At 40.2% G+C, this 236668-nt stretch overlaps 7 protein-coding genes across 19 annotated transcripts; 2 read left to right on the forward strand and 5 right to left on the reverse strand.

The window, feature by feature from the left end:
* Positions 1-318: 318 nt before the first annotated feature.
* bcl11bb (BCL11 transcription factor B b) lies at positions 319-48933 on the reverse strand. 2 transcript variants are annotated; one of them, XM_061900916.1, is made up of 3 exons: positions 48293-48933; positions 39205-39588; positions 319-5060 (listed from the first exon to the last, which is right to left on the reverse strand). In XM_061900916.1, the coding sequence occupies exons 1-3, from the start codon at positions 48354-48356 to the stop codon at positions 2998-3000; spliced, it is 2511 nt and encodes an 836-aa protein (XP_061756900.1). In that variant the 5' UTR covers positions 48357-48933; the 3' UTR covers positions 319-2997. The 2 variants fall into 2 exon arrangements, with proteins under 2 accessions (XP_061756900.1, XP_061756901.1); XM_061900917.1 differs by lacking the exon at positions 48293-48933 and adding an exon at positions 39721-39865.
* Positions 48934-68668: 19735 nt separating this feature from the next.
* On the forward strand, positions 68669-84013 carry ccnk (cyclin K). Of its 4 annotated transcripts, XM_061900920.1 has the most exons (12): positions 68669-68724; positions 68801-68855; positions 74625-74863; positions 74936-75017; positions 78604-78735; positions 78885-78990; positions 79046-79103; positions 79182-79351; positions 82777-82982; positions 83050-83080; positions 83151-83222; positions 83290-84013. In XM_061900920.1, the coding sequence occupies exons 2-12, from the start codon at positions 68847-68849 to the stop codon at positions 83793-83795; spliced, it is 1611 nt and encodes a 536-aa protein (XP_061756904.1). In that variant the 5' UTR covers positions 68669-68724; positions 68801-68846; the 3' UTR covers positions 83796-84013. The 4 variants fall into 4 exon arrangements, with proteins under 4 accessions (XP_061756904.1, XP_061756905.1, XP_061756902.1 ...); XM_061900921.1 differs by lacking the exon at positions 68669-68724 and having other exon boundaries at positions 74628-74863; XM_061900918.1 differs by lacking the exons at positions 68669-68724; positions 68801-68855 and adding an exon at positions 70364-70523.
* A 92-nt stretch (positions 84014-84105) lies between these two features.
* On the reverse strand, positions 84106-176482 carry LOC133553090 (coiled-coil domain-containing protein 85C-B-like). Of its 4 annotated transcripts, XM_061900924.1 has the most exons (7): positions 175389-176480; positions 116724-116803; positions 110035-110076; positions 105220-105321; positions 88706-88798; positions 86851-86949; positions 84106-85252 (listed from the first exon to the last, which is right to left on the reverse strand). In XM_061900924.1, exons 1-7 carry the CDS (start codon positions 176098-176100, stop codon positions 85163-85165), a joined length of 1218 nt encoding a protein of 405 aa, XP_061756908.1. In that variant the 5' UTR covers positions 176101-176480; the 3' UTR covers positions 84106-85162. The 4 variants fall into 4 exon arrangements, with proteins under 4 accessions (XP_061756908.1, XP_061756910.1, XP_061756909.1 ...); XM_061900926.1 differs by lacking the exon at positions 88706-88798 and having other exon boundaries at positions 175389-176482; XM_061900925.1 differs by lacking the exon at positions 110035-110076 and having other exon boundaries at positions 175389-176479.
* Positions 176483-178691: 2209 nt separating this feature from the next.
* On the reverse strand, positions 178692-196168 carry LOC133553089 (cholesterol 24-hydroxylase-like). 2 transcript variants are annotated; one of them, XM_061900922.1, is made up of 15 exons: positions 195954-196168; positions 195822-195899; positions 195670-195751; positions 188858-188931; positions 188413-188499; positions 188050-188188; positions 187866-187976; positions 184672-184834; positions 184536-184601; positions 184391-184463; positions 184227-184311; positions 183837-183947; positions 183684-183772; positions 179246-179312; positions 178692-179174 (listed from the first exon to the last, which is right to left on the reverse strand). In XM_061900922.1, the coding sequence occupies exons 1-15, from the start codon at positions 196100-196102 to the stop codon at positions 179025-179027; spliced, it is 1524 nt and encodes a 507-aa protein (XP_061756906.1). In that variant the 5' UTR covers positions 196103-196168; the 3' UTR covers positions 178692-179024. The 2 variants fall into 2 exon arrangements, 1 of the variants encoding a protein (XP_061756906.1); XR_009806837.1 differs by having other exon boundaries at positions 179093-179174; positions 183684-183749.
* Positions 196169-199979: 3811 nt separating this feature from the next.
* Positions 199980-208425, reverse strand: ccdc25 (coiled-coil domain containing 25). Its single transcript, XM_061900928.1, has 9 exons — positions 208235-208425; positions 208108-208155; positions 207990-208029; positions 207740-207791; positions 205113-205188; positions 201943-202046; positions 201667-201869; positions 200556-200601; positions 199980-200485 (listed from the first exon to the last, which is right to left on the reverse strand). Exons 1-9 carry the CDS (start codon positions 208257-208259, stop codon positions 200456-200458), a joined length of 624 nt encoding a protein of 207 aa, XP_061756912.1. The 5' UTR covers positions 208260-208425; the 3' UTR covers positions 199980-200455.
* Positions 208426-209871: 1446 nt separating this feature from the next.
* On the forward strand, positions 209872-220543 carry esco2 (establishment of sister chromatid cohesion N-acetyltransferase 2). 4 transcript variants are annotated; one of them, XM_061900931.1, is made up of 15 exons: positions 209872-210031; positions 210909-211005; positions 211204-211259; positions 214348-214779; positions 214842-215109; positions 215179-215282; positions 215388-215502; positions 215575-215650; positions 217363-217408; positions 217492-217618; positions 217685-217816; positions 217891-217980; positions 218057-218200; positions 219837-220021; positions 220097-220543. In XM_061900931.1, exons 3-15 carry the CDS (start codon positions 211219-211221, stop codon positions 220227-220229), a joined length of 1893 nt encoding a protein of 630 aa, XP_061756915.1. In that variant the 5' UTR covers positions 209872-210031; positions 210909-211005; positions 211204-211218; the 3' UTR covers positions 220230-220543. The 4 variants fall into 4 exon arrangements, with proteins under 4 accessions (XP_061756915.1, XP_061756913.1, XP_061756914.1 ...); XM_061900929.1 differs by lacking the exon at positions 210909-211005 and having other exon boundaries at positions 211142-211259; XM_061900930.1 differs by lacking the exon at positions 210909-211005.
* Positions 220507-229124, reverse strand: pbk (PDZ binding kinase). Of its 2 annotated transcripts, none has more exons than XM_061900935.1 (7): positions 228970-229124; positions 227809-227949; positions 225978-226117; positions 223535-223707; positions 223345-223471; positions 223088-223252; positions 220507-220933 (listed from the first exon to the last, which is right to left on the reverse strand). In XM_061900935.1, the coding sequence occupies exons 2-7, from the start codon at positions 227946-227948 to the stop codon at positions 220731-220733; spliced, it is 948 nt and encodes a 315-aa protein (XP_061756919.1). In that variant the 5' UTR covers position 227949; positions 228970-229124; the 3' UTR covers positions 220507-220730. The 2 variants fall into 2 exon arrangements, with proteins under 2 accessions (XP_061756919.1, XP_061756918.1); XM_061900934.1 differs by having other exon boundaries at positions 223064-223252.
* Positions 229125-236668: the final 7544 nt, after the last annotated feature.

Genomic DNA, 236668 nt, shown 5'->3' on the forward strand with positions numbered 1-236668 from the left:
GTCAGTTTTAAACGCCGCTACTTTAATTAAGAGTTGTAGTTGTATTTTTTAAAATTAAAATTAAAATGTGAAGTTGAGTCACTGCATTCTTCATAATTATTTTATGCGTAATTAAATTCATATTTTATTTCCTTTTTTGTGATTATTTCTGGGTTCTTGTTTGAACTTCTGTCATAAAAGGTGCGATTCATTGATGCGGAATGGATCCCTGCTCCTTGTCTGCCCCCCCACCCCCCGTTGCCATGGTAACAATGACAATGCGACGCGGAAGCAATCAACGTGGAATAACAAAAAGAAACAAAGAGAGCAAGGAGCGTCTTCAATCATAGAGCAATTGCAACATTTATTGAAGTGTTGGCTTTCTTGTATTGATTTTTCAACACATTACAAAAATACATATATGCTCCCAAAACAGCAAGTGTGTACTGTTCTGAGATCACGTTTTTTTCCCCCCACAATTATTCACTCGCCCCCGGCCCCACCCGTCTCTTCCCTCCCCATCCCGCCCCAAAATAAAAAAGGGAACAAGGAAAACTATTTTGTACAAAGAGCCAAAGTGAAGCTTGTGAAAAGGTTATTTTTTGTTATGTTTTTTTTTTTTTTCAAATGACAACTGAGTGTCGTCACAAGACCTTCAAGCAACCATGACAACAAAAAAAAACATAAAAAACAAAACAAAAAACAATGTCTATCTTGGAAAAGTGTCCCTGCACATTTAATCTCAGTCCTTTTGTTATTTTTAATCATCCCGTCTTGCCATCCTGTTGAGACAGGAAACTCCCTTTCAAAATAAAACACAAAATGGCTCCGCTCTCTTCAGAAAGCATGGCATGATTGATTTGGATTTCCTTGAGAAAAAAACACCTCCTCCTCCCGCACACATACAGGAAACAATACTTGTACACACCGTAGTATTCTCATGGCCGTCATACTTCCAACGCTGTAAACTTATTGTTTGAATTATTGGTCTCGCTCTGCTTGGCCCAAACCTGAACTGATAAAAACTCAGCCTTTGGAGGCTTTTGTTGGCTCGATAAAGGAAATTGGCCATGGTTGGACAAGACGGTGACAAGGGTGAAACTTTTTCCAAGCTGAAAATGAAAGATGGCGTCTCCTCCGCCTGCTTTCATGTGGCTTCGCCGCGTCTCCCTCCCAGAAGACGATGTGGCCTGTTGATGCGCATTTGGCTACAAGAAAAACACATTTCATATGCTTCCAATTTCATTTGAATGACTCGTCTGCCTGGTCAAGGTTTTTTTCTCACTCGTCTTTATCCATCTTCCTCATTCCAATCTTTCTCTTTCACAAGACTCGAGGTCACGCGGCCAGATGTGCTCAACATTATCATAACTCATGTCCCCTTTTTAGTTCTTAATTTTTTTTGAAGGGTTTTGTCGCATCTTCTGGGAGAAGAGACAGCAGAGAAGTCCACAAATGTCACAGACGCCGAATGGCTTTTTGTCAATTGTCCTCCTGAGAACAACCGTCCACTGCAAAGGACATTTGCTTCTTTTGTCAGAGTTAGACATTTTAGTTACACATTTTGAAAAAAAAATAGCCGTGTTATGAAAAATACAAATGTCCAATTTGTGGTCTATTTCTTTTGTCGAAGACAATTCAGAAAAAAACAGCCCCTTATGCAAAATACAAACGTTAACACCAGTAGAAATTAGATTTTTCTTTTGTCAGAGTTACACATCTCTAAAAATGTGTTTTCCTTGTTATGCCACAGCCACGGACATTTTTTTTTTCTTTTAACTTTTGGCAGACATTTTGGAAATAAAAAAATAACCGCATTTGGTAGATTGTTTTTTTTTTAGTTACACTTTTTTAAAAAAATGAAAAAAATGCCCGCTGATGCAAAAGACAAGCATCAACTGTGGAGGACGCTGGTTCTCAGGAGGCTATGGAGCGAGGGAAGTGGGGTGCCTGAGGTCAAGTTTGGGGTCGGCTCGGAGCATGTGTGAAAAGTGGGCTTCAAAGTGGGACAACGCAATAACACACGTACACACACTCGGTGACGCAAGCAGCTGGTCTTCTTGATTGATTTTCAGAACAGTCGAGGTGGAAAAAGGGGTGGGCTACTTGAGCATATATATTTGAAAAAAACAACAAAAAACAAAGAAAAAGTCAAAACAAACGGAATATATTTACATAAACAGGACTGTTCCCCTCTCACATTAATCACAAGTAGTCTTAAGTTATTCAGCATATTAAATATGGTGGTTCCATCCTACATTTGGAATGTTGCGAGCATCAGCTAATAAACGCTAACTCCATTAAGTGCAACCTTTCTGTTTTACGTCCTGACTGAGGCGAGGACAGCTTTTTTAACTCTTTTTTTTTTTTTCATATATTCACAAGCCTATATTTAAAAAGCACAAATTTTCTCCCCCAAAAAATGAATCACGGGGATAATGTTGGATTTTTCAAACCCATCTTTGTGTTATTGTCAGGCTGACATTCAGTGCTGGAGAGGAGGGGAGGGATTGTAGTCCGCTGCTGCACTTCTTGTAGAAAATAATGACTTTGAAAAGCCAACCGCTTCACACACGTTTACTCTCACACGATAATAAACTTCCTTATAGGACAAAACAAAATTATTATTATTATCATTATCAATAAGGGTGACTTTTTTCCAATTCTTTTTCTTATTTTCATAGAAATGAACAAACTTTTTGAGCACATTTCAAAAACCATATGAAATCCCACAAAGATGTATCTGCACATGCCAAATATCATTACAAAAAAAATCCAATAAATACAGAAATTATTGCACAGTAGAAAGGCTCCATGGAATTCCTAAACTGACCCTTAGACGGCGCTCCGGACAAACGTTTCCCTTTTTCTTTTAATATTCTCAGGCGATGAGGGAAATTTAAAAATCAACATCAATCTGTCTCATTTTTTTATGCAACGATTATCCAGCCATGCCCCTTCTAGAAGTAGTCATAAGGAAGATGTGTGTGCGTGTGTGTGTTTGTGTGCGACTGGCGCTTAGCTTCTGTCCGCTTGCTCCAGTTTGACCTCGCTGGCCATCAAGTGTTCGCCGTGCCACTTCTTCATGTGTTTCTCCAGCGTGCTATAGACGCTGAAGGGCATGTGGCAGATGTCGCAGCGGTACACCTCCTTCCCGAACTGGCCGTGCGTCTTCATGTGGCGCGTCAGCTTGGAGCTCTGCGCGCAGGCGTAGCTGCACAGGTCGCACTTGTAGGGCCGCTCGCCCGTGTGGCTGCGCCGGTGCACCGTAAGATTGCTGCAGTTCTTGAACACCTTCCCACAGTACTCGCACGTGTCGTTGCGCCGATCCTTGGAGCTGGGCGGGCGGCCGGGTCCGGGACCTCGCAGGAGGTGCGGCGTGCTGCTGCCGCTGCGGCCCGACGCACTACCGACCTCCATCAGCTCTCCTGGCGGCGTGGAGAATCTCAGGCTGCCCGTTTCAGATGAGGAGTGCTCTGAGGAGGTAGCGAAAGGGGACTGGCGGGAGTCGGTGAAACCCAAGAAGGGTTCCCGGATGAAGTGGCGCGAAGCGGCGTAGCCGGCCAGGAGCTGGGAGTAGACGTTCTCCGGGGAGATAAGCGGAAGTGCTGGTGGGAGCTCCAGCTGCTCCCTCTCGATCTTGATTCTCTTGTTGTTGTTGGACGGGCTGAGGCTGGTGATGGGAGTGGGTCGCCGCTGGAAGAGCCCCGGAAAGGATTCAGCTTCGGACACGCTGATCCTGCCGTTCATCAGGGGCCGGGTGTCCTGCCCGACCTGCTCCCTGTCTTGTTCCCTCTCGCTCTGCCGCTCTATGTCCGGGTCGCCCCCGTTGGTGCCCTCCCCATTGGGCTGCCTCTCCATGCCTCGCTTGTTTGGGTTCAGTCTGAGATGATTGTCAAGATGGTTGTAGGGGTGCATGATGCCCACCCCGCCACTCTCACCGACTCGCTCCCCAGCCAGGTGCTTCTCCTTGGGAGACTGCCTGGGCCCATTCTCCCTGTTGGGGTTGAATTCCTGGGAGTCCTCGCTTAAGTTGGAATCTGGACGACTTCCGTTCCTCAGCTCCTCTTCCTCTTCTTCTTCTTCCTCCTCCTCTTCTTCTTCTTCCTCCTCCTCCTCGTTGTCCATGCCCACGCCTCTTGCGTCAGCCTCATGGCTCTTGTCCTCACCTTCTCCTCCCTCGCCTCTGTTTCCTGATTCAGGGGAGCCGCCCATGGAGCCGGACTTATTGTGCATGTGTGTCTTCATGTGCCTCTTGAGCTTGCTGGCCTGGGAGCAGGCGTGGTCGCACAGGTGACATTTGTACGGCCTCTCTCCAGTGTGACTGCGGCGGTGCACAATAAGGTTACTCTGGAACTTAAAGATCTTGCCACAGAACTCGCACGACTTGGATTTAGCTGCCACTTGGTTCTGACCTTGCGCGTCAGGGGGGCTCGAAGAACCGTGTCCCGCCTGGGAGGTGGGCGGCTGCGGGGCGTAGGTGAGGAAGGCTGGCGGTTTAGAACCAGGCTGGAAGAGCGTGGGACTGAGCAAGCGGTGCATGGGAGGCACACGGTTGGGCGACAGGGGCGGCGTGGGACCACCGTTGTTGTTGGTGTTGCCGGCTAGCTCCCTTAGACGTCGGGAGAAGTCCATGGACGGGGGCTCCATGGGGGTTAACCGCATCACCCTCTCAAAGGCACTGGGGTGCTGGGAGAGCAGCCCCATCTCCTCCGGGCCCAGTCGCTCCAGTGGGGGTCTGGGAGGAGGCGGAGGGCTGACAAAGGGTGGTGTTGCGGGCAGCCGGGTCTCCATAAAGCCTGGGGGTGGGGGGTGTTCCCTGAGCAAGGGTGCTGCCATGCGGAGGAGGTGGAACGGGTTATTGGCGTCGCCCAGGAAGGTGGGCAGAGGAGAGCGGGGTAGGGCGTCGGCACCGGGCGGGGGCGGCAGGGCCATCCGGGGGGTGAGGGAGCAGTTGGCCGGGTGGTTGTCCAGGTAGATACGGATACCATGAATGTGCTGGGCGTGCTGGAGCAGGAACCAGGCGCTGGTGAAGGTATGCTTGCAGCTGGTGCAGATGTAGCTGGAAGGCTCATTTTTGTCTGGGGGGGATGAAGAAAAGTATTAAGACATTGCGTAAATGCTTAATACATGTTACACTCTTCTGGGAAAACAAGATTTTGAAGCATGCTTGTGGAAATGTTTGTTTCATGCTTTGTTTTGTATTGTCAAGGAGGAATCAAAGAGTCTGGTCTTTATTATGATAGATTGGTTAATTATAAGAAAGATTTTTAATCTTTATCGAGTATATTTGCTTGTCCATCTGTGCATGGCATTCTTCTTGTGCGTGTGTCTGCAGGCTAATGCAGATGGCAAGTATAGTGCCCTAAAGCCACGACACATTATGCTAATTTTTATGTCAGCCTGGCTTTAATATACAGATCCATCTCGTCTTTTTTGCCGTTTCCATATGGAGGCAGGAGGGTCGGGGGGTGGCTGAATCAGGCATGCAAAAAGGCTCACTATGGGTATTAATATAAGAAATGGAAAAGGGTGTGAGATGCAATATTGGAAAAAACACCAACAGTGTAGTCATCGGTTGCACCAAACAAAGAGGAGCGGACGTCGCCGGTTGACAAATGTCTCGTTTAAACGTTGTGACTTCATGAAGCCAAATGAATCAATCAGTCACTGCAACGCAGCCTTTGTTGGGATTGATCTAATACAATGCAGACAAAGACACTCCTAAAGGCATCTGCATCCACTTATTTGTCATTGCCGGCTACCTGAAGGAGGCCGCCGGCGTGTGATCTCCCTTTCGTACTAAAAGTCTCCCATGCAGCGCACCTCCAGAGGATACGGCAGCTGATCCCGGATCAGTGTCTGCTAAAGGAAGCTAATTTAGCGCTCTGATTGGTTGAGCTCTCCCCCGGGCTTGGATGTTAGAAGTTGGGGGAGGAGGGGGGCAGGTCAAAAAAGGCTAATGAGAAGCTCATTTACTGATTCTGTCACTTTTTCTCTGCTATTAGCGCTGATCTGTTGCACTGTTTTGGCTGGATGGGACACGACCTGACTGCTGCTGCTACTAGTGTGTGTGTGTGTGTGTGTGTGTGTGTGTGTGTGTGTGTGTGTGTGTGTGTGTGTGTGTGTGTGTGTGTGTGTGTGTGTGTGTGTGTGTGTGTGTGTGTGTGTGCGCGGCAAGTGGCGGGCTGCCTGCCTGTGTTTAGTTTGGCTTGGCTTCACACGGCCGTTTGGCAGCACGGGGCTGGACAGCTTAGCAGCTTTGGACGGGGAGACGAGAGATGGTAGAAGGGAGCTGAGGACGAGGGGGTGGGCTTGACGAAGATGTGTACGCACAAACACACACACACACACACACACTTGTATCAGCTGATCACCAAGCAAAGATCAATAACAAATCAGGATTGTAGCAAGAGACTACTTGTTCTATCTTCGTTTTTTTTTTTTGTTTTTTTTTTACATTCCATCCAGCAGTCAGCCCAATAATCACCCCCCCTGTCCCCCAACCAGTCTTTCCCTCCACTCTCCCCTCCCGAGCAACCACAACTGCAACGCATTTGCATCTTGTCATAACTTAGCCCGCCGCGCCACATGCTGTTAAGGGAGGCGTGTCGGCTAATAGAGTGACAGCTGATGGCTACTGCCTAATGACCACCAAAGACACATTTCATCAACTTCTCAAACAAGCAAGCGGAGGGAGCTCAATGAGGGGGAAGGAGAAGAGACAGAACCAATATTTAAACAAATCTGAAAATGTATAGCTCTATAAAACACTACAAACATTTTGTTACATTATGACATGGTTTTTTTTTAAAACTTTTTGTGCCTTTTTTTGAATAGATTACATCACTTCCTCTGTAGATAGGAAGCAGGAAGTGCCAAACTTAGAATATTTTGACCCTCTTTTGTAGCTTATGAAAATCAAAGAAAACCATAAAAAAATTGAGTTTTTAATCAGTTAACATTATTTATTTGCATTTAGTAAAAGTTCTAAGGGAAACAAAAAAACAGTTAAAATATGCAACATTTTAGTCAGCTAACTGCTTATGCTTACTAAAAAACACCAACAACAATGTATTACTCTTTGATGTCAGGGGATGTAAAACAATAACAGTGCAATACTTTTTCAAAACATGGTCACTACTGCCTAGTTTCTCTTCTTTTATTCTTATTTTACCGTTATATTTTTATTATCATTGCTGCTTTTTATTTTCATTCTTGTTGTAATATTTTTCTATTTTGTTTCCATTTATATCCCCATTATTTACATTTTACTTTTTAAATTCAATCTCTATTCTGTACACTGCTGCTGGAATTTTAATTTTCCTGAGGGAACTCTCCTGAAGGACTCTATCCATCTATCCATCTATCTATCTATCTATCTATCTATCTATCTATCTATCTATCTATCTATCTATCTATCCATCTATCTATCTATCCGTCCATCAACTCACAGGCAACATTAATGCATTCTTAAAATATATTCTTCTTTTGGGGAAAGGGGCGTCAAGATTGCACCACTTTTTGTATATACAGGAAGTAAGAATTGTCAAACAAGTTATAATATTTGGACCATCTTTAAGAAACCCCCCAAAATAGTTTTCAATCAGTAAAAGCAATATTTATTGGTGAAGCTGTTGGATTTAGTCACACCAAATGCAATGTATATTCTAACAGGTTTCATGTACTGTTGCCATTTTGGGGGAAGCTGGGGCATCTAGATTGAACCACTTCCTGTATAGAAAGGAATTGGAATTTGTTGTTGTTTATGTTTGTGCCAAACAAGTTATAATATTTTGACCCTCTCATCTAGGTTTGAAAAAAGCTAAGAAACACGTAAAACTGTTCAATCAAAAGAATTATTTTTTCTTGATTAAGTTGTTGAATTTTGTGAAGCTTCTTAGTTAAAAGAAAAGTACAAACTTTTAATCAGCTAACACTGCTAAACAACGTTTACCTCACAGGCAACTTTAAACAATTTAAAAATATATTTTAACAGGTTTCATGAAGTGTTGTCTCTTTTGGATGTCCAGATTTACCCCACTTCCTGTACAGACAGGAAGTAAGTGAACCAGCCATGTGCACCATGCAGCCATTTTGTAGCAATATACTGTAATATACTGTTTGTGTCGTATTATTGTTGTACTTATAAAGAAAATGAAGAACTTCTAGCGTCCACAGATATGGTTCACCTGCACCATTGTAAGTAAATTTCCATCGTGTATTTGTGAGTATAAGGGGCTTTGATCGCATTTTATCTTAAATTTACTTGGTTTTTGAGTTGATATTTCTTTTCATGGAGCTTGAGGACTGTACAGCCTCGCATACATTTGCAAGCGCTTTAGTGTACTCATTTAGAAAACAACTATACCTTATAGGAAAAATATATTAGTTTACACTGTCAGACAGGTGTTGTTGTTAATGATAGGTTTGTTTGTATTATCGCAAATATTCTGTTTTACTCGAGAAGCTAAAGGAAATATCACATAACAGGCGTGCTATTTTTGTCATATTTGTTACAGCTCTTGTGCTGGGCTTCATTTAATTGTGCAAGCATACCTAATCAAGTGTCTGGTAAACACATACAACACACACAATTTTAGGATAAAGGTATCTTAAATTGTGCTAATTAGCAAATTAAGCTAGTACTGTTTTTGTGGCAATTACAAGCTAATTGTCAGCATTTCTGACCCCCATATGTATTGATCAGAGTCTGTTACTACAATTGGCTGTCATTTATCAAAAATGTGCATTGTATGATTACAAGGACTTTCTTCACGCTGCAGGCCGAAGTGGACCAAATCAGATTTATTTTTTAATCAGATTTTTCTAGGTGACTGTTTAGTTTGCAAGTAAAATGTGATTTTATCAGACTCCAGTAGAACCGCGCACAGGGTCCATTGTGGCCCCAATGAGGCCTGGACGTCATTTGCATGTGCAGTTCAATATAGTGAAAACAAAGGAAGTTGGTCAGATTTCGTAAATGATTAAGGAAGTAAGCTACTACATGAGAAAACCCAGACGCCACAGATCAGCATGTAAGTGGGTTTGTGCTGTGGCTGTTTTGTAGACAAAATATGCAGATGATGGAAAATAACTGAAGGAGGAGGAAGAGGAGAATTGCCAATTGCATTCTTGCTCACACGAGTAACATAGTTTGATCAAGGATGATGTAAAAGTAGCAAACAGGTCGCATTGCCGTTTAGACTGCTGTCACATTTGAAAATATCTGATTCCAAATAAATTCGGACTACCTCCTGATAAGGCCCAAAAATATGATGCAAAAATATAATATTTGAAAAACTCTAGAACGTTTATACCAGTGGTCCCCAAACTACTTCCCTAGCGTCCATAATCTGTTTAAAAAAATAAATTATTATTTTTTTTCTTTTTCGTAATCGTTATTTTTTTTAAATCTGTCATTTCTAATGCATTTCTCAGGGTCTCCTTGCCACTCAGGCAAATCATATTGTCTAAAAATGCATTTTCCCATCAATAACGTGACATCGAGCTTGCGCCGCAGTGTCAGGGGAGCTCTTTCAGTCAATTAGTGCGCGAGGAATATATATATATATACATATATATATATTAGGGGTGTAATGGTACGTGTGTTTGTATTGAACCGTTTCGGTTCGGCACACGGGCGTAACGAACAAGTTTGTAAGCAAAAGTCTTCACAAGCTGCTCTGCTTTCTGCCTCTGTCTCAGCAGCAAGCATTGTACCACCCACACAACCATCTGATTGGTTACATACAAAGCCAATCAGCAGTGCATATTCAGAGTCATGTATCAGCCAATCAGCAGTGCGTATTCAGAGCGCATGGAGTCAATGCTTCATGCTGTCCCCAGCGTACTCTCCCCAAATTATAAAAAACACCTCCCAGTCACAACTATTACAAACATCACTATGAGCCCGTTGACCTTCTAGAAACTTAAAGTGCAGCTCAGCTCGCTCACAGTTCTGGCTTGAGGTGAAGGCTAATTAGCTGTTAGCGTAACGTTAGCTCATTTTGCTGATTGCGTGTGTGCGTGCGTGTGTGTGTGCGTGTGTGTGTGTGTTAGGGGCAACAAAGCCCTGTCTGTCTTGTTATTTCACTTGAACTTCATGGTGTTCAGGGATGAATAGTATCTCCTATTGCTATTGTACTACTTTTTCATCTATAGTTACATTAATCATTACTAATGTAGCAGCCTAGTTTTGAATGGCAGGGTCCCTGCTATCACATGTTAATAAAAATATAACATTTACATAATGAAAGTCAACTACAGGCTTCCCAAATGCTGTAATAAATTAAACATGATGAGTTGACTTGAAACTGTTTAATGTTGCACTTTTTATATATAGAAGAAATGTTTTTTCATTTTATTTAATCAAAGCAACAATTTGAGGCAGTTTAATGTGGATTAACATGGGCAGGATTATTATAGTGTTCCCAATGTTAAAAGGATAAAGTCATTGTTTACAAATTTGGTAAATAATCCAAAAAATTATATTCTGTTGTTTTCTTACTGTACCGAAAATGAACCGAACCGTGACCTCTAAACCGAGGTACATAGTTTGGACACACCTTCTCATTTCAATGAGTTTTCTTTATTTTCATTACTGGTTAGATTTCAGATTGTCACTGAAGGCATCAAAACTATGACATCTGTGAAGGGAAACCCTGTTAGATGACTACCTCTTGAAGTTCCTCAAGAGAATGGTAAGTACATAACTCCACAAGTGTTCATTCATAGTTTTGATACCTTCAGTGACAATCTACAATTTAAATAGTCATGAAAATAAAGAAAACCCATTGAATGAGAAGGTGGGTCCACACTTTTGGCCTGTACTATATATATATATATATATATATATATATATATATATGTGTGTATATACTGTGACATTATTGTTCTTTTTTTGAAATTTTTATAAATGTATAATGATAATGTCAATGAGGGATTTTTAATCACTGCTATGCTGAAATTATAACTAATATTGATACTGTTGTTGATAATATTCATTTTTGTTTCACTACTTTTGGTTTGTTTTGTGTCGTGTTTGTGTCTCCTCTCAATTACTCTGTTTATTGCAGTTCTGAGTGTTGCTGGGTCAGGTTTGGTTTTGGAATTGGATTGCATTGTTATGGTATTGCTGTGTAGTGGTTTGTTGGATTGATAAAAAAATAAAATAAAGAAAATTAATTTTTTTTTTTAAATATATATTTTTTTTAATTGTTTTTTTTAAAAATGAGAATAGATTCTGAATCGCACAATGTGAGAATCGCGATTCGTATTCGAATCGATTTTTTCCTACACCCCTAATATATATATATATATATATATATATATATATATATATATATATATATATATATATATGTATATATATATATATGTATATATATATATATATATATATATATATATATATATATATATATATATATATATATATATATATATATATATATATATATTGTGTATATATATATACAGCCCGGCCAATTTTATTTAACCCAATGTGTCCCCCGAGTCAAAATGTTTGGGGACCCCTGTTTGGACTGACAAAAAAAATATCCGATCTGTGTCACTTGAGAGCAAAAAAATCTGATTTGGTGTCCAGTGTAAACAAGGCCAAAGAGATAGGATGTGTTTACATAAACAACCAAGATGGCGGCGGTGATTGTTTTCACCTAGAGGCTTTTACATTAGCAGCTATTGGCGTTTCTGGCATTCGGCGCTCCAGTCTGTGGAGCCCGGTTGTGTCCAGGTGCACTCATGCCAGCGTTCCCGACAAAACAAGAACACAATGGAGACCCGAGAGCCCGCTTGGGAGAGCACCACTTGGTTGTGTGCATCAAAACAAGAGCGACTGGCCAGGAGCCCTGGAGGAAGTTATTAAAACGTTGGCACAGGCACGCAGCGCAGCCGAGGTGGGCTGCTAATAATGCTCTCCCTCTCTTCTTTTCATACTTAAACCGCCCGGGCAATTAAAGGCGTCTTCGTGGACTGAGAGATCTGAGCTTTACATCACATTTTATTCCTTCCAGATTGCCTTTTATAGCCTTTATTTTGCCTTAAAAAGTACAAACAAAATGCCAGCCAATGAAGAAAGGGAGCCGCCGAATCATTTGCTCGCATATGGCCAACGTCGAAAAATCGGTGCGAGACCGTCAAGAAGAGTTAAGGGGGGTTGGGGTGTGGTGCGCGAGCGAGGTAGACAGCGGACATATGGCGCAGACATGTGGATTTGTGTTTAATTTAGGAATTCACATATGCCGTTGCTCCCGCCTGGTTTGACTGTAAAGCTTGAGCTCCCGCCATAAACGCCTGTATCGCAACCCTTCTTTATTTTAGAGATAAAGTGAGCCAAAAAAAGGCCCCAAAAACACAGTAGTCATTTAAAACTGAGCTGTCGAAGGTTATTAGTGTGAGTTGTGGATCATTAAAGTTTGTCTAAGTCTATGTCAGGCTGAAATAGTACCGAATGGAATTTCAAGATCTAGTCCAGCAAACACAACTGGATTAGAAATTGATGACAATCTGGTCATGTGAACAAAACACATGGAAAATGTACAGCTTGGTTAATGAATGTATGATGAGTCATTGCTAATCAAGCTGGCAGGTTCCCAATAGCAAGCTTGTTTAAGCATCAAACGACATAATTGGTATTACATATGTCGTATGCTTAAGAGGCTAAAAGGTAACGTATTGCAGTTTCGTAGATAAGCTTGATGAACCATCCACACATTGGACTAAAAGTTGATTAAAAAGCAAAATGAAAATGTGCCAAAGGAGACAAAGGGCCTCCTAGCGTGTATTATTTAGTTGTATTGTTTTCTCAGTGTGTGTGTATACTCGGTCACAAAGCTTACAAAAAAACATGATGACGACTTGAATAGTATAGATCAGGGATCACCATCGCGGTGCCCGCGGGAACCAGGTAGCCCGTAAGGACCAGATGAATAGCCCGCTGGCCTGTTCTGAAAATAGCTCAAATAGCAGCACTTACCTCTATTTTTTTTATTTTATTTATTTACTAGCAAGCTGGTCTCGCTTTGCTCAACAGTTTTAATTCTAAGAGAGACAAAACTCAAATAGAATTTGAAAATCCAAGAAAATATTTTAAAGACTTAGTATTCAGTTGTTTAAATAAATTCATTTATTTTTTTACTTTGCTTCTTCCAACCTTCAGAAAGACAATTTTAGAGAAAAAATACAACCTTAAAAATGATTTTAGGATTTTCGAACACATATACTGTACCTTTTTACCTTTTAAATTCCTTCCTCTTCTTTCCTGACAATTTAAATCAATGTTCAAGTATTTTATTTTTTTTTGTAAAGAATAATAATTAAATTTTAATTTAATTCTTCATTTTAGCTTCTGTTTTTTCGACGAAGATTATTTGTGAAATATTTATTCAAACTTATTATGATTAAAATTCAAATAAATTATTCTGGCAAATCTAGAAAATCTTTAGAATCAAATTTAAATCTTATTTCAAAGTCTTTTGAATTTATTTTAAAATTTTTGTTCTGGAAAATCTAGAAGAAATAATGATTTGTCTTTGTTAGAAATGTAGCTTGGTCCAATTTGTTATATATTCTAACAAAGTGCAGGTTGGATTTTAACCTATTTAAAACATGTCATCAGAATTCTAAAATGAGTCTTAATCAGGAAAAATTACTAATGATGTTCAATAAATTCTTTTTTTTTTCGGCGTGGCGTAGTGGTAAAGTGGCCGTGCGCAACCCAAGGGTCCCTGGTTCAATCCCCACCTAGTACCATCTTCGTCAGGTCTGTTGTGTCCTGAGCAAGACACTTCACCCTTGCTCCTGATGGGTGCTGGTTAGCGCCTTGTATGGCAGCACCCTCCATCAGTGTGTGAATGTGTGTGTGAATGGGTAAATGTGGAAGTAGTGTCAAAGCGCTTTGAGTACCTTGAAGGTAGTAAAGCGCTATACAAGTACAACCCATTTATCATTTATTTATTTATTTTTTTTCAAAAAGAATCGAATTAGCTAGTTTTTCTTTTCATTTTTTTCAGTTGAATTTTGATTTTCAAAGAGTCGAAATTGAAGATAATCTATGTTTCAAAATTGAATTTCCTTTTTTTCCCTGTTTTCTCCTCTTTTAAACCCTTCAATTAAGCGGTTTTTTTTCATCATTTATTCTCTACAAAAAACCCTCCGTAAAAGGAAATAAAATGTACGGCGGAATGACAGACAGAAATACCCATTTTATTATATATATATATATATATATATAGATTTATTTATTAAAGGTAAATTGAGCAAATTGGCTATTTCTGGCAATGTATTTAAGTGTGTATCAAACTGGTAGCCCTTCGCATTAATCAGTACCCAAGAAGTAGCTCTTGGTTTCAAAAAGATTGGTGACCTCTGGTATAGATGTTGTCAAAAGCTGTTTTTTTCCAAAGTTCACCAGTAAAAACAATTAAATATGCAAATATTACATCTCTTGGCAATGACAAGCATACTGAAAAAATACATAAAATGATGTGATGTGCGTTTAGAGTTGTCCAACTATTAGCTTTTAATCAGTAAAAAATTCTGGTTAATTCTTAATAACAATGACAAATTAATCCGCATGAATTAGGACACACATTAAATTAAAAAGGCATTATAAATCCAAACAAATGAAAGGTTTGATCAATTCTTAGCGTCCTCTAATCAATGTCTTGAGTCTTGTGCACGTCATCATTCCTGGGGAGGGATGCAGGTTGGCTGCACTGTCCCCGACATTCCATCAAGGGCGACGCAGCAACAGATTTACACTCGGAACAAAGCCCCCGCAGGCGAGGCCACTGGGACGCAAACCTGTCCCCGCCAGCCCCTCCTTTCTTTCAGCCTTCCCCCGTGCGCACTCACACGCACGCCAACACACACATGCACACACACTAGGGAGTACGCGATGTGCACCTGTCAGGGGTTAGCTGACACCTCTCCTGCTGGCAAAGCAGCTCCTCATTAGCATGGCTGTGATCTAGAGGTCCCCGGGGGTCCCAACCTCCACACCTCACCCCCGTGCCCACCTCTACACCTTTCCTCCTCCCCTCGCTGCCCCTCCCTCTTCTTCCTCCTGGGTCTCCCACTCCGCTCTGATGGCTTGTTTGTCATGAAGGCGGCTAATCAAGGGGGCCACGGGGGCCGTGCGGATCAACCGGGGATGGCGAGCCGGGGCGATAAGCCACCGCCTTGGCATGGGCTCGGCTGACTGGCTGGCTGTCACGTGCACTGCATGCTGGGAAAGAGTAGGGGGGATGGAGCGAGACTGCGGAGGGTGGCAGTAGCTGGCAGGGGGTGAGGCTCTCACACAGTGTGGCTGGCTCCATGCTAACTGGAACCAGCTTCAGCCTGCTAACCATATACATCTGTGTGTGTGTGTGTGTGTGTGTGTGTGTGTGTGTGTGTGTGTGTGTGTGTGTGTGTGTGTGTGTGTGTGTGTGTGTGTGTGTGTGTGTGTGTGTGTGAGTGTGTGTGTGTGTGTGTGTGTGTGTGTGTGTGTGTGTGTGTGTGTGTGTGTGTGTGTGTGTGTGTGTGTGTGTGTGTGGCCAATACGAGCGGCTAAAATGTCTGACAGCACAAAAAGAGGATTTAAAGTACCAGCGCTTTGTGTTGTGTTTGGTTACAAAAAACATCGCTAAGCTACTTTCTCATCCAAACGAAAATATCAGCTTAAAATTTGCTCCAACCAAAACAAGGAAGTGAATGTTGACGTCCCAGCATGGCTGTGATCAAATTCTATTCATAGACTTTTAATTACTGACGGTCTTTTGTTGACCCAAACGACGTAATGACGTGACGTCCTGAGGCAATGGAACGGATTTCACTACCGATGCAGGTTCGCTACCTCAACGGGCTGCGGTAGATAATGAAAAGTGGAAGTAAACAGAAAGAAAGTATGGTGCCACCACAGTTTTACACTTTTTGCAGCAATCAGTTTTCTTCAATACATGTTTGCCAGAATTGGTTCTCGGTTTTCGTATGCCACGAGTATAGTATGGTCAAACATTGCGCGTAACAAACCAGTTTGCCCGCATAGCATTCCGTTAATTTGTGTGCCCAAACAAAGACGGGTGACTCAGTCTCCGCATTATTTTATTTGAATATGATCGCAAATACGCCAAAGAAAGTTGCGAGTGCCAGATCTTTGATAAAGAAAGTGAGAAACACTATTGAATTAAAAAAAAAACAGTACGAAGGTCTTTGAGGTTCTCATTTTCCCTCCTGACTCTATGGCCATCATTGTCTTCGCCAACAAGAGTCTTTAGTTTTGTTAAATGATGATTTATACGTTTATTTGGACACATAACACAATGAGGTGGCAGACTACCATATGGGGGGGCTTTGCCAATTAAGTTTATATCGAGCTTGAATTACTCCTGCCGACAGACCCAATTTAACAGACATGGCAGCAAAAGACATTGGTGTTGGTTCACAGCACACGTACAGTATATACCGCAGTCACAGTGAGTGGAACAGGGGGCTGTCAAACTAGACCAGGGGTCGGCAACCCAAAATGTTAAAAGAGCCATATCGGACCAAAAATACAAAAATAAATCTGTCTGGAGCCGCAAAAAATTAAAAGCCATATTACATACAGATAGTGTGTCATGAGATATAAATTGAATTATGAGGACTTAAAGAAAACTAAATGAGCTCAAATATACCAACAAATGAGGGATAATAATGCAATATGTACATACAGCTAGCCTAAATAGCATGTTAGCATCGATTAGCTTGCAGTCATGCAGTGACCAAATATGTCTGATTAGCACTCCACACAAGTCAATAACATCGACAAAACTCACCTTTGTGCATACATGCGCAACGTTATAAGTTTGGTGGACAAAATGAGACAGAAAAAGAAGTGGCATAAAAAACGTCCTAGAAAGTCGGAGAAAGTTATGCATGTAAACAAACTAGGGTGAGTTCAAGGACTGCCAAAATTAGTAGGACAAAACGCCGCTCGCCAAATACTCGAATCAGTGAAGCATGTTTAATATAACAGTGCGCTTTATAGCAATTAGGGGGGTTTGTGTCATGTTTGTCCTCCTATAGAAACCAAATTAAAACAAAAAATATGTTTTTTCGCCTCATTTCCATTTTTCATATATTTTTGAAAAAGCTCCAGAGAGCCATTAGGGCGGGGCTAAAGAGCCGCATGCGGCTCTGGAGCCGCGGGTTGCCGACCCCTGAACTAGACTGATGTCTACCCAAAACTGGATTTGAGGCGGTTGTTTTGTATAGATCTTGACCATGTATGGCACGTTATTTATGGTCCAGTTTATGTGTGACTTTGACAGCTGTATTCTTAATCTGTGTGTTGTCTATTTGTGGCTTCAAAGACTTCGAGCGTCTTCAGTATTTGCTCTATCCTTAGCAAATATTATATTTTATGCTTGAGAGCACTATTCTTATGGCTTCCTATTGTTTACGTAAGACAAGAACGCATGTTTTTCTTTTTTCAATGCATTTTAATTTGCAAGTAAAGTGTGGCTAACGATGCGTAATAAGTAAAATGAATAATCTATTGCACTCATAAAGCCTTTTAAAATACATCCAAAAATCACCAAAAAAACTTAATTAACATGTCATGACCTGCATATTAACCATGTATCAGTGATATTGATATTTTAAGCGCTAACGTTAAGGAACAACTTTTAACAGCCCCATGATCACAGAGAGGTAACTACGGTAACTTATGCAGCTTTTGACACACTGAGTTGGTAAAAGTTCATTTTATATTATAAATAATGTCTATTATTTGTATTGTAGAAGGTGGTGAACATAAACCATGAAGTTGGTCAACTTTGATATTCGACTTAGACCCGCAGATTGCAAGACAGACACAAAAAGACGCCTGTTTGCGTCACCTTTGTTTTGGTTTACCTGCATTAGGATTATGTTTACTATATTTTCCGGACTACAGGGTGCAACAATATATAGGCCGCACCCACTAAATTTTAAAGAAAAAAAATGTTTCCATTTATGCTGCACTGGACTATAAGCCGCAGATAAATATGTTGCAAAAATAGTTATTTACGCAGAAACATTTGTTTATTTACATACCTTAATTGTTTCCAAACGTTTCCTGTAGATGGCAGTAAAAAGGCTGATCAAACAAAACAGAAGACATCGTCATGGACCCATGAGCTGCGGAAGCGAGCACTCCCATCAGCTAAACAGACTCAAGTCTTCGGTGAACTTGTGGCGAATTTACTGAGGTATTTGTGAAACTGAAACAATACAAAAGGAATGGCGTTGTAAGTTATTAATACTAACACGGGCACTTGTGAACGTATTAGCAAACGGCGCTAGCTTCATTACATTACGACAGCACGTACAAATGCGCATAAAAACACTCCTCCAGACATCAGGCATGGGACGGTTTAGTAAGTATCAAGTTTTAGTTACGTATATTTGTAAAACTTACAAATGTTGCTTGCAGTGATGAATGAACAATCCATACGAATAGAAAGGCTGTGGACGACTAGAAAATGGAGCGGCACTTTTACTTCCGGTTGAAATCACAGTCTGAGTGAGCGAACACGTACGAAAGATGGCGCCATAGCAATAACAATAACACATCTTTTCTGTGTCTCTACTTGTTTTTAAAAAATATTTATTTTAATTATGACTGTCATCGAATAAAAAATATGTAAATTAGCCGCACCGTTTTATAAGCTGCAGGGTTTAAAGCATAGGAAAAAAGTAGCGGCTTATAATGCGGAATTTACTGTAATTCTTCATCTAAGTGGGAATATATAAACATCCCATCAGTAGACATCCCAGTGGGAGCCAACATTGTATAGTAAGTGATTGTTTTATTATGTTTGTAGTTTGTATTTTTTGCTCAGCACTTAGCAATACCACTACTTGCTGGAGCTGTTGATCACTAAGCTTCTAAAACTCGTAGCTCATCCATTTTGCTAAAATTTATTTACCAGATGGAATGCATTAAAAAAAGAAAAACTTAAATTGTGAATGACGGACATAATTCCAAAAAAGTGCAGTTCCCTGTTAAATAGAAATTCATCCTGTTAGTTCATTAGCAACTTAGCTCCAACACCATGGGGGAATTTTAATATGACGTTTGGGCAAATGTCAGAAATGGGATAAGAAACAAGTGATTTGATTTTGGAGGTGATCCAGATACTTTGTACTATGTTACTTTACGTTTACAGTATGAGGCTGAACTTATATGTCTGCATGTGTCTGCTAGCAACCGCCTCCACCTACACAGACAAAGAGAGTGGGGGAAACGGGAGGCCTTTATTTCATTTCGCTCTTGAAAAAAAAACTTGTTAATGGTTGGAATTTGGTTAAAATTTCAGGAAATGTCAGAAATGGGGTAAGAAACAAGAGAATCAGTTTCAGAATTCAGGATTTTTTTAGGGATACTTTTATATTGGGGAGTAGGGCGTGGTGGTGGTTTGCACTCTCAAAGTGCTTTTCAAGTTATTTAGAAAAATACTTTTTTGGGGATGTCTGGAATTAATTGGTTACTTGTTTATGGCAAACATGCTTCTGTTTTCATATGGTCTTTGTTGGACCTTTTGGAACAGCCTAGCAACCAAAATCGAGTTGCCGCTGTAACATATGTTTTAATGAATGGAGTGAGGTTTTCAATAAGAAGAAGAACTGTGTCCTCTTTGTTTACATACAACATTTATTTTCAAATAATATGTTATGTTAGTGGAGAAAGTAATAGAAATAACAATTTTGATAGAGCATGAATTTGTTAATAATACAGAATTTATTGGGATGTCTTTTTCTACTTAGGATTTATCAGAAATAGGAAATCAGGTAGAGAGGACAAAAAAGTGCTTAATTGTAATTCACTCTGCCAAAAATAAATCAAAAGTCAACTTGACAATCACGTCAGAATGCAGAATATTTTTGGTGGGGGTTGCGAGAGAGAGGAAATGAGGAGGCCGCCACCTGAAGATAAAGAAATAGTATTGGAATATTATCGTGGAGAGGAAATTAAACCGTTTATTCGCTTTCTCTCATTTTTTTTTTTTTTTGCGCGGGCAATGCAGCCCGTCGAAGCGGAGACAGCCGGCCCGGACGCGAGGCAAAGCAGCCGACGCCAAGTGTCATGTGAAACCACAACTAATTGAATTGGAAAGTTGGAAAGTGATGAAAACCCAATGAGTCAAGACTGCAGTTGAACCCCCTCCTCATGTGCAACAAAAATACATTGATTGGATATGCTAAGTGAAACATTCCCACCCTACTTTTTGACATTTGACCTCCAAGCTTCCATTTTTTCTTCTAACATTAACATTGAGCACCTGTGGACTCCTCTTGCCAGGAGTAGAAATCTACCAGAAGACTCGTCTTATGGAGGGTGTGGGGGGGTCTTCAGGCTACATTAGCTAAGATTGCTGTGGCGTTTGAGCCCGACCCATTAAAGAAGACCCCTTGACAGGGTCCCAGCGCAGCACAAGCCAGAACACACTCATGCGGTTCTGTTGACAAAATGGAGGACACCTGGGTGGAAAAGGATGCCTGGTGAAAAACCGCAAAGAAGAAGAAGAACATTTTGGGAGGTGGGAGGTGGGATTGAAGCCGGAGTACCCGGAGGGAACCCACGCTGTCACGGGGAGAACATGCAAACTACATACAGAAAGATCCCGAGCCCGGGATTGAACACAGGACTACTCAGGACCTTCGAATTGTGAGGGACATGCACTAACCCCTGGGCTACCGTGCTGAAAGGCGTAAATGCATGATGTAATTTGAAAAAGTTAGTTTTAAGACTAAACATACTACTAATATAATGCTATAACATAAAGCTGACGTATATTTTCGCAGGAAATGTTTGGATTTCGACCCTCCTGTTGTAGCATCTTCATGGTTACACATTTTTGTTTTTACTCAAATTAATATGTAAAAAAATAAGACAAAAACACACTCTTTGCCAAATCAAAGTTTCTTAAAAACATTTTTAGATTTCTGCCATGAATTTCTGCAATTAAGATAGCCCAAACAGCTACAAAAATGAATATTTTTGGGTGATTTCAGAATAAAAGGCAATTAGTGAGCAGTTTTCTCAGCAGGGACCGCCTTCCGATTAGTCACTATGGCAACGAAGCAACAAAAGAAGTTAAGTTGTTTTGTCACATTATATATGTTATTAAATTTATACAAAAACTGTCACGTTCGGAGCACATTGAGATGCACGGAGGTGTCAACTCAAGATGCATGGGACCAGACAAGCAACTAATTGAATTGGAAAGTTGGAAAGTGATGAAAACCCAATGAGTCAAGACTGCAGTTGAACCCCCTCCTCATGTGCAACAAAAATACATTGATTGGATATGCTAAGTGAAACATTCCCACCCTACTTTTTGACATTTGACCTCCAAGCTTCCATTTTTTCTTCTAACATTAACATTGAGCACCTGTGGACTCCTCTTGCCAGGAGTAGAAATCTACCAGAAGACTCGTCTTATGGAGAGTGTGGAGGGGTCTTCAGGCTACATTAGCTAAGATTGCTGTGGCGTTTGAGCCCGACCCATTAAAGAAGACCCCTTGACAGGGTCCCAGCGCAGCACAAGCCAGAACACACTCATGCGGTTCTGTTGACAAAATGGAGGACACCTGGGTGGAAAAGGATGCCTGGTGAAAAACCGCAAAGAAGAAGAAGAAAATTGCAGTCTGTTGAGGAAGCCGGGGGAAAATGCTTTTATCATTACCACCTGCAATTCTATTGTTAATAGCAGAATTACAAGCACTTAAATCGGCCGTTGTAGCGCGGCGCAGTGCGGCGCAGCGGGCGACGGCATCAAGGAAACAATGGCGTCATTGCTGGGTTACACAAATAAGAGTGAGGGGAAAATAACATCCACCTTTTAATAATAAGCAGGGAGAAAAAGCAGAATGTGAAATATTTCAAGGAAAAGGTTACCAGCAGCCATTTCCATGTGCAAAAAAAAAGATGTTTGATGGTGTCCAAAGATAAAAAGCAGCTTTGACAATGACTTTGAACGTTTACATCCAAACGAGCTGGAGCCTGGCCCCTCAGGGACACCCACTTTGTCCGCACCGTCCATGTCTCATTCACTGCGATTCAATGCCTTATTGACGCTGCTATGGCGGGTTATTAGATTTTTCCTAGGATCAATGCGCTTTATACCGAGAGCGCTACTACATCTTCCCGTACTCTGAGAGAAATTCTGAAGAATGGAATGGAAAAATGTCCTTATGCAGAAACTATAAAGATACAACCATTGTGCTTCAACACATCAACTGTGCACGTGTGTGTATTTGTGTGTGAGTGTGTGTCATTGCGTTGTTTGCAATTTCCGTGCACGGAACGCTCGATAGCTGGCTATGTACTGAATGCAGCACAGGGAGCCTCGTCCGTGACTGTCAACATACTCTAAATCGCCGAGTTTTGTGTATGAATATCGCAAGTAAGCCAATTAGCGCGAAAACTCACAAACAAAGTGATGGTGATTGTGCTGATGACACAACCGCTCCACTAAAGCCTGAATTTGTTGAAACTTGTTGATGGTTTATTGTTGGTTAATTGATTAGCTTACAACATTAATCAGTTTATGATTTTTCAAACAATAACCGTAATCACGTCTAATTATTTTAATTGAGTGTTTCCTATGACAAGATCGGCAGCAACACATCAGCATAAATTACGAAACAATATGTTAAACGTGTGGATGTTTCTATAATTGGCTTCCCCTGCAGGTGTCAATTAGAATTACAAGCTGCTGTGCTAAACAGAAATGTAAGTTAAATTGCAATACGACATAGTTGAGAGAGTCTAAATTTGTTTATGTGTATACTTGGAAAAGTCAGCATCTATAGAAGCAGTGCACACAAATCTGAATTGTAACATGAACTCCATTGCCAGGCTTATATCATGAATGTACTAAACTATTAAAAAAAGAATATACTATTATCTAAAAATGGCAAACATTTTTTGACAAAATAAAAAAAAAGGGAATATTTTAATGTGCAGCAAACTTTTTAAGATCACCACGAACAAATCTGAAGACTAACGTTGATACCTATGCTAACCTTATACAGTTAATATACTAATGTACTAAATATTTTTTTAAATGTCTAATCCCTAAAAAAAAAAATTTGCATGTTTTTTAGAAAGAAAAAGAAAATACTTTTAAAAATCCAAAGAGAATAGCAGTATTTTAAAGTGCAGCAAAGTCTGTAAGATCAACGCGAACATCTCTCTAGACTCACGTTAATTCTGATGCAGTGCCTTATGAATGTATTAATTTGATAAACTGTTTTAAAATATAATTGTCTATCTCCTAGTAATTGTGTAGGGTATCTTGAAATGGTACAATGAAATACAAATATGGTACTTTAAAAATCTAAAACCATTTGAGTAATTGTATTTGGCAAAGTTTATAAAATCACCTCGACAGAAATCTGAGGATTAACGTTAAATCTGATGCTACACAAAAATCCCAAGTATAATCGATTAAAATGAGTGACATCTAAAATAGATGATCTTTGGTTGCCGTGGCAACAAAAGCAACGCCATTCTTCTCACTACAAGCCCGCGTAGCTCCTGTCAAACTCAGTGTACTGTTGTTTCTACCGCGACAACTTTTCAATGCTGACAAACAGCACCGTTTAGTCACTAGTCTTCTCCTGTCGCTCGGCGTCAGTCTCCGTCATGCGTGAAAGGTCGTGACAAGCGGCGTTCTCTACTGCTGGTCTCGAAAAGGTGTGTTGAAACGTCGCCATGCCACAAATAGAGACGTGCGTCGCTTGGCGCACACACCCAGCGCATACTTCGCAGTGTGTGCGTCTGTGACGAGGTTAAGTTTGGCCCGGGGCCTCCCTGGAGAGGGTTCAGTGTGGCCTCTCGCTCTTTCTCTCAATTCTTTGTCATTATCTCTCTGTCTTTGTGGCTGTTATCACGCTGATACATTTCCTGCTGCTGGCACGGCTCCTGCATAGCTTATGGTTAAAGAAAGCTTTCATCTAGCCACTACTTTAATGACACACACACACACACACACACACGTATGCTTGGGTGGTTGTTCGGGCCAGGGCTGCCCCCACCAGACCATATGCCCAGACAAGCTCCGCTGGCACCAATTGACCCGATAACATCTCCACTTTATTTCATTTTGGCTCGGTGGGGCGAAGACAAGATTTAAAAAAAAATAAAAGACAGGTATTTTTTTTGTTTTTTTTTTTAAGTAGTGCGCACATTGTTTGAGCTTTTGACCCATCTCGGGTCAGGATGTAACATGACAGGCCTGGCAGACGTTCACTCTCCATTTATGTTTTGATGTTTTAGCCATAGAGCAAGCTAATAAAATGCAGATTTACATTTATAATGAATAAGGCCAGAAGTAAAATTGTCCTCATAATCCTCTTATTTAAGCGGGGTCCTCCCCCGCTATGTGTGTGTGTGCATATATATATATATATATATATATATATATATATATATATATATATGTGTATATGTGTATATATATATATATATATATATATATATATATATACACACAGTATATATATATATGTGTGTATATATATATATATATATGTGTATATATATGTATATATATATATATATATATATACACAGTATATATATATATGTATATATATACACAGTATATATATATATGTATATATATATATATATATATATATATATATATATATATATATATATATATATATATATATATATATACTGCTTGAATAATTCCCAGATATGTCTGATCGTTTCTGGCTACATCAATACATTTAAGCAGTGCTTGCAGCCACAACAACAAAAGAGTACAATAGTTTGCTTTTTTTCATTTCACTGCGCGGTACAAGTCCTGTTAAAGCCGATGCTAGGAAAACAGCACCAGCAACAAAAAAGTAGTGAGAATAAGGGTTGTAATGGCAGTAACAGATGCTATTTTTGTTTAACACATGATTTTTGGAGTGGTTATTAAAAAAATGCAGGTTCATTTTTTTTAAATTGAACTATCCATCCATCCATTTTCTACCGCTTATTCCCTTTCGGGGTCACGGGGGGCGCTGGCGCCTATCTCAGCTACAATCGGGCGGAAGGCAGGGTACACCCTGGACAAGTCGCCACCTCATCGCAGGGCCAACACAGCTAGACAGACAACATTCACACTCACATTCACACACTAGGGCCAATTTAGTGTTGCCAATCAACCTATCCCCAGGTGCATGTCTTTTGGAAGTGGGAGGAAGCCGGAGTACCCGGAGGGAACCCACGCATTCACGGGGAGAACATGCAAACTCCACACAGAAAGATCCCGAGCCTGGATTTGAACCCAGGACTGCTGGAACTTTGTATTGTGAGGCAGACGCACTAACCCCTCTGCCACCGTGAAGCCCCTTAAATTGAACTAATTTAAATATAAAGTACAGCTAATGCTCGCAATGACGTCAAGTGCTAACTAAAACAACAATGGCCTCCAGGTTGGTTCACTATGAAAGTATTTGGGAGTTTAAGGGTTTTTATGGGCTCGTGATATGTTTTTAAAATACATTTTAGCAAGAAAACTAAAAAAAAACAAACACAACAGCAAAAGTTTAAAAAAGGGCGGAAATCCATCCATCACAACCATTTTCTATAGCTTGTCCCTTTTGGGGTTGCGGGGGGTGCTGGAGCCTATCTCAGCTGCATTCGGGCGGGAGGCAGTGTACACCCTGGACAAGTCGCTATCTCATCACAGGGCCAACACAGATAGACAGACAACATTCATATATATATATATATATATATATATATATATATATATAGACATATGTATGTGTGGGAAAAATCACAAGACTACTTCATCTCTACAGAACTGTTTCATGAGGGGTTCCCTCAATCATCAGGAGATTTTAATGGAAGCATTCACATACAATGGTTTGTATAGGGCACAGAGTGGGTGGCCTATATAAACCATTGTATGTGAATATATATATATATATATATATATATGTATGTATGTGTGGGAAAAAATCACAAGAGTATTTAATCTCTACAGGACTGTTTCATGAGGGTTTCCCTCAATCATAAATAAATAAACTGTATATATATAAACATCCATCCATTTTTTACCACTTGTCCCTCTCGGGGTCGCACATACAATACGGACAAAATTCACACTCACATTCACACACTAGGGCCAATTAGTGTTGCCAATCAAACTATCCCAAGGTGCATGTTTTGGGAGGTGGGAGGTGGGAGGAAGCCGGAGTACCCGGAGGGAACCCACGCTGTCACGGGGAGAACATGCAAACTACATACAGAAAGATCCCGAGCCCGGGATTGAACACAGGACTACTCAGGACCTTCGAATTGTGAGGCACATGCACTTACCCCTGGGCTACCGTGCTGAAGGGCGTAAATGCATGATGTAATTTGAAAAAGTTAGTTTTAAGACTAAACATACTACTAATATAATGCTATAAAATAAAGCTGACGTATATTTTCGCAGGAAATGTTTGGATTTCGACCCTCCTGTTGTAGCATCTTCATGGTTACACATTTTTGTTTTTACTCAAATTAATACGTACAAAAATAAGATAAAAACACACTCTTTGCCAAATCAAAGTTTCTTAAAAACATTTTTAGATTTCGACATGAATTTCTGCAATTAAGATAGCCCAAACAGCTACAAAAATGAATATTTTTGGGTGATTTCAGAATAAAAGGCAATTAGTGAGCAGTTTTCTCAGCAGGGACCGCCTTCCGATTAGTCACTATGGCAACGAAGCAACAAAAGAAGTTAAGTTGTTTTGTCACATTATATATGTTATTAAATTTATACAAAATCTGTCACGTTCGGAGCACATTGAGATGCACGGAGGTGGTAACTCAAGATGCATGGGACCAGACAAGCAAGTGAGCAGGTAAGAGCTAGATTTAATATAAAATGATAGAAGAACACTGATGCAAAGACAAAAGAAAGCACGTGCAATGCACGGGGAGCTATGCTAACACTAGCACTGAGGTAAAGTCCAAAAAGGGCACGCGTCGAGCGCCCAGAAGCTAAGACGGAACTTTGCAGCCAAAAACGGACCAGATCATCGAACGTGAGTGTTTGCAAAAAGCAACAGAAGAACTCAGGGACAAAGGGGAGGAGGCAGGTATAAATACAGAAACGGTAATCAAAAACAGGTGTTTTTGATTACTGTCAGTGCAGGTGGAATAAATGAAGTCGCTATGGTGACGAATACAAACAAGGAAGTGCTCAAATACTGGGATCGGCAGAGTCCAAAACGTGATCAAAACATACACAAAAGCAAACAACAAACGATCCATGTAGTGGATCGTAACAAAAACGACTTAACCAATTTTACACAAAACTTTGTAGAAGGGTGGTACAAATGTTTATTTTTGGTGCAGATCTGGATACAGGATTCAGCATTATTTACAAATTTGAGCAGCCACTTTTTTTCTTCTCCTGAAACAATGAATCTTATTGTCAGACACATAAAGGAGATGGGTTGTAGGTTTAGCTTGAGCTCTATTAGACCTAATAAACTGGAAGATTATTGATCTGCTTATGTAAAATTAGCCAGAAGCCTTTTAATAGGTTGCTTTTATGAATTTGAGTGTTGTTTACACACTGCCACCGACCAAACTAAATCGTGTGTTTCGTTTCCAGCCATCTTTGTTTTGTTTGCGTCTCAGTAATTGGAGAAGACAAGTAAGTGGATGCAGTGACGGGGGTAGGGGGGGTGTAAGTGTAGCATGTAAAGCTCTCAGCATCTCTACTGCTGCTGCTGCTGCTGCTGAGGCAGCCACTAAAGTGCCAAATAGGGCCGTAAACGCCGTCTCTCCTCGCAGAGCGGGACGCTAATGAGATAAGAGGACAAGGGCGGCGCTAAGCGGACGATGCCCGCGCCGACTAGCTAACAAGCGACGTCTTTTCTGGCTTTTTCACAAAACGCTAATGGCGCTGGTGAGGTAGCCCATTACACCACACAATAGCCGCAGGTCTGATTCGAGCTTCCGCAAAAGTCCCTGAGGGCTAACAGTAATGTGGTCACAAACGTGGGGACGCCGCAAGATCACGCATACAACGATTTATTTTGCCAGGTGTATACAGTTAAATCTAATAGCTTGTCAATAGATTTGAGAGGGGTACGGATAATCTGGTCTAGGGTCAAGCTGTGGCCTTCCTCAAACTTTTAAACTGTAATTTTTAAAGTAGGTTTTTCACAATAACTGTAAGCAGGGGAAAGCACCAAATTCTAGGCCTGCCATTCCACCCTAAACCCAATGTCGCCGACCCATACACGCACACTTGATATGTTTCGATGCACTAAAAAAAGTTGAAACCATTTTTTTTAACGCATGTAATAACATTAACTAAGTTTTTGACTTTAAAAAAAATGGGATTACCATATCTAGACAAACCCGCTGAATAATGTTTTTGTTAAAAAAAAAAAGGTTAGCTGTTTTTACAAAAAAAAGCCAACAAATTCAATAAGAAGTAGCCAGAATATGAATTTAAATAATCACATAACTTGCCCTACGATAAGGTGGCGACTTGTCCAGGGTGTACCCTACCTTTCGCCCGCATGCAGTTGAGATAGGCTTCAGCGAGCCCCCGTGACTCCACAAAGGGACAAGCGGTAGAAAATGGATGGATGGACATAACTTGTCATTATTCACCTAAAGAAAATTATAAATCTGTCAAATGTTCCTTTATATTAACAGTGTACAGTATTAGCTGATACACCTAATATTATCATCAGTGGATATTACAAATGATAATAAGACATCATTTTTATAATTATTGGGGCATCTCCTGGGAGTTAAGTCTCCCCCTGTCTTTAAAAACACGCCTCTTTTTGTTACTTTAATTGAGGGTCCTTGAACACACCACAGTTATGAGAAATCGGATGCAAACATGAAACTTGTACATAACTGTATCCTTAGCTACCACAAATAGATTGATTATATTTTTCACCTTTCGTCTAGCATCGGTCCTTGTTCCGAAATGCTGGTGCTGTGTGAATGCCTAAAGGTGAGATTTGATGACATTATGACATCTGAGTTGAATGAAGTGTTCAAAGATTGAAAAAACATTTTGTATTTTTGATAGGCGGTGTAGTCTTATGACATTTAGAATTTGATTCAATCAACCATATTGTTAAGCTTTCAGGTTTTAACTATATTAATTTTACATTAACATTCATGGTATCTTGTTTTTATTAAAATATCAAATTAATATTTTACAAAAGCCCAGAGGCCCTGCTGTACAAGTGGAAAAAATAGGTTAAGCGCTGATAGCATGAAAGCAGAATAGGCAAAAGTTATCCCTAGTGTGCTATGTTGACATCACTACAAAATTTTGAGCAGCTTTCGAGGCATTTCCTGAAAATGTGTATTGAATTCCACATTGTTCGATCTTCCACTGTATTTATGCAGGCAACATAAACACAAACGCACACCAGGAAGCTTCTGGCGGGCTGCGGTGACGTCGTGTTTGTGTTAAACGCAGCCGTCGTGCGCGGGTAAAAGTGGGGGGGACGGCTTGCAGGACGGGGACGGAACGAGGGCCGCGATCTTCTCCAATGGCTCCTAAAGCAGTGTTAAGGAGCAAAGAGTGCACACATCTGGAGGACGCGGCATGGCGGCACATGCTGCAAGTTAGTGGTGGCGCTCGCTCTCCAAATTAGTGGCGAGTTTTATTCCCCCGCTGTGGTAGGAAAATATCAAATGTGCTGCCATATGAGTGCCATAAAGCTGCCTTTGGAGCGTTTGATGCCTTCATGTGGGATTCTTTAGGGTGTGTGTGTGTGTGTGTGTGTGTGTGTGTGTGTGTGTGTGTGTGTGTGTGTGTGTGTGTGTGTGTGTGTGTGTGTGTGTGTGTGTGTGTGTGTGTGTGTGTGTGCATTTTTGTGGGAGTGTGTGTTTGCGTGTGTGTAAGTGCATATCGCTTTTGTCAATGTATTTGAGCGTGCATGTTCCCACTCTGCATTCATGTACATTTCTATTCCGCTATATGAATGTGTAGGTCAGGTGTGCACATGTAGACCTAGATGATCCCCGTGGATGCAAAACACACAGAAAAAGTAGACCTTCCCCCAGGGTGGTCCCGACTGAGTCGAGGGGCCCATACGAAGGCGATGAGCAGACTGCAAACTTTGTGTCGCCTATCACAACTTTGCCTCCTTTGTTGCTCGTTTGCCACTTCAGCTACTTTTAAGGTGCTAATCTAAACTATTTCTCAGCTTTTTGAATGTCGCGTTTCATCTATTTTCTACCGCTTGTCCCTCTCAGGTTGCGGGGAGCTTGAGCCTCTCCCAGCTGCGGAAGGCAGCGTACACCCTTGACATAATTTAGCATGCTCGCATAGTAGTAACCGTATGTTAACATGCATTTGTATAAAAAAAATAAATAAATAAATAAATAAATAAAAAACTTTCAGGTCACTTTTTCTACCCACTGAAATTATGCTTACGGAAAAATATCAAAATAAGTTATGACTATAATTGTTATATTATGTCATATCATATTACGAGAATAAAAAGTTTAAATGCTATATTTGACCAATTGTTTTATTCTGGTAAAAATATTTGTTTCTCGCAATTCACATAAAATTATGTCTTTTTTCTTGTAAAATTCTGATTTTTTTCAACATAATGTTACAGTTGTATTTCACTAAAATAATGACTTGTTTTTCTCCAAATCGTACTCCTTGGGTCATTATTCTCTTACATTTCCAACTTTATTTTGTTAAATTATGCTTGAAGTCAAATTTTTTCTTGTTACATCATGATTTTTTTTTTCATTTTAAAATGTTTTTTTGTACTTTTTTCTTATTGAATTTTTCTAAATCTAAAAATTCATAGTCAAAATAATATAGCTTTTTCCAACATGGCAAATATTTGTTATTTTAAATGTCATGCCATAATTTTGGTGTGTTTACAAATTAAAATTAAATTAGTATTTATTTGTAATGTTAAAACTGTGTAACATTGAAAACTAACAAATGTTTTACTGACGTTTGTACCAAAACTTTTTTTTTTCATTGAACGCTACAATTCAGTATTGTAGCACATTATCGCTGTTCATAAACATTTGTTGCGTCACTGACATTCCATGTAGTCCTGCGTAGTTCTCACAAATTGCGGGTGTTGCTGACTGAAACCCCAAAAATCACATGGTCGATGGCTGAGGAATCCATGTTTACATGTGATGGTCCAAAGTTGTGCTGTCTTATTTGTGTTTACGTCTCCAGCAGGCGTGCACATGTGATGTCCTCAAGGAGGTCAAAACATCCAAAACATGCTTGCACCAATATGTAATGCATGCATTCTGATTGAACATGTTTTTCTATTTAATCTGCCACTTGACAGCATGGGGGACACACACACACGCAAACACACGCACTTCTCCATATTTGTAGCTACAAAAAAGGCATTAGAGGGAGGTTGGAATCATAAACAACTTCATGTTACTTTGGAAAAAAGTGTTTAAAATGGAAGGCGCGTAGTCTGCATTCCCCACTGACACACACACACACACACACACACACACACACACACATACGCACGCGCACGCACGCACACACACACACACACACACACACACAGCAAATGAAAATAGACACACATGCCTCACAGCAGACATAAGATGGATGCGCTGGCACGCGTTCAAAACACTCAAGCCCCAACACACACACACACACACGCACACACACCAACGCAAGTGGCACTGTGTTGGCCCCTAATCACAACCCCAGAGCTTGGACATCAAAATTAAGCAAGTTTTAGGGACGGTGTGTGTGTGTGTGTACGTGCGTGTATGTGTGGGGGAGAAAAAAAATCATCAGGAGTAATTAACGCATTTTCATATGCAAATGTGATTAATGCAAAACTACAAAGTCATTATGCAAATGGGTTTTCCTTGAGCCTCTGTACAAATATTCGCCGCTCAAATCAGGGATCAGTCTCGCCATCTTTTTTTTTTTATCTCACCCCTCTCCCTCTCTCATAGAGATAATACGTAAGTAGCATGTGAAGTTATTTGGAAGTGGCACAGTGCGTGCGTGCGCGCGCATGTGTGTGTGTGTATGGACCGCCACGACGCCGCCTGCCTACTGATTGCGGGCTGCTTGGCACTGGAGCGAGACAAGGAAGCAGGCGCACAGGGGAAGGTATGAATATGCAAAAGCCTGATTGCTTTTCATGATTAAAGCCTATTTAATATGCAAATGAGAGCAAGCCAGGTGATTAAAGGAGCATTGGGTTGTGGGGCAAAAACAAAAAAAAGAAAGTGGGCAGAGGGGGATAGAGGAAGAGAAGGGGCACCTTCAGATCCAAAATAGTCCACCAGTCCACATTGGACATTAAAGGTCATTGGTACATTTAGTTTTCAATTGACTTGAACACATCACATAATATTAATATCAGTTCACGGTATCAATGCACACTTGTGATTAAAGGTTAAAACTTTGATTGATCAACAGCATATATTAGTACAATCATGTTTCCAAGGTGTGCACTGACTAACGAATTTGACTTTTCTGATACGATCGAACGTACTGTCAACACTGCGTATGTAAACAATGACAACATCATATTTTTAACATTTGCCTGCTTTGAGTAATTGACGTAATGCTTTGTTTAGTCACTCACATTTTACATTTAACATTAAAATGTTCCAGTTCCATTCACACATTTAAAAAACACTTTAAGACCAATGTCTTGAAAAAATATATCACTCTTGAATCAACATTGTAGTTAATCCTATGATTAATGTTAATTAAAAACTAAACATGAGATATAAATAATAATAGAAGTACAATAGTTTGTATATATTGTATATATAATTAGTGCAAAGGTTTAATATGTACACAGGGATATTTCACATGCCTGTACTGTGTATAAAATTGAACTACGTTCATGTTGTTTATAACGTTGTTTATAATGTGTATTTATAATAAGTTGTGCAAAGGACATTTTATAATTTTCAAAAGTTTATTTTGTACTTGAAATTGTTTATAGGGTTAGGTGCAATAAGTGTTTAACTTCAGCCTAAACCCTTTCGGTCTACAACATTTTTTTTTTTTCAATCTATGAATGTGCAACTTTTTATTTTCAATCTATGAATGTACAACTGTTTGTTTGCTTTGTTGACCATTGACCGAAGAACAATAAACATGTTAAACATTCCCTCTACTAGCAAATAAAAGGCAACATTTATTTTTTTATCTGAAAAACGAGGAAAATTCTTTTTGGGCGGTCAGGGGATATAACAACAAAATGTAGAGATACCTGCTCCTCATTCTTCTAATTAAATATATGATAAATGGGTTGTACTTGTATAGAGTTTTTCTACCTTTAAGGTACTCAAAGCGCTTTGACACTACTTCCACATTTACCCATTCACACACACATTCACACACTGATGGAGGGAGCTGCCATGCAAGGCGCTAACCAGCACCCATCAGGAGCAAGGATGAAGTGTCTTGCTCAGGACACAACAGACGTGACGAGGTTGGTACTAGGTGGGGATTGAACCAGTTACCCTCGGGTTGCGCGCGGCCACATTTCCACTGCGCCACGCCGTCCCATTTTGTAAGCAACACAATAATGTGACGATATCTTGAGGTTTGATGTCTATGTGATGTTTCACCTTTCCTCAGCTGCTAAAAACATCAGTTAGAGAATCGCGCCTTAATTTTACGGTTTCTTTATGAAGGGTACGTTTACCATGAATTGATTAACGTGGACCCCGACTTAATTAAGTTGAAAAACTTATTCGGGTGTTACCAATTAGTGGTCAATTGTAAGGAATATGTACTGAACTGTGCAATCTACTATTAAAAGTTTCAATCAATCAAAAAAAAAACGTTAACTCTTCCAAAGGTTACCCATGCAACACGTTGATAACTGAAAAGCAAGCCTTCGCTAGCTCGTTTAAATAAGTAAGTAAGTAAATTGGTATTTACAAAGCGCTTGTTACAGATAAAATTACAAAGTGCTGTACAAGACATTGTAGAATTAAAAAAACAATTCAATTTAAAACAACAGGGCAGACATCAATAAAAGGATACAAAGTGTATAAAAATGATAGTTAAAAGGTGCCATCTATCCATTGTCTACCGCTTATTCCCTTTGGGGTTGCAGGGGGGCGCTCGTGCCTATATCAGCTACAATCGGGCGGAAGGCGGTGTACACCCTGGACAAGTCGCCACCTCATCACAGGGCCAACACAGATAGACAGACAACATTCACACTCACATTCACACACTAGGGACCATTTAGTGTTGCCAATCAACCTATACCCAGGTGCATGTCTTTGGCGGTGGGTGCATTAACTAAAAGCTTTACTAAAAAGAAAAGTCTTCAAATGTTTCTTAAAAGTTTCAACACAGTCATGATCACTGGTGCAAGTTGTTCCAGAGTCTGGGAGCTACAGCCTGGAATGCCAGGTCTCCATGGGTTTTAAAAAAAGTTTTTGGTATCTTTAGAAGACCCTGGCCTGAAGACCGGAGGCTGTGGGGTATAGCAAGTCAGTGATGTACTGAGGGGCCCCACCATGCAACGCACGGAATGTCAGGCTTAAGCTAAGGTTGTTGCGTCCTTTTTGTTTTTTTTGTCGCCTAAAAACCTATAAATATTACCCAGTTAACTATATCATGATGTGTAGTTTTTGTTTTCCCCGCAAATACATAAATTTTCACATAATCGTCAGTGTTTCCAACAGATTGGCAATCTATTTGTAGTGGGGCAGGGTTGGTGTCAATAATAATTATAATAATTGGCGATGATGCATGTATTTAAAAAAAAATTTATACATATATTTAAAGGTAAATCTGTTATTAGTATCAACATTTTTTTCTTGTTGTACCGTTTTGCTGTATTTTATTACTACAATGTTACACAGGCTGTCCTTTGTACACCCCTGAATTATTTACATATATCTTTGTGTCCTTCCTGAATGTTGGGATTTAGTTTGGCAGATATGTAAACAGTATTTTAAATTAGAGATAAAAGTACATGAAAAGTATATATACGCGTAGGAATCATTTTAAACCAACTATATTCTCTTTGGTACTAAGTACTACTACTCATGGCGGCTCGCCACAGGTAAATTGAATACATGAGAAACACTGATTATTGTGTTCTTGCTAAGCTAATTATACTATGGGCCAAGTATCGTAATATCGCAACAGTGACTGTGATTTCCAAGGCGACGTCAATATCCCAACACTTGGGCGGGCCCTACGATGCAAGTGGGTCGCCCCCCGCCCTACACCTCCCCTGTTCCCTAAACCCCTTGAAAAAAGTGACAGCCCGGAGACGAGAAGTGGACAAAAAGGCGGGAAAAGAGATGTTTGCGGATGTCACTGTCACCGAGTCGTCTTATGAAATATTTACCGCCTGATCTCTTTACGCCGTATGTATGTGTGTGTGTGTGTGTGTGTGTGTGTGTGTGTGTGTGTGTGTCTGTGTGCGCACGCACGGGGATGTCATGATGTGACGGCGCCCGCGTATACACGCCTCAAAGTATTCAGAGGGGGGCCCCGGTGGCCATCCCGGGAAGGGTTCAAAACTGGGTCAGGGTCATCTTAACTTGCTAACAGTCCTCTGTTGACATCCTTTTGCTTTCCCCATGACTCGTGTCACTCTTCACACACAAACACATACACACGCACATACACACGCACGCGTGCGCACACAAGTATTAGCATAGCGTCACTAGCATGCACCAGCAGGCCCGCAGGATGGGCTGAGCGTGTGCGAGCTTTGCGCCTTGTGTTTGCAGACAAAGAGGCCAGACAGGATGTTGTAAAAGCAGGTGAAGAAAAAAGAAAAGACGGCGAAGGGTTATCACATGTTCTCCGTGCACAGCTGCTCAGCTGTGTGGCACATTTTTTCACTTTTTGGGGTCCTAAGTGTGTGACATGGGGCACTAGCACTTCAATAGAATGTCAGTAGAGCGCAGACCTCCGCCAAGGCCAACACAACAATGATTGTAATCTCATGTAACTGTACGTCTTAATTGTCATTTAGATTATGCATTATTATAGTCTCATATTTTGCCAACAATCCAACTTTCTCTTTAAGCAAATTCAACAATGAAACGAGCTGACAATGCCCTGTGATGAGGTGGCCACTTGTCCGGGGTGTACTCCGCCTTCCGCCCGAATGCAGATGGCTCCAGCCACCCCCGTGACCCCGAGAGGGACAGCTGATTTAACACTAGCTTGGCACTTTTATGATTCACTTCTGTATGTAATACAACTATTTCACTGTAATTATTCTATTGTAAGATAATTATCATACTTTAACAAACAACAATAATCGCTTGTTGTCTTGAGAATATTGTAGTCTGCACATTGCCGCATTTTCTAATAAAAATTGGAAAAACTGTAAAACAAATCATATCTTTTTCCCCTTGATTTACTTCCCATGCTTTCAAAGCCTTAATGGGTATTTATAATTTATTTAAAAATAAATTAAGGTATATTGAAAGAAAACTGCACAAAAAATTAAACATCCTTTAAAACCTAAAACTGCTCCAATTGAGAGTGAAATAGGTCAGATATTTTCAGAAGTATAACAATTCTCTTTAGAATCAGCATCCTCTGCATATATATATGTATATATGTGTATGTATATATATATATATATATATATATATATATATATATATATATATATATATATATATATGTATATATATATATGTGTATGTATATAAGTGTATTTATATATATATATATATTTATGTATGTATGTATGTATGTGTATATATATTTATATGTGTATGTATATTTGTGTATTTATATATATATATATATTTATTTATGTATGTATGTAAATATATATATATATATATGTATGAATATGTATCTATATATATACATATATATATATGTAAATGTTTGTATAAATGTGTATATGTATGTGTGTAGATATGTATGCATATATGTTTGTGTATATATGTGTGTAGAAAATGGATGGATGATGTGTGTACAGTATATATGATATGCATACTGTACATCCATCCTTACATATATACTATATATTTATGTATATCTAAAAATGTATGTATGTATATTCATGTATGTGTATATATGTATCTATACACGTATGTATATATATATATATGTATATAGTATATACTGTGTATGTATATATATATATATATATATATATATATATATACTGTATATGTCTGTTTGTGTTGGCCCTGCGATGAGGTGGCGACTTGTTCAGGGTGTACCCCGCCTACCGCCCGAACGCAGCTTAGATAGGCGCTAGCGACCCCCCGCTACCCCAAAAGGGACAAGCGGTAGAAAATGGATGGATATATATATATATATATATATATATATGTATATATATATATATATATATATATATATATATATATATATATATATATATATATATATATATATATATATATAACTTCAGTAAGCACACAATCAAATGAGACTCAATGCAAAAAGTATTGAGTACGGTATTTGATGACACTGAGGGAGGTATACTTTAACAATGGGTTTATTATTATTGCGCTTGTAGTTTGCAGTGGTGTGCGACTGCAATTTGCACTTTGTTTTTTGGTTGTTGTTTTTTTTTTTTTTTTATTTTTTTTTTTTAAATGCTCGTTTTTGTTGAATAAATTTAAGAACACAAAGTGTGATGTCGTCTATTTCAACTGCTGGAGTGATTTTTGCCACAGTAGAAGTGACAATCAACATGGAACTGATGGATGTTGTTTACGAGCTCCCTTTTTTACGCTTGAAAAAAAAAAAGACAAATAACAAAGAAAAGAAAGACAACAGAATTTTTTTGTGGCAGGCGCTGGTCACGCACACAAATTGTGCACATGTGTGGCGACGACATGTAGAAATCTGCTCGCTGTCTCTCAAAGAAGCTGAGGTATGCATGTGAAAAATACATCTCACATCGCAACGCTTATAGTGAGGTGAATGCATGTGTGACAAATTATATGTGAAATTAAAAATGATTGCAGGAAAAAAAAATTGTGAAAGAGGATGACTGTTTGAACAATATTTTGTTCTTTTTAACCTTCCGAGACCTCTAAGATGTTTGACATGCAGTTTTCATTCTCCTTATATTTTCCTTTTGCTGGAACTATAAAGTGCCTGCTTTAAATTACATTGAATTGCATACCCTCTTGGGAACCAGCATCCTCAGCATTTGTCGGAGTTACACATTTTGAAAACAAAAAAGCCCTGTTATACAAACCGCAATTTATATTTGGTTTTCTTTTTTCAGAGTAACATATTTTTGGTAGAGAAAAAAAAATCCCAAAATGCAAATGTCCACTGCTGTGGACTACATTTTTGGCCAATTTGTTTTGCCAGAGATATACATTTATGTGCAATGTCCACTGCAGAGGTCGCTGGTTCTCAGAAGGAAATAATGACTGACCTAATTAAAATGCGTGCAACAATCATTGACGTTTGTCTTATTAATTTGTATCAATAATGATAATTCTTATTCAAAGTTGGGGGACAAGAATGCCGCGTTTGGAAATGTTGATTGAGAAAAAAAAAAAAAAAAGAGTAATTTTTCTCCATCAAAATATTTTTAGATACTAAATATTTTGCTGATGTCACTCTTGGAGAATAAAGCTTGTCCCTCAATAAAAATATTCAGCTATGATGATGGTGTTTTATTTATTTTGATAGAAACTCTTCCATACCCCCCCCCTTTTCTCCCCCAGATTATTAATCCTTTTTATCATCACTGAGCACAATATTTTAATCACCTTCCTTACGCGTTTTATTTCTAATATATTGCACACATTCGGGTACTATGCGACGTCGTCCCCCATCTGCCTTTGAACCTCGCACTTTCCAGGACTATCAGTGTGACATCTCACACTTTGTGGGGACATTTTGGCAAGCTCACTCAAGAAATATGGGAGGATGAGCTACTTTAGCCCCAGTAAAGTATGTGTGGGTGGTGTCTGACACAACACACACACGTGCTGGTGTGTCTAATGAAATGTGTGGTTCCATTAATCCCTCTTGAAGGCCTCAGTCAAAATAAAAAACATTATTTTACAAGGAGCTATGTGTCTCAGACAGTTGAAACACGACGTGTTTCTTTTTTTTTTGTGAGGACATTTTAACTGGTCCCCTTCAGAAAAAACTGCTTGGTTAAGCGACTTTTGACCATTTGTGTGTGCGTGCATGTGTGTGTGTTGCATTAGGCTCTAAAGTGTCCCCATACCTCCTTTTTCCTGTTTGGGACAAATCCCCTTGGCCGGAGTCATCCTCCTCTCGGGGTCATCGTCCCTCCCTGGGGTCACCTGGATGCCCACCTCCACAGGGAGAGGCCCCCTCCCTAGCTCCAGGGAGCGTACCCTAGGGGAGATGGAGATGCTGGCGGCGCCCCCGGCCTCCCCATGCTTGGAGAAGTTGCCCGGTCCCCCCTGGGTGGGGCCACGGCACAGCCGCCGCTTGTGCTCGATGAAGACCAGGATGTCGCCCAGCGGGAAATTGGCCTGGCACTGGCCGCATGTCAGCAGGTCGTGCTCCTCGGGCCCCGCCCTCCGTGGGCTGAGGGTGGCAGGCGCGGGAGACGGAGATCTCGTCGCCGAATCATTGGCCTCGGCTGTGGGAAAAGGAGACAGGAGGAGGTGGTGGTTATTATTTAAGACGGCGCACTTTGGAAGAGACGACGGCGTGAAGCAGGCGGGCGGGCGAGGGGGAGGGAAGAAAAGAAGGTTTGTGGTGATGAGATTACCTGATAAGAGGAACCTCTCCCCACCACACGACATGAGCGGCCCCCTCACAAGTGTGTCAATTTCATGGAATAAAACAACCAAGATGAGCGGCTACGGCACTAACACAAACACCTGCTCGGCTTATCCGGCAAAGATCGGCGTGGGCGGGACCCTAAAAGACTCTCTTGGTGTGTGTGTATGTTTGTGTGTGTGTGTGTGTGTGTGTGTGTGTGTGTGTGTGTGTGTGTGTGTGTGTGTGTGTGTGTGTGTGTGTGTGTGTGTGTGTGTGTGTGTGTGTGCCAGGAAGCCATTCATCTCTCAGTGCATGCTGGGTTTCCGGTTGCGGCCTTCGCTTTGCACTGAGCTGACATGCCGCACACAACGAAGCGCCTACCCAAGGCCGCATCCATCCTGATTATGTGTGTGTGTGTGTGTGTGTGTGTGTGTGTGTGTGTGTGTGTGTGTGTGTGTGTGTGTGTGTGTGTGCGTGTGTGTGCGTGTGTGTGTGTGTACATGCGTATGCGTGTGGTGCGGCACAATGGGTAATGTATGTGTGTGCAAACAGGTGAGTTAAAGAGCGTAATCTCAGCAGACATTAAATCTATAGAGGTAAAACCTGGGGTCCTGTTAAGAGAATAAATCTCATTCTTCACACATCTGACACGGTCATTAATAACCATTACGCGCGCACACACACACCTCCCCTATGGTGTCGTCCCTCAGCTTAACACAAATCCCTCATGGACAACCTCTTTTTTTTTTGTCTTTCTTTTCCAGTGCCACCACGGTGAAAGAGTGTCCTCTTCTAAAAGCCTGCAAGCAAACCGGAACCTCCGCAGACTCCAGGTGGGTTGGATGGATGGGTACTGAGGAGGGGTGTGTGTCAAGGGGGTGGGCCCAGGGAGACGAGCTGATGTCTGGTCGAGAGAGGCATGGCGTCTCCTTCCCCGTGGCGCTCTGTCTCTCTTTCTCTCTCTCTCTCTCTCTCTCTCTCTCTCGCTCTACCCTGCTTTCTCTCCAAACATGACACCCCTAATAATTGCTAAGGCTAGATAACAACTGTGTGTGTGTTATCAGTGCACAGATCCTAAACTCCCTTATCGCTCGTCTAGGCTTCTAAACTTCCTGTCGCACACTTCCTCTGCCAGACCCCAAATTTAAAGCTTCTAAATGCATATTTCTTGCTACTATTACTCGTGCCATAAAGGTTAATAAATGTGTTTTCATTTCTACCATCCGGCTTCTGCAGCCTACAGTGGATGAAGTAAGAATTGGTTGATGATGTAACTAATCGATGTTACTAAATTTTTTAGCAGCTCGCATGTTAAAAAAAATAGTCCCTATATTATCTTCTTGCTCTAAAACGTCACATGATCTCTTGTAAAGTGAACCCGTGAAAGTGTTATGTCCTAGTTTTCAATGTAGGTACACTACTTTTTTTCTTAGTTAAAGAGTAGCAGGTTCAACTTGTACTCTTATAACTTGTGTATTATTATTATTGTTGCTAATTGCTAAAATGACATCTAGAGTACTATGTCAACCTGATGTTCATTTGACTGAAGGAAATGTTTTCGTTCAATTCACTCAGATATATTTTAAAATTAAATGCACTTTAAGAATCTTTGCTTATATTGTCCGACAAAATTGATTTCTGGTTATTGAATGATATCGATCTAAATCGGTCATCAAACTGAAACACCTCAACTAGTAACTCTCTCTCATTATTATTTTTTTTAAATAAAATTTTAAAAACCCCACCCACCTTCGCCTCCACCCGCGCCTTGGCCTACATGCGTGTTCCAGTCCACTCGCTTTTTGCCCCGGGAGCGACGAAGCGCTCTGTGCCAAACATCTCGGCTGTAAGCGGCGAAGGCTGGCTGGCCGCGCGCCAAGATCATTTCCATCTCATCATCTTAGGCGGCGGAGAGAAGGAACACAAACACATATTTACCTGCGGATCACAGCTTGTGACCATAATTCATCAAGCGCCGTTCCGCAAGCCTTCACATGCGTACATTTGCAGCGGCGGCCATGTTGCATAATTTTGACGCATATTAGGAGCAAGAAATCTATCTGCTAACAACATGGCCTGTTCCTGTTTGCGCGGGTGATGACAAGACAGGTGGCAAGATGGTGCCCAACGGGACACCAGCCTTTATGTGTGCGCCATTAATTCACCTGGGCCTTCAAACTTGACTTGTTGTCCTATGTGCAACTATAGACAAATAGAGCAGGCACACACACACGCACTCACACACACGCACGCACGCACGCACACACACACACACACACACACACACACACACACACATAAAAGCCCGAGGACACAAGGCAGTAAATTAGCAGGCGTCGGCACCATCACTACGCCGCCACAATATCAGTTGGACATCTCTGGCGGGCCGCACCCCTCTCACCTGTGTGAGAAAGCACGCGTGCAAGAAGCAACCGAGCATGGAATGTTTGCAAAGGGGGGGGACGGGGCTGTGTGTGTGTCTGAGTGTGTGTGGACACGCTAAAGTGTAAAAATGGAAACTTCTATAGAAGCGGCGGCGTGAGAGCCTGTCAAACACACGGTCGGCCGTGAAACTCAAGCTGCTCAGCCCTCTCACATACTCTCACCATGCGCACGTGCACACACACACGCACACACACACACACACACACACACACACACACACACACACACACACACACACACACACACACAAAAGCATAGAGTCTAGCCAGCAGGAAGACTGAAAGGGAGTCAGGCTGCCTTGAGCGCCCCCTATCTGCCACAGGCAGCGCCACTCTTCTGCTCACACAATGTGAAGAGCAGATAGAGCCTGTGCGTCTATATTTTCATTCTCTTCCATCAAAAGGTCTTTCTTGTTTTAAAAGTAATTATTTGACTTTGTGCACCTTTTTAACACTTAAGATTCTGCTTGTGCTGCTCACATTAACAAAACAGGCCGCGGGGGAATTTCTTTTGGGGGGAGGTAGAGATGGAGGGAGCATATACATGCACTTTAATAGCATATTTAAATCTCTTAAATCCCTAATGATTGCATCCGTGCTGATCTGCGCTCGTAAACGCTGCCTAACGGGCAGAACACAGAAATTCCTAGCAGGGTCTGACATGTTGGGAAAGTGCTGAAAACTAGGGGTAGAATTAACCTATTATTCCATTAATTGTACTTTTTTTCCAAAGAAAATGTTCATGTACTATTTTTTTTTAATGGCAGAAAACAATGTGTAATGGATATCTTTTTTATGCTATATGTAACGTCTTCAGTTTAGGCTGAATCAACAGCGCCTCTGCTGGTAGCACCTAAGTACTGCACTGAAGTGCTTCAACCCCACAAAAGTAATTATTATTCATACACCTTGTGTAAGTTTAAATATGTTTTTTTTTTCAAATGCATTGATGGCGAAGGTTTTCTCTCAGCATGTGTTGAAAAGTGCCCCCCCTTTGTCTTCCTGTGTAAAATAAACAAAAACTCACACGTACATGTACGCCCCCAAGAAGGGGTTTGAGTGCGTGGGTGAGGAGTGTGTGTGTGTGTGCGTGTGTGTGTGTGTGTGTGTGTGTGTGTGTGTGTGTGTGTTGAGGGGGCGGTGATTGTCGTCGTCGCGCGCAAACGACAGCGGCGACATTGCAAATGGTAGGAATCAAAAATTCAGACTACAAGCGGCCTCGCTTAGAAGCCTCCATGGTGGCCCAGCTTGGTCGGCCGAGTAAGCAAGTGTCGTTGATCCACAGCGAGCTCGCCATAAATCTTACATCGTCAGAACATGTGCCCGTGGTCCTCACTGGGACTCGGCTGACTTGTAAGCCATTAGGCGTGACGTTTAAAGATAGGCATCGCAATTTAACAAACTTTATTTTCTGTAATAAGATAGCGAGGGCAAGCTTTTTAAAATGCCTATAAAATTCATCAGATGCGCTCGGCTGATGATAGTGAAATATTGAAGCAAAATGAGGGAACAAAGTGAAATGCCTTTTAGCCAATCAGGAGGCGTTCGCCAATCAACGCCTGCCAGCTTGCCGCCGTTGTCTGCTTACTGTGTGTGTGGTTGCACGTGTGTGTGTGTGTGTGTGTGTGTCTGTGCGTGTGTTCGACAGCCATATGGTGCAAATAATTTTTTTTTTTTAAATACGGCGTGCACAGGCGCATCCAGGAAGCTACAGATGCACACTGACGCTCGCCGCCACTCAAGCCGAAAGGTTGCAAGTGTGACTCAACGCTACATGCCGAGGAACTACACCGAATACAAAAATTCTACATCAAAACACCCTTATACTAATTTACAAAATGTGACTGCATGATATCGCCACTATATTTTATTAATTGTATTTAAGTGTATTTTATTTCATGACCTGTGATATTACCACTGTGTGATAACTGATACATTGCGAGATACATGTCTATATCAGTGTAACCCAAGGCGGGGAAAAATTCAAAGTCGTCATTATCATAAAATGAAACTATGATATGAATTTAGTTTTTATGTGTACCGTAACAATATTTAAAGGTGTAAGCTGTTAATAAACTGCTGTAGAATTAAAAGCATGTTGTTGCTTTACACTATTCTATTATTCTATTCTATTCTTTACACTATTGCCTACTTGGTCTTGTTATATTCTTATTTTACTGTTATATTGTTATTCCCATTGTTTTTATTCTTTTTGTAATATTTCTCTATTTTGTTTCCTTTTAAACCCCCATTATTTACTTTTTACTTTTTTCTTTAAATTGATCTCAACTCTGTACACTGCTGCTGGAATTAAAATTTTCCTGAAGGAACTCTCCTGAAGGAATCAATAAAGTACTATCTATCTATTCTAAAATAAACAGAGAGAGAGAAAAAAAAGAGATGATTGATTATCTTTGCATTACTAAAAAGTTAGATAGTTTTGGGTGTGGTTTTAAGGATTATAAATGAATTTGTATCCAAAAATGACAAAATTTGTGATCTTGTTTTTTGGGACAAATGTGCCATTCATTGGACTGTAAAAATGTGATTATTTATTTACTTGTTGTTGGAGGGGCGCCACCTTCAGGAACTATGAATTACTGTCCTTTAAATAATCAAATATTTTCTTATATTAGAATATATAATATATCATAGGATGGGATAGACATTTTTCATCCCACATTGGGGAAATTATGAATATCTGACATGAAAATGTCAACATTTGGCTGTCATGTGGTGATAATTTAAAACAAGTGATGGTAATGTTTAAGCTCTCTGCACTTTATGACCATGTATTCATTATTTGCCTGCTTATTTATGCTAATTAATACACACCCTTGATTAAAAAGTGCATGGTTCACTTTGTTTGTGGCATTTGTTTTAATTTTCAGGAAATGCAAGCCGCTATGTAATTAGCATTTCTGCAAGATGCCCTTGGTGTCACTCCAGCAAACCTCTGTCGAGTCTACCGGTCCAGCCAGGAGAAGACTTCCAAGACGTTTGTGCGTCTGTCCAGAAATATGCTGCCATTCTGGTTCTAGGTGCCCTGCGAAGGCCGCAGGGTGCATCGGTGACTCCGGTGGCGGCTGACAATGGCTTGATGTATGCCGGCCACCTGCGCCGAGTTCACATGTAAGCAGACACCTGCTGACAGCTGAGACTTGACGTGCTATCGCCTTTTAAACTGCCTCATTATTGCTAAAAATGACACTACAGTATGTAACACATCCACGAGGCGGGGACTGCTGCTGATGTGTTGACTTAATCTAATCATGTGTTCTCCCCCCTCTATCCCCAGCCTGAGGTGTGATCCAGGTCCGGAAGCTTCCACCTTAAGGAAACAGCCCAGGGTGACAAGCTCAAGTCCAAAGTGAGGCACCTTGACGGTTTTTATGTCCGTTTTGTGTGTGTGTGTGTGTGTTGACCCAGTCTAAACACAAACGCACTTTTTAACTTTCCATTGCCAATGCCTCCGGGGAGGTTGTCTTTCCATCACAAATTCAAGTTCAACATCTAGGTAAGCATCGTCAATCAGCCGTCATACAAAAAAGGGAAGTACAGCTTTTTTGTAGCCATTTTAGCTTTAAACAACGGCGTCAAAATTAGAAGCGCAGACAACAATCTCATCAAACCCTGAAAACAAAAAACTAAAAATACATGTCCAAAATGTGTTTCAACAGTATTCCACAAAAATGTGCAAAGATGGGCGGAGTACAGTTAAGAGGATGTAAAATTGACCGTAATTATTTTATTTATTTATTTATTTGTTTACATTTTAGCATGTATGTATTAGCATTACGCAAACACTATATAACCGTTTGTCACAAAACTTTGTATAGGAGTGAGACTTTTTACTTTTTGGTGCAAATTAGGATGAAGGTAGTTCAAGTTAACATTTTTTTTTTATCATGCTTGCTAGTTACAGATTTATTAACCACTCAACAAATCTACACAAAACTTTGTTAAGGGATGGGGCATATTCCATATGGTGCATATCCAGAAAACATTGCAGACCCAGGAATAGGCTCTAGCACCCCCCGTGAAAATGGATGGATGGATGGAATTGCCTACTTTTTTGGGGGGGAACGTGTTTTTTTTGTTTTTTTGTCTATTTAGTGAGGAGCATCACTCAATAACTACTTTAACCGATTTACACAAAACTTTGTAAAGGAGGTGTAGCATAAGCCAAAACTTGCTGAGAGTACCTCAACTGGGCTGTTTGTTAGTGTGTGTGTATATATAGTTTTTTAAATACTATTTACCTTATTTAAGTTCTATTCTATTGTAAAGAGGGCAGAGAATGGGCCTACAGTGGTACGAACCCTTGTATAATTTTGTGCAGCGCTGGATAAAAGTGCGGATCCAATAATTACTCCTCTTTACTTGTGTTGACATGTTTGCATCATGTTTAAACTCAAAACTATTTTACCAATTTAACAAATTGTAAGTCAAGGGTTTTTTTTTAATCATCTGCTGCAATCGTAATTAATTGATTTTTTTTTTGAATTTATGGAATATTTATTGGTGAATAACGGCTTGAATATTAATGTCAAAATTAGGGACATGCAAGATGTGTGTATCTGTAATGGAGCTAGCTGTCTTGTTCTCTTTCTCTCCCACACACACAAACACACACAAAGCTTGACTAATGATTTGACTTATTTTTTAAGTGTCCGGTGTGACCCGAGCTATCATCGACATCAACAACCATCGTTACTGCCCTGTTTCACACTGCTGGTTGAACTTGTGTTCTTCAGGTCATTGTCATGGCTCAGGTTCAACTAGCAGCGCGTGTGTGTCTGTGTGTGCGTGTAGTGTCAAAGAACTGGTAGGACCAGATTGAGGCCCTTTGCTCGGCCCAGCATCCTGCCCTCGCTCGCCTCTCCGAGCCAGAATGACAACAAAACTTGATGTCCTAGAGTCCGGTTCAAAGAAATTTCCCTGATATGAGGTTCAGGTTCAACAATGTTAGCCAGCTCACAGCAGGTGCTTGTCAAAAGAGGGGGAAAAGAAGATTTAGTGTATGCAAAGCGACCAAATACGTCAGACAAAGTGACCCATGGCTGCGAGCGGGGGAGGAAAATATTTAACTGTTACACCAAATTTGTTCCCCCAAGTGCCCTGAAGACACATGAAAATATGCAAACTTTTTGGTATAATGCATGCAGGTAAATGTCACACACACGCACACCCTGAGGTGAAACTGTAACAGGGATTTTTTTTTTCTTAACCCCCAAAGCTTAAAATGTATTTTCTATCGCCAATCAACTGACAGGAGGTGTGCAATAAGATGTGCATATCAGTTAGTAAATTAAAAACAACAACAACAAAAAAACACTAGAATGGCTTCATCTGTTACACTATGTGACACACACACACGCAACACAAAAGTGATGAGAATCAATAATTTGTAACACACTGGCCACAGATTACATCATGAATTTGTGCAATGAATTAGTGTGATTAGGCTTCTATTAAATTGGATTTAGTCAAAGCAGGAGCAGCAGCAGCACTGGGACTTGAAGGTTAAATTTGATATAATTGATTTGGAATTGGATTAGGACACTTTTCATCTTTTACACCATCATCTATATTCCTAAACCCTTTAAAAAAACACAAAAATCCTGACAATTCCTCAACAAGCTTGAGAAAAGTCGTTATCGATTAATTAAGGGATCTTATGATTGATTGATTGTATTTTTTAAACTTTGGTGCACAATAAGTGTGTATGTTAAAAAGGGGAGAAAAAGAAACTAACTTGTCCACATTTAATTCATGTTACAATGTTACACGTAATGATTATAAATTATCACACACACACACACCTGCATACAAATAAAAACAATAATCAAAGACTTCAAAGACTTGGAAGACTTCAAAGATTATTTGATCCATATTATATATTAAATACACGTTTGCAGTGAATTTTCAATTAAATTGCTTGTGTTTTAGGGAAAAAATACGTTGTTGTTTTTTTAAAGCTTGCCTTGCCAAATCCCGTCCGACAAAGGCGACTTTTTGAATTCGCCAGCGCGCTACGTCAAATGAAAAGAAAGCAAGTGGACGCTTTCAAGGCGGCCAGCAAAGAGCAAATGTTGGGAAGAGTTCGGCAAAGAGAAGACGGTTCTGGCTCACCTGGCACCGTCTCCCTGTGGCTCAACGTCAAGTGCTGCGGGTTCACCTGCTTGCGGCGGGACATCGCCCCGGCATTTACTCTGGCATCGCCCGGTGAACGGCACTTGGAGTCGGCTTGGACCGTGGTGTCGGTCCGCTCTCGGTCTCAAGAGGACCTTCTTTTTTACTCCCTTTTTATCAAAGTGCTATTTTGACACTATTCTTCCCCCGGCGGTGCAGAAGTTTGTAAAATTGCTCACGGCGAAGTGGACGCTGTCCTCCTGCGTGGGGAGGACGACACCTGGACGGTGGAGGGAGCCACCATGCAACAACAACAATAACAAAAAACTGCAAAATCCCGCGATGTGTCTTCCGTAGGGATGTCTCGTCGTGGCTTTTCCCCTAATTGACGTCAATTAAATGTTAATTTTAGGATCCCTGCAGGCACCTTCCTCCTCATGTGTGCGCTAAAAAAACAACAAATGACCCTTTGGCACAGCTCCTCTTGTGCGTTTTGGCATCCGAGCTCTGAACGGCAACTCTTGGCTGTGCTGGAGGAGACGCGCTGATTGAGAGAGAGAGCGAGGGAGAGAAAGAGAGAGAGCGCGAGAGAGAGAGGGAGAGAGAGTGAGAGAGAGACAAGAATCCTCCTCCTCTTCCTCCCTTGTCCAACATCACTGTCCAAATGTTTCCTGCCTCCCCTGCCGCCTCTTGTTTCGCGGAGCACTCCACCATCCTCTGTTCTTCCAGCAACCCAAAATTCCTCCATAGGAATCCACATAAAGATTTTCAGTTGACGACAGATATTCCTCCAACGTACAGCGGGTGGCGCAGTCAACAACCAATAAACAGCCAGGAAGCCCGAAGAAAGTCATTCCCAGAAAAGGCATAATGCAATTTGTCACTTCAATTTTTATGTTACAAAGATGTGTTTGGGGGAATAAAAAAATAACCATTGAATTGTATTGTGTATATACTGGTGTTGTCCCAGTACCGATAGGTTGGTACCAAAATGATTTCGATACTTTTTGGTCCTTTTTAAAGAAAGGGGACCACAAAAAAATTGCATTATTGGCTTTATTTGAACAAAAGAAATCTTAGGGTAGATTAAACATATGTTTATCCTTAGATAAAATAGTGAACATACTAGACCACTTGTCTTTTAGGAGTAAACAAACAAACAAAGGCTCCTAATTTAGTCTGTGGACATATGCAGTAACATATTGTGTCATTTTCCGTTCTATTTTGTCAAAATTACCATATTTCCTTGAAATGCCGCAGGGCATATAGTATGCGTCAAACTCGCTTCCCAAAATAATAAGCGCATGCTTAGTAATACCGCCTGGTCAAACTCGTGACGTCCCGGGTGACACTTCCCTTGTCATCGTTTTCAAAATGGAGGAGGCTGATTTCAATACCGGTCATTTGAAATTGCATAAAGAGAAGAAGATTAAGAGCTATTCAGTAGGATTTAAGGTCCAAGCTTACATCACACTCAAATTTTTACTGCATACCTTTGGTAAGTGCCGGAGTGACAAGAGGTTTTAAAATAATTAGCGCATACTTACTTTTACCACATGCACTTGGTAAGTGCAGGAGTGAGAAGAGGTTCTAAATTAATCAGCGCCCCGGCGGCAATTCAAGGAAATATGGTATTAAGGAAAAGTGGTAGAAAATTAATTATTAATCAACTTGGTCATTTACTGTTATTATCTGCTGACTTTCTCTTTTATCATGTTATATCTACACTTCTGCTGAAATGTAATAATCACTTATTCTTCTGTTGTTTGATACTTTACATTAGTTTTGGATGATACCACAAATTTGGGTATCAATCAGATACCAAGTCGTTACAGGATCATACATTGGTCATATTCAAAGTCCCTATGTGTCCAGGGACATATTTCCTGAGTTTATATGTAACCGGTGGTCTTTTCCTCTGCATTGTGTGTGATTTATGGAAGACGACCGACACCATGGGTTTCTCCACTGCACTTTACTGATAATACAGAATACAATTGTCATCAAAAACTTTGTGCCATCGTCGAGCCCCTCTCCCGTTATCGTGGATAAAAAGGGCGGGCGTAGTTACATACAAAGTAAAATAAAAACATACCTGATAATACAGAATACAATTGTCATCAAAAACTTTGTGCCATCGTCGAGCCCCTCTCCCGTTATCGTGGATAAAAAGGGCGGGCATAGTTACATACAAAGTAAAATAAAAACATACCTGATAATACAGAATACAATTGTCATCAAAAACGTTGTGCCATCGTCGAACTCCTACACAAATATAATAATGAACAAGAAATGAATTAAAGTTCTTAACAAGACAAAATAGTTTCTGTCGTCGCATGGACGCCTACCTCTCCCGTTATCGTGGACAAAAAGGGAAGTTGGAAGGCGTGTCCAACGCATACAAAAAGACAGGTGTCACAGTTATTATTGCAGTAGGAGGGACAACGAGACAATGGTTCCACATCGACAAAACATCAAACAATATTCAGGTATTTACATGTAACTTACATATTTTGTGTAATTATAACAATAATAAAACATTAGAAAATACATTATTTGCAAGACGTAATTGACCCTGTTACATATACACATAATGTACATGTTTTTAAAAAACTGAAAGAAGATGTATTGATGCCAAAAAATATCGACGTAATCATAGTAGCATCGACTAGATACGCTCCTGTACTCGGTATCATTACAGTGGATGTTAGGTGTAGATCCACCCATGGCATTTGTTTACATTTTGACACAGGTGAGCTAAACTTAACGAAACATGTTTAGCTATTCCTCGTCCTGCAGGGATGATACTTGTAAGAAATGTACTTAATTTGTCACCACGGAGGCGAGGATTAGTGATTCAGAAGTAGCTAGAACACTGCCAACAGTGGCTGGACATTAGCTAGCTAGCTAAAGCACATCTTCTTGAGGGCGTTTCAATTTTACAACTTCACGTTTATTGTTAGTTTTTAAGCCAGAATGTGTCCGTTCTCCCCTTTCTGTCTACACACTGTGTCTGCTTGTAAGTACTCCGTGATTGTGCACTGTGGAACATGCTCGTCTGCTCGTAAACCAGCAATGACACTACGTGACGATGACCGGGGCGTGGGGGTTAGGGGACCGGTACTTTTCAGAGTTCGTATAGTACCAAATATGATTCATTAGTATCGCGGTACTATACCAATACCAGTATACCGTACAACCCTAGTCCAGGGTGTACGATTCCTTCACCTGAGGCTCCAACCCCCACTCGCGAGGCAGAAATGATGGATGTTTTTTAAATACTGTTTTGTATTTTTATTGAAACAATACACATATAGCCAGGATTATGCTACAGTGGCTCACAATTGTCGGCTCACAAAGCCTGACATGCACCTCCAAAATACGTAACAAAGCGTCAACTGTTGGGGTGGTATTGGTTACCGGTATAATGATGAACTGCTGTAAAATTTCCACCTGTTAAATTATTATCGTTTCAAATTTTAATTACTGTAAAATCGTGATATATTACCATAAGTTGAAACATTTTAAGATTCCGCTCATTTACTATAGAGAAGCCGCTTGCACTCTAATTTCTAGCTAGCTTAAATTCTAGCATGAATATAAGACACATTAACGTTTTAAAAATACAACTTGGTTAAATGTTTTAGTGTATGCGTAAGTACTTTTTGACCACATTTAACGGCACCATCCATGATAACTTATCATTTTTGTCACAATAGCATCATTACATCCCTAGTAAACAGCTACATGGACTGTTTTTTAATACATGACTTCCAGTTTCCCCCATCTGTTAAAACCGCCATTTTTAAATACATGATGAATAAAAGTCACAGATATTTAGTACCTTTCATATTTTACCCAATACGGTACTAATTCCTGGTATCTGGAAATAGATATTGGTACTTTGATGTGTGTTAATAAATGTTTACTGTTTGGCAACACTAAATGGTCCCTAGTGTGTGAATGGATAGATGATTGGTAATTAAAAACATTTTATGTAACATTTATAAATGAGCTGATTATGATAACTATGCTGTCCAGGTGTTATATTGTTTTCTTATTACATTTCTGAGTCTCATTTAAAAGTATTATATAGTATACTTTGCATGTAGTTACAAATCCAAGATATTAGATGACAGTAGGGTATAGTGTTACGGTGTGTTGCCTAGCTAGGAAGAAGTCTTTGCCATGAAACTGAATGTGTCAGTCTGGCCTAATGTTCCACCCTACGAAGTGTTTATACTGTAAGCTTATTGATTTTAACATGCATCTTAAATGCCGTTTTCATTACAACATTTGTAGATGTTGAAATGACCATATAAAATCTCTAATACTAATCAGTAGTAAATACTACAAATGTCAAAGCGAATGTAAATTAGCATCGAGCTAGTGTATTTTGGAAACAGGGAGCCATACTTTACGTTGGAGCATTTTCTATCAGGCATACTTGCTTTGTTGGCATTGAAATTGCAATATTATCTAGAGGCAGTTTGGCTGAATCTACTCTGAGTGCTGCTTGAGAGACAAGGTATCGAAATATGACACTGTTAGATTTTACGTGAATTGATACCCGATGGTAAAAACGGAATTTCGTTGGTACCAATAAATCTACCAAATTCAGTTCCCGTCCCGATTAATGTGATTGCTGCACTCTCAGGAAAACACTGCCCATCATGCGGTCAACCCGTGCAAAGAAGTAGAGAAGCAAGACGGCGTTGAAGGGGATATCCATCCATCCATTTTCTACCGCGTATTCCCTTTCGGGGTCGCGGGGGGCGCTGGCGCCTATCTCAGCTACAATCGGGTTGAAGGGGATAGTTAATGACTAATCTAGACTTTAGTTAGTTCTTCTCACATCAGGAGTGTCCAAACTTTTCCACTGAGGGCTACATACATAAAAGCCTGTGCAAACACTTAATACATTTTATACATTGAACATGTTACTGAAAAAGCAATCCAATGTAGGTCAATATATGCTGAGTTAGTGCTTCTCAAATATTTTCTGTCATGAACCCCCCGGGTGACAGAACTTTTGCCACTCCCCTGTACTGAATTACAATTGAGAATTTTAAAGAAGGACTACACTTTTTAGAGAAATGTTACCTATCATTCACAATCCCTGTGTAAGACAAGAACACACATTTTTCTTTTTCTATACATTCTAAATACTAAGTACATGCTATCAAAAGTCTGCTTACAATGTAGCCAATAGGAGTCGCTGTAGTCTGCCTATAAAGTCCTTAAAACATTTAAACACTCCATTAAGGTTGAAAATACATGCTGTACGTATATATCTAATGTAGTATGGGCGGAATAGACGACCTATCATTGGCTCTGCTGTAAGCATACTTTTATTTACGTTTACTTATTAGATAGAATGCTTTAAAAAAACAAACCCTGTTTCCATATGAGTTGGGAAATTGTGTTAGATGTAAATATAAACGGAATACAATGATTTGCAAATCATTTTCAACCCATATTCATGTGAATATGCTACAAAGACAACATATTTGATGTTTAAACTGATAAACATTTATTTTTTTGCTAATAATCATTAACTTTAGAATTTCATGCCAGCAACACGTCACAAAGAAGTTGGGAAAGGTAGCATTAAACACTGATAAAGTTGAGAAATGCTCACAAACACTTATTTGGAACCCATTTATCAACAACACCAAGGAACGCCGCTGGCATGGCTGGGCCCGAGCTCATCTAAGATGGACTGATGCAAAGTGGAAAAGTGTTCTGTGGTCTGACAAGTCCACATTTCCAATTATATTTGGAAACTGTGGACGTGGTGTCCTCCGGAACAAAGGAAAATAACCATCCGGATTGTTATAGGTGCAAAGTTCAAAAGCCAGCATCTGTGATGGTATGGGGGTGTATTAGTGCCCAAGGCATAGGTAACTTACACATCTGTGAAGGCACCATTAATGCTGAAAGGTCCATACAGGTTTTGGAGCAACATATGTTGTCATCCAAGCAACGTTATCATGGACGCCCCTGCTTATTTCACCAAGACAATGCCAAGCCACGTGTTACAATAGCGTGGTTTCGTAGTAAAAGAGTGCGGGTAGTTTCCTAGCCCGCCTGCAGTCCAGACCTGTCTCCCATCAAAAATGTGTGGCGCATTATGAAGCGTAAAATACGACTAAAGCTCTAGATAAAACAAGAATGAGAAAAATTTCCACTTTCAAAGCTTCAACAATTACAAACCCCGTTTCCATATGAGTTGGGAAATTGTGTTAGATGTAAATATAAATGGAATACAATGTTTTGCAAATCCTTTTCAACCCATATTCAGTTGAATGCACTACAAAGACAACATATTTGATGTTCAAACTCATAAACTTTATTTTTTTTTGCAAATAATAATTAATTTAGAATTTCATGGCTGCAACACGTGCCAAAGTAGTTGGGAAAGGGCATGTTCACCACTGTGTTACATCACCTTTTCTTTTAACAACACTCAATAAACATTTGGGAACTGAGGAAACTAATTGTGTAATTGTAGAAGCTTTGAAAGTGGAATTCTTTCCCATTCTTGTTTTATGTAGAGCTTCAGTCGTTCAACAGTCCGGGGTCTCCATTGTCGTATTTTTCACTTCATAATGCGGCACACATTTACCATGGGAGACAGGTCTGGACTGCAGGCAGGTCAGTCTAGTACCCGCACTCTTTGACTACGAAGCCACACTGTTGTAACACGTAGCTTGGCATTTTCTTGTCGAAATAAACAGGGGTGTCCATGATAACATTGCTTGGACGGCAACATATGTTGCTCCAAAACCTGTATGTACCTTTCAGCATTAATGGTGGCTTCACAGATGTGTAAGTTACCCATGCCTTGGGCACTAATACACCCCCATACCATCACACATGCTGGCTTTTCATCTTTGCACCTAGAACAATCCAAATGGTTATTTTCCTCTTTGATCCAAGGACACAACATCGAAAATGTTTCCCCCAAAAAATTGAAATGTATACTCGTCAGACCACAGAACACTTTTCCACTTTGCATCAGTCCATCTTAGATGATCTCGGGCCCAACGAATGTGGGGGCGTTTCTGGGTGTTGTTGAAAAATGGCTTTCACTTTGCATAATAGAGCTGTAACTTGCACTAACAGATGTAGCGACCAACTAATTTAGTGACGGTGGTTTTCTGAAGTGTTCCTGAGCCCATGTGGTGATATCCTTTAGAGATTGATGTCGTTTTTTGATACAGTGCCGTCTGAGGGATCAAAGGTCATGGTCATTCAATGTTGGTTTCCGGCCATGCCGCTTACGTGGAGTGATTTCTCTAGATTCTTTGAACATTTGATGAGATTATGGACCATAGATTTTGAAATCCCTAAATTTCTTGCAATTGCACTTTGAGAAACGTTGTTCTTAAACTTTTTGACTATTTGCTCATGCAGTTGTGGACAAAGGGGTGTACCTCGCCCCATCCTTTCTTGTGAAAGACTGAGCATTTTTTGGGAAGCTGTTTTTATACCCAATCATGGCACCCACCAGTTCCCAATTAGCCTGCACACTTGTGGGATGTTCCAAATAAGTGTTTGATGAGCGTTCCTCAACTTCATTAGTATTTATTGCCACCTTTCCCAACTTCTTTGTTACGTGTTGCTGGCATCAAATTCTAAAGTTAATGATTATTTGCAAAAAAAAAAATGTTTATCAGTTTGAACATCAAGTATGTTGTCTTTGTAGCATAGTCAACTGAATATGGGTTAAAAAGGATTTGCAAATCATTGTATTCCGTTTATATTTACATCTAACACAATTTCCCAACTCATATGGAAACAGGGTTTGTAGTTTCCTCAGTTCCCAAACGTTTATTGAGTGTTGTTCAAAGAAAAGGTGATGTAACACAGTGGTGAACATACCCTTTCCCAACTACTTTGGCATGTGTTGCAGCCATGAAATTATAAGTTAATTATTATCTGCACAAAAATTTAAGTTTATGAGTTTGAACATCAAATATATTGTCTTTGTAGTGAATTCCACTGAATATGGGTTGAAAAGGATTTGCAAATCAATGTATTCCGTTTATATTTACATCTAACACAATTTCCCAACTCATATGGAAACGGGGTTTTTAAATATACATTTGCTGTCATGTCTTTCATAATGATTGTGAGTGATAGGCAAAATTCTAAAAAAAAAATAGTGTTGTTCCCCTTTGATTATTTAGTCATTTATCTGTACAATGGACTGTATGTGAGTTACATTCTTTATGTATGCCGCTGACGACTTCATTTTTCTCTTAATTCCTGTCATAAACTGCTCTATCTTTTGGCTTCCGTTAGCTCTGTACACGGGTTGCTGTGTACTTACTCTTCCTACTGGCTAGAACAGGGAGCATGTCTATTAGATTAAGCCTTGCTGCCACCTAGTTGAAGGCTGTTGTATCGTTCTAACATGAATACAAGAGTGTAGCCACAAATAATGGAAATCTCTACTGCTGCTCGCGACCAGTGACCGACTGTTTGAGAAACATTGCTCCACAATCTAAGAAAAAAAACATTGCTTTGTGTTAAATAGTGTGACAGGATAGAATAGACTGTATTCAACCCACAATAAGGAAATTATTTGGTTGCAGTGCTGATACAAAAAGTCTACAAAAAATAAGGGAACACATCAAAAAATACAAAGGACATAAAAGAGCACAAAGCTAATGCAACCAACTGCCACTCCAGAGGTGCCGTTTCTACATACAGTTACATACTAAAACACAAGGGGGAAAAATTGCAATAAATTATACAGATACAATTGTACCATGCATAGATTAACAACACAACCAAAAAAAAACAATTTCAACACCCACATACTGTATACCGCGGTGGCCTCTACTGCTCCAAGCCTTCATCTGCTGAATTCGGGGGGCAGCACACCCAGAGACAGGAACAGACCCAACAAAACAACCAAGAGAGTCTTCACCTTCCGAGGTTGGCCAGAAGCCAATGGCCAATGTCCGATCCATGCGGATTAGCGAGATTCCGTCTCGGGGGACCAAAGTTTCCGATACAGTACATGCGCTCCGTGAAGCTTCTCCAGTCTCTCCTCGCAGATTGTATTAAACAATTTTATTTTTAAAATATGCTGAAGGCCAATAAAAAAATTGGACACCTCTGCTATGTATGATGCACCATATACAGTAACTTACAGATTAATACAAGTTTGCGTTTGAAAATCTTATAAGGCACAGGTGTCACACTAAAGGCCTGAGGGCCAGATATGGTTCGACACTTCATTTTATGTGGGCTGTGAAAGCCTGGTATCAATAAAGCACGTCATCGTTCATGCTAAATGTATTTGTTCTTTTCAATTCTAACATTAAACATTTAAAATTTACTCCACCACAAACGACTCTTGATGCCTATTTTACACGTGCAACAGTGAAACAAGCTGCTAAACTTAACGTTTAGGTTTGCTTCTACAAGGCCCCAAACATCAATTATTTATCTTCTGAGGTACCAAACGCATACAGTAATCAGACAGTAGTGTATATTTCAATTAAAAAGCCTTGCGCCTTGTAGGTCTTCCCCCTTTGCAGTTGGGTAACATACAGTACAGTACCTTTAAGGACCTTAGGAGAGTAATAATTGTCCACTATGTGCCAGTAGCTGTCCACTGAATTACTTGTATTCCGACACGACTTCTTTCCGGAAGAGAAAACCACTTGTGGTCAACCAAGCCAAGATGGCTGTTGAACAGCAAGTAGTGTGCAAACTACCTGAGGACAAAAAATGCTTACATTTTCCTGCAAAACATCAAACTATGCAAAAGAATAGATCCCTATACATTATCAAAAAAATATTTTTTCGAGTGATATCAAGGAATGTACCCCGCCTTCCGCCCGATTGTAGCTGAGATAGGCACCAGTGACCCCAAAGGGAATAAGTCGTAGAAAATGGATGGATGGATCAAGGAATGTTGTCTGTCCATCTGTGTTGGCCCTGCGACGAGGTGGCGACTTGTCTAGGGTGTACTCCGCCTTCCGCCCGAAATGCAGCTGAGATAGGCTCCAGCACCCCCCGCGACCCCGAAATGGACAAAGCGGTAGGAAATGGATGGATGGATGGATGGATGGATGGATGGATGGATGGATGAATGGATGGATGGATGGATGGATAGATGGATCAAGGATCATATAGTCGGTTGCGTTCCCAGACATATTGAACTGTTGTGCTCCAGGCGCCATTCTACACAACAAAATAGATGGAAACTTTGAAAAGCATGGCGGTCTACACTATCTTTGTGTGTGGCTGGATCAAGGAGATTTGTATCAAGACTCTCCTGAATATATATCCATTGTTGATGCTTGGGTGAGGTTGCATTTCATGATTTAACTTTGTGTCTACTGCCATTTTTGTTGCCTTCTTGCCTGCACCGTTTACCAGTAGTGTGTTTTCCCTGTCTTTAACTAAATATAACTCTAGATGTCAACATTGTGTATGTGCTGAGAGCTTAATTTATGACTGTTACCACTGGTAAAAGCTTGGTTTTGCTCACATTTGCTTTCTTTCATTTAGACTAACCAAGTTGGTGCTTTACAAAACACTCGTAGCAAACATGTGTTTAAGAAATACAAATATTATCAAGATATTACTAAAATGGGAAATAATAAACGTTAAAAGTATATCAAACAAACCTTTAACATGCATTCTTCGGCTTTTCTGCCTTGGACCGGAGTGTATGCTGCTTTTCTCGATGTTGTTTTGTAAAATCTTGCATTCTTCCGCCCTTTTTGATTACCTCTCGAAAACCTATGAAAAAACATTTGAAAGAAGCCAAAAAAACACAGACATGGGTCATTTTTCTTCGAGAAAGGCTAAATGGCGCCTCTTGTCCATTGAGAACAGAGCTAGCTTGACCGCCGCACATATTTAATGGGTGGGACGTGAGCCGAAATCCAAGCAATAAGTTTCCTTACTATTAACAGCCACTTATGTTTGCAGAAAAAAAACAACTGTTAGCAGAAGCAGCGAGCGTGTACACAGCAGACGAAGGATACAGCTTGTGTAATAACTGAACGTGTCATTATTGACTGTCTTCCTTAAAGCGTTTAAAGGCCTACTGAAATGATATTTTCTTATTTAAACGGGGATAGCAGGTCCATTCTATGTGTCATACTTGATCATTTCGTGATATTGCCATATTTTTGCTGAAAGGATTTAGTAGAGAACATCCACGATACAGTTTGCAACTTTTGCTTGCAACAGAGAAACCCTGCCTCTACCGGAAGTCGCAGACGATGACGTCACATGTTGATGGCTCATCACATCTTCACATTGTTTTTAATGGGAGCCTCCAACAAAAAGAGCTATTTGGACCAAGAAAACGACAATTTCCCCATTAATTTGAACGTGGATGAAAGATTCGTGTTTGAGGATATTGATAGCGAAGGACTAGAAAAAAACAACGCGATTGCATTGCGACAAATTCAGATGTTTTTAGACACATTTACTACGATAATTCTGGGAAATCCCTTATCTTTCTATTGTGTTGCTAGTGTTTTAGTGAGTTTAACTGTACCTGATAGTCGGAAGTGTGTGTCTACGGGTGTGTTGACGCGCAGTGTCTCAGCGAAGTCGACGGCAGCTGTACGGACGGCACAAGCTAAGCTGATCTCCGGTAAGAAGCGACTTTTTACCACAATTTTCTCACCGAAACCTGCTGGTTGACATGTAGTCGGGATCCATGTTTGCTGTGATCCATAGTAAAGTTTCACCTCCGTGAATTTTAAACAAGGAATCACCGTGTGTTTGTGTGGCTAAAGGCTAAAGCTTCCCAACTCCATCTTTCTACTTTGACTTCTCCAATATTAATTGAACAAATTATAAAGGATTCGGCAACACAGATGTCCAAAATTCTGTGTAATTATGCCGTTAAAGCAGACGACTTTTAGCTGTGTGTGTGTGCGCAGCGCTCAGATTTCCTAACAGCCGGTGACGTCAAGCGTACACGTCATCATTACGCGACGTTTTATGGAAAAAACTCCCGGGAAATTTAAAATTGCAATTTAGTAAGCTAAAAAGGCTGTATTGGCATGTGTTGCAATGTTAATATTTCATTATTGATATATAAACTATCAGACGTGGTGGGTAGTAGTGGGTTTCAGTAGGCCTTTAACATGATAAGCCAAGAAGTCAACCCTAATCTTTATGCATGCTGTGAGACAACAGCGCCCTCTGTTGTCCAATATGGTGAGAATGTGCAAGTGCAAGTAGGTCTAATGCACCCTCAGCTAGTAGACTTTATGCAGCTAAAGCCTCCTTAATTGAACTGAAGAGAAGCCTTGAAGGGCAGATTGTGTTCACTTTAAAGGCAATTAATATCACTAATGAGCCGTCGTAATTCACTGTATTCACACGTTTAAGTGCTGATGTAAAGCAGTTGAAACACTGCCCCCCACTCCCCCTCGCCAATACCGGCGTTTAAATGTTGACACCATTTCCTGGCAGATCAGCAAAGGAAGAGCGCTCGCTCGCTAGCCGCCTGGCTCGCCATAGCGATACGTTTAACGCTCGCGGCCATTAATAAAAGATGGCGAGCAATTTTAAGAGCATTAGAAGTTTGATTGCTGCGGGGCAGGCCTGGGGGACTTTCAAGCCCACTAATTATTTATATAAATGAAATGTCATCTCGACTCTGGCTCAAGCAGACGTAACCTCAGCACGACTGGAGAGAGGAGAGTGGCGACGGCACGACAGCTATCGTTCACGCGTAGGCCCGCCAACATGGCGACACGTACGCACAGCGATGGGCACGGCAGCACTGCATCAACCCACCAACCTCTTTTTTTTTTTTACCCTTGTTGCTACAGCGCATGCTAAAAGAAAAACATTACCCAGGGTTCACACACACTCTTGCCAGCCCCCTTTGATCCTCACCCATGGGTGCTGTCAATAATACATCAATGTCTCCATTTTAGCTTGTATCCGCAAAGCGCCGCCAAGGATCTGTTTATGGACACGAGAAATGTTTTAAGTCCAAAGTGTTCCCTCTGAGGGGACATACCTTCTAATGGGCGCTACCTGAACGCACCGCCGGGTATTTACAAGAAACAAAAACACCACAAAAGAAAGTTTAGGCCGACAACTATGCAGAACCTCTAAGGTTGAACAACATCTGGTCTGGGAAGGATAGTCGACCTCTGAGTTGTTTGGGTTTTGGAAAAAGGAAATAGAAAATGTCGCCAACATCTTTTATATAGTGTACTTTACGTTACCTGTGATCTTAAAATGCGAAAAACGAAACACTAAATCTTAACTTTAACTATAAAAATATAAAATTGTGAAATCATGTAAATAGCAATTTTTCTATTCCAGTGTCAAACTGTGGCCGTCTTAAAACCTTTGTCCATATGGGAAAATCATTTAACCATCAGCAATATTTTTTGATATTCATATTTACATAACATAAAATACAGTGCATTCGGAAAGTATTCACAGCGTGCGTCACTTTTTCCACATTTTTTCATGTTACAGCCTTTTTCCAAAATGGAATAAACTCATTTTTGTCCTCAAAATTCTGCAAAAAATACTCCATAATGACTATGTGAAAAAGTTTTTATTTTAATTTTTTTAGAATTTTTAAAAAAGATTAAAAAACATGGACAAAGGTATTTACAGCCTTTGCTCAATACTTTGTTGATACACCTTTGGCAGCAATTACAGCATCAAGTCTTTTTGAAAACAATGCCACAAGCTTGGCACACCTACCTTTGGGCAGTTTCACCCGTTCCTTTTTGCCCATTTCTCTTTGCATTACCTCTCAAGTTACATCAGGTTGGTCAGCCATTTTCAGATCTCTCCAAATATGTTCAATGGGATACAAGTTTGGGTTTTAGCGGGGCCACTCAAGGACATATGGAGTTGTTCTGAAGCCATTATTTTGATAACTTTGCTGTGTGCTTCGAGTCGTTGTTCTGCTAAAAGATGAACTGTCGCCCTGGTCTGAGTTCAAGAGCAGTCTGGAGCAGGTTTTAATCCAGGATGTCTCTGTGCATTTTTGCATTCATCTTTCTCTCTATCTTGATTAGTGTCCCAGTTCTTGCCAGTTCTTGATCTGTTTACCTGTAATGTTTGTCTGATCTAAAATGGGATTGTGCTGAAAATTTCAATTTCCCCTCTGGGATTAATTAAGTATTTTTTTTTCTGATTCTGAAAAACCATCCCCACAGCATGATGCTGCCACCACCATCCTTCACTGTGGGGATGGTGATGAGTGGTGCCATTTCCTCCATACACAGAATCTGGTATTTAAGCAGAAGAGTTCAATCTTTCGCTTATCAGACCAGATACATTTTTTCTCATGGTCTGAGAGTCTTTTGTGTAAGTTTTAGCAAACTTTTACGAAAGAATGTTCTTCCATCCAGTCATTTTATACATACAGGCCTGAATGGTGGATAACTGCAGAGATGGTTGTCCTTTTGGCAATTTCTCCTCTCTTCAAAAAGGAATGCTGCAGCTCCAATAGAGTGACCATCAAGTTCTCAGTGACCTCCCTAATTAGAGTTCTTCTACCCAGATCGCTCAGTTTGGACTGCCAGCCATCTCTCGAAAGACTCCTGGTGGTTCCAACTTCCTCCACTCATGGATGATTGAGGCCACAATCAATCGATCAATCAATCAATGTTTACTTATATAGCCCTAAATCACTAGTGTCTCAAAGGGCTGCACAAACCACTACGACATCCTCGGTATGCCCACATAAGGGCAAGGAAAACTCACACCCAGTGGGACATCGGTGACAATAATGACCCAGTGGGACGTCGGTGACAATGATGACTATAAGAACCTTGGAGAGGAGGAGAGCAATGGATGTCGAGCGGGTCTGACATAATACTGTGAAAGTTCAATCCATAATGGATCCAACACAGTCGCGAGAGTCCAGTCCAAAGCGGATCCAACATAGCAGCGAGAGTCCCGTTCACAGCGGAGCCAGCAGGAAAACATCCCAAGCGGAGGCGGATCACAGCGCAGAGATGTCCCCAGCCGATACACAGGCAAGCAGTACATGGCCACCGGATCGGACCGGACCCTCCACAAGGGAGAGTGGGACATAGGAGAAAAAGAAGAGAAACGGCAGATCAACTGGTCTAAAAAGGGAGTCTATTTAAAGGCTAGAGTATACAAATGAGTTTTAAGGTGAGACTTAAATGCTTCTACTGTGGTGGCATCTCGAACTGTTACCGGGAGGGCATTCCAGAGTACTGGAGCCCGAAATGAAAAAGCTCTATAGCCCGCAGACTTTTTTTGGGCTTTGGGAATCACTAATAAGCCGGAGTCCTTTGAACGCAGATTTCTTGCCGGGACATATGGTACAATACAATCGGCAAGATAGGATGGAGCTAGACCGTGTAGTATTTTATACGTAAGTAGTAAAACCTTAAAGTCACATCTTAAGTGCACAGGAAGCCAGTGCAGGTGAGCCAGTACAGGCGTAATATGATCAAACTTTCTTGTTCTTGTCAAAAGTCTAGCAGCCGCATTTTGTACCAACTGTAATCTTTTAATGCTAGACATGGGGAGACCCGAAAATAATACGTTACAGTAGTCGAGGCGAGACGTAACAAACGCATGGATAATGATCTCAGCGTCTTTAGTGGACAGAATGGAGCGAATTTTAGCGATATTACGGAGATGAAAGAAGGTCGTTTTAGTAACGCTTTTAATGTGTGACTCAAAGGAGAGAGTTGGGTCAAAGATAACACCCAGATTCTTTACCGTGTCGCCTTGTTTAATTGTTTGGTTGTCAAATGTTAGAGTTGTATTATTAAATAGAGGTCGGTGTCTAGCAGGACCGATAATCAGCATTTCCGTTTTTTTGGCGTTGAGTTGCAAAAGGTTAGCGGACATCCATTGTTTAATTTCATTAAGACACGCCTCCAGCTGACTACAATCCGGCGTGTTGGTCAGCTTTAGGGGCATGTAGAGTTGGGTGTCATCAGCATAACAGTGAAAGCTAACGCCGTATTTGCGTATGATGTCACCTAGCGGCAGCATGTAGATGCTGAAGAGTGCAGGGCCAAGGACCGAACCCTGGGGAACTCCACACGTTACCTTAACGTAGTCCGAGGTCACATTGTTATGGGAGACACACTGCATCCTATCAGTAAGATAAGAGTTAAACCAAGACAGGGCTAAGTCTGACATACCAATTCGTGTTTTGATATGTTCTAATAAAATATTATGATCGATGGTATCGAAAGCAGCGCTAAGATCGAGGAGCAGCAACATAGATGACGCATCAGAATCCATCGTTAGCAATAGATCATTAGTCATTTTTGCGAGGGCTGTCTCCGTGGAGTGATTTGCCCTGAAACCGGATTGAAAGGTTTCACATAAATTGTTAGACGCTAAGTGTTCATTTAACTGCTCCGCAACAATTTTTTTCGAGGATTTTTGAAATAAAGGGAAGGTGAGACACCGGTCGGTAGTTTACCATGAGGTCAGGATCGAGGTTAGGTCTTTTAAGAAGAGGATGAATAACCGCTTTTTTGAATGCTAGGGGAACAGTGCCCGGGGAAAGTGATATGTTTATAATATTTAGCACTGATGGACCTAATAATACAAAGACCTCCTTGATCAGTTTCCCAGGAAGAGGGTCAATGACTTCAATTTTCTTACTAAAGAATTGCATAAAGTCATCAGCTGAGTGGGTGGAGCTAATGGAAGGGGTCCCTTGTTGGGTTAGCGATGCTACCGTACTAAATAAAAATTTAGGATCGTTTTTATTACGGTGGATGAGATTTGAGTAATATTTAGCTTTAGCTAAGGTAAGCATGCGTTTATAAGTTATTAAACCATCACTCCATGTTTGATGGTGCACCTCAAGTTTAGTCGTGCGCCATTTGCGTTCCAGCTTTCTACATAATAATTTCTGAGCTCTAGTTTCTTCTGTAAACCACGGGGTACGCTTTTTTGGAGCCTTTTTTTAACTTTATCTGGAGCGCTACGCACGGTTGGTCCGATGGGTTATTCATATGGATATTAAAGTCCCCTATTATGATTATATTATCGGCGTGTGTCACTAGATCACCAACGAACTCTGAGAATTCATTGATAAAGTCCGAATACGGCCCTGGAGGGCGGTAGATAACAGCCAGGTGTAGAGGCAGCGGTGTGACAGACCTCATAGTAAGCACCTCAAACGATTTATATTTATTATTTATGTTAGGACTAAGGTTAACGTTTTCGTTATATATTAGTGCGACCCCCCCACCCCTTTTAAGAGAACGGGCAATATGCGCATGTGTAAAGTTAGGAGGACATGCCTCATTTAGCGCAAAAAAGTCGTTTAGTTTAAGGCAGGTTTCGCTGAGACCGATGACGTTAAGATTGTTGTCTCTGATGATATCATTAACTAACAACGTTTTGGGAGACAATGATCTTATGTTTAAAAAACCTATATTATAGGTAGTGGGCTGTTGATACAATGCTCATTGGGACCTTCAAGGCAGCAGATATTTTTCTGTACCCTTACCCAGATTTGTGCCTACAAAACATTCTTGTCTCTGAGGTCTACAGACAACTCCTGTGACTTCATTCTTGGTTTGTGCTCTGCCATGCACTGCCAAGACCTTATGTATATACAGTATAGACAAGTGTTTGCCTTTCCAAATCATGTTCGAACTACTGTATTTATCACAGAATTAAGCTCTGGGAACATCTCAATGGTGATCAGTTAAAACCAGGATGCACCCGAGCTCATGTTTGGGCTTCATGGCAAAGGCATTGAATACCTCTGTACATGTGATTTCTTAGTATTTTACGTCGAATTACCGTATTTCCTTGATTTGCCGCAGGGCATATAGTATGCACCTGCCTTGAATTACGGCCGGGTCAAACTCGCTTCCCAAAATAATTAGCGCATGCTTAGTATTACCGCCTGGTCAAACTCGTGACGTCACGAGTGACACTTCCCCTGTCATCATTTTCAAAATAGAGGAGGCTGATTTCAATACCGGTATTTTGAAATCGCATAAAGGGAAGAAGATTGAGAGCTATTCAGTAGGATTTAAGGTCCAAGCTTACATCACACTGAAATTTATACTGCATACCTTTGGTAAGTGCCGGAGTGAGAAGAGATTTTAAAATAATTAGCGCATGCTTAGTTTTATCGCATGCCTTTGGTAAGCGCAGGAGTAGGAAGAGGTTTTAAATTAATTAGCGCCCTGGCGGCAATTCAAGGAAATACGGTAATTTGCAAAACTTTCTAGCAAAAAACCTTTTTACATTGTCAGCGAAGCGTTGTGAATACGTTCTAGATGCGCTGTATTGTAACAAGTTTTAGCTGGCATGCAAGTATAAAAAGAAGTTAAAATACTTTCTCTTTGTATTTTATGTTTCCCAAATAGGAAATAATTTATTTTTCTTAATCTAATTGTGTCCATCAAAATGATTTACTAAGTGTACAAAGCAAGGATTTAAGTCGCATTGTAACATGTATTAAGAAATTAGCTGTTAATAGCAAGTCTTAACTTTATTGCATGATGCAACTGTATATTCATTTGTTTGAAACGTTTTTAACTTGTACAAGTTTAAAAAAAAGAATTAAGTAACCACTTATTTGTGGGGCGGTTTAGCTTGGTTGGTAGAGTGGCCGTGCCAGCAACTTGAGGGTTGCAGGTTCAATTCCCGCTTCTGCCATCCTAGTCACTGCCGTTGTGTCCTTGGGCTAGACACTTTACCCACCTGCTCCCAGTGCCACCCACAGAGGTTTAAATGTAACTTAGATATTGGGTTTCCCTATGTAAAGCGCTTGAGTCACTAGAGAAAAGCGCTATATAAATATAATTCATTTCACTAATTCACTTCACTATTTTGAAAACAATAAAAGACGCCTCTATGAACTTAAATGACAAACAAAAGCCTGACAAGTTGCTTCGTGTTTTTGTTTTCAACATTAACTGTTTCACAAGTGTAAGAAGAAGTGTAGCACTCTTAACAGGAAAGGGTACAGCTTGATTCACTTGATGTTCTGTGTTTAAGTGTTTCAAAAAACACAAGCCAAAGAAAAGGCAAACCATTCATCTCGCGGCAGTCCTTTGATGCTCATTGGACATGATGAAAAAATGTAGGGCGGTTTCCAAATTATACAGCTTCCAAAAAAATATAATCAGAAATAAAAGAATAGAAATTCGGGATGCAATTCCTGTTGCCTGAAATATTGTCCTCTGACATCATTGTCTCTAAATAGGTCAGCATATATGAGTGGTAACGCCACATATAATGCACTTTTTATGAGTTAGGAGGCTGGGGCAGGTGGGGGGTTACTTGGTGCTGGTGTGGTCCAAAGAGCTGTGGGTTCAAAGGTCACACACTCTGCATCCATTTTGATGCAGAGCATGACAAACAATGAGAGGTCCACTGGAGGAGCGCTCATGTTAATATGGAGATTGTGTGGCTTCATTATGCAATGTTTAATATTAATAAAGAAAGTACAATATATTATTTATACCATGATTTACTGAGGAGTGTATGAATGTGCGTGTGTGCGTGCGTGTTGTAGTGAGTGACAGATTGAGACGCTGCCTTGCTCAGGGCGATACAAGCAGACACGGGCTCTTACTTTTCCACGGGACACATCCTGACAATTCCTCCCACCGTTAAGAGGATTTGTCCGAGCACGGATGAATTTATAATGCATGCAGATTCCACTTTTTAATACGGACCTAAATGATTCACCGCCGGCGCGCGTCTCCGAGGTGAACACAAATGAACTTTTTACAGTTGACACGAGTGGACAGGTTGTGTTCAAGCAGTTTATTTAGCTTTATCGATTTAAAAAACAAAAATTGATAGGTGAACCTGCCTAAAAGCTGAATGAGCCAGTCCATATTTACTTGTGGCTTTTTTGGCATTCAAATTTAGCACGTATTCATTTTTCAAAGAATATTTGTGATTAATTTCACACTTTCTTGTCCGAGTATAGGCGGTTTGTCCAGAAAACAATACATTTTGAGTGTTCTAGGGCACCAAATATTAGTTTATTCATAATAAATACTTTTTCTGTGCTGCCTTTGATTGAGAATTAGTTATTTGGCTCCCTCTTGCGGCTTTTATTGGCAGTATTAAAAAAAAACTATATAAATAATGCAGTCTCCACGACAGGGGCGTCGCCGGACATATTTCAGTGGGGCACTTGATCTGCAGTGCCCCAGTAAAAATTTCACCAATAAAAAAAAACGCTTCAGAGTTTTAAGTCTACATAACATAGACAACAGCGCACATACTACTTAGTATGGTAATTGATTGCTACTGTATTCACTCCACGAAACAGCGAGCACATGGCTACTTAATATGGTAATTTATTCACGTGTGGATCGAGATTTCGGTTGAGAGGGAGAGAGAGAGAGCGAGAGAGAGAGAGAGAGAGAGAGAGAGAGAGGGGGGGGGGGGGATTCGAATGACTGCGTGAGGTAGGTGACGTTAGCCAACAACAATTTGTTAATTACAATATTTTGATTTTGATTTGACTCAAACTGTAACTCCTAGGTGGATTTAAGAAAGGTATTCGCCCGCAGCAGAGAAGAAGCGAGGAATGAAAGATGTAAGTGAAGTCCTAGCTAGCTAGGCAACATCATTGTCTTAAGTTGATGCTAAGTTAGCTAACGTTATTCCGTGTATCAAGACAAACATATTCATTTGCTGTACGAGCTGTCGGGGGAATTTCCAATGAACATGAAACATAATGTTGGTTATTGTCTGCTGGTTCTGCATCAATGATGATTTGGAGTAAGCATGTGTGAGTTGAGTGCTTCTCAAACGGTTTATCTTCAGGAAGAAAAAATGTTTTCCATATCATCAAGTCGTGAGACAAATTTTTAAATCATTCAAGTTTATTTCACAGAAAAATAGCACGGTAGACTTGTCTTGTTAATCGGTGTGACTTTGACTAAAATAATGTTGTTTTGTCACCAGAAACACGGCTACAGCTAAAGCATTTGGTTTTGTTTCCAGAAAAAATAGTAACATTTCTGTATTTGTTTTCAGAAAGATGGCTGAAAATATCGGGTTTTGTTGCCCGATTTAGATTTTTAAAAAATATATTTCCATGTCTGTCCTGAGTCTTCCTCCAACTTGTTAGTCGGTTTGCCTTTTGCTAAAATACTCACTAATAGTCACTAGAAAAATGGCTAAAAATATCTGGTTTTGTTGCCACAATTAGATTTTTTTCTCCCTACACTTTTGTTTTTTCATGCACACATGTGACTGCGACTCACTGAAAATGACACACAATCCACTTTTATGTCACGACCCAGCAGTTGGGAACCACTGGTCAACTGTATAACAGTTACTGTAATATTTCCATGTCCGTCCAGAGTGATTGACCACTTTGCAAAAATGAAAATGAGACGTTACAGTTTACTTCTCAGAAAATGATTCCCTGAACAGACACACAACAGTTGTTCATTTATTCTACTACTGTGGCTTTATTGTTTTTTGTATATTTTATAGTTTTTTGTATCTGAAATAGGATTAGCCACATTGCCATAAATGGAAATTAGATAATATAAAAGAACCCAGAGATGTAGGGGTGCTTTATTTTTTGTTTTACTTTTGGAGATGTTAAATTCGCAGATGATTACTGCAATATATATTTCAAAAAGATTCATTGCTCTTCCTTTTTGCTTTTACCAGTAGCAGTTTAGAAGTCTGGAGTAAAAAAGTGCACAAGTAGGTCAAATGCATTAGTTAATTTCAGGTGGTTCATCAAAGATCCATACAACATAATCTGATATGATTTCATAGTTTAAAGCACTATCTATGTATTTTTTATAATAAATAAGTGCTAAAAATGTTTTTGCTTGCGCGCTTTACACGCTCACATGAATTATTTGTGCCCCAGGTGTGCCCCAGTACAGTATTAGGTCTAGTGACGCCCCTGCTCCACGATCGATAATATTTTTGTAAATGTTAAAGTATAAGTGGTGGCAAAATTCATTATCATGTAGTCGTGTAATTATATATACAGGAAATCATGCAAAATATCAAATTTTTGAAGAATGTGATATTTTGCATGATTTTTTCCCCAACACCAAGCTTGCTTACCACGTGCCATGGTGACGTCCGACGCATGCGCACTAGTATTCATGATCCACAATGGCTGCGTCCTCGTTACAATGGACTCCACTTGCTAGCTAACGCTCTTGAGTCCACTTGGGTTAGTTTCACAGGCGTCCGTACGGACTTGTTAACCAGCGGCGTAATGTTGAAGGTAAGACATTGGCGAACGAGCAAGAAAATGTTAGCTTTTTTGACTTTTCGAGGCCGGTTCGAGTTTTCTGTTTAAGTGACTCTTTGCACGCTAGCTAACTGGCTCGTTCGTTAAAGGCGGACATAGTGTTATAAACTTGTTCTTATTTGTTTTTATTTGACACCTGCTCACCTTGGCGGTGTCAATAACTGTGTTCTAGGATATTAAGTCAATAAATTGCCCCTAGCCAACATAAAACGCCAACAGTTTCGATATGATGCGCTCACCCATTAGACAAGGGGTTGGCAACCCCAATTATACAGGACTGTCTCAGAAAATTAGAATATTGTGATAAAGTCCTTTATTTTCTGTAATGCAACTAAAAACGTGAAAATGTCATACATTCTGGATTCATTACAAAACTGAAATATTGCAAGCCTTTTATCATTTTTAATATTGCTGTTTATGGCATACAGCCTAAGAAAACTCAAACATCCTATCTCAAAAAATTAGAATATTTCCTCAAACCAAGTTAAAAAAAAGATTTATTACAGCAAAACAAAATCAAACATTTGAAAATGTCAATTAATGCACTCAGTACTTGGTTGGGAATCCTTTTGCACGGATTACTGCATCAATGCGGCGTGGCATGGAGGCAATCGGCCTGTGGCATTGCTGAGGTGTTATGGATGCCCAGGATGCTTCAATAGCGGCCTTCAGCTCATGTGCATTATTGGGTCTGGTGTCTTTCAGCTTCTTCTTCATAATACCCCACAAATTCTCTATGGGGTTTAGGTAAGGAGAGTTGGCAGGCCAAACGAGGACAGCAATGCCATGGTCAGTACACCAGTTGCTGCTGGTTTTGGCACTGTGAGCAGGTGCTAGATCATGCTGTAAAATGAAATCATCAGCTCCATAGAGCTTTACAACAGATGGAAGCATGTACACAGCTGCATTGACTCTGGACTTGAATAAACACAGTGGACCAAAACCAGCAGCTGACATGGCTCCCCAAACCATTGCTGACTGAGGGAACTTCCGTTGTCTAGAGTTCAGGAGTGGCTTGACCATGGGAATACGGCTATTGAAGCTGTATCTGTTGAAAAGCTCTATGGAGATGATGATTTCATTTTCCAGCATGATCTGGCTCCTGTCCACAGTGCCAAAACCACCAGTAACTGGTGTACTGACCATGGCATTACTGTCCTCCATTGGCCTGCCAACTCCCCTGACCTGAACCTCATAGAGAATTTGTGGGTTATTGTGAAGAAGAAGCTGAAAGACACCAGGCCCAATAATGCAAATGAGCTAAAGGCCGCTATTGAAGCATCATTAACACCTCAGCAATGCCACAGGCCGATTGCCTCCATGCCACGCCATATTGATGCAGTAATCCGTGCAAAAGGATTCCCAACCACGTACTGAGTGCATTAATTGACATTTTCAAATGTTTGATTTTGTTTTGCTGTTATAAATCTTTTTATTTTTACTTGGTCTGAGGAAATATTTAAATTTTTTGAGATAGGATTTTTGAGTTTTCTTAAGCTGTATGCCATAATCAGCAATATTAAAATAATAAAAGGCTTGCAATGTTTCAGTTGATGTGTAATGAATCCAGAATGTATGACATTTTCATGTTTTTACTTGCATTACAGAAAATAAAGGACTTTATCACAATATTCAAATTTTCTGAGACATCCATCCATCCATCCTTTTTTCTACCGCTTATTCCCTTTCTGGGTTGCGGGGGGCGCTGGCGCCTATCTCAGCTACAATCGGGCGGAAGGCGGGGTACACCCTGGACAAGTCGCCATCTCATCGCAGGGCCAACACAGATAGACAACATTCACACTCACATTCACACAGTAGGGCCAATTTAGTGTTGCCAATCAACCTATGTGTTGCAGGCTGACGCTAATCTTCGTTGACAGAAATGTAATATTTTTTCTACTCATTTTTACAACATAGGACAAAAAGTTGTACATGTAAACTACGGGGAGTTCAAAGACCGCCAAAATTAGTTCTCCCCCCCCCCCCCCCCCCCCCCTCATCTTTTTCCGTTTTCATACATTATTGAGAAGTCTTGTATGAGTGTTATAATGAAGGCAACACATGAAGTAAGTGTCTTTATTAGCTGTTATAGCCTACTATCAAAATAACTGAGTCGCAGGCTGACGCAAATCTTCGTTGACAGAAATGTTGAAATGTAATATTTATTTTACAATTTTTACATCATAGGAAAATAGTAATAAATCAGAAGGTGAGATAACTCCTGTAAATTACTGGCTTTTAATAGTCAATGGTATAGCTGTGTGTGTCCAAGTTAAAGGAAACGCCAGGCTGTCTTCTTTTATTGATTTATTACAATCTTTTCAAGCTGGGTAACGTTTGCTGTGGTCTGGATCAGCATGGCACACTAACAACCATCAGAAATGCAGCCAATATTACATACAAATAATGTCTCATGAGACATGCAAATATAGCATGTTAGCATGGATTAACTTGCAGTCATGCAGTGACCAAATATGCCTGATTAGCAGTCTAACAAGTCAATAACATCAACAAAGCGCACCTTTGTGCATTCATGCACAGAATAAAAAGTTTGTATACAATGAGACAAAGGAGTGGAATAAACCCCGTCTTTCTGTGGCAGAAATGTAAACTGCATGTAAACTGTTACGTCACAGTCCACACAACTACGATGAGTTCAAGGACCGCCAGAATTAGAATTTTTTTTTTCCCCCTCATCTTTTTGCATTTCTCATATTTTTGAAAATCATCATATAAATGTTATAATGAAGGCAACATAATATAAGTGTATATATTAGCTGTAATAGCCTACTATCAAAATGACTGTGTCGCAGGCTGACGCAAATTTTCGTTGACAGAAATGTAATATTTATTCTACATATTTTTACAACATAACAAAACATTAGTAAATCAGAAGGTGAGATAACTCCTGGAAATTACTTGCTTTTAATGGTCAAAGGTATAGATGTGTGTGTCCAAGTTAAAGGAAACGCCAGGCTGTCTTCTTTTAATAGATTTATTACAATCTTTGCAATCTGGGTAACATTTGCTGTGGTCTGGAACAGCATGGCACACAAACCACCATCAGAAATGCAGCCAATATTACATACAGCTAATGTGTCATGAGACATGCAAATAGAAATTAAATACACAGAGGACATAGGAAATTAAATTAATTGAGCTCAAATATACTTAAAAACGTGGCATAATGATGCAATATGTACATACAGCTAGCCTAAATAGCATGTTAGCATGGATTAGCTTGCAGTCATGCAGTGACAAAATATGCCTGATTAGCACTCCAACAAGTCAATAACATCAACAAAGTGCACCTTTTGTGCATTCATGCACAGAATAAAAAGTTTGTACACAATGAGACAAAGGAGTGGCATAAAACACGTCTTTCTGTGGCAGCGTCGGAGAAAGTTGTACATGTAAACTGTTGCGTCAAAGTCCACACAACTATTGTGAATTCAAGGAATGCCAAAATTAGTATTTTTTTTCCTCATCTTTTTCCATTTTCATACATTTTTGAAAAAGCTCCAGGGAGTCACTGAGGCAGCGCTAAAGAGCCATGTGGCTCGCCGAAACCCACATTAGACTGAAAGCATGTAATGCAGGAATAAAGCTATATTTCAATTCCTGCATTTAACATGAAGCTATTGACACTAATGTAACACTGAATAGGTGAATGAGGAAGAGGTAGTGTATGTGTGAAGTATGTATTTAACTATTGTCTGGTGTGTGCAAGGTACATTTGTGGCAGTTAGTGGTTTACGTGGTTTGACAACCACTCTGGCACTTAACCTTGGAATTTTACATTGTAATAATGTTCATCTATATAATATGTTTTGAATGTGTTTGCCTCTTAGATCAACCTGTAGAGGGACAAATGTTCATTATAATAAGCTGAATAGCTGTAACATGTTTCTTGCTTGTGTATTCTTTAGTACTTTAATATTGGGTTGTGGATTGCGTTTACAACTTAATTAAACTGTTGTACATTTTTTAATGAAGAAACATGAAGTGATATATAAGTTGTGGATGGAATAGAATTGTGGTTTACGAGTCTTTTCACGTGTTTTGACGCAGCAGGTTGGCACTGCGGGCCCATCCTGCGTCATCGCCTCCCCTCAGCAAATGAAGGAGTTCAAAGACCTGTCCACAACAGCCCAGGTCATGTTGGACCACATCAAGCCGTGCTGGTACTGGGACAAGAAGGACTTAGCCCACACACCCTCCCAGTCTGAAGGTCTGGACCCTGGCACGGAGGCCCGCTACCGCAGAGAGGGGGCTCGCTTCATATTCGATGTGGGCACACGGCTTGGCCTGTATCCTTTATGATTGCTTTATGTTTGTTAAAGTCACATGACCGCCCAGGTGATTCCCTTGACTAGCGGCAGACACTATGACACATTGGCGACGGGCATCATCTACTTCCACCGCTTCTACATGTTCCACTCCTTCAAACAGTTCCCAAGATATGTAAGTTCACCTCACGTGTATTTTCTGAAAAGGGTGGAGCCATGTTTGTAAATTAAGACGTAACAATATAAACATTTCATATCAAAGTTGTTGTGACAAAAATGATCACTGTTATCATTATCGCGATATTGTTGAATATGCTCTAAAAGTACTAAAACCATACTGAAATCTTTCAAACAAGTTTTTTTAAAAAGTAAAATAAATAGACCCACAATATACTTTATTGGCAGAAGAAACATTTCACATTGTTTTGGCTTCATAAGAGCCATATTTTCTGGTGTGTTTGAATATGTAAAATCTCCCATTTAATTTTGTAAAAGTTTTACAATGTTTTTTTATTAAATTCAAATTCGGTGCTTACTTCGCTTGCCTTTGGGGGTATGTGTCGTCATTTAAGTTCACTTCCGGTTTAAGACACCGCTGTCTGTTTCAACGCAACACTGGAGTTTATATCGATCACTTTGTGAACAGACAGCACAGGCTTGATGTACAATGTCAATACTTAATCTTGTTTTTTTTAGGCAGTAATTTGTGTGTACAAGTTTAGATTGGGGTATGACCTTTTTTAATGGAGAAAGATGTTAATGTCTCTTAACATTTAAATTAGCTAGCTAACTTCAACACAAGAGTCCATCAGTTTATCAAATAGTGGGTATCAATCACAGATTTTCAATCAGTTTAAATAAGTAAACTAACGCTAACCTTCGGGAATTTTACTGTGGTTTAATTGTTACATTCCAAATGCAAATGACCATACACTCATCTGGTGTGACTGGGCACAATATGACCATATGACTTTACAAGACAATATTTTAACATTAATCTTAAGCAAGGGGTGCCTTGCAATACCTCTGTTTGGCAGGTGTAGGGGTTTGTCATGATTTCCAGAATTCCTGGCAGCGTCCTTGCTTTTAAGAACACTATTGTACTATGACATTGTATATAGGATTAGACAAGGAATCATGTTGTTTAATTTGCCTGGGTCACAAAACAATGCAGATGCGCTTAGCTCTTTTATAACTGCATTTCACATGAACTTTTAAATGTTAAACTTGTTTCCACAAATAAAAACTTTTATTGAAAAATTATAAATGTCAAAATAAAGTAACTGTAATTAAGTCTTATTTTATGAGCTTTGCAGGGTCTTCAAGTGTGCATGTGTTTTGGGCCACTTGCATTGTAGCCATTGATCAATGTAGATGATATACGGTATAAGTGATATAAATTTAGCAGTATAAAGCGTTTTTAGTATCGTGACAATTAGGGGTGTAACGGTACGTGTATTTGTATCAAACCGTTTCGGTACGGAGGTCTCGGTTCGGTTCGGAGGCGAACCGAACGACACGGACATATAAGTAGCGCGCCGCACGTTGTGTAAACAATGCACACCGAGGCACCATGAATTGATTTACGTGGACCCCGACTTAAACAAGTTGAAAAACTTATTCGGGTGTTGTACGGAATATGTACTGTACTGCAATCTACTAATTAAAGTTTCAAACAATCAAAAAAACAACAACACATGCATGCTAGCTACGACTGGTAGATAGACTGACCACACCTCTTGTCACGGGATATGTCCTCTTTGCGGAGCTGTCCAGGTGAAGTTTCTTAAATGCTTCGAATGTCTGGCATTTTAAGTTATGGTTGCATGTTCTTTCAATGTACGTTCGGGGTTAAAGTGCTTAAATAAAAAATAAAAAAAGTGGTGCACGCAGCGTTAACATTTGTGAGGGCGGGGCAGAGACAGAGAGCGAGAGAGTTATGATAAACGCGCATGCGTCGCCAGGCTCTGCTGTTTATCCTTTGATTACCGGTAATCAGATTTAATTTTTTATTATCTATAGCAGGGGTGTCTAAAGTGTGCCCCGGAGACCATTTGCGGCACACAGCTAATGTTTTAAAGGCCCACGGCACATTCTAAAAATACTATTAAAATAAACAAAAACATAAACAAAAGTGAAATAAAAAAGCTTAAAGGCTAAATGTAATTAAGAAAAAGTTGCAACGTTGACTAATTAAACAAAGCTGTTTTTTTTTCTTGTTTCAATTGCTCAAAACATAATATTGAATCAAAATCAATGTTATTATGAATTATTGACCTATCCAAGTTTCCGATTACTTCACATCAAATATTCCACTAAGAAAAATATTTTTGATGGAAGATTTAGCAAATTTGTTAAATAAATAATCAAAAAAGGGTATATTTAGTTTTTTTCTTACTGTACCAAAAATGAACCGAACCGTGACCTCTGAACCGAGGTACATACCGAACCGAAATTTTTGTGTACCGTTACACTCCTAGTGACAATGCATGTTGATAACACCTTATAGCTGTGTCCTGCAAATTTGACAAACCGATGATCACGGTAGCACAATGCAGCGTCCCCACTAGCGGCTAACGTCCCTTCTGTGCTGAACTGCGTCCGCACTGTAATATAGTAAGATAGCGGCCTCCATGGCGGCAAATAAAGTAATTTTTTTTTTTTACATGTAACATTGTCACTGAAGGAGGAGGAACAGCTAAACGTACTACATGGAATACATAACAATTAACTATGTTAACTGCTAAACTACAGCTCTTGAATGTAAACAAAAGGACTGAGGGCAAAACCTAAGTAATTTGATGTATTGAATTATTATTGAAACCCCCGCGACCCCAAAAAAGGGACAAGCGGTAGTAAATGGATGGATGGAATTATTATTGCAACTGTTTTACTTAAAATATTGCACATAAAAAAAGGAAATAATTTAAATGTTTAATTGATATCGTTACACCACCATCCTGTTTGTCTAAGTTTGATTAAAAAGTTATTTATTTAATGACGTTATAAATTATAAGCATTTGTTTTTAGTATTATTTACCGGCCCTGTAACTACTTGGTGTCGGATTGATATCTTTTTGTTATATCCCCCAAAAGTAATATACAAACAAATATTGACACTCCAGAAGAATAAGTGCTCATTTCATTTTAAAGTAAGTGCACATAGAAACATGTTAAAGAAGAAAATAACCTAATATTAACAAACATATTAATAATAGTTTTAGGAAATTAATACAACCGCAGATAACACACTGTTACCTCATGCGTCAGCAACCAAATTCAAAGCCTTTTTAACCTCTTTTGAAATGGTTCTATAATTTACATACACAATATTATATTGTGATATAAATCGTTTTGTCAGGAGGCTGCAATTTATAGTGTGATAAAAAATTTAGGCCATATCGCCCATCCGTATCACAGTGGCGTCTTGCTGCTGGGGGAAGCAATCCAGTGTGTGTTTGGTGCTTTTTTGTCACGTCTTTGCATCCATGATTGATAGTTGAGTCTGCTTCTGCTTGGACATACACACGTGTGGGCTGTGGAAGTCCGATGAGGGAGAGTGGCATCCAAAGCCAGCTCAGTTTGCTACCTGCGTGTGATGTGCGCACAAATTACCTAATGTGCAGTTCAATGGCCAGACAATTGTTCATCTGACTATTTGAAAATAAAACCAACTCCTGAATGTATTTTGCACCCAAAAAAGCTTTTTTCTAAACGAGAAATATTGTCATCTTTTAGTCATGTTTTGTTTCTCTCATCAGGTGACCGGCGCTTGTTGTCTTTTCCTGGCGGGCAAAGTGGAGGAAACGCCCAAAAAGTGCAAAGATATCATCAAGACTGCACGCAGTTTGCTCAACGACGTGCAGTTTGCTCAGTTTGGAGACGACCCAAAGGTGCGCTTTTTGACTTTTTTACTCATTAGTCAAACCACTGACAGAAATTGTCTGTTCCCGGGTCAAACTGTGACTATCCTACAACTTCCATCCTACTTGTCACACAAGTAAGCCAGGCAGTGTTATTCTCATGAGTATGTATCCCACAGGAGGAGGTGATGGTGTTGGAGCGAATTCTCCTCCAAACGATCAAGTTTGACCTGCAGGTGGAGCATCCTTACATGTTCCTTCTGCGCTACGTCAAGCAGCTCAAAGGTAAGATTTTTTTTTGCGGTTGGAGGGAAGTGAGTGATTACGTTTTGCTTTGAAGGAGAGAAGAACAAAGTGTGCAAGGTGCTTCAAATGGCCTGGACCTTCGTCAACGACAGGTGAGCTTGCTTGGTCAGCTGACTGGACACGCCACATGCCGTTTGTGATTGACGCTGTTTTGTCCTGCCCCCCGTCAGCTTGTGCACCATGCTGTCACTGCAGTGGGAGCCAGAGATCATCGCGGTGGCCGTCATGTACCTCGCTGGTCGCCTCTGCAAGTTTGACATCCAGGAGTGGACCGCCAAGCAGTCGTCACGCCGCTGGTGGGAGCAGTTTGTCCAGGATGTCCCCGTGGAGCTGCTGGAAGGTACCGCCGTCTGATTGGTGTCATCCCGTTTGTAGGCCAGGGCTGATAGTCAATAAATCAAATAATTAACCATAAATGAAAATTAACTCCAAAATTTTTCTACGATGTGCATTGCTCTTGGCACCTGTGTTTATTTAATAGTGGAACTAAATGAACAGAGTGAATCCTCCTGTCAGTCATTCCCAATCTTTGTCTCTGTGTGCAGAGGCAGTCCGCTAGCTTAAACACACAAAATGCACAGACAGAGAGGCCTGCTGGCGAGAAGCACAGCAAGGAATAAAAGATGATTGCAAAGCCAAATGTCCTGTGTGGGAATAGTTCCAGTGTGTATAATAATCAACGAGAGAGCAAGATGAGCCCATCATCAAAATAAGCAAATAAAAAACAAACAAGCAAATATGCAGAATTTATTGGAAAGTGAAAAAACAAACACTCAAATAGAGAAAAAACGTCACTTCAAAATGTTTAATATTTATTGAAGTGTAGTTTTTGCTAACAGAGATTGAGTGCTTTGTTTTTGTCTGTTTACTCATTTTGAACAATAAGAAATTGTTGACCTTCCAATGACAATTGTAAAAACACTAAGGAAAAATCTAAGTTAATTGTGTTTTAAAGAAACACAAGGTATGGTAGATGCTACAGTACTCAGGGATGTGAGCACCCTTTCAGGAAAAAGAGGACGTTTTCTTTCGACACAAAGTGCTGCAGCGCTAGCCCCAAAATACAATGTAAAAAATCAAGACTACATTTCCTGCAATTGGGTGCATTTCTACACCATATTTTACCTTTGAAATGTATTCTCATCTACCAACCTCTTTTGACTCTTGCGTGTCCCGTGTAATGTAACAGATTTTTGAGTAGATAATTTACTATCATCGATAATGGCATGTAAAATTCTATACCATTCATGCAAAACGTTTCTCATTCGGCAACTATCCTGTAGCTACACCCGCTTAGGTAATAAACATCTGGTGTTGTGACCTCTGTTTACATCCATCACATCAAAAATACACCTTCTCGCTGGCTACTAATAAATGTTCTAGAAGTACAACTTGTTCAGAACTAAGTGTTTGGATTGTAATCATCCAAATATGATTAGTAGCAAAGTTGGAACTTGCAGAGTGAACGCAGGCGACAGCAAGTAAACAAGCTTGATGATGCTAACTGGTAATTTTGTTTAAGCGCCTTATCCTACAATTTGGTGCAGGGTTGAGGCAAGAGAAACAGCGAGCAACTGTGGCTGAGATGGACGTTCAACAAGTTTTGTTTGGATCCTATTTTTTGATATTGTAGTGGGTTTACGTAATTTACCCACAAAACTTTTGTTAAGAGTTCTTGTTGGGCGTTTTTTTTATGGGAAACATTTCCTGTCTTGTCTGTTGTTGCGTTGAGAAGCCACGGATGTATGGATACTGTTGGATTGCTGATAAGAAAAACGAAGTCTGAATGTCATCAAAACAATTAGCTCCATCTCTTTACACTCATTTGACTCCCACCCTTTCGCGCTACCCTATGTCATCCAAAAAAACGCGGAAGTATTTTGACTTGCAAATAAATGTTTAAAAAACAGTTTTTTTGCTAATGTTTCACATGCCTCCTATTGCGCTTGCAAAATCTTCACAATAATGCTGTAACGTCTGACGGTATGAAACGAAAACTTAGTGTAGTTTGCTTCTGGTGCTTTTGCAATGGCTGGTCTAAAAATAAACATCTCCCATAAATCCTCTGTGCAGCGGAACCTAAAGGTGGGACCGGGGAACCCAGTAAAGTGGAAGAAAAGGAAGCATTTGTGAAAAGTGTGATCGGAGGCGATAAAATGAATTGTTTTTATGGACATTTCCTGAACATGTGATCAAACCCCATCCGTACCTCTTTGAGTTAAGTTGATAACAAACAGACAAAGCCTGGCAACAACATAACCTCTTTGGAAGAGGTCTGTGTATTAAAGGGGAACATTATCACCAGACCTATGTAAGCGTCATTATATACCTTGATGTTGCAGAAAAAAGACCACATATTTTTATAACCTATTTCCAAACTCTAAATGGGTGAATTTTGGCAAAATAAACGCCTTTCTATTATTCGCTCTCGCAGCGATGACGTAACAACGTGAAGTCACATAGGTAGTCAATCCGCCATTTTCTCAAACACATTACAAACAACGAGTCAAATCCGCTCTGTTATTTTCCGTTTTTTCGACTGTTTTCTGTACCTTGGAGACATCATGCCTCGTCGGTGTGTCGTCAGAGAGTGTAACAACACGATCAAGGACGGATTCAAGTTGATTTACGTGGAGTGTGCATCGATTAGCACGTCATGCTAATGGATGCTAACATGCTATTTAGGCTAGCTGTATGTACATTTGTAGCTATATTTGCATCCAGCCTTTCCCTCCACCCACATTTAATGTCAAACAAACACTTACCGGTCGATGGATTTAAGTTGCTCCAGTATCAAAAGATGCGAAAGTCCCTCGTTTGGTCTGCGCATTTTACCGGCGATGCTAAGGTAGACATGGCACAGAGATGTATGGATATCCTGCGACACTCAATCGTTAGTTAGAAGGCGATCGCCGAATAGCTTCAATAGCTATTCGCTCAATAGCTTCAGTTTCTTCTTCAATTTCGTTTTCGCTATCTGCCTCCATACTCCAACCATCCGTTTCAATACATGCATAATCTGTTGAATTGCTTAAGCCGCTGAAATCCGAGTTTGAATCCGAGCTAATGTCGCTATATCTTGCTGGGCTATCCGCCATGTTGGCATCACTAGATGACGTCGCAGGAAAATGAACGGTGGATTTATAGATAGCAAAAATCAGGCACTTTAAAGCCTTTTTTCGGGATATTCCATGATGGGTAAAACTTTGAAAAATAAAATAAGCCACTGGGAACTGATTTTTATTGGTTTTAACCCTTCTGAAATTGTGATAATGTTACCCTTTAAAGCGTTTCTAAGGCGACACACAAAGTGGATCACTTTGTGCTGCTGAGGGAAGCATTTGTTTGGAGCGTGGACTCTGCACACCGTAGGAAATATGAGAAGCAACTTGACAAACCATCACCCGGAGAATATATTTAAGCCAGCAAAGTTCAACATCAGTTTTTAAAGTATTTACATAATCAACTTAAATTGTCAGATATTTGCTTGCCAGTGGATGTTTGCATATAATTCTTTGCACTTAAAAATAAATGTTCCAAGTCATAAATGTGATTTGCACATTGTTTGTCTTCAATTACATTACATTATTACATCCCTAAATATACTATCTTAATTACTCCTTCAGTGCATAAATAGCTCTCAGTATGATGCCAACAATGATGTCATTAATTGTCAGTAAGTGGAATAAAATGTCCTCCAGCAAAGTGTTCTGGGCCCAGTCCTCATCGTTTGTCCTGCTGCTGATGGTCCACTTTGTCTCCTAGATATCTGCCATCAGATCCTGGACCTCTATTCCCATGGCAACAAGCCCATCCCGCAGCAGATGCAGGAAAAGGAGCGAGGGCCCCCAATGCCCTCCGTCCCTCCCATGCCGCAGGCTCCGCCCCAAGCCGCAAACCCTCCCACTCCGCCAGTGAGGAAGACGTCCCCTCAAGGAGGAAGCCCAGCACGCCAGCTCAAACGTGCACACGTGAGTGTCTTTCTTCTTACCTCCTTTGCATGTGTGTCAAGTGGACTAAAATGGTTCCCCCCTGCAGACCTCCCCCAAGGAAGACGCCAAGCCCCCAGGTAAGCCCACCCCCACTTTTAAGTTCAATATTCCACATCAGCAGTCTCAATGAGGCTGCATGTCTTCCAGAACAAGTTGGATTAAAGATTCCTCGCCTGGAGAGCCCCATGCCCCCCCTGCCCACATCCCAGCCACCCACAGGTAAAACCCCCCCCGACCCCCACTGCGTTGTTTGCACCTCTTTATTTGTCTTTGTCTTTGTCTTCAGAGCGTAAATTGGCCGCTCCAGCCCCTCCCACCGAAGCAGAACCACAGAATGAAGTTGCTCCCCCACCCCCTAGCCAGCCCCCTCCCCTTCCACACCGGCCCCCGCCACCGCCGCCCTCCAACTACGTCATGTCCACCACCAGCTCCTACATGTCAGGTGAGGGCTACCAGAGTCTGCAGTCCATGATGAAGACTGAGGCCCCCTCCTACGCTCCGCCCATGCTGCCCACCTACGGCCCCCCGATGCCCTACCATGTCTACCCTCCGCCCACAGCTCCTCCCCCGGGCCCGCTCCCACCCTCCAGTTACCCACCGCCCAATATGCCTCCAACATATCCGCCACCGGGCTACAACAGCTACCCTCCCCCACACATGCCCACTCATGTACCCCCTCCTGGCATAGGCCTCCCCCCCACTGGGTATCCTCCCCCTGTTCAGGGTCAAAATCAGGTGCCTCTGCCCCCCCCACCCGGGATCCCAATGAACCGTGGAGGCTGGATGAGATGATTTCAGCAAATAGACTGGACCGCACAATCTATACCATCTTATTTTTACTTTGACCAACATGAAACTTTAATTTACCTTTTTGGCAGCATCTTGAAGTGCACCAAACACTGGATCTTCTTATTTCAGACGTTGTTGTGCCGTCAAAGAAGCTCTTTTGTCACGCAGCTTGAAATTTGTCATGGTGGCGCTTACAAAATAAAAGTAGCTTTTTCAGTCAACCATTTTTTTTCATCACAGCACATACTTGAAATGTGCTCTTTTGTGCCACCAGGGGGCAGTGTTGGTGCAAGAATGAAACCGTATTCACTCCTTTTTCCTTTACCAACTTGTTTATTTTTTACTCATTTTAGTCTAAAGTGGCGTCTTCCAGCAGTTTGGTCCTCAGGGCGACAAAAATGTGTTAGACTCAGGCTAGCTAGAGCGGTAATGACCTGTAGCATCGTCGCTTCTACAATGTTCCTAATGAAAAAAGCACGTACAAATTAGTTCCTTACAGATAATCATGGCTTCCAATCAACAGGGTCCAAGAAAAAAGGACACTTCGATAATAAATGACAGATGAAAGAACGTGAGAGAAGAGGGCCGCAGTAGACTTAGAGACCGAGCGACTGGAAGCACTTCCTTTTCTTGTTGGAGGTTATAAAAGTGGGGCAGCTAAGGTCCGTAAGGAACCAAACTTTATCAAAAACATGCAGAGTAACCACACGGACATGTTCTAGTTCTACTTTTGTGGTGGAACACTAAAGCTGTCATCTCCCAACCTGAGAACATGATTGTCTAGCATGCACACAGCATCAAGTTGGTTGTTTCAACATTAAAAAGGATGATTTCCAATGGAGAAAAAAATACTAAAACAGATAAAAAAAATATCATGGTTGTTTGCAGACTAAACTCTTGATCACATGGCCACGCTAAAATAGAAAAGGGATAAAAAGAAAAAGTGGTGCTGTAGTTTTTGTACATCATATACACTCAGTGATCTAGAGGTGCTAGGTCACAAGGTCACAGTGGGTTCGCACTAGTTGACATTTGTAAGTCCATTGGAGGCGTGCTAAACATGACAAGAGCTAGGAGGCGCCACACAAGGTAATAACAAACAATTCTCCAAGAAGCCCTACGCAGGTCTGGGAAGCTCTGTGCTTACAACCAAGTTGCCAGCTTAATAGCGCAACACGGTTTGTTTTAGTGGCAGAAACGTCTTTTGTGGCGAGTCAGCATAGCTGCCAAATTGTCAGACGCTGGCAGACGTGAAAACACGGGTGAGGGTCGGACCGGGAGATCCGTGTCATCGCTAACGTGGCTCGTCCTAGTGTGTGGCAGAGGGAACCGGGTTGCTATGGCGATCCAGTCGAGTGGGCGTGGTCACGCTACAGCGGACCCTTGTACTGGTTTCCTGACAGGTGCTGCCTGATGGACAGTTTGGAACCTGCGGCGTCACCCAGCTTCCTCCACACCACCTGGAACACAGTTTACAAATGACTTGAAACACTGGCGGACCCCCATAATGTATCCTAGAGCAGTGGTTCTCAAATGGGGCTACTTGAAACTATGCCAAGGGGTACGTGAGATTTTTTAAAAATAGCAACAATTCAAAAATCCTTTATAAATATATTTATTGAATAATACTTCAACAAAATATGAATGTAAGTTCATAAACTGTGAAAAGAAATGCAACAATGCAATATTCAGTGTTGACAGCTAGATTTTCTGTGGACATGTTCCATAAATATCGATGTTAAAGATTTCTTTTTTTGTGAAGAAATGTTTAGAATGAAGTTCATGAATCCAGGTGGATCTCTATTACAATCCCCAAAGAGGGCACTTTAAGTTGATGATTACTTCTATGTGTAGAAATCTTTATTTATAATTGAACCACTTGTTTATTTTTCAACAAGTTTTTAGTTATTTTTACATAATTTTTCCCAAATAGTTCAAGAAAGACCACTACAAATGAGCAATATTTTGCACTGTTATACAATTTAATAAATCAGAAACTGATGACATAGTGCTGTATTTTACTTCTTTATCTCTTTTTTTCAACCAAAAATGCTTTGCTCTGATTAGGGGGTACTTGAATTAAAAAAATGTTCACAGGGGGTACATCACTGAAAAAAGGTTGATAATCACTGACCTAGGGGACATTTTTCTGTCTTTTGTCATGACTTGAGTTTGAAGTCAACTATAATCTGCAGGACAATCTCATTAGGATTGATGTTCCAATACGCTGGTGTTAAATATCTTTTATATGATGTTTTACTTCTTATATCTACACATATTGAAGGATTTCAGCTGAGTGTTCCCAGCAGGACACAAACAGCAAAAAGTGTGTATTAGCGTTGGAAAATAAGACTCCATTCAAAGCAAAAGCATCCACACATTCTTCTGCTTTTGTCCAGGGCAGCACAGAGTTGCCATTGTGCGTCTGCTGAGCGCTGATAGCCTCACTCTCATCACAGCACCTTTTTTTTTTTCAGGCTTCTGCCTTTCACTGTCAACTGGGAAAGATGGAGGGGTGTTTTTTTCCCATAGTGCCCCCCCAACACACACACACACACACCAGGATGGAGGGAGTGAAAAGAGGGAGAAAGAAGATGGAGCCGCTATCAAATGTCGCTCATTAATCCAGGGACCTCCTTTGCTGCATCCCATAATTGCAACCATGGCGTCATGTGAGTCAGTGCTTTTTTAACTCCATCCATCCATTCTCTACTGCTTGTCTCTTTTGGGGTCGTGGGGGTGCTGAAGCCTATCTCAGCTGCACATGGGTGGATGGCGGTGTACACCCTGGACAAGTCGCCACCTCATCACAAGGCCAACACAGATAGACAACATTCACACTCACATTCACACACTAGGGCCAATTTAGTGTTGCCAATCAACCTATCCCCAGGTGCATGTCTTTGGAAGTGGGAGGAAGCCGGAGTACCCGGAGGGAACCCACGCATTCACGGGGAGAACATGCAAACTCCACACAGAAAGATCCCAAGCCCGGGATTCAACTCAGGACTACTAAGAACCTTTGTATTGTGAGGCACATGCAGCTTTTTGAACTCACGTTGCACATTTCCCGCACGATGGCCTTCTCCTTCTCGCTCAGGTCGTCCTCGTAGTCCTCCGGAACCTGCTTGTCTAAGTTCTCATGGACCTCCAGAACCTGCCGAGCAAGAAAAAGTTCAGTGAGCCAGTAGAACCACACAGGACACTTCAGTAGGTACACTGGCTCAAGAGTGCAAGTGGTCCACCTGGTGGTGGCAGCTGGTAAATGACACCAAGATACAACTTGCTCCTGATGAGTGCTGGTTAGCGCCTTGCACGGCAGTTCCCTCCATCAGTGTGTGAATGTGTGTGTGAATGGGTAAATGTGGAAGTAGTGTCAAAGCGCTTTGAGAACCTTGAAGGCAGAAAAGCGCTATACAAGTACAACCCATTTATCATTTAACATAACTTCATATTATAAAAGTAATTTATTTATTTTCATTTATTTGTACTGTTCTACTCAGAGGGCATCAGTCCAACATTGTGCGTTGGGAGTCGTCTAGCACAGTGGTCTCCAACCTTTTTGTAGCTGTGAACTGGTCAACGCTTGATAATTTTTTTCTCATGAAAGAGAGAGTTTTTTTGGGGTGGTGCACTAATTGTAAATGTATCTTGTATTTTTTATGTTGATTTAATTTAAAAATAGTAATAATAATAAATGATTTTGCGGCCCGGTACCAATCGAACCCTTGGTTGGGGACCACTGGTCTAGCAGCCTTTGTCACCATCTAGTGGACATGAGTGGTAACTACAGTTTTCGGTCATATTTTCTTGCCTTACCTAAAGCGCTCTGGCACTCCCAAGAAAACGCCAGCCTTAAAGGGGAACATTATCACCAGACCTACGTAAGCGTCAATATATACCTTGATGGTGCAGAAAAAAGACCATATATTTTTTTAACCGATTTCCGAACTCTAAATGGGTGAATTTTGGCGGGTTAAATGCCTTTCTATTAGTTGCTCTCGGAGCGATGACGTCACAACACCTAGGTAGTCAATCCGCCATTAAGAAAATGACGAAAACAACGAGTCAAATCAGCTCTGTTATTTTCCTTTTTTCGACTGTTTTCTGTACCTTGGAGACATCATGCCTCGTCGGTGTGTTGTCGGGTGTAACAACACGATCAGGGACGGATTCAAGTTGATTTACGTAGAGTGTGCATCGAGAAAGACCACTACAAATGAGCAACATGCTATTTAGGCTAGCTATATGTACATTTGTAGCTATATTTGCATCCAGCCTTTCCCTCCACCCACATTTAATGCCAAACAAACACTTACCAATCGACTGATTTAATTTGCTCCAGTGTCACAAGATGCGAAAGTCCCGATCGTTTGGTCTGCGCATTTTACCGGCGATGCTAAGACAGACATGGCACAGAGATGTATTGATATCCTGCGACACTCAATCGTTGGTTAGAAGGTGATCACCGAATAGCGTCAATAGCTATTTGCTCAATAGCTTCAGTTTCTTCATCAATTTCGTTTTTGCTATCTACCTCCATACTCCAACCATCCGTTTCAATACATGCGTAATCTGTTGATTCCCTTAAGCCGCTGAAATCTGAGTCTGAATCCGAGCTAATGTCGCTATATCTTGCTGTGCTATCTGCCATTTTGTTTGTATCGGCATCACTAGATGACGTCACAGGAAAATGGACGGTGGCTTCACAGATAGCGAAAATCAGGCACTTTAAAGCCTTTTTTCGGGATATTCCATGATGGGTAAAATTTTGAAAAAAACTTAAAAAAATAAAATAAGCCACTGGGAACTGATTTTTATTGGTATGAACCCTTCTGAAATTGTGATAATGTTCCCCTATAAGCTTTCCAAACACAAAGTCCAAGTGAAATGATGGTCTATGCCCCGCCTACCTTCATGGCGTGCACCACGGCCTCGGGCTTCTGGACGCATGATAAGTATCCTGTGGCCGGGGAGGATTCGCTGTTTGGAAGACGGCCCGTACCCTGTCAAAGTGTTATTGCCATTATTAGCCTTGACATGCTATGATATGTTGTGATTTATAACTCATTAGTCTATTTTCTACATTTCATTTTAATAAAATTCACGTCAGTCGTGTCGCCGGCTTTTCACACAACATCATAGAACAATGTGCAATATTCCCCAGGTCACATGATCCACAGGAAGTTGCATCATTCCTATTCTCAGCCGGCCATTGGAAGAACAATTTATTTTTCTGTACATTTCATATTTCAAGGATGACAAGAGGGATGGGGTTCAAATCTCAGCATTGTCCTGTTTGCTCAATGATTCTTCTTCTTTGACTTTTTTTTGTTGAACTTTGTTTATTGACTTTGATTAAATCTCAACTTGTGTTGTCCCGATACCAATATTTATAAAAGTATCAAAATACATTTTGGCACCGGGAGTGGTACCAAAATGTATTTTGATACTTTTTTAAATATATGGGGACTACAAAAAATGGCATTATTTTCTTTATTTTAACAAAAACATGTTATGGTAAATTAAACATATGTTTCTTATTGCAATCAAAGAACAATGTTGTCCTTAAATAAAATAGTGAACATACAAGACAACTTTTCTTGTATTAGTAAACAAACAACGGCTCCTATTTAGTCTGCTGACATATGCAGTAACATATTGTGTCATTAATCATTCTATTATTTTGACATTATGAAGGACAGTCTGTAAAAATTGATTATTAATCTACTTGTTCATATCTGCTTATTTCCTCTTTCAACATGTTCTATTTACACTTCTGTTAAATGTCAATCAATCAATCAATCAATCAATCAATGTTTACTTATATAGCTCGGAATATCTAGTGTCTCAAAGGGCTGCACAAACCACAACACAAACCACTACGACATCCTCGGTAGGCCCACATAAGGGCAAGGAAAACTCACACCCAGTGGGACGTCGGTGACAATGATGACTATGAGAACCTTGGAGAGGACGAGAGCAATGGATGTCGAGCGGGTCTAACATGATACTGTGAAAGTTCAATCCATAATGGATCCAACACAGTCGCGAGAGTCCAGACCAAAGTGGATCCAACACAGCAGCGAGAGTCCCGTTCACAGCGGAGCCAGCAGGAAAACATCCCAAGCGGAGGCGGATCAGCAGCGCAGAGATGTCCTCAGCCGATACACAGGCAAGCAGTACATGGCCACCGGATCGGACCCCCTCCACAAGGGAGAGTGGGACAGAGGAGAAAAAGCAAAGAAACGGCAGATCAACTGGTCTAAAAAGGGAGTCTATTTAAAGGCTAGAGTATACAAATGAGTTTTAAGGTGAGACTTAAATGCTTCTACTGAGGTGGCATCTCGAACTTTTACCGGGAAGGCATTCCAGAGTACTGGAGCCCGAAATGAAAAAGCTCTATAGCCCGCAGACTTTTTTTGGGCTTTGGGAATCACTAATAAGCCGGAGTCCTTTGAACGCAGATTTCTTGCCGGGACATATGGTACAATACAGTCGGCAAGATAGGATGGAGCTAGACCGTGTAGTATTTTATACGTAAGTAGTAAAACCTTAAAGTCACATCTTAAGTGCACAGGAAGCCAGTGCAGGTGAGCCAGTATAGGCGTAATGTGATCAAACTTTCTTGTTCCTGTCAAAAGTCTAGCAGCCGCATTTTGTACCAACTGTAATCTTTTAATGCTAGACATGGGGAGACCCGAAAATAATACGTTACAGTAATCGAGGCGAGACGTAACAAACGCATGGATAATGATCTCAGCGTCTTTAGTGGACAGAATGGAGCGAATTTTAGCGATATTACGGAGATGAAAGAAGGCCGTTTTAGTAACGCTTTTAATGTGTGACTCAAAGGAGAGAGTTGGGTCGAAGTTAACACCCAGATTCTTTACCGAGTCGCCTTGTTTAATTGTTTGGTTGTCAAATGTTAGAGTTGTATTATTAAATAGAGGTCGGTGTCTAGCAGGACCGATAATCAGCATTTCCGTTTTTTTGGCGTTGAGTTGCAAAAAGTTAGCGGACATCCATTGTTTGATTTCATTAAGACACGCCTCCAGCTGACTACAGTCCGGCGTGTTGGTCAGCTTTAGGGGCATGTAGAGTTGGGTGTCATCAGCATAACAGTGAAAGCTAACACCGTATTTGCGTATGATGTCACCTAGCGGCAGCATGTAGATGCTGAAGAGTGCAGGGCCAAGGACCGAACCCTGGGGAACTCCACACGTTACCTTAACGTAGTCCGAGGTCACATTGTTATGGGAGACGCACTGCATCCTATCAGTAAGATAAGAGTTAAACCAAGACAGGGCTAAGTATGACATACCAATTTGTGTTTTGATACGCTCTAATAAAATATTATGATCGACAGTATCGAAAGCAGAGCTAAGATCGAGGAGCAGCAACATAGATGACGCACCAGAATCCATCGTTAGCAATAGATCATTAGTCATTTTTGCGAGGGCTGTCTCAGTAGAGTGATTTGCCCTGAAACCGGATTGAAAGGTTTCACATAGATTGTTAGACACTAAGTGTTCATTTAACTGCTCCACAACAAATTTTTCGAGGATTTTTGAAATAAAGGGAAGGTGAGACACCGGTCGGTAGTTTACCATGAGGTCAGGATCGATGTTAGGTCTTTTAAGAAGAGGATGAATAACCGCTTTTTTGAATGCTAGGGGAACAGTGCACTAGGAAAGTGATAAGTTTATAATATTTAGCACTGATGGACCTAATAATACAAAGAGCTCCTTGATCAGTTTCCCAAAAAGAGGATCAAGTAAACACGTTGTTTGTTTTATTCCATTTACACGTTGCAACAATTCCTCTAATGTTATTTCCTCAAAAGGAGAGAAACTATTTTGGAGGGCAGTATCCGCCGTATATACAGTCGTATCTGTGTTAATGGAACCCAGTTGTAGCTGGGACGCATTGTCTTTAATCTCCTTTCTAATGACTTCAATTTTTTTATTAAAGAATTGCATAAAGTCATCAGCTGAGTGGGTGGAGCTACTGGAAGGGGTCTCTTGGTGGGTTAGCGATGCTACTGTACTAAACAAAAATTTAGGATCGTTTATATTATGGTGGATGAGATTTGAGTAATATTTAGCTTTAGCTAAGGTAAGCATGTGTTTATAAGTTATTAAACTATCCCTCCATGCTTGATGGTGCACCTCAAGTTTAGTTGTGCGCCATTTGCATTCCAGCTTTCTACATAATAATTTCTGAGCTCTAGTTTCTTCTGTAAACCACGGGGTACGCTTTTTTGGAGCCTTTTTTAACTTTAACGGTGCTATGTTATCAATGGTTTCGCGCAGGGCGTCGTTAAAGTTGTTAGTGAGGTTATCAATAGAGCCCACATACTTTGGGAATGGTGCCATTACCGAGGGCAGTAGGTCAGCAAGAGTTGTCGTTGTGGCCGTATTAATGTTGCGGCTGCTATAGTAGTTATTATTATTATTATTAGTTTGACGAACATGCGTCTGAACCTCGAATTTTATAAGGTAATGATCGGACAATACTTTAGTATACGGGAGAATCGTAACTTTGGAAACGGTGATACCCCTGACAAGCACTAGGTCTATCGTATTACCGTTGCGATGCGTGGGTTCATTTATTATTTGTGTAAGACCACAGCTATCAATTATAGTCTGGATCGCTACGCACGGTGGGTCCGATGGGGTATTCATATGGATATTAAAGTCCCCCATTATGATTATATTATCGGCGTGTGTCACTAGATCAGCAACGAACTCTGAGAATTCACTGATCAAGTCCGAATAGGGCCCTGGGGGGTGGTAGATAACAGCCAGGTGTAGAGGCAGCGGTGTGACAGACCTCATAGTAAGCACCTCAAACGATTTATATTTATTATTTATGTTATGACTAAGGTTAAAGTTTTCGTTGTATATTAGTGCGACCCCCCACCCCTTTTAAGGGGACGGGCAATATGCGCATGTGTAAAGTTAGGAGGACAAGCCTCATTTAGCGCAAAAAAGTCATTTTGTTTAAGCCATGTTTCGCTGAGACCGATGACGTTAGATTGTTGTCTCTGATGATATCATTAACTAACAACGTTTTGGCAGACAATGATCTTATGTTTAAAAAAACAATATTATAGGTAGTGGGCTGTTTTAGGGAATTTTTGATCAAATTATCCGTAGTAGCAATATTAATAATGTTGTGTTTATTATGCCCAGTGCATTTAGTATAATTACGACCATATCTAGGAATTGATACGACGGGAATTTTCCGATTGTTTGTTTGTTGCTTTGATAAACTGCTCGCATCATAGTTTGCCAACTCAGTAGAACGCATGTTCCGATTGTTTTTTTGTTGCTTTGATAAACTGCACGCATCATAGTTTGCCACCTCAGTAGAACACATGTCCAACTCTGAAACAATCAAAGCAGAAAAAACTTGTTCTAATTTAACTGACTCCTTACCCAGACCAGTAGTCTCGCATCTTCTATTTAAATCCGGCGTCAGGATGGAGGGAAGTGGTGTTCTGTGGGGATTAGCCTTCTGCTTTGTTTTTAGCCCCGCTCGACATCCGCGTTTCCGATCACACCGCTGGCGTCTGCTCCGTAGACGGCCCCCGCTGCTACTATACTCCCCTGCTTCACAGGCCGCTGGATGTAGCCGCCGAAGTATTCCCGTGCTAGTTAGCAGGTCTAGCAAGCACGCGTCTATCAGTTCAAAACGGCCCGATATGTCCACATCCAGAAGTGTCTGGCGGTCGTACGTGATCACGGAGTGACCACGATGTGAGCCAGCCATAAAGTTTGCAGAATTGTCCGGTATTTCTGCCCAATGTTCCATATTTAATTTATTAATTAATTATTAATTTATTAAATGTAATAATCACTTATTCTTCTGTTGTTTGATAATTTACATTAGTTTTGGATGATACCACAAATTTGGGTATCACTCTGATACCAAGTCATTACAGGATCACACATTGGCCATATTCAAAGTCCTCATGTGTCCAGGGACATATTTCCTGAGTTTATAAACATAATATGAATTTTTTTAAAAAGGAAAAACGATTTTGTGACAATGACAAATAACGATGTAATTATAGTAGTATCGACGAGATACACCCTTGTACTTGGTATCATTACAGTGGATGTCAGGTCTAGATTCACCAATGGCGTTTGTTTACATTCAGGAACGGCGACATTAGCGGTGACCCCAGTGAGCTACGGTGTGTAATGAAACATGTTTAGCTATTCCTCGTCCTGCAGAGATGATACTTGTAAGAAATGTACTTCATTTGTCGCCATGGAGGCGAGGATTAGTTATTTAGAAGTATCGAAAACAGTGCCGGATGGATGGATGGATGTTAGCCGCTAGCTAGCCATGTTTTAAAGCATCTCTTCCTGAGGGCGTTTCAGTGTTATAACTTCACCTTTATCGTTACTTTTTAAGCCAGAATGTGTCCGTTCTCCCTTTTCTGTCTACACACAGTGTCTGCTTGTAAATACTCTGTGATTCTGCGCTGCTGAACATGCTCCTCTGCTCGTAAAACCAGCAATGTCACGATGTGACGACGCGCAGTCATACCCGTTAAAAATAAAAAACAAAAAACATAGGCAACCGGTACTTTTCAGAGTATAGTACCATTTTTGAATCATTAGTTGGTAGAAGTATAGTACTAGTATAGTAATAGAATACATTACTATATTAGTACCAGTATACCGTACAACCCTAATCTCAACACAGTCCTGTTATCCAGTTTATTTTCTAAATGTGTATTTCTTTATTTTTTGAATGTCTTTATGTCAATCACAGTAATGTGCTTCGCTCAATAACATGTTAGCATAAATACAATGTGGTTATATTTCATATTTCTATGTAAAAAACTCACTCCTGTTACTTTCAGTCCTGTAAGTTGAGTGATTCATCAAGTCAATAAAGTTGCCTGAAATGCTCTAATACACCTTTTTTTTTTTTTTTTTTTTTTTTTAGTCCTGTTAGCTAAATCAATCCATCCATCCATTTCCTACCGCTTGTCCCCACAGGGCCAACACAGATAGACAACATTCACACTAACATTCACATATTTTTTTTATAATTTCAGTTCTTAATTTTTCTATTTTTTTTGGTTGGCTCACTGCACTGTGCTTGGTGTCAAAATATTGTGATCATGTTGGATGTATTTGCTCATTATTTGCCAACACACTCCTGTTATTTAAATGATTCATGTTCAGTTTAGGATGGAACCCTGAGATGAACAAATACATTCCAAAAAGCGTATTAAAATCCATCGATTTTCTACTGCTTGTCCCTCACGGGATCGAGGGGGGTTCTGGAGCCTATCTCAGCTACATTCGGGCAGAAGGCGGCTTACACCCTGGACAAGTCGCCACCTCATCACAGGGCCAACACAGACAGAACATAAATACAATCATAGGACAGTCCTGTTACATGAAATATTTGTTTTAATTGTATTTCTTTATTTAGAATATAATGTTGTTGTTGAATAACAGTCATGTGCAGGCAGCATAAATACTGTGCCATCTGGGTAGATTTTCACAAAACACTCACTCCTGTTACTTTCAGTCCCGTTACCTCAATATCAATGTTCAGGTTCCGAACCTTGAGATTGACGAATACATTTCAATATGTGAATTAAATCCATCCATCCATCCATCCATTTTCTACCGCTTATTCCCTTTGGGTTGCGGGGGGCGCTGGTGCCTATCTCAGCTACAATCGGGCGGAAGGCGGGGTACATGTGAATTAAAATAAATAAAATAAAATCATAGCACAGTCCTCTTACATCAATATTTTTTAAATTGCATTTCTTTATTTTGAAGATAATTTTGTTAATTAAAAAAAAAGGTCTGATAATGTTAAAAACATGCAGTCAACATAAACACTGGGTATATTTTCATGTATCTGCTAAAAACTCACTCCTGTTGAAGTTAAAGTCCCACTGATAGTCACACCCACACACTAGGTGTGGTAAAATTGCCCTCTGCATTTGACCCATCCCCTTGCTGACCCCCTGGGAGGTGAGGGGAGCAGTTAGCAGCAGCGGTGGCTGCGCTCGGAAATCCTTTTTGGTGATTTAAACCCCAATTCCAACCCTTGATGCTGAGTGCTGAGTGAGGTAATGGGTCCCATTTTTATAGTCTTTGGTATGACTAGGCCCGGGGTTTGAACTCACGACCTACCGATCTTAAAGCGGACACTCTGACCACGAGGCCACTGAGCAGGATCATTAACTTCAGTCCTGTTCCCTCAATCTTAATGTTCAGTTTAGGAACCTTAAGATTGACAAATACATCTTTTCAGCAGTTCTTCAGATATTTTCACATTTTGGTTCAGCATTGTTCAATTTCTTAACCTGAGGGTTCCAGGTTTGAGTCCTGCATACAACCACTTTGCCTCAATTTAATGAATTAAAAATACATGAATTGAGTTTATTTTGAGAGTTATGAGCAAATGGCTGGGATTGGTGAAGTGAATTATATTTATATAGCGCTTTTCTCTATTGACTCAAAGTGCTTCACATAGTGCGGGGGTCGGCAACCATGCGGCTCTTTAACGCCGCCCCTAGTGGCTCTCTGGAGCTATTTCAAAAATGTCTGAAAAATGGAAAAAAATGAGGGGAAAAATGTTTTTGTTTTGTTTTAATATGATTTCTGCAGGAGGACAAACATGACACAAACCGCCCTAATTGTTATAAAGCACACTGTTTATATTAAACATGCTTCACTGATTTGAGTATTTGGCGAGCACCATTTTGTCCTACTAATTTTGGCGGTCCTTGAGCTCATCGTGGCTTGTTTACATGTATAACTTTCTCCGACTTTCTAGGACGTGTTTTATGCCACTTCTTTTTCTGTCTTATTTTGTCCACCAAACCTTTAACGTTATGCATGAATGCACAAAGGTGAGTTTTGTGGATGTTACTGTCTTGTGTGGAGTGCTAATCAGACATATTTGGTCCCTGCATGACTGCAAGCTAATCAATGCTAACATGCTATTTAGGCTATATGTACACATTGCATCATTATGCCTCTTTTGTAGCTAAATTTGAGCTCATTTAGTTTCCTTTAAGCCCTCTTAATTCAATGTATATCTCATGACACACTATCTGTATGTAATATGGCTTTTAATTGTTTGCGGCTCCAGACAGATTTGTTTTGGTATTTTTGGTCCAATATGGCTATTTCAACATTTTGGGTTGCTGACCCCTGACATAGTGGATCCAAATATCTAAATTACATGTTTAAAACAGAGTGGGTGGCACTGGGAGCAGGTGGGTAAAGTGTCTTTCCCAAGGATGGCAGAAGCAGGGATCGAACCTTGAACCCTCAAGTTGCTGGCACGGCTGCTCTACCAACCAAGCTATATCGCCCCCATTAGGATGAGCATAATTCTGTTTTCTTTCCTACAGAATTGTTTTGTTATTGCCGAGGCCATGTGACTTGTACTGTAATCACACGTATCCCCTCGCCAATCGCAACACGCTGGAAGGTCACGGCCTGAAAAGGAATTTGCACAGCATGTGGACTTTGAAGTCGACTACAAGAGAGAATATGCAAATGAGCTCTTCCTGCGTGTCTTGAAGGCATTCTGTGGAAAACGTACACATTCCCGCTTTGTTCTGCTTACAAAGCCTCATGCAGACGTCGCTGCCTTTCTCTCCTGGCAGGAGGACTGCACGCCCGTGGAGAGAGGATGTGTGGCGGCCAGAAGAGGGAAAATCAGACATGAACACTTTCCTTCGACTTCCTGCTTGGTGTGCGTGTCACACAGACTCAGGAGACAAAGGCTGGGCTGACGGATCAGGACGCCGCCATCCCTCACGTCGTCACAGCTTGACCTCACGCTCGAATGAACGCACTCAAGCGTCGTGACGATCAATCGGCTTCCGTCGCCACCCAGCGGAATTGTTGGCCAGATTATTCTTTGGCCGCCTTGGCGTTGCTTTGACCTGACACAGACTTCCTGTGAGCGTCCCTCGTTGCTTCCTCGGCATAAGCACAAATGATGGGACGACAACAAAGATTCCTCAGTTGCATTGTGGGAAAAGATGCGTTGTGGCTCGGAAGTAAAAACATGCTCATCAAAAGTCAAATCCAACAAGACCAGGACAGTGTGGATGCAGGTTTACAATTGGGATACATGTGTTGGTATTTGGGGCAACCACCTAATAAAACTAGTTTCAGAATATGAAGAAACATGAAAATGTTAGTTTTGCATTAATCTGATATGATAGCAGCAGGAATCATGTATACCCTTCCTATTTAGTTGTGTGAATGTTAGAAAATGCTTGATCTAATGAAATTATTCAAACGGGAAACAATGGTCCGTATGAAAAACACTAAACTATGTATTAACAACATCTGGAATGGAATAGATTTAGACTTTTGACAGGAAGAAGAAAGTTTGATCATATTACGCCTATACTGGCTCACCTGCACTGGTTTCCTGTGCACTTAAGATGTGACTTTAAGATTTTACTACTTATTTATAAAAGACTACATGGTCTAGCTACAGCCTATCTTGCTGATTGTATTGTACCATATGTCCCGGCAAGAAATCTGCGTTCAAAGAACTCCGGCTTATTAGTGATTCGCATAGCCCAAAAAAAGTCTGCGTGCTATAGAGCGTTTTCTATTCAGGCTCCAGTACTCCCGGTAACAGTCAGAGCTATCTTATTAATGCTATCACTTTTACAATCATTTCTACATATCGTTTGTGCTGGTGTTGTTCTATTATTGTTGTTGTTTTTCTTGTTACTGTTGTGTCTGCTGTTGTTATTTTTGTCTCTCTGTCTAATCCCCCTCTTATCCCCACAATGTCCCCCTCTGTCTTTCTTTTTTTCCTCTTTCTATCCCCTCCGGCTGCACCAAATGATAAAAGAAATACATTTAATAAAGTCAAATTCAAATAAGGCAACAAAAGAAGTATCCTAAACTTGTCTTTTGTAAAGTAAAATCGGAACAGCCGATATGGGCATCTACATCAACAATATGATAAGCTGCCACCTTTTCATGGTAGAGGAGTTTGCGTGTCCCAATGATCCTAGGAGCTATGTTGTCCGGGGGCTTTAAGCCCCCTGGTAGGGTCTCCCAAGGCAAACAGGTCCTAGATGAGGGATCAGACAAAGAGCAGCTTGAAGACTTCTATGAAGAAAACCAATCAAGGACCCAGATTTCCCTCGCCCGGACGCGGATCACCGGGGCCCCCCTCTGGAGACAGGCCCGGAGGTGGAGCACGATTGCGAGCGCCATGGGGCCCGGCCGGGCACAGCCCGAAGAGGCAACGTGGGTCCCAATTCCAATGGGCTCACCACCAATAGCATGGGCCATAGAGGTCGGGTGCGATGTGAGCTGGGCGGCAGTCGAAGGCAGGGCACTTGGCGGTCTGATCCTCGGCTACAGAAGCTAGCTTTTGGACAGTGGAACATCACCTCACTGGGGGGGAAGGAGCCTGAGCTAGTGCGCGAAGTAGAGAAATTCCAGCTGGATGTAGTCGGACTTACTTCGACGCACAGCAAGGGCTCTGGAACCACTTCTCTCGAAAGGTGCTGGACTCTCTTCCACTCTGGCGTTGCCGGCAGTGAGAGGCGACGGGCTGGGGTAGCAATTCTTGTTTCCCTCCGGCTCAAAGCCTGCATGTTGGAGTTCAACCCAGTGGACGAAAGGTTAGCCTCCCTCCGCCTCCGGGTGGGGGGGACGGGTCCTGACTGTTGTTTGTGCTTACGCACCAAACAACAGTTCAGAGTACCCACCCTTTTAGGGTACACTTGAGGGAGTACTGGAGAGTGCTCCCTCGAGTAATTCCCTTGTTCTGCTGGGGGACTTCAACGCTCATGTTGGCAACGACAGTGAAACCTGGAGAGGCGTGACTGGGAAGAATGGCCGCCTGGATCTGAACCCGAGTGGTGTTTTGTTATTGGACTTTTGTGCTCGTCACAGTTTGTCCATAACAAACACCATGTTCAAACACAAGGGTGTCCATATGTGCACTTGGCACCAGGACACCCTAGACCGCAGTTCCATGATCGACCTTGTAGTTGTGTCATCGGACTTTTGGCCTCATGTTTTGGACACTCAGGTGAAGAGAAGGGCGGAGCTTTCTACCGATCACCACCTGGTGTTGAGTTGGCTGCGATGGTGGGGGAGGATGCCGGACAGACTTTGAAGGCCCAAACGCATTGTGAGGGTTTCCTGGGAACGCCTGGCAGTCTCTCCTGTCAGAGAAAGTTTCAATTCCCACCTCTGGAAGAACTTTGAACATGTCACAAGGGAGGTGCTGGACATTGAGTCTGGGTGGATCATGTTCCACACCTCTATTGTCGAGGCAGCTGATTGGAGCTGTGGCCGCAAGATAGTTGGTGCCTGTCGGGGCGGTAATCCTAGAACCCGTTGGTGGACAGTAGCGGTAAGGGATGCCGTCAAGCTGAAGAAGGAGTCCTATCGGGTTCTTTTGGCTCATAGGACTCCGGAGGCAGTGGACAGGTACCGACAGGCCAAGCGGTGTGCAGCTTCATTGGTCGCGGAGGCAAATACTCGGACATGGGAGGAGTTCGGGGAAGCCATGGAAAACTACAATCTTTTTTCTAACGGAGCATTATTTCTTTTTTTAAATCCAAACGTTAACCGCACTTTACATTTAATTAAAAAATTTAGCAAGACTGTGTGTGCAATTGAAAAGTGGTGCAGACCGTTTTATTTAAATGAGGAAAATGCCAGCAGATACTAAAACGTATCAATTGAATTCATTTTAGTAAGCCCCATGAATCACCCAGGAGCTAAAGAATTATAAAAGGAAATTAATGAATAGACGTCACGTGAAATATATATTTTTTAATTTCTGAGCATCCAAAATGTTAACACACACGTAGGACAGAGGATTCTCATCTTTCCATCATCTGTCTTTGCAGCGCAAGACAGATGAGGATGGAACTGTCAGTTTGCACGTCCTTCTGACATGTGCTAAATAAAACGCTAAATTGTGCTAGAAAAAAAACAGTGATGAGTGTTGATAAATCACATTGCGTGTGCTAAATAATATTCTCCTGCCAGTATTGTTGGCGTTTTGATGATCAGCATACTTACAACATATACTGTACATGAAGACAGAGTTTGATGGATCAGCTGTCCGTGTGCTATCACGTTTGCACATGTTTTAGTACACCCAAACCTTTAGTAAATCAGGCCGTTAGATATGTAAATAATATGCAAATCTGATTATTTGATGCTTATTTATATTTACAAATGTGCTGTTTTAGACTTATTACATAGAGTATGTCTAGCTTGTGTGTTGTGTGCTGAGTTGTTGTGTAGCTGCTAGGTCTTAGTAGCCTAAAGTCTAGCATGTTTACCTTTTCTAAATGACTTGACTAAAATGGAAGAAAAGACCAACCTTTTGTGTTTATTGGAGGACATTAAGAAGTTAGCTGGCTGCACAAGTATCAAAATAATTCCCTCAATTCCCCCCAAAAACGGATTAACTCGCTGGAATATAAAGACAATTTAACATACATACATAAACGTGGATGCATATGAAAAAGTGCATTATATTAATCTGTAAAGTCATCTATTTATTTATACCTGCACCTTATTGCTCTTTTATCCTGCGAAAAAATGTTGTTCATATCTGTACTGTAAAGTTCAAATTTGAATGACAATTAAAGGAAGTATAAGTAAACACGCTCCATTACTGCTTGTATCGAAGGTTTGAGATGCAAGCCGTATATATTCCAGTACTTTTGTTTGAAAGCAGATCGATATCAATACAAGATTGGCACACCTCTAATTTGAACTCCAAACTCTCCTCACCAAGAACCAATGCCAATAACCATTTAGTTACTCAGCCATTTTACTTCGTCTGATCTTTCGGAACATATTGCTTACAAAAGTGGCTCAGATGTTAGAGCGGTTGTTCAGAAACTTGAGGGTTCCTGGTGCGAATCCAGCTTTTGCCACCCTAGTCACTGTCTTTGTGTACTTTGGCAAGACATGATACTGTAGTCTGCTTCATTTACAGACTGTACAGCAGATTGTTAATTAATGTGTGTACTATCCAGAATAAATCAGTATTTTGTTTCTTAAAAATGCATAACTTTTCTTACAGGAAAAATGCTAAAAAAAATCCAAGAAAAAGTAGCTTTAGTAGTGGATTTTATTTGATTACCATTCGAGTGTAGCGTAAAACTATAGCGTGTATTTAAATGAGTTTTAAAGTTGCAGCGACTTAAATCCACTTTGCAGTCTTGCTGACAGTAAAAGTCAATATTGTCTGCAGCGCCAAATGAAATGCATGGAGACGTGCACGTCGGTAACCATTGCAGGTTAGTCTGCAGAGGTGCAGGGGGGGCTCTATGCACGCCATCAAAACCCGAGATTGATTTTTTTTAGTGCAACTGCGACCTTCCCTAAGCAGCTGGAAAACAATTACACAGACTCTCCTTCCCAGACACGGGAGGGGGTCAAAGGTGAGGCCGGATTGTGGAAGATGATTACGTCCGTGGTGGGATTCACTTCCAACAAGCTCCAAGGGGCTCCGAGAACAGAGTAAAGGAAGGGCATTTAATTTGATGTCCTGGTTCGTCTTATCCTTGGCATGCAATAGGAGCTCGCTCGAACGCTTCCTGCTTGTGTGCAGGTATAATAAACACGTACGAGCAGGGAGGAAATTGAATTAGACTTTATTTGATTACGCAGCAGCTCATCTCTGAGTGAGACATCAATCTGGTGTCTATTAGCGCCCTCAGGGGCAAAATTACAACCTGAACCAGCATCCTGCTACACCGTTAGTACACACGTTGTATTTTTTAGGACTACTGTGCTCGGCCTCTTTTGTTGGATAGAAGGAAATTCCACAGACTCGGCTCTTTTTGTTTGTTGCAACTCTCTCAAAATAAACATACATCTCTGTCTTTTGAACTCTAAATCTGGTAAAATACACATTTAACTAGGGCTGGGCGATATTGGCTTTTATTAATATCGCAATATTTTTATGCCATATTGCGATATACGATATATATTACGATATTTTGCCTTGGCCTTGAATGAACACATGATGCATATAATCACAGCATTATGATGATTCTATGTGTCTACATTAAAACATTCTTCTTCATACTGCATTAATACATGCTACTTTTAAACTTTCATGCAGAGAGGGAAATCACAACTAAGTCAATTGACCAAAACTGTATTTATTAAATACTCTTCATTCTCTCACGGGTGACTTTTTAAATGAAAGAACAAATTAATAGTGTTGCTACCTTTTTGTAGTAACACTTCTGCTGCGTACTCTGCATTGATTGATTGATACTTTTATTAGTAGATTGCACAGTTCAGTACATATTCCGTACAATTGACCACTAAATGGTAACACCCGAATAAGTTTTTCAACTTGTTTAAGTCGGGATCCATGTTAACCAATTCATGGTACAAATATATACTATCAGCATAATACAGTCATCACAAAGGTTAATCATCATAGTATATACATTAAACAGCATATTGCTGTTGTGTGCTGAATATCTTCCCACTTGAAGCCAAACCACCGCCAGATGATGGACCCCTGCTCTTTATGTTGGGCATTTATTGTTCTTTCTCCATTTGTGATAAGTTTCGCACCATCTCTCTCTTGTATTGTCACAAGCTCCGCTCACTCGGCCTGGCTCAGCTAACGTTAGCCATGCTGCTACCTCTCTGATTGGCGAGAGCTATGACGCTAGACTCGCAAAAGTATGTGACATATGTAAGAAGGCGGGCTTGTTTTCCGTATCTGTCAGAATGAGAGACGAGGTGGAGTGAGAAACGCCTATTGTGTAATGCCGGCAGCTAAATGCAACTCGACCTGCGTCAGCTAACGTTAGCCATGCTAATGTTAGCTCTTGGCGAGAGCATATGACTCTAGACGCGCGACAGTATGTGACATATGTAAGAAGGCGGGCTTCTTTTACGTCTCTGTGAGAAGGACAGACGAGAAGGAGTGAGACACGCCAGTAATGTAATGCCCGCAGCTAAAAGCAACTGTGTGAGAACATATAATCGAATATTACGATATAGTCATTTTCTATATCGCACAGTGACAAACCTGCGATATATCGTATATAGATATATCGCCCAGCCCTACATTTAACTATACTTGGCATCTCAGTGAATTTTATTTATGTACAACGTTACTAAACTACAAATCAATGTGAGGACAGAAAGTAACAGGAGTAAGTTTTTAGCATGATCTGATTAACAACAATACTAACATACTCTAAATGAATAAGCTTTATAGAAAGGTGTTATTGCCTTTGCTTTAATTACTTGCTATAAGACATTTTCACTTCTATGATCTATTGTCAAAATATCACGTTATGACACAAAGTCGGATTGGATCTTAGGCCAAAAATATTAATTGGGACATCAATAGCAAATACTTTTTTTTTTTTTTAAGAAAAAGCTATGCAAAAAGGAATATAAAACAAGCAACTTTGACCAAACAGCAAAAATAGTAAACATGTTGGCGCTATAGGATCAAAATTATGTCACACTTTGGAATTTTTACTTTTTCTTAGTTGCCTTCAGTCCTCTGACTTCTTTTAGTACACGCTGTCACGAACAACCAACCATCTATTTTCTACCGCTTGTACTTCTCGGCGTAGCGGCGGGAGGAGGGCTGGAACCTATCCCAGCTGCTTTCGGGCGAAAGACAGGGTACATGCAGCCTGGACAAGTCGGCATCTCATGGCAGGGCCAACACAGATAGCATCATAAATAAATAGACACATTTTCACTTAGCATATGGGATTGGTATCGGTATCGGCCGATCACACTCACAGATGATCGGTATCAGAAACGACAACATAAATACCTGATCGGAACATCCATAGCTAAAAGTGTTTCTGCACTGTTATTGACTTACTTGACATATTAACTTACTTGATAATTTCCACTCCTCAGCTGATTAGTGTCTGCTGTTGTGTTTTGAAAAGTACAAAGCTTTTAAAACATGTAAAACTAGTTTAGCGCTGCGGGCAGCATGTTCTCCTCCCTCCTTGTGAAAGCCGTCTGTATTACTTTTATTTAACATACGTAGATAAGCGATATTTTCAGCATTACTACTTGTGTTTTATAATGCATTGATACTTCAGTATCATTTGACCAATCACTACCGAGCACATTACAGTGATTCAAAAATAAATAAATAAAAAAACAAATATATACAATTTCACAACTGGAAATTGTAATGTATCAGGTTGTATTTGTATGTATGTTCAAAATAAACACAAACCATAAACAACCCCAAAATCATTGAGGAATCAAGACTATGCTGAGAGTTGAGCCCCTAATCATTGTTGAAATATCATCCACAGAAAAATGACTTTTGGCCTGCAGAGGATGTGAAAGACCATGTGAGCTGTGGACCATTCCACGTATTGAGTGTGCGTACTGACCAAGTGCATGGCGTCCTGGCGTTGCGGCAAGGAGGACAGCTGAGATTCAGAGTGATAAAGGCTCATTCCTTTCCTCAGAGCTCGCAGGTCACCCGGGTTACACTGAGAAAACAAACAAACATGTGAGACTTGTTGACTACAAAACATGAATACATGTTACATAAACACAAGATCAGAATGAACCCGCAGCCCGAATAAAGAAGCAAAAAGCATAATGATAATTTTGATGATTTCTGTGATGCTTTTGGAAGAAGAATATATATTTCATTATAAAAACTTGTTTTTATTCTGATGATTGACTCTTTTTTTCTTTCCTTTCTTCTTTCATATATTTTCTCCCTCAATATATTCCTCCCTGCGTCCCCATTTCCCTTACTGCCTTTGTTCTTTCCTTCCTCTTTCTCTTCCTTCCCTCCTCCCTTCCACCGACCTTCCTTTCTTCCCATCTTCATCCCTCCCTCCCCACCTTCTACCCTTCTTTCCTTTTATTAGTAGCCTTGCAGTTCTTGATTAAATTTCTCCTGCCACACGTTAGCGCCCCCAGTGTCTGGCCTTGTCTGCGTGTAAAAACATGTGATGCCCAGGAGCGCCGGGTCTAAAAATATCCAAAAGAGCTGTGGGGACACGTAAAGATGCATACTGAGTCGTCTGCCTGGTTCCGTTATCTTTTGAACGCACATTTAAGTGTCCCGCTAACCTTTTCCCTTTCCTTCTCGTGGCGCTTCTTGATCTCTACGGTTGCAATCCCATCACTCGCTACTCACGCTGGCATCTTAGATGCATTCTCCGGGCTTAGATGCCTTCAGCATGCTAGCCCTAAAAATGTCATATCCGCTGAAATGAAGTAAACAATCGATGACCTCAACGCATCTCGCGGCGTCGGAATCATAAGAGTGACATAGCCGCGATTACAGTCGTCCACGTGAATCTATTTATTTTTAATACGTTAAGTATTGCAAATGACGAACTCATGACCGCTGTCCCACTTTAGTCGGGAAACATTACCCAAAATCAGGGGTGTCAAACATACGACCTTACGGGACGGATCCGGGATGAGTTTGCTCAGTATAAAAATGAGCCTAAATTTTTGAACGAAAGAAACAGCTGATCTAAATGTGTCCGCTAGAAGTCCCGAAATCAATTCTTTGTATCTTTGTGGATGATGCTACATATATATAAAAAAAAATGAACAACATGACATTAGTGCAGCAGTCGAGGAAAATTACAAAAATACATGAATAAGATCCTGTATTTGTTTTAATCTTGATAGATTGAAAATGCACACCAATGAGTTGACTGATGAAAGTGAAAGTACCAATGATTGTCACACACAGTAGCTGTGGTGAAATTAGCCCCTTGTTCACCCCCTGGGAGGTGAGGGGATCAGTGAGCAACAGCGGTGGCCGCGGCCGGGAATAATTTTGGTGATTGAACCCCCAATTCCAACCCTTGACACTGATGAACATTATCACATAATTTATTCAGATTTTTTTCAGAATGTGCTTGTTCTATTTTTAAACAAAGAACACAATCTGAAGTAGACTTTATTTTTAAGTTATCGTGCTGTGATTTTACCAGTCCGGCCCACTAGGGAGTAGATTTTTCTCCATGTGGCCCCAGATCTAAAATGAGTTTAACACCCCTACCCTAAATGGTTGGTTTTATTAAACATCAAGCTGTTTCCTTGGCTCAGATAATCTTTTACATGAATTTTAGGAGCTGCTATAACTTCTCTCAGTGTTTACAGCAGCAACTATAAAATAAGGTTAATATCATATACCGCCCTCAAATAACTGGTGTGCACTGCTACCAAAAACAGCAGCACCTACAGGGGCACGAAAACATTCTCAGGATATAACACATGGAGTCTGTTGTAAAGTTGTGCAGTGGTACCTGCTCAGTCTGTGAGTAAACATTTCGGCAACATTTTACACATGTTTTTGTATAGCGTACTACTAAAGACTGTGCATAACACACTAGTCCATTTGCAGGCGTATCATTCTGCGGAATTGAATAAATATTGAGTAAAAAAAATGTACAATGGTAAATAGAGATATTCTAAAAATGTTCAAATTAAGTCCTTGCTCTATCTGCATGTAAGTCAATTAACACCCCCTAGCTACTAATATGAGGAAAAACAGCAAGCACTTCATGTTTAAAATAAATAAATCCCCTCAATTGAGTTACTACCTTAGTTGGGGGGTGTGGAGACTAAACTTTTTAATACTTGGTTGTCGAGTTAAGATTGATGTCGGGCGGGAATGGTCATTTAGTGAGTGAGCACTTGCACACCTGCTATTGTTACTGTGTTTAATGTTGCTTCGTGGGTTAATGTTTACGTTTCTGTTGGATAGCCAACATTCCTGTGATAAGAGACTTTTGTTTCTTTCAGCTTTAACCATTTTTTCATAACTCAAGAAGTTGCAAAATTCAGCCGCCGGGACAACTAATTCACTCTGAGAGGCCCACCTGCTCTTCAAGTCAGTTCTACCAAAAAAGTGAAGTACACTGAAGACACTTTGAACAATAAAGTCAAGTATGCACTCCTCAATTGCAAGTCAATGTAGGCTAATGCATTATAGATGTCTGCCGCTACCTGTGTCGCTCTTGTAGCCTCAATTATTCATGCCACCAGACGTCCCGACAAGCCCAGACAAGAGTTTGTCTTTTATGCACCAAAGAGCGATGTAGTGCTCGCTCACCTTTGCAGGGAAAGCACTCTGGGCGCCCACGGAAAAGAAGTATGGACACAGGAGAAACACTTTTACACGTTAATACACTCAAACTGCACTGCGCTACCATGAAGACGAATTAACTCCCAGACAAAGAGTTTAATGTAATCTAATCTAATTGATTACGTTTAAACAGAGTCAAGAAAAAAAAGATGCAACACTGTTGGTTGGGGTTTAGCTCGGTTGGTAGAGTAGCCGTGCCAGCAACTTGAGGGTTCCAGGTTCGATCCCCGCTTCGCCATCCTAGTCACTGCCGTTGTGTCCTTGGGCAAGACACTTTACCCACCTGCTCCCAGTGCCCCCCACACTGGTTTAAATGTAATTTAAAAATTGGGTTTCACCATGTAAAAGTGCTATGATTCACTAGAAAAAAGTGGTATATACATATAGTTCACTTCATTTCACTTCACTTAATGTTGGGTCTCACACTTGACTATACTCTGCAGATTAGGGATGTCACGACAAACGGTATCAATGACAACACTCCCAACAGTAAGTATAACCGTGTTAAAATAAATTTCAATCATGATTTATATCTGCACTTTGATCAACTCACACACCGATGATTTTTGTCATTTACTGGAGAAGTAAGCGAGCGTGCTAACATGAAGACAAGAGGAATTAACTTATGCACTCCATTAAGAAACGACATACCCCGATCTGAACTTGTAGAAACAGATTACTGTCTGAGCATCTAAGCTATTTAATTGTGCACACTGAACATGTAAACTGTGCTCTCTTAGAACAGAGAGATCTATGCACAGAAGAACATGACATACATGTTGACAACAGGAAGCTTTAACATTAAAATACACATTTTAAAACAGAAAAAGATAAATGTATTTAAACACCAACAAAACTAATATGGCTGTAAGAAGCCACAACAATTTCTAGGACCCATTCCACTGTTAGCCTCTTTCCCAGGAGGCGGAACAACGAGGGTAGCTTGTCGACCAGGCTAAAGGCTAATTTCCTTTGTCCTTACATACATTAAGTATTTTGGTGCGACTCGCCACTGATACATTTAACTGCCTCAAATGAATTAACTTTTAGGTGGCAGTATGCATCGTAACTCTGATTATTAACATAGCTCATATGCACCTGGTCTGCCATAGAATAAGAAACCGTAGCAGGGGTATTAAGCGTTGCCAACTTAGCAACCTTGCATATATTTAGCAAGTATTCAGACACCTCTAGATACCAGAGGTGTAATGGGAAATGTATTCATATGTTTTGTTACAAAGCCTTCAGTTCAGTACTGATGTATTAAAAGTAAAAGACAGAAAGTGTTTTTTATGTCATGCATTTTCTCTGTAATCAAATATTAGCGTTGAAGAAAGGCACCGTATTCCCAACTTGCAGTGCACCGTCACATTACCACCGGCATAGTAGGTGAGGTATGAAAGCGTGCAGAACAACTCAACAAGGCTTATGACTAACGGGAGTTGGGACTAGTCATAACGCTAAGAAGTTTATTTTGGCAACACTTCATCTTCATGGTAAGATATGTGAAGTGCTAAAGGTGTTTTATGTTTTTTATATAGAACCACGGTGTAATAAAAAAATTTAAAAAATAATAATAAAAAGTCATAGGACGCCCCCATTTTTTTTGTCAGTTTGTTAGTGGCCTCTTATGCAGTACATTGGTATAGTACTTGTTTTTCTAATCAGCCTGACCTAAGCTTTAGGTTTTTGTCTCACATAACTAATAATCGTTGTGATTAATACATGGTTTGATAATATTTCATAGGTTGTATTGTCTTAAACAGTAAGTATGCTTAATATAATTATTAAATACGATTAAAAAAAACGGGCAAGATCAATAATATTTGAGTGGGCCCCAAGCCCCTCCGTAGTGAAATACTTGGGCCCAAAGGTCAAAAAGGTTAAGAATTCTTGATTCTAGACCATCCCTAACCACACCCACAAATAAACTACATTACATCGCAAAGATTATGTATTTGCTGTGTCCACCCTTTTTTTCAGAGAATGCAAAAAGCTAAAAGCTGAACTGAAAGTTCCGCCACCGGACAGACGAGCAAGTGGAAAAGCAACAAAAAGCCAAAAAAAATCAATCAGGTACCTTCTTCATGTGTATCTGTGACAAACTGTAGCGGCTATGAGCCTGAGGAGAGAACAACATTAGCGTAACAACACTTTTACCAGCAATAGGCCCTTTAACACCACAGGAACTTTGTCAGGAATTTTCCACTTTACCCAGGTACATAAATTTCCCCCTGTGTTCCCACAAAAAATTACCCAGGTAGATTTACTTCTTCAGGAAACTTTCGGAATTCTTCCTAGCTAGGTTGGACTTTTCCAAGTGACCAGGAACCTTTTTGGGGATGGGCTGTGCTGTCGATTGGTTGAAAATTTGTCTTTCAAACACACAAACGCCATTGGAATATAAGGGGCTAGTTCTTAATTTCTTATTTCTTGTGTATTTATATTACAACAAAATTGACAATGGAGCGAAAGAAGAACGAAAGCAGCTTTCGATATGCAGGAATTTTTGTGGGTTCATCTTTGCACTGAAGAATGCTAATCAGTGAAAGTATCTTGGAGTGTTTTCACTCAGCTGTAGTCTTTAAACTATATGCAGGTGATTGTTGTTTATTATTTTTACAACCTTTATTTCATTACACGTAACTACAAGAAGTGGACTGACTCTTTTAAACGTATTTACAGGGTAGTATGAAACCGGACTCGAAGTGGCGACCTCAGCTGCTTACTACCGACTTTGTTGGATGAATGTGAAATAAAGGAGGCAGCACATGAGTAGAACAAAGGTAAATAAAATTACATATTAACTATTTACTTTATTACATGTTGTAAAAGTAGTCCGTGACACTCCATTTATGCAGTTATTAGCCTCGCATTCCGAGTGAACAGAATGCTAATGCTAGCAAGCTAATGCTGAAGCCGATGTTTTTGTGTTGTCGGCGTGAGATAAACACTGACATTTATTATTCATATATTATTATTTACATCTGAAATGGACCACAAGGAATCAATCACCTGACCCTCCTTATGAATTCATCATTTACCGAGAGGATGAATTTCTGAATGTTGGACATAGCGGACAAAACCCTGACTTTTTAAGAACCATTCGGTACACTTAATTTTTTTAATTATATCGTTTTGTATATTATTGCTTTGTATTTTAATTACTTACTTTTGATTAAAAGAACTGTGACCTAATATCAGTGTAGAAATATACTAAATCACTTCTACATACGTCATCAGCCTGATTTGTATAAACTACCCTGAACTGTAAAATGCGGTGGAAACACCAATTGCACACTTCTATAGGAACCTATAAATCTAGGAAACACAGGTTCCAGGAGGCAAAAGTACCGCAACGTTATTATGAAGTGTGAAAAAAGGACCAACAGGTTGACTTCCTAACACGAATAATTGCAGAATATACAAGCCTACAATAAGCATCAGCCGGCCTTCTGGGAAATGAAAATAATAAAAACAAAACAAAACAAAAAACTTCTGCGACTGACATGTGGTAGTTCGGTGAAAAGATTAAAGGGAATAAGAATGAAGATGTCATATTAGTTAACAGTCGCATGGGAGACATTTTTAAAAATTCACACAATGAGCATTCAGACTGACATGTGACCTGACGGTGAACCCCACAGCAGAGCATCATCCAAATTTAGGCAAAGTCAAAAAGAACCGGGAACCGGGTTGAGGGGAGGGAGTAGGAGTGATGCTTCACTGTCATTTACAGCCCCCTTCCGCCCTTAACCCTCGTCCCCCCATCCTTTTATCTCTTCTCGTCTGCCGTTCTTTGCCACAGGGGCGAGCATCAACACCCGCCATTGAAGACTCCGCCATGAATTAAACATGGATAAACACGCCGCGCAGCTAACGATGCGTCAGACAGCAGCCGCCTGTACCGCCTCCCATCTTAGCATCTCCTGTTTTTTGGCTCGACTCAAAAGTTGCACAAGCGGGGCTTTCGGCGAGTTCAAACGTCGGCTGCCAGCGGATCTTCAGTCGACCCCAGTTTGACCCGGGTCCATCTCAGCATGGTATTACATTCAGAATCTCAACTCAAATGTATAAATATACAGTACAGTAGACTTCAAGTGTTCAGTGCTAGCCAAAAAGGTTGAGCACACGAGGTCTCCGAGAAAGTCATAACTGTCTTTGGAATGTCATAACACCACGAAAAATTGAAGACAGGCCCCGTTTACAATGCACATCAAATCATATTTTTTTGATTTTGATATTTTTTTCAGTCTAAATGCTCATAAGTGCTTCAAATGTGATCTTTTCGCATCAGATTCAGGCCACATCAGAAGGTTGACCGAATCTGATCTTTTCAAAAGTGACTGCTGTCTAAGAGGAAACGCGACCTGTGTTTGACCTGATTGAAATTTGTACATCAAATTTAGGCAAACTGTGTCATTCTGGTACGCAGAAAAAGACGTGGTCCACCAGTGGAAGTGGCGATGTCATCACAACATCCGGTTTTGGTGAGCAAAGTATTTTATTGGTGGCCAAAGTTTCAGTGCACGCTTGTCAACAGTGTGCAAATAATAGGCAATACATACACATGCAGTGGGGCAAAAAAGTATTTAGTCAGCCACCGATTGTGCAAGTTCTCCCACTTAAAATGATGACAGAGGTCTGTAATTTTCATCATAGGTACACTTAAACTGTGAGAGACAGAAATTGAAAAAAAAAAAATCCAGGAATTCACATTGTAGGAATTTTAAATAATTTATTTGTAAATAATGGTGGAAAATGAGTATTTGGTCAATCATTAAAATTTCTCACTGATGGAAGGTTTTGGCTCAAAATATCAAGATACATGGCCCCATTAATTCTTTCCTTAACACGGATCAATCGTCCTGTCCCCTTAGCAGAAAAACAGCCCCAAAGCATGATGTTTTCACCCCCATGCTTCACAGTAGGTATGGTGTTCTTGGGATGCAACTCAGTATTCTTCTTCCTCCAAACACGACGAGTTGAGTTTATACCAAAATGGATACATGGATGATACAGCAGAGGATTGGTAGAATGTCATGTGGTCAGATGAAACCAAAATAGAACTTTTTGGTATAAACTCAACTCGTCGTGTTTAAAGGAAGAAGAATACTGAGTTGCATCCCAAGAAAACCATACCTACTGTGAAGCATGGGGGTGGAAACATCATGCTTTTGGGGCTGTTTTTCTGCTAAGGGGACAGGACGATTGATCCGTGTTAGGGAAAGAATGAATGGGGCCATGTATCGTGAGATTTTGAGCCAAAACCTCCTTCCATCAGTGAAAGCTTTGAATGGTTGACCAAATACTTATTTTCCACCATAATTTACAAATAAATTCTTTAAAATTTCTAAAATGTGAATTCCCGGATTTTTTTTCCACATTCTGTCTCTCACAGTTGAAGTGTACCTATGATTAAAATTACAGACCTCTGTCATTATTTTAAGTGGCTGACTAAATACTTATTTGCCCCACTGTACATATACGTATACATATACACTCATATATACACACATGTATATATACATATACAAATATATCTATACATATACATATATATGAATACATATTAGGGTTGTACAGTATATATCGGTACTAATAAAATATCACAATACCAATCAATTGAAATCGGTACTGTACCACCTTTAAAAAATACCGTTACCATCCTTTAATCTGAATGCCGCTATGCGGCTGGGACTACAGAGCCGAGACGGATGATGTTGAGTGTGTCAAAATGCACACACAAAGTGCATACAAGCAATAAGATTGTGGTGGGGAAGAATGGCAAAAAATTATAATTCTACTGGTTGATAAAAGGGGTGCATGAAGAGCAATATGGAGGTATTTGGCCTTCAAAACTGACAATAAAGGTGACCCTTTAAACAGGCAGGTGCCGCTCGGCAAGTGTTGCTTTACACCTTTCCTGCTTGTCGGCCCCCAGACCTTGGTCGAGAAGTGCAGGGGAGACGTTCCCTACATGGCCGATTTTTGGCGGGGGTTAACACCCTTCACTTTACCCAATGGGTCCGAAAAGCTCCGCTTTTTGGTCGGAATGATGAGGCCATCGATTAGTTACAACTTTCTCTCTTTATTTCTAATTACCACAGGCCACACCCGGACATCCACCATGCTATTAACACTGCTGCACATGCTACCGCTACCTCTCCTTACTTGCCCACTCACTTACTCACGTCCCTCACCCCACATACTGCCATTCTTAAAGGAACACATTCACATACGCTTCTCTCACAACAGCTGCTTTAAGACAGGCCTCACCAAACGTGGCGATTAGTATTACCACCTTTGCTTAAAACTTAGGTAAACATTTAAATAATATCATATCTGCACAAGGAGTTTAAATAGTGACTGGTATAATGTAGTTGTTACACCTGTCCTGCCGCTCTCTCTTTACTTGCCCACTCACTCACTGACGTCACGAGGTCAACACGTTGCCATTCTGGCAAACACACATACTGTATGCTACTCTCATAAGTCAACCAGCTCCCCTGCTGTGCACATGTAGATACAAAGACGCGCACACAGCTGCTTGGATTGATGGCCAATATTAGTGCAGTTAGGAATGATGTTATCACCACCAACAGGTTTGCCTGTACTGTGGTCTCCTAATGCTAGTCTCAATTAACCAGAAATTAGAAATGAAAATCATCTCCACTGCTTTCTCTGCTGGCTCCGCTATCTCGTCCTCTGTCTCTGTGTTCTCAATTTGTATCTCTTCTACATCTCCGTCTTTACTGTCCTCAATCTCTTCCGATCTCTTGATCTTCTAGTGTTGCCAACTCCTCAGTAACGACCGTCATAAAAGTTGCTAGAAGTTCATATGTGACTTCTTTGGCTCATTTGCATAATTATTACAATTGACACTGTAGGGAAGAGGGAGACATTAAAAGTGAGATACAAAATACAAATTATGATTACAATTCTAAATCAAATTTTTTTCCGTTGATTCTTAGTTTAGTTGTATTTTCTTTGTTCTATGTTGTTCAATGTTAGTTTCAAATTTGATTAAAAGACTGAAGAGTTGTGATATTCACAAATGAACCAAATAGATGTGGGAATCTTTGGCCACCTCACGATTGGATTACGACTCAAGAGCTACGATTGAATTAAAAATGGATTATTGATGCATCTTTTATATGTGTATATTCATGCAGTTTTACATTTCTTTTTGTTTTACTAAATAAGCGTTTATCACTTGCAACTTTTAAAAACAGTGCATTTTTTAATAAGAAGTTTTCCATCACATTTATTGAATTAATGGAAACGTGTGCAAAACGGGATTCTAAGTGCCTTATAATAAAGGTGCCAGTCGGATCTCTCAGGGAGGTGGCTCGCTGCAGTCAGACACATTTTGGAATGGTCTGCATTACTTTATTTACAATAAGTAATTGATTATCGAAGTTTACAAATAGATTTTATAATCGTACAAGTCCGAATAGCGATGCATACAAAAATCGATTTACCCCACCTCTAGAACCAAATCTATTGACTGGCTCATTAACATGAACGATAGGTTTGTTTTTATTTGCAGAATGACAGTGATGAAACATTTACATTATTCTCACATAGTAAACCAAGGCAAAAACAGTGGTGTGTGTCTCATCTGTGCTCTGAATCGAATGGAACTGAATTGTCATTGGACTTAACAGTACAACAAGATGTGTTTTTAGAACAAGCTTTCAGTAGACTGGGGACCTGCCTGTGAGGAAAGGCTCAGCTGCTCCTTGTACGTTAAGGACAGAGTGTTACGTTCTTTCAGATTTCTTGAGAAAGAAAATCAAGAGGAGTCGGAAAGATAGTAGATTTAGTGAGAAAGTCGCCAAGATGAAAACACTGCGCTTACGTGTGTGAAAGATAAGAGACACCAAGACGCGCCTTACGCTGATTCTAATTGGTTTACATTCTATGGTGCCTACCGTGGTTGGCTGGATTTAGGCATAATAATTTATGGATTGGTCTGGGATATGTTATTTTGGTCAATCAATCAGTTACTCGAAATATGACAAAAAGAAAAAAGAAAAATGAGAAATGTTTCATATTATGAAGAATATAAATAGAGTAGTGAATGAGGAAATATAAGCGTGAGAAATGTCAAGTGTGGCGGGAGAATGTGTTAAACTGCTTGACTATCACGCTCAAAGCGTGAGGCTTGGCAGTGCTGTGCAGTGTGTAGTTATGCATATTTAGCTATTCCTCGTCCTCAAGTGATAATGATACTTGTAAGACATACACTTTATTTCCTGCCATGGAAACACCGATTACTGACTCCAAAGTGGCTTTGCATCGTGGAGGCAAGTTAGCCACTAGCTTGAATGCTACATTGCGTTGAGGACGTTTTTGTTTGCCTGTTGCTGTCAAATTTGAAGACACAGCTAGAATGTAGTAATAAAAACTATTGTCGGCAAAATGTGAATAATTTATATCTAATATTGTTCATATCGTGCAAGCCAAATCACCAATGACAAGGGATTCTTTGTTTGGGAACTCGGAAACAAACTTGTTTGCTACGCGCAATTTTTGACCAATGATAACATAGATGTGTAGTATAGGAAAACCGGGGGAAAATTTGCCAGAACATTTTCGTCAAAACCCGAATCATAAGAAAAGTGGAGCGTATGAAAACCAAGGTACTAATGTGTAATTAAATGTCGTAACTAGTTAATCCTGACTCGGGATGACTGATGCATGATTCCTCTTGTTTGACCAGGCAAGGTCCTCCCAAAAGCGCTTTGACGTGTGCAACCTCACCTGTGACAGAAGCTTGCTGTTGTCGTCCTCGAGGATTCGCACTTTCGTCTCCAGCTGTCTGATGTAGTTGGAGGAGGAATCTGAAGAACAAAAGAAGGAGGAGACTCTATTAGCATTTCAAAGAACTCAAGACAGAGAACGATCTGGCAGCCAGCGCAAGACGACCATGCAGAGTTCAAAAGGGTTTTCTGTGAAGGAAGAAGTGTGCTGCATTAATGTATTAAAAAGTGAAATATTCTTTAAAACTACAAGAGAGGTTAAAAAAACAGCTGCTAAAAGAGAGCAGGGGTCAAACAGTGAACATTCCTACCCTTAATAACCGCATCTAACCTCACTTTCGACCTCAATTCACACTTCCTCACCACATGTTTGGCAAACGACTGTAGGAGATTCGTCACGTCACGGCCGCTGCTGGTGGCAGTAGCGATAAAGCTGAGGATGGTAGCAGGTTCAAACCGGGGACAGAAGAGGAGGTGCAGTGGCGGCATCTCAATAGGTGGTGTTTTATCCAAAAAGAAGTGTTTAATATACAGTACAACGTGATCAAAGCCACAGTCAGCAGCAAGTTTTTGTTTTGTTTTTGCCAACTGGACATTTGGGAATGCAGGAGGGGGGAGACAAGACTGTTGTGTATATCCTGATGAGAGCCAGCACCTTCTGCAGTGGACATTTAATTTTGCAGAACAGAGCTATATTTTCCCCAAAATGTGTAACTCTGACCAAAAACATAGAGCAAAAATAAACGTCTACTGCAGAAGACGCTGGTTTGGCTTAAAGTTTTGGCATCAGATTGATGGTTTTCCTCTCGTCAAAGATACAAAACATGTGGTCACGGACCACAGAAAAGAGCCTTAACACAAAATGAGTAGCATAAAATGATCCAAAACGTCTTTCATAAACAAATAATGAAGATTTGACCTTGTTTCTTTCATTGATGAAGAGCTCTGAGTTGTTGACACACATTAATAGCAAAGACTATAAACACTTGGATCAAAGCCCACAGTGGAGTGCTTGGACAACAGCAAGAGAACGCTCAAGCTGCTAATCTCCCGGTTCTGCCTTGTGACCCTCTAATCTGGACTCATCTGCTGCTGGCCTGACCCAGGTCCAGATCTCAAGCCGATTAGGGTGAAGGTTATTCAGCCTTCGTCCCTCGTCGCCACAAGGGGACAACAAAGACAGACACAGACAAATGTGTGTTTGCTTGTTTGAGTCTCAAGCAAAACTCCAGACTAGTTCTTCACCAGCCTTATTTTAATGACACTGGTAACTGGGTTTTTGTTACCAATCTTTTCCAAAAGGGCAAATGAAAACCGAATCGTATGGAAACAAGCACATTTTCCTATAACACATTACCAAATTAATCCATTCTAGACACCTAAAAAAATAAACATAAAATACATTTTATAGTGAATACTTGTAATTTTACACGCTGAAAGCAATGCAAAATACATGTAAAATAATATTTAACATCACTTTAAGGGGAGAGAAGGTAGAGCCAACACAGCCCACACAGACACCTTCATCGCACTTTGCTACATGTTCAATACTGTTGCTTGCCTTCCTTTTCAAAGTGCTGGCACTAGAGATGGCTATCGATTACATTTTTACCAATACTAGTACCAAATCAAAGCCTAAAAAATGATGCCTTTGCTTTAGCTGTGCCTGAATCGGTCCTTAAATAATAGAAAAGGAGGAGGAGGAGTACATTAATGGCACTCATAAGTACAGAAGAATTAACAGCTTCGTACCACAACAAGTTTTAATTGTGATGAGACCGTACTTCTCTGGAAAAAGGAGCGGAAGCTAACTTATTCCACAGCAGAGAAAAACATTTACCTCTTGTTCAGCGGCGCCTTTTTCAAAGAACAAACACGCATACATGGCTCTTCTCTACAGATCCCTCTCTACACTCCCACATTTCTCGTCAGTTCTTTGTTGATGTTATTGTATGTGGATTTAACTTTTTATAGTGTTTGTTATTGTAGCTATATGGTTGTTAAAGTTAAGGATTGTTGTGATTTCTAATCATTTGTGAGGACACTAAAGTGACTTCGCGTGTTGGCAGAGTCACACATACATACGTAGGACAACAGCTTGTTGTTGGTGTGGCTTGTTACCAAAGAGAAAGTTGATTCATCAGCCCTTGTTATGTTTGTTTGATATAGTACTGTGTGTCACTTAATATTGTGTTCAACATGTACACACCTTCACTATAATATGGACTTTTGTCGAGGCTAGAATCCATTATTCGTATCGACATTGTTTTTTATGGAGACATGTCCTTCACTATCCAGATTTTTCGATTAATGAACCCAAGTAAAGAACCAATTAAGTTTGTAAATCGAGGTCCACCGTAGTAAATCATATAAAGTAAATGCGTAGGGCTGCAACGACTAATCGATTAAATCGATTAAAATCGATTATAAAAATAGTTGGCAATAAATTTAGTCATCGATTTGTTGGATGTATGCAATGCGCATGCGCTGAGGCTCTTTTTTTTTTTTTATTCTTTTTTCCCCCTAAACCTTTAATTATGAACTGCAACATTTACAAACAGCTGAGAAACAATAATCCAAATAAGTACAAAAACAGTACAAAACAGCGCCAGGGCGGCGTCGAGGTTACGTCTCATGAGGTGGCAGTAAGACAGCCAATGATGTGTCATGTGCAGCTCACGTGACCACGCCGTATTCTTTGCCTGGAAACATTCGAAAAATGGCGGAGGAAAACAGTACGGCTAGTTCAGCGGAGAAACATCTTGAGGTTAATGCTTCAATGAAGAAAAGTGTACGTCCGAAGTCGTCCAAAGTGTCGGAGGACTTTACTTTAAAGACTTCAAAGAATACAGTTTCCTGCAAAATGTGCAGCATAGATGTCGCGTGGCACGGAAGAACAACATTGCTTCGGGAGCACCTGAAGCGGAGCCATGGATGAAGTAAAGAACTCACGGTACGTAACTTTAAGTCCAGAGTCCGGATAAATTGATCCGTTGTGTCCGAGATTTTTTTTAATGCAGCGCTGCAGCAACTGTTGTGTAACTTTCAGAGTGTTAGGAACGTGTTGGAGAGTGGACGACTTAATTTTCTGTGTTGTTATGAGTGGCAACAGGCATTCATGAGTTAAGCACGGCAGCTCTTTTTTGTGAATAACGTTAACCTTATCCTTTTCTTGCAACGTAGGGCTGATAATGTGTCTCCCGCACATTTGACTCCGTTTTGAGAGCAAAAACGCACGGTTAACAATTTGGAAATAAACATAACGGAAAGAAATATCTCAGGTTCGTTTCATAATGGATCGATGTAGCCGGGCCCCAAAAAGCCATATAAATCTATTTAGACTTGAGTGACACTTTAGTATAACTAAACGTTATGGAGGTGCTGGAATATTTCATGCTATGATTCGGAGGCAGCGTAAAATGAATCCTTTATTATTCAAAACAGAAACGTGTACAATATCTGACCCAGTTCTGATGAGTTACATTTCTGTGTTGTTATTGGTGTATTCTGCAACTCCAAAGTCCATTTATTTAATTTAGCTGTTTTTTTTAATGTGGTGGCGTATTTGTCTTTTACGTCAGAAATTATTAATTAAATCAACTGGGTGTGTATTGAGTTACATGTAAATGATGCTACTATGTACGTTAATAATATGGTTTCTCTCATTTCAGAAAGAAACAAGCCAGCATTAGAGACTTGGTACAAAGGAAGGTGTGCACACCACAGCAAGCGGCTGCATTGACTGATGCTACCTGAATATGTTGGTAACTGACATGAGGCCACTATCAATGGTGGAGGATGAAGGTTTTAGACAAATGATTCACATCCTCAACCCTGGTTACACTGTTCCCTCGAGGAACCATTTTACCAAACTGATGGAGAGGAAGTAAGAGCAGACATTCCAAGCAATACAGACTGACATAAAAGCCACCCAGAGAAAATTTGCTCTCACTACTGATGTGTGGACAAGTGTAGCCACCTTGGCAATACATGCCACTACATTGGAGATGAATGGAACATGAAGTCAATCTGCCTTACGACATGCCACTAGAGAAAAGACATTCAGCATCCAACATTGCAGAGTGGTTGGAATAGGTAGTAGACTAGGTTTGAAATTCCCCTAAGCAAAATTATTGCTATTGTGCATGACAATGGTGCACTTTATTAAAAAAAAAACAACACATTTTTTAACACTTGCCTTGTTTTATTTGGCAAGTCGAAAAGACATGGTGCCAAAACAATTTCCCTTGTGGATCATTAAAATTTGTCTAAGTCTAAGTATGCTGTTTTTTAAAATAAAGTATTGGAAAGGATAGAAATGTAGTTTGTCTCTTTTATCCAACTATTAATCGATTAATCAAAGTAATAATCAACAGATTAATCGATTATCAAATTAATCGTTAGTTGCAGCCCTAGAAATGTGACAATTGACCCAAAAACGGAAATTAATGCGAAACATTAATTAAACATTTCACACTTCTACCACGGTGTAGCCATGTAAATGTGACTAGTTTTATTGATTTTAGTTTTATTATAAAGTTATCTACAGTACTTCATTTGTTTGTCCCATCACTTTTGATTTATTTCAGGGTTAAACCTGATTCATTCGGATTGAGGTTTGTTTTCTCACCATAACCCACCAGTGTCAAACTAGTCGAACTAGCATTGGAGTTCTATTGCAGAGTTTACCCCACACAAAACTAATCCCGAACTTGAAAGAGATTTAGATTACCCGAATAAAGGGTACTACTGTGAAAATTTAGACTTAGACTTAGACAAACTTCAATGATCCACATGGGAAATTGTTCCACACAGTAGCTCAGTTACAAAGGATGGAAAGTGTAAGGATGGAAAAGACAAAGCAGGTATAAAATAGACAAAAAATGTACCGTAGTAGCAATATAAAATATAAGAACTATACGTAATAATTACATAATATATGTAAACACACTTAAGAAGTGCACATTCCTCTTCAGTGTTGACACTGAGACAAAAAAGCAGCAACAACGTCTAACCCTGGAGGAAAAGCTTGAGCTACTAGCGGCATTGCGGGGGTACATTTCAACCTCACACTGCATCATTTCAGCATCACATGCTATGACTGAGTGGTCCTGGTGCTAATCTGTCATGGGACCATCCACTTGCACGCACAGTAGAATCCAGCAGCTCCTTTAACACCCTGATCCACAGAGGAGGGACGGGAGGAGAGGGTCAGGCAATTAAAGCCTCCCCTGCTTCTCCTCCATCCTTTTATCCTGCCGTCCCTCCGGCTCCAGAAAGAGCTAAAATAAACTAATTAGCCTGCAGGACTGTGCTCGGTATCCACTGCTTGATACACAACAAGCGCCCAGGGAAAGGCTGTTATTACTTATGCATGAGCTAAATGAGATCCGCGGAGCAGATAACTTGAGGAGAAAGCTCAGCATGGGCTGGCGGGGAGCAACATCCATGTTGGCACGCCACTGATTTCTTCACCAATGGTGTTGTTTACAACGTCAATGGAGCTGATGCATCCTTATTTGTGCGTAAGACCGTACCAGTGACGTGGATGGCTGTACTAGCCGTCCACCCGCCTCCCCCTGCGCGTGCCACTTTGTATCACGTCAACCCTACTGTGACCCACTTCCAGGAGCCACACTTACGTTAACTACGCTGGACTAGCTTCCTGTCGCTAACGTTCCCCAATGACCTTGCTTGGATTAAATTAGCTACTTGTTGTTGGAGACGTCATCTTAAATGCTGTTGAACTAATGAATGATGTGGTTTGTTTTTTGGTGGATTTTCCGATGAATTAGACGCTTTAAATAATGATGGCTTGGTGATTTGTCCAATATTTAATTACATGCAAGCGCAGCAGTTTATAAGATTTAACTACTTGGAAACTGCAAAGGCTTCCTAAAATCAAGCTTTGATTGATTAATTGATTGATTGATTGATTACCTAATTGTTTGTTTTTTTTGTTTTCCAAGTTGAACCTCCTCACTACCATCTGGCCCTCACTCCGATATGACTGTGGGGGATATTGTTTTCCCGTCTTTCTGCAATCCCTTAGGGCAGGGGTGTCCAAATCTCCATTTGCGGTTATTTTTTTTTTTTTGGTCCAAAACAAATTCTACAGAAAAAAAACAACATGTCCCGGGTTAGAACATTACAGAAACAACAAATAAATGATCAAACCAGCCCAGTTCCCCTCAAAACAGGACCTGAAAACCAAAACGGCCAACTATCTATGCATCTTTCCGTACATGGTCTTTGATGATATCTGTCACAATGAACATTTATTTGTACGCATTTCTTGTAAGATGTGGTCATTTTTTCAAGTGAGCTATAGCCCTTAGCCCTAAACTGTAAGAAAAAATTGAATATCTCAATGGGGTTGGGCAACAAATATCACTATTTTACTTTGTGACCTAAAACACAAAGCTAAGATGTCGATATTTGCTCAGCTAGTTTACAGATATTAGCACCCGCATTCATAACTTTTTCTGTATGTATTTTGGACACCTCTGGCTTAAGGGATGTTACAGAAATGGAATTTGGAATGTGCGTCTCAGCCAAGCACCGATTGTAATCAATGGTGTCCAACAAAAAGGTGCTGCCTTTTGAATGTCATCAATGATTTATTCTGACCAATCAATTAAAGGCCGCTGTTGGATCAGCTCCAACATTACCATTTGGATCGACGATGAATTCTTCAAGAATGTTAGCATTGTCACTGGAATTTAGTCATAAAGTTCTTGATTGTGGTTTCGAACAAGATTATTGGTGAAGCACTTAATACTAGGGTGCCAGAAAATGTCCATTTACATCCGAACCATGAGTCGTATTATAATTTTGAACCAATCCAATATATTTTTAAATAATTTATTAAAAGACGTATTTTAGCAATCTCTGCACTTACTTGCTGTGTGTACAGTATATGTCATTCATCGGCAGCTAAATGAGAAGCTTTTGTTACCGGTTTGGAAAACGTTTTATTATAGATAATATATAAATATATATTATTTTTTAATCGAGAATCCATTCTGAATTGAATAGTCACCCCAAGAATTGGAATGAAAATGAATTGTTGTAAGATCCACATCACTACTAAATACAGTGCTACTCAGGTTTTCGTTTCAAAAGTTGCAATAAAGACCCAATAGTACGAAAACCTTTGTGTAAGAAACAATGGAAAGCCAATGAAAAGACATACAATATATATAAAGAATAATTATAGTTTTACATGCAGAAAACAATGTGAAATACATAAAAATGACGAATGAACATCTAACATTGCTTTTAACTTTATTAAAGATTTGTTGGCAAAGAACGGTGATGAGCAGAGAGCTAAAAAGGGAGAGGAAAGCGACATTCGACGTACTTCATGACTAGCGTTTAATTAGATTTCAATGTGACCACTCCATTCCAAGAATTGTTGGTAGGTGGACTAGTTTGTTGCACACAATATTTGGCCATACAATAACTAAGATGGTATATAAAAATGGAGCGAAACATGCCAAAAATGTTCGCCAAACTACGAATCCTACAAAGTGGTACGTACAAAAACATTGCTGTTCTAGACTGTACAAAGTGCTTAAAGGGCACAGGAAGTGTTTATAAGTATGTGGAAGTTGTGTGGAGTGGGTGGAGAGAGTTTATAAAGATATTAAATGCATATAATATTCATAAAAAATAATAAACTAAATAGTGTCCATACATTGCGAAAATTCAACAATTTTTTAAAGTCATATCAGTCGATAACATTACGTTGATGTTATCATTACAGTTGTTGAGTAAGAGACTCAACTACGAAAAAGCATCATACGTGCATTGTAAAATAATCTCACAAAATGAAACCGCCTTTGAGTGCTTTTAGATGGACAACAACAGCGATACATGCTTTAATTTCCTCAAAAATCTCCATTTGTATACTCTAGCCTTTAAATAGACTCCCTTTTTAGACCAGTTGATCTGCCGTTTCTTTTCTTTTTCTCCTATGTCCCACTCTCCCTTGTGGAGGGGGTCCGGTCCGATCTGGTGGCCATGTACTGCTTGCCTGTGTATCGGCTGGGGACATCTCTACGCTGCTGAACCGCCTCCGCTTGGGATGGTTTCCTGCTGGCTCCGCTGTGAACGGGACTCTCGCTGCTGTGTTGGATCCGCTTTGGACTGGACTCTCGCGGCTGTGTTGGATCCATTATGGATTGAATTTTCACAGTATCATGTTAGACCCGCTCGACATCCATTGCTTCCGTTCTCTCCAAGGTTCTCATGGTCATCATTGTCACCGACGTCCCACTGGGCCATCATTGTCACCGACGTCCCACTGGGTGTGAGTTTTCCTTGTCCTTATGTGGGCCTACCGAGGATGTCGTAGTGGTTTGTGCAGCCCTTTGAGACACTAGTGATTTAGGGCTATATAAGTAAACATTGATTGATTGATTGATTAGATTTGATGGTAATCACTTATTTGCAAGACAGTATCCAGAGGGTCAGATTTCTCACTGAATGCAGCGACACATTCGTTAAGTTGGCAACATCGATCTAACCTGATCCTTGTAGTTTGCTGAGGTCCACACAAGGATCTGAGAGTTCACAATAAGAGATGTATTTCAAAAGGCGGGGCCTTGAAAAAAAATCATTTTATGTGATTGGAAAAAACAATTGTCCGTTATCTTGAATGACATGCTACTTCAACCACTCACATCAAAATATACCCGTGACGCTGGGAAATCCAAAGCAGAACAGCCGACATATTGGATAACGATAGAGCGAAAAGTTAGAGATCTTTTACTGAAACAACGCAGCAATGTTAGTAGACGATCAATGTCGCAAAACAGTTGCAATAGCAGAATCAATGTCAGCATACGACTCCTAGCTGCGTGCCGCCATTGTTGTTTGAATCAAACAGTCGCTTCAGCGCTACGTAACATCTATGAAATCTCGCCCGGCGATCCTGATTGGTTGATTATTTTTTGCTATATAGAAAGAGTTTTTAATGCCCTTGAGCCCAGATCCTTGTGTGGAGCTCAGCGAACTACAAGTATCTGGAAAGAGTGAGGTTAACATTGATACCTATTCATCTATACCTATTCTCTGGCAGACCAGGTGCGTTAGTTACAATGTCTTTATGAACGGCAAATCTATCTATGATGCTCCAAATGTATTCGTGGCGAGCCGCCACAAATAAATGGGTGTCAATATATGCTAAGCTATCTGAAAAAAACGGCTGCTGATTCTGACACCGATCATGAATTGTAAATGGTAATATCAGTCTATAACATTGAATTGATTATTTTATCATTACAGTTGTTGAGTAATTGACTGTCATCTACAACGATGGACCATTGTAATGCATTAGTAAAGGCTCACAGATGTTATGCTTGACTTTACCATCTGCGTGGGATCTTTTTCATCCGACACACTCTTTTCATGACGGGTGGAAGTCAGTTTACTACAGGTCAAAACAGGCCGATTCTTTTCGGAGCAGATTCGAAAGGACAGGAGGTGAGCGGCGAGTCAGGCCGTTTCGCAACATATAAATCACTTTGTGCACATGCACACGCACACACACACACTTTCAAGAGTAAACACTGTGTAAGTTCAAAGAAGGAAATAGGTAAGGTAACCATATTATGTTTTCAAGTCAGATCGTCTGACTGTTTAGGTCTGCTGTGCACTGACATCCCGCTGCTTTTAGGAGTCCACTTTCATATGTTCCCACAGCTGTGTGTGTGTGTGTGTGTGTGTGTGTGTGTGTGTGTGTGTGTGTGTGTGTGTGTGTGTGTGTGTGTGTGTGTGTGTGTGTGTGTGTGTGTGTGTGTGTGTGTGTGTGTGTGTGTGTGTGTACATGCGTGCGTGCGTACATGCGTGCGTGCGTGTGACAGAGAGAGAAAAAGCGAGAGCACTAAGAAGCAGCAATGGCAGATGAGGCTCCTCTTTGGTAATATTGTGTGAGTTCAAGGCGGGGATCGCTCTCAATTACCTCAAGATGTTGAAGAAAAGAGGAAAAACATTCCCATTCTGGTCTCGGATTACGAGGAAGGAAACCTGATTTCACTGGTAAAATGGGGTCAAATGCAACCGCAGCTCCAAAATACAGTACAACCGCAAAACAAATTTATTTTGCACTTGTGTGACAATCAAGGATGGTGAAATCTAACTTTAAAAAAATATGTACAGTGAATAAAGGCTTTGTGATGGCCAGAGTTAAGCCTATAACAGATTGATTCTATTTTTATTGTCAAAGCTGAAGAATGCAATGATGTATGCGGGGAATTCAGGGAAGGTGAATAGACATGTACTAACATGCTAACAGGCCACTTTGAGCCATGTGTGTGTATGTGTATGTATTCCTAGTGTGCTTCACTGCCCAGCGTTCTGTCACAGCAAGGGCATGCCGACCCAGATAGGGTACCAAGAAAAAAAATCCAGGGAGGAGCAAATCAAGAGTGGGCATTCATGCTGCATTAATGAGGGGACGACAGAACCTGGCAACCCAGGCACGTAAGCCCACTTCAAAGGCCGGGCTGGCTCATCAGCCCAAAGGGGGATCTGAGCCCATGTGACAAGACATGGTAACCACTGCAGCAACTCACCTACCTCGTCCATGTGGGTTAGCCAAAAGAATGAAGATGTGCTCTTCTGTGAGGGTGCACCTCAAAGATCTGCTTTGTGAAAACTCATGCAGAAGCACTTCATTTTGATCACCTCCACAAAGGAGTGTTGGTTTCCGAGTTTTAACAAGCAAATGGTATCGATTCAGTGGAATGACCCCCCCTATGGGTGAAATCTAAAAAAAGGAAAACGTAAATATCTGACCCTATTCAAAGCTTTCTTAATTGTAAGGGATTTTATAATTCACTGAAATTGAAAATGTTCACATGCTGTAGATGCTACTCCTTACCACATCAGGTTCTAATATGTTCTAATCAAAGTAGCATCTCATTATATTGTGCGCCAAAGGGAACAACTTCAAAGTGTTGACTCATTGATTTCTCAGGTGACAAATGTGTAGCTGTCTTGTTGTCAACATAGTTCTGTGGGACTCTCAGAGGGAGTATAAAAACAATTGACTTCATTATAAGATGGGAGTGTAGTTGCAGCCGCAATGGCTTTTCACTCATTTGAAGTTGTGAGGAGGTCGTGTGGGATTCGTTAATGTTCTCAACGCTTGTTGCCGTCTATTAGGGTTCATGTATATCTCATGTCTGGGAATGATCCGCCTGTCAAGCGCTCCGGGTTGGCTGAGGTAAGAAAGCCTGACGAGACGGAGAGACGGTTTATTTATAGCAATCTCCAAGAGACGCTGTAACGCAGACGTGAATCTTGTTGCTGTCGCACACTCTGATGGGTCACTGCGTGCTGAAGATTTGTAGGTGTGTTTCATCACATTCTTGAATGTGCACCTTTGGGTGTTTTTCAACTTTCAACAGACAGAACTATAAAAGCCTAACTGAAGAAAATGTTTTGAAAACGTGTATCTCAATATGTGCACGTGGAATGTAATTCACATGTGTGTGTACTAATCTGTGTGTCTCATATCAATCTGAGTGGGTGTATTCAGATCCACGTACGTGTGTTTAAGTTGTCTGTGTCCCTAATCAGACTGGATTGGCAGACCAGGGTGGTGGTTCCTCTCTCCTTAAGAAGTGTAACCGCAGGACGTGTTCCGACTATCGTGGAATCACACTCAGCCTTCCCGGTAAGGTCTATTCAAGTGTGAAGCCGCTGCTCCTCCACATCTAGGGGAGCCAGATGAGGTGGTTTGGGTATCTGGCCAGGATTCCCACCACACGCCTCCCTGGGGAATTGTTTAGGAGGCCACCGGGATGATCAAGGACACGTTCCCGGCTAACCTGGGAACAACTACATAGATATACATATATACACTATATAGATATACATATATACACATATACATATATACACATATATATATATATATATATATATATATATATATATATATATACACACACACACATATATATATATATATATATATATACATGCATATACAAATACATATACAAATATATATATATATATATACATATACAAATATACATATATATAAAAATGTTATATATATACATAAACATATATATATATAACACACACATGCATAAATATATGTATATACACATTTACACACATACACTTTCTGCATATACACACATATAGACATGTATATATGTATATATACATATATAGACATGTGTGTATATATATATGTATATATATACACACACATGTCTATATATGTATATATATAGACATGTGTGTATATATATATATATATATATGTATATACAGACACACAATATATACACACATATACGCAAATACAAATATATATACGTACATATATGCATATACACATATACAAAGGGGTCTAATTTCTCACTGAAGGTAGCAACACATTTGCAAACACCGATCCTCATCTTCTTATTCTCTGGCAGATCAGGTGCATTAGCTACAATGTCTTCATGAGCGCCACATCGATTTGTGACGCTCCAAATGTATTTGTGGTGAATCGCCACAAATAAATGAGTGTCAATATATGCCACTGTTTCTCAAATATTTTCTTTTACGCTCCTCCCGAGGAAGAAGAAAATATTTTGCGCTACCCCCCCGCTCTCCACCATGATCATAAATAGTAGTTTGTTTACAAAATGGTTATAACTATACCTCTGCATAACATTGTAAGCTTATTTACATTAAAGGAAACAACACAGTTGTTCATCGTTTGCCACCGTGGTTCCAATGAAGCAAAGTGCTATATACGCTTTATCATATTCTGGTACAGCAAAAAAAAAAGCCTGTTCCCTGATGTCACACGCACTCTCCTTGCATCGCATCACACCGTGCCCCCCCCCTCCCCTCCCCCTAATTTGTGAGAAGGACTGATATATGCTAAACTCTCTAAAAAAATATTATTCTGCCGATTCTGACACCAATCATCCATGAATGAGATGAGCCAATACCGATATCGACATTGAGCATGTGTATGAACTGTTTTTTTTTTATGCTTAGTGCTCTTGACAGCACAATTGTAAACTAGTTCCTTATTGTGTGTGTGTGTGTGTGCGTGTGCGTGTGCGTGTGCGTGTGCGTGTGCGTGTGTGTGTGTGTGTGTGTTGGCTCCTTGGAGCAAGACAACGCAGAACAGATTAGCCATGGATTGCTTGGGGCGATTGTTTGCAGAACATTGTAATGCAACACTTGATCTCCACTCTGGGAATCCAGTTATGTATGTGTTGATACAACAAAACGAAGCAGGAATGTCTTTCTACATCGACATGAGACACCGAAGGCCATCTGCTACAGGCAGGAGGAAATCTTCTTGCGATGATTTAGGAGGGCAGGGGGTGGTCTCCGTCTTCTTGCTATCTCGCTCGCTAACACTCATGGCCCTTGACCCTGAAGGTTAAAGGTCAGAAGGCAGTTTGTTAAGATTCCTGTGGATCAACCGAGTAGGCAGGAATCTCTGCTCGGTTTGTGGAATCAGTCTAATGAAACTGCTTTCAACAACCTCAGAAAACATGTTCCTATAAAGCCATTTTTTTAATGTGGAGACTGTCCTACACCAAATGTAATCCCTCTGTCATGTACAGTCATGCCAGTAAATGAGGAAACTCCACTATATGACCCGCTGCATGTGAAAAGGGGAACGTGTCAAAACATGAACCCCTATTGTGTTGCCTATACTAGTATTTATCTCTCAAATTCACCACATGGCGGCGCTGTCATTAAACCCCAAAATTTGACCCCATAAAGGGGAACTGCACTTTTTTAAAATTCATTTTGCCTATCGTTCACAATCATTATGAGAAACAAAAACAGGTCTTTTTTTAGGATTTTAAAGATAGTAACAAATGGTGGGAAGATGCGGCTTATAGAAGTCACTGTTTTAGCCTTCAAAGCACTCTGAAACAACTTCCAACCATCCATCATTGTTTTATATAGACAGACTACATTATATATATACCTGCAATTGCAGTAACAGACACATTCATAACAAAATGTAATATATACAATATTTACCGTATTTTGGTCATTTTAATCATTGCCAGAGCAAATTTTTCGGCGCACACATTTCCGTTTCCATAGCACATACTTCAGACAAAGGTGTGTACCTACTTCCGGAAACAAATGCAAGTGTATTTTCTAATCATGGCAGACTACTATTTCTGGACAAATGGGGATTCAAAACCTTATCCTTTTGAAGCTGAATATACTGAGGATGAACTATTGCTTCTAGAAGAAAGCACAAAGGAAGGGTGAGACGTTGGAGCAGACAGAAGCCGAGACATTGAGGAGAAAATGACTTTGGTGCTGTAAATATGGAAATTCCATCCATTTATTTTCTACTGCTTATCCCTTTTGGGGTCGCAAATATGGAACTTGACCCATGCTAATTTGACATAAATGGAGTGCTTACCCAAATAAACTGGAAAAAAATGTCCCCGGCCAGCTGGACAAAACGCATGATTGTCCTTCTAGTGAGTCATAATTGTACATGATACACGCAGCATGTCATGTGTGTTATTACAACTACAGTGCGAACGCTGTCTGGCTACCTGTGTACAAACAAATCATGAAATATTTTACTGTAATATGATTTTTCCTGTTTTTCAGTCTGTACAGATTGGTGTCCTATTGCATTGTATTGTGTATTACAAACTCAAACGTGTTTCGTGCTGAAACTGAAGGTAGCTTATCTTTTTCCGTAGCTAGCTTTTACGGCTAAATACCTAAGCATGCCGATGTGTTCACTCTTACAATAATGCTGCTACAGCTTGGTTATCATACAGGTTACAGAATTATTTTTTCGCAAACTTTGAAAGTTTTGTTTGATTACTCAATTTATAATTACAACACAGCAGAGATACTAACTTTTCGGGTAAACCGCTACCATATATGGAGATAACCGCTGACGTAACAAAGGCAAAATATATCATTAAAGTGTCAAGGAGGGCAAGATTGTTTTATAAATATCTCAGCCATGGCTCTATGGTTTGATTTCAATTTTTTGGACCAAATACACAATAAAAAGGCACCAACCGGTAAGAAAAGCTGGTTTTGCATTATAGGACCATTTTAAGAAGCCGAGTTACAATCAGAGGTGGGTAGAGTAGCCAGAAATTGTACTCAAGTAAGAGTACTGTTACTTTAGAGATTTATTACTCAAGTAAAAGTAAGGAGTAGTCACCCAAATATTTACTTGAGTAAAAGTAAAAATTATGTTGTGAAAAAACTACTCATGTACTGAGTAACTGATGAGTAACCGGTTTGTTTAATGATTACGGCAACAAATAATGCACAAAAACATAAAAATAGCAACGAGCAAATTCAGAGCCAGGAATATCTCTTAAGCAACTAAAACAATAATAAATATTAAATACTAGTACATTAAAATAAAAAACATTAGTGCACATTGAGCCACAATAACTTAACAGCACCATAGGCTCAGTAGGCATTGATTGATTGATTGATTGAAACTTTTATTAGTAGATTGCACAGTACAGTACATATTCCGTACAATTGACCACTAAATGGTAACACCCCAATAAGTTTTTCAACGTTAATCAATTGCTTAATAAATGACCAAGTCGAGGTGATCTACGTCATCTATACATATACATACATACACATATCATATACATATGTATATATATATATATATATATATATATATATATATATATATATATATATATATATATATATATATATATATATATATATATATATATATATATATATATATATATATATATATATATATATATATATATATATATATATATATATATGTATATATATATATATATATATATATATATATATATATATATATATATATATATATATATATATGTATATATATATATATATACATATATATATATATATATATATATATATATATATATGCATACATTTATATTTGTGTTTTAATGAATATACATGCAAGTTTAACATATAGATTTCTATCTTTCATGAAGACAAGAATATAAGTTGGTGTATTACCTGATTCTGATGACTTGCATTGATTGGAAACATACAGTAGTGCTGATAACGTCTAAGTTTTCAAATGGAGGAGAAAAAAAGTCTTCCTTTCTGTCTAATACCACATAAAAGTTGTTGGTTTTTGGCATCTTATTTGTCTAGCTTCCATATTCGTTTTTATACACTTTGCAAGAAATACATTGGCGGCAAACTCCGTAGTTTGCTAGCTTGTTTGCACTGGCTTTCGGAGACTCTTATTTTGTTAGCGCAGGCGACTGTGCGATCAGTCTTTAGGCTTTTGACGGGAACTACGGTTGAAATAAAAAGTGTCTTTTTTCCTTTTCACTGTAGATTGATTGATTTAAACTTTTATTAGTAGATTGCACAGTACGGTATATATTTCGTACAATTGACCACTAAATGGTAACACCCGAATAAGTTTGTCAACACGTTTAAGTCGGGTTTTACGTATCACGGTTATGTGACCGCCTGGCTCTGTTTGATTGGTCCAACGTCACCACTGACTGCATGTGACTGGTGAAACGCAGGCATGCGTAGATCCTACTTTGAAAACCCCAAAAAAACATTAATAGATCGATAAAAAAGTAGCGAGTAGCGAGCTGAATGTAGATAAATGGAGCGGAGTAAAAGTTGCGTTTTTTCTCTATAAACATACTCAAGTAAAAGTAAAAGTATGTTGCATAAAAACTACTCTTAGAAGTACAATTCATCCCAAAAGTTACTCAAGTAGATGTAACGGAGTAAATGTAGCGCGTTACTACTCACCTCTGGTTACAATGCATATTGCCACCTAACATTTAGTACCAAATCTGTCGCGGCTCAAAAACTTAAGGATGATTCTTTTGTGTTTTTATGAAATATTTTGCTATAAACTTTTTTTCTTCTGGAAACAGCAGATAAAAGATAGTCATCGGACTTATTTAAAGATTCACTAGATTATAAATCCAACGTTAGCAGCCATGTTATATGTTTATGTTTAATGAGGTAAAAGTCAACAAAAGCCACCCAATGAAAAGATTTACCATCCCGCTGCAGTGTGTAAACACGCACGCACGCGCACACAAACACACACACACACACACCCACACACACACGCACACACGCACACACGCACACACACACACACCAGCCTCATTCCTCCACGAGTTGCCAAGGCGCTACCACAAGGAGGGCTGCGGCGACCTCATTTGCATAAATCTGCATAGCAGACCAGGCTACTTTTAAGAGACTGGTGCTGAGCTGGCAGAGGTCGTGCTTATGTAAGCAGAGTCAAATAGCGCACAGTTAGGTGGTGAAAACATTCCTGGGTAAATACAGCCCTCAAAGCCTTTTATTAGGCCCCATTAGCTGCGTGGGATAGTTCGAGGCGTCAAAGACAAGTACTTCCAGAAAATTTACCAATGACATTTTCTTTCCAGTGACATCACCCTGCTGCTTTTACAGTCGTGAATAATAAACCACTTCCAAGACTCTTCACTCTGATCAGAGTGAAAGTGAAGTGGCGATAAAAGCGAGTCTTGTCAGCGCCATGCTTGATTACATCTCTAAGAAGGAGATTATTTTAGTGCGCCTACCCCTTGACAAAAAGAGGACAAAGGTCTGGAAACGACAGGAGCGGTGAAAACAAAAACTCCCATGTGACACGAGGGGGCTTTGCAGCTGATTAGACGGATAAAACGGAACCTCAGCGGGGCCATTAGCGATGTAATTGCCGCAAAGAGAAGTTGTGTAATGGCTGCTCGCATAGACGGGCGGCTCAAACGGCTCAAATTGGATTGATGTTAGCGGAGTTCCGTAGCCTCTCACTGACCCTGACGCGCAGCGTTTTGGAGAGCAAGCAAAGAAGCTGCCGGACGGAGGAGAATTTTATGCTATCATGTGCCGCTGTGAGCTTAGCACTGCATGCTAAAGGCCACACGATACCGTGTCTTCACCACAAGACAACCTCAACACAGTCAGTAAGTTGAGACATACGTGACCTGACAGGCCAACACAGGGCCTCAAACGCCGCTGTCAGTTCGCCTCCGTGGCGTTGGCGCTGCCTGCCAGGCAAAGGGATGAGCAGGATGTTTTATTTAGTTACTGGATTTGATTGGAGCTGCCAAGCATTCCCAACTTTGTCTGATCTTGTCTAACAATTTTCTGTTAAAATCAACCCGCAGTACTAAGCACTTTAATTTACGATATCCCGATCTTATTTCATCCTTCAGTTCAAAACATTTGATGATTAATCACTAATGGTTAACACTAGAGATGTCCGATAATATCGGGCTGCAAATATTATCAGCCGAAAAATGCTTTAAAATTTAATATCGGAAATTATCTGTATCGGTTTTAAAAAGTCAAATTTATGACGTTTTAAAAAAAGCAACTTTATGGAGTGGTACAGGGACGTAGGGAGAAGTGAAGAGCACCAATAACCCTTAAAGGCACTGCATTTGCGTGCCGGCCCAATCACATTATACCTACGGCTTTTCACACACACAAGTGAAAGCAATGCATAGTTGGTCAACAGCCATACAGGTCACACTGAGGGTGGCCGTATAAACAACTTTAAGACTGTTACAAATATACGCCACACTGTGAACCCACACCAAACAAGAATGACAAACACATTTCGGGAGAACATCCGCACCGTAACACAACATAAACACAACAGAACAAATACCCAGAAGCCCTTGCGGCACTAACTCTTTCAGGACGCTGCAATATACACCCCCGCTACCCCCGAACCCCCACCGCCTTAACCCCGCCTCCCCAACCCTGCCCACCTCAACCTCCACATGCTCTCTCAGGGAGAACATGTCCCAAATTCCAAGCTGCTGTTTTGAGACATGTCAAAAAAAAATGCACTTTGGGACTTCAATAATAAATATGGCAGTGTCATTTTGGCATTTTTTTCCATAACTTGAGTTGATTTATTTTGGAAAACTTTGTTACATTGTTTAATGCATCCAGCGGGGCATAACAACAAAATTAGGCATAATAATGTGTTACTTCCACGACTGTATATATATCGGTATCGGCTGATATCGGAATCGGTAATTAAGAGTTGGACAATATCGGAATATCGGCAAAAAAGCCATTAAACACTAACTGGCACATAAAAATAATCCTGTTTTCCCATCAAAGCCAACACAAAAGTGGTCTTACAAAAGGAATACCGGTAGACCCAGGGTTTTTACACTTTTTAAATCAGTGATTCACGAAAGGGCTGCACAATTAATTTAATTTTAATGGTGATCACAATTTTGGCCGCTACCATTTAACGGGGGGTGAACGTCGGCAATATTAAATAATGATAAATGGGTTGTACTTGTATAGCGCTTTTCTACCTTCAAGGTACTCAAAGCGCTTTGACACTACTTCCACATTTACCCATTCACACACACATTCACACACTGATGGAGGGAGCTGCCATGCAAGGCGCCAACCAGCACCTATCAGGAGCAAGGGTGAAGTGTCTTGCTCAGGACACAACGGACGTGACGAGGTTGGTTCTAGGTGGAATTTGAACCAGTGACCCTCGGGTTGCGCACGGCCACTCTCCCACTGCGCCACGCAGTGGGAGAGTGGCACGCAGTGGGATTCTAAAGACAAAAACAATGCTTGGGAGTCACCATTGTAGCCTTCAAACCCCACCATCAATCTTTGTATATTTGCAGGTACATACAGTACAAGACAAAAGTTTGGACAAACCTTCTCATTTCAATGAGTTTTCTTTATTTTTATGATTATTTACATTGTAGATTGTCACATCAAAACTATGACACCTGTGAAGTGAAAACCATTTCAGGGGACTACCTCTTGAAGCTCATGGAGAGAATGCCAAGAGTGTGCAAAGCAGTAATCAGAGCAAAGGGTAGCTATTTTGAAGAAAGTAGAATATATTAACATTTAAAGAGCATGCTGCATATCAATTCAAGTACCGCAAGTACCGAAAGAAGGTGAACTAATGTGAGGGTGAGTGAGAGAATAGGAGGGTGATTGACAGTCACAGTTGATCAGCTGGTCGCCTGATGCTCCCGAAAATATCAGGAGAAAAAATACATTGTTATATCGGTGCCATCCCCTACCATAGAGTGACCCACAGGGTGCCAACAGGTAGGCATTTTAGCCCCGGAATATGCCAGCACGACAAATTTATAATCGTGCAGCCCAAATTCACCATGACTTCTCCAAAACCTTTGACTGAATTTCTACGACCAAAATAAAGTATTCTATCTCAATGGGATCACCGAAAACGAATTATTGTAATATTAATCCAGTGGTACTTCAATTTACAGGCTTAATTGGTTCAGTGACAAAGCTCTTACCTCCAAACACTGGTATCTCGAATCGCTGCCCATCGAAATTATTTGAAATCAATTTAAAACATCACCATTTAAGCATGATGCAACCTGTCTTTCAAAAAGAAAAACTAGCTTTTGGATAAGAAATGTATCAAAAAAAATACAGTACAATGTAGTCCTAACCACAATAGTAGTTTTATGATGTAATGTAATAATGTACAGAGTGGACAGTATCTCTTTGCAGCTGGTTTGCTGTCAAACACACCATCAGCAGCGTTTCCATATTTTCATGGATAAAGATGTCCATCGTTTATATATTATTTAAAAATACTTGGCTGGCTTTAGACTCATTCTGCCTAAGTATGGTGCAGACTAGCAGTGATACGCTCAAATTGCTTTGCTAAGTTGGCTAGATACTCTTTCATGTTTTTGACAATTTCTTTCTTTAATTCAATGAATATCATTGGAAAGTTAATTGTGGCATTTCCTACAACAACTAATGGTGGGAATGCTTGTAACTCTAAAGCAGTGGTTCCTAACCAGGGTTCGATCGAACCCTAGGGGTTCGGTGAGTCGGCCTCAAGGTTCGGCGGAGGTCAAAACACACCCGACTCATCATGTAATTACAAACTTCTCCCTATTGGCGTATTACGGATACGGCAACAGCTGACTGATTTGCAGGTGCATAATTTGTTGTGAGTTTATGCACTGTGTTAGATTTGCTGTTTGAACAAGGTGATTGATGTTCATGCACGGTTCATTTTGTGCACGAGTAACAAAAACATGGTAACACTTTAGTACGGGGAACATATTCACCATTAATATAGGTGCTTATTAACATGCAAATTAGTAATATATTGGCTCTTAACTAGTCATTAAGTTCTTATTAATGCCTTATTCGGCATGGCCTAATACCCTCTAACCGTGACCCTAACCCTAACCAAATAACTCTAAATTAAGTCTTTATTACTTAGAATATGTTCCCCTAGTGTCTAAAAAACTCTAAATCAAGTCTTAGTTACCGTATTTTTCAGACTATAAGTCGCAGTTTATTTTCATAGTTGCGACTATAGGTGCGACTTATACTCAGGAGCGACTTATATGTGAAATTATTAACACATTACTGTAAAATATCAAATAATATTATTTAGCTCATTCACATAAGAGACTAGACGTATAAGATTTCATGGGATTTCGCGATTAGGAGCAACAGATTGTTTGGTAAACATATAGCATGTTCTATATGTTATAGTTATTTGAATGACTCTTACCATAATATGTTACGTTAACATACCAGGCACGTTCTCAGTTGGTTATTTATGCGTCATATAACGTACCCATAATCAGCCTGTTCACTATTCTTTATTTATTTTAAATTGCCTTTCAAATGTCTATTCTTGGTGTTGGGTTTTATGAAATAAATTTCCCCAAAAACTTATACTCCAGTGCGGCTTATATATGTTTTTTCCCTTCTTTATTATGCATTTTCGGCAGGTGCGACTTATACTCCTAAAAATACGGTATTTTGAATATGTTCCCCATACTAAAGTGTTACCAAAAACATATAACTTTGTCTTGAATTTGAAAAATTGTTTTCTTTTGTTTTTCCACTAAAGACGGGTCCGGTGAATGCACATATGAAACTGGTGGGGTTTGGTACCTCCAACAAGGTTAAGAACCACTGCTCTAAAGCATAACAATAAACCTCTTATAACAAATCATTCTTAAGCTGGGGCACTGTTAAGTTAAGTACTGTACTCCATTCATTATGTACAGTATATACTATTGTTCTAGTGCTATTCATTGGGCTAGATCTGGGGCTAAGTTCTGTGCCATCTCTTGTGTGCTGGTATGACAACAAAGTTCCATTAATCCTTGGCAAGATTAGGATTTACATCTAAAATGTTTGGTGCCTCTCTAAACCAAAAATAAAACACCAGGCAGGCAGACACACTGAGATACATCTTTCCAAATACAAGTTCCAACATAGTATACACTTTTGCTCCATCCCGCATCCTTAAGTATAAATCAATTTGGCGGATAGATCTTGATTAAGACTTTTTATGTTTGTTGAGACACTAATGACAGCAAGTCTTTTAAAGTGCACTTGTTCTCCCCACAGTTACATTTCGCTGCAATCTGAAATAAGACATGTTGATTTTGTTTGGATTAATAAAAATTAAGATGTAACTGATTTCCAAGACCCTTTCAAAACTTCTGAAAAAGTAATATTTTCCACAACGTTTTTAGTGCCTGGAAATGTAATCATAAAATTCCATTACTTTTCCAGGTTTTTCATGACCATTTAATCCTGTAGGACAAAGGTTTTTCTTAAAAAGTCCAACAGAGAGGACTCTGATTCTCAAGAGGTCAAACCCAAAAAAATCCGCATTTTTAAGAGTAGAGAAATCTGTGATGTCGTCCACATTAAAGTTATTTGCTGCAGGAATGTTGTGTAAAAGTCTCATTTTTGATGAATGATGATGTAATCCAAGACAGACAAAAAAAGAGGCCTCGTCAAGCCCCATTTTGCTGCCGTGAAAATATGAGGCTGAAATTTAGGGCAGTGTCTTTGATTGGATGACGGGCTGGATTATTTAATTTTACACTGTGTAGCATAATGAGGCTTTTAAACGTCACTGTACACACAGCCGTGCTATATAATTGCTTTTCATAGGCCTAAGCCCCGCCTCCGACTTGCAGCCATTAGGTTTATTAGTGTAGCTGGTGCACACTCACACCCCAAGAGGAAGGAAATCATAGCAACAAATTCCATTAGCGAGTAGGACTAAAGGTTTACAGCCAGATGGGTAGCCTACCCTGAATCAATGTGATGAAAACTTCGGCGGGAAGCCATCGCACACGCACGCACACACACACACACACACACACACACACACACACACACATCATAAACCCTAATGGAAACTCATCAAGTGCTAATTTTATTACAGCAGACCTCTGTGACACCCCATCATGTGGTCGTCAAGTCTCATTTTCAGGCTTTTATGATGCACGGCTATCACTTACACGCTGGATGCGCTTACGGTGGCGACTGCCGCCCGGCGACTCAGACGAGGGACGCAGGCCTCATTAATCTGACAGATGCGCGCTTTGAAGAGTTCTCCAAGTGAAATGTAAAACTAAAACCTCCAAATCACCTCCCAATTATAAAATATACATTTTTGACATGAAAATTACAAGCGAGGTTGATGCTGATGTGCTGCAGCTAGACGCCAAAGACAGCACACACCCACAGCCTAAGTACACATTTGTTCTCGAATAAACCAGAGAACTGGACCCTGCTGACAGTTAGCTTAGCCCACTTAACTCACCTTTTGAGTCATCGTTTTCTGCATGCAAATTGTCCAATTATGGCCTTGCTAGACTTCTGCTCAGTGAGCATCTCAAAGATCAACTCCAGCTAAATTCAAGGTGTGCTTTGTGTTTCATTTGCCTTTTTTGTGTTTGGGCACCAGTGAAGCGGAAAAGTACCAAACAGAAAACTTGAGACAAAGAACACAGGGACTGCCATGCCTTAATGAGAAGAGACTATGAGTACCGAATTAGGTACTTAAGCAAAAAAGTAACAAACAGAAAACTTGAGACAAAGAACACAGGGACTGCCATGCCTTAATGTGAAGAGACTATGAGTACTGAAATAGGTACTTTTACTTTTACACACATTCCGTTAGTCCTACAACGTATCAATTCACGCAAATCAAACGTTACCAAATATATAACTTTGTTGCAAGTAAGATCAAACAGTACCGTAATGTCAATCACTTAGTGGGCAAACAAGCCCTTGAGCACACGAGAGTTGTCTCAACCAAACTGCCTCCAGGTAATTTTCCATGCCAACAAAGCGAGAAGTAGGCACCTAAATGTGAAGTAATGCTCCATTTTTTTTAAATGTGCTAGCTCGATGCTAATTTACAATGAATATGCCACATACATGCAAACAACTTGCATTCCATGGTGATTTTGACATCACTAAATTTGGTAATCAACACTAAAACTGCGATGCACGTTACACTCAACCAGCTGGTGTGTAATAAGTACAACTCGTATAACACTTTGTAGGGCAAAACAAAATACATTCAGCTTTGTGGCAAACTTATCCCTTGTTACGGCCTATCTGCCTACAGCCTTCCAACATCTTGAAACTGCATGCAAAGTCTACTATATTATACTTGCAAATGACACTCAAAAGTGTAGAAAACAATGTATAACAGCTGGACAGCACATTTATCATAACCAGTGTTAAATGTTTATGTGTAAAGAGTAAGCTTTTATTATTTAACAGTTAACATTTATAAACGTATAACCACACACACAAAAATACCGAAAATAGGTACTGTTTTGTACCGGTATAGATACCCGGACACCGGTAATTAGTATTGTTTCAGTTCAAATGTAAAAAGGTACACATCTCCAGAAAAGCTCATCAAATAAAAATAACTCTGTTTTCACATCACTTTATTTTATGAATAGTTAGCTTCTTTTTACACTTACACAACAGTTAAACAAGTCAGAACATTACTTAAAACTTCTCTCTACCATCAGTTAAGATTTCAAAGTAGGGCTGGGCGATATGGCCTTTTTTTAATATCTCAATATTTTTAGGCCATATCGCGATACACAATATACATCTCGATATTTTGCTTTAACCTAGAATTAACACTTGATACATATAATCACACCAGTGTGATGATTCTATGTGTCTACATCAAAAAATTCTTGTTCATACTGCATTAATATATGCTCATTTTAAACTTTCATACAGAGAGGGAAATCACAACTAAGTCAACTGACCAAAAGTGTATTTGTTAAACAGTTATTAAGCAATGGCACAAACATTCATGTAATTTCCAAAACAGAAAGTGCAATATTGTCAGAGGCGTTTTAAAACAAGCTTTTGGTTCACTTTTGTGCATGTCATTAAGATGACATATCAAAACAACACTAAATTAAAGTGCACTTTTTGTACAGAACGCCACTTCAATAGTTTAAAACAGGGGTCTCAAACTTGCGGCCCGCACTTTGATATGACAATTTAATGTATGTGCAGGCCGCAAGTTTAATATGAACGGAACTTGACAGCGTCATACTTCCCAACAATCCCAATTTTCACAGGAGTCCTCTTAATACCAGGGTATCCATTCTCTGGTAATCCCTGCCGATTTTTACCCAATCAACAATACACAGGGGGTGCCGCAATGGCACTGTTCTTAACGCCCTCTGAATCCTGTACAAATAGCGAGCAAGCCTTTTTGATTATTACATTTGGCTGAGCAGTACACATGTGTGATGTTGCAAGACATATTTGGTCAACAGCTACACAAGTCACACTGAGGGTGGCCGTAAAAAAAACTTTAACACTGTTACAAAAATGTGCCAGACTGTGAACCCACACCAAACAAGGATTACAACTACATTTCAGGAGAACATCCGCACCGTAATACAACATACACTCAACAGAACAAATACCCAGAATCCCATGCAGCCCTGACTCTTCCAGGCTACAATACACACACCCCCGCTACCACCAACCCCCCATGCCACCACCCTCCCTACTTGCGTCGGTTGAGGTTGTGTATATTGTAGCCCGGGAGAGTTTGGGCTGCAAGGTGTTCTGGGTATTTGTTCTCTTGTGTTTAAGTTGTGTTAGGGTGCGGATGTTCTCCCAAAATGTGTTTGTAATTCTTGTTTGGTGTGGGTTCAAAGTGTGGCGCATATTTGTAACAGTGTTAAAGTTGTTTATACGGCCACCCTCAGTGTGACCTTTATGGCTGTTGAGTAAGTACGTCTTGCAGCCACTAACGTTATTCTGCACAAGTCTCGCACAACATGATTTACAGTTGTTACTTTAGTTGTATTATGTGCGCAATGACGAGTTGTAGAGCACTAGTTCTACAACTCGATGGTACGCTATGTGAAGGTATGCCAAGGGTTAGGTGAGATTTATCAAAAACATTGTAAAAAAATAGCAGTCAGGCATAAATACTTAATAAATATATTTATTGGATAACACTTTAACAAAATATGAATGTAAGTTCACAAACTGTGAAAAGAAATGCAACAATGCAATATTCAGTGTTGACAGCTAGACTTTTTGTGGACATGTTCCATCAATATTGAGGTTAAAGATTTCTTTTTTTGTGAAGAAATCTTTAGAATTAAGTACATGAATCCAGATGGATCTCTATTACAATCCCCTAAGAGGGCACTTTGATGATTACTTCTATGTGTAGAAATCTTTATTTATAATTGAATTACTTATTTATTTTTCAACAAGTTTTTTAGTTATTTTTATATCTTTTTTCCTAATAGTTCAAGAAAGACCACTACAAATGAGCAATAGTTTGCACTGTTAAACAATTTAATAAACCAGAAACTGATGACATAGTGCTGTATTTTGCTTCTTTATGTCTTTTTTTCCAACCAAAATGCTTTCTTCTGATTAGGGGGTACTTTAATTAAAAACATGTTCACATGGGGTACAGCACTGAAAAAATTTTGAGAACCACTGTTGTAGAAGACGTTTAAAGGCAGTGCAGTCACGGTCGCCCTTAATAATGTCGGCCGGGTGAAAATTGGGACAAATTCGGGAAAATGGTTGCACCGGTAGATTGTCGGGAGGTGCACTGAAATTCAGGAGTCTCCCGAAAGTTCGTGAGGGTTGGCTTTCCAAGCCATTCATAGAAGGTGAATGCATTAAAAAGTGCATGTTAGATTTTTTTAAGAAATCTTTTCTTGCGGCCCAGCCTCACCCGGTTTCTGTATCCGGTGGCCCCCAGGTAAATTGAGTTTGAGACACCTGGTTAAAACAAATAAAGTGCACTTTTGTGCATGATGTCACACAAGCCATTTCAATAACTGTCAAATAAAAATGAGCTGCATAATAGAAAATCAAATAGTGTATGTCCTTTGCTATGTGGTAGGTTACTACGGACGTTATAAAATTCTGTTGACAATTTTTTTCATATGATGTTGATGTGGAAATGTTTTCCTCTGCATTTTGATGGTGTGGGCGTGTGGCACCGAACGGAGATGTTGACATTGGGAGAAAACACTCTTCATTCTCTAGCAGGTAACTTTTCAAATGATGCTACATATTAGCATTATGCTACTTTTTGTAGCAACGCTTTTGGCCCACACTTGACAAATTACGGTTGTCTGTTCGACATATTCCCATTTGAAGCCAAACCACCGCCAGACGATGGACCCCGTGAATTTTACTTGGGAATTAATTCTTCCTTCATTCGCACCTTCTGTCTCTCGTATTACCACTCGCACGGCTCCGCTTGAGGGATCGAAGGTCCGTATTATCATCGCTTAAGTGCAGCTAACGTTACCCATGCTGCTACCACTCTGCTCCATGTGACGTACTGTATGTAAGAAGGTGCGCTTGCTGTCTCTGAGAAGGAGAGACAGGAAAGACTGAGAAGAGCCTGTAGTGTAATGCCTGCCGCTAAAAGCAACTGTGTGAGAACGTATACTTGAATATCATGATATATTAGGGGTGTAACGGTACAAAAAAAATTCGGTTCAGTACGTACCTCGGTTTAGAGATCACGGTCCGGTTCATTTTCGGTACAGTAAGAAAACAAGAAAATATAAATTTTTGGGTTATTTATTTAACAAATTTGTAAACAATGGCTTTATTCTTTTAACATTGGGAACACAATAATAATTCTGCCCACGTTAATCCACATTAAACTGCCTCAAGTTGTTGCTTTGATTAAATAAAATGACAAAACTTTTCTTCTACATATAAAAAGTGCAACATTAAACAGTTTCAGGTCAACTCATCATGCTTAATTTATTATAGCATTTGGCAAGCCTGTAGTTGATTTTTATTATGTAAATGTTATATTTTTGTCAACATGTGATAGCAGGGACCCTGCCATTAAAAACTAGGCTGCTACATTACTAATGATTAATGTAACTATAGCTGAAAAATTCGGGCGGAAGGAGGGGTAATGGGCGCCAGCGCCCCCCGCGACCCCAAAAGGGAATAAGCGGTAGGAAATGGATGGATGGATAGCTGAAAAAATAGTACAATAGCAATAGGAGAGACTATTCATCCCTGAACACCACAGAGTTCAAGTGAAATAACAAACAGACAGGGCTTTGCTGCCCCTAACACGCACACGCACGCACACAGCAAAATGAGCTAACGTTACGCTAAAAGCTGATTAGCCTTCACCTCAAGCCAGGACTGCGAGTGAGCTGAGCTGCAGTTTAAGTTTCTAGAACGTCAACGGGCTCATAGTGATGTAACTAGAACGTTGACAGGGAGGTGTTTGTTATAATTTGGGGAGAGTACGCTGTCTTATGCTCACCTGCTAAACACATATCTGCTCGACGCTGAAGCATTGACTACATGCGCTCTGAATAGGCACTGCTGATTGGCTATTATCGCTTTGTATGTAACCAATCAGATGGTAGTGTGGGTGGGACAATGCTGGGTGCTGACACAGAGGCAGAAGAAGCAAAGCAACTTGTTAAGACTTTAGCTTAGAAACTCGTTCAGTACACCCCCGTACCGAAACGGTTCAATGCAAATACACGTACCGTTACACCCCTATGATATAGTCATTTTCTATATCGCACAGAGACAAACCCGCGATATATCGTGTATATCGAATCATCGCCCAGCCCTATTTCGAAGTGGCACCAATTTTGCACTGGAACGATTAATTCAATTGATATAATTTCTTATGTGACAACTGACTGCTGACTGTGCTAAGACCACTAATAGACTCACTAACCTTGAAAAAAAGCTTTGTACAAAACAAGTTAATGTCAGCTCCTAACTGCTGCTAATGGTTCCCAAGTTGCCGTCCATCACCTCTGAGGCCTTAAAGGCAGTAAAAATAAGCGCAAGGGTGCGACTCCTTAATAAAAACTACTTCGTCAGCATGGTGGGGTCAGACTTTAGGCGACCTCCCTCCATAGTCTGGGGAACAGCCAGATGTCCTTGGCGAGACACTGCGTCAGCTCGCATTAGTGGCGAGGATCAGGATGAGCCGGTGACGGGCAGGAGGTCCCTCTGACTCAGTGGACCTTACAGAAGTGACCCAAGGTGGACGCGACTGGAGTCCGTCAACAGAAGTTGGCCAATGATTCCAGCAAAAACACAGGAAGTTCGACAACTTAGCTTCTCGTACTGAGAAGCAGCGTCATCTGCAGTGGACATTTGTGGCATTTTTTTTCTTGATTTTTGTAATTTTGACAGACAAAACAGACAAAGACAGAGGACGCTTATTTTGAGCAGGACATCTTTGCAATATTACAGTACTGTCACTTTTATTTGAATTCATACTTTTGCAAGGCAACATTGAAGCCACACACATTCTGAACTACAATTTGTGTGCCTTTTTACGCCCATTAAAATGCTGGGTTATCAATCCTCTAATCATCTTACTATAAAAGCTGCAGATTAGCACAGCAACATATGCTAGCTCTCCTAGCTTCCACTGGCTCAGGTTCAAGTTCAATGGGGGTTTGCAACTTTGCATGTACGGTACGTTTTTTTTTGTCGGCTCACCCCAGATGCTCTGATAAGCGACCCAAATCCATCCATCCATCCATCCATTTCCTACCGCTTTTTCCCTTTCGGGGTCACGGGGGGCGCTGGCGCCTATCTCAGCTACAATCGGGCGGAAGGCGGGGTACACCCTGGACAAGTCGCCACCTAATCGCAGGGCCAACACAGATGGACAGACAACATTCACACTCACATTCACACACTAGGGCCAATTTAGTGTTGCCAATCAACCTATCCCCAGGTGCATGTCTTTGGAAGTGGGAGGAAGCCGGAGTACCCGGAGGGAACCCACGCATTCACGGGGAGAACATGCAAACTCCACACAGAAAGATCCCGAGCTTGGATTTGAACCCACGACTGCAGGACCTTCGTATTGTGAGGCAGACGCACTAACCCCTCTGCCACCGTGAAGCCCTGCGACCCAAATCGATTACTGGAAATCCACATCATCAGTGTACACACGAGAAAAGATGGCTAATGATTCAGCCTGGACCAAAAAAACAGAAAATAAATATTTAAATTTGTTGTTATTAATAATTTTCCGGGTTTTTTCGCAACAAAAGGGTGTTTTAATTCCTTTGTATTAATATTTTAAATGTATTGACTTGGTTTTATAATCTGCCAATGTAACTATGAAATAAAAACAATTGACCAGGCTTTTTTGTGTACAGGCCATGTAACTACTACATTTGGCCCATTGCATTCGGAAAAAATAGCGTTGGAGAAAATATGTTACCTGTCTCTGCTTCCTAATATAAGACTTCACCCTGAAATATAATCCTTCAAATCCTTTAGAAAATGTATCTTTTTAATTTTCTTTTCAAATTGATTCTTTTGTGATGTTCCTGGGTTTTTACTCAGACCTATAAACTTAAGAAATTACTCATTCTGAAGAATTTGGAATAGGGTAGGACAGTAGTAGTAATAATAATAATAATAATAATAATAATAATAATAATAATAATAATAATGATAACAATCCGACAAAGGGGAAATTATGTGGGTGCAGTGCAGATAGAGCAAATCCAAAAAAAAGGTAAAATTCCACAAATACAGTATGGGAAGGCAAAAGTAGTGTCAGCACAGTTCTGCTATTTGTATATTTCCCCCCAAAAAATAGTTCACTGGAATCACTGGAATTTGCCAAGTGTCAACATAATATTAACAGAATTATATTTGATATATTTGTTAATTTTATGCTAAAAATTCAGTCATGTTACTTTCAGTCTTGCTCTTGTATGAGTCACCTTCGGCTTAGGAACATTGTACAAGGTGTCTGAGATAAGCCTATAGTACACATTGCGACATCATCAGATTAAGAGTGGAAAAAAACACTCACTATATTTTGAGAGTGTTCACAAGTAAATTGCGAGTAATATTCTGAAAATGTTATCTTGAATGAATGAACACAATTTTAAGTATATCTATGGTATGTATATCTTTGAGGGTGTACTCTGATATGATTTATGACTGTTGACACTGGCAGAGGTCTGTGCTCTACTGGGTCGTATTAAAGTTGTGTGTTTTCTTTGTACCTGAGCTATCTCGCGTGTTTGTGAGCACACAAAGACAATAGGACACGTTTGCAGAAATGACGCGTGACATGCATAACAATGACTTTTTTTACAGCGTCATATAATGACAATGTGTCACGCTTGCTTTCCTCAAGATTGCCTGTCAGCCCGTTCGCAGATAATTTAAAAGGCCCGAAAAAGTCCCACCCGAATGTTGCAAACAGCCTAGGCCTTGTGATAATGACTTGGCGAGGACAGGAACCCATAACTCAGAGCTCTAACTGTAAATAAGTCAGCCCGCCGTCCGCGCAGACACTGAAGTGCCAAGAAATCACTCCGCCTTGAATCAGGCGCGGCGTATGAATGGCGAAATATTTAAAGGTGAGATGTGGACTGGAATGTGGAGGGAGTGTGCGGCCTGTTTGTCTTTCTCAATGTTCTTGCACAATCACAGCAGAACTTTACACTGGCAGTCTCGATGATGTCTTTCAAAGCCTTTCTATTCTTTGGGTCTCACAAGAATCAATTGTAAGACGCGCATGAATTATTCTCCCTGCTAAAAATGCATTCGCACTTGCAGAGTCAATGATGCAAAAATTTCGGTTAAGGGCTGCCCTGTGAGCGGAAATAAAAGGAAGCTGTCTATTGATATTTTTCTTCATCCACAAGAAAAACAGCATGGAATGTCTGTAGTTTTTTTCTCCTTCAGCAAATGTGCTCATAGCTCCAACATCACCTACTTTTTAAAATGTTTTTAGAAGCTTTTTCATTCTTCACTTCTATTCGTTAGAAAAAAATATTGGTGCTATTACTGTTGCCTGTCCTACCTTTGGCCAAAAAATTACCATGCATTACCAATATCATATCTACAGTGGTTCCTAGAGGGGGCCCTTAGGGAGATTTTAGGGTGCGTTTGTTCACTTTTGTCTAAAAGCACCACATTTGGCACAGGTGTAGCTCATGGCATACTTAAATGATTTGGCAAGGGCGCCCGCGCTGGTGGCCTTTGGGGTCGCCACAGTGGCTGATCCAATATGGCCACCACCTGAACATGCTTTTTCTTCTACATTTTAACCAGATGAGCTACAAATCCAAACTTGGTGTCTATTCCATGTTTTTTTGACAATTAGAAATATGATGGAAAAATCATCTTTATGATAAGGTGTGTCTGGACGCCTAATTAGCATATTTCCAAGATGGCGGCTATGTAAAAATTAAGTGTACCTTAACTTTTGATATTTTTGGAAAACTATTTTAGGTTTTTTGAGCATCAGAAACACACTGGAATGATCATATTTATGATCATTTATTGATTAGAGCACTTTAATTTCCATATTAACAATGTAGCCATTATCTACCAATATGTATTGCACTTATATTTTAACACAGGTAGAATGTAAAGCAACAGATATATTTCATTGTAACATTAGTAAAAGTAGAGAAAGTCAATGTTACCCCCCTAACCCCTGTAATATAGATTTATGTTTGAACAGAAACAGAAACCTATATTACCGGCACTCTTATCCACACAGTGTGAAAATAATTTGGGCACCTGACAGGTTACTGTTGTGTCTCCTGACTTCTCCTGATGTGAAAATCATACAGAAGAGCTTATCTATGTACAGTCATTCTACTGCCTAATCTAACACTGTGAAAATTATCAACTTTATTTTCATGAAATGCATTTTTCAGTGTAGCTATTATCAAACAATATGGCCTCCACATCACCTGATAGTAATAGTAGCAGCAGCAGCATCAATTGGGACTTATGTTGTCTCTGCCAATTACAGTCTGATGACCCCTTACAAACACCCAAAAGCGAAGGACTTTTGTCGCTAGAAAAGGATCTCAAAGATTTCATTAAAATTGCGAATGCTATACCTTCATGTATAAATGACACAATTGATCCATTGAATGATGGTTCAGGTATCGCATCAACACTTGTATTAAATAAGGCCAAATACCACAAACACTGCAGAAGCTACTGTAATAGTTCTCGTGTTAAAAGGGCTTGAAAGCATGAGGATCATGCTGTCCCCTCCTTATATTATTAAGTGCTAAAAAGCTTCGATCAAGTCATCCCCAAACCAGTTGTATTCATTGTGTGATATGTGAAGGAGAGGATACGAAAGATCTCCCTCCTCAAAGCGTGAACAAATATTGTTGATTCCAAATTGAAAAGCTGGGCAGAATCTAGTAAAGATTGTAAACTTCTTGGGAGATTATTTACTCAAGCATCTGATGTGAACGCAGCAGATGTGTACTATCATACCAAATTTTATCTGAACTTGAGATATGCAGCACAAGTTGCAAAACATAAAACATCTTCCAGCATATCAGAAGAAGCGTCTACCAGTGAATCCAGGGAAACCTTTGACCCTCCGAGTATAGTGCAAATTGTTGCCCTGGTTTAGGATTCAGATTGCTCCTTCACAATTTCAGATTTAAGGCAACTCTATAAAACCCTTCTGAATGAATGTGGGCATGTCTGTTGTTATAATGAACCTCACACAACAAGATTCAAGACACATCTCCTCTCTTTTCTGCCTGACTGGATTGAACACCAGAAAGGGAGGGAGACGTACATTAAAAGCAAGTAAAAAAGTGGCGAACAGTGTAGCTAGAGGCCATGATTCCAACCAAATTGATTAAGATGAGGCACTTTTGTTGAAAAGGGCTGCCTTGGTTTTACACATGTATTGTTTAAAACCAAGACAAATTTGATGCCACCTTACCTTCCAACTGTCGTACGGTATCTTTAAGAGTATTCAATGACATTGTCCTTCAAGGACCACCAGGAATTCTCAAAGCGTCATAAGCTCAAAGCCTATGACGCTTTGAGAAGTTCTGGTACAGATGCTGGTACAGCCTGAGCCATCCTTCTTCGCTGTGGGTGCAAGAAGTCTTGTAGCAGGCGCTGCAAGTGCTGTAAATCTGGGGTCTGTTGCACCTCATTGTGTGGATGTGAGGGTGCATGCACCAACAATGAGGGTCCAGCACCCTAACCTGGATGTGCACACTTGGTGCAGCTGTTGTCAATTAGTTGGGGAACAAAAACAACAACAACCCCACACCCCCACCAAAAAAAAAAAAAAAAAAGGGAGCGAAGAATACAGCCTCCACGTAGCCAAAGAGTAGTTACCCTTTAAGCGAAACCAATGTCTTCAAAATGTCACAATCACAGCCGCCACCTCACCCAACATTTCATATAAACATTAGAAAGGAATCATGCATGTTGCACCAGGTTTTACTCAAAACAATGCCCAAGTTACGTCCAATGTTTTCAGAATAGCAAAACGCCACTTAGAAATATGCAAATTAGGGGTCTAGACACATCCAAAAACAAAAATGAGCATTCCATCATATTTGTAATTGTCAATACACATGAAATAGACACCAAGTTTACATTTGTAGCTCATCTGTTTCAAATGTTAGAGACAAAAGCTATTACAACAAGTGGCGGCCATATTTGATTGGCCGCTGTGGCGACCCCAAAGGTCACCGGCACGGGCGCCCTAGCTGAATCATTTAAGTATGCCCTGAGCTACACCCGTGCCAAATTTGGCACTTTTAGACAAAAGTGAACGAAACTATCCCTATGGGCCTCCACTATCCCTTAAGAGTAAAGATGAAAAGAAATAGGCCACAAATTAACATCAAAGTAAGTGAATAGCCAATGCCGATTAATGTCTTTCAGTGCCGATAACAAGAGCAGATTCCCTGTGGCTAAAACTTTGTTGTTGGCCCTCGGGTTGACGAGAGGCAACAAGCAAATAACTGTATGTTTTCCCCATACGCAGCGCAGAGAGCCCCCTTTAAGTTAATAATCCCCTCCATTTTGGCAAATAAACATTTCTTACAATTATCATAATCACTGGGCGACGAGACTTAACATTTTAAACACCAAGTAATAGCAAACGGGAGCAGACAAGAAGGCATGCTAATAGGTAAACTAGCTAGCTTAAAACAACACAAGAAATAGGTGCTTGAAAAAACTTGAAGAACATGTTACAGCAGAAAGAAAGCAGTCAACAGTAAATCAACAAGTGGATTTAAAAACAGTCTAGATAGTGCATAATATAGAGCTATAGAGCGCACGGCTATATAAGCCACACCCACTAAATATTAGAAGAAAGACATATGCTTTCATGTATTAGACCCACCGGACTTTAAGCCGCAGATATATACGTTATGAAATGAGTTATTTACACAGAAATATGTTGTTAATGTTTATTTACATCCCTTATTGTTTCCAAACAGTGTTTGTTACACAGCAGTAAAACGGCTGATCAAACAAAACAGACGTCATCGTCATGGACCCATTAGCTGCAGAAGCTAGCTCTTCAATCAGGTAAACAGACTCAATAAGTCCAAGGTGAAGTTGGGGTGAATTTACAACTGAAAGAATACAAAAATAATGCTGTTGTAACTTAATATTACTAACACAAAAGTTTTAGTATATTAGCTAATGCTAACGTCGCTAGCTTCATTACATCACAATAGCACATACAAATACAGATACACATGAGATCGTTTAAGTATGAATTGTTTTAGATATATAGCGAGACCAGTTTAAAGGCCTACTGAAATTAGATTTTCTTGTTGAAACGGGGATAGCAGGTCCAATTCTATGTCATACTTGATAATTTCGCGATATTGCCATATTTTTGCTGAGAGGATTTAGTAGAGAACATCGACGATAAAGTTCGCAACTTTTGGTCGCTAATAGAAAAACCTTGTCTGTACCGGAAGTAGCAGACGATGTGCACGTGACGTCACTGGTTGTAGAGCTCCTCACATCCTCACATTGTTTACAATCATGGCCACTAGCAGCTAAAACGACTCGGACCGAGAAAGTGACAATTTCCTCATTAATTTGAGTGAGGATGAGGATAGTGAGAGTGAAGGACTGGAAGGGAGAAAAAAAAGACGAGGGCAGTGGGAGCGATTCAGATGTTATTAGACACATTTACTAGGATAATTCTGGAAATTCCCTTATCTGCTTATTGTGTTACTAGTGTTTTAGGGAGATTATATAGTCATACCTGAAAGTCGGAGGGGTGTGTTGACCGCCAGTGTCTATGAGGGAAGCCATGGAGGAGCCAAGAAAGTCGCAGCTGCCTCTCTGACAGCTGCAAGAGGAACGACACAAGCCCTGCTCATGTTTACAGTTACAGCTAACTTATTACCACAATTTTCTCACCGAAACCTGTCGGTTGACATGTGGTAGAGGACCATGTTCGCTTGACCGCTGTGTTCTATATTAAAGCTTCACAACAAACAAAGAAACACCGGCTGTGTTTGTGTTGCTACAGCCGGCTGCAATACACCGCGTTCCACCAACATCTTTCTTCTTTGTGGTCTCCATTATTATTTGAACAAATTGCAAAAGATTCAGCAACACAGATGCCCAGAATACTGTGTAGTTATGCGATAAAAACAGACTACTTATCCGTGATCGGTGCTGGGAGAACATGTCCGCTACCACCGGTGACGTCACGCGCACGCGTCATCATACAAATCATCATTCCGCGACGTTTTCAACAGGATACTTCGCAGGAAATTTAAAATTGCAATTTAGTAAACTAAACCGGCCGTATTGGCATGTGTTGCAATGTTAAGATTTCATCATGGATGTATAAACTATCAGACTGCGTGGTCGGTAGTAGTGGGTTTCAGTAGGCCTTTAATACCGTGATGTTGCTACCGCTATGTTTCGGACTAAGAATTAAAACCGGTGTGATGTTGGTCTGCTGGACATGAACATCGTAAAATCAATTCCTACAGTACTGATACAACACCAGCTATTCCTGTAATATCCCCACAAAACATGGCAGAGTTTAATGCCGTGGCTGCTCCTGCATCAGTCGCTATCCATTTCCACAACCCTCATCAGCTACACAAGCCCGCCTGAGTCAGCGTTTCCATTCTTTGGTCACATCTGTGTTGAATCTAACATCACCGTCTGGGGATTGAGAGTGGGGGTAATGAGCGGGGGTCCATGCCTCAACTGTCACACAACTTGGCAACTTGTGATGCAACTCCAGCCGGGCAGTGATTAGCTTTAAACGTACAAGTACTACACCGTATGTACTTTATAACCATGTTTATGTTGGGGTGCTAATGGTTAGCACATGGCTCTTTGTTGTTAGTGAAATAAGTTAGAAAGTATAGTTCAACAGGTTTACAAAATATATCTCTTATAGGTGCTGTACTACCAATGATGGGCCTCAAAGTTCTTCACAATATTGCCTCTTGTTCACAAGCTGCCAGAAAGAACACCCCTTAATACTGAATAGACGGCCCCGGTAACCTAGCAACAAGCAAAAAAAGGGGTAAGTTCCATGCTCTGCAATGTCCTCTGCCTTCCTTGACTCCTATCAGCTCTCCTCGGAGATGGCCACCTATACCAGGGGCACTTTGATCAATTTGCCCCTGAACAGTTGTATATTCTTAAGGGTTTGAACCAGCGCCTCAGTAAATGTGGTTCATATCATAAGCAGGGCAGCATGCCACATTTTTCCAAAGAAGCGGTGGGCAGATATACAGATCCCACTCTCGAAATCCTTTTAGCCCTGCCACCAAAAAGCAACAGCATCCACGGCTTAATCCCCCTTTGTCGAACGCCAAAGATGTACAGGAGATATTTTACTGTACAATCCCCCGCTGGCTCCACTTTACGCTCCAATAATTCATTTCAGATGGAGATCAAATATCCCGGGCAAGCTGGTTGAGGAATCATCAAAGAGACGATTGGGTGAGATTCCAATCATGCCGGGCGTTAGCGTGCGCGTATGTCGAGGCGAGGGCACGAGGAGTTCATCCAGCAGTCACGGTGCACATCTCATCGGTTTTTGATCAGCTAAATCATAATAGATGTGGGGAAATATAGTTAACTATACCCAAATGTATTCATCACCTGTTTGAGTTCAAGGGTACTTTTTAAAGAGCTGGTTTGTTTGGTGGGCACGACCACCTGAAAGAATTAACAAATACACGCCAGTTTAAGAAACAGTACAATCATATAGTTCAAGCAGAGAATCCTACACAGCTACACGATTATGGCCAAAATAATATTATTGATTATTTTTCATAAATACGGAAATCCCGATTATTCATTATGTTAGGTAAAACATTGTCTTACGTGGGGTAAAGGAATCCCAAAGGTATGTGGGGGGACACATGATTCTGACGTGTAATTTTAATGAAATAGTCTAATATATATAGGGTAAACAATATATTTAAAGACAAATATTTGTGGCTTGTGGGCATTATTAGTAATAACATTGTTCTCATCACATGATGCCTGTAGCTCTATTCATCCATTAGAGAGTAGTTAAGCTAGAACTAACCCTAGCCAGGCTGGGAAATTCCTGTACACATAGCATTTCTCGTAAAATAATACATAATACACATTTTGTTTATTCTCTCGAGAGACTGTGCCTGAGGTGGATATGCATCTGACTGAGGTGGCAAATTATGAGGTGACAAATCAACCGCTGCACCAAACAAGTAATCCTCAAATTCCCACCATATCAATTCCAAGATGTGCTCGAAATTATTTGAAACACTTCGCAAGATAGATGTGATCTTACTAATACTACTAATACGGACACGATAAATAAAAATGTCTCCAAAGATCCTATTGTCTTTGATGTTTATTTTTTCAAATATCAGATCATTATCTCCCAATGAAATGTTAGTTAATGATGTTTTTAGAGACAACAATCTTACCGCCATTGATCTCAGGGAGACATGGTTAAAACCAGATTTTTTTTTCCCGCGTAAAGAGGCATCTTGTCCTAACTATACAGGTTCACATAATAATTGTCCGCCTAGAAGGGGCGGAGGGGTAGCACTAATCTCTGATGTAAACATTAACCTTAGCCTAAGTAATAAACCATTTGAAGTTCATACTATGAGGTCCGAACAATCTTTCTGAACCCTTTCAGTCGGGTTTTAGAGCAAATCACTCGCTGCAACTTGATCTCCGCACTGCTTTCGATATCGTTGATCATAACAGAACGCATCAAATCATATGTTGGTAAGTCAGACTTATCTTTTCTTGGTGTAACTCCTATCTCACCGAAACGATTCACTGCGTATCCCATTACAACGCGACCATGAAGTATGTTAAGGTCACTTTCAGAATTCTACAAGGTTTGGTTTTTGGCCAAGTACTGGTCAGAAAGGATATGTTGCCGCTGGGCGACATCATACGCAAATATGGTGTTACCTTACACTGTTATGATTATGACACCCAACTTTATATGCCCCTAATGCTGACCAATACGCCAGATTGTAGTCAAATTAAACAATGGATATCCACCAACCTTTTGTACCCTAACGCTAAGAAAACAAAAATGTTGATTATCCGTCTTGCTAAACACAGTCACTTGTTTAAGGAAACCACATTGAAATTAAACAACAAATAAATTGTAAAAGGCGACTAAGTGAAAAATCTCAGCAATGTTTTGGACGCAACTCTCTCGTTTGAGCTACACATTAAGAGTGTTACTAAAATAGCCTTATTTTAACTCCTTAATATCGCTAAACTCTGTCCCATTTTGTCTACCAGTGACGCTGATATCATGATACATACGTTGGTTACGTCTCGTCCAGATTACTCTAAGGCAGTCTTCCCCAATTTTTTTTGCACCACGTTTAATGTTGGCATTATTTTCAGGGACCGTCTTTCCACTTGTGCCAGATAAATACAGCAAAAATAGGTGCATGAAAAGTACAACTCACTATAACTCTGAATTAGTGGGAGCCCTGGGCTTGTTTCTTTGCAATGAGATGAAGATGGAAATCAACCTTTGGCTACAATCTGTCACATGTATATTTTATATGTTCAACAATGTGCATTGTATAATGTCACAAAGTTATGACAAATATACTAAATAGCAACTAAATAGGCAAAAGTTAAGTCGGAAAAAACGCAGTTTACAAATTCTTTAATGTTTCTCTTTGGCCCGGTAGAAAATGTGTCACAGACTGCTACCGGTCAATCCATCAATCAAAACAAGCAAGTGAGAAACACTTTATTTTACCACTCTCGCACCGCACCTTCCAAACCCTGAAGACCGACTGACTGCGCTAACAAAATAAGAGTCTCAGAAAGATAGCGCACACAAGCTAGCTTGCCGTCAATGTATTTCTGTAAAGTGTATAAAAACGAATATTAAAGCTGGACAAATAAGATGCCAAAAACCAACCACTTTCATGTGGTATTGGACAGAAAGGAGGACTTGTTTCTCCTCCACAATGTAAATTCGAAAATGTGGACGTTAGCAGCACTGCTGTGAATCTTATCTGATTCCGATCAATGCAATTAATCAGAATCACGTAATGCACCAACTTATTTTCTTGTCTTTGTGAAAGAAAGGAATCTATATGTTATGGTGTGAGTTTTTTTTCAAACTTGCTTGTAATAACAATTACTACCGTTTGTCCCTTTCCTGTTTGCGGGGGGTGCTGGAGCCTATCTCAGCTGCAATCGGGCGAAAGGCGGGGTAAACCCTGGACAAGTCGCCACCTCATCGCAGGGCCACCACAGATAGACAACATTCACACACTAGGGCCAATTTAGTGTTGCCAATCAACCTATCCCCAAGTGCATGTCTTTGGATGTGGGAGGAAGCCAGAGTACCCGGAAGGAACCCACGCAGTCACGGGGAGAACATACAAACTCCGCACAGAAAGATCCAGAGCCCGGGATTGAACTAAGGACTTTCGTATTGTGAGGCACATGCACTAACCCTGCTGAAAAGGCGTGGGAACCTCTGCTCTAGAGCGTTTTCTATTCAGGCTCTAGTACTTTACCCTACCGGCAAGTTAGAGATTTGACCTCAGTAAAAGCATTTAAGTCCCACCTTAAAACTCATTTATCTACCCTAACTTCTAAATATACCCCTGTTTAGACTAGTTGACCCGCTGATTTTATTTTTTTTCGCCTACCTCTCCTGCATGAAGAGGTTACCAGATGGCCACGGATAATCTTTAGAGATGTACCAGTCTGGAAGAGGTTCTAGCTGTCCCAAGTCGTAACTCGGGGTTGACCACTCCTCTCTTCATCAGCTGGTAACGTCTCTACGTTGAAGATTTGTCTAGAGAAAAGAGGACCCCCCACAACCCTGTGTTGGCTTCCCGATGGACTGGACTCTCACATTATCAAGAATGTAACAATTCAATAACTTTACCCACTTGGCATCCATTGCAGCCGGTCACCCAGGAGTGGGGTCCCCATATCTTTGGGCCCTTTCCCAGGTTTCTTTGTTTCCCTCCATCTCAGGCTTTTGGCATAATTCCTTGCCTGGATTTGGGTCCAGATCAGGGGATGTCCTTGTGGTTTGTGAAGCCCTTTGAGGCACTTGTGATTAAGGGCTATACTAATAAACTGTGATTAATTGATTTGTGTTTTTTTCAGGGCCATAAAAAACAGCCATGTTCCCATGGCCCGCAAGTAATCAGTTGAGCGACTCTTGTTTGACCTAATTATAAATTTGATCATTTTGTAGTGTGAAACAACTATATTAAATGACAAATTAAAAAAAAATATCTAGTGTAATGAATGTACTCACATTAAAAAGAGTCCATCAATGTGCAAACGCATTTCCTCATTCCCTGGATTCAAGGCATGCTCAGATGCAGGGTGTACATGAATTCCAACAAAGAGCACTTCTCGTCGATGTTTGTGCTCGACAGAAAAAAGTCTCCAGATTCTATTTACTGTACTGTAGCATGATGGTTTTCTGTTAGTTCTGCTAGTGGGACCCCACAAACAAAAGCAAAAGAGCCTGTTATGCACCTGTCCATACTTGTCGCTGATTAATAACAACGTTGCAATCTTTAACACATGCCTAGTTAGATTTCACTAAAGTGAAACACAATGAGCAGCTGTAGTAGCCCGGGAGAGGTTTGTAAACGCCGGCCGGCAAGGAGGTTGGCGTAGACATGGATCTGTGTGCCGATACACAATGGCCGCTGGCGTAGGCAGTCAACTGCTTTATGGGGCAAAAGAAAAATCGCTGTTGCTCTTCTCCAGCCGTGGGCTATAAACGGGCTTGATTTGATATGCAGCAGAAACTGCTTTTAAATGTTATTATCTCTGACGATCACTCTCATTTAATGGAGGCAGCCAAAATCGCGATTGTGACCAAAATTGTGTAAACCTATAAAATATACTGTCTTATATAATTTATCTATCAATGTTTCAGTTATATAGTGTTAGCATCACCCAAACAAGAAAACAAGCATAACGTTTTACAGAGAACTACTCGTTAATGAAGTAAAAACATTGATTTTCAAAAAATTTGGTAAAATCGCACATAATCCCATTTTAATAATGTGCACAGTTCCCCAATAAAACTGCAATGTCAGAGGTCAAGCAGAAAGATAATAAAGTTCAGCCTGAGAGTAATCAGACATGATCCGAACATCCGCTCAACTACAAACCCATTCAGGTGGCCTTCAAGTGAATAGGAGGAAGACGCAGGAACATCTTCAGCGTTGTGGATAACCGTCATGGCAGTAACGTAAAGTGGAGCACATTATGCTATAAGATGGAAAGATAAAAGGCATTTGTTTTGTGCTACAGCCAAACTCTTTTTTTTCCATTAGCTCACTTTCTCCCACGATTATCTGCCTTCAACTAAGCGCTTTACGATTGTCACAGCTATGTCCAATCCAAATAAATAAATACTTTGAGCGGTAATCTGGGGGTCGGTTAAGTGGCGATGTCTTAATAGGTGGTGGTAGAATGTCACATCAGCTATCAGCATCAGATACCCTCAGGATGAGGCTATGCTACAAAGCGATGACCTAAAAAAAAATCACAATATCAATCAGTCAATAAATCAATCCAATCAATCAAATCAAAGTTTATTCATATAGCACTAAATCACAAGTGCCTCAAAGGGCTACACAAGCCACAACGACATCCTTGGCTCAGATCCCACATCAGGGCAAGAAAAAACTCAACCCAATGGGATACAATGAGAAACCTTTGATAATAAAGAAAACTTATCTGATTTATTCGTCTTCCCACCTTCCCACCAAAGGTTGCAAAAGTTTTGTTGCTCGGCTTCAGCCCAAATGTCAAGATTACCCCAACAGAGGCTCGCCATTGAGGCTTCCAAACATGCAGGGAAGAAAAGTGGAAACAGCGAGGACAATAGGCCACAGCGGCAGATGGTCTACTGCTGCCATAATATAGGGCACGAAGGGGGGATGTAGGGGGATGTTAGTGAAAACCCCACAAACCCCCTCCATGGGAAAATACCTCCACTCATATCCCACAATGAGCTCACATTCAACAAGTGAGCAAGTCCATAAATAAACACTAGATATGCTAAAGACAAATTTATTCAGGCCAGATAGCTGACAAGAGGCCAGAAAACAACTACAAAGAGGCTCTGAATGACGCGGTTTAGCGTGGCTTGGTTTTGGAGTATACCTATTAAGGATCCTTGAAAGATGTGTCTCCCGCTTTCTTCTTCTGGCCTGCCCAAAGCAAAACAGAACCATGTTTCTCCAGCTAACACAGTCCAGTGTTGGCACTGGGCCTGAAAAAGGAAATTAGCCCTGGGAGGAGTGCGGGAAGGTTACCTGAATCCATTCCAGAAACCTTCCCTGCGATGGAGCAACAATTGTGAAGGAACAAGTGAATCCAGATGCTTCAGATGAAGCCTCTCATCCATCACCACTTTCACATTATTGCACAAAACTTTCACTGGGAAGCTGCTTTAATATAGTCAGCTAGCTAAGCCCTGTAGCAGTGTGCACACATTCCTGTCTTTAGGTGCTCGATGGACAGGTAAGCAAACGTGAAAATGTCTGCTGACCCGGCAGCCACGAAGTCTGAAAGCTGACAGGCAGAAAACCCAAATGAATGTCTTCCTGCTGGCAGGCATGAAAAGGAGCTGATGAAGAATTGCTCTTGTCAAGGATTTGCTGACATTTGTCTGCCTAGGAACCAATGAAGGTGACTGGATGTGTTGCATTTACACAACTGAAGAGCTTGTCGTGACCCCAGGTGTGTTTGCTTTGTGTTGAGGTGGTCTCAGCACCTGCAGCATGTTTTGACTTTGTGTTTGTGTTGTACTTGTATGATGATTTATTTTATTTAAAAAAGACAGTTATCATATCCTACTGAAAATCAGTGTTCTTTCTGGTGGTCATATTTTTTTGTGAGAGCTACACATTAATAGCTATTATTATTAAAAATAGCTATTGAGCAAAACACAAATATCCACTGCAGTGGACACAGGTTCTCAGAAGAATATTTAACTGACCAGAAAAAATTGCATTACATTCATACTAGGACTTGGCTATCAATGACGTGTAGTCAGGGCAGGCGTTTTTACAAATATATAAAAACAATAAACACAACTTTTACGGAATGATATGCAGACAACCACACCCATCCAGCCAGCCATCCATCCATCAATTTGGCCTAACGGTCTGAGTATCCCTGAACATTTCGCCAGGGAGGCATTTGGGGGACATCCTGACCAGATGACCAAGTTACTTCACCAGTCTTCTCTTAAAGGCCTACTGAAATGAGATTTTCTTATCTAAATGTGGATAGCAAGTCCATTCTATGTGTCATACTTGATCATCTCGCGCGATTGCCATATTTTTGCTGAAAAGATTTAGTAGAGAACATCGACGAAAAAGTTCGCAACTTTTGGTCGCTAATAAAAAAAACCTTGCCTGTACCGGAAGTAGCAGACGATGTGCGTGTGACGTCACGGGTTGTCGGGCTCCTCACACCCTCACATTGTTTATAATCATAGCCACCAGCAGCAAGAGCGATTCGGACCGAGACAACGACAATTTCCCCATTAATTTGACGGAGGATGAAAGATTCGTGGATGAGGAAAGTTAGAGTGAAGCACTAGAAAGGAGATAAAAAAGGCGAGGGCAGTGAGAGCGATTCAGATGTTATTAGGCACATTTACTGGGATAATTCTGGAAAATCCCTTATCTGATTATTGTGTTACTAGTGTTTTAGTGAGATTATAAAGTCATACCTGAAAGTCGGAGGGGTGTGTTGACCGCCAGTGTCTCCGATGGAAGCCATGTAGGAGCCAAGAAAGTCGCAGCTGCCTTTTTGACAGCTGCTGCAGGAGGACGCAAGCTCCGCTGATGTCTCCGGTAATAGCCGACTTATTACCACAATTCTCTCACCGAAACCTGCCGGTTGACATGTGGTCGGGAAACATGTTCGCTTGACTGCTCTGTTCCATATTAAGCTTCACAACAAACAAAGAAACACCGGCTGTGTTTGGGTTGCTACAGGCAGCTGCAATCCACCGCTTTCCACCAACAGCATTCTTCTGTTCTTCACACTGGCTGTGTGTAACGTTTTCTTTGTAGTAGATTTCATTGCCAAATTTGGAGGTGTTGAAATTGCCATGCAAAATCAGCAGTGTTATTCAATAACATGTGTAGGATCAGGCCGATGTAAATTAGCATTAAGCTTAAGAATTTTGAAAAAGTGAAGCCTTACTTTAAATTTAAGTGTTTTTTCATGACCTAGAAGCAGTTTGTCTCAGACGGATCTGAGTGAATGTTGAGTGATTGAGAGATCCGCAATTTCTCTTGGAGATTAATCAAGTTTGTTTAAGCCTATGTGCTAATAAGTCTACAAACGAACGTATTGTCAGAAGCAAATAAAAGGTATCATGGTAATTATAGCACTGTTTGATTTCACAGGAATCGATAACTGGTAATACCGGAAATCGGTCGATTCATATAAAAAGGTACTGAATTCAGTACTCATCCCTAGATACAGCATATTAATCAATATTCTTTGGAGGGCAATGGAGGCTCAAGGCAGAATCAGTTTCCAATGTTCAGCCTTTAGTGTCCAAATTCTCCACTCGGAATAAAAAGCCTCAGAACAGGACAAAGGGTGTTCCACTTCTAAATCCATACATAAAAAGGCAACATGCCTTTATTTACATTCAGCAGACTAATGAGGAGGAATGTTCCGCTTCATGCAACTGGTGGGAACCTCAAAAACACCAACCCCCTCGTCCGACATGTTTTACATCAAAAACACCAAGTTGCCCTAACTGCGGCTGGCCTCATTCCGTGAGGGTCGATAGGACAGGCCCGGCCACCCGAATCCCTCTTCCACCCCCTTACTTCTGCTTCAGTGACTCTGAGGCAAAATGACCCTCCACCCACCCATCCGCTCGCCCCAGTGATCATTGCGGTTGCCTAGGTGACTGAGTAGGACGGCCCTTTCAGCGACCCACAACCAAATGATAAAAATCCACAAAAGAAAGGAATGATTGAGAGTGAGAACTTTTAAAAAAAGGTATCATGCAACACTTCAAAGGTATCTGATAAGGTACACGTCAGTTCTCTCGCTGCAATCCGTCAGCGTTGACAGGAATGGAGCGGCACAGCATCAGACACTGCCTTGACGAGAATCCAAAGAGAGAAAGATAAACGATTAAAAGGAAATTGCAGTCATTGCATATGCACTTCCTGTTACCGGGCAGCACCACCGGGATGACACCACTTCCTCTTTTGTTGATCCAGGAATGTGGGACATCCTGACAGGCTGGCTTTTCATTGACAGTACACAGCTGAGCGTTCCCCCTCAGGGCTTTTTGTGTTTGTTTGTGTGCCTTTTTCTTATCTGCCTTATCAGAAAGCCAGGCTTCACGCCGGCTGACGACGCGTCGCAGAACACAAACCAGACCCAGTTCTCAACCGAAACCTGATGCCACCAGTTTCACTCTGTGGCGTTGTGGAGCGAGACAAACCACAGCAATACAAAAGTGAGCAAACAGGATACAATCAACACAAACATCCAATTCCAGCCAGGCGACTTTTCCCAGACAAACAATGGCTTGAAAGCACGGCCAAGAGGAAAGCGCCACTGTGCTTCTGATTTTTCAGCTTCCTTTGAAAGCAATGCCGGTTTCAGGCGCAACGTGATTGGCTGATCTTCATATTAAGATTAACGAGCAGCAGATAAACATACAAACGTGAACAGTGGAGCTCTCCACCCTCCCCCTTCGAAGCGGTGAGGGTTTTAACCACAACAACCCTGAACACGACGGATTTATTTGGATCAGACCACACTTGTGGCCGACTGGGAGGGCTGTGTCTACACTTTCATACAGAGCTTGTAGGTCACGTCCCTCCCTGAGGGTGACAGGGAGGGGAAAGGAAGGGTAGTGCGAATCAAAAGTCATCAGAAGGGGATGGCACCTCTTATATCCTGACCGCGAGTCCACGTTAAACGTGGGAATTTATGGCCAACTCACCAGTAAGTTGATGAGGACTCATTTCAAGCTAATTTGAGCTAAAATTTGTTAGTTTAAGGAAGGAGTGGAGAAGGACCTGGGGGTTAACAGGTGACTACACACAGAAGACATAAGTCCTAAAATAGGGGGGTCAAAGTGCAGTCCATATGCTCCGATGGAGCATATGGGAGTAGTTTCATTCAGCCAAAAAAGCCCTTAAGAAAACATCCAAACACCCCCATTAATGTTTTATAAACATACTGTAAGTATATATGTAATGAAGTATTGGGCACATTTATAACAACATTTAATATTTACGTAATGTGCTCATTTTAAGTATACGTGGCCTATTAATTTCAAAAACGCATCACGATGTTCGCTTTTTTGGCCAACAACATAACTGATTACTGCTCACTGAAGCCTTTATCACTTACTGTACATTGTCTGCTGTTGTTGGGATCTTGTTATAGTCCCATTTAGAGAAGAAATTAATCATAATCCTAGCGAAGACAAGGAGGGTGTTATTCTCACCATTTCCGGCTTTAAATTGGCTGTCAAAGTGTACCAGCTTGTCAGACTACATCCTCTTCCTTCTATCAAGATAAGAGGCATGATTTATGATCTCCAATTAATGTTCACGAGCAGGGAAGTGGGGAAACAGCTCACCACTCGATGTAGACATAGGCACGCACTCTAGTGATCACGGCGCTGCAATAAATATTTCCGCTGCGTTAGTGCTTATCACTAATACTTGGTTAATATTCAAGTCACAAAATGTAAAGGGAGTATTAGCACTTTCTGGATGTTTTTTAGCAAGCAATTCTTTTTGAAGGGTGACAATTGACATATGCACAAAGTCTCTTTTCACTTTTTTGTCTTTTATGTGCCTTTTCCAAAAAATACTTTCTTTACTTTCCCAGACCTCCACTACTTTATAACAAAACAAAACAATAACTCCAGTAATTAAATAAAAGTACACCTCAGCTCCGAACATTTACTGTAAGTGTCGAATGCAAAATCAATTTTCAAACTGGCTCTGGAAAAGAAGTAAGAGATGCCGGGGGTCAAAGGTCAACATTTGTTATTGCAGAGAGGATCTTTATTAGTTCATGTGGCCAATAGCGTCTCAGTCCTAAATGCTAAAGTACTATTTGCACGGGGGTCTGCACTAAAAGCAATGGAACACATGATTGTTCATTATTCCTCTCCACAAACATGCAATAAAAACTCACGTACACACACAGCTCAGACCCCGAAGAAAAAGAAGAATGCGATTGAGAGGGGTGGCAACAGAAATTCAATTATGTGGACAGCATGACGCACCCCCTCACCCCCCGTCTCTTCCCTGAAACCAGTCTCTTTTGAGCAAAACAATCCCCCCACTCCCCAATTTCCCAGCCAACACCCCTCTACCCGACAATCACTTCAGCAGCCTCCGAGACCCTTTCTCACCCTCCTCTGAAGCACCAACATGGACGTCACCAGAAAGTAATTGAAGTTGCTTTTATTGACTGTCTGAGTTTGTTTAGCAGTGTGGTGGCAGTCCTGCAGCTGCTCTCCTAAGTGCTTCAGGGAGCCAGCGGCGTTTGGCCGACGTTAAACGGCCCCCCAGACCTCACACGGTGACCACATGTGACCTCGCCACACGGTCGCTCCTCTCAGGTTTCAGCATCAAGCAACATTTGACCAAAAATCTGTGCAGCCCGATCCTTCATCTGGAGCCATACGCTAGTCCAAGCCAACCTCCGAGCGATGAAGAGTTTCCCTTCCGCGCGAGCTGACCGTTATTCAGTGCAACACTTATTTGATCCGCAGGCCTCTGGGGTGCAGCACACGTAATTTTAGATTAGTGTCAGAGCGCCGCTTCTGCGTGCTCGCTTTTTCACACACACTGTCGACACATGCACCTTCTAATAGATCGACTTAGACATTTTTGAGTCCTCCCAGTACAGAGGAACCCACAAAGTCCTACATAATACTGCTGATTTTGTTATGAAGCTGTTTTTTTACCATAGGGAATGATACAATTTATTTGTTACAGGGCCAAACTGTGGCCATCATAATAAAACATTTACTAGCTTATAGCTAGTAAATGTACATTACCTGTACAGCTAGTAGCTGTACAGGTAATGTTTCAATTCACATTTTAACAACACAGTTTAACACAACTTTGGAGGGTTTAAAGAAAAAAAAAACACTTAACTGCCGCACAAGTGTAAAAAGAAGTTAACTAGGTAAAACAACTTTAATGTCCCTCCTTTTTAATGAATTAAAAGACGAATTTGTGTTATTAGTTACTGTATTAGTATAAGCAAAGGGCTGGACGATATATCGAGTTTGTAAGATTTATCGATATATTTTTAAACAAGATATGAATTAAGAAAACATCTTAGTATCTGTATAATTTATTTCACTTTAAAATGACCAAACGCCGCTTATTTGTTGTGTTCCTTTTTTCCCCCCGCTCCCCCTCCATGGGCTACTAAACTCCACCTCTTCCTCCTTCCAAGAGTACTTGCACATATAAGAACATCCATGATTGGTTGGTTGTTTACTATGAGTCATGACTGGTCAGGGGCAGGCTAATCAGAGGCAAGATAGGGTGGGTTATCTAACAAGGAAGGGAATTAAAAAGTACCTGCCTGTAAATGCATTTTTTAAATCTGAGTTTGAAACATTTTGTATTATTTGCACAGCTATGTTCTTCATTTTACGTAGAAACAATATTTTCCTATTTTATTTATGTTATTTAATTCTGTACTAATTAAACAGTTTCTTTTCCATGCTGTTAATACCCATCTTGACTAACTGGGTTAATAAAAGTTCCGCTGACTTTACAGTACAGTTGTCATTCACTTCAATTTCACTGAATATTGCTCAAAAATGAATATCTTAATATGTATACTTTCACCAAAAAATATATGGAGATATACTTTTTCATCCATATCGCCCAGCCCTAATTTCGCTGTATTTTTCAATTATTGCTGCTTATTTCATTACAATATAACACACTTTGGACAATCCTGGTTTCTGCTCTAAGACAATAGTCCTTTAAAGGGGAGCTGCACTTTTTGGGGACTTTTGCATATCATTCACAATCCTTATGTGAGACGAGCACATACCGGTATGTTTGTCTTTCATTTTTGAGCATTCTAACTCGTAAATAAATGTTGGCAAAAGTCAGCCAGCAATGGAGACAATGGGAGTTGCTCTATACAGCTTATAAAGAGCTCTAAAAAAAACCTCCATAAATGTTTATTAAACACGTTATACGTACAGTATATATGTAATGTAGTAACGGGCACATTAATAATAACTTGTAATACATACCTATGTAATTTTAAGCATACGGCGGCATGTTAATTTCACAGACACATCACAAGGCTCACTTTTTCCTTCATGGCAGACGTCATGAGAGCCATCAAAGACTAATTTGGGACGGAATATGTACTGTACTGTGCAATCTACTAATAAAAGTTTCAATCAATCAATCAGTATGTCAATAGCTGCATAAGTTAGTTACCTCTTAGTGATCATGTTGCCGCTTAAAGTAGTTTCTGTTAGCGCTCACAATAATATCGCGAATACTTGGTTATTCAGGTCACGACATGTCAACGAAATAGTGTTGGCGATTTTTGAATGTTTTTAGAGGGCTTTATGGGCGCAATAGATTACTCTCATTATCTGCATTGTTAGCCACCTCATACTTGACATACTGTATATTACAAATTTGAATGCATTAAGAAAAAGAAAAAACATTTGTTCTCATCTTACATAAGGATTGTGAATGACGGGCAAAATTCCCCCCAAAAATGTAAGTTCACCTTTAAATTAGAGATGAAAAAACTTTCAACTTAAGGTTGTCTTTTGACAGTCTCCTCAATGAAGTTATTGTTAAACTAAGCACATAAAAGAGTACATAAATATACACATTAAATGCATACGTGTAGGAATTATTTTATATCGACAATACTGTATGGCAGTGGTTCTCAACCTTTTTTCAGTGATGTACGCCATGTGAATATTTTTTTAATTCAAGTACCCCCTAATCAGACCAAGACATTTCTGGTTGGAAAAAAAGAGATAAAGAAGTAAAATACAGCACTATATCATCAGTTTCTGATTTATCAAATTGTATAACAGTGCAAAATATTGCTCATTTGTAGTGGTCTTTCTTGAACTTTTTGGAAAAAAAAGATATACAATAACTAAAAACTTGTTGAAAAATAAACAAGTGATTCAATTGTAAATAAATATTTCTACACATAATAGTAATCATCAACTTAAAGTGCCCTCTTTGGGGATTGTAATAGAGATCCATCTGGATTCATGAACATAATTCTAAACATTTCTTCACAAAAAAAGAAATCTTTACCATCAATATTTATGGAACATGTCCACAAAAAATGTAGATGTCAACACTGAATATTGCATTGTTGCATTTCTTTTCACAGTTTATGAACTTACATTCATATTTTGTTGAAGTATTATTCAATAAATATATTTATAAAGGATGTTTGAATTGTTGCTATTTTTAAGAATATTTTTTTAAAATCTCACATACCCCTTGGCATACCTTCAAGTACCCCCAGGGGTACGCGTACCCCCATTTGAGAACCACTGCTGTATGTGATAAACCGGAAAAAAAAAACAATACAACCAAACAGGAAAAAGGTTGGCTCTGATGTATAGCTAACATACATTAAATGAGCCCATTGACAGGCTAATATCAAATAGAATTGCGATAGTTTGAGATGAGATTTTAACTGAAAAAATTGTCATTCAACAGCATATGCAATTTTACTTGCAGGAATGTATTCACCAAACTCTGTGAAAACAAATATTGACCGTTAGCTCTGTACTACTAGGCCAGTCTGCTGCTCTCTGCACTAAATGCATGTGTGCGTGTCCTGCTTCTCAAACCTCATCTAAGTCATTTTTTCCCCTCTACTTACACAAGTAAGTGAATTTATGGTAACACTGAATTGGTAAATAAATTATAATACAACCTTTTCAAAACGTATAGCGTACATGCTCAGAGAGTTAGATGGCCCAAATTTGAAGTCTTGGGGACCGGCCTGTCATGGTTGGGAGAGTGGCCGTGCCAGCAACATGAGGGTTCCTGGTTCAATCCCCGGCTTCTACCACCCTAGTCACATCCGTTGTGTCCTTGAGCAAGACACTTCACCCTTGCTCCTGATAGGTCGTGTTTAGCACCTTGCATGGCATCTCCCGCCCTCAGTGTGTGAATGTGTGAATGTGGAAATAGTGTCAAAGCGCTGGATATACCCGCGATATACCCGATATATCGCGGGTTTGTCTCTGTGCATTATAGAAAATGACTATCATGATATTCGAGTATACATCCTCACGCAGTTGCGGGCATTACACTGCATGCATTTCCCACTCTTTCTTGTCTCGCCTTCTCACAAACACTTAAAACAAGCGCACTTTCTTACATAAGTCACGTGTGCAACGACACACGCTCCCGCGGAGCAGACAGCTAACGACATGGTGATGCTAATGGTGCGGTGCGGGTGGTAATACGAGAGAGAGGAGGTGCGAATCTGGTAACAATTGAAGGAAGAATTCATTCCCAAGAAAAACAGACCGGGGTCCATCGTCTGGCGGTGGTTTGGCTTCAAGCGGGATATGTTGAACAATTATGGGGCAAAAGTGTTGTTACAAAAAGTAGCACCACTGCTAATGTAACATTATTTGAAAAGTCTCCCGCTAGAGATGAAGGAGTGCTTGAAACTCTGCATGTCAACATATCCGTTCTGTGCCACACCAAAAAAATGTCGAAGCAACTATTTCCAGATCAAGACCGTATGAAAAAAATAGTCAACAACAGAAGGAGATAACATCTGCAGGAACCTATCACATAGAGAAGGACATACACTATTTCATTTCCAATTATGGAGCTCGGTTTTAATGACACTTATTGAAATATCTTGTGTGAAATCATGCACAAAAGTGCACTTTATTTGTTTTAAACTATTGGAGTGGCGTTCTGTACAAAAAGTGCACTTTAATTTAGTGTTGTTTGATATGTCATCTTAGTGACATCATGCACAAAAGTGCACTCATAGCTTGTTTTAAAATGTCTCTGACAATCTTGCACTTTCTGTTTTGGAAATGACATGAATGTCTGTGCCACTGCTTAATAACAGTTTAATAAATACAGTTTTGGTAAATTGACTTAGTTGTTATTTCCCTCTGTGTATGAAAGTTTAAAATAAGCATATATTAATGAAGTATGAACAAGAATGTTTTAATCTACACATATGGAATCATTATACTGCTGTGATTATATGCATCAAGTGTTCATTCAAGGCTAAGGCAAAATAATGCGATATATATCGTGTATTGTGACATGGCCTAAAAATATTGAGATACTAATAAAAGGCCATATTGCCCAGCCCTACCTTGAAGGTCGAAAAGCGCTGTACAAGTATAATCCATTTTACCATTAATGTCTTGTGCATATGCCCATGTAAACATACAGTGAGGGCTCACGCTGGTGCTCATAATCAAGCAATAAACATTCAATGCAATGGATGGTGTCTGCGAGAGTGACTGAGTGATGAGCACACCGCAAATCAGCAGCTTAGTGAGGCGGGGGGTGCTATGATATTGATGTTATGTAAAGACAGCTAAACACAGTTAAAATATGTGTATGCTAGCGTGCATATCAGGATTAAAGGCTCCCTTGTGTACGCTTCCATCCTCTTTTCTCCTGTATTTGTTGTTACCTTATCACTATTCCAGGAATGCCGAATGTCGCATGTGAACCCAGTGACCCTACGGGAATCTGCTGTTTTTAAAATCGGAGCACACGCACACAACAAAAACAAATAAACAACCAAGTCAAGCCAAACATTTTTTTTTTTTTTACTCATCGCGCCAAGAGGGATGATGGAGCGTTCCAGCTCGTGTGCTAGCTAAAAACCAGGTTTAGCGTCCTCCAGAGTCTATGATGGCGTTGCCACCCCCTTCCCTTGCGTACTTAGGTCTTAAAAATACGGATGCCAGGGACATCATAAATGTTACCAAAAAAAAACAGTATAATCAGCAATCCCTCTCAAACACACGCACACACACTTTTAAAAAAAGCTGTTAAGATAAGCTTTTCTCCTTGAGGACCAAAAGAGCAGTGACCCAAATCAGCGCCGACTCCAGTGATGGTCGCTCGGAAAAAGGCCACTTAAGGCTGCGGCGTGTGCGTGTGCGCCCGTCATAATCTCCCCAATCAAGACTCCGTGGTGGGGTTAAGCCAAGCCCCGCCAGCCCCCTCACTAACATGATAATCCTTAAAAGCAATTTTAATCAGCATATGCTGTCGGCGTGATCACACGCAACACAGCCTGAGTGGGTTTATTACTGCTGTGGTAAACGAAAACTAATAATACACTGATAAGATAAAAAATAAATTTGAACAGCAACAAATAGAATTGGCGCTACCTGTTGACACACACTCAAATACATTATAATGTAACTGTCTGTTAGTGAAACGTGTCGTGACAAGTCTGTACAATAGATGGCAACATATAATCAGAAGCATCTGTTCCTCCAGAAAATACGAAGATGGAGCAAGACGGATCATTGCTGCCAATTATAGCGGGTATTCAGATCCCCTTGTTGTTGTTTTTTTTTTAAGCATTACAGTATCAACGGTCTATTTATACTGGTGCAATTTCCAACGGTGTATTTTGCCTCTTGTCCAAAGTCAGCAACGGTATCCATGAGCCGTGGACTTAATTAGGATAAGCGATATATAAAATGGATAGATGGATTGGCATGTAAATGGACATACATGCTTACAATGTGTGTAAGGTGAAGGTTTTGATTAATCGATTGATACTTTTATTAGTAGATTGCACAGTTCAGTACATATTCCGTACAATTGACCACTAAATAGTAACACTCAAATAAGTTTTTCAACTTGTTTAAGTCTGGGTCCACGTTAAAGGGACAAGCAGAAGCTTACATTAAGAGCGCATTTTATTTCAAACACAGTATAGGCGGACATACTGATGTTGTGTATGTGAATGGACAGACTATTTACATTGTGTGTATGTGAATGGATACTGACTACTTACATCGTGTGTATGTGAACTGACATTGGTGTGTATGTGAATAGACCGACTGCATTATGTGTATGTTGACTGACATTTAGGGTGTGTATGTGAAAGGACAGACATAATTTGCTAACTGGAGCTCGCTTCATTGCTCACTCACAATACTAGTAGTATAGTCATGTGTCTATACTACTACTCTCTGGGGAGGGGGGCTAGGGGTACTAGGATGACAGGGGATGAAAAACAATAACACTTTTTCATAACATGGTCACTACTGCCTAGTTTCTCTTGTTATATTCATATTTTACTGATATATTTTTATTTCTATTGCTGCTTTTTATTTGTATTCTTATTATAATATTTTTCTATTTTGTTTCCATTTATACCCCCATTATTTATTTTTTACTTTTTAAATTGATCTCAACTCTGTACACTGCTGCTGGAATTTTAAATTTTCCTGAAGGAACTCTCCTGAAGGAATCAATAAAGTACTATCTATCTATCTATCTACTAACCATATTTTTTGTTGCTTTTCGTACTTATTGTATTTCCCACAACAACTGTAAAAAAGTTATGTGAGCATGCGCCACGGCCAATTATGCAAATTAGATGAGTTCATCTACACCCAACCCACTTCCACACTTAGTTTGAAGTCCTACGCACAATATGGCTAATGTGACATTTATAAAAAAGTCAGCTGTGTTTGACTCTAATTTGAAGAGACTCACCCCCCAAGCAGTAACTCATACTGATTGCGTGTACAAAGTGTGTTGTTCACTTCTTTTTACGCTTGTATGACAAAACTAGGGCTTCACGGTGGGAGAGGGGTTAGTGCGTCTGCCTCACAATACAAAGGTCCTGAGTAGTCAGGGTTCAATACCGGGCTCGGGATCTTTCTATGTGGAGTTTGCATGTCCTCCCCGTGAATGCATGGGTTCCGTCCGGGTACTCTTGCTTCCTCCCACTTCCAAAGACATGCACCTGGGGATCGGTTGATTGGCAAAACTAAATTGGCCCTAGTGCAGGGGTAGGGAACCTATGGCTCTAGAGCCAGATGTGGCTCTTTTGATGACTGCATCTGGCTCTCAGATAAATCTTAGCTGACATTGCTTAACACGATAATTATGAATAATTCCGCTGGAATTCACAGTGCTAAAAATAAAGTTCAAAATATAAAACATTCTCATGCATTTAAATCCATCCATCCATTTCTTACCGCACCTGTTCAAGAAGTCGCATTAATGGTAAGAAGTATTTTATGTCACGATGGGGTCCCAGGAAGGCAGACAGACTACTCGGGACATGGCATTTAGGTAAAAACATGACTTAATTTAAACTAAAAAAAAAGATACAAACAAAAATCGCTCACAGCGTAGGCACAACTTGGCTAAGAAGAAAACTAAGGCATAAACAGACTATGAACATAAATCAAACAAAACTTACTTGGCATGGCATGAAGCACGAAACTATGGCAAGGCATGAAACAAGTCAGCACAGAGCAAGAAAAGATCACATTGACGCCAGGGCGACTGACTGGCAAAGACAAGCTTAAATACTGCCTCTGATTAGTGCTCAGGAAGCAGGTGAGCGGGCATTTTGTCCACCAGGGACAGGTGGACAAAATGAGTAACCAAGGAAACCAGACAAGGGAGTGGGGGAAAAAACAGGAACTTAAAGAGTCCAAAAGACAAACAGCACATGGCCAAACAAAAACATGATCAATAGACATGACATTTTATTTATTATTGGTTAGCTTCAGAATAACAATGTTATGAAAAAGAATAAGAGACTTATTATACGCTAAAAATGTTGGTTACTTAAAAATGCACGCATTTAGTTGTATTCAGTGTTAAAAAATATGATATGGCTCTCACGGAAATACATTTTGAAATATTTGGCTTTCATGGCTCTCTCAGCCAAAAAGGTTCCCGACCCCTGCCCTAGTGTGTGAATGTGAGAGTGAATGTTGTCTGTCTATCTGTGTTGGCCCCGTGATGAGGTGGCGACACAAAACTCTGCACTAATGGTTGGATAATAGCCACAGTTTGACCCTGGAACAGATACTAGATCAGTGGTTCTTAACCTGGGTTCGATCGAAACCCTAGGGGTTCGGTGAGTCGGCTCCAGGGGTTCGGCAGAGTCTCCACCACGGAGGTAAAGACACACCCGACTTATCCTGTAAATAAAAACTTCTCACTATGAGCGTATTATGGATACCCCCAAACAATGTTCCCTCTAATTTTCCATCTGATTTGCAGGTTTTGTGATTGATTTATTGAAACTTTTACTAGCAGATTGCAAAGGAAGAAAATACATTATATGAAACAGTACAGTTTACACACTACAGTACATATTCCGTACAATTGACCACTAAATGGTAACACCCGAATAAGTTTTTCAACTTGTTTAAGTCGGGGTCCACGTTAATCAATTCATGGTAATGTGTGTAAGATGTGTAATTTGTTGTGAGTTCATGCACTGTGTTGGTTTTGTTCTTTGAACAAGGTGATGTTTATGCACGGTTCATTTTGTGCACCAGTAAAAAAACGGATGACTTTTTGTTGAATTTGAAAATTTTTCACTAAAGAAGGGTTCGGGGAATATGAAACTGGTGGGGTTTGGTACCTCCAACAAGGTTAAGAACCACTGTACTAGATAGATAGTACCTTATTCATTCTTTCAGGAGAGTTCCCTAGGGAAAATTAAAGCTTAAAAGATCACAATTGTTATTTTTTATTTAATTTCTATGGGACTAATATCTCAAGTTTAGTGTTTCATGTTCAAAGGAGATTGACGCAGGAGGAGGAAATAAAATGTTTATGACCCGTCTAGGTAAATCAATACATTAAACAAACCCTTCCATTTCTGTCATATATATATATATTGTTTACTTTATAATATTAATGTAATCATATTTAAATGAGGGACTCACCATTGAGGCCGTTGGGGATGCTCCTGTGATGGTGGGGTACCGACAGGTCGTCCATGGACCTCCTCATGGGGGCGCCCAACTTGGTGCGCTCCGAGGCGGGCTTGTGCGTATGGTTGTGGTGGTCCGGACTCCCAGCACTGCCGGCGCTGGACGTGCTACTCCCATCCCCGACGTCCCTGACCGTGCCTGTGCCCCCGTTCAAGTTGCTGAGGCTGGACTGGCTGTCTATGGAGCTCCTGGACCCGGCCCCGTTCCTCTCCTCATCCAACATGAGGATGATCTCCTTCAGCTCGCTGTTCTCCTTCAGCACGCTCTCCTGGTTGGCCTCCAGCTCCTTCAGCTTCATCATGTAGGCGCCGACCTCCTTCCACATGGCGCTGGCCGTGTAGCGGCCGAAGCGCTGCCACTCGCGGGACAGCTTCTTGCCCTTCTGCCGGTCGTCGTCCAGGAAGCAGCAGAGCTCGCGGAGCTCATGGTTGTCGTCCTGCAGCTTTTGGTTGACCTCCTTCAGGCTGCGGATCTCATGGAGGTGCACCTGCAGCCGCCGGTTGATGTCCTTCATCATGTTGCCGTGCTCGATCATCAGGTTCATCTTCTCCCCGTCGACCTGGCGAAGCCTGCGGAGGAGCTCCTCCTTGCCGTGGCGAAGTAGCTCGTCGTCCGTCAGCTGGCTCAGGTCGTCGCCCGGAGCCTCGGACTGGTTCTTGGCCATGGCAAAGTGTGGAGGATGGTTCAAACGGCAGTGAAGGAAAGGGTTCAACCGAGCCTCAGTTGCGGGATGTTGTTAAAACACATAATGGAAGTTAAAAAAAATAAAAACGACTGATTAACTGTAAGTTCTCGGTGTCGTCACTCAACATATCTCCACCTCAACCCGAGCACCGCAATCAACAAGCTAGCAGGCAGCCACTCAACATTCCAGCAGCCGAAACAAGTGTCCCGCTTTCGGTCAGCCTCGCTGCCTGTCCCCCTGGGAGCTAAGCCTCTTTAGCAGGATTGGAATCTCACAGGAGCGACTGGATAGCAATTAGCGGTGGATCCTCCTCCTCCCTGTCCGAACACAGAGCTCTGAAGGCGGCCAGGGAGCTTTGGACCAAGACGGCCAATCAGGACCAGGGAGGGCGGGGCGGCAGGTGGTTATTTGAGCAAGTCTCGCGAGACTTAGTTTTTAAAGCCACAGTGAGTCATAATGTCAGTTGGACAACATGGACGTGGAGCATGCAGCATCTTTTCACTTGAGTAACATGCATGATATATATTTGTCTAAAAAAACGGACATGTAAGTGTGTAGAGGGAAAAAAAAGTACAAAAAAATCATACATGCCATATTTTTCGAATCAATCTGTAAATACAAGACTTTTGTTAATGTTTTGCAGAGGACCTATTGTTTTACCACTTCATCCTGATGTACTGTGTTATTGTTACTTTATTTAAAGGCTGGGGTCTCAAACATGCGGCCCGCGGGCCAATTGCGGCCCACGAGACGTTATTTTGCAGCACGCACTTTGATATGACAATTTAATGTATGTGCAGCCCGCGGGTTTAATATGAACGGAACTTGACAGCGTCATACTTCCCAACAATCCCAATTTTCACGGGAGTCATCTTAATACCAGGGTATCCCTTCTCTGGTAATCCCTGCCGATTTTTACCCAATCAACAATACTCAGGGGGTGCCGCAATGGCACTGTTCTTAACGCCCTCTGAATTCTGTACAGATAGCGAGCAAGCCTATTTGATTGTTACATTTGGCTGAGCAGTACACATGTGTGATGTTGCAAGACATATTTGGTCAACAGCTACACAAGTCACACTGAGGGTGGCCGTAAAAAAAACTTTAACACTGTTACAAATATGTGCCAGACTGTGAAGCCACACCAAAATAAGAATGACAACTACATTTCAGGAGAACATCCGCACCATAATACAACATAAACTCAACAGAACCAATACCCAGAATCCCATGCAGCCCTGACTATTCTGGGCTACAATACACACACCCACGTTACCACCAACCCCCCCATGCCACTACCCTCCTTACTTGCGTCGGTTGAGGTTGTGTATATTGTAGCCCGGGAGAGTTTGGGCTGCAAGGTGTTCTGGGTATTTGTTCTCTTGTGTTTAAGTTGTGTTAGGGTGCGGATGTTCTCCCAAAATGTGTTTGTCATTCTTGTTTGGTGTGGGTTTAAAGTGTGGCGCATATTTGTAACAGTGTTAAAGTTGTTTATACGGCCACCCTCAGTGTGACCTGTATGGCTGTTGAGTAAGTACGTCTTGCAGCCACTAACGTTGTTCTGCACAAATATCGCAGGGTTAAGTTAGATTTATCAAAAACATTCTAAAAAATAGCAGTCAGTCATAAATACTTAAATATATTTATTGGATAACACTTCAACAAAATATGAATGTAAGTTCATAAACTGTGAAAAGAAATGCAACAATGCAATATTCAGTGTTGACAGCTAGATTTTTTGTGGACATGTTCCATCAATATTGATGTTAAAGATTTCTTTTTTTGTGAAGAAATGTTTAGAATGAAGTTCATGAATCCAGATGGATCTCTATTACAATCCCCAAAGAGGGCACTTTAAGTTGATGATTACTTCTATGTGTAGAAATCTTTATTCATAATTGAAATACTTATTTATTTTTCAACAAGTTAAGTTATTTTTATATCTTTTTTTCCAAATAGTTCAAGAAAGACCACTACAAATTAGCAATATTTTGCACTGTTATACAATTTAATAAATCAGAAACTGATGACATAGTGCTGTATTTTACTTCTTTATCTCTTTTTTTTCAACCAAAATGCTTTGCTCTGATTAGGGGGTACTTTAATAAAAAAAATGTTCACATGGGGTACATCACTGAAAAAATTTTGAGAACCACTGTTGTAGAAGACGTTAAAGGCAGTGCAGTCACGGCAGCCCTTAACAATGTCGGCCGGGTGAAAGTTGGGACAAACTCGGGAAAATGGTTGCACCGGTAGATTGTCGGGAGGTGCACTGAAATTCTCCCGGAAAAATCGTTAGGGTTGACTTTTTGCTAGGGCAGGAAAGCCATTCATAAAAGGTGAATTCATTAAAAAGTGCATGTTAAATTTTTTAAGAAAACTTTTCTTGCGGCCCAGCCTCACCCAGTTTCTGCATCCAGTGGGCCCGAGGTAAATTGAGTTTGAGACCCCTGTTTAAAGGTGTTGTTTTTTTCATGTGAATCAATGGCTTTTAAAGTAGTAGCTCTCTCTTGTGTGCGATAGCAGAAGCAGGTGAGGACATTATTCTTAGGAGAATTACAACTCCAAAATTTTCCAAAAATGTATTTATTTCTTGAGATCTGTAATTTAAATTATTTTACAGACAAGTAAATCAAATTTATTACAACAGTTGTAAAAGTGGAAATCTTTGGCATAACTATTTTATACCGTTGTTTATTAAACAATTATATGTGCAAATAGTCTTTAATTTATGCGTCTGTTTATAAAATTACATATAAAAAATAAAAAATATATTATGATTACTACACTGCAAAGTTAATTAAAATGTTTACCACAATCATCACCAATAGTGCGAACCCCCAATATATGTTTTTTTCCTTTTGATATGAATGCATATCTGGTCCATCTGGATCCTGTTGTATTCATGCACCCTGCTTCCTGTGTCTGACGGAGCACACCACCCCGCTCTTGGGCCTTAAGGTCCCCACGTCCAAGAGGTCAAAGCTCTGGTCTGGCGTCAGGGTGAAGTCAAACCTCTGCAGAAGTTTGGCCATCACCACCTTGGCCTCCATCTGTCCACACAAACATATCATGTTACATCACCGCATCACTGCTTTAGTTTGATTGATTATTTTTTTGTCACCTGAGCAAACTTCTTTCCCAGGCAGGAACGCGGGCCCAGTGAAAAAGGGTAGTAGCAATAATAAGGCCTGACAAAACATGAACAAAAACAAATCACACTTTGAAAGGAGCTGCCTAAAAGGAAATAATTAATATAATAATACAATTTTATAATACATACACACACATATATATATATATACATACATACTTGACCCACTTCCTGGGAAACCTATCAAGGAGCTTTTTGTATTATTGGGTCCATCAGTGCTAAATATTATAAACTTATCACTTTCCTCGGACACTGTTCCCCTAGCATTCAAAAAAGCGGTTATTCATCCTCTCCTTAAAAGACCTAACCTCGATCCTGACCTCATGGTAAACTACCGACCGGTGTCTCACCTTCCCTTTATTTCGAAAATCCTCGAAAAAATTGTTGCAGAGCAGCTAAATGAACACTTAGCGTTTAACAATCTATGTGAAACCTTTCAATCCGGTTTCAGGGCAAATCACTCGACTGAGACAGCCCTCGCAAAATTGACTAATGATCTATTGCTAACGATGGACTCTGATGCGTCATCTATGTTGCTGCTCCTCGATCTTAGCGCTGCTTTCGATACCGTCGATCATAATATTTTATTAGAGCGTATCAAAACACGAATTGGTATGTCAGACTCAGCCCTGTCATGGTTTAACTCTTATCTTACTGATAGGATGCAGTGCGTCTCCCATAACAGTGTGACCTCGGACTATGTTAAGGTAACGTGTGGAGTTCCCCAGGGTTCGGTCCTTGGCCCTGTACTCTTCAGCATCTACATGCTGCCGCTGGGTGACGTCATACGCAAATACGGTATTAGCTTTCACTGTTATGCTGATGACACCCAACTCTACATGCCCCTAAAGCTGACCAACACGCAGGACTGTAGTCAGTTGGAAGCGTGTCTTAATGAAATTAAACAATGGATGTCCGCTAACTTTTTGCAACTTAATGCCAAAAAAACGGAAATGCTGATTATCGGTCCTGCAAGACACAGACCTCTATTTAATAATACAACTTTAACATTTGACAACCAAATAATAAAACAAGGTGACTGTAAAAAATCTGGGTATTATCTTCGACCCAACTCTCTCCTTTGAGTCACACATTAAAAGCGTTACTAAAACGGCCTTCTTTCATCTCCGTAATATCGCTAAAATTCGCTCCATTTTGTCCACTAAAGACGCCGAGATCATTATCCATGCGTTTGTTACGTCTCGTCTCGATTACTGTAACGTATTATTTTCGGGTCTCCCCATGTCTAGCATTAAAAGATTACAGTTGGTACAAAATGCGGCTGCTAGACTTTTGACAAGAACAAGAAAGTTTGATCATATTACGCCTGTACTGGCTCACCTGCACTGGCTTCCTGTGCACTTAAGATGTGACTTTAAGGTTTTACTACTTACGTATAAAATACTACACGGTCTAGCTCCAGCCTATCTTGCCGATTGTATTGTACCATATGTCCCGGCAAGAAATCTGCGTTCAAAAGACTCCGGCTTATTAGTGATTCCTAGAGCCCGAAAAAAGTCTGCGGGCTATAGAGCGTTTTCCGTTCGGGCTCCAGTACTCTGGAATGCCCTCCCGGTAACAGTTCGAGATGCTACCTCAGTAGAAGCATTTAAGTCTCACCTTAAAACTCATCTGTATACTCTAGCCTTTAAATAGACCTCCTTTTTAGACCAGTTGATCTGCCGCTTCTTTTCTTTATCCTATGTCCCCCCCTCCCTTGTGGAGGGGGTCCGGTCCGATGACCATGGATGAAGTACTGGCTGTCCAGAGTCGAGACCCAGGATGGACCGCTCGTCGGGACCCAGGATGGACCGCTCGCCTGTATCGGTTGGGGACATCTCTACGCTGCTGATCCGCCTCCGCTTGAGATGGTCTCCTGTGGACGGGACTCTCGCTGCTGTCTTGGATCCGCTTGAAATGAACTCTCGCGGCTGTGTTGGAGCCACTATGGATTGAACTTTCACAGTATCATGTTAGACCCGCTCGACATCCATTGCTTTCGGTCCCCTAGAGGGGGGGGGGGTTGACCACATCTGAGGTCCTCTCCAAGGTTTCTCATAGTCAGCATTGCCACTGGCGTCCCACTGGATGTGAATTCTCCCTGCCCACTGGGTGTGAGTTTTCCTTGCCCTTTTGTGGGTTCTTCCGAGGATGTTGTAGTCGTAAGGATTTGTGCAGTCCTTTGAGACATTTGTGATTTGGGGCTATATAAATAAACATTGATTGATTGATTGATTGATACATACATACATACACATATTATATATACACACACATACGTACATATATATATACGAACACACACACATGTATCACACATGTACATATGTATATATATAGTATATATATATATATTTTTTTTTTGGGGGGGGAGATTTGAAAATATATACAAATACAATTTATAAATATAAAACTGTGACATACAAATAAATCAAGAATTTCTATAAATAAACGTGTATTTTTAAATATATTTTTGAGATTTGAATATGACTATGCTTGATTTTGTATTAGTATTTGTATTGAATTTGCATTTGTGGATCGCTTTTTTGTTTTTGTGTCAATGAGACATTCCTCCCACAAACCAGATGCACAAATGAATGTGATCTACACACTCCCCTGAACATCCAGCAGAGGGCACTGCAGCCAGAGCGGTCTGGGTCACAGACATTATATTACACTATTATGTTAGATCCACTATGGTCTGGACTCTCTCAATATTAAGCTCGATCCACTCAAACTCCATTCGCCCCGGTCGACAGGGGGGAAGGGGGTCCCCACATCTGCGGTCCCCTCCAAGGTTTGTCATTGTCATCCCATTGGGTTGAGTTTTTTCTTGCCCTGATGTGGGATCTGAGCCGAGGATGTCGTTGTGGATTTTGCAGCCCTTTGATACACTCGTGATTTAGGGCTATATAAATAAACTTTGATTGATCGATTGATTGATATGCATTAAATGCAAAATGCCCGGAGTTCCCTGCACAAAAACAATCTACGTCTTTACAGAGAGAATGCACAAAGGGCCTGAGCTAGGTAACGTTAGCATCGTATTAGCTAATGCTAATTTATCCAATTATTTCTGAAAGACAGTGTTAGCTGCTTATTTTATTGTATCAATGCCGTTTAATGACCTTGTCCCAATGTAGATACTGATCTCTTATAGGTGCAGTGTGTGGCTCTGGCTGCAGTGCCCTCTGCTGGTTGTTTAGGGCAGTGTGTAGGTCACATTTATTTGTGCATCTGGTTTGTGGTAGAAATGTTTCATCGACGCAAGAGCAAAAAAATCGATGCACATATGCAAATTCAATACAAATACAAAATCAAGCATATTTATATTGAAATCTCGCGTTTATTTATATAAATGATTTATTTGTGTATCACATTTGTATTTGTATATTTATATTAATATATGCATATGTATTAATATCATATTGATATATATAAGTTAATGTGAGACCATTCTACTTCCATAACTTAACCTTAGTCAGTGTATAGTTCCAATCTGTATGTCAGCCGGGTTTCTTCCTTGCTTTAGTCCGCCCGCAACCTTCGCCTCCTTCATTGGTGCCGATAACAAATCACGGTGAGCCGCCGAGTTCACTATATCATCTGGGATGTTGTGTTGTGTTGTGATGAAAGTCACTCAAAACAGACGGCTTGTGGCGGTCACCTATGTCCATAATGCATAGTAAAAGCAAGAAAGCTAAACAATTTCTGCCGGGCAGAGGCGAATGGTTACTCAGTGTGAGGCGGCGTGGTGAGGAAATGTCCGTTTGCATCTAACGACTGCCTCTCAAAACGAGCTGTTTTGAGATATATAGGTTTGTAAAACAAAATCTATGCACATTTGTCACCAAAAAAACATGTTGTGTTGACGGCAAGGAGGGGTTCTGAAGGTATATATAAAAAAAATCATAATATGAACCCTTTTAAGTGTATTTTTGGGAAAGTATTTCTGTATAAGAAAAAAAAAATCAAATATTTTTTGCCCAAAATCGCGAAAATAAAGTTGTAATGTTAGGAGGAACAAAGTTGGACTATTACAAGACTAAAGGGAAAAGTAGTAATATTACAACACTAATATATCATTATAAAGTCATAATATTACAATAATAACGTTGTATATTTTGAGGGGAATTTTTTTTAATATTTATTATTTTAAAAAAAGTTTATATAATCACTTTTAATAATTTTACGATTATGATTTATATTTTTTAACAATTGAGAATAAAATGTTACTTTTTTTATTTTAAAAGGTGTGTTTTATATTTATCAGATAGTAGCATGAAATTTTTGTCAGTAATATAACATGCTATTTTTGTAAAACTTCTTTTTTCATAAACGAGACATCTTTATTTTTGCAATCCTATGAGCTTATTCCTGCAATATTTATTGATCCAAAGAGGCTTACTTTGGAGATTCGGGGTGAAAGCGATCAGGGTTGAATTCCATCGGATCCTTGAAGAATTTGTCCAACCTGCAGGACACGTAGCTGCTGAACTGAAGGACACCAGTTGGTAAGTTCTTCCAAAACACTTGTTTTGTGTGTCCGTGTTAATATTACCATGGCATTGGTGCCCGCTGGTATGTGGACGCCATCAATGACCATGTCAGTGGGGAGACAGCGAGATGTTCCCGGAGCTGTTGGGTACATCCTTAAAGTCTCTTTTAAAACCTTTAGGTTTAGGGGACACAAACAAATGTGTTAGGATATTAGCTAGAAGGTTGCATCACAATTTCAAAAGCTATTTGTGCGGTACCACGAGTTGGCACCCGGCTGTGGATTGCTCACATGTACATCCAGTAACCTAAAAATGTATTACAAGCCAAATCTGACCAATGCCACAAGCTTTTTGAGGCTAAAATACATTTTTTTTGTTTTAAAATATCAGAGAAATGTGTCATGCCAGAGATTAATGACTAATTTGAACATTCAAAATGAAATAAGGCGTACCTGTGAGAGGTAAACTAGCTTGCCGAGATCGTCGTAGCTCATGTCACGTTTCATCCCAATGACGTCATCCACCTCCTTCCTGGCTCTGGGGACAAAAAATACAAAGTCCAAAACACATTTATGGTATTTTCTGTTGTAGTTTTTTGTGCTTTTCGCATTATCACTTGTCCAGAATGTCAGGATGTCTAGCGAGCTCCATGATGCAGAAAGCTAGCAGGTTAGCCGTGGTTTCCTGTCCTGGAACGTGACAAATTAATTTATTATGAGATGCATTAATAAATGTATTTATATGTATAATAAAAGTCACACCGGCAATGAAGAAAGTGACAAAATTGTCCAACATGAACTCTTCGTCATCTTTGGTCATGCTTTCTTCTGCAATGAAGACACAAGAGTGGAGTTTTCACACATTGTGTGTTTTTTGTAATGCATTTTATGAACCGACCTTTGCCGGCTGCCTTGATGATTTGTGTGAGGATGTCTTTGGGTACGTTGCCGCCGCTTTTGATGGCCACCTTCCTGTCATGGATCCACTGGGCTCCGGTGGAGCGCAGCAGCTTGCACGCTTCCCTCACTTCCTTGACAAAGGGCCAGTTCTTGGGACTGAACTAGAATGTTCCCAAGTGAAACTTTTAACACATTTCATGTGAGTTCAAGGAGACTTGTCGAGTATTGCTTTTAAAATGATTTTGTTCCACAGGCAGTCTTAATGTTCTATTGTTTTGTGATACGACTATTCGTGGTTACATTTTAGTTCACTTTTTTCCTTTCACAATGTCTCCCAAGCGTGAAGCTGACTCTTCTAATGGCAATGTGTCAAAGAAAGAGAAAGTGAAATTAATAGGGATGTTCCGAACAGGGTTTTATGCTGCCGATTCCTATAAGCAATAAGTGAAATAGGCCGATACCGATCACATGTATTACCTGTGAATTGTTCAATGTAATTATGGTGAGACCTTTGACAGTTTAACAATATTTAAACAAGTTTGTTATTCTCTCTTATTACGTTTACCATGAATTGTTTTAAGTGGACTCCGACTTAAACAAGTTGAAAAACTTATTCGGGGGTAACCATTTAGTGGTCAATTGTACGGAATATGTACTCTACTGTGCAATCTACTAATAAAAGTTTCAACCAATCAATCAAAACGTACAATTAATTAAGCAAAACAAAGTCAGTAGTACACAATAACTAAAGGTAAAAACTACTATCTACTACTCAAAATCCTCCTGTATGCAGGGAATTATTCCTGAGTTTGTGAACGTTAACAAAAACAAAAGTGATTTTGAGAAAATTAAAATATCGAACTAACCATTCGGTATTGATCATATACTGATGCTACCCTTGGTATGGACACCACCAATTTACGAATCGATCCGCTCTGCTCTTACAAATGGTGCACTGACTGTGATAATGCTGACAAACCAACTGTTGTTGTTATATTATCCTCTCTCTAGAACTCTAGACTCTTATTAGATAGATAGACAGACAGACAGACAGACAGACAGACAGACAGACAGACAGACAGACAGACAGACAGATAGATAGATAGATAGATAGATAGATAGATGGATAGTACATTATTGATTCATCCAGTAGAGTTCCCTCAGAAAAATTAAAATTCCATCAGCAGTGTACAGATTTGAGATCGAATTTAAAAATTAAAAAGTAAATAATGGGGGAATAAATGGAAACAAAATGGAAAAATATTACAATAAGAATACAAATAAAACGCAACAATGAGAATACAAATATAACAGTAAAATAATAATATATCAAGAGAAACTAGGCAGTAGTGACCATGTTATGAAAAAGTATCCATCTGCTTGTGAATTTCCTGTTAATAAATGCCATATTTTTGTTGTTATGCTGTTCCATCTGCACTTCTTGAACTTTACTAAGCACATATTTCTTGTGTTGTTTAAAGCTAACTTAGTGGTTAGCTTAGCTATAAGCATGCTTGCTCCTGGCTTGCTTTGTCTGTGTAACATGTTTAGCTTGGTCCTCCAGTGATAATGGTAGGTAGTTGGAATGCTAATACTCAGAAATGCAGTTTATTTGCCGTAATTGAGGGCATTATGATTAACTTAAGGGAGCATCTCCACTTTGTGTATGAAGAATCATACACAAAGTGGAGGCGCTCCTTTAAATCAACAACAGTAATTAGCTGCTAAAAATAAACAGTGTTTGCCAGAGGGGGTCAGCGTTTGTGATTGCCATTAATCAGCAATGGCGATCACATACTTTTTCACGAAAATCAATCGATAGAGCCATGGAAATTAGACATGGTAAATAGCCCAGAAAGTGGATAAATATTGGTTGTTTGCCAGGAAGGCATGACTACCACGAAAGATGGTATCATTAGACATGTGAAAGATTGGTCAATGAAATCTAAACAGATTAGTGGTCTAATTACTGAGAAGTCTCCCCTTCAATAAACCTGTCATTCAAGTGTGCAAAAAGTAAGGAGTTGCTTCATTTAGTTGTTACATTATTTGTATTGCTGCATTGTATATGTCCTCCATGTGTTCTGCGTACAGAGTGAGTGTTAGCTGAGAGTCCGTAAGCTATAATTTTAGGTAGAAGTTACGCCTTTTATTCAAACTGGACTTCATAACTGTCGCATGAACAGGAATTGTCTTTCTCCGGCGATGTGATTTTTCTTTTTAAAGAAGCGTGAGGCAAATAATAGTACGTAAAATGCTTAATTGACAGATTCATTTGCTTTCATTGTTGATAAGGTTGGTTGCCTGTGTGTTTAATATGTGGGGATAAAATAGCAAACAACAAAAAAATCAAATGCTAAAAGACATTTTCAGAACCAACATGCAGCATTCGGGGAAAAATACTTAGGTGGAGATGAACTAAAAAGAGCAGTTTTGGAACTGCCGCAGAAAATTGTTTAAAACAAAAATACTGAGTGAGTCATTTTCTAGTGTTTGTTTTCATGAATGCTATAGTGGAAGTATAATGAAACTATAAGTGGTTTTAATATCATTTTAGGGATTGAATAGAGTTTGCGGCTCAAGGTGGGTTTTATTTGGTGGAAAATGGGCTTGAATGCTTCTTTGTATGCTAAAGGTCAGAGGATAAATGTATAGATTACGTTACTTTGTAACCTCTTGGGGTATAATAACTCTTCAAACCATACCAACAGTTAGCATTTCAAGATTCATAATACATTTCAGTACAGCTTCTGCTCTTCACCTTTGAAACCTTTAAAGTATTTCAACTATCAAACCATTTCTCCATTACACTAAAATTTCAGTTCAGCGTCAGCTCTTCAACATTCAAACCATTTCAATATTCTACCCTTTTAACATTGAAACCCTTCCAACACTTAAACCATTTCAACATTCAAACCATTTCTACATTCATCATACATTCAAATAGCATTTCAGTTCAGAGTTAGCTTCAACAGTCAAAGCGTTTCAACATTCAAACGATATTCTTACATTTGTTCTACATAAGCATTTCAGTTCAGCTTCAGCGATGGAGCATTCACACGCAGTTTGTACAGAAATTGCTTCATTTGGTTCAAATTGTAATTGTCTTTATTATGACATTTTTATTTTGTTTGTAAAATGAAATTTCAAATTGTGCAGTGCTAGGGAGCCCTAATGTTACCCTAAGCGTACCTGAAAGAAGACGGTGCGTATATTGTAGATCATCCCTTTGAGACAGGTCTCAATGGCCTTGGGGAATAGCAAAGTGTTCTCCAGCAGCTCTAAGTCCATGCCAAAGGCAACCTGACCGTAATCAGACAGACAAATCTTTTACTTTATCAGATTTAAAACAAAACCTTCCAGGCGAACTAGCTACCTTGGTGATGACGTCCAAGGTGACGTAGTTGAACTGTTGCAGCATGATGGTCTCCACTTTTCTATCGGCGAGGTCCGACAATTTGGTCATCAGCATCTCTGCTCGCTCGTTGAACGTCCCCATCAGACTGCGGAGATACCTACACACACATGCAAGCTCAGCATTTCAATGGAGGGCCACAAATATATATATTATTTATTCTATAGTTAATATTGACTTAGTATTGTTGTTACTTTTTTTTAATTGTGCAAAACTAAAGTTTCTGGTTTTTTTACATACACAATCAATCTGCTCCACCCTATTTCTTATGGCAATAGCTCAGGTTATAATTTGATGATCAGATAAGTGCTGTAAAGAACTCACTGGGAGCTGAAGGCGTGCTCCATGATACGTCGCTGTTTATACCACAGGTTGTGGTCAACAGCCGATACCAGCCCATTGCCAAAGAACCTGAAAGTAAAACACGGTGAAAGAAAAGTGCCATTTTTATTTATAAATGGTTGATTTATATAGGCTAGTAAGGTAAAGTTTTGTACCTGACAAGTTTCGGCTACCTTGCTTCTGCAGCCTTCATCAGAGGTGTCACGTGATGTTAGCGTGACGTCGTCTGTGACGTGTTATATGGATTGTACCATTCCACCACTTCAGGTGGGATGGAACTTGTCAGGTACAAAACATTACCTTACTAGCCTATATAAATCAACCATTTATAAATACACGTCAGTAGGCTAAATTAACCTCTTCAACATAAAAGTGCCATTTTGTTGTCCTCGTGCTGTTATTTTCTCAATGTGCACTATCAGCTGACCTTTGACCAAACAGGCTGAAGAGTCGGTTGTGGAGGAAGAGGTCTTTGGGGTACTTTGAGGACATCAGGACTTCCTGAAAGAAGCAAACTCACACTTAGGAAATAGTTTTAAAAACTATGGCATTGTATGTTAGCTTAGTAGCTGTTTCTCTATATGTATTTGCATTGGTAACATTTATTATCTTATTTACACTATAACATTCTTATTAATAGCTGTGGACTCAGGCACAAAGCTATTGTAATATGTTCTGCATCGTGATATTATGAATACAATATAGTATACATATACATACATATATATATATATACATATATATGTATATATATATATATATACATACATACATACATACATACATTTTCTACCGCTTATTCCCTTTCGGGGTCGCGGGGGGCGCTGGCGCCTATCTCAGCTATAATCGGGCGGAAGGCAGGGTACACCCTGGACAAGTCGCCACCTCATCGCAGGGCCAAATACATACATATATATATATATATATATATATATATATATATATATATACATACATACATACATACATGTATATATATATATATATGTATAGTATATATGTGTGTGTGTGTGTGTGTGTGTGTACACAGTATTGTCCACATACAGTCGTGGTCAAAAGTTTACATACACTTGTAAAGAACATAATGCCATGACTGTCTTGAGTTTCCAATCATTTCTACAACTCTTATTTTTTTTGTGATAGAGTGATTGGAGCACATACTTGTGTGTCACAAAAAACATTCATGAAGTTTGGTTCTTTTATGAATTTATTATGGGTCTACTGAAAATGTGACCAAATCTGCTGGGTCAAAAGTATACATAGAACAATGTTAATATTGGCAAGTTTCACTGCAATAAGGGGCTTTTGGTAGCCATCCACAAGCTTCTGGATGAATTTTTGACCATTCCTCTTGACAAAATTAGTGCAGTTCAGCTAAATGTGTTGCTTTTCTGACATTGACTTGTTTCTTCAGCATTGTCCACACATTTTCAATGGGGTTTAAGTCAGGACTTTGGGGAGGCCATTCTAAAACCCTAATTCTAGCCTGATTCAGCCATTCCTGTACCACTTTTGACGTGTGATTGGGGTTATTGTCCTGTTGAAACAGCCAGCTGTTCAACCTCAGGGCTGATGATTTTAGGTTGTCCTGAAGAATTTGGAGGTAATACTCTTTTTTCATTGTCCCATTTTACTCAAGCACAAGTTCAATTGGCAGCACAACAGGCCCGGAGCATAATACTACCATCACCATGCTTGACGGTAGGAGTGGTGTTGAATTAAAGGCCTCACCTTTTCTCCTCCAAACATATTGCTGGGTATTGTGGCCAAACAGCTCAATTTTTGTTTCATTTGACCACAGAACTTTCCTCCGGAAGGTCTTATCTTTGTCCATGTGATCAGCAGCAAACTTTAGACGAGCCTTAAGGTGTCGCTTCTGGAGCAAGGGCTTCCTTCTTGCATGGTAGCTTCTCACTCCATGGCGATGCAAAACACGGTTGACTGTAGACACTGACACCTGTGTTCCAGCAGCTTCCAATTCATTGCAGACCTGCTTTTTGGTGGTTAACGGTTGACTCTTGATCATCCTGACCAATTTTCTCTCAGCAGCAGATGATAGCTTGCATTTTCTTCCTGATTGTGGCAGTGACAAAATTGTGCCATGCACTTTATACTTACGAACAATTGTCTGCACAGTTGCTCTTGGGACCTTAAGCTGCTTTGAAATGGCTCCAAGTGAATTTCCTGATTTGTTCAAGTCAATGATTCATTTTTTCAGATCTGTGCAGAGTTCCTTTGACTTTCCCATTGTCACGTTTGTAACCGAGTCTAATGACTGCATCACATGAACCCTATTTAAATGCGCTCAGAGAAGTCAACAGGTGCTGCCCATCATAATAACTCACATGAAGAGGCCATGCCGTGAAGCTAATTTGATTTTAATGTAACTTTTCTACATCACCAAAATTGATAATGTATGTCACTATATGTATACTTCTGACACAGCAGATTGTCACATTTTCAGTAGACCCATAGTAAATTCATAAAAGAACCAAACTTGTTTTTTGTGACAAACAAGTATGTGCTCCAATCACTCTATCCCAAAAAAATAAGAGTTGTAGAAATCATTGGAAACTCAGCCATGACATTATGTTGTTCAAAAGTGAATATAAACTTTTGACCACGACTATACATACGTATTTGTATGTGTGTACACATACATACATAAATACTGTACATATGTATGTGTGTACACATACATACAAACATACAAACCCCGTTTCCATATGAGTTGGGAAATTGTGTTAGATGTAAATATCAACGGAATACAATGATTTGCAAATCATTTTCAACCCATATTCAGTTGAATATGCTACAAAGACAACATATTTGATGTTCAAACTGATAAACATTTTTTTTTTTTGCGAATAATCATTAACTTTAGAATTTGATGCCAGCAACACGTGACAAAGATGTTGGGAAAGGTGGCAATAAATACTGATTAAGTAGAAAAATGCTCATCAAACACTTATTTGGAACATCCCACAGGTGTGCAGGCTAATTGGGAACAGGTGGGTGCCATGATTGGGTATAAAAGGAGCTTCCATGAAATGCTAAGTAATTCACAAACAAGGATGGGGTGAGGGTCACTACTTTGTAAGCAAATTGTCGAACAGTTTTAGAACAACATTTCTCAACGAGCTATTGCAAGGAATTTAGGGATTTTACCATCTACGGTCCGTAAAATCATCAAAAGGTTCAGAGAATCTGGAGAAATCACTGCACGTAAGCAATGATATTACGGACCTTTGATCCCTCAGGCGGTACTGCACCAAAAACCGAAATCAGTGTGTAAAGGATATCACCACACGGGCTCAGGAACACTTTATAAAACCACTGTCAGCAACTACAGTTGGTCGCTACATCTGTAAGTGCAAGTTAAAACTCTACTATGCAAAGCCAAACCCATTTATCAACAACACCTTAAAAAGGCCGCCGACTTAACTGGGCACGAGCTCATCTGAGATGGACTGATGCAAATTGGAAAAGTGTTCTGTGGTCTGACGAGTCTACATTTCAAATTTAACTTGGAAACAGAGGACGTGGTGTCCTCCAGAACAAAGAGGAAAATAACCATTCGGATTGTTATAGGCGCAAAGTTCAAAAGCCGGCATTTGTGATGGTATGGGGGTGTATTAGTGCCCAAGGCATGGGTAACTTACACATCTGTGAAGGCACCATTAATGCTGAAAGGTACATACAGGTTTTGGAACAACATATGTTGTCATCCAAGCAACGTTATCATGGGCGCCCTTGCTTATTTCAGCAAGACAATGCCAAGCCACGTATTACAACAGCGTGGCTTCGCAGTAAGAGAGTGCGGGTACTTTCCTGGCCCACCTGCAGTCCAGACTTGTCTCCCGTCAAAAATGTGTGGCGCATTATGAAGCGTGAAATACGACAGCGGAGACCCCGGACTGTTGAATGACTGAAGCTCTACATAAAACAAGAATGGGAAAGAATTCCACTTTCAAAGCTTCAACAATTAGTTTCCTTAGTTCCCAAACGTTTATTGAGTTTTTTTTTTTTTAAAAAGGTGATGTAACACAGTGGTGAACATGCCCTTTCCCAACTACTTTGGCACGTGTTGCAGCCAAGAAATTCTAAGTTAATTATTTGCAAAAAAAGATAAAGTTGATGAGTTTGAACATCAAATATCTTGTCTTTGTAGTGCATTCAATTGAATATGGGTTGAAAAGGATTTGCAAATCATTGTATTCCGTTTATATTTACATCTAACACAATTTCCCAACTCATATGGAAACGGGGTTTGTACATGTGTGTACACATACATACATACATTCATATGTACATGTGTACACATACATACAATCATATGTACGTGTGTACACATACATACATACATATGTATGTGTGTACACATACATTATGTATAAATACATACATACAGTATATGCATACATACAGGTATGAGTGTACATACATACATATACTGTGCGTATGTGTGTATATGTATATATTTGCAGGCCAAAATTAAGTAAACAAAGCCAAATAAATACATTATTATTTACAATGTGACACCATTTATTAAATTTGCCATTTGTCATTGCAAAATTTTAAATTATAATCTTATTTAAAAATGTTTGTCCTGTCCAGCTATTCTGGCAAATCATATTGTACTGTACAGATTTACTTTATAAAAGAGAAGTGTTGGATACTTCTCTTGTTGCCTTATTTGTATTTCCATCCATCCATTTTCTACCGCTTGTCCCTTTTGGGGTCGCGGGGGGCGCTGGTGCCTATCTCAGCTACAATCGGGCGGAAGGCGGCGTACACCCTGGACAGGTCACCACCTCATATCTGACTTTATTAAATGGTTTTATGTTATTATAATTATAATCTTAAATTACTATAAAATTGTATTCATTTCACAACGGTTATATTAATTCCACAAGTGATTTTCTTTTTACTTTTGGGTTTACAAATCCTCATTTTGTTCCTGGCTTTGTCATGACTAAGTTAGGAAGCCTAACGAGGCCTTTTAGATTTACTAAGGTCTGACATGTTGAGAAACTTTACCAGTGTCAGTAGCTAGACGATGATGGATGTAATACACTCACAGACTTTCTAATTGGTTAAAACGGTGGAGGGTGGGACATCGAAATGAAAACAATAAAAGGTTTTCGGGGCTGTAAATCTAATCTTGAAATGAGCATATCCTGGTTTTACTACTGTTATCAGTTATGGAAGTATTCGAAAAGAACATGATTTATTAAAGCCTTTTGACATATCAGGGCCATTTAATGATGACTTGACATTCAATTCTTACATATGGCTCTTTTAAATAATGAATTCATAATGCAGTACATGAAACATTTTATTTCATAGCATTATTTTAACTTAATATCATACTAATTAATTAATTATTCTTAAAACTAATTTGTATACTCTAGCCCAGTGGTTCTCAAATGGGGATACGCATACCCCTGGGGGTACTTGAAGGTATGCCAAGGGGTACGTGAGATTTTTTTGGAAATATTATAAAAATAGCAACATTTCAATAATCCTTTTTAAATAAATGTATTGAACAATACTTCAACAAAATATGAATGTGAGTTCATAAACTGTGAAAAGAGATGCAACAATGCAATATTCAGTGTTGACAGTTAGATTTTTTGTGGACATGTTCCATAAATATTGATGTTAAAGATTTCTTTTTTTGTGAAGAAATGTTAAGAATTAAGTTCATGACTCCAGATTGATCTCTATTACAATCCCCAAAGAGGGCACTTTTAGTTGATGATTACTTCTATGTGTAGAAATTTTTATTTATAATTGAATCAATTGTTTATTTTTCAACAAGTTTTTTGTTATTTTTATATCTTTTTTCCAAATAGTTTAAGAAAGACCACTACAAATGAGCAATATTTTGCATTCTTATACAATTTAATAAATCACAAACTGATGACATAGTGCTGTATTTTACTTCTTTATCTCTTTTTTTCAACCAAAAATGCTTTGCTCTGATTAGGGGGTACTTTAATTAGGGGGTACATCACTGAAAAAAGGTTGAGAACCACTGCTCTAGCCTTTGAATAGACACCCCTTTTAGACCAGTTGATCTGCCGTTTCTTTTCTTTTCTGCTCTTCCCCCCTCTCCCTTATGGAGGGGGGGGGGGGGGACACAGGTTGGGTGATTTAGGGCTGTTTAAATAAACATTGATTGATTGATTGTGTAGTGCGTCTGCCTCACAATACGAAGATCCTGCAGTCCTGGGTTCAAATCCAGGCTCGGGATCTTTCTGTGTGGAGTTTGCATGTTCTCCCCGTGAATGCGTGGGTTCCCTCCGGGTACTCCGGCTTCCTCCCACTTCCAAAGACATGCACCTGGGGATAGGTTAATTGGCAACACTAAATTGGCCCTAGTGTGTGAATGTGAGTGTGAATGTTGTCTGTCTATCTGTGTTGGCCCAGCGATGAGGTGGCGACTTGTCCAGGGTGTACCCCGCCTTCCGCCCGATTGTAGCTGAGATAGGCGCCAGCGCCCCCCGCGACCCCGAAAGGGAATAAGCGGTAGAAATGGATGGATGGATGATTGATTGTTTGATAATTTAATGGATCTTTTTTTAAATTACTGATTTCCTAATGTATATTTGTTCTAGGCTAAAGGACATTTCCCCTCACATATAAATTACCGTATTTCCTTGAATTGCCATAGGACATATTGTATGCGTATGCCTTGAATTACTGCTGGGTCAAACTCGCTTCCCAAAGTAATTAGCACATGCTTAGTATTACTGCCTGGTGAAACTCATGACGTCACGAGTGACACTTCCCCTGTCATCATTTTCAAAATGGAGGAGGCTGATTTCAATACAGGTAATTTGAAATCGCATAAAGGGAAGAAGATTAAGAGCTATTCAGTAGGATTTAAGGTCCAAGCTTACATCACACTCAAATTTTTACTGCATTCCTTTGGTAAGTGCCGGAGTGATAAGAGGTTTTAAAATAATTAGCGCATGCTTACTTTTACCGCATGCCTTTGGTAAGCGCAGGAGTGAGAAGAGTCTTTAAATTAAGTAGCGCCCCGGCGACAATTCAAGGAAATACGGTAATATATAACATGTTTAGGTCAGCCCGAAACGGACAAGTGGGCAATAAATTAATAAAAATTGGACGGGATGAATGCTGGAATTGGTTAAAGTGTGAAGTCCATCAAAGTGGACTTCCTGCTTTGAATAAAAACGATTTAAGTTTGTAGAAAGACATAAACATTACCTTAATGGTTTCTGGACTAGTGGTTACCACGAGTACGTAGTGCAAGATATGAATCTTGTACACTGAGCCATAACGTTCTGCCCTGTACATGACAACATGGCACACATTATGTTGGATACAGCTGTAAAAAAGTGCAACGCTTATGTGTTTACCATTCCAGGAATAAGTCGTGCACGTTGCCATCCCTTGCCATTATCCTCCAAACAGCTGGAGAATTTCCCAACACAAAACTACAAAAAGAGTAAAAGAGTGAGTTGGTGTCAAACAAACAAGAAAACATTTACCTTTCCCGTGGTGGTCCAGGTATGTGGTCATATTTCATGTGCACATATTTAATGTACACACAGTAGCCAATGAAGGCGAGCAACAGCAGCAACAACAGTATACCCAAAACATGAGCTGCTAGAATGAAAATAAAGTAGAAACTGGACATTTTTAATCCGGTATGCCTGAAGTCACTTTCCTGGTTTGGTTGTGTTGGAGAAGACTGATGGGGGCGGAGCCTCAACGCACTAAACACACACACACACACACACAAACTATTGTACTCCGAACTTTACAAATAAACAGCCTTTTGAGGGCTGGGATAAAACATTATTTGAATTAAAATGTAAATTTAAAGTGCTCGTTATGAAAGGGTGAGCAAAAGCACGCACAGTACCATAACTCTACTTGGAAATATTGAACCTGTTACGGTATTGCAAAGAAATTATCTTCCGACATATTAGAATTTTTTTTTTTTTTTTTGTCTTGCTGAGAGTTAGAAAGTACACTATATTTTAGATTGCAATCATGTCCAGAGAGAAAAATACACATCAGAGTAACAGCGTCACTTAGTGGTCAGTGTTAGTCATTGCAACAAGGCCTTATTTCATAAATGGTACGGGCAATTTTGAGTTGTACGCGGGCTTCACGGTGGCAGAGGGGTTAGTGCGTCTGCCTCACAATACGAAGTTCCCAGATGAATGTGATTCAGAGGAAACTGGATATTAGTTCAAGTAAAAGAGGGGGGTATTTTTATACTTTATATAACTTCATACTTCTTCCCATTACTGTTTTGAGATTTTTTTAATTTAATTTAATTTTATGTTCTTAATTCAACAGGCAGCCCGGTGGAACAGGGTATAGTGCAGGGGTCTCAAACATACGGCCCGCGGGCCGGATCAGGCCCGCGAACACGTTTTATCCGGCCCGCGAGATGAGGTTGCTAATTGATATTGAGCCGAAATTTTTGAATGAAAGAAACTGCTGTACTCAATGTATCCACTGGATGTCGCAATTGCAATTCTTTGTATCTTTGTAGATTATGCTACATATGTAAAAAAAAATAAACCACATGATGATAGTGCACCAGTCGAGGAAAACGAGCACAACTAAATAACATCCTGTAATTTGATTTCGATATTTTCTTATCTTGATAGATTGAAAGTTAACACCAATAAGTTGACTGAAGAACATTATTACATAATTTATTCAGAAAGTATAAATACGAACAAACAAAGATAGAATACCATTAACCGTAACATGTAAGTGTAAAAAAAAACAACATCAACAACAACATACATTTTTAAACAAAGAATACAATCTAAAGTTGTCTTTATTTTTAAATTATCGTGGCATGATTTTACCAATCCGGCCCACTTGGGAGTAGTTTTTTCTCCACGTGGCCCACGATCCAAAATTAGTTTGACACCCCTGCCTCACAACACGAAGGTCCTGAGTAGTCCTGGGTTCAATCCCGGGCTCGGGATATTTCTGTGTGGAGTTTGCATGTTCTCCCCGTGACTGTTGGGGTTCCCTCTGGGTACTCCAGCTTCCTCCCACTTCCAAAGACATGCACCTGGGGATAGGTTGATTGGCCACACTAAATGGTCCCTATTGTGTGAATGTGAGTGTGAATGTTGTCTGTCTATCTGTGTTGGCCCTGCGATGAGGTGACGACTTGTCCAGGGTGTACGCCGCCTTCCGCCCGATTGTAGCTGAGATAGGTACCAGCGCCCCCAGCGACCGCAAAAGGGAAAAAGCGGTAGAAAACGGATGAAAAAAATGGAATTTTCACCTATGGTCATAAGCTTTGGGTTATGACTGAAAGGACAAGATCACGGGTACAAGTGGACGAAATGAGTTTCCTCCACCAGGTGGCGGGGCTCTCCCTTAGAGATAGGGTAAGAAGCTCTGTCATCCGGGAGGAACTCAAAGTAAAGCCGCTGCTCCTCCACATCGAGAGGAGCCGGATGAGGTGGTTCTGGCATCTGGTCAGCATGCTACCCGAAACGGCTCGTACGTCCGACCGGTAGGAGGCCACGGGGAAGACCCAGGACACGTTGGGAAGACTATGTTTCCCAGCTGGCCCTGGGAACGCCTCTGAATCCCCGGGAGGAGCTGGACGAAGTGGCTGGGGAGAAGGAAGTCTGGGCATCCCTGCTTAGGCTGCTGCCCCCGCGACCCGACCTCAGATAAGCAGAAGAAAATGGAAGGATCTTAATTCAATTTTCTTTTCATTTTTGTGAAATAATAATTTTGCCACTGAGCACAAAGCTGTTCACTGGAGATATGTATGTATATTATGTACTACATGTATGGAAATAACTATGACATACTCAATAAACAACAACAAATAACACAAAGTATTTGATTCCAGCAGATTTTAGAAGTTACACCATGGGAACTGTGAAATGACTGAACAGAAAAAAAATCCAGGGGGGAAAAACAGATAAGTTATGAATTAATTTGTATATTAATAAATAATAAATGGGTTGTACTTGTATAGCGCTTTTCTACCTTCAAGGTACTCAAAGCGCTTTGACACTACTTCCACATTTACCCATTCACACACTGATGGAGGGAGCTGCCATGCAAGGCGCTAACCAGCACCCATCAGGAGCAAGGGTGAAGAGTCTTGCTCAGGACACAACGGACGTGATGAGGTTGGTACTAGGTGCGGATTGAACCAGGGACCCTCGGGTTGCGCAAGGCCACGCTCCCACTGTGCCACGCCGTGGGGGATATAATAACACACAATACATTATATATTCCCCAAAACTGTCACTTAAAGTGAATGTTTATTCTATGTGGGCAAATGTTGATTCATAATTGTTAGATCTTTCTTTGTTCACAAAATGTTTCAGACCAGCACTGTTTTGGACAATAATACATCAAATTGTGGTGCTTAAGCAGTGTTTTTTAACATGTTTCTTTTCACAAAAAAATTACTTTCGATGGTTGGAAAATGTAAAAAAGAAAAAAAACAACCACAATATTTTACAGGAATTAGAGAAGAAATACTGAACTTTCTGAAGAAATTGTTAGCAAATTATGTACTTAAAAGCTGCAGATGCAATATCTATTGAACAAACAAAATAAGAAAGTGGGAATTTTGATAATGGATATTGTAGAATTAATGGGAAAAAAATACAAAAAATAGTAATAGTAAGAATTCTCAAAGGGATTAAATGTCCCCTATATAATGGAAAACATGGACTTGTGGGGACAACAGATGAAAATGAGCAGTTGTGCAATAATCTGTGTAATTGCAGCTGTATATGTTGCAGATGTTCCCTAAAAAGCGCAGTAAATAAATAGTAAATTACGGGAAAAGTGGGAATATTTCTTAACTGTGCAGCTATGGTTAGCCCAAATGTATGACATTACTTTTGAAGCTGTAATGGTGCAAATAGTTTAAGAAAAAAAACACAGTTCTTTTAAACTAGACTAGTGGTTCTTCAACTTTTTTCACCAAATACTACCTCAGAAAAGGCTTGGCATTCCAAGTACCACCATAATGACCGACATTAAAATACAGTAGCATGTAAGGCCTACGTATTCATTGAAAACAACGCAGAGGTTTTATTTAACAAGTATATTTAATCTTTATGGCCAGCGTAACATTACACACAGTTTGAACAATAACACTGTGTTTGAGTATAGGAAAATAAAACACTTTACTTAAATAATACATTAAATTACATTATTTCATTAAGTGATGACTTGCCGTACCATCAGATGGACCACAGTTGGAGAATCACTGAGTTACAGACGGTTGGTGCGGGAAATTGTGAAATGCGGGGACTTTTTGAAGGTTTAAAAAGATAAGTCCTGAACGAGCTGAACATTTAGATGTTTTAACGAGTTGAAATAATGGAATGTGTGAATATGTTATTTTGTACTGTTTGAAGTCAATTCTAATCAATACTACAACAGGGAAGGGATTTTTAAAAGTGTTCAAATGTTTTCCCGGCATAAATTATAATATGCAAAATCTTGTGAATGACGCGTTTATGGTTTTAAGAAATAAAACCACATGTCCAGACTGTATTCATAACATGTTTAATAAAAACGGTATTATTGACACTAATCAAATGAAGTTCTGCCATGATTCTTTTTTTATCTATTCTTATCAGTTAAACAAAATCAATCTTTGTGAATGTGATTTAATTTCAAACAATACTTCACCTAAATGATTGTACATTTAATTTATGTTTTTGAACATGCAAAATACCTTGTGGGAAAGGTTTGTTTGACATCATTAATCATATACAGATCACATCCCCCCAAAATAAATGTCAACATGGACTGTATATGTTCTTCCTTGAGTTAGTCGGAAAGCAGCACCCGATCTAGCCGTCACAAAGGATGAGGGAGAGGGTGAAAGTCCTGATTCTGTCTTTCACTGACATGCTCAATGCTCCATTAGTCCCTTTTTTTAAGTCTTAATGTCAAAGCTATGCTGTTGTTAGCGAGTGGAAGCAGCCGGCAGGAGAGCGTCCCGGCAGGCAAGTGGAGCGGCTCACATGAAGTCATCTGACTCATAACCGTCCTGGAGAGGAGACATTTTGGACATTAGGTGAGCAAACAGACAAGAAGACAATTAGCGTGTAGCTCTTTACCTCATTGGTCTTCATGTTTTCACTCTTCATCAATGACGTGTAGTTCCTGATGGAGGGAAACAACAGCACACGTTTTGATAACCAAAACTTTACAATGACTTATTTTTCTAGAAATAAATATTTTATTGTGAAAAAAAAAAGAAAGTTTAACAAAAACATTTTTACTATTCAACATTTGTCCATGTATTTTTATGCATTTTTTAAAGAAATAATGTTTGGTTATGATGAAAAATTCACTAATAATTAAAACATTTTTCCAATGTGAGAACATTTGTTTAAAGACAAATCATAGAACAAACAAACCTTATAGTGCAGTAAATTGTTTCAAGCAGCACATATCAAAACAAGTTCATACATTTATTTTTAAAACAAAAGATTATTTGTTGAACAAAAAAAAAAAAAAAAAAAAAAAAAATCATACGACGTAAGATCCAAACAGTATTCCTCATATAGAAGGTTTCAAATAAAAAAAATGCTGAAAAAATTACTTGCACTACAAAGACCATTGTCATGTGATTTGATGAAATACTGAATTAGTATTAAATATTTTTATTTAAAAATATAATGATCGTCATAGTGCAGGTAATTTTTTTTTCAAAAATATTTTAAACATGATTATTTATTTGTTGAACTAAAATAAGTTTTTCCCCTCAATCAATTATTTTTACAACATTATTTAAACACACTTAAAAAAAATAATTGTATTGGCTTATAAATACAGCATTGTCAGAATTGTTTTCATATGATTTGATTAAATATTGAATGAATATCCAATTTATTTATTTAAAATATTGTATATACACAGTAAAATGCATATTCATGAATCTATGAAATTGATCATAAAAGTAGTTTTTTTTCCAATAAAAACATTTAAAATAAAATCCCAAAATATGTGTATTAAAAATGAATCCATCCATTTTTTTTCTACCACTTGTCACGGAGGGTTCTGGAGCCTATCCCAGCTAAAATCTATATTAATAGTGTATGATGAGGATTGTTGTCATAAGATTTGATGAAATATTAAATTATATTTTACATATTTAACTAAAATTTAAATATCTTTAAAATGCATTATTACTTTATGAATAAATCAAATACAATTAAAACGTACTTGAGATCCTCCATCTCCTTTTTCTTCTTCTGCTCCTCCTTCTCATGTCTCTTGTTCTCTTGCAGCTGAGCTTTCTTCTCGTTTCTTTCCTCACGGTCTCGCGACTCCTTCTCTGCCGCCAGGTCTGGGTAGCGCTCATCTTTGGTTTTCTCCAGCCGATTCACGATCTCATTGACCTTTTTCTCCACCGCTACTGTCTTTACCTACGCAAAAGCCAAACCCACGACGCACACGTCACAGTCTGGTTTAATTCAGCGCTGTGATTTGAGTTCATACCTCCTTCTGTCGATGGAAGCCGATCTGTCCGACATCCATGTCTCCTGTTTTCTTTAGGTTGGCCCACGGCGTGTAAACAACGTTGATGTTGTTCATCTTGCAGCCTGATGACAACACAACACAAACACATTGATTTATTTTCATCACTGTTTATTTCCTCATTTGGATAATTGGAAATGCAGGGTTTTCCCTAGATTGCTAAAATACCTGTGGCGGTGGAAGCGTGCTTAAGGGCATGCTGGGGGTGTGGTCACCATAATAATAATAACAATAATAGTAATAATTTTCTCCCCCAAAAAAATGTAAATATACATTTAAAAACAAATCTGTTTTATTATTATTAGTGTTAACATATACATTTTTTATAGTACATTGTTTTGCTCTATTTTCAGTTGTTGCTGCTTACTGTACAATGTACAATGATAATTGTTCAATTGTCTAGAGCAGGAGTGCCCATTACGTCGATCACGAGCTACCGGTCGATCGCGGACGGTGTGTCAGTTGATCGCCCGCCAGGCTTTTAAAAAAATAGACCTAAAAATTAGCGATCATCAGTCTTCACCAAGACGTCACTTGATTGACATTCACGGCAGCCGAAGGGCTTGTGAGATGACGCTGGCTGCTGCGAGATCATTATTAAGAAAAAATGACCGACAGGATGGCAAGAAACACTTTTTATTTCAACAGACTGTCGCGCCATACCTCCCGTCAAAACTCTAAAGGCCGACTGCACAGGTCCTATCTTCACAATAAAAGCGCTGCTTCATGCTGCCTGCGCTAAAAAAATAAGAGTCTCGGAAAGCTGGCGTGCACAAGCAAGCAAGCTACGGAATTTGCCGCCAATGTTTTTCTTGTAAAGTGTATGGAAGCTGGATAAATAAGATGCCAAAAACCAACCACTTTCATGTGGTATTGTACAGAAAGGAGGACCTTTTTTCTCCTCCATTCAAAAAGGTGGGCGTTATCATCACTACTGTCTGATTCCAATCAATGCAAGTCATCAAAATCAGGTAATACTACGGGTGTAGCGGTACGTGTATTTGTATTGTACCGTTTCGGTACGGGGGTTTCGATCCAGTTCGGAGGCGTATCGAACGAGTTTGTAAATTAAAGTCTTAACAAGCTGCTCTGCTTTCTGCCTCTGTCTGAGCACCCAGCATTGTCCCGCCCACACAACCATCTAATTGGTTACATACAGTCACAACTATTACTAACATCACTATGAGCCCGTTGACCTTCTAGAAACTTTAACTGCTCAGCTCGCTTGCAGTTCTGGCTTGAGGTGAAGGCTAATTAGCTTTTAGTGTAACGTTAGCTCCTTTTGCTGTGTGTGTGTGTGTGCGTGCGTGCATGTGTGTGCGTGTGTTAGGGGCAGCAAAGCCCTGTCTGTCTGTTATTTCACATGAACTAACATGAAGTCCAGGTGTTTAGGGATGAATAGTCTCTCCTATTGCTATTGTACCATTTTTTCAGCTATAATCACATAAATCTTTAGTAATGTAGCAGCCTGGTTTTTAATGGCAGGGTCCCTGCTATCACATGTTGACAAAAATATAACATTTACATAATAAAAGTCAAATACAAGCTTCCCAAATGCTGTAATAAATTAAGCATGATGAGTTGACTTGAAACTGTTTAATGTTGCACTTTTTATATGTAGAAGAAAGGTTTTGTCATTTTATTTAATCAAAGCAACAACTTGAGGAAGTTTAATGTGGATTATCGTGGGCAGAATTGTTATAGTGTTCCCAATGTTAAAAGGATAAAGCCATTGCTTACAAATTTGGTAAATAAATAACCCAAAAATGTATATTTTGTTGTTTTCTTACTGCACTGAAAATTAACCGAACCGTGTCCTCTAAACCGAGGTACGTACCGAACCGAAATTTTTGTGTACCATTACACCCCTAGGTAATACACCAATTTATATTCTTGTCTTCATGAAAGAAAGACATCTAAGTGTTACACATGCTTGTATTATCATTAAACACATTTAACTTGTTGACAAAAATGTCTCTTTTATGAATAAATAAATATAAATTATATATATGAATGAGGTAGATCTCCTCGATTTGGTCAATTGAAAAGTAGCTCGCCTGATGATGTGGCGTGAGCAAGATGCACGTTATTGTCTGAAGTATAGCTCAATGTCTGCAATGTGGAAGTCATTTTAATATATCCCAAATATAGCAACGGACAGCGAAAGTTTTATGTTTGTGTGGTTATTCCAATAATCACAAACACACCGTCCGTGCCTAAAAGTGGATTGGTAGAGAATGAGAAAGTGTTTTTCTGTGTTTGAGGAAGCAGAGAGACAAGTGTTTGCACAGAAAGGGAAACCTGTTGGAATGGGGCTGGTTGTCAGCATAAGATTGGCAATAAAAGTAAAAAATACAGTCAGACTTGACTTCTACTGGAGGCTACAATACATTATATTATTTTATACGTCCGCCAAACGAGTTGTTTGGAATTTGCTCTGTCCTGTGATGTCTGACCTGTGACGTCAGCAGATACCTCCATACATTGTTGAGATTTACCATTGTAGTGAGCCGTTGTACGACACATTTACCTACGCACGTTAAGAGCATTTGTGAACTGTTGTGAGCAAGCTATAGCTGTAATTTGGAGCACCGCTTAAAGACAAATTTGATTGACGAAAATGAAGCTGATTGGCCAAAATGTGTAGAGAGATTGAGGGCATTGGACAAAGTTGGGAGGTGCAAAATTTGCCTGGATTGGTTGAATTTGCGCACTTGCAACATTGCGGATTCCCGACGGGACTGATATTTGGGATATTGTTATCTCATTATATTATTTTATACGTCCGCCAAACGAGTTGTTTGGAATTTGCTCTGTCCTGTGACGTCAGCAGATACCTCCATACATTGTTGAGATTTACCGTTGTAGTGAGCCGTCGTACGACACATTTACCTACGCACTTTAAGAGCATTTGTGAACTGTTGTGAGCAAGCTGTAGCTGTAATTTGGAGCACCGCTTAAAGACAAATTTGATTGACGAAAATGAAGCTGATTGGCCAAAATGTGTAGAGAAATTGAGGGCATTGGACAAAGTCGGGAGGTGCAAAATTTGCCTGGATTGGTTGAATTTGCGCACTTGCAACATTGCGGATTCCCGACGGGACTGATATTTGGGATATTGTTATCTGTACCTTGAATGCTGTTGTTTTTCACCAGCTGTGCACAGTCTACCAACACCTCAGGGGGAATGTCATTTATGGTGTGACCCTTAGACAAAACACATAAATCATTTATTACATTATGACGCATCACAGATAGTGTTCCTTCTCCAGCATGGTTTCGACTACCATCGTTGTTAGTGTGGAACCTAATAATATCGCAGAAAAATGTACTATTTAGAAAAATATTGCGACGTCTCTCGCGTTTCACATCCTAGTTGCAGATACAGTCTTACTGGGAACGCTACTGACTGAAAGTGATTCTTCTATCAGAGAGCACGTTTCATTCTCCTTGGTGTTGATTGGCTGCTGGTAACATTGCATCATGTCAGGAGAAAGTAGTTCTGTACAATTCCTCGACATGAGAGCAAAATGGGGATGCTACAATACGCCTGGCCCACCATTACGGCCTGATTAAATCTGCTGACAAAAATGTAAGGTCCACCACAGCATAAAAACGCAATACATCCTTGGAACACAATAATCATAAGATTAAAATCTGCTTTGGGCCTTTGGAATCATTGACAGCAGCAAGTGAATATCCATCCATCCATGTTCTACAGCTTGTCCCTTTTGCATGGGGTGCTGAAGCCTATGCAAGTGAATACTACCTTCAGTACCTTGTATTCGTTAATGCATGTACTGCACATATTTGCTTTTCTGGTCTTTTTCGTTTTACTTTAAAATTTAAAAGACATGTTTGGATAAATTCAAATGCATGGCATGAGATTAGAAGTGGTTCCAACTTAACAATTTGCATTGATGTTGCTTTTGCCTCAGATTATAACTTGTTTTAATCATATTGCTATTTTTTCCCATTACATTTTATTTACCGGTATGCCTTTTTGACTGCTATTGCCAAAATTGTCAGGTAGACTACGTACGGTGTTGCTGCAATTGGAACCTTCATTTCCCTGAGGACACATACACAAGGGATCAATAAAGTTCTATCAGATCTATAAATTGAAACCATCTAAGGCAGGGGGGTCTAACTCGTTTTAATTGAGGGCCATATAGCAGTTATGGCTACCCTCAGTGAATAATATATGAATTTGCCTACATATTTTATTATTATATATATTTTTACGGAAAATGGTAAAACAGTACTTACTGTTTTTTACAGTAAAATACTGGCAGCTTAGTCACCAGAATGTTACTGAAAAATGTACAGTGTTTTTTACAACATGTTTCTATGAATGGACAAACTGTACCACTGTTTTGTTTTTCATTCTAGCAACTGAACTGCCATATTTTTACCGTTACATAACCTGCAGTACTGTTTTTACATTTACTGGAAATATTCCGTAAAAACACCTATCGTAGATTTTACCGTTTTAAAAAAAGTACCTAAGTCGCCAGAATTTTACTTAGTTTTTCAATTTAAGGTAATCCATCCCTTCATTTTCTACCGCTTATTCTTTACGGGGTCACAGGGGTGCTGGGGCTTATCCCAGCTGCACACAGGCGGAAAGTGGGGTACACCCTGGACAAGTCGCCACCTCATCGCAGGGCACACACAGATAGACAGACAACATTCACACTCACATTCACACACTAGGGCCAATTTAGTGTTGCCAATCAACCTATCCACCGGTGCATTTCTTTGGAAGTAGGAGGAAGCTGGAGTACCCTTAGGGAACCCACGCAAAAACACTGTAAATTTTACAGTAAAATCTAGTGTCATTTTTACAGTGTACAATTTGATGAATAACTTGCTTTGAGGCTTCACAGTGGCAGAAAGGTGAGTGCGTCTGCCTCACGATACGAAGGTCCTGAGTAGTCCTGGGTTCAATCCCGGGCTCGGGATCTTTTTGTGTGGAGTTTGCAAGTCCTCCCCGTGAATGCGTGGGTTCCCTCCAGGTACTCCGTCTTTCTCCCACCTCCAAAGACATGCACCTGGGGATAGGTTGATTGGCAACACTAAATTGGCCCTAGTGTTTGAATGTGAATGTTGTCTGTCTATCTGTGTTGGCCCTGCGATGAGATGGCGACTTGTCCAGGGTGTACCCCGCCTTCCGCCCGATTGTAGCTGAGATAGGCACCAGCGCCCCCCGTGACCCCAAAGGGAATAAGCGGTAAACAATGGATGGATGGAACTTGCTTTGAAATTATAAGTCAAGCAGATATTGAAGTATTAGTATATTTTAACAGAAATAATATTTGTTGTAATATTGGATAATATAACAGTTTAAAAGGTATGACATTTCCATCCATCCATTTTTCTACCGCTTGTCCCTTATGTTATGACATTTCATGCAGTACATATATTTTGTTCCGTCAAAATGAAAAAAGATTAAGAAAAGATTAGGTACTTTATTGGCGGATATTTATCTTTGGTTTGCGCGGGCCATACAACATGATGTGGCGGGCCAGATCTGACCCCAGGGCCTTGAGTTTAACTTAACCCCTGTGGTTTTAGGGTTGAAACTAGTGTTTAAAGTGGGAAGTGACTATTTTTTTTTTTTTACTTAAAACCCTGTGTTGGAGGAGGAAACACTGTAATCGTGACGTGGTTGTGATCATCTGAGATGACACATTTTTGTACTTACACAAAAACTATGATATATTGGGGAAAAAAAAGTTAAGTTGCTGACTGCTACCTTTGGCAAGCGGAGATAAACGTGAGCTGAGGACAGTTTGTCCACATGGAACCTGAATGACATCAGAAAAATAAATAATTCCATTAGTAAGCCTACAAATTGTACATTTATGAGTAAAAGTACATTAAATGCATCTGTTCTTACGACAGTGGATATACCTGCGTAATTTAATAAAGCCACTACATCGGAATATGTCTTAAACTAACAAGATTGAGACTACAATGCCCAGTTGTGTACGGACATAACTCACCAAATGTCCTCCGGCCAGCCATACTTGATGAGATCTTCATCTGGAACGCAGATATGCAAGTTAAGTTTGGCAAATCAAAAGTGAATATGTTGACCTTGTGTGGAGTATGTTGTCTCACTTTCATACTTGTCTTTCCCCATATAAATAGTGCAAGCCGGTTTCACCACTGGAAGGGGAAAACAAAAGTGAGCACTGCAGTGCCAACATTATTGAAGCTAACAGCAAGCTAGGCTCACACAACTTACCGGCACTTGTGAAGTAAAACACCATTTTATCAAGATTGAAAAAAATATTTTAATAGGAACAGAATACAAACATTTATATTCGGCAAATAACGATGTTGGTCAATGTAAGTTAAACTATTTTATTAAGACTGCTTCTGCTGTCATTTCTCCCGTGGAGCGAAAATCTACCCCGGAAGTTGTTATTATGGCAAGCAAAGACCCCAGGAAGTATTAATCTACTTTTCTTCAAAATAAATGTAAAGCAAAGTTTTGACCCTCTGGGTTTAGGAATATTTGAAGCCAAGAATACAATTAGTTTTACAAAAAAAAATTAAAAATTCACCAAATAAAAATCACAATTGGCGTTCTTCGTGTCATTTAGCCGACTGAACTAGTATATATATATATATATATATATATATATATATATATATATATATATATAGATGGATATAGATAGATATAGATAGATATATGTATGTATGTATGTACTGTATGTATGTATGTCTGTCTGTCTGTCTGTCTGTCTGTCTGTCTGTATGTATATATATATATATATATATATATATATATATATATATATATATATATATATATATATATATATATAGAGGGGGGTTTGCCCACATATGTGGTCCTCTCCAAGGTTTCTCATAGTCATCATTGTTGTTGTCACTGACGTCCCACTGGGTGTGAGTTTTCCTTGCCCTTATGTGGGCTCTACCGAGGATGTCGTTGTGGTTTGTGTTGTGGTTTGTGCAGCCCTTCGAGACACTAGTGATTTAGGGCTATATAAATAAACATTGATATATATATATATATATATATATATATATATATATATATATATATATATATATATATATATATATATGGATATATATATGGCTTCACGTTGGCAGAGAGGTTAGTGCGTCTGCCTCACAATACGAAGGTCCTGAGTAGTCCTGGGTTTAACCCCGGGCTCGGGATCTTTCTGTATGGAGTTTGCATGTTCTCCCCGTGACCGCGTGTGTTCCCTCCCACTTCCAAAAACATGCACCTGGGGATAGGTTGACTGGCAACACATTAATTGGCCCTAGTGTGTGAATGTGAGTGTGAATGTTGTCTGTCTATCCGTGTTGGCCCTGCAATGAGGTGGCGACTTGTCCAGGGTGTACCCCGCCTTCCGCCCGAATGCAACTGAGATTGCAGCTGAGATTGTCTCCAGCGGTAAAAAATTAATGGATGGATCTCTTCTATAGAGCATGGGGACACCTCCACACTCTTGTCTCTCAGCCGATCTCTCATCTCCTCCCCAAACATGTGCGCTCTTACATTCCACACATGATTGACATCCTCTACAGCTCCACATATACAACAGCCATCAACCTCCAACTTACCATGAATTGATTTCGGTCGACCCCGACTTAAACAAGTTGAAAAACTTATTCGGTTGTTAACATTTAGTGGTCAATTGTACAGAATACGTACTGAACTGTGCGATCTTCTAAGAAAAGTTTCATTCAATCAATCAATCATGTTAAATTTAAGTTTTTAAAAAATTCTTTAAAGGGTATATTCCAAGAACACTTTTTAAATTGTATTCCTTTAATTTTGGGAAGAATGACTAAACTAATATATTGTGTCGCTCGCCATGGACTCACGTTGGCGACAGTATTTCCGTTTCCGGTCCGGTCCAGCGCGCGCTATACAAAACACAGCGAGGGAAAGCGGGCAAGTGAAGCGCCAACCTCGGACTCGTCTTGCTAGCTTATTTGACGACATATAGCCTCCCACCGGCATATTTGTACCCTAAAATCTGCATTGTCCTTTAAGGTAAGAGACCCAATTGATGTTCGTGCTGTCATTTTAGACAGCGATGTTTTATCAACAAGCTAGCTCACTTACGAATGGCGCTATAAGGTAAAGTGTTTGAATTGTGTAACGTCCGGGCGGCTTTGGCTCAATACAATGAGTATTTCATGGTATTGTCGAATAAACTACCTGGCTGTTGACTGTATTATATCAAACCATAATCATATTTGAGCGCCAATTGTCTTTGTTAATGAAGTACAATTCTAGTCCTGCGTAGTCGGATCAAAAAAGACGTCGGAGACGCTTTGCTGAACCAAAAGTTGCTTTAGTACCCGGAGGAATCTTACTCAAAAATGGAGGATTCCTGACCTGGAGAAGCCGAACCATCAGTTTTTATATTCGTCCTTTTGTCTGTCTGGGTGTGCGCTAAGTCTAAACAGCACCACCTGACCATAAAAGGAGATGTTTGTCTGGAAAACAACTGCTTTAAGTCATAACTGGTGTTTGAACTAGACAGGTAGTCTCCTCTCAAGGACAGGGCTATTACTTTTGCATTCTGAAGTTCCAATTAGGGCCTCCTTCCTATGAGAAGTGATCCAATTTGCCTGCAAATATCAAACTAAGGGGCCTTATCGTGTGCTCAAACTGAAATACCACTGTGTACTCAAACTTGAAGGTTTGCTTTCTCCAAGATGAATATAAACATTCACCATTGGTTGAACATAATATGAGTCAATTAATTCCCTTCATTAACAACATGGTAGCAATGTTGTGTCACACAAGGTCAAGGTACCAGTGTCTTTACTGGCTTAACATGACGTAACCATCTCATGAACGTGTTTTTCTTCTCCACGATTTTATGCGTTGACTACACCAATTATCTGTTCTGTACGCTCAGTTTGCCAGTTGTTCCAGTCCCCAGTTGAGACTCTGCAAATTACACGTCCAATTGTCAGACGGCTTGGATTTAAATGCCTGTGCTTCTCAAATGAAATGTGCGTAGGGCCTGCTCACGTCGACATCAATGAACAGCTTTATATGTTTTTGTTAATGTGTATTTTAGTTCTTTACATCAATGTCGTATTTTGTAATGGTCGATTTTCATTTTCACCGTATTCTGCTTTTTCCTAGCCTAGTCCTGCATTGCCTCTACTCCTACATTGCTGTTTTGAATACAAATTGTCAATATGCAGGCTCGGCTTGAGGAAATGATGACCACACGGAAGAGAAAGTTGCCCTCAGTAGACGGGTGAGCCTTTAACAGCACTAAACACCACTTACAGTCGTAGTCAAAAGTTTACCGTACATACACTTGTGAAGTACATAATGTCATGGCTGTCTTGAGTTTCCAATAATTTGTACAACTCTTATTTGTTTGTGACAGATTGATTGGAGCACATACTTGTTGGTCACAAAAACAATTCATGAAGTTTGGTTCTTTTATAGAATAGAATCGAAAGTACTTAATTGATGCCTGGGGGAAATTCAGCACCACAGTTTGTTCACAATAATAATTTATGAATTTATGTGTCTACTGAAAATGTGACCAAACCTGCTGGCTAAAAAGTATACATAAAGCAACATACATGATACATTTTGGTGATGTAGAAAAGTTATACTCAAATCAAATTAGCTTCATGGCATGGCCTCTTAACTTCATGTGAGTGATAATGATTGACGACACCTGTTTACTTCTCTGAGCCCATTTAAATAAGGCGCATGTGATGCAGTCATTAGGCTCAGTTACAAACGCGACAATGGGAAAGTCAAAGGAACTCGGCACAGATCTGAAAAAAGGAATCATTGACTTGAAAAAGTCAGGAAAGTCACTTGAGCCATTTCAAAGCAGCTTAAGGTCCTACGAGCAACTGTGTAGACAGTAGTTGTTTGTAAGTATAAAGTGCATGGCACAGTTTGGTCACTGCCACGATCAGGAAGAAAAACGCAAGAAATCACCTGCTGCTGAGAGAAAATTGGTCAGGATGATCAAGAGTCAACCGATAACCACCAAAATGCAGGTCTGCAATGAATTAGAAGCTGCTGGAACACAGGTGTCAGTGTCCACAGTCCACAGTGTTTTGCATCGCCATGGACTGAGAAGCTACCATGCAAGAAGGAAGCCCTTGCTCCAGAAGCGACACCTTAAGGCTCGTCAAAAGGTTGATGCTGATCACATGGACAAAGATAAGACCTTCTGGAGGAATTTTCTGTGGTCAGATGAAACAAAAATTGAGCTGTTTGGCCACAATACCCAGCAATATGTTTGGAGGAGAAAAGGTGAGGCCTTTAATTTAACACCACTCCTACCATCAAGCATAGTGATGGTAGTATTATGCTCCGGGCCTGTTGTGCTGCCAATTGAACATGTGCTTTACAGAGAGTAAAATGGGACAATGAAAAAAGAGGATTACCTCCAAATTCTTCAGGACAACCTAAAATCATCAGCCCTGAGGTTGGGCCTTGGGCGCAGCTGGCTGTTTCAACAGGACAATAACCCCGAACACACGTCAAAAGTGGTACAGGAATGGCTAAATCAGGCTAGAATTAGGGTTTTAGAATGGCCTCCCCAAAGTCCTGACTTAAACCCCATTGAGAATGTGTGGACAGTGCTGAAGAAACAAGTCCATGTCAGAAAAGCAACACATTTAGCTGAACTCCACTAATTTTGTCAAGAGGAATGGTCAAAAATTCATCCAGAAGCTTGTGGATGGCTACCTAAAGCCCCTTATTGCAGTGAAAGTTGCCAATATTAACATTGTTCTATGTATACTTTTGACCCAGCAGATTTGGTCACATTTTCAGTAGACCCATAATAAATTCATAAAAGAACCAAACTTCATGAATGTTTTTTGTGACAAACAAGTATGTGCCATACCCAGCAATATGTTGGTCCTTCCGTCAAGCATGGTGGTGGTAGTACTAATATATAAATTAAAGCTGCAAGCAGCGTTGGTCGGATCTGCCTTTTGGCCGCTGCCAAGCCCTGGTCTAAGTCAGACCTACATAGAGGTCTTTGTTTCATGTCTCTACGACATTCCTAACAGAAGTTACAAGCAGTTTTGTCAGGATTTTATCCTAGGGGGCGCTGGAGCGCAATTTTGACTTTTGGGGTTTGGTTTTTTATTAGATGGCAATTTTCGCCAGTCCTGATGTGTGTGTAAAATTTGGTGAGTTTTGAAGCATGTTAAGGGGGTCAAATTACAGATCAGCGTTTCTGGATGTTGTTGATAAATGGCTTTCGCTTTGCATAGTAGAGCTTTAACTTGCACTTTGAAGCATTTTAAGGGGGTCAAATTACAGCTCAAAGAGGCAAAATGACATTTTTTAGGAAACTTTGCGCAGGGGTTTTTTGAAGGCGCGTAAAATCAAAACCGGAGCAGTAATTAAAACTTTGTTGGATAGTTTTAATCAAAAGGGTTCAATCTCTCTCCTGTGCGAGTTTGAAGCCGAAATGACAAACGCGCTCGGAGGAGTTTACGTTTGAAAAAGGTGACGGGTTTTTACAAAACTTTTATTTTGAAGGGGTAATTTTTAACTTCCTGTTGATTTTTGCCGAAGGATGTCAATCATCTAAATGTAGGTCTAAGTCAGACCTACATAGAACTTTTTGTTTCATGTCTTTCCGGCATTCCTACTGGAAGTTACAAGCAATTTTGTTTGTGTTTTCTTCCTAGGAGCGCATTTTTTAATATTCGGGTTTAGTTTTTTCATTAGATCGCAATTTCTGCCAGTACTGATGTGTGTGACAAGTTTGGTGAGTTTTGAAGCATTTTAAGGGGGTCAAATTACAGTTCAAAGAGGCAAAAATAGCATTTTTTGTGAAAATTTTGTATTGAAGGGGTTTTTGCCAACTTTTTGTTGATTTTTTCCCGAGAAAGTAAAATTATGAATTGTAGGTCCAAGTCAGTTCTACATAGAAGTTTTTGTTTCATGTCTCTATGACATTCCTAACGGAAGTTATGAGCAGTCGGTTGTTGTTTTATTTCCTAGGGGGCGCTAGCGCGCATTTTTCATTTTTGGGGTTTGGTTGCTTAATAACTTGGGAAAGTTTGCTATACCGACGTGTGTGTCAAATTTGGTGAGTTTTGAAGCATGTTAAGGGGGTCAAATTAGGGTGCGAAGGTGCGGAATAATAATAAAACACAGCAGTTTCAATAGGGTCCGCAGGCCCATTGAAAAAGGACTCCTGTAGAGTCCTTTTGGCAATGGGCCAAGGACCCTAATTATCGGAAACTCAACACAGCCATGACATTATGTTATTTACAAGTGTATGTAAACTTTTGACCAGGACAGTAAACAATGTGGGTTGCAGCTGATGGACTTTTTTTCCTTCTCAGTCACTCAGCCAAGATGGGCGTGAGAGAGGAGACGTCCCCTGTAAAGAGGAGCTCTCCCAGGAAGAAGTCAAATGGTATTTTGGACAAGGAAAACCACCCATCGCCACAGAGATCCCCTCGTAGAGCTACAGGTGTCGACACGCTGGTGGATGTTAATAAGGCAATCAACAGTTTGGATGACTACCCACGCTCCTCCGGCTCTCAGTTCAAACACGCAATGGTTACCAGCTCCTTCTATGGCGCCAAGAAGACAGTCTATCTTACGCCGCTAGAGCGAAAAGCTGTGAAGGAATCTTTGCCTTCTCTTCCGGCTGCTCCGTCACCTCCAGCTCAAGTCAAGAAGCCGGTTAAGAAGAACACCAAAAAGACAGTGAAAGAGCGTGGCAAGAGCTATACCACCTTCACCAAGACCATCAAGCTTGACTGCAGCAGGTTTGTTCTTTGCATTAACCGCTGAGTTACTTTTACTTCGTCTAATTTAGTTCTGCATTCAGAAAAGCCGATGCTAAATCACCATCCACTGCCGTCAGCAAGCCAGCAGAGCCCAAGAAGGCCATCACCCTCGCATTCAGCAGCCTCAAGCCTAAACCTAGGATCTTTGTGGGAGCTGCTTTTTTCAGCACAGGCAAGAAGCCCACATCCATGTACAAGAAGTCTACCACAAAGTCCTCCACCAAGCCGGCTGCTGTCCGAAGCCAAAGTGTTAAGTCTGGGAAGTTGGTGACTCCACAGCCCAACCAGACGCAGAAACATCTAGCACAGGCGAGTGTGGACCGGCAGTGACACATCTTCCAGCAAGTGTCAACGTCATCTTGTGGTTGTTGTCCACAGACTTCTAGCAAGCCCATAGAAAAGGAGGCGGCGCTACCAAGAACTAGGTTTGAACCGACGGACTGGTTTGACACCATGAACGACCTGCCTGGGACCCCACTCAGGTACCAAAAACAATTCCAATTCACACAAATGAGCTTTTACAATGGCCACTTTGGTACGGGCTGAATATTACAAATGGACTAATTAATTCAGTTTTTTTGACTTAGTTCTTCTAAAGTCGTGGCGCAGCACTATGGGATCACAAAGGAGCTAAAAATTGTGCTATTGAAGACTCCAACACCACCAAGACAGACTTCCAGAGACTTGTTCTTCAGTCCTCAGGTAGGTTACAAGTTACTTTCATGGATTTTAAGTTCATGTGGGTTGTTTTGATGTTCAATTTGTCTTGTTTAGGATGATTCTTTGACCGAGCCTCTTGTTAATTTTGATGATGAAAGTCCCAGCAGTGCTGGCTCCACATCGCCCAAAGGTAGGCCTGACAAATGCACTAATAGTGGGTATTCTAGGTAAGAAGTTTAACAAAATCTTTGGTTTAAACTTAAAATTCTGACATTTTTAGATAGGAAACTGAATGTTGCGTTCTAAAACAGCTGATCTCAATTATCAATCAATACATCAATGTTTATTTATATAGCCCTAAATCACAAGTGTCTCCAACGGTTGCACAGGCCACGACATCCTCGGTTCAGATCCCACATAAGGGCAAGGAAAAACTCACAACACAGTGGGATGTCAATGAGAATGACAATGAGAAACCTTGGAGAGGACCGCAAATGTGGGTAACCCTCCCCCTCCCTCTAGAGGAGAACGGATGCAATGGACATTGAGTTGGTCTAGCATAATATTGCGAAAGTCCAGTCCATAGTGGATCTAACATAATAGTGAGAATCCAGTCCATAGTGGGGCCAGAAGGAGACCATCCCGAGTGGAGACGGGTCAGCGCCGCAGAGATGTCCCCAACCGATACACAGGTGAGCGGTCCACCCCGGGTCCAAACTCTGGACAGCCAGCACTTCATCCATGGCCACCGGACCTGTGCCCCCCCTTCCACAAGAGAGAGGTGGGCAGAGCAGAAAAAAAATAAAAATTTGTTCAACTAATCCTGAGTATGTTGACTCAGAGTTAAGACTCACCATTAGCAATTGTGGACAGGCGGACAAGGTTGTCTTTCTTTACCTAGCTGGAACGGAAAGTGTTCATGCTAAGTATGAACACTTTCATGTAAAATTTTATTATGACCAAGACAGATTAAATATCTGAAATCCCTGATTTCTTCAATTAACTAACAAGATCAATTTTTTTAGTAGTCTTTTTATAATGCCACTATGTCTAACTAACTATGACCTCAAAATCCTCTACATGAATCTTCAAAAATTGATTTTGTTTTAGTATTTAGTGGCTAGAAATAAACAAACGCCTAATGCCCAACAGCTTTTATCAGGGAGAAAGGAAACATAAAAAAAAAACAGGGTTTGTTCAAGAAAGTCTGCGAACAGGTTAGGGTTACAGATTTAGTTACTATAGTAACTGACTCCAAGTTTGAACTACTGCTCTTTTTTTGGACTGGAAAACCCTGATTTCTCATCTATGGCTTTACTTAAGTTAAAGTAACAATGATTGTCACACACACACTAGGTGTGGGGAAATTTGTCCTCTGCATTTGACCCATCCCCTTTGTCTGTGGGCAGCAGCGGTGCCACACCCTGGAATCATTTATGGTGATTTAACCCCCAATTCCAAACCTTGATGCTGAGTGCCAAGCAGCGAGGTAATTGTTATAGTCTTTGGTATGACTTGGCCGGGGTTTGAACTCACGACCTACCGATCTCAGGGCGGACACTCTAATCACTAGGCCACTGAGTAGGTCTGACTTACTTAGTTTTCACTAAACATGCTTTCTTGAATATCCCCCAGGGCAAAAATATTGGAACACACTCTTAATCAGAAGTTAGACTTGATATTCCTTTGTTGCCCCTTAATTTTGCTGGTCCTCCAACAATTCTAACTTTACAGACACAATTCCCACAGACACTCAAAAATCTTGTAAAAAGTATTTCCAAGAGAGTTAGAAGCTACCATAGTTCTTCACTTTTCCCTTGCTATAGGTGTCCCAATACACTTGACATTTTGTTGTGAATAATGAAAGATGACTTTATTGCTGTGTCAAATGTGTTCACCCAGAATGCACTGCTGCTGTGTATCCTATCTTCGGCTCTGCTTCCAAAAGGTGAGCCATATTAACCCTTCCTTGAAAATCACGCCTCAACTCTTTGTGTTAACCAACAAAATTTCTGCGATGTTGTGATGAAGATCAAAGAACAAACGAGCGTCACTGTCCTGCACCTCAGCTGGCCCAGCAGCATCTCTGCAGGCGACCGCTGCAAAGGAGCGACCTCGCAGGAGGAAGGAGAAGCAGGATGATGACCAGCTCGTGATCGTACGTCAACCTTATGCGCTATTTCACCTTGCATACGGTATCGAGTGATTATCTTTCGCCCTTTAGGATGCAGGTCAGAAGCAGTTTGGCGCCATCACCTGCAGCTCGTGTGGAATGGTGTACAGCGCGGACAACCCAGAGGACAGCTTCCAACACGACCAGTTCCACCAGTACCTCCTGGACGCCATCAAATATGTGGTAAGACGGCTTCTAGTCAACAATACTCCAAAGTGTAGTAGAGCAAAGATGAGTAATAACATATTGTCTTGTAGGGGTGGAAGAAGGAGAGGGTGTTGGCTGAATTCTGGGATGGGAAGATTCTCATGGTCATGCCAGATGATCCCAAATATGCAATCAAAAAGGTACAGGGCTGATCAGGACGGCCAGGTCTGATCGATTATTTAACACATTTTTAATCCTGCTGTGCTCGCGTCGCAGGCTGAGGATGTGCGCCGCATTGCGGATAACGAGCTAGGTTTCCAGCAGGTAACACTAAGCAGACCTTCGCAGGCCAAGACCTACTTGTTCATCAACACTGAGCGGACGATTGTGGGCTGCCTCATTGCCGAACCCATTCGACAGGTAATCGTGAACTATATCAACTTAGACGAGTGGTTTCTCAAACTTTTTTCACAAAGTACTACCTCAGAAAACACTTAGCTCTCCTTGTACCACCATAATGACCAACATTTAAATACAGTATCGTAGTAAGCTTAAGTATTCATTAAAACAAGGCAGAGGTTTTATTTGACAAGTATATTGCTACATTACACACAGCTAGAACAGTAGCACTGTTTGAATACAGGGAAACATTGTTACATTACAATATTGGATTATTTGGCGTACCACTAGATGGCGTCTGTGGACCACTATGTACCTGTACCACTGTCTAATACAATTCATCAGTATTTCCCACAGATCTGCAAAGTAGCATGAATGCCTTGAAAGCAAACTGTAAATGAGTTAGGTGTTTTTTTTAGCACTCATCCATCTTTACACACAGTTCTGTGTATTATGTATATATTTTTTGGTTCGTACATGAGTCACTGTCGTTCTGTTTGATGACTGTTGCTGGCTATCTTGTAAATTGAAGAGCAATTTCCTTAATTGTGATGATTTTAATCTACAGGAGCTCCTCCCCCTTTTGGCAGAGAGCTTGACTTATGTCTAAACAAGCAAATGCGCCACAACGTAGCCAGACTGCAAAACCCTGCAAAGAGAGGCATCTATAACTGCGTGCAAGTTCACGCCAAAACATGACTTGATAGTTTAGCATTTCCACGCGTAACCAACATTGTAACATTTATAAGTTAAAAAAGGTCATCATCATAGGTCCCATCTAAGCAAGCTCAAATAACTAGAGTATGCAGAGTAACAAAGTTGTAACTACAGTTATGTTTTTGAGCAGATACCATCAAGGTTTTTGTTTCATGTCTCTATGACATTCCTACTGGAAGTTACAGGCAGTTTTGTCTGTTTTATTCCTAGGGGGCGCTAGAGCGCAATTTTAAGTTTTGGGGTTAGGTTTTTTTGATTAGATCGCTATTTTCGCCAGATGTGTGTCTAGTTTGGTGAGTTTTGAAGCATGTTAGGGGGGTCAAATTACAGTTCAAAGAGGCAAAGGTGAGTGTTTTTACACAACTTTTGTTTTGAAGGGGGAATTGCAAACTTCCTGTTGATTTTGCTGAAGGATGTCAGTGTATGAAATCTAGGTCTAAGTGAGACCTACATAAAACGTTTTGTTTCATGTCGCTACGGCATCCCTACTGGAAGTTACAGGCAGTTTTGTCTGTTTTCTTCCTAGGGCACGCTAGAGTGCAATTTTTAGTTTTGGGGGTTAGGTTTTTTGATTAAATCGCGATGTTCGCCAGTCCTGGTGTGTGTCAAATTTGGTGAGTTTTGCAGTATGTTAAGGGTGTCAAATTACAGCTCAAAGCTGCGGAATAAGAAAGAAAGAAAGAATCAAACGCTAGAAATTCAATAGGGTCCTCTGTCCCAAAGGGACATCAGGTCCCTAAAAAAAGGTGCCAATCGTTGGTGGGTAGCAATAAAAAAAAAATGAACGCATGCATCCAACTTTGGACTAACAAAACCACTATAAAATCTTGAAGTATGTCTAACTAGAAGAGGAGATGCTTTTCTAGCTACAAAAAGAGGGAACAAGTCCATATTTACTTCACTTTATACAGTCAACTGACTTCCTGCCTCTCCCTTCTAGGCTTTCAGAGTCCTGGAGCAGTCAGAGCAGCACTTAGACATGACTAAGGACAACTTTATGGAGCGACACCGGGTGTGGTGCTGCTCCACCATCCCGGAGAAGGCACTGTGCGGGGTCAGTCGCATCTGGGTGTTCAACTTGGCCAGAAGACAGGGTATCGCTCGCCGCATGCTGGACACAGTCAGGTATGAGGCCTGTTTGGGGTCTTTAACCAAATGTAAAATATTTGTAATCTGATTGGTTCCCACTTTGTCTAAAAGGAGCACCTTCGTATATGGCAGCCACCTTACAAAAGAGGAAATCGCCTTTTCTGACCCGACGCTGGATGGCAAACAGTTTGCGTCAGCGTACTGTGGAACGTCTGCTTTCCTCGTTTACAACTTCATTGCGTGACATGATTACGTGACCATGAAGTTAGCTGATCTATGCAATTGTTCAAGACTTCAGTTTTTTGTTAGAGCAAGCATGTCTGATTAGGTTGGTCTAACTTGCAGTTAAGTCGGTATTTCTGTTGAATGCAGTTTGTATATTTGCAATGGCTTCATTATAGATGTTTATTATAGACATGTAAACATGTTTTAATTCATCTGGAGTGTTTTTCAAGCTTATCTTACCTTTTCATAGTTGTTTTTTTGTCTTTTTAGGAAAAGAAAAAAACTGTTTGGGAGTGTTCTGTTGTAAAAAGGTTTAATAAACGTTTTAATCCATTGGACTGGTTTCTGTTTGACAAACAAGACAACACAGAATTGGAAGGAAATACATGCAGAAGCTGTTAAAAGCATTTTTCTTTCAAAGCAGACGTAAATGTAGAAAAAGTAGGAAAGAGCATAAAAAAAAAAGGTGTCAACGTACATTTAGTAAATTCCTCTTGGACAATTAAACTTCAGTGAATGTTTAGTCTAGCGGGCCGTTACTCTCCAGCGCCTTCACAATCTGGGCGGCCGGGGGTCTCTTCTTGGGGTCTTCCTCTGTACACATGTAGAAGAGCTCCACCATCGTCCTGTAAGAGTCACCTAGGGCCTCTGCATCCAGGGCGGGCCTCGTACCCAGCCTGGCAAAATAGGCTTCCTCATTAAAGCTCTCCTCCATTGAGTCCTCTAGAAAGAAGATTTTAGTATGTAACACAAAAAAAGTATAAAAACACTATTGGACAAATGTTACAGTACCACTTGTGTTTTTGAATTTTTCCACAGAACTTTTGGCCATGCTGTAGTAATTGGCAATACTTATTGACTGTCTGTTTTTATAGATAGTATCTAACAAAAAGTGCAATATGATTTGTTTTGTGTTAGGATTTAGGTTATTGACTTCATTGTGGTAATGTCCTGATATAACTTTCTCACATCCAATATAATGATATTGGTGCCTTGAGACTCCCTGGGCATTCAGTGGAGCACGTAAGCAGCATCAGACGTCCACACTGGCCATACAAGCAGAATACCAGTCTTAAATCTGACATAACATCTAATAACAGCATTTCATGATCTAACATTTTTAATACATGACAGTTGAATAAGCACACATCTGAGTAGGCATTCATTGTGTAATGACCTGGAATTTAAGCTTCATGAGTGGTGGAGTTGTCTGACTTTGTGTGTGGCTGTAAATGCATCAGTGGCTGCTGTTAATGTGACGGATGACAAAGAGTTGGTTTTGGCCTGGTTTGTATGGCAGACAATGACCAGTTTTGCTAAATAGACATTCCTACTAATGTGTTTGATGTGGTTACACCCAACAATAAACAGATGTGCTCAAGTCATCGATGGAATTCCTATCTTCTTTATAATTGATGGGTTCAAATCCAGGCTTGGGATCTTTCTGTGTGGAGTTTGCATGTCCTCCCCGTGAATGCGTGGGTTCCCTCCGGGTACTCCGGCTTCCTCCCACTTCCAAATACATGCACCTGGGGATAGGTTGATTGGCAACACTAAATTGGCCCTAGTGTGTGAATGTGAGTGTGAATGTTGTCTGTGTTGGCCCTGCAATGAGGTGGTGACTTGTCCAGGGTGTACACCGCCTTCCGCCCAATTGTAGCTGAGATAGGCGCCAGCGCCCCCCGCCACCTCAAAAGGGAATAAGCGGTAGGAAATGGATGGATGGATGGGTTATCTGTTGTGGCCGCTTGTCGTCACCAGTCACTCACAGTTGCAAAATCATACAGAATAAATTGTTACGTGTTTATTTTGTTTAGAGTTCGGATGGGACTTAATTTTGTGCGTGCCACAGATTTATTGTGCGCAGAGCACTGCACAATTGCGGAGGCGTGCACCCTAGAGGGAACATTGCATACTATACTATTTTGTACAGTAGAATGCTTTAAAAGGCTTGATCCATGGAATTGCTCTGAGAACAATAATAGGTATGAAAAACACTAACATTATGCTGTCTTTAAATTGCAGTGGAGTGGTTATTTCTTGTTTTTTGGCAACACCGAGTTAGTAGTCTCAATGATTAAGTTATTCATAATAAATTGAATGTTCCTGAAATGTTTGTTACAGGATACTTTCTAATTCTTATGCTTTATTGACTTTGTATTTGCAAGTAATTATGCAACTGATTATTTGATACTTGCTTATATTGACAAATGTGGTGTTTTGGATAAACAGTGGAACTTTGAGCTACGAACTGTATTTGTTCTTCAACGTAGTTCGCCAAATATCAGTATAATTAGCTTCAAAAGTATAGAGTTGTAAATCTTCATTTCTCTAAAAACAGTCATCTTCGTTGTTTATCAAGTCTGCCTTGATTAGAAACAGTTGTGTTTGATTGCAGAAGTAGAAACATGTTATCAGAAGTCAGACGTGCGGTGCTATGGAAACAGAAATCAACGCACAGAAAAAAATCCTTCCTGGAAATGATTAAAATGATCCAAATTTGGCAAATACTGAACATATTACATATTGCTATGAATATGTCTGTTACTACATTATATATAGACATCTAGGGTGCATATAAAATGTTGAAGTTGTTTTAGAGGGATTTGAAGGCCTGCATCTTTCAAGCCATTTTATCATCTTTAAAACTACCGGTAAATTGGGCACTTTTGTAGCACTGTCAAACAACAAATCTGATATTTTGTGACCCGTTTTATACTCTACTAGTAAATTAGGCACTTTTACTGCTAACTATATGAACCGTGGACACATACACTTTACATGTAACATAGAAGCTTTATATTTTTTCTGTAACTGGAAATCCATTCAGTCAAAAGTTCTAAAGAATCTCACCTTCATCCTCCTCTTCATGATCACCCTCCTCCAGGTTGTCCATATGGGGCATGGCAAGGGTCATCATCTCCCACAGGGTCAGGCCGTAAGAAAATATGTCGGCCTTATCTGTGATGTCGCCGCCCTCCTCCAAGGCCTCCTTTGGGTTCCAGGGTTCTGTTCCAATGTAATTTGCCTCAGGATCCGACACTGAAGACGCCAACGGTCAGACACTCACAAACATTTCTTTGTCCCGCTCTCTTTGGCGGCCTCACATGAAAGTATGTGGGGTATGTTACTACCTCTCATGTTTTCGTCTAGTGGAAGGGACACGCCCACGTCGCAGATCTTGACCTCTTCAAAGTCACCCTTGATGACAACGTTGCAAGACTTAATGTCTCCGTGCAGCAGCCTCCTCTCATGAAGATACTGCAAACAAACCACCAGGGTCGTTCAATAAATACTCAGTACAGGGTTTTCCAGCTGACCTGCCTGTAGACCCCGGGCGACGTGAAGCGCCACTTTTTCAATGTTAGCAACGGGAAACGCCAGCGAGCCTTCTTCTTCTTTCCTCTTCTCGATGTGGTCATTGAGGGACTTCTCTCCTCCGAACTCCATGGCCAGACACTTTGATCCATCTTTGGCTGTGGCTAAAGCGCGGAACCCTAGATGATCAACACAATGATTACTTTATGCTTTTAAGACAAATGCTTAGTAGATGTATCCTATTAGTGGTCATTACAGGACAGTTTGGGCTATGTTCCAAATCGTGCACTTTCACTCTTACACTTAAATATATACGTTAAACTATGTACACTGCGTCTCGTGCATGAGGGCCTAAGACAACTAAAGTTGTTGTTGAATAACCGCAGGTGGCTGCGAATAGTCTTCAATTGCTTAAGAATGCCATGTGGGAGGCAAACAAGTAGGTCCATTGATTCTCCAAGTAGATAGCGCAGTCTACCACTACGTCTATTACTGCTGCTGCGCAATTAAAGGACCCGTAGTGTCGAGATCACTGAAATTTCAGCAAAAATTTTTTTTTAAGTATTTTATGCTCTTGAAAACAAATGTGGCAGTCATTTCCCATATCTATTAGTTTCAGAGTAATAAACTTCCTCAATAAACAATAACTAACTGTGCTTGGAACACCCCCTTTTCATCGTCGGACTTGATTTATCGGTGTGACGTCATCTACATAGCAAGGGGTTTTTCATCTTTTTGACCTTGAGGCCCAACTTTTCCACCACAGACGGCTCCAGGCCCACTCAAATAACACTGCTGAATTAGTAATCTTACTCTTGATTTTAATCCTATTCAATACATATCTAGCCCATTTACAGTTCAACAAAATAAACCTTGTCAAATGATTAAAAACCAAGTTTTAATCACAAAGATTATTATCAAGGATTACAAAAATAAATACTAATCAAATATACTGCAAAAAAAGGGACCCAAAAACTGATAAAAACTAAACATAAAATTACGCTGTGCTGAAATAAATACAATTCTAATCAAGTTAATATATATTTTTCTTCAATAAACAGTTCATAAAATTAAATTGTAAATGAAAATATAGCCTCACCACTTTTGTCATAATTTTTGCGCTCAAGAAACTTTATGACTCAAGCTCCACACTTTTTGTAATTTTTTTATATTGTCATTACTGCTAAGTGGTGGAAAAGTGTATTACAACTCAGTACAGCTGTGGCCCATAGAGACCAGAGCTCAGAAACAGATTTGGTAGCCCTTTATGGGTGTTGCGGCCAATGAATGGGTTAAAAAACACTGATCTACAGAAGTGGAGCCCATTTTCCAGGACAGACAGTTTGGAGTAAGGCATGTAAAACTATTATTTTGATCACTTCATTGCTTCATTGTTTTTGTCTCCCTGGTCCATGATTACTTCAAAACTGATATGGTTAACAATATGAGAAACAAAATTAATACATTTGGGGGGTGTCACAAAAATTTTATTCTTTAATGAATCGCAACTCTTATTTGTAACAATTCTTAATCGATTAAAGAAAAAAAAATCACATTTCTCTTAAAGACGAAAAAAGTATCTATTAATGTTCCTTCAGCCTTTTCTCAAGCACAATTCAACTCAAATCAAGGTACAATTCCAGCAAAAAAACATCAGTAGAAGAGGACGCAAAATCGAATGCTAACGACCTACCTTCTTTTTCTTTGCTTTTTAAACAGCAATGTCCACAGTGGATCCACACTTCTGTGTTTACGATATGAATACTAATAAGTTTTATAATATAGTCAATGGTGTGTATGTTGCAATAAGGAAGCGCAGGTAAGGGCAAAAAGCATCCAAAACTTGCATAACACGTAAATATTTTCCGCATGTTTTGACTACATCTTTCTCCCCTCGAGGGTATTTTGCAAAGTTCTTCAAATTCCTGCTTGAAAATAAAATGATTCAAAATGAAAATGCTACCAAAACACATACTATGTGATATGAAATTGCCATCAGTCTTCTGTTGGTGACGACAGCAAGCATTTTGGCTCTAAAAGTGGGCTTTCCAAAATGTGCTAAAGTGAGTTAGAAAACAGGCCTAAAATCACTACAGTGTCCATGTTGGGGAGAATTTTACCTGCAGACATTAGGTCCACAACTATGGAATAAGTGCCAATATTGTCAGCATTAGAGCGGCCCTTTAATAGAAATGATGAATGTAATTTTTGTCCGCTTTTAACCTACTTATTTGTTAATTGCAAATACTGGAGTTATTCCCTTCCCTTCCCTTCCGCTACATAGCCAAGATGGCAATGATTGAGGGTGGTTAGGCTCCATCGCAGCACACCCACCTAGCAATTGGATATTGACATTTTGGCCTACTTCTCAGTGTGAAGGCACATATGCACTCAAAATAATAAGTGTGGGAGTGTAAGTGCACTTTTTGGAACACAGCCTTGGGCTCACCAACGATGTTGGGATGATTGATTCCTTTAAGGACCTCAGCCTCCTCGTTCAGACGCTTTTGGTAAACTTCAGCCTGCTTGCCGGCATATCTACTGTTGATCTTCTTGATAGCCCAGGGAGATGCATTTATTTTCCCCACTCTGGAATTAAATGTATATAGAATTATGATTATTAACAGGCACACAGATAACTCCTCAAGGATAAGTCCTTTGCCCTGCGTGAGTAAAGTACCGGAGCCCAATCCCCCCCAATTCATTGAAGAATATAAGGTACTCTGTCAAATGTCCCTAAATATGTTTCGATATCTGATGGGAATTATATTTGAGTGCCTCTGAGATTTCTTCCCCAAACTGTTTGATGGCACTCATAAGTCCCCGATGTTCCCCATTTTTTTGCCTCGACCTTGTGTGAGACAGAAAGCTGATAGTGTTTGTGGAAACCCCTGACTTTGTTTACTACAATATTAATCACAACATTAGCGCTGCTGAATACATTACGTCACAACTGATTCAAAATTTGCAGAACAAACTAGGAATACAACTTCAAGTCTTTACTGGCTGTTAACTGACGTCGGTCATGTTTAGTGAAGGTAGAGAGGGCATACAGTAGCTGTCAACATTTGCATTTCAATATGAGATATTTTTTCTGTAAAATGGGAATAAAAAGGGGTTTCATTTTCATTACAAATCTCTGTTAAATCCGTTAAAAAAAAAAGTTATCTTATTGAGATGAAAGGTGGGACGGAAGGGGTCATATCATGATTTTTTTTCCACATTTAAAACACTCCTGTGTTAGAATGTTAAACTGTAAAGATGTAACTGTAAACATGTTTGAAACATCACAATGTTATTTTTTTTCATTACTCATTGGCGTTGTCGTTCTGTTTTTTTTTTTTTAAACATGTCCAAAATAAATATTTACAATACAAAAATATATATAGATATTTACAATTATATACTTCCATGTGGAATACATAACATGTAATGCTAGTTCTTTGGTAAACATTTTAGAGATAAGATATATGGTCGGATCCGGATCTTGAGAAGCCGTTCCTTTAAAAGTCGTTCAAAAGACTGGCAGTAAAGTTTGGTCAATACAACAAAATGTATACCTTACACTAGGGCTGGGCGATATGACTGAAAACTATATTAGAAATATTACGATATATGTATTTAATATTGATCGATATCGATAATGACTTATTTATGCCTGCCAATAAATACAGCAAAAGCAATTTCCAACTTACCAAGGGTGCTATTCATCAGTGGAGACAGTGCCTTGTAGCCAGGTAGGATGTATGCGACTAAGATAAGACAATAATTAAAAGTAGATTTGAAGGTAGTTGCAAATTTGAGACAGTGTGTAGTGTATAAGCTATTGAACACTACACAGAGTAGTTTAGGAAGCTTCTCATTAAACCAACACATTTGAAGTGTCAGGATGTTGCTGCACCGTCTGCATTAAAACCAAGAAAACCAAAGACAAGTTTCTGATGTTGAGTTGATGTATCAAGATATTACAGTTTCTCTTCTCATTCCATGCAGTGAATCCAAAGCAGACAGAAAGATTGGCGCAACCAAATATGTAATCGATACTGTAGGCCAACACAGATAGACGGACGACATTCACACACTAGGGCTAATTTAGTGTTGCCAATCAGCCTATCCCCAGGTGCATGTTTAATTACTACCAATACTACTACCACTAATAATACGTTTATGAATAATATCGGCAACGGTCGTCCTTTTTTCCCCTGATTTGAACGCCTGATTCCCAAAGACTGTACATGTGGCTGATTGTTATTCTTTTAGTTTGACGACTGTCTTCTCACCTGTTCATAAGGTAGACGCTAACCCCTGTCCCACAGCCCAGCTTCTTCATGAAAGGAGAGGCTGGGATGTGGATGGGAGTTCCTCCTTTGCTTCCAAAGCTCCTGATTCTGGACATCTGGGGGGTGGCGAATCCTTCCATTCTGTCAAAAAGAAACCACAGAGTTAAACATTAACTTGGTCGCATTTAACCAATCAATCAATGAATCAAACAAATGTTATTTATATAGCCCTAATTCACCAGTAAATGGTAAATGGGTTGTACTTGTATAGCGCTTTTCTACCCCTTTTTAAGGAGCCCAAAGCGCTTTGACAGTATTTCCACATTCGTCCATTCACACACTGATGGCGGGAGCTGCCATGCAAGGCGCTCACCAGGTCCCATCAGGAGCAAGGGTGAAGTGTCTTGCCCAAGGACACAACGGACGTGACTAGGATGGTAGAAGGTGGGGATTGAACCAGTAACCCTCAGATTGCTGGCACAGCCACTCTACCAACTTCGCCACGCCGCCCCACTCAAAGGGTTGCACAAGCCACAATGACATCTTTGTCTCAGATCCCACATCTGGGCAAGAAAACACTCAACCCAATGGGATACAATGAGAAACATTGGAGGGGAACACATTTTTTTTTTTTGGATTGATTGAGACTTTTATCTCAGCTACAATCGGGCGGAAGGCAGCGTACACCCTGGAGAAGTCGCCATCTCATCGCAGGGCCAACACAGATAGACAGACAACATTCACAATTGACCACCAAATGGTAACACCTGAATACGTTTTTCAACTTGTTTAAGTCGGGATCCACGTTAATCAATTCATGGTAAACATGATAAACAATAATACGTTGGTAATATAAGTGACAACCTAGCTAAACTGCCAGGCTTCCATGAACCATAAAAATAGCATTGTTTTTTTTCCTTAGACTGCATAAATGTCGGAAAAGTAATTATTAAGAGTGTGTGACTGTTGTTAAATAAGCCACAAAAGCACAAACATGAGTACATCGTGGCAGCGAATGCTAGCGTGTCGGCTAGCTACTCTAACCTTCCGGAATTACAAACACAAAGGCGACAAGTCTGCAGGTCAGCGAAAAAAGGTCGTGTTTAATGGTGTCGTTGTTAAACAGAAGTATTATTTTTGTGTAGATAACCGCAACCTTACTTGTTTTAATCACGATTTCGCCAACCCAAAGTTAGAAAAGTCCTGTTGAATCGCGCCAAATGTTCAAAATGTTGGCGACAAGCCGAAGTAGCCTACAGTAGCCCTTGAGGGACAAACACGAGCTTATTCTTCTTCTATTGCGGTTTCTTCGTGCAGCTTTAGCTTAGAAGGTGCATACCGCCACTTAACGTACCGGAGTATATAACAGGAGCTCTTTATCTGTACCGACGAACTGTATTGATTAATTGAAACTTTTATTAGTAGATTGCGTATTTCAGTACATATTCCGTACAATTGACCACTAAATTGTAACACCCCAATAAGTTTTTCAACTTGTTTAAGTCGGGATCCACGTTAATCAATTTCATGGTATGTATACAGTGGGGCAAAAAAGTATTTAGTCAGCCACCGATTGTGCAAGTTCTCCCACTTAAAATGATGACAGAGGTCTGTAATTTTCATCATAGGTACACTTCAACTGTGAGAGACAGAATGTGGAAAAAAAAACAGGAATTCACATTGGAGGAAATTTAAAAAATGTATTTGTACATTATGGTGGAAAATAAATATTTGGTCAACCAATCAAAACTCTCACTGATGGAAGGAGGTTTTGGCTCAAAATCTCACGATACATGGCCCCATTCATTCTTTCCTTAACACGGATCAGTCGTCCTGTCCCCTTAGCAGAAAAACAGCCTCAAAGCATGATGTTTCCACCCCCATGCTTCACAGTAGGTATGGTGTTTTTGGGATGCAACTCAGTATTCTTCTTCTCCCAAACACGACGAGTTGAGTTTATACCAAAAAGTTCTATTTTGGTTTCATCTGACCACATGACATTCTCCCAATCCTCTGCTGTATCATCCATGTATCCATTTTGGTATAAACTCAACTCGTCGTGTTTGGAGGAAGAAGAATACTGGTGCCTATCTCAGCTGCATTCGGGCGTAAGACGGCGTACACCCTGGACAGGTCGCCACCTCATCGCAGGGCCAACACGGATAGACAGACAACATTCACACTCACATTCACACACTGGGGCCAATTTAGTGTTGCCAATCAACCTATCCCCAGGTGCATGTCTTTGGAGGTGGGAGGAAGCCGGAGTACCCGGAGGGAACCCACGCAATCACGGGGAGAACATGTAAACTCCACACAGAAAGATCCCGAGCCCGGGATTGAACCCATGACTGCTCGGGACCTTCGTATTGTGGGGCATATGCACTAACCCCTGAACCACCATGCTGCCCTATTACCTTACTAGTATTACCTTACTACTATCAATAATACAAAATAATAACATCCATCCATTTTCTACCGCTTATCCCTTTCAGGGTTGCGGGGGGTGCTGGAGCCTATCTCAAATATATGTAAATATATTTCTATCTATCTATCTATCTATCTATCTATCCATCCATCCATCCATCTATCTATCTATCTATCTATCTATCTATCTATCCATCTATCCATCCATCCATCCATCCATCCATCCATCCATCCATCCATCCATCCATCTATCTATCTATCTATCTATCTATCTGGCCGTCTGGCCATCCATCCATATCTGTCTGTCTGTCTATCTATCTATCTATCTATCTATCTATCTATCTATCTATCTATCTATCTATCTATCTATCTATCTATCTATATACACTATATTGCCAAAGGTATTTGGCCACCCATCCAAATGATGAGAATCAATCACATAGGCATGAAGACTGTTTCTACAAACATTTGTGTAAGAATAAGTCGCTCTCAGGAGCTCAATGATTTCCAGCGTGGAACTGTCATAGGATGCCACCTGTGCAACAAATTCAGTCGCAAAATTTCCTCACTCCTAAATATTCCAAAGTCAACTGTCGGCTTTATTATAAGAAAATGAAAGAGTTTTGGGAACAACAGCAAGTCACCCACCAAGTGGTAGGCCACGTAAACTGACAGAGAGGGGTCAGCTGAAGTGCATTTTACCATGAATTGATTAACGCGGACCCCGACTTAAACAAGTTGAAAAACTTATTCGGGTGTTACCATTTAGTGGTCAATTGTATGGAATATGTACTGTACTGTGCAATCTACTAATAAAGGTTTCAATCAATCAATCAAAGTTTCAAAAAGCATAGTGCAAAGAGGTCGCCGACTTTCTGCACAGTCAGTTGCTACAGAGCTCCAAACTTCATGTGACCTTCCAAATAGCCTGTGTACAGCACACAAAGACCTTCATGGAATGGGTTTCCATGGCCGAGCAGCTGCAACTAAGCAATACATCACCAAGTCCAATGCAAACCATGGGATGCAGTGGTGCGAAGCACGTCCTCACTGGACTCTAGAGCAGTGGAGACGCGTTCTCTGGAGTGATGAATCATCCTTTTCCATCTGCCAATCTGATGGATGAGTCTGGGTTTGGAAGAATCCAGGAGAACGATACATTTCAGACTGCATTGTGGCGAGTGTGAAATTTGGTGGAGGAGGAATTATGGTGTGAGGTTGTTTTCTGGATGTTGGGCCTGGCCCCTTAGTTCCAGTGAAAGGAACTTAAAATGTTTTGAAAAAAGTTTGGAGCAGGTCGCTTGCTCTTCCAAAATAACTGTGCACCAGTGCACAACGCAAGGTCCATAAAGACATGGATGACAGAGTCTGGTGTGGATGAACTTGACTGGCCTGACCTGAACTCGATAGAACACCTTTGGGATGAATTAGAACAGAGACTGAGAGCCAGGCCTTTGCGACCAACATTAGTGTGTGACCTCACCAATGCGCTTTTAGAAGAATGGTCAAAAATTCCCATAAACACACTCTGCAACCTTGTGGACAGCCTTCCCAGAGGAGTTGAAGCTGTAATAGCTGCAAAAGGTGGACCGGCATCATATTGAACGCTATGTGTTAGGAATGGGATGGCACTTCAAGTTCAAATGTGAGTCAAGGCAGGTGGCCAAATACTTTTGGCAATATAGTGTTTCTTCAGAGGTGGATTTTTACTACCGGAGGTCAACTACATTTTTATTTACCCTAACTGTAATACAACTATTTGCCATCAGAGGTCAGTAATGTTGTGGTTACAGGTGCACACATTTCAGTGGGGTATGTAATGCTTCCATCCATCCATCTATTTCTACCGCTTATTCCCTTTGGAGTGCGGGGGGCGCTGGTGCCTATTTCAGCTACAATCGGGCGGAAGGCAGTATACACCCTGGACAAATCTCCACCTCATCGCAGAGCCAACACAGATAGACAGACAACATTCACACACTAGGGACATTTTTTTAGTGTTGCCAATCAACCTATCCCCAGATGTATGTCTTTGGAAGTGGGAGGAAGCCGGAGTACCCGGAGGGAACCCACGCATTCATGGGGAGAACATGCAAACTCCACACAGAAAGATCCCGAGCCTGGGATTGAACCCTGACTACTCAGGACCTTCGTATTGTGAGGCAGACGCACTAACCCCTCTTCCACCGTGAGTAATGTAATATAACCAAAACATATTTACAGTATATGCTTAGTAACTAAGTATATAATGATTGTAATGAGTGTGTCTTCTTCGGCAACAATGAAGACAATGAAGACACAAAGAATGAACAATGAATGAACAACACTGTGATTCAGATGTCATAATAAAAATGGCGCTTTTATCACTTGTCTCCTCAATGCTGTAGAACTTCTCAAACTTGGCTTTGACCTCCCTTTTTTGTCCACACACAGAACAGCTTGTCCCCAATTTGGTCCCCTTTGACCATGTCCAGGCCAAAGACAAGGAGCAGGAATGTGACGAGGGGACTTACATGGGAAGACTATGGCGCTCTCGGTCTTTGGCGCCACCGCCCCCTTTTTGGAATGAGAACATGTTTTCAACAGGAAACATTAATTGGATGAATTACAGTTCTAAAAAAAAATCATGTTGGTCACACACCTGCTTGCAGCTCTGGTCCAAATTTTTTGGGCCAATGACATCATCTTGGGATCAAGGCCCTTTTCAACTGCTCGGAAAATTTTCTTTATAAATCATCTCGTCACGCTAAGAAAACATCAGCTGTGCTATCATGATTTATTATGACAGCTGGCCCACATCCGGATATGCTGCAAGGACGTGAAAATGACAAAAACAAAATATATTAGTTACACGTGCACTCTTGTGTATCGTTATGTTTGGGACTGCAGTGTTATATTTCCACTCACTCTTGCAACTGAATATTGTATAACAAAATAGAAAAAAACTGTTCTTGGTATGATAGAGTACAGTACAACCACGGCGTGGCTCAGATGGTAGATTAGAGGCTAAAACCTTGAGGGTTCCTGGTTCGAGTCCAGCTTCCGCTATATCTTAGTCACTGTCATTGTGTCTGTGGGTGAGACGCTTCACCCACTTGTCTGCCAGTTTCTTTCACCTCTGGTGTAAATGTTGGTAATGGGGTTCTCAATGTAAAGTGCATTGAGTCACTACAGAAAAAGCGCTTTATGGATATAATTTACTTCAATATTAATATTAAAAGCTGGAGCCTATCCCAGCTGCACTCGGGCGGAAGGCAGGGTACACCCTGGACAAGTTACCACCTCATTGCATTGGGCCCAAATTCCATTTATTGATATATTTTTTTCCTAATATTTGGGAATTTTCTATTTTTACTTTTTATTCATTATATATTTGGTCTTAAAATGTTCAATATTTTTTTAAATATGTTTTTACAGTAGTTATCTTACATTTCTATTTTTACGATATATTCCATTCATCCATCCATTTTTTACCGCTTGTCCCTTTAGGGTTGCTGGGGGTGATGGAGCCTAGCTCAGCCGCATTCGGGCAGAAGGCGGGGTACACCCTGGACAAGTTACCATCTCATCGCATTGGGCCCAAATTCCATTTATTGGTTTATTTTTTTCCCCCAAATTTTGGTATTTTCTATTGTTACTTTTTATCCATTATATATTTGGTCTTAAGATGTTCAATATTTTTTCAATATGTTTTTAAAGTAGTTATCTTACATTCCTATTTTTACTATATATTCCATCAATCCATCCATTTTTTACCGCTTGTTTCTTTAGGGTCGCGGGGGGTGCTGGAGCCTATCTCAGCTGCATTCGGGCAGAAGGCGGCTTACACCCTGGACAAGTCGCAACTTCATCGCAGGGCCAACACAGATAGACAGACAACATTCTTGCCCACATTCACAAACAAGGGTCAATTTAATGTTGCCAATCAACTTATTCCCAGGTGCATGTCTTTGGAGGTGGGAGGAAGCCGGAGGGAACCCACGCAGTCACAGGTAAAACATGCAAACTGAAAGATCTCGAGCGCAGTATCAAACCCAGGACCCTCGTACTGTAAGGCAGACACACCAACCCCTCTCTCCCACCGTGCTGCCCTACTATAAATTCATTAGTCTTTTTTTTCCTTCAAAAAATGTTAAACAAAGAGGCAAAATTAAACAAAATAAAAGGTAGCTTTTGCGACCAAACAACCTTAAACGTGTACCATAGAATCCTGCAGCTCTAGCTATGTCCTGGGCCACTGCCCAACTTGGGCCCCAATGCAAGCAGACTGTATACATTCTGCAACAAAAAATGTAATGATCTAAAGGGGAAAATTGCAGTTTTTGGGGGGAATTTTTTCTATTGTTCACCATCATTATGAGAAACAAGAACATTTAAAGATGACAAAAAAGATTAATAGAAGTCAGCCTTCAAAACCCTCCATAGATGTTTTATATACACACTGCAAATCTATATATAATGTAATAATACATGTTCATAGCAATATGTAACATGTATTTACAGTATTTTGGTCATTTTATACACAGCCATGAATTGATTTCCGTGGACCCTGACTTAAACAAGTTGAATAACTTATTCGGGTGTTACCATTTAGTGGTCAATTGTACGGAATATGTACTGAACTGTGCAATCTACTAATAAAAGTTTCAATCAATCAAAAAGCCGGAAGTAATTATTTGGTGCATTTATTTCTGTTTCCAAAGCAGTGCACTTCCGACTTCTTGCAACAAATTTGTTCAGACTCCCGGAATCAAACGCGAGTGTATTTTGTAATCATGACAGACTTGGTACCAGACTATAAAGACGACTATTTTTGGACAAAAATAGGATTCACAACCTTATCTTTTTGAAGTTAAATATACAGAGGATGAACTGCTGCTCATAGACGCGAGCACGAAGAAGAGGCTGAAACGTTAGAGAGTGAGACATGGTCACGCTGCAAATCTGGAACTTTGAACCAAGCTATGCTGAATTATTGGATTGTTTACCCAAATCCAATTGACACATACTCGGCAAGCTGGACCATCGAGTGAGTCACTATATCGATCTATATGATCATGATACATGCAACACATCAACGTACTGTACACTACAGTGCATACGCTGTCGAGTAAGCTCTGTACAAACAGAACATGAAAAGTGGGCCAATACTTTACATATATTGTAATATGATTGTTCATGTTTTTCAGTCAGTACAAAGTGTTGGGCATTACAAACTCAAATGCTTTTCGTGTTTCGTGGAAGCTGGCTCATTTCTTTCCGTAGTTATCAATCAATCATTCAATCAATCAATCAATCAAAGTTTATTTTTATAGTCCTTAATCATAAGTGTCTCCAAGGGCTGCACAAGATACAACGACATCCTCGGCTCACATCCCACATCAGGGCAAGAAAAAAACTCAACCCAGTTTGATACAATGAGAAACCTAGGTTTCATTAAATACAAACCCCGTTTCCATATGAGTTGGGAAATTGTGTTACATGTAAATATAAACAGAATACAATGATTTGCAAATCTTTTTCAACCCATCAATGCACTACAAAGACAAGATATTTGATGTTCAAACTCATAAACATTATTCTTTTTGGCAAATAATAATTAACTTAGAATTTCATGGCTGCAACATGTGCCAAAGTAGTTGGGAAAGGGCATGTTCACCACTGTGTTACATCACCTTTTCTTTTAAGAACACCCAAAAAATGTTTGGGAACTTAGGAAAATAATTGTTGAAGCTTTGAAAGTGGAATTCTTTCTCATTCTTGTTTTATGTAGAGCTTCAGTCGTTCAAGAGTCCCGGGTCTCCGCTGTCGTATTTTACGCTTCATAATGCGCCACACATTTTCGATGGGAGACAGGTCTGGACTGCAGGCGGGCCAGGAAAGTACCCGCACTGTTTTACTACGACACCACGCTGTTGTAACACATGGCTTGGCATTGTATTGCTAAAATAAGCAGGGGCATCCATGATAACGTTGCTTGGATGACAACATATGTTCGCTCCAAAACCTGTATGGACCTGTCAGCATTAATGGTGCCTTCACAGATGTGTAAGTTACCCATGCCTTGGGCAGTAATACACCCCCATACCATCACAGATGCTGGCTTTTCAACTTTGCGTCTATAAAAATTCAGATGGTTATTTTCCTCTTTGTTCAGGAGGACACCACGTCCACAGTTTCCAAATATAATTTGAAATGTGGACTTGTCAGACCACATAGCACTTTTCCACTTTGCATCAGTCCATCTTAGCTCGGGGCCCGCGAAGCCAGCGGCGTTCCTTGGTGTTGTTGATAAATGGGTTTCACTTTGCATAGCAGAGTGTAACTTGCACTTACAGATGTAGTAACCAACTGTAGTTACTGACAGTGGTTTTATGAAGTGTTCCTGAGCCCACGTGGTGATATCCTTTACACACTGATGTCGGTTTTTGAT

This window comes from Nerophis ophidion, linkage group LG05, assembly GCF_033978795.1.
Source record: "Nerophis ophidion isolate RoL-2023_Sa linkage group LG05, RoL_Noph_v1.0, whole genome shotgun sequence".
Lineage (NCBI taxonomy): Eukaryota > Metazoa > Chordata > Actinopteri > Syngnathiformes > Syngnathidae > Nerophis > Nerophis ophidion.

What these genes read in the sequence shown, in the direction of transcription:
- bcl11bb (XM_061900916.1), bottom strand. Translation starts at nt 48,356, where the DNA reads ATGTCCCGCCGCAAGCAGGTGAACCCGCAGCACTTGACGTTGAGCCAC. An exon ending in CCACAGGGAGACGGTGCCAG is followed by an intron (nt 39,589 to 48,292) that starts GTGAGCCAGAAC and finishes CTTTTCCCACAG; the next exon opens with CCGAGGCCAATGATTCGGCG. An exon ending in TCCCAAACAGGAAAAAGGAG is followed by an intron (nt 5,061 to 39,204) that starts GTATGGGGACAC and finishes CATCCCCCCCAG; the next exon opens with ACAAAAATGAGCCTTCCAGC.
- ccnk (XM_061900918.1), top strand. Translation starts at nt 70,383, where the DNA reads ATGCGCACTAGTATTCATGATCCACAATGGCTGCGTCCTCGTTACAAT. An exon ending in AGTTTGGAGACGACCCAAAG is followed by an intron (nt 78,736 to 78,884) that starts GTGCGCTTTTTG and finishes TGTATCCCACAG; the next exon opens with GAGGAGGTGATGGTGTTGGA. An exon ending in GCCAGCTCAAACGTGCACAC is followed by an intron (nt 82,983 to 83,049) that starts GTGAGTGTCTTT and finishes TCCCCCCTGCAG; the next exon opens with ACCTCCCCCAAGGAAGACGC.
- LOC133553090 (XM_061900924.1), bottom strand. Translation starts at nt 176,100, where the DNA reads ATGGCCAAGAACCAGTCCGAGGCTCCGGGCGACGACCTGAGCCAGCTG. An exon ending in CACAGATACACATGAAGAAG is followed by an intron (nt 105,322 to 110,034) that starts GTACCTGATTGA and finishes TTGTTTTCTCAG; the next exon opens with TGTAACCCGGGTGACCTGCG. An exon ending in CCGTGGTGCACGCCATGAAG is followed by an intron (nt 86,950 to 88,705) that starts GTAGGCGGGGCA and finishes CTTGCTCGGCAG; the next exon opens with GTTCTGGAGGTCCATGAGAA.
- LOC133553089 (XM_061900922.1), bottom strand. Translation starts at nt 196,102, where the DNA reads ATGTCCAGTTTCTACTTTATTTTCATTCTAGCAGCTCATGTTTTGGGT. An exon ending in CCTTGGACGTCATCACCAAG is followed by an intron (nt 187,977 to 188,049) that starts GTAGCTAGTTCG and finishes GATTACGGTCAG; the next exon opens with GTTGCCTTTGGCATGGACTT. An exon ending in CATCAAGGCAGCCGGCAAAG is followed by an intron (nt 184,602 to 184,671) that starts GTCGGTTCATAA and finishes TCTTCATTGCAG; the next exon opens with AAGAAAGCATGACCAAAGAT.
- ccdc25 (XM_061900928.1), bottom strand. Translation starts at nt 208,259, where the DNA reads ATGGTGTTTTACTTCACAAGTGCCG. An exon ending in GTTTTACTTCACAAGTGCCG is followed by an intron (nt 208,156 to 208,234) that starts GTAAGTTGTGTG and finishes TTCCCCTTCCAG; the next exon opens with TGGTGAAACCGGCTTGCACT. An exon ending in TTTATCTCCGCTTGCCAAAG is followed by an intron (nt 205,189 to 207,739) that starts GTAGCAGTCAGC and finishes GTTTTGTCTAAG; the next exon opens with GGTCACACCATAAATGACAT.
- esco2 (XM_061900929.1), top strand. Translation starts at nt 211,198, where the DNA reads ATGCAGGCTCGGCTTGAGGAAATGATGACCACACGGAAGAGAAAGTTG. An exon ending in CTGCCTGGGACCCCACTCAG is followed by an intron (nt 215,283 to 215,387) that starts GTACCAAAAACA and finishes TTTTTGACTTAG; the next exon opens with TTCTTCTAAAGTCGTGGCGC. An exon ending in TTGCCGAACCCATTCGACAG is followed by an intron (nt 218,201 to 219,836) that starts GTAATCGTGAAC and finishes TCTCCCTTCTAG; the next exon opens with GCTTTCAGAGTCCTGGAGCA.
- pbk (XM_061900934.1), bottom strand. Translation starts at nt 227,948, where the DNA reads ATGGAAGGATTCGCCACCCCCCAGATGTCCAGAATCAGGAGCTTTGGA. An exon ending in ACGTCGCCCGGGGTCTACAG is followed by an intron (nt 223,472 to 223,534) that starts GCAGGTCAGCTG and finishes GTTTGTTTGCAG; the next exon opens with TATCTTCATGAGAGGAGGCT. An exon ending in ACTAGACGAAAACATGAGAG is followed by an intron (nt 223,253 to 223,344) that starts GTAGTAACATAC and finishes TGGCGTCTTCAG; the next exon opens with TGTCGGATCCTGAGGCAAAT.